General features: G+C 42.8%; 6 protein-coding genes across 7 annotated transcripts; 1 reads left to right on the forward strand and 5 right to left on the reverse strand.

Annotated features, from left to right (window-relative positions):
• Positions 1-6,224: 6,224 nt before the first annotated feature.
• Positions 6,225-12,019, reverse strand: CFAP161 (cilia and flagella associated protein 161). The gene is made up of 7 exons (XM_056500150.1): positions 11,909-12,019; positions 11,696-11,785; positions 11,274-11,527; positions 10,554-10,638; positions 9,546-9,704; positions 8,817-8,890; positions 6,225-7,896 (listed from the first exon to the last, which is right to left on the reverse strand). Exons 1-7 carry the CDS (start codon positions 11,969-11,971, stop codon positions 7,719-7,721), a joined length of 903 nt encoding a protein of 300 aa, XP_056356125.1. The 5' UTR covers positions 11,972-12,019; the 3' UTR covers positions 6,225-7,718.
• A 57,066-nt stretch (positions 12,020-69,085) lies between these two features.
• Positions 69,086-72,034, reverse strand: TLNRD1 (talin rod domain containing 1). The gene has a single exon (XM_056499976.1). The coding sequence runs from the start codon at positions 70,921-70,923 to the stop codon at positions 69,856-69,858; it is 1,068 nt and encodes a 355-aa protein (XP_056355951.1). The 5' UTR covers positions 70,924-72,034; the 3' UTR covers positions 69,086-69,855.
• Positions 72,035-80,225: 8,191 nt separating this feature from the next.
• On the forward strand, positions 80,226-89,987 carry MESD (mesoderm development LRP chaperone). Its single transcript, XM_056499874.1, has 3 exons — positions 80,226-81,130; positions 85,749-85,981; positions 86,690-89,987. Exons 1-3 carry the CDS (start codon positions 80,966-80,968, stop codon positions 86,952-86,954), a joined length of 663 nt encoding a protein of 220 aa, XP_056355849.1. The 5' UTR covers positions 80,226-80,965; the 3' UTR covers positions 86,955-89,987.
• A 4,151-nt stretch (positions 89,988-94,138) lies between these two features.
• Positions 94,139-193,791, reverse strand: CEMIP (cell migration inducing hyaluronidase 1). 2 transcript variants are annotated; one of them, XM_056499932.1, is made up of 29 exons: positions 193,518-193,791; positions 143,691-143,798; positions 140,709-140,858; positions 139,947-140,085; positions 138,963-139,199; positions 138,416-138,595; positions 134,359-134,429; positions 133,568-133,663; positions 132,822-132,943; positions 130,562-130,703; positions 129,535-129,726; positions 121,679-121,854; positions 120,935-121,144; positions 115,483-115,688; positions 113,565-113,634; positions 112,699-112,827; positions 111,991-112,076; positions 109,187-109,318; positions 107,300-107,335; positions 106,735-106,890; positions 104,487-104,667; positions 103,049-103,264; positions 101,926-102,137; positions 101,325-101,510; positions 100,319-100,523; positions 99,490-99,576; positions 98,990-99,147; positions 98,137-98,237; positions 94,139-97,641 (listed from the first exon to the last, which is right to left on the reverse strand). In XM_056499932.1, exons 2-29 carry the CDS (start codon positions 143,764-143,766, stop codon positions 97,514-97,516), a joined length of 4,080 nt encoding a protein of 1,359 aa, XP_056355907.1. In that variant the 5' UTR covers positions 143,767-143,798; positions 193,518-193,791; the 3' UTR covers positions 94,139-97,513. The 2 variants fall into 2 exon arrangements, with proteins under 2 accessions (XP_056355907.1, XP_056355906.1); XM_056499931.1 differs by having other exon boundaries at positions 140,709-140,861.
• On the reverse strand, positions 180,245-193,981 carry LOC130257497 (basic proline-rich protein-like). Its single transcript, XM_056500052.1, has 9 exons — positions 193,687-193,981; positions 193,518-193,585; positions 192,413-193,392; positions 191,259-191,446; positions 190,771-190,931; positions 183,820-183,905; positions 182,344-182,475; positions 181,608-181,759; positions 180,245-180,379 (listed from the first exon to the last, which is right to left on the reverse strand). The coding sequence occupies exons 1-4, from the start codon at positions 193,979-193,981 to the stop codon at positions 191,434-191,436; spliced, it is 1,356 nt and encodes a 451-aa protein (XP_056356027.1). The 3' UTR covers positions 180,245-180,379; positions 181,608-181,759; positions 182,344-182,475; positions 183,820-183,905; positions 190,771-190,931; positions 191,259-191,433.
• A 9,313-nt stretch (positions 193,982-203,294) lies between these two features.
• ABHD17C (abhydrolase domain containing 17C, depalmitoylase) lies at positions 203,295-231,027 on the reverse strand. The gene is made up of 3 exons (XM_056499807.1): positions 230,005-231,027; positions 207,551-207,730; positions 203,295-204,799 (listed from the first exon to the last, which is right to left on the reverse strand). The coding sequence occupies exons 1-3, from the start codon at positions 230,535-230,537 to the stop codon at positions 204,580-204,582; spliced, it is 933 nt and encodes a 310-aa protein (XP_056355782.1). The 5' UTR covers positions 230,538-231,027; the 3' UTR covers positions 203,295-204,579.
• Positions 231,028-257,659: the final 26,632 nt, after the last annotated feature.

The raw sequence follows: 257,659 nt of genomic DNA on the forward strand, positions 1-257,659 counted from the left end.
TTTAAACAAATTGTAATTTGTTTCTGAAAAACAAATGTGGGGAAAAGACACGAGGTCTAGGGAACTTGTGTCTGGATAAATTGATAACTTAATAAAAATTATTAATTTGATTAATTCAACCTGTGGAATTTGATGCCATTTGAGAACAAGTATATGTAGAAAAATTTTATGGAAAACTTTGGAATGCCAACATACTTAAGAATAATGAAAAAAGTTTCCTTTGTAATATTTCTTTGTTGTTCTCATTAGCACCATATAAACACCCACAATCTGCTTGTGACTACCTTTATGAAATAGCTATGCCCAGTAGGGGTAGTGATGCACAGATATAATAAATGAGGGAAGAGTGGGCACATGATACACGTATGAGGAAGTGCAGAGCAGAACAGCATTACCTGTGTTCAACAGGGAAATGGAAAGAGATTTTTCTTCCTTTGAAACAGTGGATAGAGATACAAAACTCAAGCAGAGGGGATTTTTGGCTTGGCTGATCTCTGTTTTTTACTTCTGCCTTGATCACTGAGTTCCAGTGTTGCCATAAAAACAAAAGACAAAGTTAACTACTACTCCCTACCTGAGCTACAGCAATTTACAATCTATGTAAGAAATTAGCCCAGCCCCCACATTTGTAATTATGATCTATTAGACATTCTACTTCACAGCAGGAATAAACATGAGTTTGTAATGCCATGCAGCTGTGGGTGGCTGTCTCGTCCCCTGATGCTTGTCTAGGTGATTACCACAGCTGACAACTTTCTTCAAGGGCTTCTCAGGCCAGAGCTAACTGCACTAAGACTCTGAGATTTGCAGTTTCATACTCAGCCCTTCCCTTTTTTATCCTGATTGGCTTCACCTTCCAAGGCAACAAAGTGGGAGGCATTCTTTAGTTGCCTTTCAAGCCACCCATTCTGTCCAAGAGCTTGAATGCTGATGGTTTCAACTACGTCTGCTTGGGACTCCTGAAATGCATTCAACTAATACCACAGCAGTCTGCTTAAATTATTAATGTAAGTTAGTTTGATTCAAGAACTAAAAATGTTTTATTCGTCATCAATATTTCTTACAATATGGTGACTTCTGGCAGAATTCCCAATTTGATCCAAGGCTGGTGTTTCAATAAGAAAGTCTTAAAAGTAAATTTCAACTGCTATTTTGACATCAAATTCACAAAATACATTAAAATAAATTGGGAGCTTATAACAGAAATTATGCCAACAAGGTTAAAAGTTATTTTTGTTGTAATTGTGAATTATTGACCACAAAATTATCTAGGTCCTCTGTTCAATATGCTCTGGAGAGAATTATCACCCTGGCTGGCTTGGGATGAGCTAAGAGCAGAGGTCAATATGCTGGGCCATCTTTAGGCAAATTTTTAGTTTCTCTGCAAGACTATGAGAAGAATCCAAGGTCAGCTGGATTTGAGGACCCGTGCAGAAAGCAGAAAGGGGAATGAAGACAGCTAAGAAAAAAGGGTGCATGGTGAAGCAGTAAGTACAGCTAGAGTGTTGTTCTGGATCACCATGTGGTGCCATGGAAGCATTCTTAATCAGGCCTGAATATGTCCCTGACCACTACAGATTATGAAAGAAATAATTACTTCAGGTAGTTTCAAAAGAAACCAGTTCATTCTTTTACATGAGGAAAGACTGTTCTCCTGCCTATGCTGCACTGGATGTGATTTCCATGTTAGCATAAAAGTTCCCAGAGTGTGTATGTGTATATAGCAGCATTTCATTTATATTTCTCTATATGTGTTTATTTTCATGGCACAGTTACATTCACTGGTTATTTTTCAGACTATAATACATCTTGGGTGTTCTGGCTGAACTGATGCTGCCAAAATTGTCAGCAAAAAGACAGGAAAAGCTGATTAACCTTAAACTTTCCCTCAAACAACTGCTCAGTTGTTTCTTCAGGGTATGGAAGAGGCAGAAAGTCCAAGCAAGAGGAGCAGTAGAAAACCAGGGAGGAAGAATAGAAATTTCTGTCTGACATGGATTTCACATACCTCTGTGTTTGATCTTTTACAGACCCTAAAGCAGTTATCCACAATTATTAGCATTTTAGGTGTTATGAGAGGTTTGAATATAAAGGAAAGGTAGTTCAAACTTCAGTTCAGTCCTCCACTTACTCACTAGTTTCTTGCTTTCATTTTACTTAGGAATTTAATATCTTTATAAATTGTGCCAGTAATGTTTTCAGGAACACCTAAACACAATTTTTGAAAATTATCTTCTTAGACTAAGATCTCCAAAGGTATGTACAACATAATTCCTGACAATTTTAATGTGAACAAACTGAAGAAAAAGCTCTTCAGTTTCTCAGGACTGGTGTCTCTTTTGCAAATGGGATTTGTGCTAAGAGTTGGTTAGGTATTTTTAACTAGTATGCCATATAATTAAAAAACTAAATATATGCATAAGAATAAATACTACCATGGATAACTCTTATTCAATTCTGTGGGTTTGTCAGACCCACAGGGATAGCACTGTGGTTTGTGGGACCTTCTCCTAGCAACTCCAACTATCAGAGTTACTTGGGCAGCTGAATCTTCATACCCCACACTAAGAGTTTGCTACTTGGCAAACTCTTGGCTACTTGGCACTGCTTCATGTGCAGATTTCATATGTCCATATCTCTGGTTATTTGCACCAGGTTTACTTCAGTTTCTTGTCATCTTACAAACACTTTTAATAACAGCATTTTGCTATTACTGAGCTTCTCTGCTGTAGTTCTTCGTATTTGGAAAAAAAAGATAAAGATTAAGATATGGTCACTGCCCCAAGGCTATTATTAAAACAAGACCAGCATTATAGAAACATATTCTAGCTGGCCTCTAACTGGATGGTCTGTTTAGTTTTGTTTTGACATATTGTATGAAGCAGCATTTAACAGATGTTGGGAAATTAGCTCTCTGAGCTTCTCATATAAACTTAGAGCAGAGATTCATGTGTATGAATTAATTTCATCACTGAATGTGGATATTGATGTTATCAGGAATTTTTAAATGTTTGTGCCTATTCTGCTGTGCTTTGAGTCCTCCTTGCCAGAAAATATAGAAACTTGTCAAGAGAAAGTGCCTCAGTTGTAGCAACACTTTCTAGCACCATACTGACGATTTTGTTCTGTTGAGTGAAAGATGTGACCTTGTATACAAGCCCCTCAGTGGAAAAAAAAAGGGAAGAAAAGTGTCAGTTGTTTCATTATATACCCTCTACACACAGTTTTGACCAAAAAAATCCCCAAAAACCCCAAAATGGAGAGGTCTCCCAGTGTCTTTATGCCAAGTTGCCCCTCTTATTGTCAGTAATGTTAATTTATCATATAAATCCTGTAGCTGATATCCTTATGGCTGCTCATACCCCTGCTGAAACAGCACACACCCAGCAGGATGGCAGACTTTCCCACTCCTCCTCTTTGTCAGGAGAGTTGGGTGTTGAGGACTAGATTTCCTTTCACAGCTTTCAGGGCTAAGTCAAACCAGCATGAAGGGGGAGCTGCCAAAGCAAGGCTTGCCCCTCTGTGCTGTGTACGAGCAAGGAAAGGGGCAGGTCAGGCCGAGAATGGATACAAGACCTGGGACAAAGCCTAAAACAGAACAGAATTAGAAGGGAAGTGTAGCTGACAAACTGACACAGAGATTTCCTAATTTCCACCTGTATTTAATGTATTTTGCATATCACATCTGTATTTTTTTAAATTAATGTTTCTTTTGTGGCCTCCTTAGTTTAATTTACACACATTCAAGTCTTAAGTGCTTCTAAAACAACAGCTATGGTTTTAAAAGATCATTTCACACCCACCCCACTCAAATTACAACAGACATGCAATATTAATTTAGGGTGAGTGGGCACAGATGTTATCAAAATCACCCTCTTACCTGCCAACTCCACTAAATTTTCCAGTGCTTGGATATTTTCTTCCACTGATGTGTGGAATTTTATTGTAATGTTCTCTGTGCCTTTTTTTCCCCCTCAGATGTTTTATTCAGTTACTAAACCTGCATATGGCTTCCTCCTCTATCAGCTGTCTGAGCTAAAACAATACTTCATGACAATCACTGAACAGAAAAGCAGCTCTGAAGATGCTGATGTGATTAGGTGTGAGGCCAAGAACTTGTGCTGAGTGCTAGAAGAGCACTTTATAACCACAGTAAATCAGTTTGGGCTAGACAACATGGCAGAGGAGAAGTGATGTGATGTGAAATATGAGTTGGGGAAGAATGTGAAAGAGAGGGAAGTGAAAAGGCATATTTAAACCAGACTTTCATATTTTAGTGTCCAGTCAGCTTTTCTTTGCTGACTCTGAATTCTCTTCCTTACTTCAATATCATGCTGCTAACACACAACTGCACAGCAAAACGTGCAGCTATGAGCACTCTCTGTGCCTCAGGCCTGTGAAAAGCCATTTTAACACACCACTAAATTTGGATTAATGCACCCTGTCCCTCAGCAAGAACTAATAGCTCAGGATCAGCTTCATTCTAACAGCTTATGAGCTGTCTGGAATGGAGGCAAAGTGAGTTTTATCTTCCCACAATGTACTTTGTGGAGCTATCTATATTGGGTTGAATTTGGAAGAAGCATTGAAAGCTTTTTTAATACATGACTGTGCCATACACCAATGAAAAGCAAAGTGCATTGCAAAGGAGGGAAGCATCACTGCCTGTATTTCATGATACACAGTATTAGGACAAGAAAAAACAACACAATGGTCAGGTCTGGGGTGTGATTCAGGTCTCCATTGCCTTTTCTACCAGAAATATTGTGACTAACTGGCAATAGCAGGATTGTTCATATTCTCCACTAATATAATCCCATAATTCTTTATATTAAATCCCATGTTTATCAACAAATGGATAAATTACAAACCATACAGTGCACTCTACCAGTCTGATTTTTTCCTAGTTTAATACCTACAGAATCAAAGCAGAATTATATCAATCTGTTGTGAAAATGGGCATAATTTTAATTTCTGTAGATTGGCAAAAGCAATAACAGTACCCCTATAAAAATATGCATTACTTGTCACACATCAAGTTTCATATCTTTACGTAGAAAGTGAAAGAAAAATCTCCTAATTTCCTGTAATTATGCTTTGGTTGCAAATTACTTAATGTTCTAATTAATATAAAGAAGTTTATTGTATGCAATACACAATGTCCTGCGTTGCTCTGTCTACCTGTGTGCTTAACTTTATTTTCCAAAAACGTGATATAACATTAATGGCATATCCTAGCAAGTCTGTTTTACCTTGGTTTCCTTCTGTAGCATTGTATCAGGGACTCATTTGGATTTAAACATCTCAGACAGCAGGAATTGTGCTGTTTAGAAACACGTGCTTCCATCGTGTGGACAATGTTAAGAAGTGCAAAAAAAAACAGTTTTTCAAAAAAATTGGGAAGCAGTTCAAGTATCTGTATTTGTTGTCATGAATTAGATGAATTATAAATATGTATGATACTACATGATATAAGAGCTAAGCATAAATCTGTGGGTCTAACATTGCTAATGGAATCAGGAATATTGATTCAATCCTGTTTATTTTCAGCTCAAGAAATCCTTTCCAATGAGCACAAAGTGATCAAAACACACAAGTCTCTAAGCTACTTTTAATTAGCACCCAATTCCAACATCACCTGCTTTTGTACTCATTTCTGTATCTATTTATCACTTTCTTTTTCCTCTAAGTCTTTGCAAAACTTGTTTTTGTACAGCATGCACCACTCAAACACACACAAACACTCCTACCCCAAACATCAGCCAGCCCAGGCACCCTGCCCACACAGTCCTCATTCCTGCATGAGTTCACACAAAGCTTTGTTTCAGAAATGGTTTTAGTTTAAGGCCTCTTCTTGTTTCCTACATTTGATCCAGAGTTAAGAGACTCAGAGTCAAAATAGCTGCATCTAATACCAGTAAAAGTTCACAATGGCCAAGTTAGAAACACTGCAGTACATTCTTGGAGTTTAAGTCTTACTAAACTTTAATATCTACAAAATTTTATCTATTTAATATCTACAAAATATAAGCAGATTTATGTCAATCCATTGTGAAAATGTGCAAATTTTAACCTCTGAATGTTGGACTATTAACAGACACTCTAGAAAAGCATCACACATTATGTTAATTATCCTTACATAAAGGAAATTAAAGGAAAAAAAAGTGAAAGAAGAAGTTCCTAAAGATAATTTCCTCTATAAGAGCCCTTCTATAATAGGACTGTGAAGGTTTGCACACAAGAAGTGTGATTCTAAAGCTGTCCCCTGCAGTACAGTCCCTCAAAGCAAACCTGTATGTCACGGCATCATGATCTGCCTGCTGCTCTGAGATCCTGTGTATCAAATACCAGTTAGCTGATGCTGCAGTCTGCTGGCTTAATTTACATTGAATAAAGGTAAAACTTTGTAAGCCTTGACTGTGGGCTTCAAACAGATCATTTAGGGATAGATATGTTTGGACCAATCCCTTCCTTTGTCAAAGTTTAGTGGGTTTGGTTTTGAAAACAGGAAGTTTTTATTAACCTTTATAATCACTGAAGATCTTTGGAATCTTTTATGAATGGAGATTGGTGTAGTATTTTATTGGGGTAGTCTTTGTGCAGAAAGAGAACTCTTGTGGTACAGTAAGAGACAAGATAAATACATATTTAACTAAATGAATAGAATGGAAGGCAGTACAGTAGAAGATTCTCTGTGATGCTTTTTCAGCTTCTATATAAAGACAGGTAAATCTATACAGTAATGACATCTGTTTTACAAGTCTTTGCATTTTATACTTGGTTGTTTGTTTTTTTTAAGGAAATGTGAGTTTCAGCTGAAATTTCTACCTTCAAAAGCTTTTTTTTTTTTTTTTTTTTTGTGGCTACTCTGCTGTCTAATTAGGTAGGAACAATCTTTTTCTTACTGGATAAACTTACAGCAAACTTGTTTTCTGCTTTGGCATTTACTTCCATGAAACTTGTGGGTGCCCAATTTTCTTTGACAATTTTACCTTACTCTCAAACTTGTTAGAAATTACTATGGATTGTAAAATGCTGTGAGTGAGAGGTAAATGGAACATGGTGATGCATGGAAAAGGCTGTTGTAAGTCTCTAGTCTATATCACTGTGCTCAACTTCCTGATTACTTGATATTAAAGTGTTTAGAAAACATGGAAAAATATAAAAACTCAATTTATATCCATGAATTAGAAGACAGTATCAAAAAATCTCACTTGTGATTTAATAATTGGCAACGTTGTGCTAGATGGAGGGTGGATCTTTCAGATGAACTTTAAATGTCAAAACATCTCATGATAACTTTGCATGTGTTTGGTTTTCAGTGGTTTGGAAACTGTCCACTCACCCTTTTAAAAATTGTGACACTGGTTTGGCTTTTTTGGAAGAATTAGTTTAAATATACTCCAAGAGCCAGTAATTTAATAAAAATGTATTTGGTTACCTGGGTTCTGACAACTCTTGTCATCAGTGAAGGTGAAAATGGGAAAAGGAGCCTTTCCTGATTTACAATTTTTGATGTGTTGCTTATCAGATTTTAAGAGTTTTTGCCCATTATAACCTTGATGAGTCAGTGAGATTATGCAATAGTACTAATGGCAGACTTTCATTTCCATTTTTAAAAAAAACCTAAAACTAAAATCTAAATAGAAAGAAACAAGAATCAGAGTCTCATCAGCCTCTCCTGGCTGCAGTCTTGGACTTTTGTATTCTCTGTCTTTTCATGAATCCAATTCCTTCTTATACCCTTCTGGGAAAGCTTTGGGTCTGTCAAGCATTGTACCATCTTCAGGACCAGGATTTGCTGTAATTATCTCCCAGTGATTCTTATCTTCTTCAACTTTGTGGGAGTCCAGATAATTGTGACAAATGACTTCAAATTCTCTTCCAAAATAAGACCTGCAAAGTCAAAAGAGATGGGATAGGCAGGGAGAATTAAGATATAGACAAATTCAGCAAATCTTCATTACTTGCAAATTGTTCGAGATTTTCTCATTTTTCTCTTGGTTTACTCAGAAATATCACCATACACTTTCAAATACTAGACCCTTAAAAGACCCATTTTGTTTCCAATGAATAATTTAGGAATTTGAAATCCAAAATAAATGCCATTTTTCCAGCCTCAGAGCTAAAAGGAGCCCCAGCAGAACAAGGCCCTGATACACCAACACAACTTGTAAAAGCTGGTTAGGCCCTCATCCCCACTTCTTTCTGACTGAGGAGGATCCTGGCTACTTAATTCTTCTTCAGCTTTCAGACCTTTCATCTTCAAAAACTTTACACAAATCCTCAGTCAGGTCTTGCTAAGAAGTTAAAGGGAAACATTGGAATACTTAGCAAGGCCTAATCAATATTAATTTAATGTATGTGTATTAACTGAACTGAGGGATTAACTTCAATTTGCTGAGACATTGATTCAGATGGAAATAAGCACATAGAGTTTAATGCAGTGTGGTTTTATTTAGATCCTCCTTTGTTCCTTACACTTCTTAGCATATAGTTTTTTTTCCTTCAAAAGTAACCCAAACAACTGACATTGCTCAAGGTATTCAAAGGGAGAACTACCAAGAAACTAGAGAAAACTAAAAGCATGATATGACAATGAAAAATGAAAAAAAATCCAAACAACTAAGACTGATCCAACTGTCTGCAGCAAAACAGCAGCACGTGTTACAGCCAAGAAGTAAAATAAGAGAAAGGAGAATGGCATTCAGCATTATTTTCCATTTCCTCAGTGCATTCCTAAAGCACCTCTCTCAGTAATTCTTGATTTGGCACATCACTGTGCACACCCCTGCCAGCTGTTAAATTGTTCTCACCACACACAGAAGGTCCTTGGAACAGCCAAGTTGCGATTGGTGTAGCAATGAGTGATAATAATTTTAGTGTCTGCCTGGAAAAAAAAGAACAAGAGAAGACACTTAACATTTTTAAACCAATACTGTGGAAAAAAACTGTCTTTAAAAATTAGTTAATTGTGACTGTGTTTATTAGTGAGCTTATTCATGTAAATGAGTCTTAGTTCAAGGCTGTAAAGGAACAGTTGTATTTGTGATACTGTTGTAGCACTGCAGGAAGCCAAGCAGTTATCTGGTACAGGAAAATACTGTATTTACAAAAGGTTGAAAACACTGGGAAAATCATCCACTTATTCAGATGCCTTGAGAATTTTATTAGACATTTAATGTACAGGACCTCTTATTTATCACATCTCCATTTACTGGAATATTGGAAATGGAATTTACTGTCAAACAGCCTGAAAAACAGGTAAGTAATGCATCCTCACAACATGATGATGTCAACCTTTGAAAATTTCTGATGAGAAAAACTGAACAAGTCATCTTCAAATGAACAGAAGAAACATATATTTGTATAACAGATTCCCTAATTAAAGAGATTGTTCCTTCCCTCTGCCCCATCCTAAAAGTAGAGGTCAGAACTGGCATAAGGGAAATATGTGAATAAAATCGACATAACATTTTTTTTCTCAGTGCTCCACCTGTTTCAATTAAATTTTCATAACATGTCCTACAGTTTTAATTTCTTACAGGAACTGGAAATCCTTCGTGCTCAAGTCGCAGTTGTGGATCCAAGGACTTAGCTTGCCAGACAGCCAAATAGGAAATCTCAGCTGTCAAATATACCTTCTGAAGGCGAGATTTTTTAGCAAAATTTTTAAATGTTTTGTGGTCACTTGCCAGATAAAACTGTAAATAAAAATATATATTAAGGTTAGTATCAATGTAAAAGAAACAAGATATGTAATTTTAAAACATATTTTTGAACAAAAAAATTTTTCTCTTGGATCCTGACTGAAAAAAGTTCCCAGCTAAAACTATGCAGGCAAAACCCATAGGATATAGTCTGTACTGTTGATAAACTCATTAAGTAGTTCTTCTATATGCAGATTAGTGAATACTAATTTAAAATTGAATTTACATTCCAAATATTTTTATCTTACCAAAATGACTGTTGAGAAGGAAAACTTTTTTTTAAGTTGTGGTGATTTATTTTGAGTGCATACCTACGTGTAATGCCTTATTTAATTTCCAGAGGGAAGGAATGTTACCATTTAATAGAAATCTCCTTCCTCAGAATGATAAAATAGTGCATGACTTTATATTCCTACTATGGATTATCTTCATAAGCAAGGAAGTCTTCTCATTTTGTAGTTTCACTGAGTATTCTGAGTTGGAAGGGATCCATAAGGATCATCAAGTCCAACTCTTAAGTTCAAAGTGAAAAAGCCCTAAAAAACCTTGAAGAATTCTTTCATGATTCACAATCTAACTGTGATTTCTTTTTCTTTCCTTTTTAGATTCCCTTTATTCATTCTGGCTCACAGCCCCTTTGGCCTGCACACCTGACCTCAGGCAAGTAGCATAAACTTTCTAATTAGATATTATTTATCTTGATCTATGCATGATTCTGAGCCTGTTCTGTAAAACTAAGATGTTGCACCAGTGTACAGCTTTTATATATCTATTCTTAGAGAGGGATTGAAGGCACATTATCAGTATATACTACCACTGCCATTTGCAACTTTATTGCCTTACCAGCTTCTCAGAAACCCCTCCTTTTGTCCCAAGAAGAAAGTTTTGCCCATATCGAAGTGGTTCGCCCACTGCACTTCCATCAGCACTGTTCAAATTGTAAAAGGGAAAAAAGGTACATTCAAATCATCAGTTTTGCTATTGTTTAGGGGGTTTTGTCTGCTTTGGTCTACAGTTAGATGTTGCTTTATGACAACAACATTTGTATTGTTTACCTTTTAAAATAGGTAAAATATCTTAACCTAAGGCAGAGCCTTTGACTATTGAGCAGGAACCTGTTCTTCTGTTTCTTCTCCAACAAAGTGCAGCAATTAAATATATGTTTGAGAGGCAGAATATGCTGGGCTTTTAGAACAGAACCATGTCCATGGAAAGCAAAAGCAATGACACATATTTCTGCTTGCAGGAGAGTGAATATTAATACTAGTGGTATTTGGACATGTTTGGTCTGCAACTGGAATAAAAATAGCTGCAGAATTTACCAAATAATATAGTCAACTTGATTGTGTCTTCACACTTAGGCTGATCTAGAGGTCCTTGGAATTAATCAGAGTAATATGCAGCATGGAATCAAGCTTAATGCGTGACTCAAGACTGTTCCTTCAATAAATTAAATTTACAAATATTCCATTGTGTATTAGCAAACTTCATTGCATTTTTCTCAAAACAAGATACCTAAAGCTAAAATAATAATTGAAAACAACTCAGAATAAAGTAGCTGACCTTACAATACAGAAAGCATTTCGACCTATGGGGTCCACTCTCTTGACTGCACTAAGTCCACGTGAGATCTGCAGGGGTTCATCCGAGTACAGGGAAACTTCTTCCATGTCAACAGCCAGAGTCACATCTCCACATATTTCGGGGTCCCTCTCCTCCGAGGTCCCTTCCAAATCCGGGGATTTGTTGTCTGGGTTCTTAAGCAACACGGTGTCTCCAAAGTGAACAAATCCATCAGAAGATACTGACAGCTCTACCTAAATTAGAATTTACATCGTATTTTACAGAATTATCTGAACCTAACATTAGAGGTAGTTTAGGATATAAATTCCCTATCATTCTTAGTGCATGCAGAATAACAGTAAGAGTTATGTCACTCTGGGGAGGGTCATGGGGAGGTGGACACAACCCTCTCTTAAAATTACCCTCTTGAAAATATTCTCTTGAAGTCTGGCTAATCTCTGTACTAAAAGTTGTCCTTGCTCTTTCTTACGGATGAAATCCCTCAGGAGATCCTGTTGGCAAAGGAGAGAGGAGCAGACATGTTATCCAGCACGCACAATCTCTTGTCTGAAGTGGATTTAGAGAGGCGGGGGCAGCCGGAGCGGGGGAGGCGGCGATGCCCGGGATGGCGGTACCTGATGCGCGTACTCGTCCTCCAGCCAGTTCCCGATGCGGACCCCGAGGCGGTAGGAGGCCATGGCCGGGCCGGATCGCGTCCCGCGTCGCCATAGCGACCGCGCCTCGCCGCGATTGGCCAGCCCGGGGAGGGGAGAGCCGCGATTGGCCAGCCCGGGGAGGGGAGAGCCGCGATTGGCCAGCCCGGGGAGGGGAGAGCCGCGATTGGCCAGCCCGGGGAGGGGAGAGCCGCGATTGGCCAGCCCGGGGAGGGGAGAGCCGCGATTAGCCAGCCCGGGGAGGGGAGAGCCGCGATTGGCCAGCCCGGGGAGGGGAGAGCCGCGATTGGCCAGCCTGGAGAGGGTGGGGCTGCGATTGACCAGTCAGGGGAGGGCAGGGTCGCGATTGGCCAGACCGGGAAGGGCGGGTCTGGGGGAGGGGCCTGAGCGGCGCTGAGGGCGGAGCGGGGCGGTGAAGTCGTGGGGAGCCTGAGGAGGGGAAGCGCCGTTCATATCACCCTGTTCCACTGTAAATCCAGCACTGCCAGGTTCACGCTAAGCCGTGTCCCCAGGTCCACACATCTGTTTATTACCTCCGGAGGTGGTGGCTCCACCATTGCCCTTGTTCCAGTGCTTGACGATCCTTTCGGTGGATCAGTTTCCAGTCTGAGCTTCACCAGAGCAGCCTGAGGCTGTTCGCTCTTGTTCTGACACTTAACATTTCAGTCTCTTCTCCCGAGCTGTTAGAACCTCCTCGGGCACTTTTACACTCCATATTAGACAAAGAAGCTCATCTGTTTAACACAAGAAATGAGTTCACTCCATTATCACTGCGCAATCGGTGAATACTGTCAATCACAGAATAGTTTGGGTTGAAAGGGACCCTTTATCCCACCTCGTTTCAGCCCTCCCCTGCCGGGACAGGGACACCTTCCCCAGACCGGGCTGCTCCGAGCCCCATCCGACCTGCCCTGAGCATTTCTGGGGATGGGGCAGCCACAGCCTCTCTGGGCAACCTGTGCCGGTGTTTTACCGCCCTCTCTCTGAAAAACTTCATGTTTATTGTGACTGAATGCATCAGGTGAATGCTTTGATTGTAAATGTTTTGTTTTGTTACTATCTTGGTTTGAAATCTACATGGCAAGTTGAGCTATGTGACTATGCCATGTGGTTATTTTACAGATAGGCTAAGGCACTGATCTTCAGAGATGGTGTAAATCCTTGCACGACACATTTAATCCCTTTAACACTGTCATGGTTTTCTTGCAAGCTTGCTATTGTAAGGTTTCAATGCTGGACAACTTAAAAATACTAAAAGAAAATGGTTTTTTGCTTTGCAGCTGGACTACATGTTATCATCAGGCAGTTTTGACAGTAATTCACGTGAAACTTGACTCTTTTCTGGTTGTTTTTTAGCCCGAAAGTTATTACTCAAAGGTTATTTAGCGCATCCCGAACCTTTTAAAGACCAAATACTATCCATTTTTGTTCAAATAGCACCGCTTAGTGTTCAGTTGTGGTAAGTGACACTATCCTACACCTAGCTCTGTTGTCAGCAATGCTGAAATTGTAATTAAAATAAGGAAGAAACTTTCTCCATCTTAGCCGAGTGTCAAAAGCCAAACAGCTTTTTCTTGTTTCAGAATTAAGCCACTTAAGTCAATATTCAGTAATAAATCATTGCAATAAAATTATCTATTATACTTATTCATGTCATTAGGAGCAGGTGCACTGTCTTGATGTAGCATGTAGCTAATATACAGAATTTACATTAAGCTTCCATAGTTTTTTAACTTTAAGCACTGTCTGTACTTAGTTACTTAGACATTCTGATGCAGAGAGAAGTATTTGTACTAGAATGTAACTGTGTACAGAAATATCTCCAAGTATCTTTTAGCAGGATTATGCTGTGAGTATCCTTGTTACCTGGAAGGATTTAATTTCTGATTACATAGTATTGCCTGGAAACAAACAAAAAGAGTTCCCTATAAAGATGTTTGAAAATTGAAAGTCTTCCCTTCAGGCCTGTTCAACTCAGCTCAGTTTCCTTTTGTGCAGATAAAATCTGTGTTTACTCCTAGCATTTGTTTGCTTTATTAAATGGTGTGAAGAAAAGCTGTTCTTGTGAAAGAACTAATCTATGTTTTGTGTGTCAAGTTATGCCAGAATACAAATTGACCAGAATTAAAGATCTATGTGATTTGCTGAAAGCAATAGCATTTCCCTTTTTTTTTTTAAAGTTATTGTTAAATAAAATTATAGCCTGCTATTTCCAGAGACTTTTCTCCTATTGTCTGGAGTTACAGATCTTTTACCCTTTTTGTTTTGTTTTTTTTTTTTTAATGAAAGATAATTAGGTGGTTGAGAAGACCTCAAATAGCACATAAATCCATTAGTTCACATAAAAGGCTGGTTAGACTTTTAATTGCCTTAAGCTTGTCAGAAATGTGTGAGATAGAACATGTTTTAAATACTTTAAATTATAAATGCATTGGTATATGCCAGTAGTACAAATTATTGTGTGTGGTCCAATCTGGTTAAAAGGACAAGGTCTGAATGGGTGTGAACATATATTAAGTTCATGAAAGATGAATGTGATCTTGTTTAGAGAAAGTGGCAGAGAAAAAAATACTAAACATTAAGTAATCAAGTCACACACATGTTGGATGAGAATGTTTTTAATACCTGCCTTTTCTGCCTTGGCAGTGTGTCTAGGGTTTTTTCTGTGTTTTCTTTTTCCTTTTCAAAATTGTAAGTATGCCAAATTTGATTAACAATACAGACTAAATAATACTGCACAGGAGCAAAACATTCTCTGGGACTATCTGTCTCCCTTCATGTAATTATTTTACACTAGCATTGTTCTGACACATGCTATTAATCAGTTTTCTTTGCTGTTATTAGGTTTCTGGCTATTAAAGTGATTAATCTACTTGTTAATAATATAACTACAGTTTCTTATTCTAACCTGTGCCCCAAACACTCCTCTGCACACAGAACAGAAGGAATGAAGTGGTTCATGTGATATGATTTATGTTGTTTTGTCACTTGTGGGGATGCCTCCCATTTTGGTGAGAATTCAGTGTGGAGTTTTCCTGTAATGCTTTTTTCTGGCAAGCAGTGAACCTGTTCATGGTACATTATTTTCTGAAATGTAGCAATCCATTAAAAAGACCTTTCAGTTTACGTTTTACAAGAAAGAGGAGCAGGATTCTTGTATGCCATATTGGCACTGAGTTTGATACTGATACAGGTACATGAGTGGAAATTTGTCCTATACGGGATCTGGTTAAAGACATCCAAAATGGATATTATTGTTCATTTGGTGTTTTATAACCAAAAGATTCTGCTGGAGAAGGAGAAAAGGGGAAGGGAATAATTTTAAATGTGTCTAAGGCAACCAAATACTTGCCAGTTAGTTTGGATTGAGTTACCCACATCTCCATGGTGTTATCTACAGATTTCTAATTTAGATTTGTACAGAGTATTCTCTTTGGTGAAATTGTATAATGAGTATTTTTTCTTCAAATTGAGCTGTTCCATCATGACTGACTGTGCCAGCTATTTGAAGATTTTCTCCTCTGCCTGGCTGAATTTCGTTCAGCAGATGGACTTGAGAAACCACTAGAGTTCTGTATCTCTTAGAAAAATATTGTCATCCCAGAAACAGTAATTTATGAAAAAATATAGAATTTTTAAAGTATGTCTCCAAGAAATAACACTGTATTTTTCAGAGATCTGTATTAATTCTGAATAAGCCAAAATACTTTCATCAGCAATAAATAGTTTAGTGTGAGCAGAAACACCATTAACAAAGCTCGATTGCTTCTTACATTTATCTCTCCACAGGACTGTGCATTATGTATGTCTACCCTTAGGCAATTTTAAAATGCTTATTTTCAAAGCTGTGGAGTATTTCTCCAAGGTGTCTGACCAAAACAATGAGACTGGCCATGACATTGGCTAAGAAAAAGTCTTAGCTCACTTCTTTTAAGAACTGCTTTCCAGGGACCTGCTTGAGGAGACTTGTGATGTTCCAAGGTATGGAGTGCATTGCATGTGCTGAACGGCAGAGTTCTGTCATCAGCCACGGGCACTGACACAAAATCACTGTGCCTGAGGCGTGGTCCTGTTTGTAATGGGTGGAAATCAGGTCACTGTCTCTCGTGGTTACTGATCTGTTTACTTTAGTTTCCATGAATACTCATGCTTGAGATTTTGAAATTTGCTTTTTGTTAGCAATTTTTGTATGTAAAAAGGAATAGCATGATTGTTGTAGAGAAAAAAAATTATCCCTAAGCTCCATGACTTAAGCTGACTTTTACTGTCTGAGTTGTTCAGGCATAAAGTCCTGCCAATGTGAACATACTGCTCCTGAAACTGGAAGGCAGCATTTCTGCATGGCCTCTTGTGACCCAGATCATTCTGTTTGTTCCCACTTTAGGGCTATCTATAGATAGTGCTCAGGGTTGTCTTTGCTTCCCTTTTTAGCCTTGCCTGCAGTATGATTCCTCTCCTTTATTGTGAATTGCCCATTGGATCAATCATTGCCCTGTGATGTCACTTTCCTCCTTTGGGATTTTACTTCCCTGTGAGGATAGTGTTAAGATAGAAACCAGTCTGTTCCCTTCATTTTCCATGGTGCAGATATATGCTCCAGTCTTGAAGCCAAGTAATGATGTACACAAATAACACTGGAAATATGGGTCAGTCTGTCTTCAAACCTTTCCTAAATTTGCTAGAAACTGTATCCCACTGGCCCCCATTAGAAACTTATTTGTGGTAGTTAAGATTTAGAGATAAGGAAATCATGGAGATCAGAATACTTTGGTTCACATGAATCTGTGTTACATAAAATGAACCATCTAGAAACAGGAACAGAAACTGATTTATGTATTTATACCACAAAACATGAATCAGTTAAATATTTCTGGCAGAGGAAAAAGGAACGTGATGAGAATCTTTTGTCCTAAGGGGGAAAGAACTAGTGTATTGTAATTGTTTTTAACATTTTCTGCCACCATTCTGCTATTTATGGGTTTGAATTGGCTGACCCTACTCTGGCAGTGTATTTATGTCAAACATCACGGCCTACAGAAAATATTTTATATGTCTGAAGACCCTGGCAACTGTTCTAATTTGAGGCTCAGAACAGTTTGGCATTTCTATGTCACAATGAGTTTGTAAAATAGCAGTTTAGCTGGTGGCTTTTCTTTGAGCTGTGGGAGAGCAATGGTGTTGCATGTCACACTGAGAATACAACAAATGGACAGAGCACAAATAATGTAAAAAATAAGAAAATTGCTAAAATAGTCATTGCTGTGTAAAACATACAAAGTGTATTTGCTAGTCCAAACTGAAAAGCTAGATCATTCATTCCATGAACACCTGTTCTTCAGAGAAATAACTTTCTTGCTGAAATAACTTAAGTGTTGGAAAGAGTCCTCCTGTATGTACTTTTCAGTGGACTGGAATTATACAGAATAAGCCATTTTTAATCTGAGTTTTAACTGAAGCCTCCTAAAAAAAAGCAGGTAAAATGGATTAGTGTAAAAGCAAGGGCTGAGCTCCTTACAAAGGAGGCAGAGTATCTGGTCTGTCTGCAGGAACAGTATTTTTGTGCTGCTCCCCTGGGGTGTCTAGGATTACACAGAGCACTGGAGGTCTGTGATCCCCTCTTAGTCAGGGGAGCTCCTGGAAGCAGCTCAGAATTGCACTGGCATCTCATAGCTGTGGGGAACTCTTGGTTAAAGTTCAGAATAAAATGTGTTTAAAATATGTTATTTATGTTCTTTGAGAAAATCAAAGAACAGCTTTCCCTTCTCCCCGCTTCTGGCAGCAGAAAGTAATTTCAATAATATATCAGAATTAATTATGAAGATCACCAGAATATAAGCATTGCCATTATTTAAAGTTTTGAGAATCCATCTTGGAGGGAGGAAGCAGATACACAAGAGAATGCATGGAGTCACCATAATCCATACGATTTGTTCTTACTCCCTAAAAAAATTTTGTTTCATCTTGATAGGAGTTACTGAGGAGCAAGGAATATCAAATAAATGTCAAGTTTATTTAGCTTTTTAACTCAGGCTTTCACATGGAAAGAGAAACCCAAAATATATTTGAGCAATCTTAAGCAGTACTAGCTGTGGCGAACAAGAAATGAAAGAAAAAATTAGTGATATAAAAACTATTGGGTTATATTCAAAAAGAGAAAAGCTGATAGATTTTCTTCTTGTTGCAGTTTCCACTGATGTAAGTGGACTGATATTTGCATAAGATGATTATCAAAGAGGAAATGCATTTGCATTTATATCTCCATTTTATGTAGTCTTCTGGCATCAAAAACTGTGCTCTCTTAAAAAATTAATGTGGTGATAGAGTTCTCTGTAGAGAACAATCACTAAATCCACAAAGAACTTTTTAATTTCTGTTGATCCTGGCAGCAGTCTTTGGCAAAACTTAAAGCAGCAATGGTGTCTTGCAGAAGACTTGCTTGATTTCCCATGATGTAACAGGGTATGTAAATGATTCAGTAGAGTCAGCTTTGAGATAAAAAAATTATGAATGGAGATAGTCGTGCAGGGATGCAAGTTCCAAGGTTTAAGAGTACAAATGTGCAATTAATGTGACAATACAGGCTTTTATGTCAAAATATTAGTGAAGTTGCAAAATAAGAAACATCAGGAAACTGGTTACATTAGCAAAGAAATTTCGTGTGGAATTTCAGGGCACTTGCATATCATATGACTTAGGAAAACAGAGAATAAACTCAGAAAGGAGAGAGGTGAATTAACCGTGGGAGACCAGCTAGATCTGAGCTGTAAGGAGAGAGAAAAGTTTGCCTCTTAGTGGCTGGCTGGAGGAATAGGTGGCATTCTCCTGATTCTTTCCAGTTTAGAGCACAAAGAAAGAATCAAAGCTGACCATTGGGTTCCAGTTGATAAGGAATGCAGTAGTGACATCATGGCAGAGAAGGAGTCATAAAATCAGAATATCCTCAGTTGGAAGGGTTCCATGAGGATCATTGAGTCCCAACACCTGGCCCTGCACAGGACTACTCCAAAATCACATTATGTGCCCAAGGCTGTTGTCCAAGTGCTTCTTGAGCTCTGTCAGGCTTGGTGCTGTGACCACTTCCCTGGGCAGGCTGTTCTCTGGTGGGCTGCCCGACCACCTTTTCCCTTAAATTCAACCTGAGCTTCCCCTGATCAGCCTCATGCTGTTCCCTCAGCTCCTGTCACTGTCACCAGAGAGAACAGAACAGTGCCTGCCCCTCCTCTGCCCCTTGTGAGGAAGCTGCAGACAGCTGAATTCTAAAGGAAGCTTTACAATGATTTTTTTTTTTTCCTCTTCCTTCTCTCTTATCCTTCATGGTCCTGCACCTCTCAAACTCTGTTTACTTTTGCTACCTCTCAAGTTTTCTTCATTCATTTTGGGGTTTCTTTTCCCAGTTTTCTAGTTCACAGAATCTATCAGGGCTGCTTGGTCCTTTGGGAATTCATAGGCACTTCAGATGAGACTCAGCTGTTACAGGTATTTTTGCTGACATGAATTCCTGTAGGTACATTCTGAGTATCATAGATATTATGTGTTATTTTATCCATTATTTTTTGTAACCACCTTTTTCTTCTCTTATGCTTGTCTGTTAAATCCTGAGTAAAATGTACACCACATTATAATTGAAGGGCAGCACCTTGATCTGTTCTGAAAGTTATACTGAAAATCCTATGGATTCTTACATATTTTTTTATAACTGTATCTTATTTGAGTGTGCTTTTATAACAGTATTTCTGCAGCAAACATCTTCTATTGGTTGCATCTTCCATATTTATGAAAGAGTCTAAAAGCAACAATGATTTGTGGAAATTAGATGTGGCCTTTCCCACGTTGCAGGTACATGTCATGGTTGTGTGAAGTTTGTCTAGTTTTATTCAGAACAAGATTATGTGCTTTCCTACTTTCAGTAAAAGTCTTTCTATTATACAGTCTGCATTGACTTATAATAATGATTTTTAAATCTGTTTTTCTTCCTCAGAAATGTTTGTGAAGTCTTGCCAAGGGATTAAAAAAAAAAAAAAGAGAAAGCAAAAAAATTGAATAAACATGTATCTGAAGGAACAAATGGTTGCAACTGAGAATGGCTGATTCTTTTCTCTGTCTATTCCTAGGAAATGCCAACTCAAGTCCTGCAAAAAGAATTGTTAGAAATAGCCCTGGCTATTGCAAACTCACAGCCTAAGCTGATCAAAGCAATGAGCTTCAGTCTGTAAAATCGTGAGGGATGATTCTGTTCCCTACAGCAGGAAAATATGCTGGAAGCCTGGCAATATCTGGTGCTTCTTAATTTTTATTGTATGGCATCTTTTGTGCTGTTATGAATCTGCATGATTCTAGTTAAATTTGGAAAGCTGGAGGACAGCTTTGCTGCTTTAATAACTTCTGCTACTCCTGTAAGAGGTTTATATTTGCCTGCCAATTTAGCATGCTTAATTTGCTACTAAGGTTCACTGTTCTCATTGTTTCACATATCCTGGGATGAACTCATTTAATTTATTCCTTTGTTAGCCTGTGTCCAGCTGGTGAACTGCTAATCCTAGCAAAGGTTATCAAATGTAACAAAAAATGAACTAGATTTTTTTTCAGGAAGTACTAAAGGAGATAGTTGACGATGATATCCTTCTCCCTGTAATGGCAGATAAATGCAACAATAATCTGCTTAAAGTGCATAGCTGTGTTTATTTCAAAGAACTGAAATTAAAAAATATTCATCCTTATCATTATTTCTATAGTCCAGAATGCATCTCTACCACACTCCAGTGAGTATTCTGCTATCTTTCATCCCAGAGAGATGGGACACCTGTCCTATGAGGAAAGGCTGAGAGAACTGGGAGTGTTCAGCCTGGAAAAGACAAGCCTTTCAGGGTCCCTTTCCAAGCCAAACCACTCTGTGATTCTGTGATTTTGATGTTTTCAAACTGAGGTTGGGCAGCATAGAGGACCAATTCTGGATTGTCATCTTTACATTATAATGTTAACTCTTAGAGCTGTAAAAACTTCCAGCTCATGCTTCAGAGTTTCTCACATCTTAGACAAAACCAGAGTGATGAGTACACTGGATAGCACATGGCATCCCTGGAAGACATTTGAAAAGGTTCACTTTACTGATTTTTGTTGGCAATTATTACAATATTTGTTGAGGCAGGCCAGTAAAATTTTTATATTTTTTGCCAGGTATAACTTAACTTCTGTGTTACCATTTCTTGACACTAGGATTATTTGTAGGCTTGGAAAGAGAATTAACTTCTGAGAAAAAAGATTTTAAGGATGGTTTTCTTCAAGTAGAATTCATAATCAGAGAATGATTTAAGACAGGCATTTCAGTGCAGTATGGATAGGTGATATCCAGAGCTGTCCAGATATTTTCTGTTAAACTAGAGTAAGATTGCTTATATGCTTATGACTGGTCATTAGTGCAAAAAGGAAAAAAGGCAATTCAAAGCACTGGAATTAAAAACATCCTTATGGTAGTTTTTGTTGTCCAGACTCTTATCTGTAGTGCTTTCATGCTTGTCTCTAGAAGCAGCTTGTTGGTAGCAGATGGAATCTTTTGGTGGCCTTTGCAGCAGCAAGTTATTCTCTTGTATTTCTGTGTTGTCCTAATCTTCAGGCTTTGCCACAGTAGTATCCTGAATAATGAATTTGTATATTTTTTGTTAAAAAGTACTGAAGTGCAGTTTTTACCTCAACTGTCTGGGCAGCACAAGGATCCAGAGTCAGAGCAGGCACTGGAGGTGATGTTGTGTAGACATGAAGGGTAAAGACAGGAAGTTTGGAGGGAGAAGTTGAAACCTGCAAATGAGATTCAAGGAGGGAATGAAAGATGATGAGTGTCAGGCAAAGCAAATGATAATTCCAGCAACCTTGTGGATACAATGGAGAACAAGACTGGAACTTCAGGAAGGAAGAGGAGGCAGTGAGACAGAATGATTTTTCTCGATGTTCTCAAGAGCAAATAATGCCTTGGTGCTTTTTTTGTTTTTAGCAGTAGGTATTCCAAAGTACTCTGACCCTTGGAAATTGATTTGTTATGCTTATTACACTGATTATTTCTAGAAATTTGCTGAAGGTAGGAATAGGAAAATGTTTTTCAGTGGCAGTGAGTCCTGCAAATAAGTGTTATGACACCACAATGTAATTAATGCCAAATGTGTTATAATGCCTTAGTCTGAAAGGAATTTAGGATGGATGCCCATTTTCTTAGTGAATAAAATACCATTTCACCCAATTAGAATTATTTTTTTACTGAGCACTAAACATCTCTCTTCAATATTACTGCCAGTCTGTACCAGTGACTGATCCTTTGGCTGATATAAAACTGTGCATGTAGGAGACATTTAATCTGGGGGCAGGACTAAATCTAGTCCAAAGAGAAGCCCTAGAAAAGTACATTGTGTAAGTATAAAGGCCTGAGAATAAATTGTTTTGATGTACTGATACATTTCTATTATGCCCAAATTACTAATGCAGATCTAACATACACTGACAAACTGACAATTATTCAAATCTATTTTTATCTTTTATTCTGAGAATTACTCCAAACCTCTGCTTTAGTATTTTCTAGTAGAAAAGAAGTAGCCACTTTTGTTTTTGCAAACTGGCTTTATCCTTTAGCAGAAAGTCTCCACTAGAAAGATTTCTGAATCCTCACCCAACCATAGATTCAGGGAAGGCCACACCAAACCAGCTATAAAATCCTGAACTGAACTGTTTTGTAACCTTACAGCTGGAAAGATTTACACTGCAAAGACACAATGGAACTGTGTCATCCTTGAGATTCCCATACACATCACTCATTCCCCTACTCATCATTTTCCCTCACATTTTACGCTGTAAAGGTGATTCATTTACACAGACAGAACAAATACTAGGCAGAAATCAATGTCTGCACAGAAGCTATTTTTAATGCTTTTTAGAACAGCACACACTTTTTCCTGAAATGTGTTCAAAGATCATCATTCATATGACAGAATTGTGTGTTTGCTCATGTAATTTCTGTTGGATGTTTTGGATTGTGGAGAAAACAGGAGCTGCTTGAGAGCAAAGAATTGCTGAAATGATAAACATGCTACCATTGGAACACTTGAAAATGCCCATAAAAACTGACACATCAGTAGTGGATTAACATTCATAACTCTGGTATACAACAGGAAGCAGGGCTTAAATCTGGGGAAAACAATAGGCAGTAAGAGCCTTTGTATCTGGGAAGGATTTCCTTGCTTTATACTTGCTTGTAAACATGGCATGAATTCTGCTGAAACATGTGGGGCAGTTTTAGTGATTTACATGTCTGAGAACTTTCCCTGATGACAAAAATAGCAGGGATTTTATTTATAAAACTTAAATAAAATGCTACCTAATCAGATTGCTGGGGGCACAGAAGCTTCTATTTGTACCCAGTGCATTCAGAGCTGTTAAATTGTAATATTCCCAACCAGATGTGTAACAATGCTTCTTGTTTTCAAAGCCAGATGAATCCTACAGAGATGCTACACCAAGAGGTTTTATTCTCTCTTACTTCTAATTAAAATAATGATTATTTTAAACCTTATTTCCAAATTTTCTGGGTTTGTAATCTGTCAGATAATAAAACCAGTGTCCTGAGCAAAGTTCTCATTGTTAAATCTTAATTATCTGGTTTTCTGTTTGCCATATTTGTAAAAAGAAAATTGACTGGATGTCTTAAGTTTTTCAGAATTGATGCTTTGTTACCCAATTAATGTTTTGTGGCACAAGAACTTCTAGCCTTTTAAACCTGCTTTGTGCTTCTAAATTAGTATCAAAAAAAGTGATTTACTTATTAATGATTGAAGACATTTAATAATGCAGGATTTCTATGAATTTTTCTAGTTTGGATTCTAGCAAGATTTTACATAATATGAAGAAATAATGCTTCGCAAGAAGTGCTTGAAGTGCATTAATAATCTGAATTTCAAGGTCAGTGGTACTTTTTGTGCCAAGATGGCTGTTGTTGCTTGGCTCTGAGGTCTCTGCAGGCCAGAAAGTGGCATAACAAGACAAAAAGCTAGGAAACAAAAATATTCCTTAATGACATACACATGGTGACTGAAGACATGGTTCTACTGGGAAATTAATCAATTTCTTTAGTCCTCTCATAATTAGGTTTACAGCCTTTAGGGAAGAGCTATGGTTAGGAAGATAGAGAGCAAAGGTTTCAGGGTGAGGTGGGGGAATCCAGCCTTGAAACTCTTTCCAAAATATGGATAAATTAAAATAGTCATTAATATGTGAACTGAATTAATATCTAGATCTAAATGCCAACTGGGCCTTTCCCTGCAGCCTAAATACTCGTTTTACTTTATTTTTTTCTGGAAATAAGACCTGAAGGCTGTGGAGGCATCTTCTAGACAGACATTTTCATGCCACTCTTTCCTAGGGAGTGCTAGTTTGCCTAACAGAACCCTAAAGGTCCAAAAAAAGTCTGCTTCCATGTTATGCTTTCACATGGGAGCTCAGAAAGCTCAGGAAAAAAATCACACCAAATGCCAAATTTATACACCTAAAGTTGGATATAAAATGATGAGAGAAGTAGTGAATCTTTTACACAGATTCCTCTTCACACAGACCAGTTTGAATGGATTTGTGCAGGCCAAAGAAAGACTGATTAGCTCAGGATGCAGCACAGAGCAGCAGTGATTTGCCTTGTTCCAGCAGCCCAGGGTCAGCAGCCTTGCAAGCTTGCCAGACAGTATTTTCTTTTCCCAAATTAGAAGTTGTGTGTGCCAATAGTCGGTTTCCTGGTTAATTCTGAACTGTAAATTGAGGGAGAGCCAGGTGCCCTGGCCTCATCCAGAGTCAGGATAGAGTCAGTGAGTCCAGAGGATCTCACTGCTGTGAAATTCAGCAGGAGCTGTGAGCCCCTGGTTGCCATCCAAGGGGTGTTTTGGCCAGTCGTGGGTGACAGTACACTAAGGGGCAACTCCTCTATTGCAGCATCCTGGCAGAAGAAGAAAGTTATGATTTTCAAGAATCTAGCAGATTTAAATAAAATGGAAAAACAAACCATCACTATGGGGATGTGCAATATCAAGACAGCAAAACATATGCCATATTTAAAAGTATCTTCTTTGAGACCTTATTTCAATTATGAAAAAAGCAGCAAATTGATTCTGATACTCTCCTACCATTGGATTGAAACATCAGTAAAGTTTCTTTTTCAGTTCTTGATAACTTTTCAGTGCTCATGTGGCAGATGTTCCTCAGCCCAATTCTTGTCAAACACTTGTGGTTTAGTGTGTGCATAAAATGATGGCTGACAGCACTGGGGGTATGGAGTGAGTGCTCCATGTTGCACTGGTGCAGGCTGCTGCTAATATTAGAACAGAATGAAAGCTCACTTCCTGCAGGCATCAGCAAGCTTTATTTGCAAATTTTTTTTCAGTTGCATCAGACATGTGGAATAAATTATCATAAACTGCTTGTGATTAAATGTAAAGTACCAAGAGGATTTGCAATAGTTAATCCCTTTATTTCTGAAGTCTGTGAAGAGCAAATTCAGCTGAAGACTGATACATAACTGGTTTTCATTAAACTAATGCTCTTATATTATAGTATTGTTTGGTTTAATTATGGAACATAATTTTGAAATTATAAGCTTTAGAAATAAGGCAGTCAGCAATGTGTACTAGTCTATAACTGATGTTATTCTGCACGAACCACAAGTTTATACTTTGATACTTCTAAAGTGACATTAGAGGAATTAAAAATTGCTCCAACATTTTGTAATAAACTAGATCTTACTTTGTACCAATATATTACATGGCTATGGCCAAAAGCAGATTTCCCCCTAAATTCTGCTGAAAGATAATCCTCTATTTCCATATATTTTAATTTCAACAAAGTTTTGGGGAGCAGTTTTGCTTTCCATTTAACTAAAATAGATGATATTCTGACACTGAAAGGATTTACCACAGCAAATGTGAGTCCATGTTAGAAAAACAAAACAAAACATCTCAGACAGTTAAATCAAATGTTGCTAGCATGCGAAAGGAATTAACCTCTGGTCTGGGAAAGTGTGAATAAAAAAGGATAAAAAAGTGAGCAGAGAATAGTAAATGTACTTGGTTTCTCATTCAGTTCCTTCTCTCTTCCTCCTTTTTTTCCCTTTATATATCTACCCAAGGAGCAATCCCCACTGATGTTTGTGATGTAAATGCAGCCGTGTCTGGAGCTTTGGACAAGAGATGCTGTGAAGAAGTTCTTCTCCTTCAGTGGCAGAACAGGCAGCTCTGGATTGCTGGTGAGTTCTCTGGGTCCAGACAGCAGCACATCCTTCAAAGCCCCTGCAAAGACACTGGGTTAAGTGGATTATCTGCGTGGTTCTGGGTGTTGAGGTAAACCTCTAAGCCTGTGGTTTCAGGAGGCAAGGTGAGCTGATCTAGTAGTTTACCACTGCTGAAAGGATAATCTTGTTCCTTTGCTCCTAGTTAACACACTCAGCACTTTCTGTGTATTATCTGACCCTTGAGAGAGTCCACTTTAACCTGTTCACCCTGCAGGAAAGGGGCAGGATTTTTTTTTTTTTTTTTTTTTTTTTTTTTTTTTTTGTTAATTTTGTTAATAATCTGAATGGATTCATGAAAATAGGTGATTAGTGCCATGGTTTGGGCAAGTAGCTAGGATGGGACCAGGAATGGCATAAAAGAGAATGGAAACAGAATCGTACCCTTTTTTGGTTGTTTTTTTCAGATTCCTGTGAAACTGCACCATGAGATACAGCCTTAATTTCTCTGAGATGGTAATTAGAAGCATTTATTCAGGTAACTGGAAAATACTTCATTGTTAAAGGTAAAGCAATAGGTAGTGGAAGATCATGGAGAGATGTGTTGGTATGTGGGCTTCTTGTTTGCCCTATATATAGCAAACATTCTTTTTAAATACATGCTGAGTTAATTAGGCAAGGTCTTTTCAACTAAATGGCATTTTTGTGTGTTATGTGATTCCTTTGAAACACTGACTTCTCCACTGAAGGATCAGAAGACTGGAGTAGAAAAAGAGCAGGCTGTGTGCACACATCCTTCTTGACAAGGGAAACCAAAGGCATCTCTGGATTAGGGTCTGATTGGTCTGATTTCCTTGTGCATGTCTTCTCTTCCCATCTGGAAATTTGTTTGTTGGAGGAATTCAAGCTGTTTCTACGTTTGCCCAGGATTTATGGATGTTCAGTAGCTTGTGCAGTTTGGAGAGTCCAGATATGTTCATGTTACATTTTCAGAACAGACACAGAGTGCATTTGCAGTAAGTCAGATTTTTTTTGGGCAGTAACATAGAAGCCTCCTGTGGAGCTAAGATGAGTAGTCTTGATAATTCCAACATGAGCTAGAAGCACTGAAGTATTTTATAATAAGCATATAGTTTTCACTGTCCATGAAATCTTTTAAAGTGTGGCAGCCAAACCATGCCATAGGGAATTGTGGGACTGCAACATGCAGGAATAGAAAAGAATAGAAACAAAAGTGTAATATCAGTATGTGCAGTGACCATGCCAAAACACAAAACATGCCACCTTTTGTAAATAGAACTTTCCAAGGCTTTGCTGAAAGCTGTGAACATCAAGTCAGAGAATGCAACTTTTCCTGGAGGGTAGGAGATTTTTTTCTACAGTTTTTTCCGAATTGGATGTCCTCTCTGTTCAGCAGATGCACTGCATTCTCAAGCACTGACATGCAGTTCAGTGAGTTTAAACCCTGGGGAGCAATATTGCTTAAAGTTTTGGCTGCAAGGTTTCTGTTCCAAGGCACTTCAAATATCCTTCCCCCCAGGACCCACCCTGAATTACTGTTGGAGGTGGTACACAATCAGTAGCAGTCTCCTTCAGTCAGATGGGTGTGCTAATAAGCTAAAGACAACAGGCAAAGGAAATACTATTCAGAGGTCTTGAGGTCCCAAGAGCTATGACTCAGATTTGGGACAGGGTGCGAGGAATTGCTTTATTTGGTATCTGTTGCCTTCTGCAGCGCCGTGTCATTGTTAAAAGTGAAAGACTCATGCACCCAACTCTTTCCTCCTTGTTTATAAGGGTGAGGTATGTGGATCATACTCCTGTTAAACAAACAGAAGCATACAATGTTTTCCATGTTCTAGATATAACTTGGTGAGGCTGAGGAATCCAGAGCTAAGGCTGCTGTTGCAGACATAATTAATTACGTGTAATGCAGCTCTGCAGCTCCATGTGGGCCATCCAGTGCCCAGTTCCATGTAACAGGCTCAGGATACTTGTTCAAGTGTGTCTGATTTAGCATGCAACCGTGTAAATACCTCACAGCATCTGAAAAATTTCTAAGAATGTAGTGTTTACAAGATAAGAAAGTACAAGTGGGTGCAGTAACTACAGCTGTAGCTGCAATTACCAGTGTAATGTGGCATGAGAGGAATAATCATAGTAAATGATAATTATAATCCTCTGACCTGGCACTGATTTACAGAAGTGTTGTGGCTATAGTTGCTGAATGCTTGGCAGAGAATTCTGAGCATTCTAAAACCATCCATTCAATCACATACCACATGCTTTAAGTTTTAGGTTATTTAAAAATCTTCTTTATTTGATTCAGCCTTGGATTAATTTTACAATGAAGGAGATGAGCTCATTAACAAAAAACTGATGTTTTTATATGCTGTGGTTTTGCAGCTAGTGGCTGTTATTTGAGGCAAATCACTTATATGAATGCACTAATATCCACCATTGAGCTTGTAACCCACAGCAAGTTTTAGTACTAAATAAATTTTAGCTTTCCTCTGACTGCAGTCAGGACTTAGGTTTGCTCATGTCAGCAACCACATGTGTTGCTGGTAATTGTGAGGAGTTACTGAACAATTTCAAGGCAGGGACAGCACATTCAGTTTCTTATACTGCTCTCATGCCCTAATGACCAAAATGGAATACTGGGAATGCTGCTTTTAGACCAAGTCTGACAGCAAGGATTAACTGGGACAAGCACTGATTTGAACTTAACCATGAATGTTTCTGAAATATACAAGTAGGAAAAGGCAAATGTTGAATATGAGGGGACATCCTGGTCCTTTTATGTGAGCTCACTATTTAGTAGGGAGAGGGAGAAGCTACTTTTACATTTTATGAATGCCTAAGGATCTGAGCATGCTCTGTCAAGCAGGATACAGAGCAGACTGCAGCTCTGTTCTGTGTCTGTTAAGGAAATGAGCCCCACCTCTGCTAAAATGGGCAAAACATCCTTGGTAAACAGAGCACTGGGCAGAGCTTACACAATTAGCAATTACTCCGTGAAACCCAGGCTGGCCACTGCCCAACTTCAACTGAACTTTTATCCTCCTACAACATTTTGTTTAGAAGCTATTTTTAAACAATAATACTCTCTAGCAACACTCATCCTAGAGGACATCAACTGCTCTGACTGTCATCTCAAGTCCTGCTTAAATTGGGAACAGCAGATGCTATCTCTAACAGAAACGATGAAATGTCGGTGACCAGTACTTCATGTCTTATACATCTTCATTAATGAAAAGGGAACAAATTACTTCCACAATGCTGTATTGTTACACTCAGTCCTGCACAAAGGCTTCTTCAGAGTCATCGTGACAGCATGTTCTTCATGACAGAAAGGGAATATGTTGGAAAGCTGTCAGTCAGGGAACCGGCTGAAGCCCTGAAATCATCTCGGTTTGGATTCAAACTGTGTGCCAGAGACAGAGTATTTTGCTGATTCCAGTTTATGCAAGCAAGATTATGCCTTAGCTTCCTTTCAACAATCAATCTCATTTTGTAATTTGACAAAAATTTTGAATCTTTAGTCCTCTGCTACTTCGAATAATGCCTTAGAGCACCTCCTGGAAAGTGTTGGCAAAATAATCGCTGCTCTGCGACAATTTTTGAGTTCAAAAGATAAGTACTTGCTCAGAATGACTTGAAACAGTATTAACCACTGGTGTTTTCCCAAATCAAGTATCCCCTTTCCTTTCCTACCAGCATATTCAGGTCTCCACAGCTTCTCAGCACTAATAACTGGCTAGTTACACTCTAAGCATAGTTATATTGCAGCCATTGGTCTCTTTTTGAAAACAGAATTGAAATGCGAAGAGGAAGTGATGTAGAGAAAACTGGAGGACAGAATTTACTTTTGTTTCATAATCCAATTACTTTGGATACACTGAATCAATGGGGCTATTCCAGCTCTGAGAATAAGGCCTGCTCATGTGACTACGTGCTTGGAATCCCAAACTCTGCCAATTCATGCTGGCATAACTAAAGAGATTCCTGCCTCCAGCTCTCTGCCTGTTCTCCTAGATGCTGTCAGGCCAGTGGGAGGGGTGGAAGCTGGGCAGTGTTCCTGTCCTGAGACACCCAGTCTGGGGCAGCAGAACAAGCAGCCATAAAGTTCAGTTTTTACTGTCCTTTGAGCAGCAGTTGCTGAAGGCTCCAGTTCACAGTCCTTAAAGGATTTTTACCAGCTAAAGGAAAGGTCACTATCCTGCTAGCACTCATAACTCCAGCAAAAATTATAATCAGAGGCTCCAAACATTACAGGGGGTTAAATCCTGTTCTTCAGAGCTGTCACCAGTATGGATCTGTCAAAATCACTGCTTGCATCTAAGGTCAGTGAAGTCAAGTAGCCAATGTGTATTTATATGCATGTACACACGTGCTTTTAAATACACTTCTGCCTGTTAACTACGATCTCCTGGTGAGCATTTGATTCCTCTATGGTTCTGAAATGGAGCTGGTTTTGTCAGCAGTTTGTCAAATCATATACTGTGAGTTTTTCCCACCAAGAGGAGTAGTAGCAGAGCAGCACTGTGGGAAAAGTGATTTATTGCACACATGTTATAAGGGAAGCTGCTCCGAAGAATATTTATATATATATATGATTTAAATGAGATCATCTGGGGATTTTTCTCAAGAAAAGAATAAGAAAAATTTAAATGGGTGCAGCTCTGTGTTGGTGTAAGCATGATATTTTTGTGGGAATGTATGAAAAAATCTTAAAACTCTTGCTCTGATTTTGAAAAATAATGTAAGAGTTATTTTGGGTGTATAGTGTCCAAATTCCTACCCTTTGGGTGTAAAGCAGGCAAATGTCTGGATTTTCAGAATGAAAAATGATGCCAGTAGATAAATGTTTGGAATTATTTTGACTGCAGCCAGCAAATATATCTCATCACTATGGTTGCAAAAACAAAACACCCACCAAAGAATTGTATCCGATACAGGGAAAATAATTAAGGGAAATGGAACAATTTGCAGCTTGTATTAAATTCTTTGCATTCCCTCACACAAATCAGTAGTTGGAGGGGTGAACTGTGACCTCAGTGTGAATATTCTGTTTGTGTTCTTGCCATTCTGACAGTAGCATATAGGGCAAACACTACTTAAAAATAGAAAGGAACTTGAGATGTATCCTCCTACTCTGAACCATTTTCCAGCTCACATTTTTGAAATCAATGTGAATTCAAAAGTATAGTTTTGCTTTTGAGCCCAAATTGAAAATAATGCTGTTTACCTTGGTCTGAATGTAAAGACAACAGAACTTCCCAGAAGCACCTTACAATTAGGAATTTGGCCAGCTCAAGTTCAGTGGGATCAATCCACAGTTAAGCAAGCAATGCAGTTCTGTACCACTAACAAAAATAATTTCCTATAAATATATTAATATGTTTTAAAACCCAAGCATTTTAATTTTTAAAGAATGCCAACAATAAACATGAATTGGAATTGGAATGACTGATGCAGTGTTGTGCAGCTGCTAAACCATCAGCATTCAGAACCAGCCTGAACATGGTATTTATGCTGTGTTTTTATGAGCAGGGTTGCTTGGAAGTAGCCATGAAGCATTGTCTCTTCCAGGACCTAAGGTGACACTTCTTAGTAGGGCATTCTTGGAGAGAGGAGGAGGCACTGCAGCTAGCCCAGAATAAGGTACCAGTTTTCATCAATCCAAGCTCTAAGACATAGATGATACCCCTTCCCCTAACAAACAGCCAAACAAATAGACCCAGCAGAAAACCCATCCTGGGGGTTAGAACCTTAGTCCCACAATGTCCTATCTGTAGTTTTCTGCTAAGAATGAGCTTGGACAATCACTGCTCGCTTTGCTGTGACTGATTCCATCAAGACAAGTTATGCTTGCAGTTCTAATGATTAGGGTTTGGGTTAGCCTTAGGATTAGTGTTAGGGTCCAAAGAGTCAAATGTCCTACAGGTCCAGGAACACTGGGAAAGGCATGCTGAGTTGATCCCAGCAAGGCATCAACATTGCTGCTCCTACATCTTTCTAATCTGAACCAGCCATGGCATTTGGTGTGAGTTTGGGGTTGGGCTAAGTTTAGGGTGAGGGTTAGACTTTAGCTTAGGGCTCAGAAAATCAAACATCCTACAGGTCCAGGAACACTGAGGCTGGAAAAGGCATGCCAAAATGATTCTAGCAGGGTCCCAACATTGCTGCTCCTACATCTCTCTGATCAGGACCACCCATGGTCTTGGGTTAGGGTTAGGGTATTGTTTACAGTAGTGTTTGTGGTAGTGGTCAGGTTAATTGTAGGAGTAGTGTTTAGCCTAGTGTTTAGGGGTCTGGCTAGGGCAGTGGTTAGAGTAGTGTTTGTGGCAGTGGTTAGGGCCAGAGGTGTGTGTTAGGTTTAGTTTTAGGGATGAGAGAGTCAAAGACCCTACAGCTCCAGGAACACTGGGGCTGGTAGAGGCATGCCATGGTGATCCTTTTTCTTCCTCTTTCTCTGGAAAGATATTATTTCTCCTAATATTTCTGAAAGACGATGCACATCCACAGGACATGCATCCCATTCTCTGCTAAGCAGATGCAATGATGAAATAATACTAGAAAACTTCAAAACACTGCATAAATTCTTCCTTCAAAAAAATATGAATGTTCCTTTGCTATACCCCATCTTTTTTTTTTTTTGAGAAAGTGAATCAGCAAAGCTTACAGACATGTGAATCCCTACCAGTAAAATAGTTAACCCTAGTAAATTCCTCCTAATATGCTTATTATTTCAGACTATCCCATACAAAGGGAAACACTACCTCACAGATAGCATAAACAGAGCTTACACTGAAATCAAAGGATATCTGCATACTTACAAAGGTACTGTAGAGTTATGTAATATCATGATTCACTTCCAAAATCTTGTTGACATCATCTTATTTAAAAGTAAACTTCCATTTTTAAATTTTATCCCACAAACCTTACAGCAAGCAATTCTAAGCTAGGAAAGGAGGGAGGATGTTCTATCTTACCTCTCCTTATGTATTTTGCACTGTAAAATATACTGGAATTAAGAATTTCCAATTAGTTTATGTTATTTGCCTATACATTTTAGAAAAGTAACTCATCAATCCATTCACCTCCCCCCGTCCCTGGACAGCAGTAGGGTGACATCATATAAAGGGAATGAGCACAGTGCTGAAAGTGTCCTGCTGGTTTGTATTAACCTCCCTGATCAGGCACATCCTGTGTAGCACCAGCTCAGCCTTACCAGTTTTAAAATAGACAGATAGTCTGTGTGAACCAAGAGTGAACCAAGAGTTCACTGGATAGGGAAGCTTCCCTGCACCCAGCAAATACAGAGCAAAGCTGTGAATGCTCAGTCATTCCTCTTCAGACACAGTACACTTTCTGTACAAATTTAACACGTCCTCCTCCTTCAAAATTCTAACATGGGAATGAGCAGGGTGATGGAGAAAAGAGGTTAAAATTATTATAAGTAGTCTTTCTAAGTGGCACCCTTCATCCTGTCAGATGTCTAAATGCTTCCTGAAACAGATGGAGCAACTAACCTGGAAATTAAGAAGAAAGTGGATCAGTAGGCAGGGAAGGGAAAAATATATCCTGTTGTTTAGAGCAATGGGGGACTGTGTTCAGGCCTGATAGCAGAGAGTGCTCACAAAGTTTGGTTTTGTGGGATTTTGATGAGGGTTTTCTGCTGCTCCTGTTACACATGTAAACAGCAAACCCACCTATATCTTATTAATAGTGATGAAAACTTCATTCTGTGAGGATGGATTTGAAAACCTCTGTGCTGAGAAGGGAGGGTGGGGTGGCATTTCTTCCCTCACACTCAGACTCTGATACTGTTAATAACAGCTGTGTATGTACCGGTGAAGCTGCCAAAGATTAAATGAAGATTAAATGAAAGGCAACTTAAATATTTTTTTCTTCCTGAGTCCAACACCTATACAATCCCATTTATTTATTCATCTGTGTCTGTGTGTGAAATATGTATATGCTCCATAGCAGCTAACTTATTTTTAAATGCTGGACACTGCCAAAAGGAATTTCTATTTTCCCTTATAGAATCCCTTCTTGAATCCTTTGATAAATTAACTGTGTGAAAACATAATCTTCTCCTTAATTTATAACTCTTTTGTCAAAAGCTTGAGTACTCAGTGATTATGTGTATATGAGTGATGAAGGCAAAAGCAATTTAATAGTAACTCATTTAGTGTGTGTGTTACTTATATCTCTACAGTAATCAACTGAAATGGAGGTGATGTTCAGCTACTGGTGATAATAAAAATAGCTGTATCACTGTAGTTAATCAATGGATGCTTTGAAAATTAAGGTCCTAAGGAAGAGTAGAGAAAAGGAAGGCAAACACCAAAAAACCTTGTGTTTGAACTGGGTATTTGCTGAAAGATCTCAGCCCACTGGTAGGAGGCATATTGAGCAGGTGGGCTGGCAGAGATGTACAGACACCTGGTTTTGGCTGGCATGCAGGTGTTAACTTGGCTGCCTGCAGGTTAGCTACGAGATGCCAGATATTTTGAGGGGATCACCTTGTTTAAGAGGAAGTGTCTCTTGTCCATTCCCATAGTGAGTTCAGTGAACAAAGCTGTGTGGCTGTTTTCTCTTCCTCTCTGCTCACCTATTTGACACAGTCCAAAAACCCCATTCACCTTCTGTTGGATTTAAATGGGGGAGAAAACAGTCTTTGCAGGTGGGGTACGGTGGGTTTGCCTTTTCTTTTATTGGAAACAAAAGATGTAACAAAACTAGATGTTGCTGTGATGTTTAGTATTGAAACTAGTGTTAATGTTATGTCTTTCTTCAGAGAGTTCTTTTTGGTTTGATTTTGATAGACTAACAAACATTAGCTGAGTTCTGTGTGCTCTTATTTGAAATAATGTTTTTCAGTAGTTCCCAGATGAGCTAGTACTTGACTGTAAGCATTTGGGATTCGTTGCTGTGAAAGTTTTGGGGTCAATCCAAAAGTTAAACTGCAGAAATAGCTGTATAACATCAGCAAAGGCAGTTTGCTCCTTTCCAAGTTGTAGTAAGCCATAAAGTAACTGCAATGCACTGGTAACAGATGTCAACTGAGAATCTTCATGAATGGTGTCAGATGCACATGATTAATATGCTGTCTGCTAGAACAGAGTGTCAAATACAAACTGGTATAAGTAGGTTAAATAAGGGCCAGCAAACCAGAGGCTCAGAAGAATCAGAGGGTAGCTGTAATTGGGAAAGCAAATTGTAAAATGATTGGCACATTCTTTTCATAGCTGGCATCACAGATTCACCCCAGTGAAGTTCCTCAGAAGACCAGCATACTGGAAAATGTACAGTTCTGGGAGAAGGTAAGGAGAACCAGCTTCTCACCACAGTCCAGAACCCCAGAGAAGTTTGCAAAAGTCAATCACAGTTGGAGCTGGTACTCCCAGCCTGAGGTAACCCATGAAATTTTGCTCCTGAACCATCTTTTTGCTCAGTTTTTAATCAGTTTTTGCCTCTTAATCAGTTTTAGCAGCCATGCCAGAGAACAAGCTGACAGTCAATCAGCTTAACTTAAAAGAGAGGGTGCAAGCTTTGCTGTCCTCAGTCCTGTGAGGCTGTTCTGGAAGAGCAGATGTCTGCTTCAGCCCTCTTCCCTGGGGTACTGCAGCTCCCTGTAGATTGTAACTGATGGCTGAGCAGCACAACTTCCATGTCTGATTGTGTCATTACTGGTGTTTTACTGTAGTGACTGGTTTATTATGCAAGTCTGTGGTTGCACTGTAATCAAAAATCCATATGGCTTGGGGAATACAGGATAGGATAACAATCATTAGTGTAAGGCCAGCTTGAACCCTTAGGTGTTGAGTTGTCACCAAAAATATTTGGTTTCCCTTTAATACACTACACAGCAAATTGCCTTTTCATTCTAAGGGAAAAACTGATATTGAATTAGAAGACATTGCTCTGTGTGAAACAAACTCAGAATACTTAAAAGAGGGGAACATAAGGGCAGTCATATAGAATGTGATATATGAAACAAGAGCCAAGTTAAAAAATGATTAGCTGTTTGCCAGCCAAAGAAAACAAGACTGTGAGACCTAACCTGCCTACTCCTCTCTTGAGACTCATATACCAGCTCATGGGAGCTCTGCAGTGGAAATGTACATTTAATTCTGATTTGTTTTACTTGGCAATTGTATTCCTTCAACCATACTGATTTCAGCATTCAATATTTTAATGATGCATCTCAATAAAAAATACCTAATATCTTAATCAATCAGTCCTAAAAAATAATACAAATATCACTTCCATTTAATGACACATGACATTATTCCCAATGATTGATTCAGAAGAGTGACCAGAGCTGCACATAGTACTATAGGATATAGGTAAGTAATGTGTTTACATAGTGGCAAAAAGATATTTCTTGATTTGTTCTCTATTCATTCCTGATTATTCTTTCTTAGGCTTTTCTGTGTGAATTTATTCTCAGAGGTGTTGAGTTATTTGGAAAGAAAAAGTTAAGAAAACTGGTCAGTATTTTGGGTCTACTTTAAAAACCTTTGAGCACAGTAAGACTTAGTTACACTTACTATCCATGTATTCTTTGGAAACCACACAGATTTCATTTTGGACTATATAATTTGGAAAGGTGGGTCCAGTTTTCAGACACACATCTCCCATTCAATTCATATGTATTTCCAAGGACTGTGCATTGATACATAAAAAAGTTTTAACAAGATGCTCATCACTTTCAACTGAATGGGTTTCTTCCTTAAAGAAATGCCTTATACATTGTAAACCTCTAGCTTAAAATAGAAATGTAATGTAGACTGTTGATTTTATCCTTGGAAAGTCTGTGTACCTAATATTGTCTTACATGTGGCTTAAGAAGTTCTTTTAGCTCCTTCATGTAATGGGGGAAAAATGCATTTTTTTCTTTTTGCATGTTCATTACATTACATTACATTACATTACATTATATTACACAGGATGTTTTAGGAATAGAAAAATTATGTACTTATGTAATCAGTTCTATAGGTTTTCTTCCATAATTGGTTTGCTGTTACATGGTTTCACTTGGTGAAGTCATGTCTGCTACCATTTTCTATATCTTTTTATGATCTTTTTTCTTGTCCCTGCTTCTCTCAAACCTATTTTTATCATGTTGTTTGCTTAAATTAGATTGTCTTCACTGCTTTCATATCTTCAGAGCATAAACAATCAAACTAGATTTACCTAGTTAGTGTATTTAAAAGTAGTAATTTAGACAACAAGTAATTTACAAAATTTCACCAGCAAATCACAGATTTAATGAGTCCTTGAACAATCCTTAGCACAAAAATTTCGGACTGGTGTGAGGTATGTTTATATAAAGCTGTGACTATATATTTTGATAGATTTTTGCCTAGCTCTTTAAAAGTCTGGCCTCTGGTGTATGAAGTTTGTGATTTTTTCAGTTGTGAGAACAGGAAAAAATAGTTTGGTATTTACCTTGCTCCTTCAAATGCCAAACATCTCAAACTGAAATATTTTCTGTATTGTAGTGACTCATTCAGTCAGAGAAACTTAATGCATTTTACTCACTTGAATATTATCACAATCATAATACTTTTGTGAACTAGTTAAGTGTTATTAACCCCATTTTATAGCTGAAAAACACAGAGATAAGAGAGATGAGAAACGATACTTTCAAAAATGATCTCCAAAAACCATAAGTGTGAAAATTCAGGAGCCTCTTTTGAATGCAGATATCAGTCATTTTGCCAGTGTGTCAGAAGAAATTTAGCAATTTTGGCAATCTATCTTGTGATTCTTACTTTTTAATTTTATTTGCACCTTCACCGTATTATTTCAAAATGAAAACAAATGTGTACTTTATTCATCAGCCATCAGATCTACTAAGAATAAATAATACAATACTGACTTCATCGTGCTGGTGAGTGCTGTGCTTCAGCCATTTATTTAGTAGTGATGTTATTTATAGAAAGCTCCTTCATGTGATGGTGTTGCCAGTAACACAGATGTCCCTTGAATGCACTCTATTTTAAACAGAGGTGAAAGGCTAAGGAAAATATAAAAGAACCCACCTTTAATATTTCAATTTAACAATAACAAGCAGGGTGTGGCCACCCTGAAACTGCAGCTTGTCGAATGCTTGGGAGAAGGGAAGGGTGGGAAAGCTCTCTGCTTACCAGTTCCACAGTCTGGTTAGTAAAAACACATCTGACACCAGTGATTGTGGCCTGAGAGATACAGTGAGAATGGGTGGTGCTTTCAGTAATTGCTGTGAATAAACAGACTTTCTAGTATGTGGAACATAGCCATGGAATAAGCAGTTTTATGAGTGTTAATGCACTTATATTTTAGAAGCTGTGAATGAAAAGAATTCTTGGCTGTTAAAAAAATATATATTTCTTTAAAATACTGGTTTTGCCCCCAGGGATACTGTGAGACTCTGCACACATAGAGCTTATCCAGAAAGTTTCTTCTTCATGCTCCATTTGCTGTCCTTAAGCTGGACACTGATATTTTCAGTGTTCAAAATGAGACTTACTGGTTGCAAGTTACAGAAAATGCTGTGGCTCCTATTTGACAATGGTTTAATAGTAAATTAAATTCACAGGAACATGGGAAGGTCAAAGACAGAAAAAATTGCACATTTTACACATGGATAATCCTCCCTGGAATAACTTGGACTTCTTATTCATTTGGTTTTAGGGTGTCCTTTTGTGTGTGTGGTGTTGTTGTCTGAGGGGAGTGTTGGGGTTTTTGTTGTGTATTTGTGGTTTGGTTTTGGGTTTTTTTAAATTAGAGAGTAACAATCTGAACTTCCTGTGAACTGAAAATTTAAGGCTTAAATAATATGTATTTACCTGGAATCAGCTTAGGAGAAGCTAAGCTAGCTTCATCCTAGCCCTGGAGAAAAAAAAATCACATATATTTCCAGCAAGAATAGACTTCCAGTAACCCAAAGTCACCCAGAACTTGCTCTCCAACATATGAGGTCACCTGGAACAAGCACTTGATTTTTTTAATTCTCATTTTATTGGGATTTATTCATTTACTTCTGATTCAAGAGGAGTTAGAAACAAAGAAAAAACATGAGTGCTGTGTAGAATCACAGCTAATGTGTTCTGCTATTCCAGAAGACTCTACCAAATAACTTCCACTCTGTTTTATCTAACTGTGAAGGAATTCTATTCTGAGAAAAGGGAGTATTTTTCAGAGTGTGTAGCATGGTTGAGTGTCTGCCATAAAATAGACTGTTCATTCCTCCAAAAATGCTACAAGCAGGTTGTAGTGAGTCTAGTATCTAGACAGATTTTGTCTGGGCTCATTCAACACATGGAAAAAATATTTCATCTCATTTCTTCCCAAACTGACACCACAAAGCCATTTCATTTATTTTTCCTGACATGTTGTGTTGTTCAGTTCTGGATGTAGTCTCCCCTGACTTTGGAACAAGCTGGTAGGACTGAGCAAAACTCTTTCCTTTTCCCAGTTAGAAGGAAAAATGAGATCATAAAAGTAAAAGTTAACTACAGAGTAATGATTGGGCTCCTTGCACAGAAATGTCAAGCACACCTGAAGGAAATGACTCTGGTAAGACTTGCTAGCCACAAGCAAGCTATACAGCTATTTTTGTTGCTTTCTATACCTTAAGGCCTTCCACAATAAATCCTCACCTAGTGAGAATCTAGTGGGCTGTCAACTTGAACAAATTATAATGCTGCTGATGGCACAAAATTACTGTACCTTCCCGTCTGAGTCATCTTCTAATCAAAGCAGGAAAAGATCAAACCCCTTCCAGAGATAAGCAGCACTAAAAATCATGCAGGGAAACTAAATATTACAGCTTTTTACTCCTGCAGCTTCCAGTGGGGTGGAGGTGGGTGAGGAAGGAAGATCTGCAGCCAGATCAGAGAAGGCTGTAGTGTTTCTGGAATGAATGGGAAGTGCAGGGGTGTAAAACTTATCTGTTGTCTTACACAGGAGTCAGGCTTGACTTGAACAAGGGAGATCTCTTTCAGAGTCCACTATTGGTCTGTGAAGGCAAAAGCAGAACAAGGTGCATTACAAAGATGTTCAAAAGGTGCAAAAAGCTTGCCTTACCACTATTCTTTCATTTCTGTAACTCTCTTCAATCTCATACCCATGTTAGCAGCTAGGAAGAAAGAAAAATCTATTTTTACACTGATCCAGTTTGCTTAATACGTTGCTCAAATTGCTGCATAAGCAACACCTGAGAAAAGGAATAGGGACATACCTGAAAAAAAAGGAAATCAGTGATGGAAAAATTCAGGAAATGTAATGATGTCAGAGGATCCTGATAAAATGAGAGCAGAAAATCTGCAAGCAGAAGCAAGTCCATCATAAATGTGGGACCACCAGAACTTCCCCCCTCCAACAGAGCCCACTTTTGAAGGAGTTAGCAAATAATTTATTGTAGGACTATAGCTTTTATTCTTGTAAAGGACTACTGCAAAGGGATCACAGTTTTCCCGAATTTATAGCTGACAAATCAAAGGTCTTTTCATATAAATCTTATCAGAACTGGGACTGCTGCTTGCTCACAGAAGCTCAGATGAGTGGCAGGGAATTATTGGTCTTCTCTCATGTCTTTTATCATTTTTTTTTGTGAACCAAAATGTCTGCAGATGCTTCAATATCTAGGTCTCAAAAATAATTTCTGCAAAAAAAAAAAATGCCAGTAAAATGTGACCACTTAAACAGTCCTAGAAAATGCAAAGGGCAGAAGAGATGGGTGATCCCTCCTAACTGAAATCCTAATTATCATTAATCAACCATGAGTTAACTGTGAGTCACAGCACATCAGGGGTGCAACCATGCGCCCCAGCCCCAGGAGATCTGAGCTTGTTTCCTGCTTTATGGCAGATCTCAGTCTCTGAAGCTGGACAAGTAATTTGATCACTGTTGGCCATCTCCAGCAGGGGTGATCAGCTCCAACATTTTGCCTCTGTTGGCTCTGTAGACTAAGGGCTCCCAAAATGTGGCAGTCTGTCACTACAGTGCCTAAGCTCTGTACAGCCTGATTAGACATGGGGCCCCTTGCACAGTCATCTGGCAAACACCATAACACAGTTCATAAATAATAATGTTTTACAATAGCCCTTTTCTTCAGTTCCCAAGGAGAAGACATAACACATTGTGTTGAAGGAACAACTCTCATCTGGTAATTTTAAAAATGTTCTGAGCTCTCTGGTCACCCGAGAAGTCAGATGAAGTTGAAAAATCCCTTTCAACAACTTGGTGTGATTTTAACCTGTCTTCAAACTGAGCTTGGAAATTCTTCCTTTGAAGAGAGTTCCTTTGAACAACTAAGGTAAGAAATTAATTTCTCAAAATGTTCATGGTCTTTCAGGGGTCCTGGTTTTGTTCTAATATTTATCAATGCTTTTGGCTTGCCAGAGCCTTTCTGGTTTGAATTCATAATTTAAGAGGGGAGGACAAAGTCAGCTATTGCATGTACCTTTAATGCAAGGTGAGTTATTGTATGTGCACTGCAAAATGACTGTCTGAACTGTCCAGGCACAGAGAGCTGTTTCTTTCAAATACTTATGGTATGACTGAACACATGCTCAAAGTAAGATCTTTGTTTAGTAAATATTGAATATTCCCTAGTCCTTTATATCCCGCCATCATTTCCTTTGTACAGCTTGCAGCTGTACAAAAGTAATTGGCTAGGCAGAGTTCAGAAGTGTGTTTGACTATGTAACAGATATTTTTGATATTTTTTCCTCTCAACAAAATTCTTTGAGTTCTGTATCAAAACTGTATCCTGCATCCAAACTAGCCTACACCAACATCTTCTGTGTATAAGTCAGGAGATCTATTTGTTATCCATTTAGTGAGTGTAAATATACTGTAATGCACATATAAATCTGTGAGTATAAATATAAACATATATACATAAATACATATTAAAAATAGGGAACTTGGCTGCCATGTAGTCAGTTTGTGGTTTTGGAAAACCACAGGCTTTAGGGTGGAGATAGCCATTGTATTGCATTAGCTATTTTCTCATAGTTAAGAAGCAGCAGCTCAGAACAGTTTGGTCCAGACAGTAAAACACCCAACAGGAAAGCAGTTCCTCCATGTGAACCCATGTGTTTCACCAGGCCTCTGAAAAGATGTGGGTGGAAGGGGATGTTGGCTAATTCATAGGTGGTCACAGGTTCCTGTGAGTTGGGCAGGAGTGGGAAGAGGGAAATTGTGTAGTGGTGAAGCCTTGTGAGAAGGAACATGGAGTGAGCTGTGTGAGGAGGGCAAGGAGGACTGCTCACCCTTGGTCTTCACGGGACTTGCCCCATGGTAATGCCTCTGTGTGTGTTGGGTTTAGAACAAACACAATATTACAGGGTGGTTTTGTCAGTTTTGAGTTGTGGGCAGAGCACACAGGTTTTGGATTGGAATCTTATTTTCTGCCCAATTAATATTGAAATAGGTTCGTTTTCTTGTGATTTTTTTCCCTGTTGTGTTTTCCCTCCCTGCATGTTTCCATTCTCTGAGCTGAATGTGTCAGTGACTAACACTGACAGAGTTAATTAATTGAATAGTAAACATCTGTGTTAGAGCTGCTGCCTCTCAATTCTCAGTCTCTTTTTAAGTTGTGCCAGAGGCTGTGTAGAGCTAGACAGAAGAGGAGTTTGGATGTTGTTAGCAACTCTAAGTTAGGAAATGTATTGAAGGTATAAGCACCACTCAAGTATGCTGCTGAACAACACTTAAAAGGCAGCATGATTCAGCTCAGTGGCCTACAGGTGGAAGGCAAACCATTATTTTCACTTTCTCAGCCTCGTAGAATTCATATGGGCTTCAACATCAGGACATGAAATCTGCAAATTCTGAAAATATTTCAACTCATTACTTCCTGAGAATTGTTCTATAAATGATACCAGAAAAGTCACATAAAAAATAAGTAATAAAAGAAATTCCCAAATAAACTGACCAACAACTTAGATGAGGTGGAATTCATGCTCAGTTCCCTGGAAAGGCTCCCAGCCTATTCACAGCAATCTTGAACGGGTAGTGTTCAGCAGGCAGCATCCTGTTTTCCATTCTTACCACCTCCAATTGTTGTGATTCATCCAGAGATGGTTTTTTCCAGTGTTAAGATAATGGAACAGCAAAATCTTCCATGGAAATGAAAGTCAGAGTCTCTGACTGAAATTGAAATTATTCTTTTGACAGAGTAGCAAAAGAAAGATGATAAGTAACATTATCACACCAAGGGAAGCAATACATTTGTGGTGTCAAGGGTATCAAACCAATGATTAGCACATTTGGTTTCAAATTAACCTCATTATAAATTGTTGCTATGAAATCTCTTTTGAAAAATTACTTCAAAACTGAACCTTACTCCAGACAAATGGCTGGAATTTGACCTCTTTGTAATAGCTTTATTTTTTTCCCCTGGTACTTTAATTCATTATGATGTCACCAATAAATACAATAATCTGCCTTCTGCCAAAATGCTTCCCAAAATATTATCTGTCTTCCAAGGGGAGTGAAGAGAGGAGTTTTGTTTGGGTTTTTTTAAGTGAATTTAAAAATGAAATAAATATAGAGCATGTATTTTATGATTCAACAGTCTGAGACCATGTTAAGAATTAAGAATTGTTTTATTGGTGTTTCAGTGCCAATTCATTTACATTACTAATTATGTTACAGAACTAACACTACTTCAGGAAGGCTCAGACCCTGGATCACAGCCCACAGCTCCACAGTCCTGTCTCCTCATGGGAATTTTAACCCAGTATTCCCCCAGGTGCTACAATTGGGTCAGCAGCTCTCCTGGGAGCTGGGGCAGACATGGGGCTCTGTGGAGTGCACAGCTTCAGCAGTGCTCACAGACACCATCCAGGGTACAGGAAGGGAATCTCTACCTCTTTTTTTCAGGCAGAATAGAGAGTAGGAGCAGGTCTCTATAATGGCTTTTCTGCTGCACAGTTCCCCAAGGCTATTGCTCAGCTGGAAGCAAGGGTGGGTGAGTCAGCAGTCTGTCTGTGTCCTTAAGGTGTCCTTATCCTGTGCACAATTTAGGCAATCAAACTGTTAGATTTTTCATTCAGATCCATGATATGTGGTGGTGAACATACTGCAATGCTATTTCCAGAATAAAAACTTGTCAGTGTAGCAAGAAAGGTGGCTCTAGCATCCCAGATTTTGAGAAGTAATTTTTTCTTTCTTTTCTTAAGACTCTGGATTAAGCTCTTTCAGTGTTATCTGGCTCTCTCACCTGTTCCAGCTGCACTAGCAGGGCTGTATTTAGTTTGCAAGGTTCAAGGTTACCTTGAGATTGGACTCAGACCATGGTCAAGAAATGTAAACATGTGAAAGGTATGTGAACACATTTGGGAAATGCCATATGGTATTCTTCCTCCTCCCCATCCTTGCTAGTGAAAGCCTGTTGACATTTTTGCATTGAATTCTCTAGGAAAGAACAGATAAACACCAAGATGAAACTGCAGCATAGCCAGGCTTAAGATCAGATGAGACTTTATCCCTCCTCTGAAAACTTTAATCAGGCCAAGCTTACATGGGACTGGTGTTTGTTGACATTGTTTCTGCCTATGCTTTGTGAATCATGGAAAGAAACGTATCCCAATGCTGTCAGAGATGCATCCAGGCTGCTGTAACCTGTTTAGAATGGCTCTTGGGGTATGTCTGCACTGCACAGTAGAGATACCTGTTTTGGCTACGAGCAAGTTTCCTCCAGAGCCTGAACCAGCACTGCTGTGCCAGTGGGGCTTTGCATAAGGCAAATTGTCCTGTGCTGCTCCCTCTGTGTGGCCACACTCTGGGCTGTACAGTCCTGCTGCAGGAGAACACAGGTAACTCTCAAACAGTTCTGCCTTGTGGGGCACAAAGCTCTGCTGGCTTCATACATGCCTAGGACTTCTAATTTCAAACTTTTTAGTCTCTGTAAATGCTTCAGCTTATTTTCGCCTTTCATTTTGACAAACTCACAAACTCACATCCTTCCCATCAGAGAAATCAGCCCTCACTGTCGCTAGCAGTTCTGAATTATGGTCATAAAATGGGAAGAGTTGGGGATCTCCTAATATCTTTGTTTCCAATGAAAAAGACTGCCATCCAACAGTCAGGAATGATGCAATGCTCCTGGTTTTGCTCTAGAGATCCTATTCTGATGATCAAAAAGCCCAGCATCGTGCAGAATTGCCCTGGAAGCCCCACTGCTTACTGGGAATGGCTGCTCTCAGTCCTTTTCTCCCCAGCTCTCCTGCTAGTCCAGAACCTTCCCTTTTCCACCTCACTGATTTCCAGACAGCATCTGCTGCCCACCAAAAGTGTGTTGTATGGGCTCTGAAGAGAGGGCAAGAGATACATGTTCTAAATCTAATAGAAGTGCATAATCCACAGGGCTATTGCTTTGTACATCTCCAGGGAATTCAGAGCTGTGTTGCAGTGCCCAGTTTCCATAGCTGATTGGCCAATTTAAGGGACTCAGTTCCACAACTAATTCCCCTGTGCAGTGTGTGACTGGCTGGATGGTACCCCACATATCAATTTTACTTTGAAGAACTGAGCACTCATCTGCAAATTCTGAAAGTTTAAATTTAGTTTGCTATTATTTGGTTTCTCTTGTTTGAAAATCTGCCTGGTAAAAACATTGTGCTTGCTTTTATCTCCTTTGCTGCTTCCACAGCTGCCTCCAGCCCATTTGAGCTGTAGCTCTTGCCACCCTGGTTCATGTGAGTAAGTCACAGAGGTAACCTAGAATCACCTAAATCAAGGCTGAAATTTCTAGTTGTAGCCACATTTTCTGAGGTAAAGCTCATCTATTTCTTTTCCTTCATTCTTACCCTTGCTTCTTTTTTCACACTTTCAGGCTTTATGAAAGCTGGTTTCAGTGTTGATGTAAAACTTTAACAGTTGGCATTTGGTCTCACTCCCACTCAACATTTCTTTATTTCTTTAGCTGTGATCCTACAACTGTGTGTGGGCTTGTGTTAGAAACCAGATCACTGAAATGGTACAACATTCATCGAGGCAGGGAGGGCAGAAGGGAAGGAAGGAGGGAGGGAGGAAGAACAAGCTGGTTAAATTGACTTCAGCAAGGTCTCTTAGAGGATGCACCTTCCTTCTCTCTCTGCATGGCTTTCTCTCCCTCCTTCTCTATCTTTTCCCACCTGAGCAGACCCACCTGCCACTTGTAGATCACATTTCTTGCAATCAGCTCCTCACACTCTCTTTACAGAAGTTAACAAGATTAACATAATTTTAACTAAGTTTTCTGTCTTTGTCTTGTGCACCTTTTCACCAATACAGAGAAAAGTGTACACATACTACTGGGCATGAAGCACACAAAAAACAAGCAGCACATCAGGTTAAACCAACTGCAGTTCTGTATTGTAAGGAGGATGTGTTAATGGGGCTTTTCAGGCAAGTCTGTTCCCTCTGAGTGCTCATGGGGGATGCTGGGTGGTATAATGATAGAATTTTCACATGACCAGAATTTCATTACATCATTTGTTAGCATATGGAATGCCACAGGGAGTTCTACTTTATTTAACATAGTAACAATGAACAGCTGGCTGCATTACAGTCCTCTGTGTCAGAGAGCACACAGTCAAAATATATTAGTCTAGTTTAAAACATTCAAATTATTTTTTGTAGGCTGGCCAGTATGCCCCATGAGTGATCAAAAACAAGGAAAAGACAACTCAATAGTGGAAATAAAATGTCAAACATAATGAGAGCCTGAGCTCCAAACAGAAGAAATGTTGCCATGAAAGGTGTTAGAGGGATTTAACCTATTTAAGGGACATGGATTTTAAAGGTATCTAGTTTCCAGGACTTCTCTGGTGTCTACCAGGACTTTTAAGCCAAGAGTTATATATGATACAATGTTGATATCACTATTCTGATAAAATTATGATTTTACTTGCCTGAAAAATCCAGTGTTAAAAATGTCAGCTAATAGCTCCTTTTGTAGGTCTGTGAGTTTAGCAGGGACATTTGATCATTCCCAGCTACTGGCATAGCCTTGTCTGCAGCACCTCTGTTCCCTTCCCCTCCAGCCATGTCAGACAGCATCACTGCAGCTGCAGTGATGGCACTAGACAGCTCTGACAATTTGGATATGTATTCCATAGAGAATTCTAGAACCTTAGCACTGGGTGATGTGTCCCAAAAGCTGGCATGTGCAGTTGCAGCCCATGTAATGGTTAACAGACTGTGAACTGCTTCTTTCTCTGTGCAGCCTTAATTAAGTTTCCTAGTTTTTCCCAGTCTCAGCTCACCAACTAGAGAATTAGGATTAAGCATAATTTTCTCATGTGTTTTGATGGATGGACAGAGCTCTGTGATCTATTCCATAGCAAAACAGAAATACTCTGCACAAAATCCCATTCATGTAGCACTTTTGGGGAAGTTTACTTGAGTACATACAGTATTATACAAGTTAATAATAGGAAGAAAGATGTCACTTCTTGACAGTTTGTGGTATTACCCACAGACCTTTTCAGAGCACTTTGCAAATGTAGTTTTACAAGCTGAAAAGGACACTGTGTTCCCATAGTTGTTATAAAAGATCTTTTCGTAGTGTTAAAACGTGGGATTGACAGGAAGCTTTCTCTCATTATTGGCCTGATTTTTTGTGTTGTTTTCAGTATGCATGGTTATACCTTGGCATTTGTATTTTTCTAATAGCCAACAGAATAACCCTGCCATTAGAAAACCAAGCTTTTCTTGCCATTAGGCACAGTTAGACACATTCAGCATGTCCAGTTGTAGAGGAGCTGGTGTCTTTGGGCATTGGTGTTTGCATGGCTTTTCCCCCAGCTCACCTGCTATTCTGCTTTGGAGGCAGATGGCCAGGACAAAGAAAGGGTTTCCAGGTTTGGCCTTACAAACTGCCGAATGAACAACCACCTGAGGTTTTAGTACACAATTAAATGTAACTTAGTCATACTTAAATGGCCAGATGAAAGGGGATTCAAAATTGGGAAGGGAAAGAAAGAAGAGCAAAATGTAGCAATAGTCTTGAAGTATCACCTTCAAAGAAGGTTTTCAACAAGATGTCCATGTTTAAAGTTTAACAATTGGATGAAGGACTGAATTATATATTACAGATTATTTTTTACTTGAGAAACACTTTTCTGATCTGTCGAAGATATTGAGAAGGAAATGCTTTCCTCAGCCCCAAAGTGAAATGAAACAAAATTCATCTTTATAGTTCCTCTGAAACAGAGATTGACACTCACATCTTACAGTCACTGATGGGGAAAGTGAGGACTGAAGGTGGTCAGAGTGGGTGAAATCTGCTCCTGGGTCCATAACTGACAAGTGCACTTTTGGAAATGGACTGGAAAACACAAAATGCAAAGGTTCTGCCAGTCTGCAGCAAGAAAATTATGTTCCTGCCTTTCAAGCAAGAGATGCAGAAACACAAAGCTGCTGTTCTTAAACACAGCTCCTTGTGCAGAGGTGTTAAATCAGTTTATTTACCTAAGACAAACATGACTAGAATGAGGAGGAAGGTGCCTGCCTCCTGCAGCATCCCAGCTGAGCAGACAGGCAGCAGGACATGCAGGCAGTGCTGGTGAAGGGAGGGATGAAAACAGTAACTGGACTCAGCTCAGTCTTTTGATGGAAATAAGTGAATTAGAATAAGAGATGTAGCATTTCATGTTGACTTGAACATTTCAAATTACAGAGAGGACACAAATGTAATAAAAATTTTATTGTCTTCAGAATAATGGGGAGATTTATTATGGTTTTTGTGTGACAGAAAATGCTGTAATTAAGACTGCACTATAAAAACAAGTGTGGCAAGAGCTATTTTTAAGGTTCTCAAACTCTTTGACAAATTCTCCTTTTAAGCTTTCTTGCTTCCCCCAACAGTGGAACAAAAAATCATATGATGTAAAGAAATCATAATTTCAAGCCCTTATAAAGCTTGTTTTTAAAAAAAAGTAGAAAATAAAATAAAATATATATTCTGATTCCAGTTTGCATAATTTAACAAAAATAAGTTTAGAAGCATCACAATAGTGCTCAATGGGGAAAAGTAGCTCCCATAGCATTTTCTATGCCTACATTTTCAGATAAAGAACACTTTGTTACAGTCATTGCCTAAAATTATGCATCCTAAATATTTCAGCACTGAAGAGCAAACATGTATTGCTTGATATTCCTTTTTTTGCAATTGAGCATTGCCCTTATAATAAGGCTTTGAGGTACTGTATTACTTTAAAAAGTCAGTCACTCTTCACTATTTAGTCAATGCCTGTTTTGCTATATTGGGACAAAACTAAGCAGTACTTAATTGATGATGCAGTTTATTTATCTGCAGTATTTTTGTAAATGCTGTGCCACAATGGACACTTCAGCCTGGAACATTCTGCTGCTGAGCTGATCCCAGGTGGGCTCTCCTACCTACTGGGAGGACACTCAGCAGTTAGAATTGTAGTGCCACATAGCCTGCAAGTAAAACATTTTATAAACCAGACTGTATTTAGCCTCTGTGTTTTCATTATAGCTATTTTCCAGACCCCAAAAGCTGAGTTTATTTTTTGAAAGAGACTCCACAAGTATAAACTAGAGCTTAACTTTTTGTTATTTGTAAATGTTACATGTTTTATTCCTGAAGAGCTGTATCAAAACTCTACACAGGACATTGAGTTCAGTGCTGCTAAGGGAAAATGATCCATCCTCCCTATGCAGAAAGCCTTATGTCACGAGGGGATGGAAACAAAGAGCTCTGAGGGACTGGGATAGGCAAACTTCCCTCCATTCACAGGAAATGGGTGAAGCCTTGCTTGAAATTATTATTCAGACATTTTGTGCTGTGAAGGAAATGTCTCCTGATAGCACAAGCTATTGGTTTCCTGTTGTGAACTAACAGTTTTGGCATAACCAAGAATGGACAGGAAGGGCAAATGATTGGGGGTCATTGGAGGAACTTATTTTAATGAAAAGACCAGACCAAGTAAGTGGGAAGAAATATGGCCTCAAAAAAACCCTAAATTAAAATGGGGGTGGGGGAACAGGGAAGAAAAGGGCTCAGATGCTGATTGCTACAGTGGAAATAAATCTTTGTGGGAATAAATAATAACAAAAAAAATGTCTCCCATGAAATGTTCACAGGGTAGGCAGGGGGAACACTGTTGTTGGGCAGGAAGTATCACAGGAGGAGAAAGCCCTTTGTGTCCTACCTAATCAAGAGCCTGATTCAACAAATAGATATCCGGCTTCCACACTGAGGAAAGCAATTTTTGGAAGTTTTCACAGATGCTGAATTGTTTGGGTCTTTTTTTTACAACTAGAACCTTTTAACAGAGGCACTTTCCAGTGTTCTTTTTCAAGCAGGGTGTATAAATAGCAGTGCCAGCAGGTCCCTGCACTGCTGGAGCACTGGGCCAGCTGAGTGTGACACGGTCCTTCCCAGCCTGCTGAGAGAGCAGAGAGGGGGATGAGGCTTCCCTTGTCCCTCCTGAGGTCTTTGGGGATCTGTGCCACCTCCACAGGGTTGCTGATGCCCAGCCAGGAGTGGCTGTTGTCTGTCACTCTGGCTCTTCTCTGGAGGGCAGAACTGCTTACAGCTCCAGAGCCTTCCTCCTGGAGGATGGCAGGGCATGGCAGGGAGCCCTCACTGAGCTCTGCCCTGTCCCTCACAGGGTTTCACTGTCAGCACCAGAAAGTAAATCTAAAAACCTCTCCAGAGTCACAGGCTTCGTTTTAAAATGGCAGCCTAAGTTTCACTTCTATCATTCAAAGTACCTAAAGACTATTTCTATGAATCAATGACATCTGCTTGGACTTTTGTGTTATGTGCTTTTGGAGCAAGCATCTTCATCCTTGCAGGTTATTTTGATTGTATGGAAATTCAGTTTGTAGAAAATGGCTGCCTGGTTCAGAAAAAAACATGAAAATAGTCACTTTATTTTTGCAGATTCTTCAAAGGCTGCCTCTAAAGAGTCTTTTATGATGCCAAACTGAAAAGAGTTTGTAAAAACGCGTCTGAATTTGTTTTTGGATTTAATTTAAATAGAAATTTTAAACTCATATACAACATTTCTGCTTTCTACTCTTAGAAAAATACAAACTTCAGTCACATTGGAATCATGGTTTTTTTTTAACATCTCCTTTTAAATATTTTTGTTTCCATTTAGGACTGCCAGCATTACCATGGAAACCCCCAAAAATAAAGACTTTCCCAGCCTTGTGAGAGTACACCTGCAAGAGCAAGAACTGCCTATCAGAAGTGACTTCTTCATTCTGGGTGTCACCTAAGGACATTTTGTGTGGTCAGTATGACTTTTTCCCTCAAAATATATTGAAATTATATTCTTAACTTTGATACAATTTGGTATCTTGCCATGGACCAGTAACAACCAGTCTGTTGCTATCCAGTAGTGCTCTCTTTAATATACTATCTCAGTTTCAAGAGGAAAACCAGCTCTTGACAAACTGTAGAGTTGAGTTTGGAAGCCCTGAAATACCAAGATGACATAAGCACTCATCTCAGTGAGACAAACACGTACAATGAAGATCTAATAAGCTGTTTTAATATAAATCATTTCACTGGCTTCAGAAGGACTTGGATCAGAGTTACAGAGGGAATTGCAAGAATTCATCTGCTGTTTCCTAGTGGAGAGGTGGAGCATATTTACTAGTGAGCAGTTGGCTACTATCAAAGTGGATCTGTTCAAACTTTTCAACACTGCTAATTTTATATATATTTTTTGTTACAAAATTAAACGGTTTGATGTGAATTTTTACAATTGCAATTAGCTCTGTGCAGTTTTCAAATTAACAACCAAAAATTTTTAGTTAATTGCAATGGCTTAGCATGTATTTTTTTTCCAAGTAGAAGGCAGCTATGGTGGTAGGGCTGAATTCAGATAATATTTCAAGACAATGTTCTTGTAATAATAAGCCCTCAAACCAACAAGATATTTCCATTCTTTTGGTGCCTACTCTCTTCTCTTAACTAGATGAATTTTATATTCTGCTTGCCAAATAGTTAAAATTTTCAGCATATGGAGGCTTTTGATTTGTGTATCTCTCTGCAGTGTAGTGGCAATTTGACAAGTCTGCATCTGTAATGAGCACCACTGGGAAAATAGAGATTTGTTTGTTTGTTTTACTGTATTAAGAACATTCCAAAACCAATGAAAAACTGACCTCTAAATGATGCTAGAAATACACCTTTGCGTTATTACCAATAGCATATGAAAATCACCTACATATTTTTTGCTGTTGTTTAAGCATACTGGAAAACCTGATTTAAATGCACTCAGGTGTCACAAAGATTTGCTTTTCACTGCTGTTTTAATGAGCAAAGTCCTTGGCAGAACTGTTTTTCAGCACAGACAAACCTCAGAAATGCTATCTGTAACATCTCCATGGAATGTCTAATACCAAATGATCCTGTTCAAATCAATAGACACCTTGGGAAATTAGATTCCACGTGAAGAGGAGCATCAGCCTCAGCTCCCTGGGAGTATTGAAGTACTAAAGGAAAGAACAAATTCAGTCCTCAAACCAAATGTTTGCAGTACAGAGCTGAGTCTAAAAAGGGAGGGATTCATTCAAGCAGAACATTTGGCTGTACATGACAAATTAGTGTCATGACTATTGATTGCACGGTCTCCAACTATACTCTCATAAGAATATTATATTTTTGCAGGACTGGAGCTTCCTGTAGTACAAATGAAAAATTTTTCCAAAGAAGTCTGGTGTTTGTAAGAAGAAATCTTTCCAAAGGTACACAGGTACTATCAACAAGATACAAGAGTACTGAAGTAATTTTTGCTGAATTTACCAGCTTTAGGTACTGTACTATGAATTTTCTGGATGTTTGCAGTCAATAAGGTATCTGTGTCACAAGAGAAATGTTTCCCCAACAAAAGCTGATTCAAATGTTATACATTCCCACTGCTTCAATTTTTTGCCTTAGGCTAAGTAGATGATTATTTAGTGTTGCTACAAGCTGTCATATTACTTCTGCTGCTCACCAAAGAGGTGGTTGTGTTTCAGCATTAGGCAGGGAGTGTTCCTGTGTGTGCATTTGAGCCCAAAAGGAACATTTCAAAAGGTTGTTGCCTTCGTTCATTGAAACCCTCTAAGGTTGATTGTTGTTGCAGATGGCAGCAGAAGTTGAATTTCCCTGTGAAGGTGGGTAGGAGTGCCAATCAGATGAAACCAGGAAAAGGTTGTAAGTGTTTTAAATTCTTCTGTGGCAAAAAGTGTGGAAACTGCAGATAGGTTAGAGAATGATTGGTTACCATGCAGGGTTAATTTTTCAGGAATGAAGTGGAGAAATTATAATGACATTAATTGTAGTGGAATTTGTAAAATGGCATAGAATTGAGGTCAGTCATTGTAAAATTATTCCTCTTCCTTTGGCTGGATGCTCTGCACAAGCTGCTATTCCCCCTCCTACAGTGTTAAAATCACTTCTTTTCATTTGTGCATGCTTTCTGGAACTGATGAGATTAAAACAGCATAATACCACTTCAACTCAATAGGGAATGATTGCAGTTGAAAAGCATTTATTTATTTGATGTGAATCACTCTGTAGCACATTTCAGTTCCATACTTGAGAGGAGGGGTTTTGTCTTTTAAATATTTACTTAAATAGGAGAAAAGAGAAGATGTCCCTGTCCCTGGCACCTTTACTTTGCTAATGCAGGTGACACACACCTCACTTCACAGTGCTGATGTATTGCAAGGGGACAGCTAGGATAGTTTCAGTTATTCTAGTGTTCACTGTTACCGCACCAAGTCTTTGCAGTTGTGTATGCTGGTCAGTGTAAAAAAGAAATCATAATTTAATATAAGTATCATAGAAAGGGTTACAAACAAAAAAAACCAAAAAGACGGTTTTGTTGTAATCCACTGGCTGTTGGCTCCACATTGCTAGGAGTTTTTAAAATGAGCTAGACATTAAATAGCCACAGTTTTGTCTAAAAATAAAGTAGATGCTTTATGGGGAAAATTTTGTCCTAATTAAGAGGACAGATGAATTGTGGGGAGAATGACTTAATATTATGGTAATCATAATATTTGACTTTTAATTGTATTTAAAAACACTGCCCTTTTAATGACAGCTTGCTTACACTAATTCATAGCTTTGCTTTTTTTTTTTTTTTTTCCCAATTTAGTAAACAGTTCAGATCAGATCCTTTTATTCCAATTTACATACATGCTAATCATTCCAGGATGGAACTAACAATTGTATTCTAGCAAGAACAGAAGAGAGTTTGTAGAAAAAGAACATAAACAAAAAAATCTTTTTTTAGGCCAATTAATATAATTGGAAAAGGCAGGTTTTTGGGCTCAAAGTCCTTTCTCTGGGTCTGAAAAGGAGTGGCAGAATCTAAGACAGTGATGAGATTAGGCCAAATTCCTCTTAGTTTAATCTAATTATGTTAGTTAGGACACTAGAGAGATAAGGGTAGTTAGCATGCACAGAGCAAAGCTCCTCCATGTTACAGCAATCATGCTGTGCTGGGAAAAGTTGTGTTGCAAGGAGAGCTGCACAAGCCTGTACCTCAGTCTCCAGGGACCTCCTGGTGTCCCTGGCGTGCACACTGGCAGCACACACAGTACTCAGGCCCATGGAATACAGGGTCTGCAGGGGCTCTGGACCAGCCAGGTTAACACCACAATGCCACCTTTACAGAGCTCCCCTGGACCTGTGGCTTCCTCAGCCACTGTCTGACTGCTGAGGAGCCTGAGTCCTGCTCAGACTGAGAGCAGCTCGGTGCCTGGGACCTTGGGAGCCCCTCTGGAGTGCCCCATGAGCTGGTGTGGACAAGATTCCAACCAGGCAAATGGATGGATTACCAATATTTCTTGGATTCCTTGGCCATCTGGATGTACTGCTACCACCCAGGCTCATTTTTCAGCTTGATGAATGTAATGATTTTGGCAATGGTTGTGGCTGCTCTCGATCATTCTTTCAACAATTTCCATTACCCTAGCCAGTTATTTTCAGGGTCTTGGCCTTTTCCTTCAGAGCTATGTGTTTCTATGTTTCAAGATCTCTGAATAGAACTTGTACAAGTATATTCCTTTATATCTACTCCTCATCTTGGAGCAGTTTACATACAGCAAATGCCTGTTGAATGGGCTTGTGACAAAGTGACCCAGGCAATGCTGTTCTAAATGACCTTTCCCCAGACACTGAGTAAAAAGGAGACAAGCATCAGCTCTCCATTTTGCTGGACAGGGCACACACACTAAGCTTACAGTCAGGTGGAAAGTAATGTGGATTTCATAATGGTGTCAGTAGCAGACCCCAGCTGTTCCCTCTGGGGAACATAGTCCCACATAGGGACTTCCCAGACAGGGCTGGTTTCAGCTCCATTTTACTCTACACTTTTGTCTATCTGCAGTTTTTTCAGTTTTTTTCAGCCCCAACAGGCATCTTCTTGTGTATTTGAAGCTGAAAGAAAGTCAGCAAACAAAAACTGAGTCTACACAGGCACCCAGAAACAAAGCTGTCATTATAGGATATGCAACTGCTTTTTCTGAAGTGTTGCTAAGTCTTGTTCTTTTAGATCCCTACACACTGTCCAGTTCACATCTCAGATCACTGGGAGAAAAGAAAGTTCCCAAATGTGCTTGATATAGTAAAGAAGTCCCAGAAGGAAAAACCTAAACAAACACTATTCCCCTCACTGAGCACACCCCATCCTCCCCCAGCCTAGGCAGCCACTGACACTCTTATCACTTTCTGCCAGCAACTCTGGCAGTTCTGTTCTTCACAAGGAGGGCATACACTGCTTGTGCAGTTTTTTGTTACCCCTGTGCATTGTATGCCTCAGTTACTGAGCCAGCTGCTCTGCTGATTCTTAGAAGGGCTTTCACAGAATGGAATTCTGTACAAAAATGCTGCTGCCCTGAGACTAGGTGGTGACTAGTGGTGACTGGTCATTAGGTCACCCCTGCTGGCTTGTGGTGACTGGCGCCATTCGTTACAGAAGGGGCCAAACAGCAGACAGACGTTTTGGCAGAATGGCTTCTGAGTGACAACCTTCCTAGGATCAATCTTTACCAGTGAATGTACATATCACAGTAAAGTAGACCAGGCATCTCTAATTACCACTGCTTAGTCACTAAAGTAGGGCTGGCTAGTCTTAGCCTCTTGACAGAAGAAGTTATAATAAAAACCAAAACCTGCACTTGGTGAAATTTATAATTACCACCTGAAATAAAGACATTTCAGATGCCATTTCCTTGAATATATGGTTAATAGTTTAAAATCTTAGAAAGCATGTGCCAGCTCCTCCCCATCATACAGCTGCACCACCAACTCCACAGTCTTTGGATTCAGTTCAAATCTTTTTTCAGTATGACAAGAACTTTTGCCAACACTGTAGTTAAGCAACAAGAATGATTCCAGTAATAAGACAGACAAACAAAAATACCTTGGCAAGCAGGTAAAGATCTAAAGCCTTGGGAAAGGCAGGTTAAGTTTTCAGCACAAATAGAACCATAGCAAATTAAGCAGGTTTGTTTAAATTGTACCTGAGATGGCCACTCCTAGGAACAGGTCTTGAGCCATAACCTCTCCTTTCCGGAGGCCCTTGCACACAACCTGAATCCAGACTGTCTAAAAGTGCCTTGTTCTCACTTCAGGCCACATCAGCCCTTATCAAAAAGGCCATGGAACATCTTGTCTGGCTGGACTCAAACTTATGGTCTTGTCACAAGGACAGATGGGATGTGGGGAGGTGACAGGGACAGGTAATGCTCAGGGCTTGACACCACTGCAGGATAAGGGTCAAAGGCTGGGAGTAAACTTTAGTTTTTCTCCAAGTGTACTGATTAATTCAGCAGTCCCAAATGTGATCCTGGGAACTGATCAGGAGTTTAATTCAAAGCAGTAAATTTGTTCTTTAGGCTGTGCTCAATTCACGGAGCTTCTTTATCCACTGGATCAAGGAAAGCCCCAAAAATTACACATTAGGTATGCACAATTTCATAGCAAATGCAAATACACATTTTAAATGTCATATGAATGCAGTGGATTGTATTCACAGCATGCTGGTGGCCTACTTAAATACTAGCATTTTCTTCTCTTCAATGCATGTGTAATTTATAATAGCCAGCTAACATCAGGAAGCTCTTCATGCTCCAAGGCTGAAATACTCATATATTATACCTGTATACTGTGCTACCCCCTAGGACTAATAGTAAAACAAAATAGGGAAATTCACTCCCTAGAGAGAAGACTCCTCTAGGCTTTAAGGACACATAACTTCCAATTAAAGTTTTACAGAAGAGCTGATATGTGCAGTGTGACTAAAGCTCGAGACTACCCCAATGCATGTCTGTCTGATGAGATGCCTATGGCAATGCTGTTGCATTACAAACTTGTACCAGTAAATCCACCTCTGAATGCAGTTCATCTCTCTTGGGAATGAAGTTCATCTTTCACAATACAACATGGTCTTCTAAACAGAAGGAGAAAGAAAAAAAACAGTTATCATTCTTGTGCCAGGCAGAGTTCAATTTGAAAGAAACCGGATGAAATGTGTATCATTCATCTAAGGAACAAATCCACCCTACAGATTTGTCTGAGAGACAAGTGAATGTGATCCAAAAAAGCTATCCATTTCAGAATGGGAGGCTTGAATTCAGTCCAACCAGAAAATGCAGACTGAGTAACATCCATTTATTCAGAGTAGTAATGGTTTCTTCTAAGAGCACATTGCCTTGATCATTGTGTTAAACACAGTATATACAACCAACAAAAACTCCCATCTTTGCAAATGCAGGCTATCTGCCAGTTCCACAAAGGGATTTTTTTTTTTTAATAGCTACTGCATAAGAGCTGTTGCCTGCAGAGCAGGTTTTGTGTGCTCAGCCTAGTGCAATCATCAGGTCTGAGTGCACAGTAAATGGAATTCACAAGCCTTTCCAAGCCACCTCCTGTGTAAAGCCCTGAACAGACAGTCCCAGAAGTGAAGTAAGGAACCACTTCCCTCTCCGCCCCTTTGGGCAGCTCACATAAATGCTTTTAGCAATACCTAAAACAAGAAAAACACCTACAGCCCCTTCAGTGGGACTGGCGGAAACAGAACGGAAATGAGAAACTGATTAAGGGGAGAGCCAGCTTCACATGCAAAGAAACTTCCAATTTTCGTTCCTAACCACTTTTTAAAAAGTGCTTGTTTCGCTAGTATTCCCTTTGAAAAAAAATAAAAATCTTGGCCCGTGAACTCTCAGTGCCTACACAGATGAAAGCTGAGAGAGGCCTTAAATGACTTCAGCAGGAAACTACTGGGAAGGGGAGGGGTCTGTTTTCTGACAGTCCCATTACACATTTCTAGGAAAAAGCTTTTCAAGTTCTGTGGACAAAAACGAAACAGAATTACAGCACTGCCTCTCTTTTGGAGACAATCAAAACAACACTTTTCCTGCTCCCATGCTGGAGTGCTGCAAAGTAATTCCCTTCTTTTTATATCTCTCCTTCTCTCTTTCTCAGGATCTTGGGGACAGGAATAGCACTTCAGATTGAAGAAATTGTTAGAATCAATGCATTCTAATCTGTTCAAATAGGACCCACGTTTGTTTCAGGTAAACTTGAGGAATACTTTGTTCTGCAGTTGCATTCATAAATCCTTCTGCCATTTCCCAAACTCTCACAAACTGTTTAGTGAGCTCAGGAGTTTTCTGTTTAGTAGTGATGACAAAGCACTCAACTACTGCAAAACCACAGCAGGGAAGCTGAGCAATAACAGACGTCAGGCAACATCACCCCCGATCACTGGGGTGGAAGGTCATCCTCAAACAGTATTTCCATTTTTCCCCTTGTGGTAAATTGCTATGGGAAAAATCCTCCTTTTATAGACTAATAGTTAAAATAGTTAAAAATTAGAAAGTCACCACCACTTACACAAAGCTGGAATTCCTGGCCGTGTTGGGAATTTTAACTGATGTCTCCACCCAAGTAGTGTGTGGAACCAATGTAATGGCTAACACAATTCAGAGCTTAAAATGGAGTGATGTTGCAGCTCCAGCTGTTTTTATAACAGTACAAGAGATCTTTGGAAGCATTAGAGAAGAAATAGAAACAGGGGTGAATTATGTCTTCTAGCCTGATGTTGTGCACTAAGGAATATGTGAGTGACAGTGTAAAATGCAAGAAAAAAGTAAAGCATCACTGGACAGTATTCCATAGTGCCATGGCCAGGACCAAGACAGCCACAAATAGTGATGACTGTTGGGACATATCTCATGGGAAACAGGTGCATTGTTTTTTATCTGTGCTCCTAGAAAAGGCACAGTCCTCAAAGGTGAAGATACATGACAGCCTGGGATAGACAATACAGCTTTTGTTCTGATGAAGAAGAAAGGTTCACTGTGAGCAGACTTGGCCCAACTGCCCTTAACAGTTTCTGAGACTCAATGTGCTCTACAAATCCCCCAGTTATCAGCAAGCTACAGCTCCCTATTTATCAGCTCATCCAAGCTAACTCTGCAAGGGCTTTTTTATTCCCTGAGAACTGAGATGTACTGTTTGACCAAACAAGTTTACACCTTCTTTCCCAGCTGGAACATGCAGAGACCCAAAATCACTGGCAGGGCACAACGATGACAAGCATTTACCTTATTACCAAATATATTTCCACATAGGTCCCTGCTTATAAGCAGAAGTTCTCAACTAGCTGCTAGTTCTGATGCAGATTTTCAGCAATTTAATAATTACTTAGTATTTAATGAGTATTTAGTAGTAATTTAGTAGATCTGCTGTATATCTGGAGATGGTAGAAATAAAGAATTTATCCAGTGAAGAGAATCATGGTATAAACTCTATGCCCACTGAAAACAGAAGCTTATTTGCTGCCAACATCAATGCTTCATATTTGCACAGAGTACCATGCTGTGTATTTAAAAATAATTAAATAAATAGATAAGCAATGGAACTATTTGACAAAAACTAAAGAGGGATGAGACACTTAATAAAACACTTCTAGGGCTTTCATCTCAAAAAACTAATTTAAAAGGTTGCTTATAAATAATAAAAAATTCTGTGTTTCTTTGAAAAGTCAAAATACCCAAACCTCAGGTAATGCAGTTCTTCACTAACATTACAACAACCTCTCTCAGAACATGTTAAACCTGTACATCCCAGTTTCATATCTGCAGGTAAGACTCACTCTGCAAATTAGACCTAACTAGGAACATTTTACAGAGCACATTCTAAAGGGCTATAATTACCCCTCCCTACCCCCCTCCCCAAAAAAATGGCCTGAGAATTCTGTCCTTTCTGGAGTGGTAAAATTAAACAGTTTAAAAATAATATGCTTCAGGCTCACAGGAGTCCTCAAATACTATTACAAATACAGCAGCACTTAAAATTCCTAAATTGAAATTATCATCAATCTGACTTAAATTCCTTAAATTTTAGAATTAATAGTCCTGAGGTAGAGGGGCTAGTTTAGAGTTATTGAAAGAGAAGTGTCCATCTTACAGCATTCTCCTACGGCTGTACTGTGAACATTCTTTATGCTCTATTCTCTTGACAAGAGTGATTTTCCTTGGACATCAGTGATTCCTGGAAACTCCAGATCACTTCAGTAAAATGCAGTCTCACAAGGAAGAACCTGCAATATCTCAGAGATCATAGTCTGAAAAAGGATCTAAACCCAGTGAGCAACTGCATTTTCCATAAGTGAAACCCATCCATCTTCTACAATCATCTCATGGAGAGGAGATGCCCACACTCAGTAAACAACTGGAACAGCAACCCAGGTAAAACTGTGGCTAAGGCAGTACCTTTGGGAAAAGCTTTTAAAAAGTACTTTGACTCTTTTTTAATAATGTTTCTATCAGATAGATTTACTAGATTTTAGAAGCCTGTTTTATTCAAGCTTCTTTCTGATCACCACTGATCATACATTTCCAAAAGTGTATTTATCATCCAGGGAAAGTCTTCTACAGACCACGATTATTTTCAAAAGAAAAGGGGAAAATACGGCAAAGGCTTCAAAAATGTGAGTGAATTATTTCATTCACAAGTGCAGCATGTGTTCTCTCTTCTGTAATGACACAGTACAGAAAACAAGAGGTAATTAATGTAATTCCTTTGCCAAATGAGTGGGATCTTATAAAGAATTGGCACATAATTCTGATTTGAGCTTTCTTGTTTTAAACAAAACCAAACCTAATACAGAACAGTACACGGTCCTTCACCATATTTATCTTTTTCCCCCAATACAAGTGCCTGCAAAGTGCTGGGCCTGTAATCAAAGGACATTCAGTGTCCAAACCAGCACTATTGATGCAGCCAGACATTTCTGTGTACTACAGTACAGTCAGGAAAGTGAACCAAAGAAGAACATTTGGTCTTTTGTTGTCTTACATACCAAGACAGAAGAGCATGGCTCTTCCTCTGTTCTATCCAATGAACAGATGTGAGTTTAATCACACACAAAAGAAAATGCTCACAAGTTTCAGACTGACTTAGATATTTAGAAGTAAAATTATTTTCTCAAAGGAAGTAATTTTCATCTAATTATCTTGAAACTGTCCATAAAAGGCAGATAGGTAAGGAATTGGATAAATACTCCAAATAGGGTTTCCTTTGGAGTTATTTTCTTCAGCTGGAAAGAAACCTAAGGTAATTTTCATCAACAAAAAACTCATGGCAAGATAAGAAAAGAAGCCTCAGGGTCCATTATAGGAAAGTTATAGGAGATTCTTTAATAAATAAATATAACAGAGCAATGTAAATTTAGATGCCTCCTCTGTCTTGCTGAATTCAAAGCTGCAGATCAACTCAACTCACAAGGTTAGCAAACAGCAGAGTTAGGAAAATAAAAGCAGAAAATGCCATACAAAAGCCCAAAAGGACACTTTAAGGGCTATAACTTTAAGCTGGCCACTAACCTACTATTCAGCTCCCCTGCCTCCCCCCCAACTCAAATCACCTCATAAATACCAGATTTTCCTTCCATCTGAGGAGCATTCCAACTCTGACAAACTCTGTGAAATGCAGATCCAGGGAACATCTGGGGCAACTCTTCAAGACACATTTTGAGAGGATATCCATGGATGGAGGTGGATGGAATTTGCATGCAGAGAGAACAGGTATGTTTCTAATGCCATCTGGCCCTTGGTTAGCAGGGTCTGTCCTGGCCTTCACAGGGATAATGTGCACAGAGTACAAAGGGATCTCTTTTCCACATCTGGGTGTTGCACCAGGAGCAGAGGGTGCAGGGACAGAGATGAAATCTGTGATTCTGATGTGAAAGTAAGATGCACAATGCTGGCATCTGGCAGCCATAAAAGACACATGAGATAGAGCTGGGTCCCTGGTCTGTGGCCAGCCAGGGCACCTGCAGGGATAACAAGAGCTTGTAACCCCTGCAGAGGGGTCAGGATGGCAGCAACACAATTATGGCCCATGCTGGTACTTCAACTGCAAATTCCCTGGATTCCTAGAGCTTCTGCAAGAGCCTACCCAACATCCCAGATTAATTTTAAAACCACAGGCATTCAAAGTTCATCACAAATGACCAGGCCCACAAAACATCCAGACATACACTTCCCACTGAAAAATCAGTGGGAGATAAGCCCCTAAATACTCCTATAGTTCTGACCAAATATTTTCTACCTTTCCCCCTTAAGAACTCCAAGTTGTGCCATCCCTTTGAGGATGCTCATAGCTTTTTCAGTCCTATATTTCACTGTAATTTCTTGAGAGTATCACAGCCTGCAGTGCCCAGCTAGCAGCATCTATCTGGAGTTTCAGAGATAGTGCTGGTGTCTCTGGAGCATGTAGTGTTCACTTCAACAGCTGCTCTTCAGCCCACTCACGTTACCAGCTCCATTTACAGGCTGTTGGACAAACTCCTCCAATGCCAGGCACAAGACAGGATTACAGATCTGAATGAATCCATGTCTAAACTCAGAATTAAGGAAATTTCATGCAGGCAGTTTCACTTACAGACTTCCTTGCAATGCCTAGGACCTATTTGGGTTTGTACAAAGTGAGTTTTTAATTATGAGCAGAGAAACAATAGCTCACTTCAGCATGAAAAAGAATACACCCACTATTCTTCCATGCTCTGTAATTTAAAAATAGGTCAGCTCATTAGCTTTAAAACTTTCAAAAACACTAAAACTGAAATACAGGGCTCAATTTATTTTTGTTTTTTAAGCCAGACTCAGAGATTGAAGAGTTTTAGACCAATGACTACTTTAAGATGATGAAAGAGGATAAAGTTTTTGAACTATGAATCTAATATAGCCAGAACAGATTGATTTCATAGTAAATTTTTAAACAGAAAGTAAATTTTTAAACATTGACTAAATTTAAAGCATTTAAATAAGACCAGAGCACTAACTGCATGCCAGTTCAGAAGTGCTGCAGGGCCTATAATTTGTCACTCTGCACATAGAGATCGAGATGACTTTTCTCACTTTTTTCCATGGTGTGCATGTCCAGAATGCAAACAGGGAGCAAAGTGCACCTGAACAGCCAATTGAGACACTTCCTATATGTAATGTGAACCAGACACAATCAATACATACTGCAAAAAATTGACTAGGAAAGGGCAGTTTCTTACTCTGTACTTAAAAACATAACCCTGAGAGCCAGAATTGCTCTCTTGACATTTTGTAAGTTGACAACAACAGAATTATGATTAGAGGGACATTGACTCCCAATGCTTCCCAAGTACCTTCTGCATGACCTGGGGGAACACCTGGTGTGCATTCAGTATGAAACAAGTTCATCAGTGCCAGTGCCCAACAGGCTTCAGGGCTGTGTTCTCTATCCCCAGACTAAAGTGCAGGTTCCTGCTGCCCAAACAACACTGGAGAAAAACTGCTGGTTTGGTAAGCAAGTCAAACCAAAACTCAACTACTCTTAGCCATCCCATACTACCAGTAACTTCACCTGAAAATAATTTGATTTTAAAATTGAATTTAAACAAGTTGTTGGTAATCACTTTTCAAGTATTTATTTTATTGAGGGAGGGAGGAGAGGAAAATCAAGCTATTTAGCTTTCCAAGTATTTAACATAAAACCCAGAAGAGCTCCATCTGGCAACCAGCAGGATTTCTAAATAATCTAAATAGTATCTACATAAGAACCAGGCTGTCTATGGAGTGAGACAACTTCAATTTTTACAGCCACAAGAAGTCTTTATTAACATAAAAGGAAATTATAAAGAATTACGATAGAACAGGAACAAGAGCCTGGCAAGCTGACAAAAGACCCCAGGAACCTCTGCAATAATCTTGAAATGCTGCTTTTGACTTGTTGGAATACAGCATCATACTCTGCGTGGTTTAAAAAAAAAACAAAATAAAAAACGCTCTTAGGTTCAAAGGACTCCAGTACAATAAAACCAGCTCTAGGAAAATATTCAGATTAATGAAAATCAATATGTAATTCCTTACTTTGCCACACAAAAAACAACCCTTAACATTTGAACATAGTTTGGAAAACATTAGTATTTAATTAAAGTAATGGACAAGGCTCTTCATGTTTATAGATGTCTGTCTTCATTAAGAAGATGGTTCTGAGTACTGCTGCTAATTATGTACATTAAATATACTTTTGAACTAGTTTTACATATAAAAAATATGATAATTCTAATTCCCAAGTAAGTAAACACCTCAGCGTATACAGTATTTAATTTTCTGAGTTATTCACATGAAGGATCTGGCCCTGCACTTCATACCTAGCCCATCTACTTTTTGGATCATTTGTGAGTGATCCAAACCTGCTGGTGGTTTGGTGTCATATGGGAAATATTTAACTGGTCCTCAATGCCCCTGTCAAGTTGCCATTGGGATTTTCTGTCAGTTTCTTGGCAAAAAATCAAAGAGTGAAACAGTGGGCCCAAAAAAACATGTTATGGTGATTCTGTGAGGATAGGGCAGCCTTGAAGCTCTGTGTTTTCCGCTATCCCTGGGCTACAGGAAGAGAATTTCTATCTTTATCATTGCCCATCTGGCACCTTTCACAGGCAGCAAGAACAAAGAAGTAAAATGTACTGGCCCCTACCATCTGCTTCTGCTTGTGAAGTCTGCAAAGAGCCCGACAGGGAAGAAAGCAAAGAAAGATAAAACTCAACCCCTCCATTTCCCACCAAACTGTTCTGGCAGGTACACGTTGTGCCTGTACTTCTTACATATCTCAGGGCCACCCTGGAGACCTCTGGTTCCCTCCAGCACCACAGCTGCTGCACACAGAGCATCCCAAACCCTCCCACCCCACGTCCTCTCAGAGCCCTCTGAGGGCCCCAAAACGCTGTGCTGCCTCAGATTTGCTGCACTGGAGCAGCCACTGTTTTATCTAGAACTGGAAAATTCCTGTGGGTTTAATAAGAGGTATTACCCTACAGATTTTCTCTGGTCCCACCTCCTTTCCCATCAGCCATCCCCTGTTACTGCAAGGCTGCCTACACCATGTGTTGGCTGAACCCCTTCTGTCTCTGACAGAAGTTTGGCCAAAAAGAGCAGATTTTCTGCTACTTTGATCATTTCCTGTGGTAAAAAGTGAAGGGAATTATCTGACCCAGGGTCTTTTTTTTTCTTTCTTTCTTAGTTTTGAAAAATAACATGGCTTTACATTTGCAAGTTCCCTTAAATAGTGTACTTGCTTTCCAATAGCATTTTGCTGTTGGTTTACTGGTTGCCTTACAGAACTTTTTTTTTAGAATCAGAAAACACATTGCTCTGATCTCAAACTTGAACTCAACTGCTGTATTACATCAATAATGACCTTCCCTATGCTGAAGCAGCAACCACAAGATAGTATCAAATTTATAGACAATACAGAGGTGGCAGCTTCTTCCCTGTTAAAAAATTATTACATTTAAAAAACAAGCTTACTTCTCTTGTGGTGGGGACAGCGGGTTTTTTGGCTACAAATGTGCATTGCATAATGTCTTTAGAAATAAGTTAACCATTTTATTAAATGCACTGTTACAGTAGTCTGTGACATATGTGATATAAGCACCCTAAAACTTTTTTCCCCCCTCAAGACTCCACATCAGAAAACATCTCATGCTTGTGTAGGTCCATGTTGAAGAACTCACAGCACCTGCTGACTTAAATGGTGTGGAAGCATTTGGGAACAGGGGTCTAGGTACAGTGCCAAGTGGTAATCACTGACTCCCATGGGCCCTCAAGTGCACCCTGCAAACTCATCCATTTTGCATTTTTTCCTGGCCCAAAGAGTACAAAGTAAACAAACAACATTAATCTTCCTACTGAACTAATGTCTTGTATCAGAATTAGTATTCTATAGGAACAAATTCCAAATAAATTATCAAAATATACATTAAGTCAATAAATGTAGCGCTACAGCATTTAAAATAGATACATATATTCACACTTAGTAGTGGGACTCCCCTTTTTTCAGCTCAGAAAAATGCCACACTGTGTAAGTTGTGCTTGTTGGCATCAAAACTTTTCCTTTCAACTTTGCTGTGCTAATTACATGAGTAGATACACAGTTGAGCTGAGGCCAGGGTGCAGTGTGTGCCTCCCTTTGTGTGAGTTGTACTCTCAAAAGAAATGATTGAACATTTTGAACTGTTAAAATTACTATTATTTTAAAATGTTACAGGAAGCTACTTTGGTGAATTTACTGTTTGTAAATTTTTGTATTTTTTTTTTTAACCAGCCTTCTAAAAAGTCATGGCCCTGGCTACATTTACTTATAAAACTGAATCCTTCTAGAACTCACACAGCTCAAAAGCTGAGGGAGACCTAGGGCTGTCTGGTTTCTTTCAGCATTAAAGAAAGATACATACTTATTTATATATGCATGCATGTACCTCACTTAAAAACATAATAAGAAAGGGGATGAGGAATCTATGGTAACCTTGTTAAAACAAAAATTGCACTAAACCACTTCAAACAAGATCTTAGCACAACAAAAATCAGCATTATCATCATTAATAATACAGTGCCTTTCATATGCAGAGGTAATAAGCAGGCTGTTCTGTGATCCATATAACCTCAATAATGTATAAATGAATCAAAAAGGATCTAATTAGTTCGGCAGCACCAAGAACTATTAAGTAGAAACATCAAAAGAATTCTCTGGTTTGCATGGAAGGAGGAGGCCTCACCAACGTGGGTCACAGACAAGACCTGGAGCTAAAGGATGCTCCCTGTAGCTGTGCCCTGGGCTCCCCAGCAGCATCCCTGCAGTCGCACACGGAGGCTGGAGGCCGCCCCAGCAGGACCCGTGCAGAGGAAGGGTGGAGCGGGTTCCTCACCTCCTGCTGCAGCACAGATAGCACATCCTGCACGCCCGCCTGCCCCTGCTCCTCCTTCCCGCAGGAAAGGGAGCAGCGCTGCCTGGGGAGCGCCTCCGCTCCCACGGAGACACCGGCAGGGAGATGCAAAGGGCAGCTGGGCAGGTGCTGCCACCAGCACAGAGCCACTGCACGCCCTGCAATGGCCTTGGCCTCCCGCGGGTCCCTCCTGCCAGCCCCATGGGAAAAGGCTCCTGTGCACACGGGAGCACCTGTGGAGGCATCTCAGCCAAAGGTAGAACACTCAGTGCTTATATTTATTTATTACAAAACAGTGAGAGGACTTCTATATTTCACCACATAGCTGTGGGCACCCGTGCCTCTGCAGCACACACTGCATGGTGAGAACATCACACCCCACAGGAGTATAGCCTGGGCTGATTATGGCAAAGAAAAGTCTTCATACAATTCTCTAAAGTCAGAAAAGTTCCATTTAAATATAAACAAAACCTAAGACAAATGTCCACTGTACTTAAGGAATTATTTTTCTCTAACCCTGAATATACAGATATTGCTTTTATCTCCTCCAACAGATATATCTGTCCACTACCCAGTTAATGTCTCCCTCCACTTAAGTAAAAGCATCATATGCAAGAGAAATAATAATGCTATAAAACAAAGACCTTTCACTACTACAAGACCATTCCATACCCAAAGGTTTCCTTCTTCAAAGGAATAAATAGTATTTGTTAAGGTTTAAGCCACAGTACCAAAATTTTAAGGTGCTTCCTCCAATAGCTTTAAACATGGTTTGATCTGCAGACCTACTAAAAAACCCCACAATTATGCAATGGAACAGAGAAACAAAACCTTTCCAAAAAACTTTGCTCTTCTATTTATCTTCTCTTTAATACAGAGAAGACAACAGATCTCACAGGGCCACAAAGACCAGGCTGACAACATTCATCATTGCAACTCTGGGAACTACTGCAGTATGCACTAAGCTCCACTCACACCTCCCAAGGAATTCAACTGGAGGTCAGCTGCACCTCCAAAGTTAGCCATGGTCTCCTGTAATCTACAACATCAAACTCAAACTGCTTTGACAGATATCTCTACTGAGGAGCTCCAACACAAACCTCTGAGGAATTAAAGCACCTACTCCAACAAACCTTCACAATCCCAAGAAAACGTATGGCACATGCCAGGCTAACCAGGGAGTTAAGTTTTTCAATAAATAATACTGAAACTCAAAGGTTTAACACACAGATGGCCCCCAACACCTGCAAGAATGAAAATACAAAACCTTCTCAAAAGGTTACACTGAATGCTGATAAAGACAAACAAAGCCAGGCTGTGCCCTGCTGCAGCAACCACCAGCGCTCTGCAGAGCGGTCCCAATGCCAAGCAATGCCAGGGCACAGCAATCCCAGTGTGTGCAGCACTGCCCAGCTGTCCACAGATACAACTGGAACAGCTCTGTCAGAGCCTCCTGAGGAGGAGGGGTAGTACTGGGAGAGGGACAGCATTTATGAAAATAAAAGAACTGAATTGAAGCCTGTATGCTGCTGTCTAGAACTTACAGTTACGTTTGTACCACCCATTCCCTGGGGGAAATGACATACAATACAAACAGGCCTAGTTGTTCAATTATTCAAGTATTAAGAGATTCACAGAAAGGCATCTGAGAAACATAACATTTTAATAGATGAAATAAATACTCCAGTACATGCAAGATAAAAACTGACATTGGAAAAAAATTAAAAATCACTTTTGTTATAGTGTAATTTTGTTTGTTTGTTTAAACACTCACAGTAGCTTTTCCCCCAGTTTGGAAATCAACACATGGAAAACATAATCACAACCTCCAGTCCTTCCACTCCTACACACCAAATGCACTTCTAACCTAACACTTGATGCAAAATAAAAAAAAGTCATACAAAACAAAAACAAACAAAATAGTAGCTACATCCATCATCTATGTGTTGTTGGGTTTTTTCATTTTTTTAAATGAGTAAGAACTGAGGTAACCTTTTTCCTGCACAACCGAACAGCAAAATTTAGAAGGGAAATTTCGGAAGACAAGACAAGACAAACTTTAGAAACCGCACCCAGCGCGATTAAAGCTCTTTTTTTTCTCCTTTTTCTAAGATACCCCCACCTCCCCAGATATAAAAAAACTTTGAAACAGTTTTACCACTTGTGTGAAGACCTTGTTGAATAAAGGAAAATTTATCTGCAGATGCTTGCTTAACTTTAAAGTAAAATAACAAGAAGCCAAAACTGGCTACCTTTATTATACATATAGTTTGAATATGTTCTGCTTCTTCACCACGTGAAATCAAAGGATTGGGCTCATCCAAGCAAATTCTTTGGTATACAAAAAAGGGGTGAGGAGGTGGGATATTATTTTCCTTTAGCAATGACTGGGATCTAAAGAGAAGATGTGGGGGTTAATTCACAGAATTGGAGTTCACTGGCGGTAAAGTCCTGGGTGAAGATCTTTCTCTTAGTGCCTGAGATAGCAGGTTGCAACCATCCGAGACGGCGCAAGCCGAGTTCCTCAACCTTTCCCTGTAATCGCTCATTTTGGTGCTACTTTCGGGGTGTTGGGCTATATCCCTGAGGCATTGGGTCAGGAGCACACAAGCAGATACCACACTCATGGCTCCTCCTAGGATGGCAGTTTGCACAGCTTTGCCCTCTGGATTAATGGTGGCAGCTTTACCCAAAAACTGGGGCTCAGTGGCAAAGCCCACCAGAGCATAGACAGACTGCACCAAAGGTCCACTGAACAAGACGCACCGGTTCCTGGTCAGCTCGCTGGGTGAGGTCTTCACCTCCTTGACACAGGCCAAGAGGGCAGAGGCGCTGGTGCTCATACACTTGACACTGAGTTTGAACTGCTCCTTAGCAAATTTATCCTTGGATTTCTCACTGGCCAGCACGCAGGCGTCTGTCAGGAATTTCAAGTTCTTGGACATGTTCTGAGAAACCTCCAGCAGGAGCTGAGGGCTCATATCTGCCAAAGGGGTGGTCTTCAAGACCCCGCAGCCGTGCTCCACCTCATGCCTACATCGGGTCACCTTGTAGCGATCCACCAAGCCAGGCATGGCAGGCTGGGCCCCCGGAGTCTCCACTGCAGCCAGGTAGGCAGCGTGGGCAGAGCACTCGGTCAGGGACACCACCAGCTCCCCCATCTCCATCAGGCTTTCTCCCACCTCCCCGAAGCGTCCCATGTTGAGCTGGCTCTGGACGTCATGGGTCAAGATGGAGAGTCCTTTGGTCCTGGCAATGATCGTGTCCCTGCACTTCTCGAAGGACTCACCGAAGACAGACAGACTCTCGGTGTTCACCGGCCTGGTCTCGCTCGACAGCAAAAGCAGATCGGCCACCAGTTGCATCTTGATCTTGCAGTGGTCGCAGATAGAGATGAGCTTCTTCCTCTGCAGGGAGCTGCTGCTGGGGATGCCGCCGCCGGAGACCTCGCTGCTGGACTTGCCGGAGCCACCGCTAGCCATAGCGCCGGGGGGGCACTCGCATGCCGCTCGCTACCCCGCTGCCGCCGCCTCCGCCGCCGCCCGAGCAGTCCCGACTGAGCCCGGCAGGATCGCTCTGCCTTTTCCGCAACATCATTCCATTAATCGCCGGGAGGCAAGAAAAGGCTCTGGGCGCCGGGGCTGCCGCCGCTGCGGGAGCGAGCTCGGCCGGGGCGCCCGCCCCGCTCCGGCGCCAGCCTCCGCTCCTACGGCGCTCCCGCGGCGGGGCGGCGCTCGCCGGGCGCCCCCGGGCCCCGGTCTGGCATCCTTTAGCTAAAAATACGTAATCTTTTTTTTTTCCCTTTCCTTTTCGCACGCTGGCTCTCCTTCCTTCCACGGCCTCGTCCGGCTCTCCCCGGCTGCGGGATCCTGCGCGAAGTTCCCTTTACCAGCCGCAATACCTCAGGGACGCGCCGACGCCGCGCCGAGTTGGGGCAGGGGCGCAGCCCTTCAAGTTGCTACCGCGCCCCCGGCGCCTCCGGTCGGGGAGCGCCCGGCGGGCGCAGCTCGCAGGGGCCGGAGGGGCGGCGGCTGCGCACCATGTGCCGCCCCCGGCGCCCGCCGCGGCCCCGGCTCGCAGGAAGCGCCGCGGAGGGTGTGGCCCGCCCGCCCCGCACGGCCCCGCCGCGCACCCGCGGGGAGCCGGCCCGGGAGGGGACCGGGGCACGGCGGGGAGCCGGGACGCGGGGGAGCGCGGGGGGAAGGGAAAAAAAATAAAAAAACGAAGAAAGAGAGGAGGGGGAGGAAAAAAAAAAAAAAAGCTCCACCGGATCCGGGTGCTGGGGCGGGCGGGCGGATCCGTTCCCCTTCCTTTGCCGCTGCCTCACTCCTTCCTGCCGCGATCATTCACGCGGGCGCTGCGCGCTCGCTCCCCGCCGCCGCGGTCCATGCCCTGCGCCCCGGGCCCTCCTCGCTGCCGCCGCCGCGCCAACTTAGGCTCTTCCCGCAAACAAGGGTGGTGGCCGCGGGCTGCAGCCGCGGATGCTGCGACCCGCCCGGCCTTGCGCTCCTCCTGCCATCTTCCCTGGCTGAGCCGCCAACTCCCAGGGAAAAAAAAAAAAAAATTAAAAAAATAAAAAGAGAAAAAAAAAAAGAGGGGAGGAAATCTTCGTTTAAATTCCCTTTCTCAGGCTTTCAGACAAACTACTGGGAAGCGGCGGCAGCGACGGCGCTGCCAGCCAGACGCTGCACGGCTCCGGGGGAGCTCCCCCGCCCCGCTGCCTTTGCTGTAACCTCACTTGAGCCTATCGAAATCTTTTGTGCGGTGTCACCGCCCTTCGTTTAAATCCTGCCCTCCCCCCGCCGCCGCTCCGCGCCCGCCGCCGCTCGCTCCTCCCAGGCGGAGGGGGCAGCACAGCCGGCACCGCCCGCCGCCGCTGCCCCGTGCGGGCTCCGCGCTGAGCGACGGCGAGAGGCGGCCGGGGAGCGGCCGGAGAGCGAGGAGCCGGCCCGGCCGGGGCTCAGCCGGGGCCCGGCCGGGGCTCAGCCGGGGCTCAGCCGGCCCGCTGCCGCTCCCCGCCCGGCCCCGGCACGGGCAGCCCGCCAGGTGAGTGCGGGTTCCGCTCGGAGCCCCGGCCCGTGTCGGGCTGTCGGGTCCGGCGGCAGAAGCCGCCCGAGGCAGAGCCGGGAGCGGGCTGGGCGCGGGCCGGGCGATTGCTGCGGCTCGCACACCAGCGGTGCTCTCAGCACTGGCCTGGACACAGGTTTAAACCAGCCAAGGCGAATTGGGTCTGATGCTCTCCCGTTTCCGTCGCTGTTTTTGAACACTGGTTACTGTTTATTAGACTTTAGCAGGGAAAATGTAAACTTACTGACGCTGCTGTGTAATGAAAGCTCTGCGAAGGCTTTCCTTGTTCTGTTTCCATTCTGCAGCACACCGAGAACTTTTTCAGACGGTTCTGTCAGAAGCAAGTAAACCTGAGGCACGCGTCAGATTCTGTCCTGTTGCACAGTATCTACATCAATATAATTCTGATTAATCAAAGCTCATGTTGAAACCACATCTTATATTTGTTACATATTTTGCTGTAGCTTAAGCTGCAGTGAAATAATATTATTTTGCTCCTTTCAATCAGAATTCTCTTTTTGAGTCAGCCGGCTAATTCTAGGCATTTACAATGCATTTAACAGGTTACAGAACTCCAGAAGTACATTTGTCCCAATTCACAGTTAACATCCTGCTACATTGCTACTATGCAGCCGTATAAGTGACCTTGAAATAAATGGACATTGAACCAGATTCCTCACTTGCAGTTGCATCCAATGATGCCCTGGCACAAATAGAGCCCACCTAATGGATTCTGTACATTTAAAGAGCTTCAGACCAGTTTATTTGCACATTAGCTAGAAGAACCTTTGGTCTTGTAGAGCAGGATGAACACAGATGTGAAAGTGGGGGTTAACAGGGGGGCAGGGGAAGCCCTTGCCATAAAGCCAGGCTTGAGAAAAGGGGTAGATACTGATCAGTGGGTGTGTCAAAAATAGGGCAGTTCTCCACCCATCCCTCCTCACAAAAACAGCGTGAGGGAAATTCTGTTTACTTGAGTCAGATCATTGCAGTTTCAGAGGTCATGATTTGGGCCTAAACAATTTTGGCTTACAGCCAGCAAATTATTTTCAAAAGTGAAAAAAGGAATGATTTCAGAGTACTCTGAAAAATAAAAATCAATGGGCAGAATAAACCAGCTGAACTGTATTTCAAAGTATTTCCAGATATGTCCTTAAATGAGGTAAGATAGTATGCAGCATAAGGAATGTCTCTCATAAATATTAACCTAGTTTATCTTTAATGAGGATTGACTACATTTAATTAGGGTTTGAAAGATTTCATTTTAGAAGACGTAGGTCTCTTCCCTGGCTAGAGGAGGTGTTACATGACCTAATAATCTTTTCCATTTTTAGATGCTGCTGCCTGCCATGATGTTCTGTGTGATTTGTGCCACTCCCCAAGGACAAAGCAGACAGAGAGATCTTTGGTTTGGACAAGTCCAGCAGTGCTTCCTCCACCAGTCTCCCTCCACAGAAACCCAACTGTGGCAGCTCCTACAAGATGACAGGGCCACCAAAGCTCTTAGTAACTGCTACAATATAAAGCAAATATTTTTCTATCTCTTCTAACCCATCCACAAGACTGATCTAGTCCTTATGTACTTTGGTATTAGCAAGGGGGAGATCTGGTGATTTTTGTCCTGTAGTAGGTGTTGCATGTGGGCAGTGTCCAAGGAAGTCTTGCCAAATGCCATTCTCCTCCCATAGCAGCCCTGGGTGTTTAGCTTTTCTGCATATTAAATGTTTGGGGAAGTGTGACTTGGCTTTTGCTTTTTGAAAAAATAATGTAGAAAATGCCACTTTCATTAGTAATTTTTACCATGGAAGTGGCATTTCCTGGAGCAGCTCCCCATTAGATCTGTCCTACAGACTGCAGGGTTGCTGCCAGGCACCCCTGGCCTGGCTGGGTTCCCTCTTTCATGAACATACAGCCTCATTCTTAAAGGCAGCCTTGGAGATGGATTCTCTTTAAAGAGCTTTTAAGTGCCAGGACATGTGATTGAGGAGGAAACTTGTATCCAGTGATGTTTGGGGTGGGTATTTCCTTCCTAAGTCTTCTGCACATCTCTTTCAAGGAGAATGTGTTCATACCCATTTACTTGATGGCTGCTGAGTGCAAAGGTGATCCACAGGACTTGGGCAGCTCACTGAGTTGGTGTAGAAACTTGGAAGATGTGAAAATCAGGTGGCCATGCTTGGCTTTAAAAAGATTTCACTGACAGACTCTGAATGAATTAACTCTCTGGGGTTCAAACCAGCAGGCATTGTCAGATACAAGGGATTAAAAGGCTTTTTAATGTGGCTTAGTAGTGTACAGAAGATTGGCTTACTTGTATGAGCTCTTCTTTTGTCACATTGATCTTTATTTTGCATTGTGCTTAGTACAACAGAAACTGGAGGCTGAAGTCTTCTTTCCTGAATCATCTGACAGGACTTGGCCCTTTTATTGCTTAGTAAAATATTTTTTGTGAAGGAGGAATTGATTTTTGCCAGTGTAGCCACTGTTGAGTAATAGCTGAAGAATACCAAGTTGTAATAATTTCATGAGCACTGTATGTGGCCAGGTCAGTGAGAGGAAGTTACTATGTGTGGGTTGTACTTCTTTATATTACTTTCCTGTATAGATGTATTGATCCAACCTAATAGGGAGCTAGCTGATGAAGGAATAAAAGGCAATTCAGTGGTTCCCCTGTGTCAGCTGTATGTGACTAAACCTGTGAGGTGGTAATTATGGGAATGATAGCTCCAGTTCTGAGGGATGCAGCTGGTTGTCAGGCTGTAAACTAAAAATCATAGGAGGATAAAGTTGGCAGGGACTGATGGAGGAAAGACTTTGCAGAAGAGGGTGGATGAAGATGGGCCTTCCTCTCTGCACCAGTGTAAGTCACAAGGAAGGAAAGTTGACCAGCTTATTGTTCTTAAGATCTATTTTGTTTTAAATGTTTTGGTGCTGAGTAAGTGTTTTGTGGTCAGTACTTCCAGCCATTACTTCATGGGAGACTGAAACTGTGAGGTCAGGGTCTGCAGAGGTAGCCATGGCTGATGCACTGGGGATGCAACCTGAGAACTGGTCTGCTTGTATCTGGAGAAACAGTTAACCAGCACTTGAGACAGCAAAGTGCAAATGCAGTCACTAGTTCTGCTTCTTTTTTTGTCTATAAATAATATGTTTTAGAATAGTGGGTGGGTTTTCACATGCAGGTTTAATTAACCTTGGTACTCTGATGCGGTGGTTTGTGTTTGTTCTTTGATTATTATGGTGTAGGCAAAAACACATTATCAAAGGTAAGAACAAATTTATTACATAGACACCATTAATGTAAATATCCCAGTAGTGGGATGCTGGTCAGTGCCTGTTTCTCAGCTGAAAGGTAATCCAGCAAAAGAGGTTTTTCTTTTGTTGTCCTTTTATTCACCATTTATTGCACTGTTTTCACCACTTGCTGTATATAATCAATTGGTTGTCCCCTGCTGTTACCATGGATATTCAGTACATCGACATGGAAAAGAGACACATTTTTATGAGAAGGAAAAAAAAAATGCAGCTACAAAGCTCCTCTTGCACTGAATGACAGCTGTGCCATATTTTATGTGAATACAACCAGTAATGGCTTTTTGCTTCTTGTTCTTGCTGCACCTACACATAGACATCCCTCCTGCACCCTGTGTGCCATGAGGCTGGTGCCCAGGAGCTGCAGCTCCTGGTGTCCATTCTCCCTCCCTGCAGCAGGTGAGAAGGGCCAGAGGAAGGTTTGTGCCCTTGAAACTCAGGAGCACTTCATGGAAGAATGGCACATGCTGTTGGTTAGAGTGGTCCAGCATAAACAGGAATCCAAGACCCTCCCTTAGGCTCTTATGTCTGAGTTTTTTTGAGATCAAAGGAGAACATGGTATTTTGAACAAAATGTGCAAGGGCCCACCCTTCCTGCATTGCACTTCTGGTGGTATGTTCTGTCCTGCAGCTGTAATGCTCTACAGAAGGGTCTGGGTTTTTCCCCTCCCTGCCCTCCTTTAGTATGTATCATGAGAGAAATTGAATAGATGTTTTCACAGGAGTCTCTGATCCTACACTGCTCTCATTGTGCCTCTGTGTTCTGTGAGCAGAGCTACTGCATTAACAATTTAAGCCTGGCACCTCTAATTCATCTGAAGTTCATGTAATGTATTACTTACATTAGATCTAGGTGCCAAAACTGACCTGTAAACCTAAAATGAAATTGGGACTACAACATTAATTTCATTTAGATTGTGAAAATTAGACTATAAATGGAATTCCTGTGGGAACTGTGTAAATCTTCTTTGACATTGATGTAATGTAATTCTTTTCTTAATAGGGTAACTTTAAATTGTGTAACCAGTACATAGTTTAAACCAGCACAGATTTGCAGCACATTTTGCAGTAAGATGAGTACTAAGAGGAACATTTTGTGGTGTTTCTGAATTTAAGGATCACACTGTATAGCTTTAAAGCAGTTGACTAGACCATCAAGCATCACACCCCTTCCCCAGCCCTGAGCAGAGAGGTGATGACACAAAGCTGTGATGTCATTTGTCAAACATCTCCATCCCATCAATAAATACTAATTTATAAAATGCACATGCACAGGATAGCACAAATTCAGGGTAAAGATATATTTTATGTTCAAAACTCGAGTCAGAATTTGAATTTCAAGGTTAGTACCTGAATCAGAATTTCATGTCTGAATCACAATAGTTAATCCCTAATCTGGGAAAATTTTTAATAAAGACTTAGTTTTTCAAATTGGATCCAGGAATTCAAGATCTGACTAGCTCTGGAACAAAAATCTGTTTTCTCTTAATAGATGGCAAGTAAGTGTGCTTGTCTGATGCATGAAATTAAATTGAGGACTGAAATTATTCTGAATATTCAAATGTTCATGCTCTAGATGACAGCATATTCTGCTTGCTTTGCTGCTCTTTGTCTTAGGCATGGTTTTGTTTTTTTTTAAAGATAACATGTTCAGGTCTGATTCTTCAAGTTTAATTCTGCCTGTGAGTTAATTCAGAGGGCTGGATTAACACATTCACTGTCTGTGCATGAGAGCTCAGGCATTAGATTCTCTCTGCAGGGGAACATTTAAGGTACTTGAGATAATTTGGCCTACAAAAACAATAATTTTGAATGTTTTACTGCAAATAACTCACAATATCCTGACATTCTGTAAAATGTATGATAGTGCTTTTAAAAAGACTATGCTGGATGTTGGGACATCTCAAAACCTGCCTGAAGTTTTCTGGGTCTCTTACTCAGCAAGTCTTCTGTATTGTTTAAAATAATATTGTCCTGGTCCTGCTCTAAGCCAGTAGGTGCAAAAGCCTGTTAGATTGTGTAAGAGTCAGATCTTAATCATTTTTGATATCCAGAATTACCACTACAAGGCTGCCTTGCACAACACTTAATTCATCTGGGCCTCTATTAAACATGCTTTTGTGTCAGTAGAGTTCTTGAAATGAGTTGAATCTCCCAGACACAGCAGGTGCTGATGGCAGGCAGCCCTTGCATGTGCATTCTCCCTTCTGCATGCTTAGGGCTGATCTTCTGTCCTAATTATCTGTATGTCCTTCCAAGAAGGCATGCACTGCCTTTTCCTTGATGAAGGCAAGTTCTTTGTTCTTTCTCAGGTTTCATTCTGAGGAATGTCAAAGAACAAGCTTTAAGATTCTACCATGCTGTATTTGCAAAGTAAAGTAAAATGTGACAAATAGGAATCCACTTTAAAACAGAAAATTGCATATAAAACTCTACCACCAGCAAAGACTTGAGAGAGCTTTTGGCAGTTAAAAATTTACATTCTTCTCCCAACTCCTAAGAAAGAATGGTATGGAAAATACGTTTTGCACAAATATAGTTCCAAAAATGGGAAAAAAACCCCAGAATCTCAAACTTCATTGACAGAAATTTAGAACATCCTGAATTCTCTCATATTACAGCTTGACCCAGCCCTGCTCAATAATGAAAACAGTTTACAAGGGAAGGTAGATTTGCCTTTCTGATAAGGTAAAACTTTATAATTAAGGGTACTACTAATAAAGCTTGAGTGTTGCAGAAGCAGAAGTGACAGTCATGGCTTGAGACCTTCCCTGGCATGACTAGATGGGACTTTCAGCTACAAGGTAAAGCATTTACCACCTTACTCTTGCAATCTACAGTGAAAGTAGCCATGTATCATCCAATACATTCTGTATTGCAATCCTGATAATATTGGCTGCTAGGACTATAAAAACTGTTAAGAAATGTGAACACACTTAAGCTATAAAAATCATGTTGGCATGATTCAATAGACGCTCTGATCATTACACAATGTGCTTCAACAAAAAGAAAATGCAATTTAATTTGCTCCTGTCTGTGGTGTGTGCTGCACTGTGTTTGTTTCTTGCTTGGGAAAGAGGAACAGTAGAGAACAGGGCTGAACAGGTGTTTGTCCTGCAGCTGACCCCACAAGCAGCAGACTTGAACCAGACACAGAATTTTGCCTGAACAGAGGTAGTTGCAAAGTCAGAGCCAAGCATGCAAATTACCTCCTTTTCAAATGAAAGCTTTTATTGGCACAACAAGGAAATGTATAGCACAGACCTGGGTATACTGAACAACTTGTTCACCTACCAGAGGGAATCTTTTGAGATCTACATCTGAACGTAGTATCAGACATTAAAGTACACACTAGTTTGGTTTGTCCTAACAAGAAAAAAACAGAATTGAAGAAATATTTCCTAGTAGAAATTCAGTGGAAATATTTTATGCTGCAAATCCAGCATTCCAATATAGAATCTTTTTTTTTTTTTTCCAGTGAATGTATGCACGATCCAGTAATAAGAAAAGTTAGCAGAAACCTATTTTAGTAAAACCTCATTAATCACGGCAATCTGATATAGTATACCTGACATTCATTATATTTAATGAGAAATCACAAGGAAATGTGCTCATTAGTGGCTCTGGTATTGGACAGCTCTGTGAGAGGTACTTGTCTAAACCCTGTTCCAGTTATGTACATTTAACAAGCTCCACGAATAGCTCTGGGCTGCTTCCTGTTCCTCAGTTTATAACTGAAATGTTATAAAACCATGGAGGCTGCAGCCCAGGCTGGTATATAGGGGTGCTGAAATCTATGATTACAGGATTCTGTGATACGGTAACAGAATGGGGATTGAAGAGTTCTCTCAGCAGAATTAGTTCTCTGCTCTGAACCTGGTCTGCCCTCAATGCTGGGATGGAAAAGCAGCCTGTTCACTAATCAGCCTGGCTGTAATTAACATCTACCACTAGTAGTAACAGTGATGCTTCCTTGCATTCCCGAGTTTTAACTTCCTGGAATCCAAGGTGAAAGGGAGAAGAGAAGATTGTGCTATTTGTAATTAAAAAATGCTACCATGAGGAAAAAAATGAAGACTGGAGTGAAGTAAGATTATGCAGACATCCATGCATATAATTTGGATTAGATAATGGAAAAACAGCCTGTATAATGAAAAAACCGTTTTTGTTTTTTTTTTTTAATTATTAATTGTGGTGGTCAGAGGTTCTGGAGTTATATTTTAGTAACAAACAGCATTAATTTTAATACTTTTAGAAGCCTAATACTGCTGAGAGTAGTCCACATCAGAAGACCCATGCAACGAGCCCAGTTCCCATCACACAAATCAGCAAACCCGGGATACCTTTCATCCTCTTTTTACAAAAAAGCAACAAGAAGCACCCCCATAGTTTAGATCCCAGGCGCTGGGCGCATCATTTATTTACTCGTTTTACCCTCCCTGCCCGGGCCCGGCAGGGCTGCACCGGGGGCTGGAGCGGAGCTTCGTGCGGGGACAGCGGCACCGGGGAGGCGGCGGAGGAGCGGGCGGTGCCCGGCGGTGTCCGGCTGTGTCCGGCGGTGTCCTGCAGTCCCGCAGTGTCCCGCCAGTGTCCGGCACCCCGGGCCGCGCCCAGCCCGGCCCCATCCGCCCGTCCAGCTCCGCCTCCAGCCCGATCCACCCCGTGTCCGTCCAGCTCCACCCGATCCATCCCTCTGTCCGTCCAGCTCATCCTCCCTGCCCGATCCATCCCTCTGTCCATCCAGCTCCTCCTCCGGCCCGATCCCCCCGTGCCCATCCAGCTCCTCCTCCGGCCCGATCCCCCCCGTGCCCGTCCAGCTCCTCCTCCGGCCCGATCCCCCCCGTGCCCGTCCAGCTCCTCCTCCGGCCCGACCCATCCTCAGGCCCGTCCAGCTCCTCCTCCGGCCCGATCCCCCCGTGCCCGTCCAGCTCCTCCTCCGGCCCGACCCATCCTCAGGCCCGTCCAGCTCCTCCTCCGGCCCGATCCATCCCCGTGCCCGTCCAGCTCCTCCTCCGGCCCGATCCCCCCGTGCCCGTCCAGCTCCTCCTCCGGCCCGATCCATCCCTCTGTCCATCCAGCTCCTCCTCCGGCCCGCTCGCTCCCCGCCCATGAGGCGCCGGGCCGCCTCCCCCAGAGCGGCAGAAGATGGCGGCGGCCGCGGGCTGGGCGCTGCTGGCCCTGGCGCTGTGTGTGAGCGCGGCGGCCGCGACCGGCGGCTCCGAGGGGAAGCGGCGGGAGGGGCCGCCCAAGAAGAAGGACATTCGGGACTACAACGACGCGGACATGGCCCGGCTGCTGGAGCAGTGGGAGGTGCGGGAGGCGCCGGGGTCCGCCCGCAGCACGCGGAGGGGGCGGCGGGGCCGGGCCGGGGCAGCTCCGCGGGGCAGCGGCCGCTGCGCCGGGGGATCCCCGGGCCGGAGGCGGCCCCGAGCCCGGTGCCGTGTTCCTTTTCCGGGGCTCTGGGTCCGTGTGGGGGGGTTTCGGAGCCGGGGCGAGCGGCCCGCAGCCCGCCCTGCCCCGCCGGCCCGGTCCCGCCTTCCCAGAGCCCCAGCCCCAGGTGCGCGGTGCCTGCCAGCAGCCTCGTCTGCTGAAAAGTCTGGCTTTTTCAGATTATTGAGCCATACTCATTGTGTGACCGAGGGGTGGATACCAGGAGGAATATTCATTTCACGTTTACAGGGTAGATACGTCGTTGTTGTGGTTTGGTGTTTCTTTCCTATCTTTCCTCATAGTAACAGCTTCTAATTCCAGCTCTGTCTCGTCGCCTTCATCCTTATCAGCCCGCTGCCTTAACTTTCCATCACTCTCTTCTCCACGTGCTTGTCTTGCCACTGTCAGGTTCTTTTCACTGTGTTACGGTCCGTCATCTTCTGATAAATACCAGAGCACTCCTCACTGTCATTTATTCTTTCCGTGAGGTTTTTCCCTGGAATAGTTTGCAAAAAACCCTGAAGGAGATAATAGAGAGAAGACTTCTGTTTTGTGTAACACCAGTTGCAGCTGTAAGTTAAGGTGGAGAAGTGTGTTTTATATGTGAATTACAGATGAAGTAACAGTAAGTATGGATGTCTGCCTTGGTCCTGGTTGGCAGGTTATGGACTTGTTCATCCCATAGATTACTGCATATATCCCTTTAGGAAGGAAGGTTCTTAGAAAATTTAGGTAAAATTTTAAATAAAATTAGTAAAAGGCTCAAAGTTCACTTTTCTGTTAGTGGTATCAGCTAAGGACCCAGCAGGTCCAGCTGCTAAAAACTCAAGGCTTAGTATTGCCCAGCTTGAACCGAATTTGGCCCTGTAGGAAAAAGTTTGAAAGGTGAACATGTCTTCTAAATGAGCTGGCTGAAAGGGAGGCTCAAGTTAATTCTGTTGTGACTCTTGACTGTATATTCTGCTCCAGCCATAGTGGGTGGGTCACAAGGTTGTTGAGGGTTTTTCCTTTTCAGCTGGGGCAGGTCACGGTGTGCTGCACAAATGCAGATGTGGCAGAGCAGCTGGGGAGTCACTGCTGGGCTGGGGGTGCCCCTGAGGAGAGGCAGAGCAGAGCAGGGACTGAGGCAGGGCTCAACAATTGGGGGCTGTTTGGTCTCCTGGGATGGTCAGCTGCAGGCATTTTGCCTGGTGGGAGTCAGGACACAGAGAGCATGAAAGGCTTAGGGGGTGGCTGGAGGAGAGGAAGGGACATGAGTGCCCTTGTTGGAGTGGGATGAGAAACAAAGAGGCCACTGTGAGTTCGGGAAAGAGCAGGAACTACGCTTGGGAATGAGGGGCACAGCGCATAGATCTGTGCAGAATCAAATGTCATTACTTTCAACTGAATGAAATTACTCCAGATATTTTTTATTTCTGGCAATTAGTCTGAAACCACTGAAGGATGGTGGTTATGACATGCTGGGGTTTGGCCACAAGCCTGAGCCTGTGGCTCCAGCAGCTTTCCCAGCAGGAGCAGCCACCTCTGTGCAGATCTTGTGCTGCCCCTTGCACTGTGTGCATGACTGCCTGGTGATCCTGGAGAGTGATCTGCTGGAAACAAGGACAGGCAGCAGGGCAAAGAGGCAGAGCTGCTTCAGCAGCTCAGTTGCACAACTAGAGCTTGAGGAAGCCACTGAGGGTGGTTTTCCTGATGAAAAGGGACTCTGCTGAAGCCTGGAGTCCTGGGGAGCTGGACACAGAACTTGAGAATCTTAGTTACTGATATGTGCTTTAAATAGTTCATTACTGTTCCAAGCTCAGGGTTTCTCAGGCTTGACTCTGATCATTGAATAGGCAAAGCAGTTAAGTGGCATATGTTACTAATATTTTTAAAAATCAAAGTGCAGGGCATTTATGAGAAATTCTGAGACTGGGAGCTGAGGGGAGGACCAAGTGAAGGAATATGCAGTTTTTCCTGTGTCTGTGTAATGCCCTCCCTCTGGAACCTCATGTTAATGTGAGTCTGTGTCCTGGGGTGAATTGTATCCCCCATTCCTCTGTTTAGGCCAGAAATAAGCTTTGCACCTCTAGAACTAGATCTGGGAGTGAAGGAGGAGAAGGAGAAGCAGTGGAATGTCTGTTTTCAAAACACAGAGATAAGAGCTTCAGCTTTCCTGCTCCCAGACTGTGTTTGCAGCACGGACAGAGCAGCAGAGAGCTCTCCTTTGCTTTTTAGTTAGTTTTTAGCTAGGGCAGAGTTTTGCTGAGGCAGAGAAGTTCCCCAGACTGTGGCTTTTCTTTTTCTTGGAACTGAAAACCCAGAACACACCTGGAGCTCACACCTGTGGCCCACCAGGGCTGGGATGTGGCATTTTCCAGCAGGAGGGATTGATGGAGACTGAGCAGGCTGAACTACAGCCCACAACAAGGACTCTGAATTTGCTATCTCTTCAGAACAGCAAGAGGTTTTATTGTTTAATGCTGTTCATTTTTTATGTTTGTGAATACTTTGCCTGTTAAATAAACAGGTTTTTTTCCCATTTTTCTCTAAAGAAATGTTTTCCCAAACCATGTTGGGGAGAGGCCACTTGAATCTGCTTTCTAAAAGGACCCATTTGGAAGTTTCCTCCCAAATTTGCCCTAAACCAGGACAGTCTGCTAGACTTTTCAAAGCAAAAGTTTACACTTTTCCTTCCCCTTTTTACCTTTTAGGTGGCTTTAAGCACAGCTGCATGACATTTTGTACAGAAAATAAGAAAATAAATGCCATCTAGGGGAGCTTTTGGCATCTTCTGATAATACTCCCATTCAAACCCTAAGAATACAATTTCAGGAGCATTTAGTTGAACAGTTGAGGAAAAAAACAGGTAATGCATGTTAGTGGCTCATGTTGTCATTATATCCAAAATCAGTTTCTGTATTTCATACAGAGTATTTGGGAATGTTTCTTTCTGCCTTTTTCTTTCAAAACTATCAAATAAACTGGCTTTGCTCTAGTCAAATCAGACTTAAGCTGCAATTTGCTTTTAATTGTGGAGAATGTTTTTCAGTCAATCACACGAGATTTTGTATTTTCACTGTACTTTAGCAATTTGACCATTCTTCAGCTTCCTGTGAGTGACATTCCCACTTAGTGACAGCAGGGTTTTTCCATGGGCTGTCCTTGCCTCCCAGTGCACTCATTTCAGAAATTTTAAGGCATGTGAACTACTGGAAAGTGTGTTTCAGACTTGCAAAATTGAAACAAAAACATAATTAGTAAGGAAAAAAATGATAAAATCTAAGGCTCCTACAGCTTCTGTTCTGTAGTCCCTAAATTTTAAACTCTTCTCAGAAAGACAAGAAGCTGCAGAAATGAGCTGGGGAAAGAACATGGGTCACTTGTATGAAACCATAGCCTTTGAGGAGTGTGGGATGCTCCGTGGGTGTGTAGGAGAATCTGTTGGGTTTGTTTATAAGCATGTGCAGAGATGTGAGGGTGGTGCATTCTGAGATCTGGAAATCAAGCTCACTTTGAGGCCTCTGAAGGAGAATGTCCTTATCTGCTGCCACAGTTCATGTTCCCAATGGAGTGATGCATTTTGAAGTAATGACAACACCTAAAATATCTGCCTTAATTCCTGCTCATTTTGTGGTGGTTGGGTAGGTGCCAGTATAAGACTTCTGGTTGGTTTGTTTTTTTTTTTTTTTTTTTTTTACTTTTTAATTCTATGCTACAAACACTGTTACAGAAATCAGGTTCTGGTTTAATGTAAGTTGTCATCATGTTCAGCTCACAGTTGTGAGCTATTTAAGAGGGGCAGCAGTCTGATTGTACCTTTCCAAATATTTAAATGTCTGTCAGCCTTAGCAGAGGCATCAAGAGGTTAATTTTTTTTCTTTTTTTGTGAGAGTGATTTACTCTGGGTGATTATGTTGTCAGGCTGTGCATCTGTGCGTTAGAAAAGTCATGAAACCTTTAATCAAAGTCTTTCCATGGCATAAACACACAGAAAGTCTGAAGACTTGTGGGTTTAAAGACACAAATTCTTAAATTTAATTCTCAAGCAATCACATGATTCCCAGAAGTGAGTTTTGACCTCTGAAAGCAATATCAGATGAATGTTTTTTCATATATGTTTGTATGAGGCTTTTTATTGCAACTTTCCCATTTCATCTTGCATGCATAATAAATATTTGTGAAACTGTGATGAAAAAAGAAACTATTTTATGAGTCTTGTAGGTGGAATTGAATTAGCCTTAAGGCTGAAGTATTTCTCAGTATGTGATGAAATGAGATTCCACCTGTCAGTATGAGAATGTGCATCATTTTCAGGGGAGGGTTATAAATGGAAAGGGTGCTCTTGGTGAAGTATCTTGAAACAACAGTCACTATTTGATTTCACAATCTCCGTCATTCAGCTAAAAATATTTTGTCAAAGCACAATTATCCTCTGAAATTAGCAAAAAAAAAAATAAATCCAGAATATATTTGTGGAACAGTTGAGTTTAAAGCTTCTTTGTCATTTTCAAAACAGAAAGATGATGACATTGAAGAGGGAGATCTCCCTGAGCACAAGAGGCCTCCAGCACCAATAGATTTCTCAAAAATAGATCCAGGCAAGCCTGAAAGCATCCTGAAGCTGACAAAGAAGGGGAAGACTTTGATGATGTTTGTCACAGTGTCAGGAAATCCCACAGAAAAGGAGACAGAAGAAATCACCAGCTTGTGGCAGGGCAGCCTCTTCAACGCAAACTACGACGTGCAAAGGTGAGCTGTTATACACAGGGATAAAGTTCTTGCCTTTGCAGAACCCTCTCTTTCTTCCTGAAAACCTTTTTAACTGTTCATCCTTTGCTGTTCTCCACCTCCATCATCCATTCCTATTTCTCTGTTTCTTTGTCAGTTGTGGCAAATCTTGTGGTGTGCTGCAGAAACCTCTTCAATGCTTATGCACTGTGTGTGTGTGTATAGCCCAGATTATTTTTATCTCACTATGGTTGAGCTATTTATCAGTTCTAGCTGCAGTAGTTTGCCTCTATGTGCTTGATGGAAAGTATCACACTCTGAAGACTTGTCACCACAAAAGGCTTTTTGTTCCCTTGCTAAAAAATGGGACTCTCTTTCAGAGAGAGCACCATTTTGAAACAGAAGAATGTTGTGCTCTTGTTTGGAGGCTGAGAAGAGTTGCACTAAGTGTATAAAGCAAATTTAACGCTCATTAGTGGATTTTATATTTTTAAATTGGTTCTAAATTTGTTTTCTTATTCTTACTTTTTTGATTACTTACTGATACACTTCATACACTTTATTTTTAAACGTTGTGGAAGCTTGTTCTCCTGTCCCCATCCCCAGGCAACGACTAGACCAGCTTCTTGCTCTTAGGCATGTTCCTCAGTCATGGAGGCTCTCTGAGCAAATGCTGAATTGTTTGAAAAGCAGAGAGTTAACTGAAAAAAATATGGATGTTTCCTCTAGGTTTATTGTTGGCTCCAATCGGGCCATCTTCATGCTGCGGGATGGTGGCTATGCCTGGGAGATCAAAGACTTCCTGGTAAATCAGGAAAGGTGTGCAGATGTTACCCTGGAAGGTCAGGTTTATCCTGGCAAAGGAGGAGATGGAAATGAGAAAGTGAAAAACAAAACAAAACCTGAAAAAGCAAAGAAGAAAAAAGACACAGAGAAGAAATCTAACGGTGTCAAAGAGGACAACCGAGCAACCAACCAGAGAGAGGAGCTATGACAGCCACGGTACCAGACTGAGTCCTGCTCTGCTGCTCCCTGGAGGGAATCTGCTGAGGAGTCCTGGGTTTTGGGGAGGAAGGAAGCAGAGACTACTGAAGCTTAAATTTATGTTGAAATCACCAGTTTACTCATTGCTATTGGCCATTTGTTTAGTTACAGGAAAGGTAACGCTTCATGTCAGCAATTGACTGCTTTGGTTTGTAATTTTTTTATGCTTTTGTTGTTGTTTAAAACTAGCATTCAAATCTGTGTGTCTAACATCACAAATTTAATTTAAGTGGAAAAGAAGAATTATGGTTTCAGAATACACTGATGTTCATCTGTAGTAGCTGTGTCCATCTTGGGTGTGCATATCATGGATTCCCAGCTGCTGTCAGAGAGCCAGGTGCAGTGTGAAAAGATTCTCTTGAAAGATGGTTTGATGGACACAGTTGGCACACAAAACTGCCCAAAGTTGCAAAGAGTAGTGGCCAAAGATGCCTGAAATTACGGGATTTAGGACATGTTTGGTTAGACTGCCTGTTTCTTTAAAATTTTCTCAACCCATTTTGTCCCAGGAAATCTGTGGGTAGGAAGTCTGCTCATGCACTCCAGATCTGTTCAGGAGGGACACTGTGTGCCCTTCAGAAGGGAATGGAACTGCAGCACCTGCACAGGAAGTGTCAGGGTGAAAGGTGGAGATGAATCCAGAGCATTCAGGTTGCTCCTGCTGCTGAAGGACTGTGCCTGTGGAAGCAGCTGTTGTGTGTTCAAGAAAAAGCTTTAACTCTGAAATTAATTTGGTTTACTGATTTAATGGTTTGTTTAAATATTTGAAAAAGCACTAGTTACAGCACAGAGTTAAACTTGGAGTTAGACTTGTCACTTACTGATGCTGATCTGGTCAGATTTTGGTGGGGTTTTTTTCTTGGTACAGATTCCTGACTGATGTGGTTGATTGTAAATGACCATTTGATTTGAGTACTATGAAGCTGGACATATGGGAGCCAATACTTTGTATAATTGGGGAGGTTTTGTTATTATTCAGATTGTTTTCAAATGCTTTGCTTAGAATTGTTTCCCTTCTGCCTTACTACCAGTTAGGGACTAAAGGCACCAAGTAGTGTGGTCCACATCATTTTGCAGAGGATGAGCACAGGATCAACTGTGTTCATTCAATCCTGGGATGGTGTTACTTTTTCTTTAAGGTGCTAAAATCCAAGTCTTTTGGATAAAAGGTCCTAATTGAACCATAATGGTTGATCTTGTGGAATACTTCAGTATCAAAAGTACAAAACTGTGACTGAGTCCTTGTCCTAAAATAAAATATGTCACTAAACTTACTGTTTTGAAGAGTAGTAAAACCTTTTAAATAGATCTGCATTTGGTTATGTATTCAAGAGGCAGACTAACTCGTCTTTGGTTTCTGTATGTAAGGACTACATGATGTTGATGAAGGTTCCAGTTGATTAATTTCATTTAATTTTAATTATATTTGTATAAATTTAGATTAAAGAAACCTTTGCAGCTACACTTCATTAAACAGGCCTGTACCTGTTTGAGTGAAAAATTAAAATTTGTTTCAGGATTAACTATTACCTTTTATATTCTCCTACTAATGCAGATGTGCAGCAGAGTTGAGAAGAGTCTCAGTAGATATTTGGATGGTTGAGATGTGCAGTCCAATTCTTGTGCATAACTAATTTATCATTTGGTCACATATTCTGGGTTAGCACCACCCTTTGTAAACAATATTGCTTCTCATCTCAAGGGAAGAACAGGCCACATGAAACTATAAAAATTAAATATAAATGAGTTTTTTCAAAGTTATGGTATAGAGGTGATAATTCAGATTTTGATAAGAAAGACATAGAAGGCAGTTTTGTATTCCTCTTAATGTTATTTCCTTTTTGATCAGATTGGGTTTGAGACTGTTGGATAAACAATTGCTACACTATAGCTATGGCCCAGATTTTGAGTATATTTACTTCAGTGTCATAAATCTACTTTTGCAGTAGATTGGGTCTTTCCCCTTTGAAATTAAAAGGAGCTTTGTTGAAACTGAACCAGCCAATTGATCTTCTTTTTTTGGTTGGCTGGTTGGTTGGTTCTGAGTCAGTTGCCCGTGCCAAATGCAGGTATCACTTGTTCCACATAGCTTAATTAAATTTCAAAGTGTTTGGGGTTTTTTTTGGTTTGTTTAATTTTTTGGGTTTTTTTTTTTTTTTTTTAAGATTTTTAATCTGTGTGATAAGTTGGCAGTTACTTTTTGATATAAAACACAAAATGCTGTCTTCACAAAATAAGTTTCTTCTAATCTTCCATGTTTCTTTTCCCTTTTCCATGCTTTACACTAAACAAATACTGAAATATACCAGTAAGTGTAACATGGCAGTCTGGCAGGATCTGCTTTACCTCAGCCAGTCTTTCTCTGCTATCATAGTTCATTAATCAAGAATAACTTGAATTGCCTTTTAAAGCTGGTAAGGTCTTTGAGACAGTTGCACTTGTCCTGGCACAGTGTTACATAACCAAATGTTTGGTGATGATTTAAGAATCCCAAACCCTATTGATATATATATATATCAAATATTCTCTAAAAGTTACATAAGACCAGGAATGTTCTATGAGTACCTCAAAGGATGAAGTCTCCCTTGGAGGCTTATCAGGCTTTCAATAACAGATTTTTTGGTTCCACATACAGGACATTCAGATACCTCCTTTAAAACTAATTTCAACCAGTAGGGTGGTAATTAAAGCTCTTACTGTTTCCTTTTTTTTTTTTTTTTTTTTCAATTTTATGCAGAGGTACATGGAAAATCATCTGTTTTCATGACAATGAAACATCTGCTGCCTTCCTCCTCCTAGCATAGCGGTTTCTCTGTTCTAGTGCTATAACTAACTTTTCTGAGCTACTGTTAAATTTTTAACCCAGCTGTCCTACTCAGAAAAAAAGAGTTTGTCAGTGATGCTACACAGGATGTGGTTGCACTTCATGAAAAATTTCCAATGGACAATCAACTTTTTATGTAATAAAATACTGGAAAAAATATTCTGGATTTTGTTGATTTGGGGTTTTCCCTTAAACTGTTCTGACACAAACTACAACAGGATTTCTGCTCTTAACTTAGAGTGGTCTAAGCATTTCTCAGGTCAGCCTTGACTTCCAAGAAAATCTGCTTTTCTATCACTGTTCCTGAACTCTTTCAATTTTGTCCCAAAAAGGAAATCATAAATTAAAACACCATTTTGTAAAGATGCAGAACAACCTACTTTTATCTGATATTTGGCCACTCTTCTCGACGGGTTTCTGGTAAGGCTTACAAAGTATTTCCATTCTTTTATCTCATTTCTTTTTTTAATCAGGGAGTAACACTGCCTTTTCCAGGGTTTTTAAAATTGCATAGGATATTCATAGAAATTCAAAGAACCTGTGCTTGAATAGAGGAGATGTCTGTTTTTAAAATGCCTAATTCATTGGTACTGTCATGTTTTTCTTTATTAAGACTGCCATCCTACTAGAATGCATTGATACCCTGCAATTTGATAATTACTCTGGATAAAATGAACTATTTTTGAATATCACTTTTTTTTTTATCTTTTGTACTGTGCCCTTTCAACAGGACAAACCCACTGAATTCAGGTAGTACCAAATTGCCAGGAAGGAAAAGAAGGAGGAAAATCACTGGGATTTTTGGGTGATGGTATTTTTTCTCCTGCAGTAAGTAGTCAGGTGGTGGAGGGGTTGGACACCTGGCTCTGGAGCAGGAGAGCTCTGTGCAGAGCAGTTTTTGATTAGCATTTAAAAAGCTCTGTAGCACACAACAATCAGGCATTGCACAGTGCCAGGCTTTGGGACAGATGGGAAATGCTTTGTTCCTTTCCTGAGTGATGCTGCTTAACAGACCAGTGTTGATACTGGCTGGGTTATCAGTGCCATTATATCCACCCACTGTTTCTGTGCTAGGAAAACCAGATCTATTAACCAGATCATTTAACTTAACAGTAATAATGGTAATCATTATTTTTAAATAATTTCATGTGTGTTTATTATTATTGTTAATATTATTATTACATAGACATTGATATTTTGGGAGGGGAAAATAGGACATTTAAAGGAGCTTCAGCCTCTTCCCCATCTTATGGGCAAAGGCTACAACTTTTCAGAAGCAGAACCTTTTTCCTTTCTTACTCCAGAATTGTGTCTCTGTTGCAGAGGGACAGAAGACACCTTTGTTTTTTACAGAAGAGCAACTGGAATGCTCTAATTCATCGAGTTTATTCCCTTAGATAATTTATTGATACCTCCAAAAACCCATGGGGCCATCTTTACTGCCTGTAACATCTGCTGCTTTTAAATTAGCAGTTGTGTCTGAGCAGAGGCTGGACTTCTGTGTTGGCACCCTGCCCACTACTTCTGTGGGAAACACTGACCAGAGCACTGAGCACTCATTAAATCATTAATATTTAAATCAGCTCGGCTGCCTTAATTGGTGGCAGGTTACATGTCACCAGGGCTCTGTGTGCATTGGAACAGCAAAGCCCTGGAATTTGCTTGCAAGGTGCAAGGTTTGAACAGCACCATGAAGTGACCTGGATCTTACTGTAACTTTATATAAAGTTTTCTCTGTAGGAAGGAAGACTGAATTATACAGAAATAATTGTAGTGCAGGGGTGTATTGAAAACAAGATTATTATGAACACTTGCTGAGTCAATACAAAAATAAGCAAAAAGGTTTAACAGGTGTATTTATGTGGCCATGCTATTATTTTGAGATTAGGTGTATTTATGTGACCAATTGCTATTATTTTGAGATTCATGCCTGCAGACCATCTTGTATATTTGGGATTTTTCTAACTTGTCCTTCCTGCAACTCGATTTCATTCAGCTTCTTTTTGCAAAACAGTTTGAAATGGGTCAGTTTTCATCCCCCCATCTAAAATGATATTTCAGCTGTGTCCACAATAGTGCATATTTGAAATAACATAAGACTTTTATATGAGTATTTTAATATTCATCCCACCAGTTGTATCCACAGCCATTCCCTGTGCCTTGCCAACCCTTGATAGTCAGCTGCTGTCTTTCAGGTGCTGTACAGCATGTTAATCACTGTGTGGACTTCAGATAATTGCACTTATAATAGGATGGAGTTGCCAGGAGCTTAATGGAAGCACAGACATGCAAATGCTTTGGCATTTAAGACAGCAGTTGGGCACAAGATCTTGAAATAACAACTGCCTTGCCTTTAATGTGGGTAGCAGGTAGTTTGTTGTGAACTAATGAGCTGTGTAACATAATGAGGGCAAGACCACTTTCCTTTTTATCAGCACTCCTCTCAGCCTCTGTTCCCACATAGCATCACCATTTTAGCCATGGTGCTCAGCTCTCAGATAACCCAGCTAAGGCCTGAAGTGTATTTCAGCCACGTTGCTATTTCTGGCAGTAGTGATAAACCTGGACAGCCTCACTTTCTGGGATGAGAAAATCGAGTTTAGATTTGTAATCAGAGCAGACTGTGTTCAAGAGATGTAGCTGTAGCACTTGAATGCTGGAGTAGTCTACAGGAAAGCAGAAATAAATGAGCTGCATTCACTTCCTTAGGTGTTACTATCAACTGACAGGGCCTTTGCTTTCAGGTGAGGTATCTGTGCTTTAAGAGACATTATCTTGTACTACTCACCCTGCACTAACACAGTAGGAGAGGAGATGGGGTTATGGTGGGGTTGTGATAATTTCATTGTCATCTCACACCCTCAGGCAAAGGAAAAGACTTGTTTGTAGGGGGCTCCCTGTCGAATCCTGTCACTGTTCGCTTACCACACCCCTTGCCACGTCCTGATAGTGCTGAGACACTCCAGCTGAGCCGTACACTCTAAATTCCAGATAGATCCGTCTGCAGAGTGCTGCAGCTCTCCCTGGTGCTCTGGTCTTGAGGCTGTGCAGCGAGTGACCACTCACATCGCCCTTCCAGGCTGGAAAGCCGGGACACCACAGCAGAGGGGATGGACTGGTGCTCTGAGGGTCCGCAAGGGCTGCAGAAAACGGGTTGTGTTTAATTTGGGGACGCGGACAAGCGGAGTTTGCTGCGCTCGGTGCCCGGGAGAGGCTCGCGGGAATGTCCCGGGAGCGGCCACCAGAGGGCGCGCGGGGACAGGGAACGGCCGGGACAGCTAAAAATGAATAGAAATGAAATAGGAATAGAAATAGAAATAGAAATAGAAATAGAAATAGAAATAGAAATAGAAATAGAAATAGAAATAGAAATAGAAATAGAAATAGAAATAGAAATAGAAATAGAAATAGGAATAGGAATAGAAATAGAAATAGAAATAGAAATAGAAAATAGAATAGAGAATAGAGAATAGAATATGGAATGGAATATGGAATGGAATAAAACAGAATTTTAGAATGGAATATAGAACAGAATATGGAATGGAGTGGAATGGAATAGAATAGAATAGAATAGAATAGAATAGAATAGAATAGAATAGAATAGAATAGAATAGAATAGAATAGAATAGAATAGAATAGAATAGAATAGAATATCAGGCATATAAAATAAATTCTATTATAATGTGGCATTTCTGGACATGTTTCAGCAATGGACTTTGGAATGCTTGGTTATGACTGTTGGACTCAATGACCTTAGAGGTCTTTCCCATGGTAAATTATTCTGTTCTCCACTAGTCTATAATACTCTTTTAATAATTTGTATTATCTTCATAATATATAATCTAAACATTAAAATAAGTTTTATATTTTATTTATCATATTAAATTATGTTTTTTTTTGCTTTTCAATCTGAGGTAAGAGATCGACTCAGCCATCACTAGTCCCAAATACAGATGCACACACACAGAGAGCAGCAATGGCACAGCAGTGATGTCTGCCTGTGTGCTGGCAGGAGTTGAGGTGGGGGGAACCCTCTTCACATCTTCATTTGAGTCCCTTGTGTGCATTTCCAGTTTCCTGGGCTGTCACCCAAGAGTGTCCCACCTGCCCCAAATACAGGCTTTTCCCATGGCTGTAATATCCCCTTCCCATTCCCATCCCCTTCCCGTTCCCCTCTCTCAGCTCCTGCAGCTGTGACCAGGCAGTGAAAGGTGCTGTGGTCTGTGTGGACTGGCCAAAAACTGCAGACAAGGGGCTGCTTGGCCCCTTGGGTCTTGTCTTTTGAAATAAGTAGGGAGACAAAAATAAAATAAGAAATTTGCACTGAATATTTATTTTGATAAACATTGTGTACTCCAAACAACTACGTGTTATTTCAGTTGTAAGCCACAATCTTTTGGAAACAACGTCCCAAGAGCTCTTGTCATCATAAACCAGACAGTCAATGCACCACCACGGTCTGTGGACATAGAGAGCTTTCAAGTGCAAAGCAGATTATCAGAGAAGACACATTGCCAACCTCCTTAACAAACTGGACAATGCTCAACTGCAGTAAAAATGCTTCATATGTCTGCAATTTAGTTGTCTTAGTGCCATTGTAATAAATTAATAGAAAATATATATTTTTTTTTTTTCATTGGAAAGTCTATAAGAAAATGTACAAACATCTAACTCCGAAAAAGGACCAGCTGTTTCGGCAACAGGTAAAACAAGCAACTGAACAGAGGAATAAAACCCAAACACCCGAACAAACAGAGAGACAAACAAACAAAATGCAATCAAAACAACCTCACTCCACCAATGGCAACTGTGTAGGCAAACATGGAAACATCTGCAGAAATGAAACCTTGCAGAGAGGGTCACTGCAGCTCTGCAGGGCTGTGGGGTGGGCAGGGGGTGAGCAGTTCACTGCTCAGAGGGTGCACTGCAGCTTCTGCAGCAGCCAGACACTGAACTGGAATCATTTGGCACCAAGCTCTTGCTGACTGGCCACGGCACCAGCTCCATTCTGTCTCCAGAGGACTCAGGGATGGCTCCAGGCCCTGCAGGTCAGCAGGAGCCCTGGGCATTTCCCTGTCCCTGCACACTCTGCTCTCCCTGGGCAGCCTGCAGTGATTCCCTGCACAGCACAGACCCTCCCCAGCTCCCAAACAGCCCCATGTGACAAACCCACACCACAGGACAAGCTGCTCAAGTCTTCTCTCTTAATAAGGTGAGCTCTTTTAGAAAAGGAAAAGGTTTTTCCTGGAGCCAAGTCTGGTATTATCACCCTGAGAATTCCCCAAACAGTAAAATCAGAAGCTACACTTCAGCACAGAGGCAGCATGCTCCTAGAAGCTGAACAAGGCATGTGGGATGCTCCTGGGTGTTTGCACACTTAGAGGGAGCAGGAGAGGGGAATGGCTGTGGCCAGAGGAGCACTGCAGTGGGCAACCCAGCACTGGGGCTTGTACAAAGCCAATTCCCACACCCCAAGCCTGGCTTTCCTGCCCACCATCTGCTAAGTGCTCATGAAGGAAATGCTCCTGCTTTGTCCAGCTCCTGGGAGCAGTGTGTTCCACCAACCCTGCTGCAATGGCATCAACAGCACTGGCTCAGGAAAAGGCTCAGACAGCCCAAACTGACAGACCCAAGGGAATTCCTGCTAGCCCCTTCCCTTGACTTCATGGATCTGGCACTCTTCTGGCCATCACAGGACATCAGATAAACCTTTTGGATGATCATGGTTGAAACACCAGTGAGACTGACTCTCCCACGGAATAATTTCCCAAACTATCATAATTTTGGGGAATAAACAACCCACCTTATTTCCCTTTCACAAATGTTGCCCATTCACTCTGTAAATGGCTCAAATGCCCAAGGATCATCCACTACCAGACTCCTGTTGGGAAGCTGGGAGGGAACGCTTGACTCTTCTTCTTTTTTCTTTTTTTTTTTTTTTTTAATTTTAAATACAATACACACATTCAGTGAATTCAAAATGATTTTGTAGTAAGTCTGAAAAGAACATTTCCAGTTTCAAAACCCAGGAGAGGCTTGAGGGGAATGTAACCTACAGTACTATGTAATTTTGTTCACGCTTGCTTTGACATTCAGAGCAACTGATTTAAACCAGCATCTGCCCAGCCCTTGGAATGACACACAAAATCTTTGCTTTTTAGTCTAACTTCAAGGTAGCATTTTTGATACTGTGCTGGGGAAAAGAACAACTTAATTACATAAACAAAGTAGCCATCAGCAACTGGAATAATTTATGTGGCAGTGGGGACAGGCAGAGATAAAGTGGGGAAACAAACCCAAGTCTTACTGGCAAGATTGACATTCTTTAAAAATCTTGTCATGGTGTCTTTCACACTTCCCCCCTGCCCTTAGATTTCTTAGAACAGCCACAGCCTCCAGAAACGCCTTTGTGGTATTTCTGGGCAACTGACAGAATTATCACTGAACACTAGAAATGCTTTCAGTGTTTTACAAGATTATGTTTAATTTCCCAGCTTCAAGAGACTGTAAAGTCCTGATTCACTCTGATCTGCCTTCAGTGCCCAGCTACTGGTTTAAATAGGGAAAGGAGGTACAAGACATCCAACTAGTGCATTGGGCTTCCCACTTTAGCTCTTCAGCCACCTGGAAAGACCTCATCCAGGTCTCATGTAACTCCTACAGGAGGACCAAGACATAATATCTGAAGCCTGAGGACAAGATCAGAAAGCAGTACAGCAAAGCAGTCTGATCCTGTTCCCTCTGATATCCTGGGAAGGGCAAGGGCAGCTGACTCTATTTGATGTTGAATAAGATAAGTCCCAGTGTTCCTGGTCAAAAATTGGAAGTCTTGAATTGGGATGGCTTTAACCATAAACTGATCCTGAATGTTCTTATACAGAGGGAAGGGCTGAATGGGAAAGGCTGAGAAAATTCATGTGCTAATTGACATTGCTCTCCTTCTAGCCTGCAGCTGCTTGTTGATGGAAAATTTCCTATTTGCACAACCTCCTTGATCCATAGGAAAAACACAGTTTTCTGAGGAAGCAGAAATAGGTGGTTCCATCAGTCTCTGCTGCATGTTTTGTCCACTCCTTCTGTCATTTCTTCCCCAACTATGTGCCATGGGCTGCATGTACAACACACACCCCAAAGAGCTTGATCAAACCCCACAGAAGCTTTAGGAGAAGTGCTTACTGTCCCAGCATCCAGGAAATCACTCAGATCCACTCTTTCTACCCCAGATTGCCAAGCAGTCTTTGAGCTGGCAACCACGTCTGCGTGAGCAGCTAGTCACACCACGGAAAAGAAAAAGTCTTCAGACAACTTAGAGGCTGGTAGAACAACAATCCTTGATGGTCTTCAGAGCAAGAGCTTCAGCCCCAGAACCCTTCAAGAGGCAGCCCTGCCATCAGTGCGTGGCAGGAGCTGACCAGGCAGCCCGGGAGGAGCAGCCCAGCCCTGGTGGGTCCGGCCAGGCGGGGCTGCCGGCTCAGAGCGCCCACCGGCCACAGGGCACGGAGGGAAGAGCCCTCCTGGCACAGGGGCACTCCAGCTACTTACAGTGAGGTTTCTTTGTGACAACAACAACACGATGCTGCAGCGGCGGCGCAGGCGGCCAGCAGTCCGTCCGTCCGTCCGTCCGTCCGTCCGTCCGTCCGTCCCGCGGGGCAGCGCTGGCGGCCAGCAGGCACAGCAGGGTGTCCTCACAGCTTCATCTTCCTCACCACAGGAATGGGCAGCGCTTGGTAGATTTTGGCCGAGTCCTGGCTGGTGACCAGCCGCACCCAGGCGGGGCGGAAGCCGCCCCTGAAGCCCACGAAAGCCACTTTGTCTGCAAAGCAGAGCGGAGGGTTGGAGTGCCAGGACCCACCCGTGAAACACACACACACAGGTGGAATCCTGCCAAAAGCTGATTGGGGCACATGGAGCTGGACTCTGATGCCCTGAAATCAATATTTTCTGTGCTACCAAGTCAGAATGAGAAAACCAGCTACAAACAAGTTCACACAAGTAAAAAAAATCCTGTTTGGGGCATTTAGTGGGTGAAAAGGCTCAATATTTCTATTATTAAAATTATTAAAATTAATCTGGAAAATCAACCCACTGAATTGTTTATTTCTAAGAAAACCTTTCTATTTACAGTTTTAAACTGAGCATGTTACCCAAAGCTGCAGTGGATACAACCTTTCTGAATAAATAAATTACTGGTTCCAAGATGTTGGAGCACATGCTGATAGAAGCATGAAAGGCAAAATTTAGAAGCAGAAATAAGGTCCCTTTACTGGAATAATGGGAGGTTAGAAAGGAGTTTTTAAAAACTGGTTACCTTTTAACCTAAAACCCTCTCCTGCTCCAAGTTTCTCCAGTACTTTAGTCCATGGTCCTCTTGAAATTAATCTTCCTTTAGATGTCACCAGCACGATGGAGCTGAAGGAAACAGAGATGTGTAAATGGATGAAGAGCCAGAACACATTCCTTGCTTGTTTGCCCTGAGCAACAAAGCACTCATATTTGTATTAAATGTTACACATCAGATTTCAAATCCAAACAGATTCAATAAAAATTAAATATATTCACTTCCCACGAGCTCTCCACAAGCTAATGTGGGAACAACCCCTTTGGTTAATGGGTTTCTGATGTGGTTCCAATTCTCCCTCCAGCAGAAGAAGCCATTGTCCTCCAAGATGCAGGAACATCTTTTGGCTCATTACCACCTATTTCCAAAATTCTGCATTCCTGGCTGCCCAAACTTAAAATACAAAATAATCCAGCCTTTAGGTCTGGGCAGGGGAACATGCAAAGGGAAATGTATTTTATTAGTGGAATTATCTGCAATTTGAGAAAACATACATGCAGTAAAAAAATGCAAGCTGTACACATCTGTACAGATCAGTGCTCTGTGAATTTAAGTCTGCAGTTTGTCTATAACCCACAACATAAATGTAGCTCTGCAGTTTGTTAATCACATACTGCCCTACAAATTATCTGGGGCTCAATCAGTCCCTGAATCAGAATGTGCATCCTGGTGCTGCCTGCATGTCCTGCACACATTTGGGTTCCTTTGGAGCCCAGATACAAAAATACATTGGGTGCTGCTGGGTGATAAAATCCAAGGAAAAGATGAGTGTTATGCAGCATTCCTGTAATTGCACCTTAGTAAGGACAGATTATTTACTCACTGATCTTTGATGTTGTTGACATAATTCTCTATCTGTGCTGGGATTCCTTGCAGAATGGAGTTTTTGAATGTTACTCGATCAACAACTTTTCCATGGTGTCCGTCAATCACAACCAGCTGGATACCCTCTTCAGTCAGGAAAAACCTGACACCCTCCACCTGGGCAGGGGGAAAAATATTCTTGATCTCTCACAATAACACAATTGCAAACAACCCCCTGTAAGGAACACTGACAGTCTTGGGTCACAGGACTGCTGTTCTCTTCAAAGGGCAGAATTCCAGGTCTCTGGGGTCCTGGTTTCCTGCACAGTAGAAGATACAGCCTCTTTTTTATCTTTTTGTTTTTTGTTTTTTGTTTTTTTTTTTTTTTTTTCCAAAATACAAAGCAGGAATGACCCAAATTCAACTCTGCATGGTAACTTTGTAAGCATGTTTTGCATGAAGATAAAGCAAATGCTATAGAATTGCACCCCATTAAGTTTGTTGAGAGGATTTGCCCACCTCAATGTATGCAAAGTCATCCCTCAGGTGGAAGTACTGCTTCTTGTAAGTTTCTATTTTCACTTCAATTAGGTGGTCCTTGGTCTTCTGTTTGCAAAATGAAATAAACAGGTTTTCTAGTGAGAATGTCCATTACCTGGATGCTGCATTTTCAATGAAAACATTTCAAACCTTGAAATTCAATCAACAAGGAAGCTACATAATAAGCACTGACTTGCCAAATTAAATTGCTAATGGAACTGGGCACAATGGGAACCTCTCTGCTCATCCTGTCACCAGGTAAATTGTTTCACTGAATGGCAGAGTGATTCCTACTTTACAGAACTGACACACAGTTCTCCCAGGCTTTGCTGTGTATCCCTGTTTCAAGGGTGATGACTGAAAAACCCAAATAACAGATAAATACCCCACTTCCTCCCCCAGAACAAGATTGGGCATGAGAGATTGTTTTATGCATTACATAAATGAGAATAATTCATCTCCACCATTCAGCCCCCTGTCTGTCCCTGCTGTTCTTACAACCTGGAGGAGCTGGAGGCTCCAAAATCACATTAACTGGACCAACCTGTCTCCCAGCTCATCAGTTTTCACCCTGTGCTTTCAAGAACAGCATGTCACACCAGAGTCCCAAAATACCGAGTACACAGCTTGCAATGGCTCTCTGCACATTGCAAGAATCTGTTTCACATGATTTCACCTGCTGAACTATCTCAGAAAATCAGGCACAGCTTCTACTGACCCTGGCACAAAGTTTTTCTGTGTCTGTGGGTGCAGTATGTGCCAGATTTACATGAGCAATGATTCTGTGATGAGAAATCAGCTGCTTTACCAGTTGTGCACTGGAGAGCTTCTTTGGCATTGGCACTTCCACTATTGGTGTCTCAATGTACTTGGGATAAGCTGTGGCTTCGCAGTCACTGACACCAGCTGTCTTTGGGATCACAGCCTTGATTCTTATTCGTTCACAGCCCTTTACAGAGCAGAAAGCAAATTTCTCCTTCTCATTTTGAGCTTTGAGTTTCAGGAAGAGCAGCCTGCAGGCAGGAGAAAAAAAAAAATCAAACAGCATCCTTCAAACTTTTTGTGCAAAAACATCCTGAGTTTTGGTGGACTCCTATGCTCTGCAATAATTTTCATTTCAGCCCTTGCTGCCATGTTTTATAGTGCCCAACATCCCACATGGAAATAAAAGGGAACACTCATCTCAGAAATGGTTTAGGGAGCTCATAAAAAGTAAAACAGAGAAATCAGATAACACCTGAACACCTTCTGAGCTCTATTCTCTAGTGATACATATATGTAGAAATACATGCTTTGTATTTTAGGTCCTTCCTTCCTTCCTTCCTTCCTTCCTTCCTTCCTTCCTTCCTTCCTTCCTTCCTTCCTTCCTTCCTTCCTTCCTTCCTTCCTTCCTTCCTTCCTTCCTTCCTTCCTTCCTTCCTTCCTTCCCATTATTTTTATCCTTTAAAATAAAAGGTTTACACTTAGTTCCTGTGCATCCCTGTCATGGTGTTTAAAAACAGCTGTTCAAAATAATAAGGGCTGTGCATGTCTTCAGTTAAGTTTCATGGTCTGCTCTTTGCTTTTGTCTTTTTTTTTTTTTTTTTTTTTTTTTTTTTCTAATTTGTATTCACTTGGAAAAGCATTTCCCGGAGTAACTGGCAGTGCTACAGAGGCTGTGCAGGCAGGCCTGGGGGTCCCAGGTGAATTAAACACTGGTCACATTCCCAGAAAACCTTCCTGGTTTTGTTGTGACCCCTGCTAGTGGCATTAGCCCAACTGCTCACAATGCCAGCAGCATTCCCAAAGCAATTCCCAATTCCCTGCCATCTTACCCAGTGTCCTCATCCCAGTAGTAGTAGCCTTTGCTAGGATATCTGTGCTCCAGTTTCTCCATCTGGGAGGTTCTGTAGAAGGTCCCAGTTTTGTATGTTTTCTTCAAGAGACGGTTGTGGATGTCTGAGAGAATGGAAAACGTTGTCCCTTTAGGATAGCAAAACCCTACTTGGATCCAGTCATTTCTAAAAATAGCAAAGACACACATTGCAACAAGTTATATCAGAACTATTATTTTCCTCAGCATGCTAGAAGCCAAACTAAATAATTTACAATAAGTTTTTTCCTGTCCAGTTAAAATTTTCATGGTTTAGAAGGAATAAATGCAACATAAATTAGACTTAACAGCCATGGGTGAGTTAAGCAATGTAGGGCAGATCTGCTCCTGACTTCTACACCTGTGACTTCCATGCACCAGGAATGAATTAGCTCTTCCAAAAATGGACTGTGTTATCTTACAGGGCTTCCTGGGGGAGGAAACAGGAACCTGGGATGGCTGATGAAAAGATGGTGAGCTCAATGGACTGGGGTGATGACCTCAGCCAGCGAGAATGTGCAGCTACACGATTGTCCTGGAATGCTGGGATGCAGTTCACTCACTTGTTGAAGTTGATGAGCCATATGGCCAGCTCTTCAGGGGCTGTCCTGTCCCAGTGGATGGTGTAGCCTTTCCTCAGAGTTATAACTGGCTGATACTGCTGGTAATGAGTGCTTTTGCTCAAAGCCCCTTCCAAGTAGAGTGGGTGGTTGTGGTAGTCGTTTTTTATTATTTTCATTTTCAGGTTGGCTGGCTTGTAGGCTTGGATGTATATCTAGATGGAAAAAAAAATTTAAAAAAAATCACCAAGGGTTTAATGAACTACAGTGAAAGGTTCAGATACTCAATAGATGTGAACTAGTGCAAGTGCTGGGCAGGGACCTGTGGGCTGTGCATTTATGTTCAATTCCTTAGGCTTTCATTTCAACAAAGCAAACTGTTTCCAGGGGGAAGAAAAAAATAAAAAAGACTAATTTCCTCATCCACTGGGTTTAAGTGCATGTGCCAGGAGCTGCAGCAGGGCTGAGATATTCCACAGCATCCTGCAACCCTCAGCAGCAGGACAGTATCTACCTCAGACATCTGCCTTGTGCTGAACAAGGATCCTTCTGTCTGGATTTCAGAAGCCTGAAACCCAGCTCAGTGGTTAGAAATTGGCTGCATGGCACTACACACAAAAACCCCCAACCTGCAACACCCAAGACAAAACCAGGCTCTCTCAGCAGAGGAAAGTGAGGACTCTGATGGCAGCAGCACTCAGGGCTCCTGTGGTGGGAAGAGTGGTTTGGTGGTCACACACAGAATGAAAGACCATAAAAGCTGAAGTCTAATTTCAACTCATCAGCACATTTCCCATAACACTGTGGGCAACACTTCCTTCCATAAATCAGGGAAAAAATGACTAGCTGACAGCCCATGGATTTATGAATATTAATCTGTGAATGCCCATGGAGCTCTCAGGAGGCTTCAGGCAGAGGTTGCTGGAGCTGTCAGCAGCCAAAGTTTCAGAAAACGCACCCCAGTATTCCCAGTATTTCTCATGTTCAAAGCCACCTGTGCAGACATGCTGATAAATAAACACTGAGCACTCTGAAGAAAGTCCATTGCTACAGGTCAAGCTTTAAAGTGCCAGGAAATTTAGAATAAAGCCCCGTGGCAATGATCCTGCAGGGCAAGCAGCCTCACCTGAGCAAAGTGCCCGCTGCAGATGGAGCCTCTCCAGTCGGGCACGTCGATGCAGTCGGGGTGTTTGATGAGCCAGTTATCCTCCTTGATCAGGTATGAGCCTGGATATTCTGACACAGAACCATCCACATCATGAAAAACTGATGTTTTGTCACCATCCATATCCAGATCATTGAACCACGGGCCGGGCTCTCCAAAGAAGACTCTTGAAGTAATCTAAACAAAATAGTGGAAGAAATTTACATCTCCAGAAAGGAATTCATCACTTGGAGTACAAGAAAAGGATGCCCTTGGTCACCACAGTGGCTCAAATTACCCATTTTCTGACTTAAAAGGTGTGTTTGACTTGTCAGGCAGAGCAGACACACATTTCCCTGCTGACCATGGGGGAAAGGCTAAAAAAACCACAATTTCAGCCTCACCAGTGGGAAGGTTTGTTTTAAAATTGTGGAGGAAGGTTCAGGAGACAGGGTGATTTCATGAGAGCCACTTTGCTCATTGTTTGCTAACACAGTTTCAAAGTTCCAAGCCACATGAAGTCATACCAATGTGGGAAAGAGTCAGCCCTGGGAAATGGCTGCTCAGGCAACTTCTGACTGATATTTTTATCCAGCATAAATAAATGCCATGTCATCAGCCTGCCTTGTGCAATGTGAGAGTGACCAACCAACACTTTTAGGGGAATTTTGCCTTTCCCATCATATTTGGCACTGGTCAGCACTTTTCTTGATCTGTGAGCAAGCTTGCTAATTTTTTGAAAATTAGGCAGTACAAATCATTTCAGCCCAACCACTTTATTTATTTGTTTGCTTGTAATGTTTGGCAGCTGGCTTTAACAGCTACTAAAGGTGAACCTCAGTGAAACAGTTAGCATGTATTTGTGCAGGCAAATACAAAAATACCTCAAAAGAACAGGCCCAGCACCCAGAGGTTCATACTGTAATTCAAAATTTGGCAAACTCCTTTTGGCTGGACTCTGCTCTCATTTATGTCTGCAGAACTGGAGTCTGGAATTACCCTGGTGTGCAGGGCTGCAGAATTATCCTGCATCAGCTCAGTTTCACTGGCTGTTCCCCAAAATCAGTATTTTCTACTTCTAGGTCAGTCAGGCCTTTCAGAACAGACTTCCTTCTGTTGCTTTAATATTATACCTCTGTTGAAAATAAAGGGGGGCTGATTCTTCATTTTCTGAGTCGTACAGAAACGTAAATTATTTTCACTACAACACTGCCATTTTTATTTTTTTTTATTTTAACTGATGCCTTCACCTGTTTGGCTGCAAACCTGACAGAGTTTCCTCATCATTGCACCCATCACGTTTCCTCTTTCTATTTTTGCTGTCAGACTCCTGGCAAAGACAATCAGCAAGATCTCCCATTTTCTGCCTTTTGCCCGTTTGCCAGGCACCCAGGAGGGCTGTCTGGGCAGGGGGACTCACGGGGACATCCTGGAAGTGGATGCTGGTGACGTTGTTGTTGGGGCAGCTCTGCCAGGCGTTGTTGAGGCGGAAGGCGAGCGCGCTCGTGTGCCGCCCGTCCAGCGCCGCGAACTTGCGGAACGTGCAGTTCTGCACGTTGATGGGCCCGTCGTAGAACTGGATCCCCCGGATGGGAAAATCCCTGCAACACACCCAGAGCAGACACAGAGACTTGGTCATGGCAGTCAGCACGGGGAGATGTGTTCTAGGCACGCACAGCCCCACCGCGCTGGTTTGGCCCATAGCGTGACTCCCAAGCTCCTGCTTTGGAAGAGAAGGGTGTTGGAACAGATGAAACAGAGGAATTTTGCAAATATGAATGTCAGATTCTGGGAATATAGAAACCATGAAAATGGAAATGAAAGCCACTTTTGAGATGCCAAGCCTTAGTTACTAAATTACCATGAAACAATACAATGGCCCCTGAAGGTAACCCACTCTTAATTAAACAATGCCCTCGGCCAGAGAGCAGCTCCAAAGGTCACAAAAAGACTTGCCAGGGTCCAAAGATTAGATCTTAGAGTTTAAAATGTAACACATTATGCTAATATAAGGATTCCTATAGGCTGCACATAAATGCTATAGAATTTGTATTTTGTATTAGATTGGTTAGTGGAAATTAGAATATTCATCATTGTGTTGTAAACAGGAAATCGGTCTCTTTACTCTCTTACTCCTCTTCCTCTCTTCTCCTTACTCTCTTTCTTTACCCTCTCTCTTGCTCTTCTTCTTGCTCTCTTCTCCCTCTTCTCTCTCTCTCTCTCCCTCCCCCTTTTATCCCTTTTGTCCTGCTCTGGGGCTGTGCCAGGCAGCCCCTAGCAGGCTCTTTTATAATAAACTGCAACGGTAACATTTAGCTTTAACAGAGTTTGAGTTTTGTCCCCTACAGTCTACCCCATATAAAGACACCTGAAGACTCCCACAAAGGGATTTCCCTTCTCTCCAGCTCCGTAGAGTTCTCTTATCCCTGCAAGCTCAGCTCAAGTTCTCTCGTGTTGAACAGATCATCTTTATTTAGTCTGTACTTCTCCAGGGAAGGAAGTTACAGCAATGCCAAAGGACTGACCTAAAGATGAATAAATTCGTGCTTGCCATCAGAAATGAGTTCTGCAGCACTGAAACCTGAAACTCAGCAGAGCTGTGCAGACTCCTTGGGCTGAGTAATGGCAGGGCTAAAAGAAGTCCCACCACATATTTCCAAGGGGTTTGGAGAGAAGCATCGCAAATCAACTGCAATAAAAAAGATGTTTTTGGAAACAAGGGAAGATCCTACAATCTAAGGCTAAGAAGAGTTGAAGGGGCAGGTTAATTAATCTTTATCAGCCTTTTCTGATATCATCTGCAAGGTAAAGAAGACACCATTTTCACACCAGTTAAATGAATAATATGCTCAAGGTCTTTAAGAGGCCAAGATAAGACATTTCAAATTTCACTTATGATACATAAATTTGATCGCTTCCTTGTATGATCCCTTAGAGAATTCCTGCCTGCAGTGCATTTTTTCTGAGTTTCTGCACACAACATCCAAGATGAGATATGTCCACTATATATGTGTGCAAAGGATATTAGGAGAGTCATAGAAGAATGGGTTTTCATTATTGGTATAGTTTATATTAAGCCTCCAGCATCACTGCTGACAGCAAAATTGAGGCCTGCAATGAGGCAGAAAAGCATCAGCTGAGCTGTTTGCTCACTGTGAGGCTAGCCAGGATAACTATGTTTTTAGGAAGCAAAAGCATTGCACTTGCAAAGCAATCAGTAGGACTAAGGTCTAGGAAGAGGCCACACAAGAAGTTCACTGGCCATTTCAAAGCTGCTGAACAAAGGCACCAAAAGTCCTTTGCAGAGCACCAGTAACAGCAGCACTGAGCACACCCATGGCCACAGGCAAGCCTGGGAAGGGATGCTCTGGGCCTTCCTGGCAGCTGGTGGAGCTCAGCTCACTGCTGATCACACCTACAGAGGTGCCCTGCTAGCACTGAGTGCTCTTGCTGTCCTCTCAAATCCCCCTGCAAAGGGGAGGGGGAAGGAAAGAGGAGTTTGATCAGTCTTGGCAGCCTGCAAGATGTACCTGCCAGCAGCAGCTGCACAGTGAGGACTCTGGGACTGGGAGACATGAAATGAAATCCTTGCTGTGCAATGGTAATTAAACAGAGCAGTGCTGAGGAAACCAGCCTGGGCTGGAGCTGTGAGTGCAGAGCTCACTTACGGGCCGATGGGCAGCGTCCTGCCCCTGTGGTCCAGACCCCCAGGGCCCCAGATCTCATTGTCCATCGTCTCCGTGCCCAGGTTCCCACTCTCGCCAACAAACAGGCTGTTCTTGATCTCCTGCTTGGAGCCATCATCGTGAGGGAAGGTCCCACCACTGCAACAAAGGGCTGGAGGTGAAAAGGTGCTCACACCCAGCCCCAGCACCGTGCCCAGGCTGTGCCACACAGCCTTTAAAACACATCTGTACCACACATCTGTACCACACAGCCTTTAAAACACAGCTGTACCACACAGCCTGTACCACACAGCCTGTACCACACACCTGTACCACACATCTGTACCACACATCTGTACCACACAGCCTTTAAAACACATCTGTACCACACATCTGTACCACACAGCCTTTAAAACACACCTGTACCACACAGCCTGTACCACACACCTGTACCACACATCTGTACCACACAGCCTTTAAAACACAGCTGTACCACACACCTGTACCACACATCTGTACCCCACAGCCTTTAAAACACATCTGTACCACACATCTGTACCACACTCACCTGGCCAGGGTCAGTCCAATGCCATTGTCAGCAAACCTGCCAAGAGAAGGGAGATGCTTCAGAAGAGATCTGGGATGCTTTGGTTTGTCATGTCAAACTCTAACAAGCAAACTAGTGGAGGAGAGCAGGGATTAATTACTGCCCAGTGCTCAAGGGGAGCAGGGTTTTCCCAGACTTTTTCCCTGTCCAGTTTTAGAAGATCTCTTTTGGCACATCTTGCAGAATATGCAGGTCCTGTGAAGCAGCAGACACACACCTGATTGCTCCAGCTGGGGTTAAGATGGTGATTACTAGCCATTGTTTACTTGCTTGATAAAGCTTTATCCCTTTGTCTAATGATCATGATTTCTCATGTAGATAAAAATCATGCTCATCTCTCACTCCAACCAGCTTTTATTATTTAATGGTGCTTTCCCTTACATACTTCCCTGTCTTCATGTTCTACAAACTGCTTCCATAAAAGAGCTTTGCAAGGGGATAAAAAAAGAGCAGCTTGGCTTCTCTTTCCTCAACAGGAATACAGAGATCAGAACTTACTTATTAAAAGTGAAAACAAAAATTAGAATATCTTTCTATTCTGTTGAAATTTCAAGGTAAGATAAATCACAGATGTTGGTCCTTGACTCCTGCTTAGAGAAATGCTACAATGAATTGATTGTTTGAGTCAGTCTTGATGGTGTCTTCACACACATCACTTCCCACGTCTGTCACTGGTTTGGGAGCAGATCCCCTCATGTGCTGCTGTCTGTAGGTGGCAGCCCTTCCCTCCCTATCCCCTCCTTGCTTCCCTGCAGGCCACATTAACGCTGGCTCTGCTAATGGGATACATAAGTCTTTCTGCAGCAATAGAAATGGAAATGGCTATAAAGACAATTACAGCTTGATGGCTGCTTCCTCCAGTTCACACACACACAGAGATTTGCTGCTGGAAACTCATAAAGCACTTGGTGTTTGAGCACCCTCCACACTGCCTCTGCTCCATCAGCAGTGAAATTGTACCAGTGACCTGAGTGGGATCTGTGAGGAAACACGTGCTGGCAGTGGAGAGGGTGGATTCTCGTGGGTCATTAGAAACACAAACTCTATTGCTGTATATGACATTTCTGAGTTCTGCTACAGCCCCATTCTCAGCAGGTCACTCTTGGCAGCTTTTCCCATGGGTGCTTTGAGAGGTTTGGGTCACTGGAAGGTAAGGCAGCTCTGGCTGGGAATTGGACACCAGATATCAGCGTGGCAGCCATTCCCACCAGGGTTATCACAACATGCTCGGAAAGGAGCTTTTTCCTTTTTCTCCTCTTCGCTAGGATTGCTATCAGGAGCCTGGCTCAGAAACAGAAACTGCAGCAGATCATCTGTTTTCAAGTGCAAAACAAATATCTGCTCTGGCCAGCACAGGAAATGGACTTCAAAGAGCACAACACGCACTTGCCCAGACTCTCTCCCTTGCTGCTGTGATGCATAGTTTTATGTCTGCTTCATCACTACCTGCTTATTCAGCACTACACTGAACCACATAAAACTGATCAGGCTGAGCCAGGAAAGGTGGTGCATTCCACTGTTTTTCCACATCGTTCTTCATGTAAAAAAAAAAATTAAAAAAAAAAGGTTTTATTTTTAGTTATTTGCATCTGCATGTCTCTGTGTGTATTGTGTGACCATTTATGAATGCTGGTCAGCATCACACAGAGAAACAACCTGAGGGATCTCCAGCTCAGACAAAGCAGGTTTTGTTTGTGTAAAATAATGCCTGTGGTGGCTTAACATTTCATCTGCATTTCCACCTTGGCCACAGAAAAGGTGCAAAGCGATATAAATAGTCTGAACCACAGCTATGCTGGCCATAAACACCAGGCTGAACTCTGAGAGTTGAAATAAGGCAAAACCCACTGGCAGTTGTCCAGCCACACGTCTCCACCCCGCAGCCAGGCCCCGTGGTCCTGGTTCTTGTAGGCAATGAAGCGCTCGATTATCGCAGGTTCCCTGGGCTTCAGAGGATCAGCATCCTTGTGGGGGCTGTACCTGCAGCAGGGAGAGGACAGGCTGGTGAGGGAAGCTGCCTTGCTAAGCATGGCCCTGCTGAACATCTGGCTCGTGGTAACTCAGGAGCAGCTCAGGGAGCAGAGTCCCTCCACGTAGCGTGCCTGCCCCAGCTGTGACAGCCAGACCCAGCTGCCAAGGCAAGGAAGGTCCAGGCACACAGTTGTAAAGACCTGCTCCAAGTTTCCCTTCACCTTTCCGGTATTGTGTTGCTGATATATTGCTGAAAGCATGGAAAGTTTATTATTGCTCCCAAAAGTTCCAGAGATTTTTTTAAATCCCTTACTGCTATCCTTTAGCATGTTTCTGTTATTTAGATAAATATCCTTTTGTTTTCCCTTTTGAGCATTCTTATCTCCTAACTCTGGATATACTGTGGCCATGAGTACCACTGCCAAATTCTTCTTGCTGTGGAAAGGAATTAAAAAATCTTGGAGAGGGGCTCAGAGTATGTCCTTCACTACTCCCACTACACAGGACACACGTACAAGATTTATTAACCCTCAAGTTCTCAGTATGATTAAATATTGGCCTGATTTGGTGAAAAAACAAAGCAGGCAGGAGCAGAAAGTGCAGCAATGTGTGGCCTCAGCTGCCCCCTGACAGCCACTGCCTGGGCCACAGGATCTGAGCGAGGTGATGCTGAGCTTGGCTGTCATTTACCCCATCCCGAGGCACCACGCTCTTTCTGCTGTTGGAGAGCATCCTCCATCACACTACACAGCTTACAAAACCTGACAGAAGAGTATCCAACTCAGTGCCAGCAACGGATGGTCCAGAGATTAAAATTCATTCCTCACCATCGTAGTGAGGCCAAGCTGTCAAATTGCTAACAGATATTCAATAGCACTTTGCTTTGCTTAATAAGCCATCATATCAATCTAAAACTGAGCATCAGGCTGATAGGGTTCCAATAAATGAATATTGCTTTGGCAGCTTCATCACTGTGAATTTACTTTCAGAGACAGATTTAGTATCAGCTCTTGTGAATTCCCCAGGCATTATTAAGTACAGATATTTTGAGAAGGATTCCAATTTCATTCACATCCATGATAACTGGAGGGACACTACAGAGTTCAGAACTTGACTTGGACATTTAATGCTGTAACAGAATGCAGAATAATCTCTCCAACTCTGTCACTGTCCAGCCTAGCTCACAGTTTGCTCCAGCCAGCCCAACTTCAGTCATTTATTCAGTTCAGTCTTGACACACGAAAAGTGGAAAATGGAATAAATAATCTGAGGTGCAGTTTATGCTGGTGGGCAATCCCCAAGCACAACCATGAGTGCATTATGAATAGTTTGGCTTCCAAGGGCCATTGCCTTGTATGGCAAGGGAGAAATTGCCTTTTGTAACCACTAACAGTGCCTGTGGCAGCAGGCAGCTCCCCAGGGCACGTGTTCAGCTGCTTGGAAAAGCAGCATCAGGCTCCCAAAAGCAGGCTGCTCTTAAGTTATTTTTTTCAGCAGCTACTTTTAGATGTGAATTAATCTCTTCAATTAGCTGAGCATTAAAATAATGTAAATAACATTCACTTTTGAACATCTTTCAGCATCAGCTGCCAGCCAGGGCTCTGGGGTGATGTGCACTGATATCTGAGCTCCTGGCTGGGCTCTCCTGGGGAGGAAGATGGATCTCTGTAATGCTTGCCCAGAGCATGACTACAGCAGTCTGGGTAACCCAAACCCCAGAGACAAGAAGGAGATAAAGTTGTCATTCTCCCCTGCTGAGCAGAGGCTTTCAGCACGCTTCTCTTCCTTACATAGTTTCTTCTGTCAAGAAATGCAGTTGTGGGGGAATGTTGGTTAGGGTAGGCAATTGGTCTGTTAGGAAAGAAACTAGGAAATTTGAGAGTGTTTAAGTCCTTTTAAATGTCTGGGGGTTGGCAACTAAGAGCCAGACTCAGCCTCTAATGAGATAGAAGGGTGCAAGTGCAGCCCTTTCATCAGCATCCTCTGGGGCCATCTCTGGGGAAAGAGTGGGTTCTCAGAATCCACCAGACCATAGTAGGTCTGCTGATATGATACAGCCTATAGAGAGGTTTCCATTATTTCTGAATTACTCCATTACACCACAGAGAGGCTGTGCACAGCAGCAGAAATGAAGGATTGCTCTGTGAATTTAACTGTGATTATTACTGCAGTGTCAGATTTGGAACTTGACTGAAATCTGAAATCAAAGCATGATCTCCATGCCATAAGTACTCCCTGATTAAGCAGGTTATAAAAGAATGCAAAAAAATCAATATCATTCCAAAAAAATACTGAAGTTTCTTATTCCTAAGAAACTCTTGCAGCAAGTTCTGCCCAGAGGGACTGTTGACCAGGCAGCAAATTTTCTTCCTTATCTAAAAAATTCAAAAATAAATGTTACACCCTAGACAGATGTAATATCCATGCCAGCTCAGCTCAGAGCTAAAGAATGAGGATGAAACCAGAAGGGCTGGGGATGGTTGCTGAGGGTCCCTTATAAAGGAGAATGGAGAGATGAAATCAGAAATGGCAAGGTGTTTCTAAGTGAAGACCTTTCCTCAAAAAGAGCCACCCCAAAGGCATTGCAATGATTCTTGTGAACTTCCTTGGGGCAATTTCATAGCTTTCAGTCAGTGTTTTAGAGAAGTCTTCTCCAAATCAAACTATGCAAAACACTTTACCTCCCAGAAATCAGTGTCAGGATAGGTCTTTTGTCCTTGGCAGAGGCTGGGGTGGTTTTGACACCATTATCAATGATCATTCCAGCCTAAAGGAAAACAGAAATGCAATTATCACAGTATATTTACAAATTCTACAGCTCTTTCCATGTTCAGACTCCACGTCCAGTTCTAAGCTCAAGTCACCCACATGATGCTGGGAACAACTTCTGTTAATGGCATTTAAAACAGAGGGCTGCCAGGACTATCCAGACTTGCACATACCCCCCAAAATTGCTGCAAATTTCCAGAGCTGCACTTTTCTCATAATTGCATGTATTCCCATACACACAAACCCTCTGCTTCAGTCTGAAGCCTCAGCAGCACACAGCCCCACAGCACAGCACACCCAGGGGTAACAGAGAATGTGATTAGACACGCGGCCGTGTTTATCCCTCGAGAAGCTGTTCAGGTCACTGCCAGCCCTGGCAGGTGAGGAGTGCTCTCAGACAAGCTGGTGCTCCTGGGGCAGAGTTTCAGGGCTCAGGGGCAGGGAGCAGCCTGAGCAGGGCCCATGGGTGCCCAAGAGCCGAGCGCAGCAGGGCCCCAAGCACCGCGAGCTGCAGGGCTGAGTGAGACACAGGCACAGGCGCTGGCAGCTCTCAGGAGGGCAGCTGGAGCCAGGGATGCTGCTGGCTCCAAGGGCAGGGTCCCCACGGCGTGCAGACTCACCCGGTAGTTGGAATGCGCGCGGTTGTTGGAGAATTTCCCCATCGGCATGTGCTCGGAGTAGCCAGGGGAGTACATGCCTGCCGAGGGGCCTGTCGGCACGTGGTGCAGCACAAACCAAAATCCTGTTTCCTGAGAGAGACAAGGCACCTCTGAGGCTTTGCTGGCCCCGGGAGAGCTCAGCAAAGCCACCAGATGTACGCCAGATTTCAGGACAAATCACAGCACTGACCCGCGTAGCGCTCGCAGCAAAGCACATGAACACTGACAGTCACCCTTCTGATCCTCAGCTTAACTTTTGGCATCAGTACTAAAGCATAAGTGAGACTTTCCAAAGGTAAAAATCAAATTTTATTCAGTTGCATAAAAATTTATCAAGGAGTCCCAATATCGGCACTCAAGATTTGGAGGCTTTGGAAAGCCCCCATCTCTCTGTTTTAGGCTTGATTTTCTTGGTTTTATGTCTTCTCAGGACAATAAGGGCTCCTGATGTGACCAGAAATGCCTGTGGAATTAGCATTAGGGCTGACTGAAATTTCAGAGCACCACTACTGTACTGCAATCAACAATATCATTGCCAAAGGCTTCTCTGTGACTCCACAGTCACATTTATTTAATCTATTCAGGCTGCACACTGTGGAATTTTGTTAAATCCAGCTCTAGAAACAGCAAATGACAAGAATTGTGGAGCAAAAGTAAGACCATTATTTTTATTGGTGGCACCAGCCACATTAATGTGCGTCTCAATCAAACAGTTGCCAAATTGTCAGTGTCACAAAAACAGGTTTTATTCCAGTGAGAGCCTCCCTCAGCCCTGCAGGGCTGTCACTGGCCTGAGCTGTTACCAAATAAGAAACTTGTGCACTCACTTCAGATCCAGCAGCTGCACAGTTTATAAGGTTGTTGTGTGGGTTGGCTATCCAGAAGGTGGATACAGCACTGCAGGTCAGGAAAACAAAGAATAACACAAAAATGACACTTTGAGCACAAAACACTCACCCATAAACTCCCCCAGTGCAGGCAGGGCTGATACCTGCCCAGATAAGGGGTCCTGCCCAGGGGCAAGAGGAATGTGTTTTTTCTTTCTCTTCTCATATCTCGTGTCCTCTGTGGTTTGACAGAGAACATGGCCTTATCTTTTAAAACACCATGTATTAAATGAGGAATTTCCACTGCAATTCCAAGCCTGCTATGAAGCTGTCAGGTGTCAATCATGTTTTATGATAAGGTAAATATGTTGTTGTACAAGTCACAGAAAAGAGCTTTGCCCCCACATAAGCCCTTGGGTTCATTAGAGACTTGTTTAATCAAGAACCCAATGAATTGTCTATTAAAGGCTTTCCAAGTGTACCCCCATACCTGCCTTTTCCAAGAGCTGCTGTGATTGATTAACTTTATTTGCTCCCACCCTTCTGCACATTTCTTTTGGGACAAAAGCATTCCATTTGTCTAATGCACATAAAAGACTCTTAATTGAAACATTCCCATCAAGGAAGACAGATCAACCCATCCATCACTGTCCATCCTGTGACATACAGAATTCATTAACCAACAGGCACAGGAAACAGGCTGGCCCCTAAATTTGCTGGGTGAGATTTGCCCTTCTGCAGGATATGAACCTATGGAACCCTTATGTCTATTTTAATTTTCCCATGGGGGACTTCACAGGGTCTTTAGGCCAACTGATTTTGCTGATGCATTTCCGTTTGTCTGACTTTTACCATGAAAACATAGCAAAATTTTTCTATTTTGGCCATGGGATTGGCCTAGAAACAAATAAATTTGGATTATTTATAGACCACCTCCTGCTGCACAGGCAAGGGCAAGGACAGTGTATTTCCACAGAGACCTGTGTTTCATCCTAATCCCATTCTTCAGATTCATGGATTGGGCAGGTTATGGTGTCACTTGGCACAATCCCATTGTTTTAATTCCTAGCAGCAGCTCCCTGCTGCCTCTCCCAAGCTGAGGGAGCCACAGCTGGTGCTCATCCCCTGTCCCTGCACTGGGATTAGTGTTTGTGTACTCATTCCAGACTGGATGAGCCCAGTGCAAAACAAGCTGAGCTGTTTTTCTGATCAGACCTTGAATTCTTTTATGAAGGAATACAGGGAAGATCAAAGTACCATAACACTGTTCCACTGGAAAGTGCTCGTTCATGTAACAGTCTTCAAAATGACACACAAAATACATCCCTACGACTATTAAATGGATTATCAGTGGAAAATGAGCACAATGGCCAACTAATCCTTATTTTAAGAATGGGGACAATATGTGTATTTCATAAACAAACATTGATGTGAAAAAGAGCATTGCATGAATTCCTCTCTCTCCCTTGCCAAACTAAAAAGTTAAAAATACCTTTGCTTGAACAAAACCTCAGTTTGTTCTGAGGACAAAATGGATGACACTGAAATCTTTTCAAAGCCAGCTGCCATTTGAGATGAGCACACGAATGTCAGAGCATGGCCCACTCTGAACTCAGCAACTTTTTGCTGAGCCCTTGGGCTCAAGACTCCACAAGGCATAAGGCAGGGCTGCACACTTTGACAGAAAGATTTACAATGTTTTAGGTGGGAACCATCTCCATGGACTTGATGCAAAAGTTAAAAGTACACCCTGGATCTGTAGGCATCTGAACAGCACAAGGAAGCCGCTCTCCCAAACTTGGGGCAAACAAACAGCCCAGACCCCTACAGATGCCTACATAACCCCTTACACAGGATGCTGTCTGTTCTGGCTAAGTCCTGCAAGGAGAAGGAGGAGGAAAGGAAGGCTGGCACTGACCTGCAGTCCTGCCTGGGCTTGGGGATGTAGCCTGGGTAGGCTCCCTCGGTGATGAGCTTGCACATCCTGCTGTCGCGGTCCGAGGGGAGCAGCGTGCTGGGTTTCACCAGCAGCCCCAGGCAGTGCTCAAACGTGTTCCTCTCCTCTGGTCCATCCTCCGTGAAAAAACAATGGCCCAGAGCGTCATAACCCACCACATCCTTCACCTGTGGGCACAAAACAAAGGTCAGTGCTGAGGTTTTATGCTTCAGCCACTGCACAGTTAGAACAAACATTAGTGGGATGGCACATAGGAGCCTCAGCACCCTTTTAAACTCAGGATCTATAACCAAAACCAAAAGGAAAATCCCTCTCTTAAGCCCTTAAGAGCTTATAGTCTAAGCAATAACTCTAACACTTAATTAGAATTTGTCATCACCTAGGAAATGCTCATTCCATTCTTTTGTTTGCCTGTGAAATCAGAGACTGTCTTAGCATGGGGCTGGAAAAAACGCAGGGTGGGGGGTGAGGAGAGGAATTAGACATTCAAATCACATCTGGGCTCATTCATCTTCATGTGGAGTTACATGAGCAGCTACGTAAAATGCAACTCAAAAATGCAGCTGAGATAAAAAAATATTTTTCCAGGCTATCAGAGAGGCAGAAAGTTGTTTTCCAGACAAGCTGGCTTGTTTTAGGTTTGACCTGATCTTTATTTCTAGTTGTTGACAGAAGTCTTGCTTGACCCTGAGACAGATCAGCTGGTGTTAATCAATGCTGTTCTGGTTTTGGTTTGGATGTTGCTAACACTGGGACACCCTTGGTTGGGCAGAACAACACTGCACACACCACTGGAAGGTCTGAGAGCAGGAATGTGAGTTTGAAGCCTAAGGATAGGACAAGAGGGGAAGCAACAGCCCTTGGGCATGCAGCAAGTGTGTCCAGCAAGTCAGTTGTCAGTGACTATATCTGGGATATAGAAAATTAATTTCAGGTCTCCACTGACCAGGGGAAGGTCTGGGCTTTTTCCTTGCTGTTCCCATCAGCCACCACCCATCAATCACCTTGGACTCAGGAAACCTCCCTGGTGAAGGTTAACCTGCCACAAATGTGTTCTTCTAAATGCTTCTGATGGAACAGTAATTGTCAGGGGACAAAGGGCAGTATTAACCTGGATAGAAAACCTGTTCATCATGGTGTCAGAGAGACCAAGGGCTTGGGCATTCAAGTGCTTGAACTGCTTTTGTAAACAGGCTTGAGACTTCTCTGCCACCTTCATGCCTCATTCCTGGGGCAAGGAGCACCAATTTCAAATAAAATCCCAGGATTGGTGTTGAAATGATTACAAATATGTTTTCACATGAGAACAAACACTTTGCTTGCCAAATTCATTACTGGCTTACAACCACACAGACTTCTATTATGTAGCATCCATGCTCCAGTGTAAATACTCAAATCTCTAAGCACAAGTCATCACAGTAAATTAAGCACTGCTAAAATGACCTGCAAAATGGTACAGTCCATAAAGTTACCTCACTGAAATTCACTGCTAACTTCCCTGGTCCAAAAAAAAAAGATAGATTTTGCAAGGTTTAGCCTTCTTTAGTTAAGTGTAAAGCATATGCACTAAACTGTACACCCTGGAAGAATGAACTATCCCAGCCTTGTTATGATAAAAGTTTACAGCACAGAAGATTTCAGGAGAGTGAGCAACATTCAGAAGGTTTCCAACATGTAGAGGAAATCTTTTAACCACAGAGATGTCAGAATTTCACAGAAACTGCCACTGAATCCTATTAGCTTTCCCTCACAGGACAGTAATACCAAAAAGACACATAAGCAATGGTGTTGGGACATTTAGATGATGGAAGCAGATTCCCTAGGGAAATGTTTGCCACTTCAGCCATTTATCTTTCCAACCAGCACAACCTTGCACCAGGTCAGGGACATGGAAACCTGCAGTGCCAGACTCAGCTGGGGCAAAGCAGGGGAGTGCTATCCCAGGGGATCCCAGCTCCAGAACAGGGAGAGAACAGGAGCAGGGCCAGAGAGGGCTGTGCACTGGCAGAGAGGCTCAGAGCCACCAGCTTCTGTTCTCCTAACTCATCCCTGAGAGCCCACAGGACTACAGGGAGTTATCAGCCAGGGATCTGGTCCCTCAGGCATTTGTCACCTTCTCTTTGGTTAATTTTTTCCCCATAAGCCATCTCTCACCTCTAACTTGTCTCCTGTGCCTGTTTTCATGCACAAACCCACTACTGAAATGCTTGGATAGCAAACAAGATGCTTGTTCCAAAATCACTTTTCTAATGTATTTTGTTTTTTTCTTTGATTAAAACCTTGCTAATAGTCCATAATCTTACATTAACCATGAGTAATTTTGAGCCAGACAATTCCCTTCCTGGCAAAACAATTGCTGTGAAGTATAGCTGGATTAGTAAAGCAGATACCACTGGAGCTGTTAGATAGCACAACCTCTTATTCCATTAAATGCAGGTCTCCCTTGCACTATTTACTGACTCCCATTTAATTTTCTTCCCCAGTGGCTGCTTCTATTTTAGCTTGCCCACTGGGATCTAGTGGAGAGAGTGGGAATAAGAGCAAAGTTTCACCCCTGGGATTGCAGTGCTAGGTTTTTTGGCCAATATATTGCATAAAACATTGGGTAACTATTGCATTTTAAAACAATAATTATGGTGAGAAACTGATTTCTACAGATTCGTTTCCAGAATGATTCTCTGTGCCTCTCAGCTAATTTGAATTTACAGACAAGTGTGGAATAACCCATCAATGAGGTGAGCTAACCTTGAGACAGCCACTTCTATCAGACTGTGCAGACCCACAGAGAAATACCTGTCATCAGAAATGACTGGATACTCTTTTCTCCTAGACTTTTCAGTATCTGTGAGTATCTCTGAAGTGACATGAGAAAAGTGACAGCAAAGCAAGCAGGAGAACCTGTATGGAAATTACCTTCCTGCTTTAATTACAGCAAACTGATGCCACTCTCCCATTTATTAAAACATTTGCACAGGTACTGTACAACACTCATGCAAGAAGCACCTCTGAAATCAACAGCTTAATGTTAAAGACATCATTAAGTGCTGTGCTATGCTGAGGTCTAATAGTCCAGCTAGAATTTTTATGGCTATTTCCAAAGTGTGGTTTGTGCACATCATTAAGGCAAAATTTCCCTCAGCAAAGTACACTTTGGATCTACCTGATCTCAGAGGGAATGAATGTTACCTGGGGAAAGACAGAGCTCATCCCTGTTTGCATGGAAGGTGTTCTTGCATGTAGAAACAGGTGGTGCTGCCCAAGTGAAAAGATAATAGGCAACAGGGAAATGTATATAATAACTGCTGCAGTTATCATCAGAGACCCATGTGGGTGTCTTTGAATATATCTGGGGGAGAAGGAAGAGGAAAGGAAGGAAATTAGAGTCAGAAAGCAGATGAGGAGATTGTGGTGGGATCACCTGAAGAATCAGGGCATGGAGCTGCTGACTGCAGATGAGTATCAGAGCCATGAAACAACACCTAAGTGATGCAACTATTGGAGCACATTTTCTGTGATGCAACTGAACAAACTTGATCAGATTGCTTTAGATCACCAGGGCTTTCTTTTCAGCCATCAGCAATAATTATGAGTTTAAAAAACACAAAGAAAACTAACAGGGAGAGCTTCATATTCACACATTTTGATAAACTAAAATCAAGAGGGATTATATTGACTAACTAATGCCCTAAATTATAAGATTTCTCTTGGGTGCCTTGTCACAAAGGCAAATTTTGATCATTTAGGGAATTGTGGTTGTTCAATAACAGCAATAGAATCAAGTTGCTTTCATCAGCTACATCAGCCTGTCTGAATTTCACTTTGCCATCTTGGCTGGAAAAGCTTGAGATTCCTACACCACAGATCCCCCACGGCACAGTGGCTGCCCAGAGAAAGCACAAGAGACAAAACTATTTCCAAATTCTCTGCATGAGCCCATCCATCTGACTGATAAGAAAAATGCCAGGCTCTGGGTATTTGGTTTGGCAACCAGGAATGAAGATCTCCCATTGGATCCAGAAGCAGCTGCAGCTCGTCAGCAGCTGTGCAGCCAGAGGATGTGCTTGTGGTGCCACTGGTGGCAGTGTGACACAGTGTCACAAATGAGACCTGCAATGCTGCCACTCTGCTCATTAATTGTCTACTAAGCCCCTCTCCTGGCAGCTTCAGATTGGGCAAATGCCATATGACCCTGAATGACTTATATAATTTATGCAGTAAAATCTCTCTTTAATTCAGAAGCCATGTTCATTTGGTAGGTTTTCAAGATCATGCTGTAAACTTAGAAGGACAGAGGTCAAACCCAAACCCTCAGATTCATAAGTAGCAGATAAAAGCTGCTCTGCTTCTGGAACTGCAATTAAGTGCCCTTTGTTCAACTTCTACACATTTTAATTATGCCTGGGACTCTCCCTTCCAATGCTGGCACTTCTAGAGGTATGAACTCCTAATGCACAGTGACCATTCCAGGTTACAACTGCCAATGATATGTTTCCACTTAAAATTCTGTTATATATAGCAGCAGGGCTCTTAACAGTACAAATTCTCCCCTTGAGGGCTCAGATGCAATTTTTCCTTTTGGAATACGTTGCCATGTCACTGAATGGGTGAGAGTCCTTTGTCTAGAGAAATCCTGCACCTTCAAGATTTCCTTCTTGAAGATCACCCACTCTCCCTGGACTCTTCTGCCCTTCAGGACCTGCTTCTCAAGGGATTCTGTCAGCCAGGCTCCCAAACTCTTCCCCCTGGAAATCTAAGGCAGCTGTTCTGCTGACCCACCTCCTTACTTTTCCAAGAATAGAAAACTGCTATAATTTTGTGATCACCATGTCCAAGACAGCCTCTAACCATCACATCACCCACTATGCTTCTCTGTTCACAAACAGGTCCAGCATCCTTACCCCAAAAACAAAGGTACCCCTAGATCTGGGGAGAATCTGAACATGTTCTTGACATCTCTGGTGTGCTGTAACTTGTCTGGTAACCATCAGTCATCCTAGAGATTTATCCTAAAGGATTTCTTGTTGTGGAGTGCAACTCTAGCAAATCACAGCTCTGTGGGTGCTTAATGCTATGGCTGGCATTGCAAACCCAAACCTTTATTACAGGAAAGATGAGGCACATCTTAAAGCTTCTGATTATCCTCTTTAAATAGCAAACTCTGTGTCTACAGAAAGATCCAACCACTCATTAGAGGTGGGCTGGTCTGCAGCACCCAGACAAATGCTCTGACCACCCTGAGCCACTCACAGCCCCCAGTGCCACACTGGCACGTTGTGTACTCCTTGTGTATCCAGGGTGGGAAGAGTCAGGCATTGGCTTTAACAACAAAACACAGAATTCTGCAATAATTAAGCTATGAGGAAGTGTTTTTGCTGCTGTCTATCTCTCTAAGGCAGACACTGGGACTCCTTACCAGTAAACCATTGGATCCATGGACTGTGACACAGCGGGAGAAGGTGTTGTGGATGGAGGTTTCCTTCACATACGTGGGAGGGTTGTAGCCTCCTTTCTCATCCACGTCTCCAGCCATATGGAAGTGAATTGGGTAATGCCCCATTGTCTGCTGGCCCATGTGTTTCAGCTCTAGACCTTCAATGTGGGTAGCCTTAAAACCAAGACCAATCTGGAGAACAAGAGAACAGCAGTCAAGAAACACAGGAGTCTGTTGAGGGCAAGGAGAGGGAACACAGGCCTAGGAAGGGTTGCACTGAATCTGCTGGAAAGATTTACTGTGTGGAGGGGAGTGTGTGGCTGGAGAGAGGGGCTGCTCTTCGATTTCCCCCTGCTGCCATAGACACGTTTAACCTAACTGCAGAAGGAAAGCAATTTATATTTATCATTTTCCACGAGTTTCAGCCAGCTGGGTTCAAATTGAACTTCCTGGGCTAAGCACCACCAAAATCTAGGGAAAGTTGGGATTAGGATGTGGAGACTATCTCAAGTGTGTTGATCACCAGCCTCACTGGCTGAGCAGTGCCTGCAGGAGCAGGACATGCACCTCAAAGCCAAAGCACAGGCAGCAGCCAGAGGGTGGATCTGCTGGGCTGTGGGCAGAGGTTGCTTGCTCAATGAGGAATTTTCCCATCTGCATCTTGCCTTCCTTGGTGTGTGCAGGTGTGTCCAGAAGGAGGAAAGGACAGCAAAGGGCTCAGCCTACCTTGATGTGGCCGCCGAAGGTGTCGAAGGGGAAGAAGGAGCAGAGCTGGCTGCTGTACTCGTAGCAGCGCGGCTCCATCTCGCCCGCCACCGCCACGTTGCGGCTCAGCAGCCCCACCTCTGCCCGCATGTCCACGCCGTCCACCTCCTCCCCCACGTGCAGGAACCTGGCTTTCCCTAAAGGAACACAGCAGTCTCAGCAGCACTGCCAATGCTGCTGCTTCCTTGGGCTTGCTGTGCTGTGCTGATGAAAGGAGCGACCGAGTCAGCACAAACTGTTGGCCGACACCTCAAAGGAGGGAAGGCTGGAGCACAGGTGACACCCAAGGTCTTGGTGGGATATTTGCAATGGAGGAAGTGGGATTTTTGGTCTCAGGTTGCTTCATTTAGCCAGGGAGTTAAACCAACAGCCTATTAGGCAAAACACATTTCCTACCTTGAAAAGGAACTGTGTTCTTTGGATTACAACCGGCTGTGAATGAACATCCAATGCAAAAAGCCCTGGTGAAGCAGCTAGTGAAAAGTGCAATTCACCAGGGTTAGCCCAGCATTTCCCTTAGTAAGACATGGGGAGCTGCTCAGACCCCACAGCACATCAGTCAGATCCTGCTAACACCATGGCTGTTGATGCAAACAAGAAGCAGAGTGGGCAGAAAGTCTCATAGAAATTGTGGCTTGGGACAATCACAGCCCCTCACCAAGTTTGTGGGTTGTAAAACCTCCAAGGCCCTGTCCTCCCAAACCTCTCCATTTTAGATCTACTCTCACATCTCCAGCTTGCTCCCAAGGCTTCCTCCTGCCCTGGTGTAGTTGGAGTCAATGGGATCTTCCATCTACCCCATGCCACACCTCTCTTTGCCAAGCCAAGTTGCTCATAACATCTTCCACACACAGCCCCCTCCATGGAGGGGTTAAAAGCACAGAAAACTTTCCCTGGCCAGACTAGAAAGGGGAGAAGTCCAGGCAGTGGGGATGTCTAGAAAGCAAAGCATCTCTTTGTTGTAATTTCATTCAAACATATTCCTATTACCTCCTTCCTTCCGCAGGTTTTTGCAGAGAAAAGTCCATTGGGAAAAGGTTCACCTTACTGACTCCATTCTGCATTATTCCAGTAAAAATAAGTAATAAACTCTTTAAGTAAACACTGAACTTTAAGGAATGCTACACTTGCATGTATTTAATTTCCATGGAATCGTTCAAATCCTTAATTAGAAACAAATGGCAAGCCTGAAGCCTGGCTATTGCTGCAAAGCACTTTATGCTTAAGCAGAAGTGCCAAGTCAAGGGGAGGATTTTGAACACTGAAACAATATTATTTTTAACCAAAACATGATGCTTTGAGTGTATAAAGAAGATAAGCAAACACCATTCACTCCCTCTTCTCCTGGAGCAGGAAGCAGTGGGGTTTGATGGCAATACTGGGATTTGGGAAGGGCGAGTGCTCTGCCCTGCCCTGAGCCTGCTGCGCTGTGGGACGGGGTCACACCACAACATGTGCCTTCTGCCTTGGCACCTCTGCCTTCCAAATCATCTGATCTTGTGAAAATCACTCTGGTAACTAGAGGAGTGGTGGTGGCCAAAGAGCTGCATGCTCATCTCAGAAATGCAGGGCTGCAAGGGACCCTGGATTTGCACCTCACCCACTTTTTCAGTTATCACCCTAGAAAGTCCTGAGCTTACCCATGCCCATGCTGTGCCCTGCAGCCAGGGAGCCTCATCAGGTGTGTGGCCAAAACCAGACTCAACCCATCCAGAAAACAGCAGCTTTGCTTCCTTTACTCATTCACATGAACAAAGCCACTGCAGTGAGCACCCTCCACATGAGGATACCCCGTGCTGGAGCCCCGAGTGAATCTCTAAAGGAGCACAGTTTCTCCTCATGGAGAGTGTTTTAAGCTGTTATTTTTTAGTTTTCCCCAGAGCTGACCTCTCCTTGATTTACTGAAATGCAGGAAGAATTTTAGATAATCATAAGAACATACTATTTGAAGCCACATTTCCAGGATTTGTGGCAGTGAAATTAGATAGGCAGTTTTGTTATTCCTGTGCTGAGCTCTAGAATAATAAATGTCATGCTTGCATGTATTTAATTTAATTTAACACCAGTCCAGACATGCAAAGCAGGGTAAGCACTGACAGGAATGTTAAATACGGACTAACCAGTTTCTAAATATAACTTCTTGGGTGCATGTTTTTCACTCTGTGCTTTTGCTGATTTGACATGTTTGGAGATAAAAGGAGAGACGGAAAGCAATCCCCTTCTAAAGTAAAAGCGGATTTTGAATAACAGCTCCTTTAATAGAGTCTTGAAAAACAAACCACTTCTCAAGGCTGACAGAAATTCAAGCTCCCAGCAGCAACAGGGCTGAAGGAAGATTGTGGGATTGTCTGTCTTGTGGGAGCCCTGGCATGGGCTGTGTGCTGTAAATGACTGCTGGGAGCCAGCACTCAACACTGGGCTCTTCCCATGGGACAGGAGCACAGTGAGGGGCACTCACAGTGGCACTGCCAGGGAGCTGCCTGGGGCATCCTTGGTGCTGGGAGGGATAAAACCCACAGGAGAGTCTGCCCTGTGGTGGGTTCAGGGAGCTCACACGGGGCTGGCAGGTCTCACTCTGCAGAGCCACAAGTCTGCTCACAGCTGGCACAGGGAGCCTTGCCAGTGACATCTGAGACCCAGGGCACTGACCACGGGCAAGCCCCAGCCAGGGGCTGCAAATGGGCACTGCAGTGATGCTGAAAAGGCAGCCCTGTGTTTGACAGTGGGAGGAATGTGTTGCTGCTTCAGCATCAAAGGCAGTGCTGTGATTTCCCAACCACTAACAAGCCCTGAGGTCACTGATTCACCTCCTCCTGGGCTGGGGTTTGCTGCATCTCTCCTGGATAGAGACTGCCCTGCCAGGCTTGTGCCATGCTGTAATCTAAACCAAGCACAGCCTTGCAAGGACACAGATCACATCTCCCCACAACAGACCCGTGTGATGGACTAAAAACCTCCCTGGCTTTGCTGCTGCTGTGTCACTGCAGTGCCTCCAGTCAGCACAATGTCAATTCACAGGGGAAACTTCCTCAGTGTGTGGGCTTGTCTGGTGGAAGTCTTGATTCAGCAAAATGTGAGCACCTTTCCATGCTTATTACTCAAGACAGTGACTACTGAAGCCAGTTGTTGATAAGGACAAGGTAATTATTAAAAGGAAATATACATTAAAATAAATATAGATGATCCACTCATCAAGGGCATGCATATGTCAACAAAGCAATTCAAAGCAGAGTTTCTCCAAATGGTACAAAGGAAAACCTGCCACATGTGAATCCAGCCATAAAACCTGGGCCTTATCAGACCTGGGAAGGGTGGGATTTTCAAACTATTTCAGCTGCTGCAAATGTGGAAGAGTGCTCAGATCTCTCAGAAAACCCTCCCAGGTACACTCATGCATTCCTAAATCCCTTGTCTCTAAAAGGCCCAAGCTGCTAAATCTCCCTTTGAGAAGTGAAACCAGCACTTGAAGGTCTGGATTTGGTGAAGATAAAGTAAAGCTGAGATTCTCCTGGAGATTTTCTCTAAAGAGTCTTTTATTTTCTCTAAAGAGTCTTTTATTCTCCTTTGGGATAAGACCCAGTGTCTCATGGTCTTTTGATGTTTTCTAATCAAGTTTTTAAGGGAAATGCTAAACACAATTTATCATGTTGTTCAACCCAACCAGTGACAGTGAATCCTTCATGGCATCTTTAAAGTCAGTCCAACTCATTGCAGATGCCAGCCCAGATCTGACAGATTTATCATTTTTGCCAAGCACTTGTCATCCATGGTAGTAATGCCCCCGTTGCTTATATTTAATAACAAACAAATGTTCATGCTGGCATCTTTCAAATTCTCATTATTCTGAATTATCTTCATGGGGTTTGCTGTTGCATCCCTAAGGCACAGCATGGTTTGGGTGAGCTGGCTCCTTGAGTCCCACAGTACAGTCTGATGTCCTAATCAACAAATATTCCTCCAATCCATCACTTTCACATAGAAAATGAAGTTTTCAGCAAACAGAGATACAGCAATCAGGCACAAACATTACCCTTATGAACTTCTGTGTAAACCTGAATGAAATTCTGTCAGCTCAGCTCCCAGGCAATGCCCAAAGGTAGCAGGAGCTCTGAAAGGCTGTTAGAAAGGACCATTTCACAAAATTTCCTGCCCTGCCCTCAAGCACCAGGGCTGTCTTAAAAAAAGAGCTTTTGGCAAGTTCCAGCCAAAATGATGCCAACTTCTTAACAGAACATCCTAAATCTCCAAAAATATCTGAATTTTGAAGTGGAGTTAATTCTCCCATCCTTACAGCACCAGAAGAATGCTGACACAGGCTGTGAATTTGTGAGACAACTTTGTATTTATACTTTTAATTCAAAGTTCTCTGCATGAACAAGATCATAGTAAACTCCTTATCTCTCTAATATTTGCAACCCAATAAGCAGGATTTAAGAGATGTGTGCTTGAATTCATAGATTCACCAGCATGTGGGATAATTGGAGCAATTATGCCAGGCACGAATCGTTTTTTCATCCTTTATCAAGAGCATATAGGAGCACAAAAGAGCATTTCATCATTTCTGTTCCATGGTGAAACTTATCAGCATTAGTAGAAACTTCATACAGAGCAACCAAGATGAAGATAAGACTTGTTTCCCAGGGAAACTAGACAAAATACTTGATCTTTTCTACTATCCAGTTCTATCATAACAACACAACCCTTCCTTCCTTCCTCCCTCCCTCCTCCCTCCCTTTGCCCTGCACTGTTGTCCCTCCCCAAAACTTGTGAAGCTGGAAGATCAAACAGTTTTAATCTGTTCCCACAGTGAAAATAATCTAGGCACAAAAAAAGACAAGCAAAAAAAAAAAAAAAAAAGTTAAACAAAGAAAGCAAGTGGAGGAAAAAGTTCCATTTAAGTGAGTGACCAATTACAGGGAGCAGGACCTGCAGATCTGGGTCCCCATGCAAACCACACTTACCCATGGGAGCCACAGATTTTACATCAGAGCCAGCAAAAGAGTGCAAAAGATCAGAGCCTGTGTGCCCTCCCTCACTTTCAACACTGAGATTTGCAGATGTCCATAGTTAAATTACTAAATCCTCCTAGAACCTCATGGCAATTGAGTATTAACTCCCTTAAGTTCTTTTGAAAAGCTCCAATCAATCCATTTCTAGCCAGTAAAGAAAGTATGAGTTTCAGCAGGAAGTATCAAATTTAAATAGGACATGAGCTAACTAATGAGTTTGACTTATTTGGCACAATATGCTAAACCATGTCTATTAAAATACTATTAAACTATGAGAGCATAAATTATATTAAATCTTGGTATGCCAAGTGGCTGCCACACCATACTGGCTGTCCACAAAGCAGAGGTTTTCTTCCTTTTTTATAACAGAGACTCTTAAGTAGCTCAGATCTGACATTTAGGTTTCATTTTAAAAATAAATAGAAAGGAAAAAAAAAAAGATTAAAAGAGAAATAAATCATCATGGCTAGGAATGGTTTTATCATTTGTCTTTCAAAGAGTAAACTTTTGGAGTTCTCAGCTGCTAGACTAAACCTCTTAGGAAAATTAAGCCTTTTCACTTATTACAAATGACATCCCTCTGGGATCCTGTGTATAAATATATATGTGGAAGGCTTTTCTCAGAAGGAGCAAAGCAATCTTGCCCACCTCCATAGCAAAGGGCAGGCAGACATTTATGATGAATGTTCTTCTCCACCCAATTACAACCTGGCCCAAGCACACAGGGCCAGGGCTGCTCACCTGTGCTGAGACCAGGGGCCACTAATGATCCTTATTTTGGAATTACCTCCATGGCACAGGGCAGCTCAGGGACCTCCTGGCTCCCACAGACAGGGGACACCTCAGCCTTGCCAGGTTTCATTTCATCTGCACTGAACCTAGATTCAGGCAGATTACTTTGTTTTCTAGTGTGAATGTGTTTTTGTTACAAGAAAGTTGGAAGTGATTTTTATAACTGGACTAGATTTTGCCTTGATTTATATAATCAGTGAAATCCCATTGACGTCAATAGAGTTGCCTGGATATAAGAAAGGAGAGACTTTGGCCCTGGTGTTCATGTCATTTGTGGTAATAAAAGGAATGTCCTAAATCTCCTAAAGAGCAATTGGAGACCAAGAGCACAATTGCTTTAACAAGTGTTTCCACTGCTTCTTTACTTGAAATTCACATTAATTTTTTGTTGTTTTTAACCCATTATTTGTTTCCTTAAACCTAGCTGTCACTGCTGCAGAAGATGGAAGTTAGTACAGGAATTCCACAGATCCATTAGATTATGGGAAGCCCAAGACTCCTACATCATTTTTATTTTTACTGGCAATCTTCCAGGACCATCTTCATGATGTGACTTGTATCATACCAGCCTGAGTCCAACAGCTCAAAAGTTGCTCAAGAAAAATAATCAGCTTGGAAATGTGTCTTCTTTGAAAGCACTAGACATTTGAAGTCATAAGACTGTGATACATTCAGACTGTGAATAACATTTTTCTTGGCCTAATGCACATCTCCAACAATGAGTGGCCAAAGCTCTGTGGGGAGGCAGCTGCCAAAGGAAGTGTATTGGTACCTTCCAGAAGAAGTTGCATCAGAGATAGTGTGGAAGTGGTTCATTTCAGAGAACTGAGTGAACTCCCTGGTGCATTGGATGTTCCAAATGCCCCCATGATTTCTCAGAAAGGTCTTACTGTAAATACAGACAGGACCTCTGCCTACAGCAACAGCCATGTGCAAGCAAAGATAAAGTCATAGGCATGATTTACCACCAGGCAGATGCTGCCTCTGAAAGGCAGCCTCATCCACTACAGACTTTTACACTGTAAAATAAGGTTTGCTTTTGTAAATTATAGAAGCAAAAAAAATCCTCATCTATTTAGATAAGGGGCAGTTCATGTGCTATTTCCATGCTCTGCTTATCAGTGTGCCAAAACAAGGTTCTGGGAGGGAAAGACAACTTCACAGACTCAAGTGAAGATTAAATCTCCCACTCTGGATTTCAGTTTTGTGCTCGTGCTGGTAATAGTCTGTGTTTCATCATGGTTATGCTTCTTAATTGGATTTGGTGTCCAGAGGCCATTCCACAATCACTGGACTACAAATCTATTAATCAAAAGCAATTTGTTTTGCATTTGAACTGGTCACCTACAAGAGAAAATTGCTGGGGCTCTACAAAGGCTCCCAGTCCTCCTCCTGAGGCTGGTTCTGGCAGCACCCTGCCACTCCATCTCCCCAGTGCAGGGGCTCAGCACCAATCACTGGCCACCAGAAATGTTTGGTAAACACATCACCTCTAAGCAATACTCTCTGGAGACACAGTAAACGGGAAACAGTAGCTTCAGTAGTACAAATAAAAGCATTTCTAAAATGTAAGATTACAGTTCTTGTTAAATAAAACTTAGGAAAGCAGCCAGCTGGAAATTACTTCATAGACTTACAGTCTCTCACAGTCTGCTCCTGCCCTAGCTCACTCTTCACATCAGCTGTGCTCATCTGCTTTCTAGGAAGTGGTATTTCAAATGCAGGTATTGAAAATCTCAAATACATAACTTGTTCCTCTATCTGTTCCTCTTAAGTAAATTCACCCACTCAATAGAGTTCTTGGGGACTAAAATGGAGCCAGCTATGGAAAGAGAAGGCAGAAAGGAATCAAAATCCATTTAGATGGTTTTCAAGCATGAAAGTTAGGTATCCCAAAAGCATCTAACAACCAGCCATCAAGACTTCAGCATTTTCCAATTCATCTTGGAGTCACCTCAGTGCAAACGACAGGATTTGTGAACAGCAACCCCAGAGTGATAAGAGGAAGCATCTCACCTGCTACCTTGACCTGGGTGGGCCTGCAGGTTCTGCAGGGCAGCACCTGGAACTCCTCTGCCTGGTACATGGAGTAGTCAGTGCTTGCCACCACCAGCCTGTCCCCAGGCTCCCAGGAGCTCACATCATCCGCCAGGTTCAGGATCGTGCTGTTCACGTTGGTGTCAACAGTTACCGTGAGCTTTGGCTTCACTGAAAACCCAACGTGCAAGGGTGGAGAATTCAGTCAGTCTTACCAGAAAAAAACTTGCTCCATCTTTTTTTTCATCTCCCCACCCCCCTCCTTGGAGTGCCACCAAAAACTATGGTTTTCTCATATTAAAAAGAAAAAAAAAAAGTTAACTCCTCCAAACATGTTTTTAACTGGCTTTGGCTTGGCAAGCAAGAAAACAGGAAAGCATTTTTCTTTAGTTGCAGGCAGGTGGATTTTCCACTAACCCCAGGATAAATTTAAATGTAGCTCTTAGTGGCTCATTCTCACCACACCCACTTAGCAGCAGCTCTTGTGGGCGCTGGGTGCTGCTGTTTACAGCAGCCAAGTGGTCTTTAACCAAATGATGGTTTTTTCCAGCAAAACAACAGCCTGCCACCTTTCTTTTCCTGCCAGCACCAAAAATCCTAATGGCCTGTCTTATGACCAGGTTAGGGACAGCAGTGTTGGAATGATGAACTGCAAAAATGAAGTTTAGGTTTCAAACCCTGTTGTCTTCACACGTTCTGATTGACTACTCCTACGTCATCCTGAAATGTTTTTGCAAAAGACAAGGAATTTACAGGAAAGAACTTGCCGAATATTTCCCACAGCCTTGCTGGGTATTTGAAAAACCACCCTGCTGCTTCTGTTAGTGCTCAGGAATTTTTCCTGAGATAAATCTTCAGCCATTCTATCTGACTTTGTGTCCACAGCCCAGCCAAATCTTTAGCTTGGAAAAATCACAGAAGTTGTTCTGGCACCACGAAGGAGCCAGTCATGGGTGGACAGGATTTCTGTTGTTCTCTGTTTGGCTGTCAGTGATGGGGCACATACCAGATTTGCCACACAGGAACCTCACTCTGTAGTTGTGGCAGCCCTCTCCTGTCTGGTGCTTGCCGTGGCACAGGAATTGGTAATCGTGGCCGCCCTTGTAGAAAACCTCGGTGGTTAGATCTGCTCCATCGAGTGTCACTGCCTGGAACAAGGATGGAAATACAGCTCAGGTGCTGCTGTGAGGTGAGGGCATTTCACCAAAACATCTGAGCCATCAGAAGAGGCCTTGGTTTGTTTTGGTGATGGCACAGCCACTGCCTGACAAACCCCTGTGACTGCTCTGCAGCCACTGCCTGGGTGCCCGCCTTCCTCCCTGTCTGTGCTGAGACCACAGGCTGCTTTGGGAGGAGTTTGTGGGCTTCACAAACAGTTGCCTTGGTGCCCTGGATTTGTCTCCTGCCATTGGTTTGAGGGCAGATGGAAACATTGCACAGGGATGCTTGCACCCAGATGAACTCTTGGTTTCAAGCCTCTGCACTCTGCTCATTCCATTGCTTGTGGCCAAGCTCTGTCTGAACCTTGCAGAAAAAGGGGTAGGGGTTTTATTTCTCCATTGCATGGATCAGTCTGTCAAAAAAAACCAAAAAAACCTGAGGGTGCTGCAATGCTGCTGCCTGTTCCAAAAGAAACAAGGAGAAGTGGCCTTTTCTCACAGGCAAGTACCAGCCTGCAGAGCTGCCTTGAGAAAAAAGGCTGTATCATGCCAAGAAGCAGTGAGATATGTAACCTGGTGCTCCTGCTGGGGCAACGTCTCAGGGTCATGTCAAATTTCACATTCTGTCTCTAGAGCTTGTGTTTCTCTTGACCCTTTCACAAAAATGTGGTGCATTGCATCGAGGAATCCAAATACCACCTGCATTTTGGCAAGGCACCAGCAGGAAAGGCATCTTTCAATGGAGGGTCTGATCCTGATTCTCACTCATGCAGGCTTTCCTTATTAATGCATCCACCCTGCTGCTGTGTGTGGGATTAGCACTGTCAGCTGGAGGAATGTGCCTCTGGCTGGGCTGTGCTGCTGTTATTATCATCATATCTGCAATTTTCTCCCATGTTCCAGAGCTGGGGCAGGCCAGCTGCTATAAATCAGCTTCATAAAAGCAATGAGCAGCACCAGATTACACTACCTGAGGATTTGCCCTAAGATCTGCAGGATAAACTGAAAAATTTCTCATTTGTAATATACATGGGGAAAAAAAAAAAGTAAGTTATTTCACAGAAGAGGAAAAGAAAAGGTTTGTTTCTAGAGCAGAAAAATATCTTTTTTCTTTCTGTTTCATCACACATTTTAGAAAGGGATGTATCATAAAAAACATCTGACCCCTGTTTTGAACTAAGTTGTCACTTCTAATACACGTATAAGGAAGCAGAAATGAATGTGGTTTGGTAAGACCTGGCAGAAAATTATAGGGCAGTTTTTTCCTTTCTGTTCAAGTGAGATTTTTTAATAACATCTAGCCCTGGAAATTTTCACTCATGGAGTCAGCATTCCCATTTACTTCAATAGCCACATTCTTGTGAATAAGAACAGCCCCACTGGCTCAGCCTCACACAGATGTGAAGGATTTTACTGTCTTTTCCTAGGCAATGCTTCTGCTATAGTATTTTCAGCAGGTAGACATAAAAAGTATATGGTGAACATATAAAAAAATAGCCTCATCTCTTGCTGGTTTTTTCTGTCCTTAAAGAGTTTTTTTGCAGTGTCAAGAAAGGCATCTGGGTGCTCCTCAGCATGCTGGCCTGGTGATATAATTATAATGCTTAGCTCCAAACAGAATTTAAATTTCTTTCCACAGAGGTAAAACAATTGATTCCAAGAAATGGCTGAAAGCTCACCAATGTTTTTGACAACCTGCTACAGCTGGTAGTTGCACTATTTTGTTACATTTTGTGATTAATTTTTTAGGTAGGGTCCATTCCAGGACCATTAAAACCTTTGAAGTTTTCATGTGCTTGCTCCTTTTAATTTTCCAGCAGGGAACCACATATTTCACGATAGCATCTGTGCTGTCCATGACCCCATCTGTACACCTTTTCATGCCAGGAGCCAGAATTTACTGAAAAGAGCTCAGTTCTATCACATTTGTCTCAGAACAATACAAGACTGTACACAGGATCTTGCTGGTTATGTTGTAGAGTGGTTAAATAATTGGTGTGTTTTATTTAGAAACAAACATTACTGAAAAGCACAATTATTTGGGGGTTCAGTGTCAGTCCAAAGAAGACTTACCCCCCCTCTAAACTGAGTGGTAAGCCTGCCTACCTGGATGTCAATGGGCTGCCTGCAGATTTTGTCAGGATGAGCAGCTTTGAAGTCAGACAGCTTCTCCATGTCCTTGGATCTCGCTTTGTCAGGCTTCTCAAACCACTCTGTCCATTCTACATCTGGAGACAAGTGCAAACAAGTGTAGTCATTTGAAAGTCAAGCTTAATGAATGCAGCAAAAATGCATGAAGCATAATCTGATCTCAGGTATCATTCACAAGTTTCCTCACTGATGATCTGATTCGTGCCTCTTCCTGCCAGTCTGTCAGGATGATGCTTTTAATGATGCTGTGAAGTGCAACCAGCCAAGGGAGAGCAGAGTTATTAACAGCTTCATAACTGGCCTGTGCACTGTAAGCATTATTAATAGATACAGGTTTTGGATCTGTGTCCACCTTAGCTGCCTTCTGATCTTCAGATCAAGTTGCACCAGCTTCTGTGTGTTGTCTGAAACATGGACAGGATGACTGTGCAGTGAAAAGAAGAGGTTGTGTGTGATCCCTGAGCCCACAGGAGATGGAATTTCATACCCAGTGCAGAAAAGGAGAAAGGATCTCAGTTATTCAGAGGGTCCTAGAGTCAACTGGGGGAAGAATCTGTGAGCTCATTAATTGGGTTAATAATGACATAAATAGCAGCTAGCAAGTCCACTCTTCCCAAATGGAAAAGGATTGCAGGAAAAAGGATGATTCACCCTATTTGTCACTGTCTGCCACTGAGTGAAGTAGATCCCAGAGCCCTTACCTTGAACCCACTCGCTCGTTGAAGAGACGTTAAAATGTTCTCCATTCTCAGCTTTGAATAGTTTGAATACTTTGGCCACAGCTGACCCTTTGTGACCTGTTTAAAAACCAAAACATTGGTAAAAGTATTGAAATCAATTGGTGAAATCATTGAATGCAATTGATAAGAGTAAGAACTGAAAATGTAATTGTCTCTGTGCATATTTGCATTTTTTGACTGCATTATTTAAAATTAGCCTTGCAACAACTTCCAGAAAAATTTACTAATCTTGCAATGAGGCTTCAGATACTTTTGTAACTGCATGGATAACGAGGAAGAAAAATCTTCTAAAATCAAGAGAGGATAAAGTCCACAATTAATGAGAAGACAGAGACTCTACTGTGTTCAGCTTGCAAGAAAATGGTTTCACAGGAGGATTTGAGGATGCTAATTCAGGAGACACTGATTAAATTTTCAGCTGATGTGAACTGGATCTGTTCCACAGATTTGTGTCTTAAGAGAGGCAATGTCTGAGCTCAGGGAAGTTACAGATTTACACTGGTGCAGGATCTCACCTTTTATCTAAAGGTTTGGATAACCTAAGCTGTCCCTCACTCAGCTGCTTCAGATGCATTAGTGGGAAGAAGCAATATATAAAGAGAGCATTCAATTAAATATGTCAAACCATCAATTCCTCATAGCTTCAATGTAATGCAGTGGGAAGTAAAAACACTATTGACCAAATTAATCTCAGCTATAACTCCAGTAACTTTCAGAGAACACATCAAGACAGCATTTTGTGCATTAAATACCTTGATATTCAATGTGGTCTTCAACAGAAGAGGAGGGATTTCCTTTAATGGTAATAAAACTCCATGGGTGCCTGGAAAATGAAAATGAGAAATGATCAAGTTATGTCAAGTATGAGATGCATATTTCTTATAGCCCAATGTTCTTAAATTTCTCAGAGGCACCACATTCGAAACAGTAAGATTAGTGTCATAGGCAGCATAATTAAAATTATCTTAACACTCTATATTTCTTCAGTAAATATATCAGAAGAGAAGAAAATTTGAAGACAAATATCCACTTACAACATGCCTTTAACAAGTGTGTTTGTTTATTAAATGAATGTTTAAAGAAACTTGTGTATGACAGACCCAAAAGACACTGGCACCTCCTTGGGGAGCCTTCAAATAAATCTTGTGTGTATATTTATACACTGAATAATATGAAAAGAAACCACTTCTGCTTAAATAAATTTAGCTCATGCTGAAACCTTGTGTGTGATAATTGTCTTTGGAGTGACCCATGAGAATTTGTAATAGACAAACTGGCTGGCAAAGGACAATTAAAAATGCTCAGACAGTCTCTGCATATCTAGTTTCCTTCTTTGAACACTGAACAAGGATAAAGGTTTATGGCTCTGAATTGTCTATTCAAATCTGATCCCATGTCAGAATTCAGTTCATTACCATCTGATGGGCATTGATCAAGTAGGCTCAGTGGCTTTCAGCCACCCTGGAGTGCCCACCTGGATGAGAAATGGAGATAGGAGCTAAAGTGCCTCCCAACCTTGAGGGTGAACCCAATTAGTAGGGGTCAGGGAGGATTTTTATCTTTAAAGAGAAGTAGTTCAGGCTTTTAATGACTAAGGGAATAAAAAATATACTTTTAGGGTGGTAGGGAGACTGTCCTGATTTTAGCAAGAGCTCCCATGGATTAGGTCATGTCTCTATAGTTGTAAATATCTGCTCATTTCAATTGCATCAGGAGTCCTGCAGGTCACCTTACATTGGTTCAAACAAAGTTCCAAACCACTCTGGTTTGGAGCTCCAGAATAAAACACACACAGACATTGGCAGAGGGCCACTAAAGCACACCCAAACCAGAGCTGGGCTTTGCTGGGCTTTGCTGCTCTGGGGCAGCAGGGCAGGCTCAGGTGAGCCCTGGCTGTGCCATGGCCCCAGGGGGGGGGACACTGTCCCAGCAGCGTGTCCCCAGCCCCAGCCCTGGCCAGGCTCAGTGCAAGCTGCCAGCACTGCTGCCTGGGGAGCCTGCCAGCCAGCCAGATGCTCCTGCTGGAAAATCTGCCTGCGTGCCAATTGCCAAAGGCACTGACAGGCTGTGATCTCCATCCAGGGAGAGAAGGGGGATGGGAGCAGGAAGGACACTTTATCACTCAGCAATCAACTTTTTTTTTTACTTTTTTTTTTTTAAATATTATTATTATTATTATTATTATTATTATTATTATTATTATTATTATTATTATTATTATTATTATTATTTTGGCAAAACAAATTCGAAACAAATGACAAAAAATTACCATGCCTCAAAAATAATCTTGAAAATAATTTAAAGAATAAGGAACTATTCACTTCTGCAACTCAAGGCCTGGCCCCGTTTCATGTGTTAAAATACTTGTTTCTCCCAGTTATTTTACCACTAAAAATAGTTTTAAAGTCGTTCAACCCTGACACATAAGGACACATGCAATGTGTTTGGGCTGTATGAAATGAAGAGACCAGGGAGTCCAGAGCCAAACAGGAGATATTTGTGTGGAATTCCAAAGTGTCATCAAGTGCAGAAAGGCTTTCTCTTCATTTATTAGTAAAAGGGGGAAAAAATGGCTCACACTGAAAGACTAAATACTTTTCAGAAAGAAAACAATAGGAGAGGAATGCAAGATTTTCTTTTCATTCCTGATGTTCTGAACTCAGCAAATAGGCAATTCAAAGAGATTCCAGGAGCACAGAAAATTTCTGAATAAATCAGCATTGTGCATCAGCTCTGCTGCAGCAAGGGGGAGTAGCACAACTTTACAATCTGGTTTAATTTGGAGCAACTGGAGATGGACAGGAATTTACCCATTAACCCCAGCCAGAAACCAGCACAATCTATGACTGCATAGCCTGACTCAAGTGGCACCTCACAAAATTCCAAGAAGAAATTTCCTAAGCCTGGGGTTTACACTCTCATTCTCTCAGGGATGCCCGTGGCCAGCCCCAGCCATCATCAGCTGAGCAGGTTTGACAGCCAGGATTCAGCAGGACCAGCCAGCAAACCCCAGTGCTGGGCAGTGAGTGGTGACAGGAGTGTTAGAAAGGAAAACCCATCTGCTCTCCTCAGCCAGAGCCTGCCTTGGCCACGGAGGGTAAAATGTGTACCTGTGTGTGTGATTTTCTCATTCCAAACATTTTTTTTCCTAAGACACTTAAAAAAATTTTCAAAAAGCACCTGTCAAGTGCATACATCCTTATTCTAGTTATAGATGTGTCTGAAACATAAAGCACTGTGTCTAAATCTTGTTGCACTGAAGTGGAAGTTCAATTTGCTTTAGAGGAAAAGCTTGGATACACCTGAAGCTGCCTGTGTTGCACTGTGCCATCAAATTGCCTTTCTAAGTCTGGCCCCAGCTGCCATCCAGACAGTGTGGCTTTTGAGAATTGATGAACTCAAACTCTGAGAACACTCCTAAAAACATGTTCTTTTCAATAATGCACCAGATATTTTTCCACACACCAGAATGCTGGTGGAAGACAGTGTTGACCAATTACTACTTCATTATTTATCCACCTGTCTCTATAATTCATGGAATGCAATTTTGTGGTATTTCAGATAACAACATGGCAAGGATTAGCCTCTTGACTGCAAACAATAGCAACACTGAAAGCCACACTTCCATGGATGAATTTCTGTGGTTTTTAATTTGTAAACATTGATGGCAAAATGATGAGAAGCTTGCATTAGAACACCACAGCAGCATAAAAAAATCAAGTGCATTTTACTTTTATAAGCATATGCAAAAACGATCAATTCCTTCCTGTAGCACAGTCGGGGGAAAAAATGCATAATGTTCAAAAGTCATGTTCTGTTTCCCTAATTCCAGCATTTGGAAAAAAAAAAAGAAAAAAAAAAAACAGCAGGCTGCTGGGCTCTAATATGGGGTCTAGATTTGAGAGCAAGAATTGCACTGAAGGAGATAACCTGGTTTTGGAGACCATTTCTGCCCTCCTTGTTGATTCTTTGAAATGTGTTGTCTGGTGCCCAGGAGCCCCTGTAACATGTGACACAACCTCTTCATCAACCACCCCAGATCTTGCTCCATCTGTGTGTGCCCAGCTGACAGATGTCTCTTTCCACAAACTGCTGTATTGTAGCACTTCTCCCTACAAGGCAGATTCTGTGTGTGTGTGTGTGTGTGTGTGTGTTCTGCAGACACCCTCTTAGTGCCTCATAAAAAAAAGCCTACATAAATTCAGATAAACACAAAAAATATAATGGCTACAGTTGGGTAAATAGCAAGTATTCTCAACAGTGTGTGTGCCAACACAGACACTGTTTTGGCCACAGAAATATTTACAGTCCACACCATAAATCTGTGTTTGCTAAATTTCTGTGCTGCACAAGTCCCCAGACCTGTACTGGACAAGCTGAGCAATGTGCTGTGAGTGTGTATGTGTGTGTGTAGCCAGGGCTGCACAGCAATTATTGTACCCTCCTTAACTCTCAGCCCATCTAATCCTCTGTGTATGTATAAATATGCTTCTTCAATCTTTGGGGGATGGCTTGAAAATAAGTTGGAATAAGCAACCTGTGGGAACAATATCTTGGAAAACCAAATTTTTAATGTGACTCATATGCTATTCCTCAATCTGCTAATAAAAATACCCAATATAGACTCTGAGTGCATCTGAAACTACCTAATTAACTGCTAAAACTCTACATTGAGAGGCTTCCCTCTTTTTTAAATTTTTTTTTCCCATGTGAAAGAACTTTGTGACTTTGAAAGAGTGGAACTATTTGGACATCTCAGGAACATAATAAAGCCTCTGTGCTGGGAGAACTGGCAGGGCTGGTACATACCTAAACCCAAGGTGGAGGAAATGCTTGCTGCCCAGCTTGGTCATTGCTTTCCTGGCCAAGTCATCCAAGTTTCTGGATCCTTCATCATTCACTGCGACCGACAGGATCATGCCATTTGCAACTTTACCCAAATACTGAGCCAGGCGGACACTTTCCTCTTTTGCTCTGTAGGTATCAAACCTGAAATGATAAAAAACACCCATAAACATTTACTGCAGTGATCACCTCATCCTCAAGCAAGTACTATAAAGAAAGTGCTCTTTGGTATTGCTCACTGTAATGTTACCCTGCTGCAAAAGCACTTGTCTAGCAGGGGGTGTTAGGGGGTTCTGTTAAGCCAAATTGATTAAACTCAATTTAACAAATGCGAGGTACAGCACTGCTCAGTCTGTGGTTTTGGAGATTGCTGGTCTGGCAGAAATTGTACAGATGTTCAATAACACCCATTTGAGCAGGATGCTGAAATGTGTGTGTGTTTGAGCTTGCTGAGCTGCTGCCCCAGCCTGTTCCAAAGACCCTCCCAGCCAGGCAGCAGCAGGTCACTCACCGGTCCGAGTGCACAACTGCCCCCGTCCTTGGGTCAATGACGTGGACAATGACACCCCGGTGGCCCCAGCTCCTCTCAAAGTAATAGCCACCTTCTTCCATGCCACCAGGATGAAGAGTCTTGTTTAGGAAAGTCCAGGACAGCTTTTTCTTTCCATGGATCTCCAGAGTGCCACCTTTGCTGACTCCAATGTACTTCTGCCCAAAGTAGGGGTTTGGCTGGCTGCCGTCATCCGCTCTGGAGCAGGGAGGAAAGGGAGCAGCTTTGGGTTTGTGTCTGAGTCAAGGAACCTCTCTCCTTGTGCTCCTGTGACCCAGGGTGAGAAGACTCATGATTTCAGCTACTCCAAGAATCAAGAGCTGCCCACGTTTTACAGAAAATAAATTATTTTAAAAATGGTAGCAGCTACCAAAGACCAAAAGCAATCTGGAACACAGCTTATACATGTTATATTCATTATATCCAGGCCAGAGGAGGCCTGGAGCCCAGACTGAATGCCACATCTGTGTTTTTGAATTCTGGAGGCAGGCAAGACCCTAACCAGGAGCTAAGAGGTCCAGTGGTTGTTAAATATGAATTCACCATCCTTGAAATTTTGAGAGATCCTGTACCAATCTGCAAGACATAAATGTGTTATCCTTCAGCTCACAAGTCCCATAGAGAAAGAAATGATGATTAGAGAGGAGAACTTTCAGACAAAAATAGCTCCTCAGGTTTTAAGCCTATCCTGGAAAATCAGTTTGAGTTTGGGAAGGTGCATGCTGATTTCTCTGGCATGCCCAAAAACCCCAGTGTTCATATCCCAGAAGAAGAGAAAAAAACCCAAACCTGCACCAATTTTTGTGGGCCACTTAAATTATTTAAAAAGTTACTGAACTTTCCACAGAGCACAGAGAACATACAATTTTAAAGAACATTTTCATTCCCTGATCTGGAAGAGAGGTGCCAGCAGGTTCTAAGGAGTTTTTTATCATGCATACATACCGCCCATATAAGATGATAACCACATTGCCTTGGTAAGGGCACAGCTCACTGCCAATGTGCAACTCTCCATCATTTTCAATCAGTATGTGTCTTGTACGCAGGATGATGGGCTGCACATCATCTTTGATGACCAGTTTCCCTAGGTGGAGAAGGTTATGACATTTGCTTTATCACACAGCAGCTCATGTGAGGTTGTGGTGTCATTGTGCTAAACCCAATGCTGGGCTGTCATCTCAGCCTTTCAAAAATTCTGCTCATGCACCCCAAAAGAGCTCTCGATATAAATCATGAAAACATTGGGTTTTTCTCAGTTCAGTTCTTGAAGAGTGCAATTAAGATTTACGTGGAAGAGGACCCATTCCAAACTGAGACAGAAATTTAGAGTTCAGATGAATAAAAGCTATTCATGCCAGCAACACTCTGGCTCTGTCCTTGGGCACAAAGAGGGACATAAACATTGCCATGTCCTGAGGCCCTGATAACACAGCTACATGCTATCAGTGGTTTGCTAAAAAAATGTTTTTGAAGCAAATCACAGAAGTAGAACTGATCATTACACAGAGCTACTTGTGTAAATTCTCCAGACAGGACAGAAAACAGGCTGGGTACAATGGCTGAAGAATCTCAGCTCCTCAGCTGCCCCCCAGCCTTGTACTGAGTAAAGCTGTGTTTGCTCAGTAGCCACTCACTTCTCAGCAAGAAACTCTCCCAGCATGATTTAAAGAGCAGACAGCACCCAGCCTTGCCAGCAGCACGTTTTACCTCCATCAGTGATGTGGATAGAGTGGACAGTGGCAGAAGAAGAGAGGAGCAGCTTCCTGCCACTGCGGATCTCAACGCGGTTTTCCTCGTCCTGGCCTGGGTTCCAGATTTCTAACTCAGGATCTCTGTCAGGACATGTGACAGCAGCTGCTGCTGGGCAAGGATGGAGAGGGAGGACAATCAGGGTTTGTTTGGTGTGAGACAGAAAGCTCTGCACCTGGGCATCTCCACAGTATCACCCAGCATCTCGCCCTTGGCTGCCTCCCTGCTCAGCACAGCAGGGCATGTGTGGGTCACCACCAAAAGAAAACAAACAGCTTCAGCTGGATGGCTTTCTGTTTTCTGGAAGAATGGAAAAACCCACTGCAAAGGAGCCTCGCAGAGGATGCAATTTCTAGAAAACTACTGAACAGGGACTTTAACTGAGCCCTTCCTGCAGTGACATTTAGCTCTGTTCATGCCACCTAGACACAAAGCCCAGGGAAGGTATTGATAAAAGGATAACACAACTATGCCTTTTAAAATGCCCCAAATTACCTGTTTTGTTTAATATAAAGATGTTGAAATATGTTTGCATTATATATTTTCACTGGAGATAGAAAGAAAAAGAGATCAAACTAACATAGAAACACCCAGTGATTGCCAGTATATCCAGTGACAGAGAGCAACAGCTCTGAGCTTTTCCAGGCAGAAGCAATAAGGATTCATTCACTTTGGGATCACCCATCTCCAGTCTCTACACACAAATCTGATGAGGGGCTGCCATGACGTGTTAGTCTGAACAGCTCTCATGCCACATCCAAGAGTCTCATGTTGCAGCTATTTATTTAAGATAAAATATTTCCCTGATACAACCTCAGCTGATATGTGAGCCTCATGTCTCACTCTAATCAACTAAACTGTGAGTGAGTCTCACGTGTGATGCATATTTTCTGAGGGTAGAACCCTTTCTAATCCTAGGAAGCTGAGGTCAGTGGAAGTTTGAACAATGAGCCCTTTGCCTTCAGAAAGGGCTGGGAGTTCTCACCAGCTTTGCAATTTTTATCCCTTAAAATAAAAACACCATGGAGAAAAGTACAGGAGCAACAAATCAATGATGATGAGCATGGAAAAACACCTTGACCTCAGCAGGATTATGTCTCTGGAGCTTGGTACAGTAGAGTTGGGTGGGTTTTGCCCCACAGATACTGATGCCTCCAGGTAATGGAAAACACAATGATGTGAATCCAAGCAAGGAAACATTTCCTGGTACTGGTGCAGTCCATGGGCAGTTGTTCTGTGCTGCCACTGTGGAACTTGAAGGACATCTGTAATTCCACTACAACAGGAACAAAACCTGTCCATCTGCATTCAGTTTCCCCTCACATTCCTCCACCAGCTTCATATCTTAAGAAAACAATAGAATTGGACCAGCCATGGCTTTAAAGTCTCCAGAGCCCCAATAAATACCAATTTTCAAGATGAGCAAAGGGTGTTTCATGTGGGCTGCATAGACCTTGTCTCTCTGCAAACTTTTCTCATATCCATGAAGTAAATCAGAGAGGGCCAATAATCTACCAGGCAGCAAGTCAGATACAGATTAACATCCAGGACCTGATTTTGGTACCACTGTGCCAGCTGGAAGCTGAAATTGTATTAGTAATGTCAGAGGCACTCTCTCTGATTTACAGTAATTGAGAAAAATAAGGAGGTGTTTCTAGGTTCCTACCAGAAGCCACACAGGATTAATAAAAGTTAGAAAAGATAAATATTTCAGACGGGGAATGGGGCTTGCATTCTAAATAGATGTTCAAATATAACTGCAATACACACTGACAACAATATTTATTTTCTTTTTTTAAAGAGGTGTTATTTTCCTGAGAATAAGGACAATAGAAACATTTGCTCATGATGAGAAGTGATGTAAAACCAAAAGAATGAATTCAAATGTAAAGGTATAATTTATCAATTATACCTTAATTAATTGATTTAAATGTAAAGGATAAAAATCTTGTTCATTTTTCCATTTTCTTGAATATGCTACTACACAAGGAGCTTCCTGCAGTCTCAAAAGATTACTTGTGCCCCTAAATTCATTATTTTGAGACAGAGGGGCTCACAGGGAAGCCTAAGGGGAAATCAAGAGGAATTTAGGCTGTTGTTTGGGATGAAAAGCATCAAAAGCCAACAAACCAGAAGCAGAGGGCCCAAATTCCCATTGTCATTAACCAATTTGTACCAGGAGCTTTGCACACCACCAGCATCTGCTGTGCCAATGACACCATCAGGCTGAGCATCTTCTGCCAGCTGGTCCAGTTACCTTGACAGCTTGGTTATTACTTTCATTGTCATCTTTTAAATGAAAGTGCAAATTCTGCCCAGCACAAGGAATTGACTGAATGTTTGCTTCTTGACCAAAAGGGCCTGAGCATGACAATGAGAGGTTGCTTCATGCAGCTGCAGTGTTTGGGGCAAGACATATGGGCTCTTTGTTTCAAACAAATACAAACCTCCAGATTAGCTGTGTAAGGAATATGTAAATCAAGCTCCCCTTTCCCCCTTCCCTGAACTGCTTAGTAAAAGAACTGCTTGGAAGAGACAAAACCCAAGGGACAGGGATGTCCCAGGCCAGAGCTTTTTGCTCTCCACATCTGGGCTTGAGGAATGCAGGAAAGTGCTCTCCTCCACCTCCCTCAGCCACAGCTATTAGGACCTGAGGTTTCTTTTGCTATTTCTTTGTGGCAGTTTTGTTGGGTTTGTGTTTGGTTTAAGAATCTGTGGCTGAATCTGAGGGATCACTGAGGGTACTTTCACCTGCTCAGAAATTTCAGTCTTTGCCACTCCAGCTGCCTTTGATTGGGAATATTGGCACACCAGAAAACTGCTTTTCTCCTGAGATTTTTGCTCCGTCCTTGCCTCTTTTTGTACAAAGAGTGAAAAGCTGGTCATATTAAAAATAGCATTACAAACCATACCCTTTTTCCCCATGGCAAGAAAACTTACCTGTGCTTACTGAAGAGACTACAAACAGAAAAAACCCCAAACTTCCAGCCAGATACTTGGAGGTATGTAGAGCCATTCTTCAGGATTTTCAACTCTCTGTATGGATAACTGTGAAAAAAGAATACCAAGAAAATGTCACCTTTTTTTTTTTCCCCAGCTCGTTCACTGCACATAAAAAAAAAACAAAAAAAAGAGGTTAAATCCAGCTTTATGCCAGACCACATCCACTCCTGTTCAGCTCAAGGGCTGAAAACACCTTTGCACTGATTGAGGAGCAGCCTGCACAGAGCAAGGAGCCGTGGGCAGCTCCTCACCCTTTGTTTGGTTTGGGATAAACCCACTCGGGAATCCAAATAGACACTCAGGAAGCAGCCACCAGCTGTAACCAAAAACGCCTGAGGAATGTGGCACAAACACATCCAGTGTCAGGACTCTCCAGGGCTGCAAACTCACATGTGCTAAAAAGTAATGAAACACAACAGAGGAGGCGTTTGCAGAGTGACAGATTTTCACGGAATAACCTTTCCCTGGCACCTCTCTCCCCCCGAAATACCCACACATTTTTAGCAATGGTGTTTTGTGTAACCCCCAGATAAACTGTACTCACACTTCCAACCTGAAGCAGGCAGTTTCTTAGATTTCAGATCTAAGAAAATATTGTCTATTTGGTGTGCCAGCTCAGAATTTTCTTGCAAAGCCAAAAGCTGCTTTTGAAACCAGTCTACCCAATGCTGTTTTTGTTTCTTCCGTAGCCAACCCCCAGCAAAAACAAACAAGCAGTGTCATGAAAGTCAAAGTTAGAATTAATGTGATTCTCTCTGGTCTCCAGTGATTGATTCTGCAGCTCTGCCCCGGGCTCATGACAATTTATTGACGTGTATTCACAGGGAGGCAAGGACACCCACTTCTGTATTCATAAGGCACTGTTTAAAATTCATATGTAGTCCTTGGAGTCTTTAAGTTTTATCATATAAGCCAGTGTCTGGGGAATATCAAAGACATTTATTTGTAGCTGTCATGTCTCATCCCACTGATGAAACAAGATAAATGTATGCATCACACAGTTTAATTCAACACAAAGAAAAAAATAAGCACTGAAAAACAATTCCAAGGTACCCCGATTGTTTAGGGCAAAAACACATGTTATTTTTCATGTCACTTGTTCATATAAGCTCAACAACAACAAAAACACAAGAAAAAGAATGGAAGAAGCCAGGATTTATTCTGGAGCAAATTTTGTGGTCTGTTTGTGAAACACATCTGTACTGCTCGTAAAGGTGGCACAGCTCAAAGCACAATGATAGGTTCAAAACACATGTAATCCAATGATAGCATTAAAAATAGCATTAGGCCCAGATTTTGCAGGAAATATTTTGCCAGAGAAATGTTTGTTTGCCTTGGTATAATGTATTTGATAGCCCTGAGCTCTGGAAACAGCCTAGACTCAGGGCTTGGTAGAGTGTATCAGGTGCTGAAATGCTGTTAGAGAGCAGTGGAGGAGAGGAATGCACTTAGCAACGCTATAACTTGAATGATATACATTATCAGAGAGCAGGGCCGTCACCATGGAATTTGTGCCAGAGCCAGGCTGCACGTGTCTGACATTTTAACAGCATTAACCACCAACATTGGATAAGCCAGAGCTCTTTCAAAGAAATATTATGAGAAGTACACCCCAAGTACAGCAGTCACCATTAAAATGCCAGGATTTATTAGTGATTATTATGCAGCCTGATCTGCAGAGCCAGGCATTAGGCTCTGCTGTAATGATTGAGGAAGAACTAAACAAGAGGTAATACCACAGGATGGTCTTTGCAGATAAACAGCATTTCTCAGGGTGTGGACACAACTGGGTGTTAGTGCTCCATAAAGCCAGATTCCAACCAGTGAGCCTTTGGTCATAAAATACATTCAGATGATAATAAGAGTTCACAGTAATAAAAAGAAGGGACTGGTTTTTGACAGTGGCATGCATTTTCTTTACTATTGCTGTGTAGGTAGCAAAGAAATGTCTTTGTTCTGGCCCATTAGAAGCTCAGAGGAGCATCTCTGATCTGTCCAGCTCATGACCTTACCTCTGACACAAACCTGTAGGAAACTACATCAAGAAATTTCTCAGTCTTTGCTTTCTTTAGAGCCAAGAACTGCACAGTACTTACCACCAGGTTGTGCAAAATGGCTTCTGGTTTTATATCCCCTGTTACTGCTTCCCTGATTGCATCCATCCTCGTCAGCAGAGATCAAAACAAGCAATCAGACACTGGGAAGACATGTCATTTGCAGAGGCATCAGTTGTATGCCAGGGCTCCAGTGTTTTTGCAGTGTCTGATGTGCCACAGTCCAAAGAAAATCCTGCTTATTTTGTGACTGAGGTCGGGTGTTTGACTCGGCTCGCACCGAGCCCGAGTTCATGGCAGAGCTAGTATTAACTGGCACTTGGCTTGGAAAGGCTGGGAGCCAAGAGAGCCAAGAGGATCTGACTCCTCTGATTCAGCTCTGACTAACACCAGGCTGGAAAAATGCTGCTTGGAGGATAATCTCAGGAATTTTCCTTCAAAACTCCCCATTAAGCATCTTTCCCAAATACTGGGCGCAAGCAGCAGCATGTCTGGTTTGATTGTTCAGTACAAGAGGAAGAGATAGTGCCTCTGCTGATGGCTGTGTGGTGCTGGAGCAGGCTCAGCAGCAGCTCTGTCCTGCCAGGCAGCGTTTCCTCACTCAGCTCTGGGATACAGCTCACGCCGCATCCTTGAACGGGCGCCACGTGGCTGACTCCAGCTCTGATGTAACCACCAGTGTCAACAAATCTCCCTGCAGATTCCAGCACAGGGGCCATGCAAGTGGCTGCCTAAGCCTATCATCTCCAGCCTTTCTCAAATCCCATCTGGGACTTCTCTCTTGGGTGAGAAAAGCTTTTATATCTAGCCATTAAAAGCTGCCTGGCAATGGCAAATGGGACTCATATCCTTGGATCTGGCAAGGCAGGCTCTCTGAAATGATTCCCAGCTGCTGAACCTTTCCAAAAAGTGAACAATAGCAGCAGACAATGCTAAAAGTAGATGCAGGAAACCATTAGTCCTCAGCTGGCTGCTCCCACAGGTGTCAGCAGTGATGCTGTACTAGAAAGCACACTACAGAGGAATCCCTATCCACCACCCTTCCCACGGGTTTAATGCTGGAGGCAACATTCTGCAGACAGTTCTGAGAACAGAACAGTGAAGGAATGCTCTGAGGAAGCTGGATGGTCACAGGTCTTGTGGTGGGGTCACACAGACACCCTGAACCTGAAGGGTCAGGGAGGAGGCACCACCTGAACCTGAATGTTTCAGTCATTCAGAAGCACATACCATGACTCACCCCCTTGAGCAACTCTGGGCCAACCACCCAAACCTGGCAACAAAATTTTTAAAAGTTATTCACAATACTGACTGTTTAGAAGTGCTTTTTAAGACTGGTTCTTTGGAGGAAGCACCTTCAGCTTCTGCTGGAGGCAGCTCCTTTCAGTATGTCAAGCAGGGCATAATAGAATCATTCACTAGCCATTAAAAATGAGGCAAGGAAAAAACCCATTAAAAATTAGGCAAGGAAAAAAGCAGCAGCTACCTGATTTCTCCTGAAAAAGATGTCAAACAGGGGCAGCAAACCATGTGGCTTCTGCTGCCCAGTGAAAGAGACCACCAACCTGCATGGGGGCAAAGTGGGGATCCAGCATCATCCCCAGACAACAGGGAAAGCTCACAGGGAAAAGGCACCTTTTAGTCTGATGGGGAGTGAACTCTCAGAAGACACTAAATTTCCCAGGTGCTTGGGATGACCTGTGAGTAAAACCTTTGTTCCCTGCACAGGAGATGCTCTCAGACCCTGCTGGGTCAGTGGGGCACCAGTTGCTGCTGAGGCTGCAGCAGCTTGGCAGAGAGGTTTGAAGCCTTGCTGCATCTTTCCTCATGCATATGCAGGGAGGCCAACATCGATTTGGAAGCTGATCCTGAGAAAGGGAGAAGCTGTTTCATTAACACCTCTGCTCCCTCCTTGCTGACACTGCAGGTCCCCCCGCCCTGCCCATGGAATTTTGCATTTTAGCCCCGGCTGGGAAGATGGATTTGAGGTGCACGTTTGCTTTTCTGACCTGAGAACATGCCAGCCCTTGCTACAGTGACATACAGAGAGGATTTTCACACACCCAGCCACAGGCACAGCTAAAGCCTTCAGAAAATAAACACGAATTTCTGGGGATTGCTAATGGAAATGCTGTTCAGTCCCAGTGCATGGCAGAGCATAGCTGCCTCTGCTCCACATCTTTTTCTTGTGCTTGCCACCCACACATCAGCTGCTCGTTTTTACTAGCAAGAGGAGGAGGATTAAGCTCAGGAACAGACTTTAATTCTCAATGAATCAATACTGGAGTCAAAAGCAACATTCTGACTGTTTTCCCAGTGAACCTTGGTTTCTTATAAATCTATCTAACAACTTTCCCAACAAGAAGCTCACATATTCTGTATAAACATCACTGCAATTTCCTTGGTACCTGATGTCCATAAAAATAGATTCTCAATGAGAAGCAGGAGTTAGAGGAAATTTTTGCAATTAATAAATTAAAGAAAACTAAGGTGTTTGCTAATTTGTTGTAATATTGGCAAACTATTTTGAGACAGATATAAAAGGGGAAAAGTTGGAGGTTTAAAGCTATACTTTTTTCAAGAGTTTACTTTTTTTCTTTTTTTTTTTTTTAACAGAGGCTTACAGACTTTGAAGAGGAAAGGAAGCAATTTTTGGCTCTGTTTAAGCAAAATCATATGCAATTCCCATCACTCCATCCATCCTAGGCTGACTGACTCCCAACCTCACATGCTTTCAAAGTGCCCAGCATTTCACTGAATTAAACCCTCCTCCTCCACACACAGTTTCCAAAGCACCAGAGCAGTGGGAAGCTGAGGCTCAGGGTGCACTGACTCTGCTGTGCCTGCTGCCTGAAGCTCATGCTCCCAGGGGATGCCAGAGCCACTGCAGGGCTGCTCTGGGGATGACCAGAATGGCCACACTCCCTGAACTGAATGCATGGGATGTGCTGGACATACCTGGATTATCTGCAAGTCCACAAGGACATGTGCAGTCCCTGTGGACTCCAGCATGGGGTGGATATCCTCAGGCAATGCCCAGGAGGAGCAGGGCAGCTCCCTCCAAACACAACAGGCACGCAGCACTTACCCCACAGCTTCATGCAGACGGGCTCCTGGTGCATGCCAAGCCAGCAGCAGCCTTTGGAAACATCCCCTGAACGTCCCAGCAGTCCCTGGAGGAACTGTTCTAAGCAGGAACTGCAGTGTCCCTGCTTAGAGGGCTCTTGTCCCTCCCAAGGTAAGGAAAGTGAGTGCTGTGGCTGAAGAGGATCACAGCATCCTGAATCCTCTTCAAACTGCTGCTTTTAACTACCCAAATAACTGCATCAGGATGTAAATATTTTTCTTTTTGCTTTTGTGGTACTTCACTGTTTGCATCTGGCTGGCCACGACTCCACGCCTTCCTCTCCAGGACATTTGCCATTTGCTCTCCTTCTGGGGAGGGAGGAGGAATACAGATTTTTCAGAGGTTTAGGCACATTCCTCTCCTTCCTTCACCAGGCTCTTCCTTTGCCAATTGTTTAGTCTCAGCCTGGGGTTAGAGCTCTGCAAAGTTTTATTGGGATCCAGGGTCTGGACATGTCACAGATTATCAAATAAATCTCCAAGAAGCTAAAAGCTTGCTCTGTAAGTACTTGTTCCAGTGCTGGGCTTATGCTTACAAGCCAAAAACATCTTGCTTTTTTCCCCCTGTGCTGCATCAGAAATCAAAACAAGTAGGTATTAATAAGAGTTCAAAAGGGCTGAAGGGATCTCCCTAGAGGGGCAGTTCCAGCTGCTCAGGCTATGGTACCAGTTCTCATCCCCATGATGTCCTGTGCATCATGATTTATCTTACCTTTACTGGGAAGCATCACTGATTTCTTCACACTTTCTGGCAAGCCAGGACCTCTTCCCTGGCCAAACCCAACTCTCACCTCTCCTGCCTGGGGTGGGGATGGAGCCACAGCCTCCTCTTCTGCCTGTAAACCTTGTGGGTGTGCTCTGACACACATCCAAGGGCCAGGGCAGAACGGGTCTGCTGGAGGCAGGTCCCATCCAAGGCATTCAGTCCCCACACAGAGGCAATGTCAGCTGGCTGGTGTGTGGATGCCAGAGCAACTCACTCACCAGGGAGCAAAAGTCTGGCCAACAAAACACTAACCTTTCCCTGGAGCGATGTTTGGCCATTTCTGAGAATTCCAAAGAAACAACAGGACATCAGGTGCAAAACCTTCACTGACCTGTGTGAACAGCCCGTTATTCAATGACAGGGATGATCTGAAAACACCTGTCCCTTCAGTGTTGCCACCAAGTAGCATCATGTCCAAACCCAAGTGACTCTTTCATCATTTCAGGGTCACTTTGTGCTTAACTGCAGTCACTGAGGTCATCAATTTTTTCTCACTTTGCATATAAATCTCTATTTTTGCCTTTACTTCAAACAGCTGCATCATAAACATAAAGCAAAGAGAATTAGCCACTAATACTGACAATATTTCAGTCCTCAGTGGGAGCTGAAAGTTGATACAAGCATTGCCTGAAAGGAACACAAGACTTTACCCTAAGCAGCACATACTTTATCCTGGGTTTTATTCCTGTCAGTCTTTAATTAAATGTTCACATCAGTTAGACAAACATCATTTGACTAGTCATTAGCTTCAGACAGAAGCACATTTATAATTCCTTGTTGTGCTCTGCTCTCAGTTCAATTAGAAGACACTGTCACAAGATCACTGCACACTGACCAAGCAGATGTTGCTGAGCTCACCTAAGATGCCACAGCAGATGGACACTTCTTTTTAAAAAGCAGACATTAATGGATAAAAGCAGGAATGAAGGGACCTTTGCTTAAGTTCATGTTTCCCTGGAGCTGCTAGATTTCCACACTAAATTTCATTTGCAGTCCCACAGTTACCACAGAGCAGCTCTTGCCTTTAACACTTACCTTCTGATACCAAATCACAGATATGTTGAAACACTTCCCCTGGGGAAGGGCAGCCCACAGACTGCTCCTGTTCTGCTCTGTGAGGCACTGGCTGATAAATAAAGCTCTACCAAGAGGGACAGGTGAGAATATATTTATTGGTTATGAGATATACAAGTGAACAGCATGGTTTGGTACAATCTTGTGGGAGCAGCAGGGTCTGGTGCTGGTGCTGGGCTCTGCCTGGCTGGTGCTCCCCAGCAGTGCTAACCCCAGGGCACCCCAGCCTTTGCAGGCATGAGCTCCAAGCACCTGAGAAAAAGCATATTTTAGCAATTCAACAGTATTATCAGGACAGTGACATTTTTTTCAGCTTCAAGGAAACATAATACTGTAGAGAAGCAGCTTTCTGATAACTAGCATGATTAAAGACTTTAATCCAGGGTGGTTTGGCTTGTCCTTGACAGCCAAGCGTGGCAAAACTCCCTGAAAAACAGACACAAGGAGACAAGTGACCCTCTGGGTGTGGCAGATCACTTACCAGCAGCACAGCTTGGGATCCCTCCACACATCATGGAAATTTCTTAGCCCTTCTTTTACTTACTGAATTAAAATAATAGAATATATAGAAGAGAGAAAGGGGGATGGAAATGGGAATGAGCCTCACTGAAACTGTAAACCTGTTGCATCATGGATCTGCTGTATTTCAACAAGCTAAGCCAGGTACCAGTTAGCAGGAATATTGTTTTACTCTTTTTTTTTTTTATATATAATACTGGTACTTTTTCTTATTTGACTACCTGAAAATGGTTAGACACTTTGAATCCTTCTTTTATTAGTTTACATCTGTTTCATCCTGTTATGCCTTAACTATCCCTCATGTCGACTCTGCTCTGGTCCTCTGCTGTCCCAAAGTACAAAGGCATTATGTATTCTTCCATTTTAATAATAATGTCTTGTGTTTATATTATGCCTTTCATTGCAAAGACTCCCAAGGCTATTTGCAGCTGGCTGGATCCAGACTATTCCTGTAAACACTTTTAATTTAAATAAGGTTTTGCAAAACCAGGAAACAAGACCCTAGATGCTGATCCCGCTGGGGTCAAGAGGATTGGGGTTTTGTTGCATTATCCCTGGCAGAAGCAATGTGTGCTTGGGAGAAATGCTCCAGCCTGCCCTGAGACTCAGCCCCCCCAGCACAGAGCAGTCCTGGAGCTGGGAAGTCAAATAGCCCAAATACCTGAAGCAGCAGGAGGAAGCTCATGGAGCAAACATAATTCCCCGGGCTGGAAATCAGGGCAGGCACACGGGTGAACACCCTTGCCCTCAGGAAAGGGAAAACAGGGGCAGCCTGTGATCAGCCAGCAGCAGCTCAGTCCCACTGCCAGGCAGCAGCATCCCACCAACGTGGCAGGGAGAGGACGAGACCCCAGACAGTCCCCAGGGTGCTGCTGGCCCTGCCTGGCTGCTTTTTGTGTCCTGGAGTCAGGGCAGGAGGCTGAACCGAGCTCCCAGAACAGCCAAGAGGATGGCACAGGTGGCTCAGGGAACAAAGTTTGGCAAAACAAACAAAAAAATATATTTCCTTTTAATCCAAAAATTCCTTTCAAAAGTATTCAGGGCTTTGATGAAAGAATAAAGTTTCAGGACAAAAATAGAAAAGAAAACCTCAAACTTTTCCTTTTCAAAGGATGAAAGAAGAAGCAGCTTCTCAGGAATCAAACATGCACCAAAATGAAATTGCTGCTTCTGCTGGAAAGACTGTGTTGTCCTCCCCTGGAATGGCCATAGCAATGAGCTTTGAGACTTAGGAGCATGCTTTACTTTAAAAATGTCTAAATCCCCTTAATTTCAATCCCATGTAAACTTTCCCAAGTTTAAACCTCCTTTTAAGTGGTCCTAGATTAAACCTGTGCCTCACATGGAATAAAACCAGCCCAGATGACTGTGGAGATGGAGAGGGACACTCAGTGCTGTGCAGTGCTAAGACTCAAACCATCTCCATCCTGGCTCTGATTTTCAGTCAATCTTCAATCTTTCTTTGGTCCTCACAGAGTCCTTTTAGCCCCAGTGAGTTGTACCTGCAGTGAATTGCAGGCACAAGTGGTCACATTTAGCTGAATGCCTCATTGCAGAATCTTAGCAGGAAAACAAGCTGAATGTACATGGATATATGTCACTTCATGCACATCTGATCATGGACACACTCCTGTGCAGAAATGCAGATGTAATCACTCAGGAGTGTTCAAACCCTTGGCCATGAACTGCTCAGAAATGCCTTGGACTGAAAGTCTGTTTTCTGGTTACTTGACCTGCTTCTACCAGCAGCCAAGAATATATCTATCCATCTCTGTTGTTCCATGTTTGTGTGGCAACACATAAAACCACAAGGAATGTGGGACAGACACAAACAGAGATGGTCCAGACCACTGCCAGGACCCACAGAAGGCAGGAGAGCCAGCAGGCAGGCAGGACTAGTCATTGAAAAGTCTGGAAAATCTGGCACACCTGTGATTTTCATCTGTCACAAGAGGCAAAAACAATCAGCAAGAATAAACAGAAATGGACTTGTTTCCAAAATGGAACACTGAATCACTGGCTGCCAGGAAGTGTCTGGACATGGGGATGGGTGCACAGGATTGCAAGTGTCATTGCAAGGACCTTATCTACTCCCTGCTGGAAAATGACTGGCTCATTTAGAAGAAAATGCCAGTTTTCTAGAAAACCTGTTTCTGTCTGCTCTAATCTGTACAGTCCTGGGAGAGAAATGCTGCTCCTCTTATCTGGCTGATGCTTGGGATTTGTACATGTTTAATTTGTGTCAGATTTCTTCAGAGCACAGGTTTGGTTATGAAATTACATCATTTTCCTTTCTTTGTCTATCAGCCACAGGTTGCTACACGAAGTGGAGTCTCAGCAGTTTTCTTACCTCTCTTTTATGGATGTTTGAACATATTCAGTTGTTGCACAGGCAGAATTTTCACTGGTAACTGTGCCAAAGTGCTGCCTACCCATGACTGCTCCTGAGCAGGCATCCAGCACCATGTAGGATATCCCAATGCTGGTGAACAGGAGCACTGTGCCATTTATCTGCAATGAAAAAAGCAGAGGTAGGTTATGTGGACACAGGCTGACTGTGATCCTGCTCCTCCATAAAGGAAAATATCTACATTTTAAAAATACCTATAATTTTAAATGTATCATTGGTACAGATGAAGTGACATCATTGATTGTTGGTCAGTGGAAGGAAGAAGCAAAATCCCTTCTCAAAGGGGTACAAAACCAAGAGCAATGAGGTCATCAGCATCTTCTGTGGATTAGTAAGATACATATAGGAAGCCAAGAGTCCTGAGAGTAAAATGCTTAGCTCAGCCTTAACAGAGTTTCCTTTCATGTGGGGGAAATTACTGTCACTGGGCAAAGCAGATTTGCCCATGGAGCAAGGGAGAGGTGCTGAGACAGCAGACAGGGGAATGGAAATGAAACATGCTTTTTTTTTGTTTGTTTTCCCCAAGAATATAAATATCCAAACCAAACTATTCCTTCTTGGAAGGCCTGTCCCAGTGCCTCCAAGAAGTTGCAGCAGAAGTGGCTCTTGCAATTCTCCTTTCCTTCAGCAAGAACTCCTTCCCCAGGTCACACATCTCAAGATGTGCCATGGTATTTACTTTTAGAAAGCCAAAAGCTCTCTGAGCAGCCTGGCACTGTGTCTCCTCCCCACACCTTGGGAGAGCCCATCCCCAAAACAGAACCTCCACCAAGGAGAGCAGCAGCACAGCAAGGTCAGGCTGTCAGAGCACTCACCCCAGGATACACAAGGCTGCAATGTACACAGTCTTCCAAAGCCTGCAGGCACCAGGAAGTTCACTTCCCATCACTCTGAAACATGTATGTCTCCAGGGAATATAAGGCCAGACTAAATGTGGGAGCCAAGTGTTAAAAAGTGACTTTTGCAAGATGTCAGAGGATGCTGAATGCAATATGGGGTCAAGGGTAAGGGAAACATGAATGTCCAGGGCATGGGTGGGCAAAGGGAAGTGAGAGGGAGCAAACACAGACAAAACCTTTGCCTGTCCTGGCTGTCTCACCATCCTAAGTGTGGGAAGTGTGTGACGGTCTGGATGCAAGCACAGCAGAAGCAGCCCCCCCAGCAAACAGAGCTGCATGTGAGCCCCTGCCCAGGAGCACCACTGCAGCTGTGATGTGTGTCCTGCCCTGTCCTGCCCTGTCCCATCCTGTCCCTGCAGACCAAGCATACAGCCCTGTGGGACCTGGGGCAGGACACACCACAGCCTTTGGGAAAGCTTGGCTCAGAAATCTAAAACATCTCTGGCTTTTGCATTTCATTCAGCAAAACAAGAACAAAGCACGTTGTCCTTCATTTTTCAAATTTTCTGTGCCTTTCAAGATTTAGGGTTTAACCTTTAGGCATTAACCTTTACCATTTGCCTGCTTTTACTGCAGCTAGGACTACATGTGTTGAAATTTAAACTTCTTTAGAAAAGCAGCACTTTGCATTAAAGCCTTAGAAAAGACAAAGAGGCTTTGAGGACACCACACCTGTCCCAGGAGTGCTGCACACACAGGTGTCTGTGCTTCACAGGAGGATGCTGCCTGCACTAACACCTGCTTGCTAATGGCTTTGAATGAATTTTTGACCATGCAGCCAGGAATCTTGGCTGCTCATATTCCTTAAGGATGCTGTACCAGCTTTGCTTGGCATTTGTTAGTGTTAATTATAATTCAGTAGCACACAGGCATGTAAGCCTGGGCAGTGTCCTTGCAGGAATTATTTCTCTCACCCTTCTCTGTCTAGACAGAAGTACAAGGCATGTGCAGGGGCAATCTGACAGTTCCAAACCTCATTAGTAGTGAAATACAGTTATTTCTATCTTTTAGTGCCATGCCAGCAGAGAAAATCAGAAAAACAAACTTGTTTTTCCCCACATCCTTTGTAAACAATGGCTTCTAGCTTGCTTTTTCCTCCCCTTCCTCTACATTACAGCAGTGGTGTTAATTCTTCTGCTGAGGTGATAAAAGACCTTTTTTTCCCCCCTGAGACCTCAAATCCTCATCTGAATAGAATAAGAACTCCCAGTGACTTTAATTGAGTTAATTGTAAGGGAGAACAATGTACTTGCCTCTTCCAAGGGAACTTCCCATTTCCTTCTGCCGAGGCTCAGCAAGATTCTGCAGTAACTTTCCTTGGAGATAAAGTTTCCCCTATTTAACCACTACTTCAAATGCAGTAAAACACAAAATATCTTAATGAATGCAGATGTAAAGTGGTTTTGTATGCATGCCCTGCCAAGAGACTGGATCTGGATCCTTATATCCTTGACTGAGGGTGTGCTGGTGATACCAACCTGCAATTACACCAGAGGCAACCTTAAAAATTGGCTAAGTGGTTGCCATCAGCAAATTGACACTGGGTATCAATGCCAAAAGTAAGAATCCTTCACTCAAATTGTGTACCCGATTCACATTTTAGTGTTCATTATTAGTATTTATAAAAGAGTTGCTGCATTGCAGTTTGAAGGATCCTCTGATAAATGCTCTGGTTTGAAGTAAGTTGAGCATGGATTTCATATATTTTCCTGGCTATAAAAATCAAGTGCAGATCTGTATCAGCCTGAAACAGTTCTGCAGGATTTGGAGTGGGGTGAATTTACAGTAAACCAGGGGAAAAGCTGGCTCTAGATTTTCTATTATTCCTTTTAACCAGAATTACTTCCTGGTTTGGAACACAGCAGCAATGTTGTCCTTTGGAATTTAAAGCTAATCCAAAATAAGCCCTCACAAGAGTCCTTTTGTTCTGGTTTAAAATAAATAAATGGGGGGGAGAGGTGCCATGAATGTGCACCCACATGCTTCTAGCTGAGCTTTACCTTTGAGGCAATATTTGAGGCACAGCACAAAAGGCTGCAGAAAATCAGAGCAAACCCCTTCTCTCTACACAGGTTATGTGATGCTGGGCAGATTCCCATGTGGGAATTCCCTACAGCTCATGGCTGCATGGACACAAGAAGCTGTTTCACCCATCAGATGGGACCTGCAGAGCCTGGCAGTGGGACATGGGGTGCTGGGACATGGGAACAGGGTGCTGGGACATGGAAACAGGGTGTTGGGACAGGGACACAGGGTGCTGGGACATGGACACAGGGTGTTGGGACAGGGACATGGGTGTTGGGACATGGACACAGGGTGTTGGGACAGGGACATGGGTGCTGGAACATGGGAACAGGGTGCTGGGACATGGGAACAGGGTGCTGGGACAGGGACACAGGGTGCTGGGACAGGGACATGGGTGCTGGGACATGGGAACAGGGTGCTGGGACATGGACACAGGGTGCTGGGACAGGGACATGGGTGTTGGGACAGGGACATGGGTGCTGGGCAGCCTCTGGCCTCTCTGGGAAGGGGTTTGGGCCACAGCTCCAGGAACACCCTGATTACAGTCGTGTGTATCATGATTTTAATCCCTTCACAGCCTTGCTGGAGCAGTGACTGTGTTCTCTCCAAACTCCGCAGGCTCACAGGTGAACAAACAGGTACCTACAACTGGCAGCAAGCAGAGGGATCAGGGCCCCTGTGCTTAGAAGATAAACTGGGTGCAGGCTGGAGCTGCACTTGCTAAATTGCACTCACATTTGCCAGCATCACAAAGCAGCTCTAGCAGCTACACATGGCACATCCATTGCCAGCACACCCACTGCACCCTGCCCCAGGGTGGGGACATCCCCCCAGAGAAGGAGCAGCAGCTCTGCTTAGGCTGCTGTGCAGAGGGACCCAGGCTTGCCTGGAGTTACCAGCATCACTTCTTTGCAGAGCTCAGCCCAAAGCATGCACGACAGAAGCTCCAAGGCAGCCAGGTCTTCTGGCCTTTGGAGCTCATTTTTATTTCTAACTGTTCCAAGTGTGTTTTCAATCCTGTCCATTCTGTAATTCAGGCTGAGGATATTATATAAACAGCTCAGTTCAGCTCTGGGATCAAAAAGATACATGAGCTTTACAGGGATTCTTCATTCTATTTCTTTTAAAACTAAATATTTGTTTCTATTTGTCTGGAAGAAAGAATGAGTAAGCTTGGTGCCTTTCCAAGGATCCAGCATGTGGGGTTAAAAAAAGAAGGGGAAACATCCCACTCATTATGAAATAGTCTAAAAAACAACAACAGGAAAAGAAAAAAGCCAATCCCATAACTTCTGGACTCTGAAAGGCTAAAAAAATAACTGCTGAACTAAACAGAGAACCAAAATGCTGATACTGCCAGAATTCAGTCAGGTTAGACCCATCAGTCTGCATGTGCCAGGTCCAGATGGCTGCTGGCAGCTCCTGGCTCTTCCCACAGACCCACACGTGTGACCATTTTTCCTGCTACTTAGTAATAAACAACCTGTTTACAGAATTTGGGCAACCTTTTTTTTTTTTTTTAATTTTTTTTTTTAAAGGAAGATTAATTACCTAATTGGTGTTTCACAATTCCTGTGATGAGTGAGACCTGGCCATCATCAAGGAGCCTGGTTAGCAGGGAAGGCATTCTGGGATTTGATTGCTCATGTGTTATGGTTGAATGAATAAATATATCCCATCTTATTTTCAAATCTGGCATTTGTGGATTGATTCCTGAAGTAGCTGCTTAGTCAGGTGAAGCATCATGAGACCCATGGTTAAACCACAAAACACTTTTTTCCTGCCTAACTATTTTAGCTGACTGAGAAACAGAGTTTCATAATATGTTTTTTTAACCAAAGGTGTCCTCAAGTCTCATAAAGACAGTGCAAGAGTTTCAGAGTCTCCAAAATAAGAGATGTGCTTTGGTGCTCACCTTTTTTCAAAAAATCTGTTTTTTACAATGGGATTGTTTTAGAAATCTCTTTTTGTGGGCATATGAAGAGGTTGAACCTCACAAACTGTCTCAGTGTTGGTCACAAGAGGGGTCTTTCTCATGGCCCTTTAGGGTACAGTGGGTTTAAATAAATATTTACACCCTGCCCACACCTGCAGCAATCTAAGGAGCAGGGGTGCACAAGGAGCCCAGCCCAGCCTGGGAATCTCTGAGCAGCACTGCAAATCTCTGCTCAGGTACAGGTGCACACCTACCCCAGGTACTCCAGCCTGAAACCCATTTTGGCCTGAGATCTCTGAAGAGAGCATGCAAGGTAGACAGACCTGGATTTTGACTATGAGAAAGAGAAAGGAGGTGCTGGGGTAAGAAAAGGGGCTTGCTGCCCACCCAGGGCTCACCCTGGAGCTCTGTGGGAGTGGAAGGGCTGCTCACCCCAGAGGGAATGTGTGCTGGACACTGTGCCCTGTCCCTGTCCCTGCCTGGGATATCTGCCACACCTGGAAAACAGCTTCCCTGAGATTGCAGAGGGCAACACACAGCCCGTCTCAAAAAGGGCAAAGGGAAAAAATGCACTTAAGGGCTTGAGCACAAGAGAGATGGTCTGCAGCCAAGAGTACAGTCTTCAGGGGAAAAACAAAGAAATGTCCTTTGAGGTTCTCTTTCTGCTCTAAAAAAACACAACAAATCCTCAAAGCCAAAGAAAATCAGATTTTTTTGCTTTGTCTGGAAACAACGGCTGCTTATTAGGAAGGTCTGATCCAGGGACCCCGGCTGACCCCCGAGGACTTTGAGTCAGGTGCCAGGATGGCTGGAAACCAGGGATTTTCTCTTCCTTGCCCCACAAGGCTGAGGTACAGCCAGCCACATCCCCATTGTGTCTCCTGAGGCAGCCAGCTCCCTTGGAGCTGCTGCAGCAGAGGGAACCAGCATCCAGCAGACATTTCACCAGGGGCACAGATTCAGGAATTAGAAAGTAATCTCCAACTTGAACCAGAGCCACAGTCTAGAGAGACCTGCTTCCTCCACTTTACAGAGAAGTTTATTATTATGGTTTCCACTAAAATCTCCTTCTCCCTGGCTGTTTCTTCAATGTCAGTTTAGAATAACTAAGGATAAAGTAATCATCTTTTAACTCCTGGCTCCCCAAAATTTGGCATCCACATTTACAAAAGAATTGCCCCTATGTCTTTCCTACATCTATGATTCCCATTGTCACCCTCTTTCAGAGAAAAAAAGACTCCAAAGTAGAAACCTTTGGTACAAGCCTGAGAGCCAAAGCTGCAGATACAGTTCCTATACTGATAGAAAAGATCTCCCACAAAGGACCCCAACACCCATTCCTGTCTGAGAGAGGCACTTGTGCTGTGCAAAGCAGAAATCCACATGAAGTTTACACTTGAAAAGAAAAACTAAACACCAAGATAATTAGCTTTTGGGTTGTTTTTTTCTCCTTCCTCTCCTCTTAAGTGGCTCAGCATGTAACACCAAGATGCCTGAACCATGGTTTGCTTTCCTCATGTCCCCAAAACCTTCCAGGATTTAAATGTGTTCTTTGAACTACCTGCATTCCTGGTAAAAATGAAAAATATAAATTTGGCTTAGAGAAAGAAAGCACCACCTTCATTGTCTGCCTCTCTGCATTCTACAAAGCTCAGGAAGTCAAAATTTTTCCAAAGGATTCCCTGAAGTGACCCACCACCCATTCCTGCCTGTAGAGGATAAATGAGGGGAAACCACTTCATTTTGGTGAAATCAGGGGATCTGCATGCCTGGACCTTTACTTGCTTTACACATGGACAGCAATGAAGGAAATCTATTTCAGACTTTTTCTGGTTTTTTCATTAAAACAAAACAAAGCTATCTACAGGATGGAAGAGGGGACAGGCTGTTCTAAAATAATAAATCAAAGCCACACAAAGACCCATCAGCCTAAGCCAGATACTGCCCTCTAGATTTTAACCAGCTCCAGCTGTGTCCTAACACAGGACAGCTCAAACAAGGATATATATTTTCAGATGATCTGGCCCCTGACTAGAGGAAATGAAAGAAATGCACCAGAGCCATATTCATGGAATATTTTTAGGATGGAGTCCCGAGACATTTGGCTGTTTCATAAGGGTGATTTGCATTGCGTTAGCACATTTCATCCCCTGAAATCACCATCACAAAAAGAGCTTGTCACTCCCCCAGATGCTGGGAAACAGCTCTGGTGCTATACTGCCTGAGGAATGAGAAAGGCATCAGAAGAGGAAACTAGAGGGTGAAAGAGTTAAATAATAAAAAAGAAAAAAACCACAGCTGTGACCATCTTGAGCTGCAGGATCATTTGGGAATAAGAGTGTGACAGTCTAGGGTGCACATGAGCAGGCTGAATGCAGCAATGAAATAAATTACAGGATTGAAAAGATCAAATGAAAAGCACCTACTTTGGAGTTTGTGGAGGAAGAGATGGAAATAAGGACTTTCCCACAACAAAGGGCTTGGGAAGAGTTGTGAGAAGCGAAGGTATTAGAACTTATCCTCTATGTAAATATTGGAAAGGTTAAGGGGTTGTTTTCTGCTTAAATTAGTGGTGTTTAACAGTTTCTTATTTAGTTCTGCAGTTCAGTAAAGCCCCCAGCACAGCTGCCTGTGAGCTGCAGCAAGGAGGAGATGCCAGCAGGGCTGTGGGGTGGCTCCTGTGACTGTGCCCAGCTGGGCAGAGAGGGGTGACATGCTGTGCTCCAGCCATTCCCAAAACTGAGGGAGAGGTGCAGCCTCAGGAAAGAGGCAGTAATCAGGCATGGAGCTCAAAGTAAAGCAGATGTGTGTGTGTGTGTCTTCCTGGCTGGTCCCAAGTGCAGAAGCCTTCCCCTCTTTCAGGGTGGTCAATAAGCTGTGGGTCCTGCTTCTCTGCTTAAATCTCTCAGTTCTGTGTTATTTAGCAGCTGCTACTCTGAGGTGAGTATCTGCAGGCAGAATAAGAAAAGTTTGAGCCAGCCCAAGCATCTTGTAGATGAGCTCTAGTTTTGGCACTCTCAGTGCTGGCACATCAGGAATGCCACAGGTGCCCAGGGGCTTGTGGACAGCACTGGCATGGAATGGCAGCACTGAATTCATGGTAGACCCCAAACTACAAATTCAAAGTAATTTTAGAGCCCTTCCTGAAGGCTGGGGGAGTATACATAGATTTAGATGTTTTTGTGTCTCAAAACCAGCACAAGCAAAGCAGACAAACTTACAACACAAGGGGTAGAAGTCAGACCTGGTAAATAAAATGCCAGTGGAGCAATACACAGGACCACATTTTTGTTTTCTACTTTCGTTCTTAGGAGTTTCTTGCAAGAGATACAAATGAAAATATTTTTAGGTAGAAAGTCTAACTTTCCAGTTTAAATAAAAGTCATACTAATATGTGTAGAAAACCACCTTGAGCTATTTAAGGTATTTGCACCCCAAAACTAAGCAATTGTATTCACAATCTTTTCTAGTGAAAAAGTTAATTTCATTTTATAAATAAGGAACTTTCTTCTTTCTTTTTTTTCATTCACGTTCCTAATCAGGCCAACACTTTTTTATGTTTTTACAAAAAAATTTGGCCTTTGAAGGAGGCAAGCTTAATACACACAAGAAAAAAGTCAGTGTTTAGTGGGTCCTAACTGTCTGAAATATTACTTTGAAAATTTTTGAGGATCTGCTGACACCAGACTCTATAAAACCTGACATTTCTGCCCCTCTGTTACTGTCATTCAACAACCCCCACAGTGCACTTCATGCATTTTTACCACTGTGTTTATCCTGCTTGTTTTCTTTTGGAAATTATTGGATGAAACAAACCCAAGAAGTCTTTGGGTTTTTTTTATCAAGATATTGGCATTTGCAGTTCTGGCTCTTTCAGGTAAAGTAAAAACATCAAAGTGTTAAAAAAAGTGTTCTGTTTTGGCAATGAGCAGGTTTCCTGGGATAAGCAAAAGCATAAAAAGGACAAGGGAAAGGCAAAAGAGCAGGCAAGAGGTTTCCTGTTCTTGAACATGTGGCAGATAGAGATCTGCACGTACACACATCCATACCTCATTTACAACCCTCAGAACACTCCTCCAGCTCACCCTGAACTCTCAGAAGCAAAGGCACTCAGAGAAATGTGATCAAGCAGGCAGAGGAGGGGAGGCTGCTGGGAGAGGTGGGATGGAAAGCGAGTCACGTAACTGGGAGATGAGATGTGGCTGGAACAAACACACAAAAAGTGCATGTCTGGGGCCCTGGCTGCCTGGGAGAGGATGAATAACACTTGTTCAATATGTGAGCAGCACAGTATTGGCTGCATCAGGTGGAGTATGAGTCCTAGGCAAATGGGTATCATCTAGTGCTGGGTTTTCTGGTTATCCTGGATGGCAATCCTGGCTGTATTTTAGTGAAGGGAACCTCTAAGCTGATGAATGTTTTTCTAGAAAACAGCCCTGCCATGTTTATTGACATGGTGTGTCACATAGCTGAGGAACATGGAAGGGCACAGTCCAAATCCTGACCTCACTGATGAAAATCTGGGGTAAACTAACGAGGGAATGCCATAGAGTACAACTGAAAATTACATATTTTTTTCCTTAGGATTGAAAAAACAAGAGAGTTCCATTCAGTGAGTCAGTCTCCCCCAACTGTTATTACTCCTATTTAAAAACAACCCCTCTGACATTTTGGTCAACATCTACGTGAGCTGAACTTTCAAAGGGAGTGAGAGAACTGGGAATTTAAAACTTTCCTCTTCATAGTATGGGAATGAAGCAGAAGTCCCCACATGCTGCTTTGGTAAGTTTGTCTCTTACAGACTGAAATTTAAACTTCAAAGGACCAAAAAAAAAAGCATAGCCCCTATTTAGCCTCCAACCCATCCCAAGAATAAATCACAGGAGGTCAGTGCTTCTTGCTCTCAGTCAGGATACAGCTGGTTTTTCTCTCAAAAAAAATTCTCCCAGCCTCCCAGCACTTGGCTCCTCTGCCACAAAACCTGTTTTCAGGACAGGCCACCTCATCTTCAGTCAGCACCACTGGTGAGGAAGGAGGAATGAGAAATGCTCACAAGTCTCACTGTGCTGAGAAGAGCAGAGGAAAGGCTGCAGAGGATCTGGCCATGCCACTCTCCCAGTTCAAGCTGTTTTCCATGAGCCCCATTTCCCACCAGCTCCCTGCAGCTGTCACTCACTTTTCTTAGATTTTGGCTTTTTTTAAACTTTTCTGCCATCAGCTCAAGCCCAGTAAACACACCCAACCCTCACAATGACAAACATGGATATTGGGTGAACATCCAGCCAGTTTTCTCAGGGCCTTGTTGCTGAGGATAGACTTTTCTGGAGGACTGCAGTTTGCAGGGATTGTAACTAGTCAGGTGTGTGTTTATCTACCTAGAGTCAGGTGTAGTGGGATTCAAATGCTTTTCCTAAATACTGCTATTTAGGAAATACCATTAAAAATTCAAAAGCGTAGGTCATACCTTAATATAAATTACAATTTTTTGTCCACATCTCCTTAGGCAAAAAGAATGCTTTTTGGTTTTGTGAGGCTCAACAAATTACAGGAGGGATCCTGCCCTGAGGTACAGATCTGCTGATCCTCATGAAACCAAGGTCTGACTCAGACAGCATTTGGCTTGCAGACAAATGTGTTCAAGCAAAAATAAAACTTCCTGCTTTTAAACACAGTACATCATTTCATCATCTCTTTTCCCACCCTACATATTTCATGGAGGAATCACATCCCAGTTCACTTCCTACCTTTTTAATGTTTTCCCAAGCTCTCTATCACAGACTATTGTGTATTTTGTATTTTCCTGCTGCTGTGCCTTGGATGCACATCTGGTCAGGAGATGCTCCCTCAAGACCAGGAGAAGGATAAAAGCAGGAAAAGCCCTCAGGTTTCATCTGCCAGGCTGCTAAGTGACAAGCAGCCTGGTTTGCCACAGCCATCTGGGACTGCCTGATGCTCAGATTGCTCTAATTCCTGCTGGAATGTGATCCTCTCAGCCAGGATGTGTCTGCTCAGAGCCACCTTGCTAATCCCAGAGGACAGACCCCAGCAAGGGAGGGAAAACCTCAGGGCTTCAGGATGGCTCAGGCAGTGCCAGCTCTGGCTTCACCCAGCTGCACTAAGTGGTGCAATCTGCAGCCTGGTGTTCTGGCAAGTGTTTTAGCTCCTTTCCAATTATAAAAAACATGTATACAAATCTTGTGGCTTTCATCCATGGGTTGATCTGTGGGTAGTTTAAGGGATTTTAATAGACAGAAGGGAATTCAAACACATCTGCTGACTTCTGTGTTGTGTGGATGATCCCCTCTGAATCACAGATGTTATCAGGAGGGGCAGGCTATGAAACCCAAGTAGCACTTTGTTATTATTGGAAGTGGTGGTGGTGTTCCTTGCATTGCACCCATTTCTAGGGGATGGAGGGGTCAGAACTCATTCATGTACAAGAACAAGAAAGCATTCACAGCCTTAAACTGTGAGCTCCACTTTGAAATACTAATTATGCCTTCCTGAGCATTTATCCATCTGGGAAGCAAGAGGAAAAGCTCATTTGGAACTAATCTGAAAAAGAAACAATTTAGGAAATGTCTCGAAACTGGGCAAGACTGCAACAAGCACATTCTAGCCTCGTCTTGTTATCTTTGTTTTTCTCCAGACCTTATCACCACTAAGGAATTTAATCATAAAATGACAAGTAGCTGAAAGTATGAATCAGACTGGCATTGAATAATAAGCCATAGGAAAAAAATCTACCTACACAACCTTGGCAAATACAAGTATAATGAGTCCCCCAGAGTCTCAGTGCAGACTTGGGCTGTGTAAGTTTCCCTGCACTGGAATCTCCACCTTTGGGTGGTTTGCAGCCTCCTGGAGGCTTTGTGTCACCCAAGGTCAAAAGAGTCCAGATTTTAAAAAAATAATATTTAGACACAAGCTCATTTTGGGCTCTTGAATTTTCAGATAATCAAAATTATTCACTGAAGAACATGACAACAAGCTCCTGCACAGTTTTCAGCCCATGAAACAGAGGTTGAGCAGAGGACCTGTGCCCATCCCTGCACAAACACCACAGCAGGAGAAAGGCTGGACACATGCCTGAGCACTCACATGGCCATCTACCCCTTTGTTTGCTGGTGACAAGAAATTTAGCCCTCCCCTCCCTAATTTTCTTTATAAGACTCTCCTAAGTATCCAACCCCTTCATCAAGGCACCAAAGAATACCAATATGATGAGCCTCACTGTACACCTCCAGGCACATTTCCCTGAATTCTCCCTGTAAAACCAGGGCAGACAGCCCTGACAAGGGAAACCCTTCCCTCTGAGCCTTTGCAGGCCACATATTTCCCTGTTGGGAATACAATATGTATTTCCCTGTTGGGAAATACCAAAGGTATTTCCCTGTTCTCATTAAAAGCAAGGAATGCTTAATCTAACTGCCACTGCTTTCAGGCTGCCTCAGCAACCTGACTTATTACACTACACTTCAGATATGTGCTTTGAGGAGATATAATTCTTATCTTTAGATGTGCTGATAGCAGAAAGAAGCCTGGCTGACTTACTGAAGAGCCCTGTGCCTTTGATAATATTTGCCTTTGCTGCTCCTGTGATTAGAAAATTTGCACAGGCACAAAGCCTGGGTCATTAAACTGAAGGATTAAATTTCTGACTTTGATTACTGTATGAAGTGCCAATCTTTGTACTGTTCTCCAGCAGCCAAAAGAAGGCACTTACAACCAAATAATGTTTTCCATCCTCTTCTCCTGGATTACCAGCCTCTCCATCTTGTAACAAGCCTGATGTTCTCTATGGATCTTTGTGCTTCAGGACAATAATTTTGAGGAAAGCCCTTAACTAAGTCTTACAGATAACTCTCAAACTTTTGTGAAGCAGAAAAAAATACCAACACTGCCCCCCCCAAACAAAAAAATCCCAATTCAACCAACCAAACAAAAGGAAAGGGAAAAATAAAAACAGCTTGGAGAGGGTGAAGGTCTTGGAAACTCTCCAGCAAAGAGACAAAATCCAGGTAGGAGGGATCTGAAGGTACATAAAGGTTTTGCAACACTTTTTCTGCCCTGAAAGAAACCCTCAGCAGATCTGGACTGATTCTGGAGCACACTTCATTTCTAGATATTAAAATTCCAGCCATGCTCTCCTGTTCACTTGCCCAAACACTCAGAGTTACTTGCCCTGCACTACTCCTTTCCAGAGGCATCAGCACCCACCTCCTGCTCATCCTCACAGGGAGCTCCCAGCCATGAGACAGAAAACTGCTGTCTGCAGCTTGATCAGGCATTTCTGCTGAGCCTGCAGTGTTCCCCAGCAGCCTGAAAACACAACCTGTGGGTCTCCACCAGGGCTTTGTGAGAGGCACAGACCCCTGAGAGATGCCAGCCAGTCTGAGCCACGCTGGCAGACTTGGAGCAGCCTCTTTGCAGCACAGGGCAGCATGTGGAGAATCAGGAATTCTGCTTGCTTCAGCCACCTAGCCTGATGGAAGCAGAGAAACTGAAGGATTACTCTAAACTTGGTTTGAAAAAAATGGGAGAAAGGCACAAGTGCTGCAGCAAGACAGAAAGAAAAAGCCCAACATTCAGATAAGATCTGCTGGGTGGCTGTACTGTGGCTGTGTCCTCCTCCACATCCACCCAAGTGGTGCCTCTGAGCTCACTGGACAAGATTCACACTCACAGCACTGCCAATTTCAGCTGAGTCATGTGAATTCATCCCAACAGCTCCTGCCTGCCCCAGGAATCTGGGTGTTCCAGCCCTTAACAGATGTCTGGACTGGCACGAGATCTGCTGGGTCTTCCTGCAGTGCCTCACAGGCAGGGAAAGTGTTAATCATGCAAGTATTCAACATTAACCTATCCAAATCCTGGTACACAGCTCCCTGTCAAATTCTTTATTTCCCCCCTGACCTTCCTTTAGCCAGCCTAGTGCAGATCACTGTGGAAGCTGAGGGCAGCCTGCAAAGCAGCACCCCAGGCACAGCCATCCATCAGCTTACAGTGACAGCACTGAAAACACTTCACCTGCTCACTCAGGTTATTTCTGAAATCATTAACCCTAGAAGATTGCTATTAAAGTTCATCAAACATGATTTCGTTTTCATCTTATGTTTGGCGCAGATATCATACAGTATTTTGAATTTTAAAAGAACAGATAAAACATAAAGCCACTTGAGAGAGGTAAAAGTCTGTTTTTCTATCTCTGATTACTCTAGGCTCCACAGTCTGACATTTCTTTCATTCCAGAAATCATTGGAATACAAGGCCTGTAGAGGTCATATGTGAAATTGCTTAGGCAGGCACTTATTTTCCTTCAAACCCCTAAAATCTCTTTCTTTCCTCAATTCCTTCACCCTTCCATGGGGATCTTATTCCTCCATGTTTTTCCATGCAGCCTGGAGATTTCACTGTTGCATCAGCCCTAAGTCTCACACCAGTGAGCATCCAGCATACTTGAGGTGTAGACAGAGCAGCCACACAATTCACTTCCAATTATTTATTAGCAAGATGCTCTAAATTAAATGAAGTAAAATTGTGGTTTTCCTTTGTTACAGCAGATTTCTTGCTTATGATTCTTCAAAACAGATCCATTGCCAACTGTTTCTGGATCAGAAAACTCTACAAACCTTTGCCCAGTTCAAGTAACTGGTTCCATACAAGACAAAAGGAACCACAACTACATTGTGGTTTTCAACAGTAAAATGTAGTTAAATTGATGCTTGAAAAAGAGCTAAAGTTAAAGCTGAACTTTACCAAGGCTCTGGTGCTGCCTTCAAATTTAAATTCATGCTTGAAGATTGTGGGCCAAAGCTTTGGCAAGTGTGAGCTGGCCAGCAGTGACTTGGCAGATTTAGCTCTGCAATTGCTAGAAGAGAGCTGACCATTTAAGACAGATAATAATTGCAAAACTCAGGTTGTCCATGAGCTACTAGTAGGTTTTCCTCTTCCTTAAAGTGTACAAAGATATATTAATACAGATATATAAAACAGTGATTTAATTCTGGTATTTCCCCTATGACAGGAATGTCCAAACTCATCATGCAGCAACTCAGCCATGGCCCTACATCTTTAAATCAAGATGTCACCCCCTGGAATGGGCAGTAAAAAGAGGAAACACTGCCCTTCTCAGGTGCATTCCCACAGCTTTCATGATGAGATCAAAGGACAAGATCTTTAGATTTTTTTCAGCTCCAAGTTTCAGGACTAAATAGAGCTCAGGCTTTGGCCAAAGCTGTCCTACCCAAACCCACAGCAGGGGCACTGCCAGAGGAGCAGCCACACATGGGTGTGGGGTTGGTGGATGATGTGGAGGGACCTGGGAGCCCTCCAGCTTTGCCAGAAGAACGTGCTGCTTCACACCCCAGTGCCTTTGCCTTCTTTGGTGCCAACTATCTCAAACCTGCTGTGGAAACCTGAGCCTCTGTTGTGTGTAATCAGCTCAGGTTTCACCTGCAAACCTCTGGGTTTTTACCACAGTGTTTTTAACAGTAACTGAGGACTCAGACAAACTGCAGGAGCCAAGTGATGGCCAGGCTTTCTTGTGGTGCTCATCCCTTGCAGCATCTCCTGTGTGCAGCCATGGCATTGCCCACCCCTGCTCAGCTGGCTGGTGCAGGACTCTCCTAACAGTGGAACCAGTGCAAAGCACAAGTAATTTCACTAAAGTAAGAGCACCACTAAAAACCATAAATTAAATCAAGCCAAATGAAGAAGATTGCAGGGGGAAAAGCAGCACCTAAAATGGATATTCCATGTCTTTATACAGTGCTAAGAAAAGATGGGAAATTAATACAGCATAGCCTGCAATCTTGCTGTGCTGAGACCCAACATATTAAAGCTTTAGTTAGAAAGATGCAATAATTCCAGTGCTGTTTGGATTACAGAAGATGCAAAGTTTTGTGCACATTCTGATGTATTTCTGCACTTTACATATATGGGAGATAAATTATGTGTGCAGCAACTAGTACAAATAAATGAACCCGAGCCAGAGCTCTTCTGGAGGGATTTCGGGGACAGCAGGCCAGGACTTACTTGGATCCTATTTCAAAACTTTCTGGAAAGAGAAACCTCTCTGCACATCAAAAAAGCTGGACTAGAGTGCAAGCAGAAGCATCTCTGCATCAGTTAGTGTCAACCTTTAAAACCTTGCTTCCACACTCTTAGAAACTGCTGAGACCTTCAAAAGGTCACTGATGAATATTTTGGGAAAATGATAAAGCTCCAGACCTTTGGAAAACAGAACATTTTCTATCAACACAGGGCAGTACCTGTTGAAGTTGCTGGGGTCCTGGTGACATTTTCAGGTGCTGTGCCATTCCACTGGAGGATGGAATCCTGCTCGAGCATGACGACAGGCTGGCACTGCTGGAGCAGCCACACGGGATGGGGAGGGAGTGCTGCTCTGGCAATGGACAAGGTCAGGCTCTTGGGGCACCAAGCCTGGATACAAAGCTGAGGGCAAAGGAAAATGACAAACATATCCATTAAACCAGCCAGGCACAGCCGGAACATGTGCATTTGATCATCGCTGCCTGTAAATGGTTGTTTGCCAATGAAGAGTTCAGAACATTTGGAAAGTCACTGAAACATTTCCAGTTCAAATAAAAAGGTAAACCAGAAATAGCATCTGCAGCCATCCATGGGGACACCATGAAGTGAGATATGAGATGTACAGTGCCATAAAAATGTTCACTATTCAAAATCTTTTGGGAGACGGGTAATCAAGGAAGCATCACAAAGTAACTCGTTTTTTATGAATTCAAATAGCTGCACTTTAGAAACAGGCTTATTCCATTGAAAATACAGAAAACTGAAGTTATTTCAATGGGCTTTGGACTAGGTCCAGTTATCTAATAGAATCCACATCTTTGCTCTCAAGTAGCAGACTAGGCTGAAATTCTGGGGGCTAAAACTTGATGTCCTGACTATATGACCTTATAGACTAAATACCAAAGTCCAAGGCTTCAGCAAAGCTCTTCTTGCAGGGACCAAGAGATGCCCCTGACCTGTAGCTCAACTCTACAAACTAATTACAAAACCACACTCCAGCTATGTCCTTTTTCTGCCTTTCTATCACTCAAGGAAAGGCAAATTTGTGTGGCAAACATTTATTTTAAGGCTGAAGGCATGATGTTCCCCTGCTTTCCACCATGTGAAATTCCTGTGCAAAAGGAAGATGCACAGCTAGTCATACAAATCTGTCTCTGCATGCAGGGCTGTTTCAGGCAGCTTGTCATGTTCCCTGAAGGGTTTCAGATGCACAAAGGACAGATGAGGACATCTATAATCCTGCTGCCTTCATTCTCCTACAGTGTAGAATAACACTCTTTGCATCAAGAACTTAAAACATCCAACATAAAAATCCGTGGCAGCTCAGAAGTGTCTAAGCTTCTACATGAGCATCCATCCATCAAAATTATTTTTAAACTCAGTTTATGTCTTTGGGGTAGATCTAAATGGAAGTAGTTTCTTATCAGATTTTGATTTCACAAGGGTACAAGTGCAGCCAAGACTATCTGAGACTCCATCTATCAGGATATTTGCCTGCTAATGCAGGGCACTCACATCTCCAGATCTGCTTATCCTCCTCTTGTCTACACAACTAAAAGATCTGCAAAACCAGACTATCTCTCATTGCTGATTTTCAGTCCCATAGAAATACAATAATTTATCTGACAGATCTTTAAACATGTTTCTTACTCAAAGAGGTTACAGCCCTGATCAAGAAATCCAGATCCTATGTGAAGAGGCTGTTTTGTCCATGTGGAACATCACTAAGTCAATAGGAATGAAAAATTAATCCACTTTCTAGAAATAAAATTCCATCTTCCTTAGAACCACCTCCATAATTTTTGGTTACTTCTGTCAAAATCATTTAAAGAAAATGATCACAAAGAGACTTTAAAATAAGTGAAGTGGTGACAGATTAATGTGCTAGGAGAAGAAGAACTGGTTAAAACATTATAAAATATGGCTCTTTTGATTGCTTGGGTGGTTTAATGGACATAGTTGCCATTTTAGCTGCTGGACACGTCCTGCTGAAGAGATATGTCAGATTCCCCCATGCTTACAAGGCAATTTTCCCAAGTAGATTGTGAAACTGAGAAGGTAAGTTCTTTACAATTCAGAGAGATCTGCCATTCAGCTGGAGAATGAGTATGAAGATAAGCAACATGCCAAGTATTGGAACTAACAATCTTGATTTCTGAGAAAAGCTTTTCTTGCTTTCTTGTTTCATTACTCTTGCTTTTGTCCTGTCTTGCTGTCAGCTGTCATGTTGTGGCAAAAAAACCTTAAAAAAATGAAAAGATCAAAACATACCTTCTCCCTTTCTGGTTGACTGACTGTTCAAAAAATCTTAATATCATAGGGAAAAACATTTTCTTGGTGAAATTTCCAAGTGAAGGCTGTAAAATTCTCACAGAAAGAAAAAAAATGTAGCTTTCTTTCTCTAAGACATGCTAGGATGTCACTGGCATCAGGAAAACCACTTTGATTTTTCAACTGGTTTATATCAGAGATGCAAACTGAACCTCTTTATCCAAATACAGACACTATGAACTGAAAAACATCTCTTTTCCTTCTCAGTCTGTGAGGTGCTGATAATCCTCAAGCAGCACAGAAATCCTGGGACTGCTCAGTTTTCCTGTGGCTAGAAAACCACTGCTCACTGCCCCCTGCATCTCTTGCTTGCTTTACACCTAAGAGCATCAGTGCCAAAGCAGCCACAGGGACAGAACCAGCCAAGGATGTGAAACCCAGAGATGAAGGATCAGCACAACTGCAAACATTCCCTGCAAGAACAGAGTTAACAAAAATGGAATCATTTCTATTTCAGACAGAGGTGGTGAAGGAGTGACCAAGTGAACTGGTGTAAAATCAACAGCATTTCCTGGAGTGTTTTAGAATTGCAAGGCATCATTTTTTTAAATTCAAAACTGACACTAATTTGGCTGTGTGGCAGTCTCTTATGACTGTCTAACACCTTTTTAAGCTTATAAAAGAAAACAGCACATACTGCCAAAAACTCTGCTTACTTTAATAAGAATTAATACAAAAAAGAGAAGTTTCACAGCCTCCTCTGATGAGCTGCTGTGAAGTCTGCAGGCAAACAGTAAATGCACAGCTTCACCTGCCCAGTGGGAACCAAGGCACTTGTCTTATAATTTGTATAAAAATCAGAAAATGCTTAGGAATCTCATGTACATTGTGACAAGTACTGCAGGTGTCAAGGAGTCTCCAGTTCCATGCTACTGGAAATCTCACACACCTATATGGAGAGAACTATGAAGCCTCTCCCTACATTTTTCTTTCTTTGTTGACCTTTGCATCAGCTGAAAGTCAGGCTGATGGGACACCAAGGACCTTGGTGCCCTGATGATGAAGTCTGAGGGACTCAGAGACTGCCAGAAGATGTGGTGCTGGCAGATCTGGTGATTTCCCTGTGACTTTCCCTCTGTTTAGTGCTCCCCCTCGAAGCCCTGCTTTATTTACATTACAACATGGGAGTTTCAGCTGTCATTAAAGAGCAAAGGGATTGGTCCTGTTTGGACAACAACAACCCTGCAGACTCCAGAATCAAAAAGGGAGGACTAAAAGACCTGATAGCTCTTGCTTAGTGAATTTCATGTTTTTGAGGTGGTCCCAGGACCATGAGGCATTGTTGGTGCTCCCTGCTGAAGAAAGCCCTTGGACACCACAGGGGAATGAGATTTGATGTTCCTTGGAGGACTGAGGAGGAAGGACCATGAACCAACCACAGAGGGTGGGAATATCAGCCTGAGCTGCCAGATTAAAACATCCCCAGGAAAGCCCATCCCCAGGATTTCTGGATCTAGAAACACTGCCAGAGGAATTGTTTTTCCCCAGGCGTTTCTTTTCTTGGGCAAATTACATCCAGGAGGAGAGGAGCATGAAAGGGGAATGAAAGAAACCAAGCAGAAAGGAATTAACTGTACTCTAGGCACTTAGCTCAGAAAGGATTTGCCTGCAAAGTTAGCTGAAGGACTTGGATCTCAGTGTTCCATGCCAAGTAGCCCATCCCTACACTGACTATCTTGGGCTCCATTCAGCAGTGACATAGGAGTCACTGTTTCCTTCAGCTGAAAGGATATTTTCACCTGCTTGCACTAGGGGAGAATACAAGTTCTTTTCTACCAGAGCTGCATGAAAAGGAGTAGAAAAACAGATTTTGTAATAAAGTTGTTAAGATCAAAGCAAACCATCTTTCTCCATAATCGGATTGACTCTTTCAGGCTTTTGATCTGAAGTATGACACTCAGAATTTAGCAGACAAAGAAGCCATCAGTTAGTCAGGGTGCTGAGAATCAGAGTGAGGCTGAAATATTCTAACACTTACCCTCTTCAAATTAATCAAACCCTGCGGCACGAGACCAATTTCTTCTACCCTGCACATACATTTATTTCCCTCCCAAAACCCATAAAGTGAAGCATTTAATATGACCTTTACTCATCCTGCTGGATGCTTATTAGTTGAAAATGTTGGTAAGTAATGGTTCCCAGAGAAGTAAATGTTTATGCTTGCCTAAACCTAGCCAAGGAAATTTTCTATGGTGGAAAAACTGTCTCACCATGTAGAGTGCCATAACCAGGAGGATATTAATAGAAAGAAAAATATAAATGCCTACTTGTTTGCAACTCTGAATTTAACTGTTAGGTTGCCAGAGCAGGGACAATAATTTCTCTAGAGACACAGAGCCAAACCAAGTGCCAAGGACAAAACCCTATTTCAAGTGGACTGTTTCATAGGAGCCCAATCCTGTTTCTGCCCAGCCAAAACACACCAGGGTTTTTAATTCCAGTGTTTAGATACTTAAATAGCAACTCCTGCTCTCTGCTGTGCAACTAAAGCAAATGCATCCAATTTTTTTAGCTTAAGGAGACATGCATACTCTGTTTGACTGTGATATTCACTGCTGGCAAGTTTGAGGCCACCTCTCAGCCTGTGATTTCTGCATGGGAAATAAGACATAGGTGCAAGTTTGCATCTCAACCACCCATTTCACCATCCTGGACACAAGTAGGATGTACCAGAGAAGTAAATCTTCAAATACTGCAACTTGATTCACCAGAACAATCCACTAGATCCCCATGATAGAGCAGGCAAATGGCTGGAGCAAGAAAACACCAAACTTTCTCCCAACTGGATGTCAGCTTGCAGCAAAATTACACCAAATTTACTGTTCACCCTTTGTGTGGGTAGTGCTGAGCAGCTTCCCTGCCTCCCCCTCACCAGAATATCTGCTGCTGGCTGGGCTGGGTGTTACCTGTGTGAATTTCCAGGACAGATCACCCCATTCCAGCAGGGCACCACGAGGGATGTGGCAGCAGGGAGTTGTCTGCTCTGCCTCTGAAGGTCTGGATACCCTGTCACCAGCCATTCTCATCATGGAAGAGGGACATTTTCATTGTCACTGTTTCCAAACCACAGGCCTGGTCTGCCAAAAAACACTCCCAGTCCAACCTAGAGGAGAAAATAAAGTGAAAATCACTGCTTAGCTAAAGTAAGGACTCAGCTTTGCAGAATTTTGACAGTGATAGAATTGGAGTTAGGAAGCTCTATTGTCTGAGCAGAGTTTTGTTTTGTCTCTTCTATTTAGAAAAAAATGCCAGTCGTGTTGGTTCTCCCTCTCATTTCTTAATCCCAGGAGATATTTTTACAAAAATTAGACTTTTGGTTCTTTGAAGAGCACCCACACCACCATGCTGTTGCTTGAAATCACACAGCAATAAATTGAACGGTGGCAAAAGAAGAGGATGACTGAAAGTGCAGGAAAATACTGGATTATTATGAAATTTAATGAGGAATATCACAGCTGTTAATAAAGAAAATAAAAACAGCCTGGCTATTTGGGGAATTTCCTCATATTTTTTCAATGTCCACTTTAAGTGGTTCTGTCAGTGCCATTTTTTTCTAATTCTTCTTCCTAAACTCCCATAAAACTTATAAAAGTTTTAAATTCTCAGAATAGGCTCTCATGCACATTCTAATATATCCCATGTTTGTTTGGGTTTTTTTAGGAAAGAGAAATAACAGGAAGAAGCATTATCCCCATTTTACATAGCCCTGCTCTCAAGATTTTTCTGTAGCTAAGTAAAAATATCTGTCCCGATATGAAAATTCAGCAAAACAAGGAAACTGCAGATGTTCAGCAAAAAAAAGCATGGAATATTTTAATGTCTGCAGATGAAATTATTACAGGGTGTGAAGATTAAGTTCTGAAGTAATCAAGAAAATAATTACTCGAGGTCAAGCACTCTGAAAGAATCCAGCAGCAACACGTTTAAAAGCAGACAGCATAAATAACAACAGGATTGTGCTGACCCAAAGGACTGTCATTTGTTCCATTTAACCCAACTAATTTTAATTGGACTGTGCACATGAGTAAGAATTAGGGTCAGCAGGATTAGACTGAAAGTTTATTAAAGGCTTTAAAGGCTTTATTTTAATAATAATAAACAGAAGGGCTTAGGAGAATAGGAGGGTTATTGTGACTCTGAGCTGGATGGAAGTCCATCACCTAAAAAAAACCCCAAACCCTACAGCAACAGCTATTTGCAGAATAAAAGTCTTTATTCCTTTAAAATGAAATTAAAGCCTAGAACCATTTTCTGCCACCTTCTTGTCTAAGTATGAATCTTATAAACAAATGCTTGAAGCAATCTCTTTTAAAGGAGGCTCAAACACTTGGAAATTGAAGGTGCATTTGCAAGGTTTTTTAATCTTTTCTTGCCTCACCACAAGAAGTTTTTCACCAAAAGGCTCCTTGGCCTTGGCCTAGGAGGATCCCAAAATTTGGGGTTTTTTTTTCCTCGAGCTTTAATTTATAAAAGATGAGATAATAAAAAATGTAAACACTGCAGCAGCTCAAAACTCCATCACAAATAGTTTGTGATGGCCCTTCTGGAGTTGCATATGAAAACAGGCACTTCACTGAGGAGGAGAACAAAGTCAGCTGCACTTCAAACCAAAGGAAGGCACAGCCAGCACATCTTACATTTGATCAACACTCTCAGTGCTTCCATCCAGCAGACAGTTTTGGTGCTAATTTTATTAACATTCTCCTCTAAAAAGTCTGAAAGTCAGAATTAAAGTGGAAATGTTAATGAGCAGTGTCAGTTTTTGTATAAGCCTCAAGGTTACCTTACTTTGGTAAGCTGTGGGAGTGTAACTGAGTTTGCAGTCACAGCTGGGGCAGTGTGCATTTTTTTCTACACACAGGAACACACAGGAGCAAAGACTCTGCTCCTCAGGTTTGTTCACACAGATCTAGGAATGAGCCAGAAGAAGGTGCAGAGACAGGTCATGTCTGGATGCCACACTACTACTCAGACACCTAATTTTCACTAGGTGTGGACCACCTCTGGGTGATATGGTATAAAGGTTACCTGAGTTACCTGTCTGAAGCCTGACATTCTGTTTGTAATCTCTTAAGAATGTGCTAACTCAACCTGTCCAAAGGCAGCACACCTAACACACCTGCAGGGAGCCCTGACAACTGCACTTTCTGCTTTAAAAAACAATAAGGTGCTGGAAATCATTGCAAGAATTAGTAACTTCTTGTAACATTTCAGTCTTGGCACAAGCTGCCAACAAAACACATCTCACTGTATCACTGTTATTTCAATAAAACCATTTTCATCCAGTGGGAATCTTCCTCTCTTTTACCACCCAAGGTCCCCATGGCTTTTCCTCTTCTGGAGTGATGCAAATCCTCACCCTGCCAAGTTCCCTTTGGTCAGGAGTCTCTTTAGGGTTGGGACTGGTTTCTTCTGCTGTCTGTTTCAGGAAATAACAGGCTTCAACTCACTGTCTTCTTTCTTTTTTCCCATCATGAGCTGTTTGCAAATGTGCCTTGACACAGAAACCCAGCACTAAAACAACACAGGCCAAACACAGCAAAGCCAGCATCAGGAAGAGCCCATCTCTCAGCTGGGCTGGGCTGCAACCCCATGGGAGTTGCTAGTCCATAGCCAGGGGTCAGCTCTGGCCCCTGTGAGCCCTTCTGGGGAGCAGAAACCCACCCAACACAGAGCACTGGGATCCCTTTGGCAGAACAATTCCTGAGATCAGGGAGAGCTGGCACAGGTGGGAGTGGAACAGGATGGAATCCACCCTAAACTCCTGGTGCAGGGACAAAATGACCAGAGGGACTTTTAGCAGTGAATGTGAGCTGGGAAATTTGGGAGTCCTGCACCTGCTGCAGGTGGCATTGCTCCTGCTCCCCACCTCACTCTGTGCTCAGAGGGGTGAGTGGGTGGCAGTTCTGTGACTAAAAAGAGATAATGTCAGGCAGTTTTATGACTAAGAGATAATGTCAGGTCTTCCTGAGAAGTGATGCAGCAGAGTTTGGACATGGCTTGGTTCTGGGCTGGGGCATCTTTGAGCTCTGCAGGTCCTGCTGGCTGACACAGCTAACACAGACACAGGAGACCACAGCCCTCAGCCATCCCCCAGCTGGGTTACAGCCAGCTGCTGCTGCCACTGCTTTGAAATCACTTTCTACAAGCACTCTTCTCAAAACAAACAAACAAACAAGCCCAGCAATAATCTTGCAATGGATAAATGCATAGATAATATGTCAATGGATAGACAGCTAGAATCCTTCGTGTGGAGTGCAATGTTTAGGTCTTCTGTTCTGCTTCCCTGTTATTTTTGTGCTGGAATTAAACAAGACCTGACTGGCTTTATTATTTTGTTGTCTAACCAATCTGCTGATTAGTCTGATTAATTATACAATTATCCTTCAGCATGACTAATAGTTTTGTCATCACTGCACAACTTGCAGTAATGTTTAATTTCTTCTTAAAGAACAACAGTAAAATGATTGTACTTTAGGGAATTAGTAGTTACCCATCCTTTAAAAACTAATAAAATGAAGCCTGGAGATGGAAAATTAATTAAAATGGTTGACAGGCTCTATCTTAACTAGGCAAAGATATATTATCCCATATAGCAATAAGCAACAACAACAACAAAAAAATAAACTGTCTGTGATTCTACAAGCAAAAAATCAGATATAGCACATCTGGGTTCAATCCAGATAAGATAGAATCACAGTGAAAGTTGCTGGGATGCAGGTGCTTACAAACATACATGGTTTTTCAGCTGGCAAAGCACCAGCCTCAGAAGTTGATATTTTCTTGGAAATATACAAATAATAAATAACTATTGAGATCATGTCATTAGGGTTTGTTTGGCTTTGGGGTTGTTTTTTGGGTTTTTTTTTTTTTGTTTGTTTGTTTGTTTTTTTGTTTTTTTTTTTTGTTTTTTTTTTTTGTTTTTTTGTAATAGCCTTCAATGCACTGGTTTAATGTGCTTTGCAGAATTATTTAGGAAACCTTAGCTCCTAAAGGTGTTGCAGTACTGAACTGCCTCTCAAACAGATAATACTGCATATTTAGCAGGCTCATTGGCCTCAAATGTTGTGACTGTACTAAAGAGTTACATTTTCAGCCATTCAAGATATAATCAACCCTTTGCTAAAGTGCATAAATGTCACTTGTCTGAAACCATCCTGGTGGACAGTCCTACAGCCATTACTGGAGAGAATTTTCCACTCTTCCACTCCACTGATCAAACATGTTTTCTCTAAGCTCACCTCCCCAGTTCCATTTTGATTTTTGTGTCAATGTTCCCCAAGACCATCTTATACCCATTTCCCCAAGGGAACACATAAAGAAGGAACAGCAAATTAAAGGTCCATAAAGCATCTGAGGTAACTAAGATCTCCTCACCAAAATGCACAGAGCTGTGTTTTCCTTAGAGGAGCAGTCAAGTGACTGCAATCAACATCATCCTTTATGAATTTATAAATACCTCCTGGCTGTTGGTCTAAAGTGTGCCAGAGAGGGGAGAGATAAAGGCTCTGCTTGCCAGAGGCTGTGATGTTGGTCAGTCTCAGAGCAATGGAAATTTTCCTCAAGATAAAACCAAACCTCAAGCCAAAGTTACTGCAGTTCATGGGCATCCCAACAACTACAGACCTTGTTTGAAAAAGCTGAGGAGAGGTCATAATTCCTGGGAGAGAGCCAGGTGGAACCCATCATTTCCCAAGCCAAGTGTCCAGGGCCATGATCCCTGCAGGAATCCAGGACAAGGACTGGAATTGCTCAGCACTCTACAGCTTCTGCCAAGGCAGAGATCAGAGCCCCATTCTGCTGTCACAACTCAAGGGAAGTCCCTGTTGTGCTCAACAGGAATTTCACAGCTGATCTCAGAAACTGGGTCATGGCTTTGCTTCTCAGAGCATTTGCTATTTCTGTGGAATTGTTTTGCAGTTTACTGGCTCCTGATATCTCCTGTGTGACCCTCTCAACCTCTGGGGCCAGGTCCTTACCAGGTCCTCAGCAGCTGGCAATGCTGCACCACCTAAAAGTTGTGTTGTGGCTGTTCTGGTTACAAGGTGAAACCTTTCTCCAATGCAGATTCCTCTGTGTATGTCTGCCCAGGCATAACATCATCACATTTTACTTGCTTATAAATAACCTTCATCACTAATAAGAAAAGGGTTTCAAAATTAATTGATGGCATACACCAATGTAACACTCTTCTGCTTGGAAATCCTGCTCTAGGATAGATCTCTCACCACTGCTAAAAACTTCAAAACCTTTCACATCCAACAGCAAACATTTCTGCTTCTCTCCTCTGGGGGCTGACCTGCCAGGGGTTTTCATGAAGAACCTGATGGCTCTTGAGTATCTGTCAACACTGGGGGTGAACTTCCTGAAAGTGCATCTTGCCATCCTGACAGACCCATCATAAATCTGGAATCCATGGACAGGGAATGTCCTAGAAGATTTAAATATGAGCACAGTCCTGTGTAAAAAGCTTGGGCAAACTCCATTGACTTGATAGCATAGAAAGATATTAACAAGTAGCCAAACCATCTTTTCTTTCCCAAAACTGGGATCTGAAAACTCATCGTATGTGAATGATGAAATTTGCTGAACATCCTCTGCAGGATGAGGTTCAAAAGCCAAAAAAGTTTACTTATAATCTTGCCTAAAACTTGGGTAAGCTGGGGTAAAGCAGTTCAAAGCCCCTGTCTTCATCCTCCCAGGAAATCATCACCACAGGAAGGACCCACAGGGCTGTGTGGGGCAGCACTGCCACCAGGTCCCTTGGTCAGGGCAGATGGGTTTCTCAGGAAAATCAGCATGACTGAAAAAATGGTAGCATCAGATTTCCTGGAGACAAGTGTCTCCTTGGAAGCAACTACCAAAAGGACAGACATCAGATGCTTTGCCATACTCCTCCCCAAGAGCACATTGCTTAACACTATTAGAGCTTATCTGAACTGCAAAGGAGCTTTTTGCAGCTTCAATTTAAATAACAACACCAATAATAACCGAGGATAGCTCTGATTATTCTTGCTGTCCTGCAGAGATCCCATTCCTGTTGTCACTTGTGGTCAAGTCATGTATAACCAGAGCTATATTACTGCTGCTTATTACTTAATTTTTATACTTCATAGAAGTTTGAATAATTGTTAATCCTCACCAAAAACATATATTAAAGAAGAATTCAGGCTTAGGGCAGCACAATTTACTGTGAGGACGTGGGTAGGCACTGTGGTTGCCAGAGAGCTGTGCTGCTGAAAACAGGAAATAACACATAGTTATCAAAAAAAGAAAAATATGCTATAATGAAAAATGGTTTCTCCTTTTCCAAACTGGCTGTGTTTGCCCAGCTATGCCCAGAGGAGGGAGGGTGTTGTGGTGGGAGCTGCACCCTCACCTGGAGCACCACACAAGAGCCATTTGGCACAAGTCAGATTCTCTAATCCATTCTCCACTGACTAATAAACTAAGGAGAAAACTAAATCAAACACATTCAGTCAAGAATGCTCTCAAGCTGTTGGCCTGAAGAGTAAGTTTATTTGGGTGCATATTATTTCTGGCCTGAACAATAATTTAAGCACCTGGTATAAATTACTCATTGGTAGCTGCATTAATTCCTGGGGCTTTTCTTCTACCTTAAGCTAACACCAAGAAGAAATGGCGGAAGAATAACTCACTTGTTTCTGGGCAGTGTTCTGTGTTCTCCTTTTGCCCCTTTTCCCCAGTAGCTGTTTGGCCTCCCTGGGAGCCAGAGTTGCTGGTTTCTCCACATAAACTGGAGTGTGGAGCCTCCAGGCTGGAGCCATCATCTGTCAGGAAAGTCCCATCACTGCAAGCAAAGAAACCCAGGTAAATATGCAGCACAACACACCAATTAACACTTTTAATTACACCACAGACACAGCAAAACTTGTGTCCTTAATTTGGAAAAAGGTGCATGCACTGCTTTAGAGCCTGCTCTAAAATATGTTTAGAAACTGGCAAGTTAGTGACAGGCAGCTTTGTGCTTGAGCATCAGGACCTCCCTTCAGCAGGAAATATTCTGCAGTTCTGATGTATTCCCCAGGCTTGCTCAGGCAAAGACAATGAAAGGATGAATTGCCCCTTGTATTTATGGGTGCCCAGGGAAGACTTGATGTGGTCTAAAAGGGAAATATGAGCTTTTCTCCTGTCTTACACAAATTAGCAGGGGAGTGTCTCAGTTTCCATTCTTCAGCACGTTACACTGAGGGGGAAAATGGGAAGAAGACCCATTTTAAGAAATTACCTTGCCAGAGTGAGCCCAATTTCATTGTCTGAAATGCCAGGACAGAGGAAATACAATGGTGTAAATGATGAGGAATGTCTGCAGTGAATTTGGCCTACAGACCTATTTATGCTTGTTGGGGGTGGAATGATATAACAGTAACCTACCTTCAGTTGTGGAAAATAATGTCACCACCTCTGGCCCAGGCCCCATGGCCATTATTTTTAAGAGCAATAAGACCATCGATCATGGCAGGAACTCATGGCTTTTCAGGATCAGCATCTTAATGTGGGCAAAACCTGAAGAAAGAATCTTAGTCAATGCAGCACAAAAAACACAGGAATCAACTTCAGACAGAGGCAGTAATGCCCAGCAGATCTTTCTTGTCTTCCAGTTATTGGCATGGTGGATTTAAAGAGGTAATATGCCCTGAATCAGAGTCAGGCTATTAGCCTGATTTCACTTTTGAGCTTTGCTGTGAAGCACAAAACAAGAAACATTCATAAGGACAAAATTCTGGCCCAGGTGAAGTGAGCAGGTGATTTCTCACTAGACACCAATGGGCCCACAGCTACTCCTTAATTTGATTCAGTGTGATTTAGAGGCATAGAAAATATCTTTCCCAAGTCACTCAGATCCTTGTGTAGATGTCCTTACAGGGTCCATTGAGAATCTCTCTGTTGATGCTAGAAAATCAATTAGACACTTTCAAGAATCTCATTCAGCAGGGATAACAGAGTAATTGGAGCTGCTCTCCTTGCATATGCAGACCAAACCCCCATATGCTTCTGTGTCTGCTGAAAGAGAAGCTGCCAAAAGCAAAGAAGATTTTTCCTGGGAATTGGGTGCATCTAAATTGTTCACAGGCTGTTGCTTGCCACAGTGGCTGCTAATGGTAGATCTGTGCTGTGTTTGGAAAAAAATATCACCATTGCTTTCTTTGAGTCTACCCTCACCTCCTGCTTCTTCCAGCTGAGGTACAAAGGCACAAAAGTGTCTCCTTGGTGCCCAAAGGGGTGACCCTGGCAGGGCAGTGTCACAAGGGACACACAATCATCCTTTCCTTTCAGACTTATGGAAGCATCATATCTATAGGGGATGATGGAGGGGGGAAAAAGCCAAGGCTTGACCAGGAGCAGCAGCTGATTTCTCTCAACTTCCTCACACAGACCCACAGTGAGGGAGAAAATGGCCTTAATTTACCTGCTTCCACTCTGTGAAAGGAAGCTCAGACATTTCAAAGCAGCTGACAAAAACCTTTGAGGCTACTTATTTTTCTCATTAATCCCAGACCAGTCTCAGCAGCCTCTTACATCACCTTTCAGATATAAGTTCTTCTAAGCAATTAGTAATAAATGTTACAGTTTACAAACCCACTAATGCACTAATGGGATCTGGATCCCTTTCCACGTGCTTCACTGCTTAGTCCTCACAACCCAAGTGCATGGGTGTCCTTTTTGGCCAGCAATAACACAAACAATCCAGTGCATAGCTATGGAATAGCTGCCTCTCCACATCAGAGAGAGCTGGTGTTTTTTTCATACTCTCCAGCCATAATGAGGCATTAATGATCTGCTAAATGCAATGCAGAAGCCAAGATGCAGTACAGCTATCCAAAACAGAGCCATGCAGCATGTGCTTACCTGGCATTATCAACAGTGAGATGCTCCCTGGGATCCTCAGCATTGGCTCTTGTTCTCTTTACTCCTTTTCCAATAAACAAACCAGCCTGGAAATGCACACGCCTCCAATTAGTTTAACAGATCGCTCAAGAGGGAGCAAAATCCCAGATTTTCTCAATGGATGTGGGCAGGCAGTGCTGCAGGCACAGGAGCAGCAGCAGCCAGGCTCTCTCTCCCTTTTGGTGTCCCTTGGCCCTGCTCAGCACGACATCAGCACAGGATGTGGCTGGATCAGGACACAGCCTGCCCTGCCATATGTTATGCATCAGCATCCTGGGCTCCCTCCTGACCCAAGCAAGGCTCTGAACTCCCACTCTCTCTCCCTCGCAGAAAGCAGTAAGGGACCCTGCCAAGCTCTTGATAACTTTTTGGAAAAAGAGTGTTGTTAAGAATTAAGGCTTTAAATAACGAGTGACGAGTCCCCCGACAGTCGAGAGAGAACACGAGCTGCTGCAGCCAACTCACAGCTTTGGGCTGCAGCAGCTGCCATGGACCAAGATGTAAAATATACAAAGAACAAAACCAGTTTCAATCTAGAATACTGAGAAATAAGTTTAAAATTATTTTTATGTCTTACAGGTTATGTTTTCATGTCAACGATATATTTGGGGGAAAGTGGTTTTGTTGGAACTACCCTTGAATTTTTGGTCTTATTTTCCAGAGGTGATGAGCAGTCATTGGCACAAATAATTTTCCTCATCCCCTTACACCCTGGCATCACTGTGGCCAACAGCAGAGCTGAGGGTCCTGCCTGTCTCTCCTCAAATCTCCCTTTAAAGTAGGTGTACTCATAGCCTGGGCACATTCCCTCTAACACAGCCACCCCACTGAAGCTCCAGGAATGGGACCTCCACTCTCCTCAGCTCCCTCTTTAATATCCAGAACAAACAGAGCCCCCAAAAGTTGATTGTGTCTTGATGCAATGTTAAAAAGACCTTTATCAAAAAGTGAGACACCCACAAGCATCACAGAGCAGCACACACAGCCAATGCCACACTGTAATATTGACAGGAGCATAAAGCCACCCACATGCCTTGGAACTGGTAAAACACTCCCAGGAGGGAATGTTCAGCCTGTCCCTCTGGATATCTTCCCTCAGACTGAGCACTGGGGAGCCAGTGGAGGAGGCACCACATCCCCACATCCTGAAGGACAAAGGGAGGTCTGAGAAATGGGGCTGTGCCACCAGTGGTACAGGTTACCTTGGGAGTCTAGCTTTTCACACTGTGCTGGGCAGATTTCTAACCTGAGCCTGGCCAACATGTGGCCCCTGGGGGACACACACCAGCCCATAATTCCTACACCTCCCAGCTTATCCTTTGGCATGCACAGTACATCCCCAGGGCACACAGAAGGGTTTTAAAAATGCATTTACTGTGGGTGAAATTCAGGTGGTTTATTAGAAAACAGCCACGTCTGTACAGGTATATAAAATACAAACCTGTTTTGGGTAAATATAAGAGATAATAATAAGGAGAGAACATGTATTATTCATATATAAAAATTTAAAATTTTATTGAGCATTTAACTATTAGCTACTATTAAAAAGGAGTCTTTTCTAAGAGATATCACACATCATTTCCAGTATCAATTGTGAGAGAAATCAGTGGAGAAGTGTGGGCAAATAGCTGTTTTTAACTGAGACAAAGGTTGCAGAAATACATATGCAAATTTTATGTATTACTAAAAACTTATTTTCTTGACATCAATAAATAAGTGCAGAATATTTGGGAAGTGGAGGCAAAGCATAGCTCTGCCATTAAATGGTTTTACCTGAGCACCAGCTGCTGCATTCTCTATTAAGTTGTTGTTTGGATTTGCAATCCAGAACGTGCTGACAGCCCCAAAAAATCAAAATCAAAATGATCCTGTGCAGTTACCAAACAGGAAGGGATACATTTTCATAGCACTGCCCTGGACTTGAGCCACAACTCTCCTATTGACTTTAAAACTCCACACAACCTTTTAATGACACTCTTTAAGGAAAATAAACCATCTAATAATGTCAGACATGGTCATTTATGGAGCCACATGCTGAACCTATTGTAAATTATATGTGAACATTAACACAAAATCCATGTTCTGTTCAATGCAGCTGAAGGAAATCCAAGGGTTGAGGGATTTTTTTAAGTTGAGGCTTTGGAAAATATCTGAAAAGAGAAACTTCTGGTCTGTTGTTTGAAACTTTAGGTGCAATGGCAGGAGCTGGGGGTTCTCTATGTATTTATGAAGCTTTTATGTAAAAAAAAAAAACAAAACAATACCCTTGCAAGCTGCAAATGGCCCATTAAGAAGAAGATTAAGGAGATAAAATGTTGATGTTTGTCCCAGTAAGGAGTTTTTCTTCAGGGGGAAGATCACTAGTGGTACACACAGAAGCCAGATATAGCTATAAAAACATTGTCATCTGTTGTCTTACTTCATTGGATACTTACTTTTGTAAGTAATAAAGATCATATATAAAAAAACTGCTGACCTCCTATCACTGTGAGAGGTGCCTCCATCAGTCCTGGAGCTGACTCAAACTACAGGCAGTGTGCACAACCAAAGAAAACTACTCTGAGGAAGATTACATGAATAATTAAGGGGAAATTGCAAAATACTGGATTTGAAAATACCCTCAGCTCTCAGAGAGAATATTTGATTCAGTGTCATAGAGTAAATATCTACATAAAGATGCATAAAGACAAGTGTGTCTCACATGATAAACCAAAAAATCACTATGGTTAATCAAGAAATTTTTATGACTGCGACATTCCCAGAATTAAATAAGATATACTTTAAAATGCGCCATGCAAAGCAATTTATATTAACGAGATTCCTGTTCTTTCTTCTCCATTCTCAGAAGGTGCAGGGCCACTTCCTGTAATGATCATCTTGGGTAGAGATGGTATTTTACTATTTCAGTCTATTTAATATTAACTGACATGCTTGGGGATATGGCATTAAACCCTAATTTGACCAAAAGGACTTAGCACAAGCCTCCTTTGATGTACAGTCTTATGAAGATAAATTCAGAAATCCTTCTTTTAAATGTAAATATTAAATCAGGCTGGTTAAAATACCAGCTATTTGTTCCTAAATCTTACAGAAACCTTAACTTTGTACTCAAATGATCCCTGTCAGCATTTATATTCCCTCTTCAGGCATACAAAATTCCTGTTGATGTCAGTTATGTCTGTGCAAGACTGCAAGATTAACTAATATTAACCTACTTGGTTATTTTTGTATACAGAGGGATACTTGAAATAAATCCATTTTGTGGAATCATATCCTGTAATTTCCCCTTGATGGGCTGAAACTGTACATAACATCTGGACTCACAAACAGTATAGTCCCCATAGGTATATATATAATCTGCTGGATTTCATTGTTTTCCTGGCAGTCACCCCTCAAACTTGTCTTCTGCTGTTCCTGTTTCTGCCTCAATGAGGTGTCCAAAAGAGAGTTAAAAATGAGGCACAGCACAAGCAGGTACCCAGTTCCCCTGAGTGTTGAAAATCCACCTACATATGGGCACAGCACCTTGGAGTGAGCCACAGGAGGGTAACAGAGACCTGACACTGAGCATGTCCCTCCCAGCCAGCTGAGTCTCATAAAAACAAATAGGAAATGGATTTAGGCAAAAATGCAAGTGTCCCTGCCAGCCTGCTAAGATCAGTAAGCCTGGCTGCTTCCACCCTCCCAAATGGTGGCCAGGAGCTGTGCCAGGGGGGCCATGGAAGACTGGGTTTGGACAGAAAACTGCAACAAACTGCTCACTGTTTGAGACAGCATCTCAACTGTAGAGCTTCATTTTTCTGCATTTAGCTGCAGTTTGGCTAATTGTGCTTCAGATGGCTGCATGAAAAGCCAGGCTTGTATCCAAAACCAGATCTTAGCTTCAGTTAACATGACTAGTCCCAGCTTCAGGCTTGCATGGCAGCCCTGAAAAGTTACACACAAAACTGCAGTGATCACTGTCTGACCAGGACTGATGTGATTACAAGATCACCCACATTTGCACTCAGAGATGAGGGTCCATGCCATCAGAACAAAACCCCAGTAAATGATCAATTCCAGTGTATCAGTGACAGGAGACCCAGGCCTGGAAGGGCACCCACCTGCAGCACTGTCAGTGACATTTTACTGTGTGTGTCCCCAACACAAGCTGCAGCCCTGCTGCTGTGGCCAGCACCAGGTGACTAAGATGCCCCTGAACACTGAATTATAAATAGCTCAGCAACACAATATAGGTGCCCTTTATGCAGTGCAACGTTAGACAAGGCAGATGCAGCAGCCTGCACTCGGCTGACATGTGCCCAGCACTGAGCACAGCCCAGCCTGCCCCAGCATCCCCAGGCTGCTGCTGGCTGCAGAGCAGCAGATGGAGAAGGGGACAGACAGCTCTGCATGACCTGCACACAGCACAGCACAAACCACCCTGGCAATGTGCATCTAAAATTACATCCTTCAAAACCTCGGGATGGGAGGGGGGAACCTCCTCTCTATTTTACTCTGGAATTTCAGGATGTGGTGCTGAAGCAGGTATCTGTCTGTGTTATTTAACTGCCTTGCTCTGATATACACATGCTGTTCTCTTGAGCTACAAATTATTTTAAATTCTTTTAAAGCAAGGCTTTTTATTGCATTTTATCTACTCTTCATTTTAGTGACTATAGATCAAAGCCACATGATTCTTTCAAAGAGTCACATATTTAATTTTTTACTGTGAAATCTTCTCACTGATTCAAGTACTCCAAGCCCTCGGGGTCACACAGCCAGGGCTGGATCTCTCTTGGATTCTTGATTGCACCCCACACACCCAGATAAACCCTTGAGTACCTCCCTTCTGATAAAGAGCAAGACCATACACCATTCTTCTAAAGACCATTATTAGCATAAGGCTTTCTTTTTCATCCCAGACACATTACTTCAATTCCAGAGGCGTGATACCCAAGGGGAATAAAGAAAGCTAAACTACATCCTCACATACTGGACAAGCCTCCTGCCAACCTAAGGACTCTGTACACAGAATTAGGCTCTACAGACAGAGAAAATTACAATATAATATAAATCAAATTTAGGATACATGAAGAGTGCTCCTGTGTTGTACAGGTCCTGTATTGCATTTTCATGAATACATTATTTCAGGGAACCCTTTCACACATGGAGCACATCTCTATTTTGTGTCTTACACAGGTTTTTCAGTTCTTACAGGACTAAGAAAAAATTGCCAGGAAAAACACAGGAGGTCAGGGTGTCTGCCTGAGCACACACCCAGTGAATGAGGAAATGCTCACAGACACCAAAATTTTGCTCAGGGTCCTACAGAGCACACTGGACATGTTGGGACTGGAGCAGGAATCTCTCCTTTCCAGCTGGGACACGTATGGCTTTTGTTGTGACCTTTTTTTAAAGTTCCTCTTCACAATGCCCTTGTGGATCTAGGTCAAAGCCAAGTTCCTGAGGGCTTTCCTGGCACTGAAGGGACCATTTGGGTTTGTTCTGCTCATATTTCATTCCCTTTGTCACATAAACATTTTGGGATATATTTCATGTTGTCATGATTTGAACAAGCCCTGTCTTTTTTATCTGATTGCAAATTAAAGGTCCATTGCTTCAGTCAGTTCCATTTATACTTCACTGCTTTAATTTTATATAAAAGTTGCCATTATCACAAACTGTCCAGAATTACCATGGCAAAGATTTTCCTATATCTGATCACACTATATCTGATAATATTAATTAGGCTGTTCTGAAAACCTGACATTTATTTCAAACAGCTGCACTACCAGAGGAACAGCCCTAAAACAAGGGAGAATTGGGAGATTTCTTGGGAAAAAGATGCCTTACTTCAATATTCTGATTTCTCTTTGCATCACAAATGGCTCTCACTATTTAGCCCTGGCAAAGCAAGGAACTGAACTTGTTACTAATAAAATATGTCTCCTACCAGAGTTCCACATATGGCAACACATTCAGAGAAGCAGGTGATGGGGTGCACATATCCTCTCTAATTCACATCCTCAGCCAGGTGAAAATGCACTGGGTAACTGCCCAGGATTTGTTGCCCCATGTATTTTTTTGTTCCACTCCTGACATGTGAACAGAGCTAAAATTCCTTAGGATCTGTTGAGACAAATGCAGATCCAGGTAAGGCATTACAATAGAAAAAGCACAAAAAGAAAAACAGGTTTTTTTTTTTTTTTTTTTCCTGATTCATTAGGCAACACTTTTTCAGAGTTAAACGTGGTCTGGTCCCAGGAGGAAGAGTGATCTCCCTGTTCCCACCCCAGCAGCCGTGTGCCAGAGCTGCACACCTACAGCCAAGGAGCAGCTGCCAGGCAGCATGTGCAGTGTTTAGCAATGGCAGTGACAGACCCTGCTCCTGCCAACTGCAGGAGGGGAGTGTTTGCCAGCAGGCTCTGTTTCCTGGCAGCCTCTACTGTAGAGGGATTTTAGCCCAGACCTGCTCAGCTCCCCAGTTTCCACCACCTGGTACAGGAGCACCCCTGGAACAGCAAGGCTGCACCTCCACCCAGAGCACGTGAGACAGCTGAGAGGTGGCAAAGCACAACAGGGTGAGACCAGCACTTCTCTGGGAGCAGGTCTGCTCTGCAGGAGCTGCAGTTTCATCAGTGACATCTCATGAGCTATCTCTGCACTGCCCTGCTGACAGCAGTGCTGCTAAAGAATCCCCTCAAAGGGTATCCCCTAGAGGGCCATGGTTTTTGCAAACATAGTAAAGAAAATTTGTCGTTGCAAGTCTGGTTTTGCAAGACAGGCTAACAAATTTCCCCCTTTTTCATAGACAAATATACTTTTTTCCCACACACACAATGGTAATTTGATGCTTTATATTGCTTATTTACAAACCAGGAAAGGAACTATCTGAAACACCTACAAGCAAACGTATTAAAAATTACTCACTTGAATGTGCCCTCCAAAATGTATCAAAAGAGAAAAACTGGCATTGATATCATCCATAACAGGAGACTTCCATTTCTCCTTGAATAAGTATATTTCTTCAACCTCAGTTCTCATATCAACACCATCTATGACTTCTCCAGTGTGAAGACAAACTGGGCTGCCTGTGGAAACCAGAAAACTTTTTACTCAGGATGAATTCCACATCTTTATGAATTGTTCAGAACAAGTGCACATCTTTCCTTGAAGCAATCACCAAATCTGGGCACATGCCAGGTGTTAGTATCTGATCCCAGAGGCTGCTACAAAGGACTGCTGCCTCTGGTAAAACTTTCAAGCCCCAAAATAAAATTAGGGCCTTCAGCTCTCATATGTGCCCTTAGGTTTATGGGACAAAAACTACTTAAAAAGACAAGTAAATGTAGAATTTAAAATACAAGACTATGTAAATATTTACCACAAATGAGTACCCTGATAAAAATATTTCATACCATCAGTTTTCACTTGATCATTTTTCCTCAGACAAGGAAGGAGATTAAACTCTTCAGGCTGATGCATAGAATAACCTGTACTGGCAGAAATGATACCAGGTCACCAGGTAACCAACTTGTGACTTCATCCACCAGATGAAAAATTATTCCTTTGGACACTTCCACTTTAAATCCATTATGAGGCACGCCTGAAAAATGAAGCAATCAATTATTTTTACAGCTGCACATGGCAGAATCATACAGTTAGATGAAGAGCATACTGATTTAATTCTGATCTAGATAACCCTGTGCATGATAGAAGTGCTCTAACATGAAATATGTCGGTGCCATCTTTTTGTAGAAAGCTAAAACACTACTTTTAGAGAGCACTTCTGTTAGCTTGGTCAACATCCTCGTGAGCCAAAGACTATGGTGTGATTATCATTGCTCAGATTCACAGCCACACAGGAAAAGCAGAGCAAAGCAACAGAAAACGAGCAGTTCTCAGGGAAGGCTGAACCTTTTGCCCATCCACTGAAGGCAGCTACAGTAAAACAGGTGCTGTTGTATGTGAGGAAATATCTCTAGGCTATGGCTAACCCTATTGTCCCATTCCAGTGATACTTCTGCTTATCTTCTGCTGTGGAAAGCTGATCCCCTCCGAGGACCCCACCAGCGCCCAGGACTGCCTGAAGGAGGCAGGGAAGGAGCAAACAGGTGACACTCCGAGCCCTCCACCCCGCGAAGAACTTGGGCAGGAGGGAGCGCACAGCATGGCACAACTCCCTTCCCTTTGGCACGGGAACACACTGCATCCCCTGGGGTACACACTGCATCCCCCTGAGGTACACACTGCATCCCCTGGGGTACCCACCGCATCCCCTGGGGTACACACTGCATCCCCCGGGTACCCACCGCATCCCCGGGGTACCCACCGCATCCCCCGGGGTACCCACCGCATCCCCCGCATCCCGCCCGGTACCCACCGCATCCCCCGGGGTACCCACCGCATCCCCCGGGGTACTCACCGCATCCCGCCCGGTACCCACCGCATCCCCCAGCCCGCGGCCCCGGCCGGGCCCCGCTCCGCCCCTCGCTCGGGACGAGCCCCCGGCGGCCGGAGCTGTCCATGGTGGCTCCGCTCCTGCCCCGCGCCGCTCCCGCCCCCGCCTCACCTGTAGCGCAGGAGGATGGAGCTGTGCCCCGGCGGTCCCGCAGCAGCAGCCGCGTCTGCGGGGTGAGGCTGCGGGCGGCCGAGTGCCCCAGGCCAGGAAAGCGCTGCGCCGGCCGCAGGTGGGTGTGGAAGCAGCCGCGCCGTGCCGCCGTCCAGGACGCGCAGGTTGAGCCCGGGCTGCCCCAGCGCCTCTCGGAGCAGCCGGGGCCGTGGCGGAGCCGCAGGGATGCAGCGCCTGCCCGGGAGGGTCCAGGAACGGCCGTGCAGCTCCGGGATGCCGCCGTGACCCACGCCCACGAACTTCTGCGCGAAGCCTTCCACAGCAGCTTGCCCGTACAGAGAGGCAGGGGCAGCTCCGAGCCCATGTGCCGCTCCCCGCCGTCGTGGATGAGGATGCGGAGGGCGCGCCGGGTGACGGGCGGCCGGTGGGGCGGTCGGTGAGAACCAGGTGCCGGGAGGTGCCGGCAGCACGGCCGGGACATCCCGCAGCACTCGGGGCTCCGGCGGATGACGAGGGAAGGCGGCGGAGCCCTCGGGGCGCAGGGCCGGCTCACAGCCCAGCCCGGCGGCTCTCGGAGCCGGGTCGCCACGGGGCGAGCTGCGGGCGGCGTCCGGGCAGAGCCCTGCAAGAAAGGAGCGGCGGCAGCGGCGGCGGGGTCTGGGGGCGAGGGGGAGCGGAGGGAGCGGTACCGACCTGGCGCTGCTGCGATCGCTGCTCCGGGACGGGTCCCGCGGCGGCACCGGCACCGTCAGCGGGTCCGGGGAGAGGGCAGGAGGAGCCGCGGCTCCTCGGGCTCCCCGCCCGGTCCGGGGCTGGCCCGCAGCCGCTACCTGCGCCCGGGGCCGCTGCCGCCCGCAACACGTGCGGGACTTTGCACGGAGACGGCAAAAGGCACATTTGCTCTGGATGGTTGGATGGTTTCGCTGGGGCTTTTTGTTTTTTGGTTTTTTTTTTTTTTTTTTTTTCTTTTCCTTTTCTCCCTTCACTTAACGTCGCAGCGGCGCAAGCAGAGCCCCCGTCCCGCTCCGCTCACCCGCCGGCGGCGAGCCCGAGCGGCGGCGCGGAGCGAACCCGGCGCGCCCCAAACTTCGCTGCGCGCACTTACCTGTCCCGACAGCGCCGACCGTGGGCTCTGCCGCAGCCTCTGGAGCTGCCGGCCCGGGCTGCGGGCACCTGGCGGGGCAGGCAGGCAGGGCCAGGCAGGCGCAGGCAGCTCCTGCTCCGCCGCTCCGGCTGCCTCCCCTCCGCCTCCCTTTTTATATCCATCTCCCAACCGCTGGCGGTGCCCGCACTGTTTACAGCGGCGGAGCCGCTGGCTCCTCCCAGCCGGGGACGTTCCCTCCAGCCCGGACCTATATCTGCGAGCGGCGCCCTGATGCCCCGCTGCCCGCACGGAGAGGTTTTCCCGGCTCCGAGCTCCGGGGCAGCGGCTGCTGGCCGGGCTTCTCTCGGGTCTGTGCCCCGCTCAGCAGCGCAGAGGATGCGGCTGGTGCCAGCTGTCTCTCCAAGGGCAGGGAGCTGAGGCACCCCGGCCCCCAGCTCCCCGTGTCCTAAAGCGGGGCTTGGCATCCCCTGGCGCTTCTTGGGAGGCAGCTGGTCCCTCTGGCACCTTCCCGTGCGGGTGTTTCACCCTGTACTGTCCTGGGTTTGGCAGATCTATGGACAGCACTGTAACCCAGCAGCTGCAAAAGTTCCCCTGACAGCGGGTGAGCAGAGAGGTATTTGCCACTTCACCCCCCATCAACCTGTACTCAGAGTCTGCAGTGAGGAAGAGGCTCAGAAACTGCTCTGACAAGGCACAGACACCAAAACTCCATGTGCTGGGGCTGCCTTCCCCGGCTTAGAAGATTCTCAGTGGGCATGGCACTGCCTGTCACACCATCACACCTATCACACCTGGCACAGACCATCAGGATTTAATGGTTTGTTTTCCATGAACCTCAACATCACATCTTTTCATAGACTCTGAAATACAGCACAACTGAGCTTCTGGATGGCACACAAATACAGGTATCTGCTTTACTGCAGCCACAGCCTCTGCCCCCCACCACAGGGTCATAATCTCTGATCTCCACTGCAGAGCCCAGCATCCCAGGGATGGGTGCAGGACAAGCCAGAAGTGGGTAGGCAATGGTTCCAGCACAACTCCTGCCCAGGGCCAAAGCCAAAGAGGTGCAGAGCCACAGGTGCTGTCAGTCTCAGAGACATTTGTGTGCCATCATCTGGTCAAACTGTTCCAATCTGTCACCTCTGAAATTTATTCTGGTGCAGGATTTCTTCTGAAAGAGGGCACAAAGACGCTATAGTCATGTTAATAAGGAGCAAGTGCTGTCAGACAAAATATGGGAACAGACTGGAAGCAGAGGGGGTGGGTGAGGGGCACAGCCATGCCCCTGCTCCAGGCAGCAGCTCTGGTGAGGGAGCAACATTCACTTGTGCTAAACAAAACCCATCCACTCTCCTACACCCGGTCCTGGGACCCAGAGAATTGCTGAATCTGAAGATAAGCATCCAGCCCAGGAAAACAAATCCAGATAACACTCCCTTGTTTCAATGCTCCATAAATACAGGGAAATGCTAGAGCTGCCACCTTTGCTACCAGCTGTTCATCTGTCATTCAGTGCTGGCACTTCTATTCCTGTCTCAAATAGCTTTTGTCATTTTCCTTCCAAAAAAGCAGCATTAGTCAGCGTTGTGCCTCCTCCTTATCTGAGTATGACACATATGAATGCAGGTCATGGGAAAGCAGATCAGTTACCAGAAGTATAGGAGGCTTCACTCAATTTTTTAAGAAAAAACTACTGGTGGAAGTTTCAGGCAAGACAAGGCAAATAAGTGTATTTTGACTTAAAATCACACTCAGTTCTCTGAACTCAATGTTTGTAGAAGTGCAAAATTTGAAGAGGACCTGAGCCTCTTACATAACACTGTTACTTAAAGTATTTACTTCATGCAAAAGATTTCACAAACTTGTAATCTAAATAAAAGGCATCAATAATTAATCTAACATAGCAGGGGTAAATGTAAAGCACTTTGGTTAGTGCTAAGCTTTTTGCAGGCCTTACAGAAAAATCAGCAAAGCCAAAATCTGCTGCTTACCTGGGACTTTTCCTGAAAAAGCAACCAAAATCTTGAAGGTGTGAGTACTGTTTAAATCCATTAAAGGTATTTTCTCTTTCACTGGTCTGAGGAAGAAAATTTCAGGCTAAAAGGGAGTGAACATATCACTGTTTTCTAAAGACTGCTGTCTCTTTTTAAGGTAAACACAGAAGCACCCATTACTATCTGTAGAGTGGTGTTTGGCTGCTGAACTCTTTCCCTTTCACTCTTTAGATTTCATTTTTCCAAGCTGATTTCTGTTTTGCAGCAGCACCAGAATGCAGTTTACAGCACAGCCCTCTGTTACAGGATGCATCCATAGTGTGAGAACACTCCTGAACACCTCACACCTGCAAATAAGAAATCATGACTAATGCTTACTGCCTCCAACACATGCCTGGTGCAGCTCTTCCTCACAAAAATAACCAACCTGAGCCCTCCTCCGAGTGCTATTGTGGGCTATAAACTGCACTTTACCTTTCTAACAAACAAAACCGGGTCATTTTCTTAATGGGCTGCCGGGGACAATACAGAATCTACCGTCCCGTGCCTTGGCACGTTGCAGTGACTGTGATGCTTTGCCTACAAACACAGCTGCAGCGTTCAATACCAAATATCGATGGCTGAGATTTTCACGGCAAGGCAAGGGCAGAGAACCAAGCTAATGTGAGTGAGTGGCCTGCGGGCACTGACTCGCGGGGCACAGACATCCCAGACAGGGACTCGGCTCTTGCACATGAGTGCAGGGAGGCTCCTCTGTAAGTGACTTTTTCCCGGGCACACTCCCTCGCTGGGCGGTTTCCTGTTTCCTTCGGGAAAGGAAGGAGGAACGGAGGCAGCATCCCCTGAGCCCCGTTCCCACGGGGCACTGGGGGCGCTCGGGGTAACTGCGGCCGTGGGGACCCGGGGACGCGCAGGGCTGGCGGCAGCTCAGACCGCAGGGTGAGAGCCCGGAGCCCCCAGGACACGGACACGGTGGGACACGGGGGGACACGGTGGGACACGGGGGGACAAAGGCGGGACACGGTGGGACACGGGAGCGCGACCCGGCCCTGCAGAGCCGCGGGCGGCCGGGAGGCGGCGCCCTTGCACAGCCGCTGCCCCGCGGCCCGGCCGGAGCGACCCGGAGTGATCCTGCACCGATCCCGGGCATCCTGCACTGACCCTGGGCATCCTGCATTGAACCTGCCCATCCTGCACTGATCCCGGGCATCCTGCACCAATCCCGGGCATCCTGCACCGATCCCGGGCATCCTGCACTGACCCTGCCCATCCTGCACCGATCCCGGGCATCCTGCACCGATCCCGGGCATCCTGCACTGACCCTGGGCATCCTGCACCGATCCCGGGCATCCTGCACCGATCCCGAGCATCCTGCACTGACCCTGGGCATCCTGCACCGATCCCGGGCATCCTGCACCGACCCCGAGCATCCTGCACTGACCCTGGGCATCCTGCACTGATCCCGGGCATCCTGCATTGATCCTGCCCATCCTGCACCGATCCTGGGCATCCTGCACCGATCCCGGGCATCCTGCACCGATCCCGGGCATCCTGCACTGACCCTGCCCATCCTGCATTGACCCTGCCCATCCTGCACCGCTCCCGGGCATCCTGCACCGCTCCCGGGCATCCTGCACTGATCCCGAGCATCCTTCACCGATCCCGAGCATCCTGCACTGATCCTGGGCATCCTCCATTGATCCTGCCCGTTCTTCAACAATTTTGCCCATCCTTCACCGATCCTGGGCATCCTGCATCGACCCTGTGCATCCTGCACCGACCCTGGGCATCCTTCACCGAGCCCGGGCATCCTCCATTGATCCTGCCCATCCTTCAACAATTCTGCCCATCCTTCACCGATCCTGGGCATCCTGCACCGATCCCGGGCATCCTGCACCGACCCTGGGCATCCTGCACCGATCCCGGGCATCCTGCACTGACCCTGGGCATCCTGCATTGATCCTGCCCATCCTGCACCGATCCCGGGCATCCTGCACCGATCCCGAACATCCTGCACCGATCCCGGGCATCCTGCACCGATCCCGAGCATCCTGCACCGATCCTGCCAAGTGCTGAGTGCCCCAAGCCCGACTGTCTCTCAGCCCAAGCACTGAGTGTGGTTCCTGGCCCAGTGCAGGACCCACCCATACCAGGCTGCACCCAGCAATGCCCACCCCTCACCTGCCCTGCTGTTCTTGTCAGCCAGCACCAGAAAGATTATGAGATACCAAACCCACACGTCTTCCTTGTGTACCTACCAGTTTGTTCCTCTTTGGGCTATAATGGCATTTTTCTTGGTTTAATCATTTGCTTCTGGAGCAGAGAGAAGGCCTTGGACTGCTGGGCTTGACACAATACTCCCATATTCCCAAGGAGCTGGAGCATCTTATGCAGCAAGAATGGCTTCACCTTGTGCTGGCTCCCCTTGAGGGCACTGATGTGAATTTTGAGCAGGTTGGCATTTTGATCACAGCTACAAAACCAAGAGAGATTCCAGGCCAAGCTAGGTCCAAAAGCACCTATTAAAATATATCTCAAGAACTTAAGGAATACTTCACAGGACCAGTGCTTTTCTTGTGGCTTCTTGCCCAGCTTCTGACTTAGCAAACTTCTCCTGTGATAACTCAGGAGAGCTGCTTCTGACCAGGCTGGAGGGTTTGTAAGAGCCCACAGTCCCAGGAAGGGTTTTCTTACTGCACAAGTCTTTCATAACCCATGTCTCACAGAGACCTTCTGGGATTCAGGCTATGTTCTGAAATAATTATAAATACAGTGAACCTATTAAACATGAACAGCAAAGAATCCCAGAGAGTTAGTTTTTTCAAAATATATGTGTACATAACTATATTTATGGATGTTCTGCAGCCCTGGCTACAGTTCACTGCACCACTTTGACAAACATTGAATGTTTCAACAGGCCAAATCAAGAGATGTATGATAGACAGGTTTTAGGTACTAAAATGTAATAATGGGTATATATAATTTTTCATTTAAAGTACTCTTTAATGCTCAGGAAAACTATCTTCATTATTCACACAAACACTCAAAGACTGCACAGATTTCCCCCTCTCCTCCTCCCCCCACCAAAAAACTCTTACCCAATCACCAAAAGAAAATTTACTATTCCATATTAATTTTCTGCACAACATTTTTAAAAATTGCTAGATTTGCTACACTTGTTATAGACTTTTTTATACTTGATTAAGGAAGGAAACTTTTACACTCCTGCTGAGCCATTTGTACTTTGGGTCCAGCCCCAGGGTCCAGCACAGACTCTATTTTCCCAACAGACATAAGTTGGGTTTAAAGGCTGTTTTGCTCTCTTGCTGCTCTTTGCCTGCTGATTAAAGCCATTAGCCTGGTGCAACCAGGTGAAGCTGTGGCTGCTCAAAGGCCACAGCAACTTCATCCTGTTGATAAAAAGGTGCTGGTAAGGGACAGCAGGGACTCTATGGAGCTTAAGTCTTCTTCTAAAGCAGTGCCCCTATCCAGCTCTCCTTCCTCCAGGCTGAGCCCAAAAGTTCAATTTACACTCTGGGAATGGATCAATAAAGCAATTACATGCAACATAAGTAGGCTGGGACTCCCCCATAAGCAGGGCTGCAAACACAAAAGAAAGCTCTGATAATTAAAAGGGACAAGGAACCCAAAACTCAGCGGCATACTGCCAAGAGTGTTTGAAATGGTGAATGTTGTAATGTAACAGCATACTGATGAAGGCTGGAGGTCATGTCCTGGGAGCCCTGGAATGTGCCTGAAGCCTTCCTTTTCATTTCTAAGCAGAGAACAAAAATTTTTAGACTGTTTTTCTATTTCCTAGAGGGGCATCCCAGATCAGCATGCTTGAGAAGCTTTAGGTTTGTTATTTATTTGACTCAAGATTAAAGTTATCAACTTCAACTATTTGTGACTTAGGGTCCAAGGGATTGTTTTTGTATTTGTAATTGTATTAGGTAAGCATTCTACTAATATGTTGGAATTTCACGTATCAAAATGCCCATTCATGGCTGTAACTCATTCCTGGAATATAACATTCTATTACTCAGCTTAGTCCCAGTAGTTATATTTTACAGATTGTCCATGCAGAAGATGTTAGGCACTGCTACCATCCCACTGCTCCTGGTCTGAGCCCAAGGGAAAGGGGTTTGAGGCAGATCCAAAGCATTCCTAATGGCACTGCTACAGCAGGGTGACTTGAAATGTAAATGATGTTAAATCTTTTCGCAGGTCTGCAAGTTCTAAGAACAAACTGCCATGAAAAACGTTATTTAGGATAAGCAAAACTATGTATTGATGTCTTCTTAGTTTAAAGCAGCTCTTAAACCAATGAGGCCTAGAGACAAAAGGAGAAAATAAACGAAAGACCCATTGCATGCAGCCACCTCCAAAGACACAGCAAACCAGGCACCTATGTCTGCCTGGAAGTCCAAGTGCAATCCAGATGGGTGTGTTCCTTCCGCTGCTTCTCCTGATAAAGCGAGGCTCAGACCCGGCGGCTCCGCTCCTCCTCTCCCGGGACCGCCGGGGCTGCAGAAGCTGAGCCCCTCCGCCTGCCAGGCAGCTCCCTCCGATCCCCCATCACCACCACCATCCTCACCACCATCATCCTCCCCAGCAGAGCGGCAGCAGCAGCAGCAGCAGCAGCAGCTGCAGCTGCGCTCCGCCACCGCCGGGTCCCGGGGCAGCCCCGCCGAGCGCAGCGAGCCCGACCAGCGCTGGGCGCGCAGCCAGGCACCGCGGGCATCCCGCACGGACCAAGGGCGGGGGCAGCGGGGATGCTCCGGCCTCTGGAGCCGCAGCAGGGCGAGCACAGCCCGCAGGGACAGCCTGCACACGGTTTTACTCCATAAAGTGATGATGAGCGATGCGCTCCCAGCCCCGCAGCGCCGGGCCCTGACGAAACCCACAGCAAAGCACCCCTACCCTTAGAGGAACCAGAAGGTAACTTATAACTGACCCACTAATGGGGTAGGGGTCTTCTTGGAGTTTCTATTTTTTAAAGACAGCAGGCATGTTGCCCTTACACTTTCTGCAAAATTAATTTGATTACTGCAGAAATTCATCTGCAAAACCAGACATCGTCAGAGTCAAAGGAGCAGGGCTCTCCTGCTGCAAGGACCAGCTCCTGCTTTTTACTGTTGTACCAAAGTTATGAGACCCAAGTACAACCTCCTGCTTTGAAATTCACACCTATCCGACCTCATTATTACTGCTGGACTTGGAAAGCAACGCAGACCCAGCAGGGAGTTTCTGTGCCTGACCTCATTCCCAACAGTGGAGTGCCCACCATCAAAGAGCCATCCCACCCTTACCCAGTGCTGGACTACAAACGACTGCATTTGAGCTAAATTTCACAGCTAAAATGTTTGGAGAGTTCCACATAGAAGGACATACAGAAATGAGTTAAATGGGCTTAACTGAGATCAGTAGTTTGCTTTCACAAGAATAGACCTGGGGAAGAAAGCACTTTCTGAGTGAGAACAATCAAGTTTTATGGCTGAACAAATAACCAGAGGAAGCAAGTACATTGGGTCTCTACTTCTATGTTTAGCACCATTTAGAAAAAGCAAATGCAATACAGAGTTTAGAGATGTGTACAATGCATAAATACAAGTTTGGGTATTTAGAGTTCCAGGGTCAGCACCCCGAGCAGAGCTGCAAAAGTTACAGCAGTGACATGGAAAATGAGGAACAAAATCACAGCAGAGGCAACACAGGTAACAGGCCTCCATGTGAGCACAAGTTAAATTTTAACAGTTACATAAATTTTAAAAGGATACATATCAGACTCCTTGGAAAATGACACCTTTGAAGCTGTAACAAATATTCTCCTCCGTCTTTTCCAAAGTACAAACACTAGACAACTACTGACAGTAAACAGATGTACCACACCTTACCTTCCTGCAAACGAGCTGTACATCACCTGTGGCTGCACTACATGGACAAAAGTAGTCAGTCACACAGGAAAAATGGACAGAGCATCCCCATCAACAACAAAATGTTAGTGATCACTCACACCTTTGGGAGACCCGTTGCATAATTTATCCAGGCACACAGAGCCATTTTTACAGTGACACCTTGATAGCTCTAAAATATGCAAAACAAGTTCTTGTAAAGGCCCACGTTATACATTTAAATTACAGCATGTTAGCAATTTGATGAAGCAGACTATTTTTTTAAGCCCAAAATTTGTTTTTCATAACCTCACATCCTCCCCTTAATACCCTTAGTTTAAAGATCAAAATATTTTTAAGAAAAAATTAAAATATTTTTTTCTTTAAAATAATGAGGACCTGAAATTCACTGTCATGGATGAAACTGCATCTTTATGACTTGGCCACATTTTTTCAACTAATAGCTCCAAGGTTGACCAGCAGAGTTTTGAAATGCTTGAAACCTTGATACAAGTTTACAATACAAAACAGCTCACTGTTAGCATTTACTCTGTGCAGAGCATACATCAGAAAACTATAAAAAATTCAGAATTCATTTAAGAACTATTGAATGAGAATGGGGCTACGAGGAAAATTATTTAAAGGAAAAAACAGGTAAACAAATTACTGAATTAAAAGAGAGGGAAGAAGATCCATACCAGTGGATCAATAGGTCATTAGTATTTTAATTAAGAGCAAAACATCTGTATTAATTTAATGCAGAAGAACTTCATAAACCAAACCAGACAATGCAAAAGCCGAAGACCCAGGCTCCTCTGAGAATTAGTTAAGCAGGAATTCAGGCAAATAAAAGATAACAGAAGTGGAAATCCATGTTCAGCCATGACATCGAGAACTGTGGCTGCAACTGCAGAGACCATGGGACATAAATCACAATGCTGAATTCATATTCAGGGCTCTCATTAACAGAGGAATACAGGCAAAAAACAAAGCAAATGCAAAAACAAATCACAAAATTACTTCAGGAGTTGGAAAAGTAATAATCAACAAATCAGTTTCTAGGGAAAAGGTTAGAAGTATCAGTTTGTTAAAGGGTAGCTGCAGAGGGTCATGAGGAGAAGAAACGGTGCAGGCTGAGGTTTCAGAGCAACACAAAGTTCAGTGTGGGTACCAAAAAAAGAGCTAATTAAGTAAAAATCCCCCAAGTCACTATATGGACAGGCTGACCCTTTTAACATTACCTTAAATACCTGTACCACACTCAGCAGCTTGGGCCCCACAGGGCTACAGTCCCAGGAAGGAATGGGAAAAAAAACCACTGTGGATGTATGAAGGTACAATAAATATATATAAAATCAGACAAGTATCTGAATATTTATTTAAAATACAGGAGGGAAGTACTGAGCTCAAGGTGGTGATTAGGCAAAACCTGACAATTTTGGCTGGGAGAGTCACCAAGAGAACTGCTGGGGGCCCTGCTGCTCAGGACAGTTAAAAGTCACAACTAGACAACACTGATGCCCAGATCCAGAGTCTAAGGACCCAGGTGATGTGGACCAGGATGCATGTCCTCGTTTTCATTGGAAGTTAAAATACAAGTTTTTCCCCTCTTGTAGTAATAGGACCAAGGCAATAATCAAAGACAATGCACACTTGCAGCACTGAAAATTAACTGCAGGCCTGTTACAGGAATTCATATCAACTATGTTCAGATATTTCTTCCAGGCAATGAATCATGATTTTTCATTACTTAGAACCAGCTGAACACCATTTAAACACAACCTCTTGCACATCTGATTTACATACCCAGCTTACTCTATTAAGTTTTTACACTTTCCTCATGTATGGAAGTTTTGCACCAAATAAGATTCCAAACTTGAGCAAGCTCTAATCCATGCATCCTTTATTCCATTACAATCACTGTGTTGCTTTCTAGCAACAGGACACAAACTGCAATCAATTGCAATCAATTTATACAACAATCTGAGGCTTACAGTACATTTAAGGCCTTTAAATTTGGAAAAATTAGACCTATCCTAGTAGTGTAACAATTTTTAAGTGTTTTGCATTTCTGATGCATAATCTGTGCGATTCCAGTGTCAAAGAATCAAATTACTTCTAAACTAAAAAGATCAGCTCAATGAAAATTTAGTTACATAATTCATCAAAACATAAATGTGTAAATTTTTTTTTGTCCTGGAAACTTTATAAAACTTTAATAGCAAAATAATATAGGGATAAAAACATATTTTAACAAAATGTATTCAATCATATACAAACCAGAATTTTGCAGTTTATTGTAACTAGACTTAAATTAAAACTACCAATTAAGAATCTATGCACAATGTAAATTCAAATATGTACAGTACTTTTAAAAAGTCTACAGGAATGCTTTACAGAAGGAAATGTCTGTTATGGCTATTATTCAGACAATCTGAATATTAAAATGAGTTTTCTAGTAGTAAATTTACACATTTATTTTTAAACAAAAGCAGTTTTGTCCCTAGATCCTTTAAGAATATTCCAGTTATGTTTATACAAGTAATGGAGAGGTCGTTACAGAATTTAGCCCCATATAGTAGTTTGTTTATTTTCAGGTAAAAGTATATTTAAATAATTTACTTGGGAAGATCAGTAAGTTAACAAAAGAACACTAGAAGGGAGGAGGGGGAACTTCATCACAATAACTTTCCAGTTACAATACCACAGCTAGAAACTTCACAGAGAAAGTACTCCCTTAGATTGAACCCATGATTGTTCAGAACAAGCTGTAGCTCATAACAGTTGTGTTCTCCACTCTGAGAACACAGTGGGGAAAAAGTCTTTGTAGGACAGAATTATAAATGATCTGAAGTGAGACAGAGAAAACTGATCTTCAATTAATACAGCACTAGGTAAAAAGTGTCCCCATAAGCAGCTAGGATTCCCACTTCCTTCAGGGCAATGAAGCTAAAAATTGTTGGAATTACAGTAGTTGACCATATTTGTGTGCATTAGTAGAATCATTTCCAGATAGAAAAGACAAATTTCATCAGATGTTTGATTAGAACACCCTCAAGACAGGGTATTTCTTCATAGTATAAAGCTATTACAGCTATCCAGTTAAAGCATGTGCAAAACCAGGTAATTTCTTCCGTTCACAGTAACTGAGGTAAAATCAGGTAGGCTTCTTCAGGAGTTGGGAAGTTCATGAGATATGAACTGTTTTAGTCTCTCTAAGTACTGTGCATAAAGCTCTATGTCATTATGCCCAGCCCCTTCCACCCAGAGGGGCTCCACTGCTCGTGGACATCGCTCGTACATGGCCAGGCCATGGGAGAAATCGATCACCTCATCTTCCGTACCGTGGATGACCAGCACAGGAGAGGTCACTTTGGAGATCTTGTCAATGCTGGGGGAAGGAAAAGAAAGACACAGATCAGTTTGGGGCTTTCAGTTTCACATGATTGGAGAAAGCAAGCTTAACTGTTGACACACAACCCAGTTACCACTGCATGTTTTCAAAGGGCTGCAGACCACTGGAACTGTGCACAAGTGATATGGGACAAGGCTCATTCCTGAAACACACGTGCAAAAAAGGAGCCTGCACTGCCATCAGCACCATCCCACCAGTGCTAACAACAACAAGTTTGAGTGGGCAGCATGCAAATAAAGTTTGGCACCCAAAAAACCCCCACCAAAACAGTGACTGCATCTATCACACAAAGCACCGTGAGGCAAATAAGATTCCACGGGACATTCTGCAGCATGGACTCTTCTCACATGACACATTATCACCTTCCAATTTAACAGCTTAGGGACTAATTAACTAAATTCCAGTCATAAGATTTCATTAACCAAAAAAAAAAAAAAAAAAAAAAAAAAAAAAAAAAAAAAAAGGCCTTGGCTTACAGAGCTTGAACCTGTCTTTGTATCCCCAAATTATGCAGATTCAACTAAAGGAAAACAATCTGTTCTGTACTGATCGTTTAAGTTCAAACAATGAACTAGAAAACTGTGGGAGAAGAGCATTACACAGGGATATTTAACTGCAAACCACAGAAATCACAGGATTTTACTTTATGTAACCAGTCTCTTTGCCAGCTGTGACTGCAAAGTGGCCTTACAGTAACATTTTTCCTTTTGTCTAGCTACCTTTAGCAGACCAATATAGCCTGAGACTACCTGCCACAGGAAAATGGGTTCTGAGGGAAGGGAAGACTGACAAAGGCACCTTCCCATCTAAGAGGTCAGAAAACCCCAATTATGAAGCATCCTGGTAGCACATGAACTTGCAAGCAGCGAACAGCAGCTTTTTCTGACTCTCCTCACAAAGGTCCCAGGTTTTATTTCCAGACAGCCATTTCATGCTGGTAGTTACCAATGATCCCAAAGCTGTGCAGAGACACCACGTGCTAATGAAGTCTCAGCTTCCTACCAGCTCCATTTCCATCAACAAATGGAGGAATGTGGAAAAATGAGTGCTGATACAACTCAATTTCATGGGAGGACAAATCTATTTCTTTATGGTAGCTAATAAAAGGTGTTTGGATTTTCCTGCTCCTGAAGAACAAGAAGGCGTGCAATTTTGGCATGACCACTGATTTCAAAAAAAGATCAAGACTGCTTAAAATGATTTCAGAAATACAGATGCCAGCATACCCTGACTTAAAACAGGTTCAAAAAAGTTTTATGAAAACAAAGTTAACTAAAAAGATGCAAACTGAAGCACTAAGCCTCACACTTATAAACCTCAGCATTTAGTATTCTAGAAAACTGTCATTGGTATTCCAGTGAACAGCTGGGTGTAAACCCTTTTCTTTCTCTGCATCTATATCTCTCAAAAAAACCCTCATGCTTCATGCCATTTAAGATACTATGTAAAGTTCAAATGCAGTCTTTTTTCACTTTTCCTGTGTGGAACTTGAGCTGTGTGCAACTACGCTGAATAAAAAAAAAATCCCAACATAAAAGAGGCATAAGAATAATGCAGATTTTGTTTTTCCCCGTAATTTTCACCCCAAAATTAGTATCATAGCCAAATGCAAATACTTTATAATCAATAAGCTGTATAAGTTTTAAGCCCATGAAAGGTCTGGTGTAACAGACCTATCAGCTGCATACAGTTACAGAGATGTTTATACATAATTTTTGTGGCTAGACACTAAAAGTTCTCATTTATTGTAGGAAATCCCTTTCACTTCAGTATTCATATAATGAAACTTTTTTTTTCACATATATTCACAGACCATTAAGCCAGATAATATTTATATTTTGCAGAAAATTGGAAGGTGTCCCATTGCCAACTCAGCGACTCATAAAGCAGTGTTTAAACTGCACATTAGCCTTGCTTAGTATTCTCAGCCACACAGCTCTGCAGCTAGAAAAATCTACTGAGACCAAATTCTCATGGAGTCCCAACATAAAATGCACATAATAGCAACTCACTGTAGGTGCACACAGAACTATTTTGTTCCCCACTGTGAAGACAGACAGTTGAGCTGCACACATTCATAAAGTGCACTGCTGTTTATTTTCACTGCTCCCAGGACCAGGGAAGTCAGACTGACAGCAATGAACAGCTCAGCAGGGCAAGAACAAAATACTCAAATGCTATAGTACATCTGCTGTCACTGTTCCCATTCCCATTTTTCTTTTTAAAACTGCTATTTGATTTGGCTGGTAACAGCTAATCACTGTTACTTCTGTAATCAGAGCTATCTTTAAGGCTTTAAGGAACACCATGCTTTTTACCTGTGCTTCCCCCTGCCCTGCTATAGAAAGACTGGCTTCCCCTCTCATACTCTTCCACAACTTTAGATCAGATGAGAAGTTCTAAAAGATTCCTAGAATATCTGCTGTTCCTGTGACCTCTACCATTCCCAAATATTTGGGTACTCCAGATCTGTTGCAAAACTAGACTATGCAAATGTTTTACCTTCAAACCTGTTGTATATAGTTTTCTAGAGCTTCTTAAAACAAGCTTAATATCTTCTAAAAGATGGGACAGGGACTTTGCTTAGGTCACAAAATCAGGATCCTACCAGATCCCACCAGGGAGGAACAAATACAAGTCTGGTATCCACTTACACCACCAGCCCCTTTTAAACACCTACAGAGCATGGTGAGTATAGAAAGACCCCCTTGCAGCAGTGACACATACCTTGGGAAAGCATCAAAGCAATAGGTTTTCCTGGTGTCAGGAAAAGCTACCCGTAATCCAGACATCAGGGGAGAATGGAGGATCACAGCTGCACACTCGTACCGAGATGCCAGGTCTACTGTAGGGACAGTACCAATGCTCTGACCATACAGGATAATGTTCTCAGGGCTCACACCATACCTGCAGGAAAAAGAAAGATCCCTTTAAAACAAAAAAGCCAAAACACAACACATTTCACATCAATTGCACATCACAGATGCAGACATCAAACCAAACCAACAAAGGCAGAGGGGGATAAGACCCAAAACATCCCTTCTTATCCTTTGTGGGACTTTAAAATCTGTTCCTAGGAGACATAAACTTTAAATTTTAAAACAGTTCAGCAAACCCAAATATTACACAGGTTGAAGAGAGCTATCCTCAAAGAAGGAATGGCAGTTTGATCATTAATCTTCATCTTTTTCAGGAACAGCTCTTGTCTTTCACTCCACAGCACAGCAAACTATAAATCAGACTTCCCCCCTATCCAGAGTCACTCTCAGGAATTCCAGCTGGATGTCCTAGAGGCCAACAGCCCTTCCACCATTTAACATGGCAGTTACTCCTCTGTCCACCTTCAATTCCATGCAGCTGGGATAAGAAGACAAAACTGCCTTGTTTGTGACAACAAAGACAAGTCTGCTCATTTTTCCAGTTACTGATCAGTATAAAATATTCCTCATTTTTCTTTGCAGTTTAAAACAGGTCAAGTTTATTTTGTAACTATAAAAATAGATAATTCCATAAAATGTAGGGTTCATAGCAGATCCTGGATGGTTCCCCAATATTCCCATCCACTCTATGAAACTGTCCCAGCCTGTGTGCTGCTTCATACTGCAAAAAGAGCTGAGAATGAGACTAATTCAGTTTTCATTTAATGTATGCAATACAGAAAGAAATTTGGAAGGGGCACAGGAGGAGGTGACAGTGGATAGGAAGAAGTGAAGAGTATTTGGACACCAGAACTGTTAGGAAAGCTGCAAATCAAAGCTGTTACTCAGCTATAAAGTATTTACCCAGAAGATTTCTCTCTGTTAACTCTACCTCCCATTGCAAGCTGTATAATTGAATACAGAAGAAAACACATTTCTAGCAGAAAATAATTTGTGTAAAGCATGTCTTTTTGATAGTCTAAACCATCTACAGTCCTGTGGTCACTGTTGTGACATTGAAAAGCAAACACTGCAGTTAAGGCTATACCCCATGTACACCTGGAAGATTTCAATTTCCTTGTAAAGCTGCTTGCAAGGTATGTAGCCGGCCTGGAGAGTACTTGACTTTCAAGCAGCTAAATGATTTGGTATGTGCAAAAAGAAAAAATTTCAACAGAAGAATGATCAATTAATAATTAAAATTAAGAATAATCCAGTACTAATCGTCCAATTACAGGCTGTCAAGACTGTCTTGTTTCATGATGAAGTATAACTGGATTGCAGCCTCTGTGAAACTGAAATTTTCTTAATATTTTTATACTGCTGAGCATAAGGGTGCTTTTGGCATCTACAGTTATATGAATAAGCAACTGTATAAAAATATCTCTCCGGAGTAAAATTTTATCCTCTTGGTATCCAAGCAGCAGCTGATGCTGGCAGTCTGTCACCACAGCCACAGCCTGATGTTTTTAAAGAGATGTTGTGCAGCTCTTTCAGCAGATTTTTTTTCTCCCTTAGTGTTAGACATGGTCCAGCACACAGCAGGGCCTGTTTGACTCGGTTAACAGGACCTTGGAACAAAGTCTTATCATCACAGACTTCATTCCAGCTGCTGGGTGGGAAGGGCTGGAGGCATGTACCCCAAAGGCACCACATGTATCCAGCCTATCTGCCAGCTGTTGCATCATATTAGACAGGCAGAAATGCATCAGCATTAGGGATATACAAGAAAAAAGGACTGGAACATGATCACCTACATGGCATTTCAGTGGGGATGGAATGATATTAATGCTGGTAGGTTTTGCAACTCCATCCTGAACTTCAGTATCATGTTAAATGTGAAGTTTCCTTTCTAAAAGGTTTACAATATAAGCAGAATATGGAAACAGATGTTTGAATGAGAATCACAGGATAAGAGGACAGCATAGGGTGCTGCTTAACTGATCTGCTTTAGACTCACTCCTTTTGATGCCATTTTGTTTTTGAAAGCATCTCATATTATTTGTGGCAATAGGTACTCTAAAGAAAAATCTGTTTCATAGTATACCAGGTCAAGCCAGATACAGTCCATAGCATCATTTAAAAAGCCCAGAGATATGTCTAAACCTATAATAGTCCTTCATCACTATAACTATTCAGTATCCAACTCCACAGAAAGGAAACATGACTATCTGGATAAAATGAATAATTGTAAAAGGGTATTAGGGCACTGAGTTAATGCACTCTTAGCCTATCATTACAGCAAATGTCTTTTCTGCTTTACATTCCTACTGACTTACAATAAAAGAATCTCCAGGGCAGCTTTACTTAGGGACAGTTCCCCTTTTCAAGACAGATGAGTTACTGTAACTGATTTATCTTTTTAAGCCCTTTACCATTAGGTCATCACTCAGCAAGTGAGACATCGAGCTTACCGCAAACATCAGCACAAACAGCTAAACATAAATGTAATATTTATTTAGTGAGGCCAAAGGACACAGGACAAGCCATGAGCAAAGGCCATGAATAATTGAGCTGTGCAAGGTCCTCAGAGCTGAGGGTCAGGGCTTGGCCTTGTGATCCTCTGTCCTCACAAACACTGCCCAGTGGTGATTCAGCAAGCACAGCTCAGCCCAGGTACAAACCCCCCTGGGGGCTTTGTCTTTAAAACACAACACTCTGAAAGCAGAAGATGGGTTCCTCCTCAGTGTCTGTGAACTTCCTTGTACTTAGATCCTTGCACACAACCAGAGCAGTGATACAGAAAGTGAAAGAGGGGAAGAGCAGACATGGGTAAGAAGGTGGCAATGAAAGGGAAACTAGGTGACACAGAAAAAGGGAAAGAATACGGTAAAAAAAAGTAAGACACTCTAGAAAAAGAGGAATCCTGTTACAGTCTGCTCTCCTATTAAGGAAAAAAGTCTTTCCACCAGTTAAACAGCAGCTCCTAAAAATAACTTCCTTGAAAGACACAAGCTTTGGTCTCTGTGGAAACAGAGCTCCATCCGAAGGAGCAAGAGAGCCAAGTAAAATTTCTGGATATGCTTGGGCACTTCTCCTGTGGAGCCCATCAGAGAGTTCTAAACAAGCAGGGCAACACAGCAATGTGGAAACCAGCCTTCAGCAAAGCCAAAGCAGGAAACGACTCAGTTACCATGGGCATATGCAAAACCCTGCTTTGACAAATGGGGAAAAAGAGAAGAAAAAAGGGCAGGAGTGCTTTTTTCCCCAAAGGGAACTCCATTACTGCAGCTACTGCCGTACAAGTGGTGCAAGCATTTCTGCTCCCCCTTACCCAGAAACACAGGTGGCAAAGCTCAAAGCTCTCCAGCCTACTGCAGTCTCAATAAGCCACAAGTACACGGTGTGGCTTACAGGTTGTATTTGTGTGCAGAAAACCCCCCAGCAACCTTCACAAGCAGTACAGCTCTGTACCTAGAGCTTCAGGCCAGGTCTAGCTAAGCCCCCAAAACACCCCACAGTAGTTTGTTGGGGTTTTTTTGTTGTATTACTGCCTCAGGAAATCCAAATGAGATTTACCAGCAGTTCTGGTCTCCCCATGCTAGCATGAACTATGTGCACAGAAGCTGGTTATTAAAAATGCACATTCCAGACTCTTCTACTTATTCCTTCACAGGATAATGAGAGACCTCAGTCATGCCAGCACATCAGTGGGATACAGGAGACTGGGAATACTGCTGACAGGGAGCACAGCAGAGGAGGATGAGACACTGCTTCTATTTCCCCTGCTTGGCTGTATGGCTGTGGCTTGGGCCATGTCCCTCCTCAGCTTCCTCATACATCACTGATGATGGCATCAGTGCCATGCAAAGTACCTCAGACTTTCTGGATGACAGCACAAACTATGTATTACCTCAAAGCATCTTTAATTATGAGTCTGAGATACTGAATCCCTCCTCCCTGCAGGGCTCCAGCTTTGAGCCATAGAGCTGCAAAGTTTACCCTTGCTATTTTTACTCTCTCCTTGCTCGGTGGAGAGTGCCAGTGGAATGCTGCTACAGGGACTCCAGACATGTCACAGCTGAAGCCCTGCAATGCTCATGGCCAAAGCTGCCAGTCCTCAAAAGTGTCAAATATATATTCATGAAGAAGGCCAGTCCCTTCTTGTTGAATCCATAAAGTTAACCTCACCTTGAATTTTTATGATATTGCTGTCCCATTATTCCTTACCTGAAAAGGAAAGCACAGAGAGCAGCCTGCATACAGCAACAGCAATAAATCAGTTTTCAGAAACTGTCTATGCAGAGTACTTTGGTGGCACAAATCCCACTCCATAATGCTGTTGAGCAGTTTAACTGCTACTAAACTAAAGGCAGGGACTGATGGGCGAGTTCTTCCTTACAACACATAAGTACATAAATTTACAAGGCCAGGAAAATGAGGTAAGCAGCTCCTGCATTCTCATGGGGGGACTGAGTCTGAAACTGGGCACTCCCCTCTCCAGCAAACACCAATTAAATAAATCACTTTCAAGACACAAAGAAAATCTAGCATACATTAGGAATAACACAAATCATGCCTCAGTTTGGAGGAAATAGTGACTTCTGGAGTACCTTTACTAGAACATACACGTGCTCAGCTCTTCATATCCTATTCAAGTCTGCTTCTTTCCATTTACACAAACCTATTTGTCACAAAATACTCTTTATCACCTTTTCAAAATGTATTATCTCTAAGTTTAATAATCCAGAGAAATTTAGATCACTTGTGAAGAACCATAGATAGGTATTCTCTAGCATCATTATACACTTCCATAAGATATCCATGTACATTTTCAGAAATAACTAGCTCTTTAATCCTGTATGAATCTAAAAATGTAATTTTGGGGGTAGAAAGAAAAACAAAAATCCTCAATTAAGTCACACATTCAGATTGCATACATTATGATTTTATGTTGCATGACTTTTACATTAAAATAAATCAACATTTTCACTCTAAATGCCAACATTAAATTGAGAGGAAGGTATTAGATTAAAGGATTTTTGTGAGTTAACCGTAACAATTGTCAAATGAGAAAAAACAGATTTCGAGATTCACGGAAAACCCTGGCACACAAAAAGTGTCCCTGTACCAGTTTCTCCAATTTCCTTGAATTCACACACATAGGTCTAAAACTCTTCACTGTTTTACTGGCACTGACTCTTTCAATCATGAGATTTCCTCCTTCTCTACCTTCTTCCTCTCCAAGCCTACGAGTACTATGCAATTCAAGTTCAGGTACACCACACTCCATTTCACTTCACATTTTCTTGGAGCTAAGAGCCAAAACTGGTTTATGAAGCTGCAAAAGAGAGAGACCAATTTTTCTGGCATATGTCCCAGCACCCTGTCACAGGAGCAGACAAGTAATTCCACAAATGTGTTCACTCTCAAAATAATTTAAATGGCTGACAGAGAAATTTAATCAAGGACTCCACCACAGTTTCATATCACTATTACTTTTACTACCACACCAGAGTCATTTGATTATGTCATGGAGAAACCTCAGTGCTAACCAATATAAGCTGATAGTGGAATTACAGAATGAACTTACGACTCTTGAAAATGCCCTCTTACAGGAAATTTTGGAAGTTATTAGCAAATATCACACTCCTGCAGGCTTGCTGGACTCTGTGACTACAGCACTAATCCAGTGATGTACCAGCTCTTCTTTTCATATCAATAAAGTTTATCAAGTGGAAGCAACTTCTAGGCACTTCTGAAAATGATCATTTGCCCTGCAGTACATGAAATTATATTTCAATTATACCAAAGCATGAAATCACTGCAACTGGTCCTTGATTACTGTCCTGGATAATCAGCAATCTGTTATCAAACACTGAGAACTGTGCTCACAGTTCAGCCAAGTCCTGACAAGGATATTGAGTATCACTGGAGAGCTCAAGCATCCATGACAAAAGCAGGGATCTACAGGCTGCTGAGTAGTGAAGCCACTGCAAGTTTGCCCTGAACAACCAGGGTAGATAAAGGTAAATGGCATTTCATGGCATTCTCTAGTACAAATTGTAATGAGATTACATTTAAAATAAATTGAATTATGCTAATCTGCTCTGAGTGGCTTTGGGGTGACAGCTGGATGACTTTTTTTTTTTTAATCCAAATAATACTAGTTTGTCTAAAAACTGCTCCTTTTTGAAATACAACCTTAAGCCACCTTTTGTTCCTCCACCTCAAACATAGCTGCTGAAGTTATCATATTTCAAAGTGGGAAACACCTTCTCTGACTAAAGTAAAACTGCTCAGGACTCGGAGCAAGCCAAGTGCTCTGAAACAGTAAATCCACTCCCCACCTTTTCTTCTCCCCAGTTTCACCATTACCAAGAAGTTCCTTCCCCCCAGGCAAAAAAAAAAGGCAATCAGTGTTTGCAGATCTATTTATGTCTTTAAGGAACTAAAAAGTAAAACCTCCTTTGTTTTACTGAAGGCTCAACTGTATTTATAACATAACTTTTCACCACAATAACCCAGGATAGAGATTTTGGTGTTTGGTTTATGATAGATTGCTCATTTGTCCACCACAAGAACTAGCAGTTTTATGTATAAACAACAAACAGATTTGGAACAGTTGCTTCTGCCTGACTGAGGGTTTGTTGTTTTTTCTTTTTTGGTTGGTTGTTTGGTTTTTTATTTTCCTATATAGCAGGGAAGCAGGAAATAGAGTTTTCATTAAATGTGCACTGAAATTTAAGCAGGAACTTGTGCCATAGGCATGCTGATGTAATAGAATAACTTAGCCCCTACAAGCATTAATTCTTTCATACTGAGTGAAAGCAAGAAGGCCACTGACAAGCAAAGAGGAGTCCTGTAAAACATTAAAAAAAAAAAACAACAAAACTGAGTAATGATGTTTGTCAGTCATCTGTTGAACTCCTACCTTCACCATTCCACTGCTCTATGACAAAAGAATAACACTTCAAATTCAGTGCACACTCATGCAATGAGGAGTGAGCACCTTCCTTAATTAATTCCTAAATAACCACCTTTAAATATTGGGGGCTGTTTAATTTCTCTAATCACAGGGGCAAATATAAACCAAACCCACTGTAAGTTTAAATACAAGAAGTTAATGAAATATGACTTAAACACACAGATATATTCAAACATAATTCCCACTGCTCCCAACTTTCTTTGCTTTAGCACCCTTAAAAATCAGTTCTGCAGACAACACTGGCACAAAACTACAGTTTTGAATTTGAACAAGCACGGGAGCTCTCTACTCATCATAGTTTCCTGCTTCTTCCAAAGTGCTTTCTTAGACCAATCTTGATTCACACCTTTAAGTCCCATGACACAACAGGTAAATGGCATATAAAATGAATTTTTTACTCCAGTTATTTTAAAAATAGAGCATTGGAATTAACTTTAATGAAGTATTTTGCATTTAATTAAGATGCTCTGTAGCAAATAAACCAGGAATACAGAAGACTGGAAACTTTTGCTGGCCACTGAGCACTCTTTATGACCATAGCATCAATAATTCACAAATATTCAGCCAGCTACTTCTAGTATATACTTTACTGCAAGCAGTGTACCAAATCTATACAGTCATTCTCTGAGGTACACTTAAATAAATTGAGACAGCAGAAAAAATTCAGCTACTTTCACAGAGCAGCTCTGTCTACAGTATCTTCTGAAGGAATCCATTATATCACCTCTCTCCTGCTGGGGTTTTTTTACTTCAACTGCACACATACCCTATGCTCTAATACAGCAGAGCTAAGATAGATGATTACTACTCACAACACTTGATGTGACATTAAAACTTCATCCATCTTTTTACTGTTGCAAAAACGCTTCACTTTTGGGTATCCTACACTCAAAATCTGAAAATAAGGTAAACCACTCCCTAAAATTGTGCACCTAATAAGAGTTGTTATGAAAAACAAGAAATATTTTATTATATCCACATGCATTAAGACATCATCTTTTAATGCAAAGACTTCAGTTAAAACAAGTATGTGTCAGCTAACACAGAAGTTGATTCCCTAGGAGACATTAAGCAAACCTGAGTGCAAATACTAATGCCAGTTCTGCATTCCCAAAAGTTTTGTGCTTTCATAGCTGTTTCTTCGATTTCAGCTATGTCCAAGCTGGAGAGCCTTGCCTTATTCCTGAGGCTGAAATTTCACAGTGAGCCAATGCATTTTGGCTCACCTCCCAAGCCCATCACATAACCCTCCTCACCAGCCTTGGCTCAGCACTGGGAAACTGAGGGTTTACAAGGCTGGAGGAAACAATCCTGCATCTACTCCACAGTACTTAAAGCATTTTTGTTCAGGAGCACTGTCTTAATCTTCTAGTATTTCCATCTGTTCATGAAAGCCTCTCTGACACCTGTCTTGAGCACTGCTCTTGCCAGGACTCTTCACATCAAACATCAACTTCTTGATGTATTTCCCTTACCCTACACACCCAAAGCACCAGGCTGAGGTGAGGCCACCCTGCTGTGGCACTAATTACCATGAGCTGCACCTTGCAAGGCTTCAGCCTCTGACTCATGATCTGGAATTATTCACGGGAGGAGCACAGTGGCTTTTGACCAGAGCTGCTGCCTGCTCCACCCAGCTCCAACATTTCCCCCATTCCACCAGCTACAGCCCAGCTGCCCACAAAGCAGGGAATAACTGCTCCAGTGCACAAACCAGGACAGTCAAGACTAAAATAATCAGCTCCAGTTGAGTTTTCTTTGTATGTATCAGACTGTAATATCTGAAAACAGCTATCACTGTATAAGCATTGAACAGAACAAGACTAACTTAAGACTGTAATGGATCAAACTGCAAAGCTCACCAAAAACGTCTCACCAGAAGGTTTGCACAGCTGTCAGTCACACACACTGTTAACTTCATAAAAAATATATTCTTGACCTAAGGATCTTAAACTAGAAGTATATCTGTAAATTTGGCTGAAGGCAGTTAGTGGCCTGGATGCTATAGCAGCATTAAATGATTTGCTCACACTGGAATTAATACTTTGGTGACTAATATTTTGAAGATTAGGTGAAAAAAATTCAAAGCAGAGCACTCTGATATCTAAAGATCTTGGCCCTTGAACTGCTCAGGTAATGACCCCACCACTCTGAATTCAAGATATTTTTCTTTTGTGTGTTGTTCTTCTGTTTTGTGGTTTGTTTGTTGTTTGTGCTTTTTTCCGTTCTTTCCTTCCTTTTGCATGTTCTTTTAGATGTTCATTGTAATTTTGTTTGTGTTTCAGTCTCTAAGTAAAAGCTATTTCATCTACAGGTTTTACTAAGAACTTCACATTCTCAAATATTAGCAGCATTAAATGACTTGGTCTTGCCATGATTATTTGATAGAGCTGACAAGTCATTAAATGTGACATATGTGGCACTGATACAGCATTTTCCTTACATCACTTACAGACAACCTATAGCTATATCTAAATGAGAAGCTAGTAAAAAAAAAAAAAAAAAAAAAAAAAAGATCCAAGTGTTACCTCCCTAACACTAACAGAGGAGAACAAAGAAAAAACTGAACTACACAAACAGCAGGTGCTGGTATCCAAAATCCTATTACAGCCGACATTTTCATTCTGTTCTTCAAAGACCTCTGCCAATCTGAATGCTGTCTCTCCCACAGAGCAACAGAGCTGGAGTCCAAGAGGATTACATGGGAGCTGGAATGGATAAGGCCTTGCAGGAATGCAAGCAGACAAACTGGATGCAGCATTTCCTCCATGCAGAAGAATTAGTGCAGCTCAGGCAAGTGATTTGAGTCTCTAATAGAAAACAGATGAGAGAGCAGAAACACAGGATGGAGAACAAGGATGGCAGAGAGGTCCTGAAGCAAAAGTGATCCATGACAGCAAACTGGTCCAGTGTTCCTAAAAAGAATCAACAGCAGATGAAGGCATCTGTCCTCAGAACATGTGTCTTTCAGCAGCCAGCACTGTATGAAGATGACTCAGCTGGCAGTAAGATTTCTGTCTCCTTTATAAACTTTCATTAACATGCACAAGCACTGTAGAAGAACCAAGTTGCTAGGTAAGAATGAGCTCCTCTCAAAGAAATGCAGTATCTCAAACACTGAAGGGCTCTATAGAGAAGCTCAGTGCAGAAGTGTCATGGTCTGTGTTATGCAGGTACACATCCTGCTTGGACAGTCCTCCTTCAATTCCCTGGAAACATTTCTGGTTTCTCTGAGCTACTCTAACCATTTCCATAGACTTGAAGAAAGACAGTATTTTCTTTTGATTTAAGAATCAAAACAATAGGCACTTCCTCTGCAATGACATGTCTCATGAATCATAAATAGGAAAAAATCCTACTTGGATAAATGACACTGTAACCTCTATTTTTCCCCACCTCATGGTAAGTGGAGAAAACACATATCAATTTTTTATTTGCTCAAAACACTGAGCTTTGTCACAGTGTGAATCTGCATATATTTAAACATCTGCTTTCAAAAAGTGCCAAATTCACAGCCTCACAGAAACAACTCTCCTGATGAATCTCTCCTGTCTCTCTCAATTATCCATTTTCAAGTGGATTCGTTGAATATTCCAGCAAATACCCAGAATGGTAAGTGGCAAATGGAAGATGACAGTCATTTCATGAAAGCAATTTATTACCTGAAAAGATTCATCAAGTGTCTTTTCAGAGAAAAGAAAACCTCAGTGTTGTGTTTTTTTCTTTGCCATTTTAATATTGGCAGTCGTGACTTTTAAATCAGACTCATCTATTCCTTTCTTCCCAAGCATCCTCATCTTGCACATGTTCCTTTAATGAACTTTTAGCACAATCAATGTTCAACCCTCAGTAACAGTCAATATAAACCTAAGATGATTAAAAAATATATAGCAATCACCAGGATTAACAGTACCATATGCTTTAGAACAGCAGACCACAGATAACTAGTTCAGAGCTTAAAAATCAAATTTCCTAACCACAGCCTTTATCACCACAAACCCAGGGGCTAAATCCCTCTTCACTTCTCCCAGTAAATACTACTTAGAATTCTGTACAATAAAATTTAGCACAAAATTTCTTCTGTGTACTTCTGTTTGGTTAAAGTGCTTATAAAACCTGCCTTGTGCTCACTAAGAAACTGAAAAGATAGTACAAAAAAGTAATTTATTACAGAAACATTTATCTGCATTTAAGGATATATGTAAACACTGAGCATCAGTAAACTTAACCTGTCTTAAAGCAACAAATGTTATTCTAAAAAATGAGAAGAGTACATTGAAACTCAGATGAGAAATTTCAGTCCTGAAACCAGGTCATATATACTCATTCAGTTTATCCAGCTGTCCTATCTGGGATCATCAGAGTCTATGGAGTAAAAGACATTTTGCTCAGATTGTGTAAATAAAATGATCAAACAGTACACTTGAAGACTTCATTTTCTGCCAACACACCTAGTTAACAGGGCCAATTGCTTTTGTATTTTTTTAGTGAAAGATTTCTTTCTAGTCAACTTTTTCCTCTCAAAAAAGGATGCTTACTGAGCAATTACCAGCAATGCCACAAGAAGCAGAAGTACCTTAAAGTGGATCAAGGACAACTGTTAATGCAATCACTTAAGGTCATTATTTCAGCTGATGCTAAAGGTAGAAACTGATCTGCAGCTGCATGTTAGAATTTAAAAAAATAAAAATGAGAAGAAAAGCAGCTTCTGGATGTTACTCAGGCCCCTATTTGCCTCTGTCACTGATCCAGTCCTTGTAAAACATGTAGGCTCCCTACTTGAGTGCATGGAGTATCACCACAGAACAACTGGTTATGTAGGAAAAAATGTCAGCAATTCCAGTCAATGCCACACCGGCACTTAACTGCCTCCCAATAAACCAGCACAGCACAAAGAAGTCTTGTACTGCTGGGGTTTCTATTTTTGAAATAACAGATAACAGCACAGTGCTTGGAAAAGAAGTGTATTAATGTCTATGTTACTACCCAGGCTGGCATTTGGCCATGGAGGTTTTCTGCAGTTCACAATTTCACAACATGGACACTTTCAGCCACAAGCTACTACTCTTTACTCCCCCAACACACATTTTTCCTATTTATCTCTGCACAGTTCCATTTTACAGTTCCAATGGATACAGTATTTCCCTTTCTCCTAATACCATAAAGCTTCCAAGAGAGAGGCAAAAGAGAAATATGAAATTTCAAACTAACAAACACATTAATGTACTAAAAAAAAGAAAAATAGAAAATTGTTGTGAAAGTCAACCAAAAAGAATAGTAATCTTTAGTGCAATTTCTCCTGCTGCTGAAATGCAACAAATTTAGAACTATATCCAAGTAAGAAATATCCACTTAGGTTTTATGTTCTTTATTATGAATATTAAAGTATATTTTTGGATGGAAAGAGTAATTTCCTGAAATAGTTAGAAAGTGCCAATCCTATTTGTGTCAATAGTGTCTGTTCAATGCTCTACGCAAAACTATCTACAGATCTTAGATGAGCTTTGACAGAAGGACATCCAGTTTGGAAGGGTGGAATACTTGGCAACAGATTCCTTCACCTCAGGACAGAAAAGAACTCATAAATCAAGGAGACTTTATAACCTACTCGCTCTCTACAAAACTCTATTAACATTTGAGATTTATGACAATATTATCTTTCAAGATCTATCAAAAATTCAGATCCAAATTATCTTCAAGTACGTTCCATTACCTTCATTTTTTATTAATGCAAATACAAATCAGAACAATTTCTTGCTCTAAAAGCCAACTTTGTGCCTATATTCCTTTACAGATAGTCATTTCTGCATTACAAGATTGATTTTTAGTACACATTTCAAAGAGAGGATAAAGAACTGATTGTACTGGGCCTATGCACAGCAGTCTTTAGAAGTGAACATCACATTACATGAATAATTAGCAAGAGTTCAGGACAGAGGGTTTTGCTATCAGAGAAACAGAAGGTTGGAAGCTGGCAGCGACAGAGCAAGTCAAAACCTTTTAGGCACACTGGGCAGGCTTAAGGTTGAAACCTCAGTTAACATCTTAACCTGCTGCACTGACTCCTGAAAGGGAGCTGCTTCTTTCATCAGAAAGTGCTGCCTGCAACACATGGTTAACTCCCAGTGTATTTATTAACCAGTGTGAGCAAAGGTTACACGTTCATAAACCCCTATGCATAAAAATAGCAAAACTGTGGCTGAAACATGACCCCGCCTCTTCCCACAACTCCGGTATTTTTACAGTTTGTTAAAACTCCACGAGATGCTCATAGCCAGGCTGAAACAGTAACTTTTTATGTAACATTAAACACCCATTTTTTTATTTCACCAGAAAAAGAAACAAGCTTTTTGCAGTAGGGAGCAACAACAAAATATACTACAAACAAAATGTGTAATACAACTTAAATGTGCAAGTTGGGATACATTTCAGTCTTAGAGGAAGGAGGAAACTGACTGGCTCTTGAGTAGCTGCCTCCAGGTAAGAATTGTCCAGGGAACACCTCCAAAGTAAATATTATATAAAATTAGCTACTTCTTTCAAAAATAATCCAAAACAACACTTAAACATACAAATACCTTTGCAAGAAATGAAATTCTAAACAATAAACAGCATGTTGGAAAAGACTTTTGTAAATTTGCCCTGGAGAACATGCCCCAAAACCAAGAGCATTTTCTTGGAAGATGCCACTTTCCCCAGGCTCTCCTATAGCCAAAATCCTACTTAAACTCATCAGATGTTGAGGAAGACTATACAGAGTTGGGACAATCATTAAGTTCTGCCCTAACTGGTCCAATGCTTAAGGCAGCAAGTCAACTTCTCAAACTTTTCTTTAAAGTAGAAATGGTTCTATACACAATTTTGGTTACAAAGTGCTCAACAGAAGTTCACTTTGTATCATTTTTGGCTTTTATATTTTGCATATTATTAAGGCTCACAATATACTGTTTAGTGCAATAGTTAACACAAAATGTCTTGCTTAATTTGTTATAAAGAGCTATTAAGATTCATGGAATAATGCTAAAATAATCTGAACCTAATCTCAGTTTATCTGCACACTGGAAAAAAAAACAGCTGGTTTTGCTTCTTTACTGATGTTGAACACCATTTTTCCAGCTCTGTAAGGACATTCATAACAAAAGTTAGGAGGAACGTTTAGAAAAAATCTCTAATCTTAGCAAAACCCATAATAAGCAACCTTATTAAAGGAGAAACATTTCAAGTCATACTACTAAAGGGTGCTTCCCTGAGAAATGTGTTGGAAGTTGGCCTCAGACCTTCCAGATTTGTTGGCTCCCATTAACTATTACTCCACAGTTGTTCTGCTGCATAAAGAAAGAAATGGCCATGCCACAGCACAAAGTTAAAATTAACTGGTCTAACATACTGGGATCTTAAGAAATGTGCAAGTATACTGTAAAAACAAACAAACAAAAAACAATCTTAGAGCTTCTAGCTGGTACTGCATGCCTTGAGAAGGGTCACTTGCCAGACACTGAGCTATGCAGCTCATTTAGCAGCATGCCTTGGCTGATAAATAAGGCTCCCATGAGTCAAAGTTCTTGAAGTAGCATTTATACATGTAAGCAGGCTTTTTTTAATAAGGTACAGTAACACTAATCTTCCTAAAAAAATAGCCCAAACTGTCTAAAGCAACAAACAATTCCTAATCAACAGCTGAAAACAGAATTTTCATCTTGAAGGTACACCTAGAAAGAACTTCAAGAGACTGTACCAATAAATAACATTACTGCCAGAAGAGCATACGTGAAGTTCTTCTAACAAATCTGCAATACAAAATAAAAACCAGAGGCAATACTGTGAGATTACCTCTCATTTAAACTTTTCCATCTAGACTTTGAGGCAAGTATACTAACTTAAAACCTCATCTTCCACATTCGTTAACCCACATGGAATTCCCCTTCTTGAAAGTTGAGAGGTTACAGATTTATTTCGTGGTTATAGGGATTTTCCCAAAGACGTGTGTGCTTATCAGGAAACATGACACCAAGGGTGGGAAGGTGGGTGGGCATTGAGCCAGATCCTGCTGTTTAGCTCAGTTTTGTGCCTTTGTCTTACTTGGTCTCACAGTCAGCAAATCCAACCACAATGTTTAATTCTAACAGGAGAACCTTTGTTATGTAAAGCTAACAAAGTGGTTAAAAATATAAAGATATGGATACAGATAATGCCAGTATATCTCTGTCATTATAAACTGACCCATGCCTGCACCTTTCTATGATTGTTTGTGGGCAGCAGAGCTTAATGTGCAAATAACAGTAACCCATTTTTCTCAAATTAGCCCTTGGAATAAAGAATGCCAGGATGTTCCTCTGTCCTTAAGCTGACACTGTGCACTATTCATCCATCCCATTCTACATTCTTAGCCTTCTGCTAAAAGCATCCTTATCCCTCTGTGTTCATACAGTATTTCCTGGGTTTACAATCCCACATTTCCTATTGCTCCCAAAACCTGACACACTGAAAAAAAAAACACTGCCAAGGAAATACTCAGTTTTAGTCAGGAATAAAATTGAGCTTCATCATCAGATGTCAGGCTGAGCATGCAAGACCAGTGTAAGTCATTCATCTAAAAACTGGAAAGCAGGGCAGCCAAGATGAAGCAGCAGCAAATGGGTCACTGCAACTGCTTATTCAATTCACCAGTGCTCCTCTGCAGCAATCTCAATTATCCACCACCAACTGACACAGGAGATACAGGAGATACTGTCTATCAGTTGGTTTGGTTTTGTATTTTAGGCCATACAAACCCAAGCTTTAATCACTTCTATTCTTAATCACTTCATTTCAGACACCTAAGAGCCACCAGCATTCAAAAATTGTAAAAAGATTTTTTCCTAGATTCAGGAAAACACAAGGAACTCCTCATCTTGTACACAGGTGGCTTTAATTCCTCTAAAGTTCAGTGGCACCTGAAGCCATCTAATCCATGGGAAAAGATTTCTGATCTTCTTAGGGGCTACGTGGCAAAAGCAAGCTGTATGTACAAAGCATGTTATGTACAACACATACCTTGCTTTATGACTCCTTTCAACTGCTTCCAATGCAGCCTAGTAATTGATTTACATTTGTGAAGGAGGGCAGAAAGGATTCTTAGTTATTCATTAAATTTATTATCAGCTTTGGGAAAAAAACCAAACTCCTATGTTATTTGTTCATTTTCTTTACTAGTGCTGCATAATCTTCAGACTGCTGGCCTTAAAACCAACAGAGAATACAACTGTGGAACTTAAAAGTGGGTTTGGGGCAGGGATGAAAGGTTGGTATCATAACATTGGCACATCATGTTGAAAGGAAATAGGAAATTCAGACCTTAGTCCCAGGAGTCAGGCTCCAAACAGCCAATACTTGGCATTGCCCTTGTACTAGTCTATCTCCACAAGAGGAAACATCACAGGACTGAAAAACCCACAGAAAACTGAAATTCAGCATGGAAACAGAAATATCCATTTGCTGACTGTCTGTTTTTCCCACAAAGCCAGATGCTGGCAGATAACCACTTGCACACCCTGAAATGGTTTCCACCTATCCATTCCCACAGCTATCTACAAGTCCTGGACAGCACTGCTACGTTTTTTGTTGTTGCTGTTGCTATTTTTACTTATGTTCACAAGTAATGAACCAGTGTAAACGTAGCCCAGCACTTTGGAATGTTTCTAAGTAGCAGAGTAACAGAGTAAAGGGTGAATTTTGGAGGGGTTTTCTGGTTTTGAGGTTGTGATGGACTAGAGACTGACCCTGGCTTCAGAGCAAAGCCATTGAGGTTCATACAGTCCAGCTCAAACTCCCCTGTCAAGAACAAACTGAACAAATCTAAGAGCTACCAGCAACATGCACAGGTCAAACAGCCATGGCAGAGCAACCACCAGCTCAGCCTCAAAAGGTGACACTTCTCTGTCTAGAGAGAGAGAAAAAGCTGCCTTTCCTGTGCACTTCATGTCATTTAGTGCTAAAAAGCAGACAGTTACTTCAGCATGGAGAGTTTAGCAATATGCTCCTCTAGGAATCTTTTATGTTCAATGCTCTGATCATGTTAAGAACCAGGTCTTACAACCTTTGTACATCAGGGTAAACCAATATCTCCAGTTCAGGCAGTTGAATTTCAGGACTATCCACACTCAGGAGAGCATGTACTGTTAGCCAAAGGCTCTTTGGCAGCTTATTTTTCTTTCCAAATAACACCAGTTGCAAAATATTCTCGACAGTGAAGTTTCCTCTTATTTTTTCTTTTTAAACAAGCTTTGATCTTGTAGTCCTGACAGAAACAAGGAAATATTTAACAAAACTACTTTTACTTCAGTGACTAAAAGACGTAATACAACACCAAAGCTCAGTAAACATTTTGAATAACTTTGAACATCAGAGCATCTGTTGAGAGCAGTTGCTGGTATTTGTCCTAGGGACGCTCATCATCTGAATTAATCTCTGCTCATTGCATAGACAACAGCAGAGGATTGTGTATGCATCTGTTTTTGCTCACAGTTATATGCAGCCTTTCTTGAAGTGTTGGCCTTGGCAGGGAGAGTAAGGTCAGTTTTAGAGGATAGTAGCTTTAAAAAAATCCTTTGGAGACATTGTAACACCATTCTCAAAAAGCTGGTATGACTGAACAATCTACCAGGTGATGCTCCATGAAGAAAGGAAACCCTATTACTCCAGGATTATTAACTGTGGCTCTGCCAAGCACTGCCTTTCCTCATGTCAGGATTTAGTTGGTAACTTCTGATAAAAACCTTTAAGCATCCAATCTAAAGAACACGGCTTGGATCACACACAAAATATAGTGCTGGTGAAAGAAAATTCTGTGGCAAAGAAAATTGAAGTAGAAATTGACTATTTTGATTAGAAAAGGTAAAAAAACCCTGAAGCTGTTATTCACTTGGAAAGCTGTAAGCACTTCATCACATCAGAACGGAGACAAACTAAACTGACACAACCTCAGGAGATTAGTTATCACTCTGGCCTAATCCAATTAGGTGTGTTTCCTGATTTTACTCAATGTAAGGCTTCTCCACCAGCTCCTACACAGGAAACAGCAATCCTGATAATCTCATAAAAATCTCCTGATAATCAGCACCACAAATAATAAAATTTCTGCATAATGAAAGGTTTGGTCTGCATTTTTTTAACATTAAATTTGGCAAAATAGTTAAGACAACTATCTAAATATTTTATCTACTACCCAGTGATCAAAAGCCCATGGATTTTACTACACCATTACACAATTCAATTCCTTCCATCATACTGTATTGATCAAGAAGTAGAAAAACTGAAAGTGAACCAATGCTCTGCTATGGATTGAAAGACAAATTCAAATGCAACTTTTTTTGAGAATTAAGGATTTAAGCATTGCAATAGCATCTATAATTTATTTAAAGCTTAAAAAAATAGTTTATATTGTGCACCATGAAAAACAAATTCAGCTGTATCTTGTTAAATCCAACAAGAACAGCTCTTCTAAGCTATTAATTACATTTGCTTCACTTCCTTTCAGGATCCAAAAGATGGACTAACAGGTTCTGCTCTTCGATACTTTACTACAGAAGCAGAGGGAGTGGGGCAGCAGTGCCTTCTTACTTTTGACCAGGATTTTAAAATGCTTTACCAACCTTCTCCAAATTTTTAGGGAACATACAAATTGATTTTAATATAAATAGCATATGATCGACAAAGCAGCCATGGTTTTGTGCTTGAGCATTGAACCCAAGCCCTACATGTGCATCCTGTTTTTAAGTACTGTACATTGTCTTAATGTAAAAGTGTTAGAAAGTTCAACCTTTCCATGTGGGATTCAGGAAAGGGGGGGAAGAGAAGGACAATCAAGTCATCTTGCACAGATGTTGCATTAAGACAATCAGATATTAGGATAAGAGACACATCCGAACAAAAAGCAACTTAAAACCACATGGACAATGAGAGAAGACAGTCTGCTACACATTTTCTTCAATTTGGTTCTGATTTTGAAACAAACAGGACAAAATCAGCCCAACCTGCCTAAAATAAAACACTTACAAAAATACGATCTGTAGCAGTAAGACAGAAAATTCTTTTTGAGAAACATTGAGATACCAGATGGAAATCTGTTAATCAAATGGGGAAAAAAAAAAACATATAAAAGACCAAATTAATCACCAAGCAATACTTGATACCAGAATGAAACAACCAATGCTACAATTACAGCCTCTGTAGAAAAATCTGTAAAAATTCATTTTAAGGGAACAAAATTGTATGTCAACATCTTTACTGGGCTAAAAGACAGAATTTAAAATCAAGAATTAGTAGAATTACCCTTTAAGATACAGTATATTCATGAGAAGAAATACTAAATTCCTTTAAATTAATGAAAATAAGCTTCCTTTACAAAGGCTAAAAGAATGGAGAACAGTTGAGAGTGATTTTGCAAAGACAGGCTGATAAGTGAAACTGAACAAAAGAATTTTATGATTTAATTTTTTCATCCACTGCTTTCAGATAGTTTTATAATCGTTTGTTATATAAGGTTTGATTTCTAAACATATATGTGATAGCAAGAGCCTTGTTTCAGGGCCTTGAAAAAAATACAGTCAGAATCTGCAGTGATGATGGCAACCCCTGCCAGCTCACCATCATTTCTAAAATTTGACAGCTTCCTCCAAGCACAGGGTTAATTCCCACCTTCCTCAAGGCACCTTTCAAAACACACCAATAAATTAATGATTGCTAAGTATCCGTGGCAGTTCAGAGGCACAATTTAAAAGAAAAGAGTCTCAGACTTGCAACATTTTAATTCCTTTCTGCTGCCAGGTGGAAAGTCTGGTGGATTCAGAAGAGCAACAGCTTCCCACGGAACCTAGCACAGATGACTAAATGCTTTTGATGGCACAGTGAACCTCTATTTTAAGACCTCACTTTTAACTCTGCATTACAGTTCACTACCATATGACTGGAGGCCAAACGCCAGGAATTTGCATTAAGAATGAAAGCATACACAATCTCCTGGAGCTACCGAGGAACTGCTGCAGCAGGAATGCTCAAACATGACATTTTACCTCAAGAGGCATACTTGTATTTCTGCTGCAGAATATTTCACTTAATTGTGAGCCACTTGGACTGAGGACTGGCAAATGATCAGTCTTGTAAAGTTCACACTGTTACTTGGAGAATTCATCAGCAGAAAGACTAAGGTTTCAGCTCATACCTGTTAAAGTCAACTGTTAATAGAACTGATTGACTTTCTATTGAAGTTTACACTTTACAGTGGCCAACTTCTTTACTTGCACCTAAAATATTGTAAACATAAAATCACAAAATTATTAACATTGGAAAAGACTTCGAAGAACATCGAGTCCAACCATTAACCCAGCACCACCATGTTCATCACCAAACTACACCCCAAGTGCCACATTCACATGTCCAGTGAACTATTCCAAGGGTGGTGATGTCACCACTTCCCTGGGCACCCAATTCCAATGGCTTTTGAAATGGAATTTTAGGTTAGAAACCTAACCAATGCTAACTACTCTAACCCTACCCTCAAGGTACACTAAAATGTGGGATTAACCAACATGGCAAAGTAAGAGCCGGGAAATTTCTACTCTTCAATTTAAGGTGGAAAGCAGAGCCTAGATCTTGTATAAACCACTGAAGGGACAGTGATGGAAAACCACAAACCTGCCCAGTTACACATTTATTGAAGAAGCCAAATCCTCTCACAGCAAGTTGGGCATATGATGGCATCACCTACTGGGTCAGGCTTCTCAAAAGTGAAAAAGTGAAGGAACCCCTTGTTTCTGGGCCTATATGGAACTGAAATATACACTAAATGCTTTGAAGAAGAAGCACTTCCAGGCAGATGTGAAAGCACTTTTTCAGAGCTTGAGAAAGTTTAAATAAAACGATATCATCAACTAAATATCAAATGAAGGAGAGAAAAGACAGCAACTGAAGGACAAACATTGACTTGGTTGAGATGTAGCACTTTTCCTCCCTTGAATCTTATTTACATCACCCATGTGTGTTGTAGTGGCACTTAATAATTTATTATGCAAACAGCACATCAAAATCACTTCTTTACATAAGACCATATTATTTTATATTCAAGGAAACAAATCTTTTTTTAAGCTCCTGGAAAATAAGCCCCAAATCTGGTTTGCTCCCCAAGCAGACAGAACACATGCTATGGAAGGGAAACTTCCCCCTACACCTTTCTCCCCCCGCCCTTCGCTTGACTCAGGCAGAGCAATGTCAAGAGGCATTTGGACTCCACAACTAACCAATCCCTGGATTCTTGCAAAGCCAATTATCTAAATTAGTAACAACTCCTGTCACTATTTCTGAAGCTGGCATGTATCCCCAAGATAGACATTAAATACGCATTTCACGCAAGCCAAGTTTGTCTATGCAAGGCCAGAGCCAAGAACTGAAAACGTTCATCGCTCTATTCTCTTGGCCTACTACAATTTAAGCTTTTTAAAGCTTTTTCTTTCAGTACATGTTGTGTGAGGTCATACTTTAAGAACCACTTATGCAACAGCAAAAGGAGCTCATGGTTTCTGTGGACAGAAGTGAGAGGCCCAGGGACGGCCATCAGTTGTAGCAAGGAGTCAGAGCCACAGCTCTGCTCAGGGTTTTCCAGAAGCCAAGGGCTCACTGTTTCCACTCACCATGCTGCCTCTTGCCAGAGCCTTCTCACTGTTGCTCCATCCCTTTGGATGCCACATACTTTGGCATCTCCTGGCAGAAACCCCAGCTCTACTTCCAGATGTCAACACTTTTTCCTTCCAGCCCACCACCACCATATGCATTGGATAACAGCGGTTTGGAGGCCAAAAGAAAAAGATATCTGCGTTGCAGGAGCTTGCACGAAGCCCCAAACATGTCAGGCAACACCAGCAGTTTCCTGGTAAGCCCTGGCCAAGGCCACTGCCAAATTCAGTCAGAGCTCTGGCTCACCTGGGTTGCCTCTAAGTGTAGACAGTGGCAGGCAAGTCTCAAACAACAGGTTTAATTGCAGCCTGCAAGCTCAAACTGCAACCAGTGCAATATGTCCTCATCAAGATGGGTATTTTCAATGGTGAAGCAATGGCTAACACAAATTACATCTGAATAATCCTCTAAATCTCGAAAAAGCCAAAGGATGAAGGTCTGCCCATCATTTTAGCAAATGAAGCCATCCAGTAAATCACACTGTAGCTGTTCATGGAACATCTGGTGAGGCCACCTAAGCAACTGAAACCATTTACAAACCCTTCCCTTCCACTCAGCAAGGTTAACCGTGCAGACTTACTAGGATTAAAGGGAGATACAGAAATACCTTGTCCCCAATATCCATTTACCTTGTCCTGAGGGCCTGCCAGGCTGCATCAATGTCTGCATACAGGTTTTTCTCAGAGGGCTTGCCGGTGCTCACCCCGTAGCCGGAGTAGTCATAGGAGAAGACATTGCAGTTGATGCGGGAGCCAAGGCCAATGTAGAAGCTGCACATCTGGCCCAGGTCCACAGCATTACCGTGCGAGAAGAGCAGCGTGTACCGGCCAGTGGGGGCACAGCGGACGAACATGCAGCCCAGCCTGTTATCTCGGGCCGTGCGGGAGAAGAACACTTCCACGGCATCCAGTTCCCGCTGGGAATACTGCCAGTCGGCCCGCTCGCTGAGGTGCAGGCTGCAGGTGGCGGATCCCGTGGGGGTGCCCGCCGCGGCCGCCGCCCCGGGCTCCTGCTGCTGCTCGGGCTGCAGCACGGTGTACGTGGGCTCCGGGGGCAGGAAGGCCAGCTTGGCGGCGATGCGGCTGGGGCAGGGCGGGCAGCAGAACAGCCAGCACAGCTCGCCCAGAGAGAAACCGTTCATTCTGGGGCCTTGTTCTGGCATCAGAGACGCCGGAGAAAAGCTAAACCTCTCCTGGAAAGAAGTCGCACGGAACCGACCCAGAGCCCTCCTCCGGCGCGACCTGCCGCCTTCCTGCGAGGCCACCGGCTGCCCTCCCAGAACGCAAACAATGGCAACCTTGGCAGAACTACAGTTCGGCAACAGCAATGCAGCTCTTCAAAGCCTGCAGACTGCTTGCACAAACCAAAAACACAACCCCACGAAATACAGATGGGCTACAACCAGCCCTCAACCCCCCCCCCCCACGACCAACGCTACAGCAAATGCAACTCCCTAAAACACGACCCTAGACCCCCTCACGGCACATGAGCCACACGTACACATTTACAAATAGAATTCCGCGATGCCGCGGCTCGGTGCGGCGGCCCAGCCCCGGAGCCGGCCCCCCGCAAGGAACATGCAGGATCCCGGGAAGCGCCTTCCCGCACACAGCGCCCCACGCGCGGCTCCGCCCCGGCCCCGGGACGCCCGCACGGCAGCGAGGGGCCCCCGCAGCGCCACCGCCCCCGGCCCGGCCCCGGCAGCAGGAAGAGGAGAAGAAGAGGAGCGCGAGGAGCAGGATGAGGAGGGTCCGAGGGGAAGGGGAAGGCAAGGTCGAGGCTCAGCCGCGCGCGGCCGCGGGCAGGGCCATGCCGGCTGCGGCGCGCAGGCAGGAGCGGGCAGCGGCCATGTCCCGGCTCCCCCTCCGCGCCGCCGCAGCGCTTCCGGGTTACGGGCGCGGAGCGGCGCCGCCGCAGGTGCCGGGGCGGGTGAGGGGCTGCGCCGGGCCGCGCCCGCAGCGCCGCCGCCTGGGCGGGGCGCCGGGAGGTGCGGGAGGTGCGGAAGGTGCGGGAGCGGGTCCCGCAGCGCCGGCCGGGACGCGGGAGCCGCCGCCGGGCCCTTTAAGGGACCCCCCCAAACCCTCCGCCGGGCGCCCACCCTCGCGCGTGCGCGGCGGGGCCGGGGGCGAGGGGCGGCGCGCGCGGGGGCCATTTCGCGCCTTGGGCGGCCGCGAGGGGAGCGGCCCGTGAGGGGAACCGTCCGTGAGGGGAGCGGCCCGCGAGGGGAGCCCGGCTCGGGCCACCCTGAGCGGCCGCACCTGGGGCTCCTCATGGCCCCGAGCATCGCTCCTCGAATCGCACAAGCTGTGCAGCACTGCCAGTGGAGCTGCTCCTCCGCTGTGCCCAGAGCCCCGCTCGCTCCCGGCTGCCGAGCGAGCTGCGCGTCCCAGGCTCAAAAGCTCTAGGGGATCTCTGGGTTTGCCGGCAGTTTCAAGAGATACCAAGGAAAACATAAAATGGTGCAATTGCAGAAGCCGCATTTCGTTAGAAAATCAGGATAATGGTCCGAATCCCCAAATAAATCATTTAATAAGTTGGCAAATTGTATATGGCAGACCCCATGGATAAGCGGTACTGCATCTCTAACAAATGCTTTGACCCTGAGAGCAGAGCGCAAAGATTGTGGGCAAATGATGCTTGTGTGTAACCTTCTGTTGGTAACACAGGTTATAACTACACCCTTAATAAACCAGCATTGCATGCTTACTGAAAAAAAGTCACATAGCCCAAGTGAAAATAGAAGGAAAATCACACCTGTGCAATTGCACTTATCCTGCAGTTCTTCCACTTCCAACCAGTGTTCTGACTTGAGACATGGTGAGCACGTTCACCCCTTTATGTTGCTCTACTGTTTGGCCATTACCCTAGGTGCTACCTATGAGGAATAAAGTTTCAAAAACTCAGGAACTGGGGTAATTTCATACTTTACAAACCTGAGATTCCCTTCCCTTACATGTTCGTGGGTAACACTTGCCAGTTCTAAGAAAACTCAGTTCAAAACGGGTGTACAAAAAGTTGGTCATGTGTGATACTCCTTTGTCTTCGGAACTGGAACGTCAAAAATGAGCTCAGCCCCCATCCACAGCAGTCTTTAGTTTTGCTAACAATGGGGATTTTAGAAATGCTAAAATCAGCCAGCAATAATTGTGTCTATGCTGACTGTTAAGGGAGAAAATGAAAGGGAGAAATGTGTTATCTCCATCCAGCTTGAACTTGTGGCCTCTGGCATGGACAGACTGTTCCTATAGAGGACAGAGGATACCCAGTTAATTACACGTGTCCCAGGCATGTCCCACTGGGAGGGTGACGGGCTCCAGAAACCAGGCAGGGTAATAAAGTGTGTCCAACCTACTTGATTCTTCGTTCCCTTGGGTAGCAGAGACAGCCAAGGCACCCATGCATGGGTCAGGAGATGAAAGGGACTCCTACTCCACAGACTGTGATAGGAAAACACTGAATAGATAAATGAGGGACCCTGTGAAATTCCTTGAGGTTGACAAACGCCCTCGAGCTCCACCTCAGCTGTTATGAGAGACACTATTGATAATCTGTGGGAAGACTGATAGAACTCTGAGAAAACCTTGAATATACCCTGAGAAGTGATTTGGCTGAGGAGAGCTGTGAAGAGCCTGTCAAGTACTGCCGATGTGTCCCTCTCCCTGCACACACACTGAAAGTGAGGTAAGAGCTGGAATCCGGGCATCAGCACCAGCTGAAACTAACGTTTCTCAGAACCCTTTCAAAGGCTGTATGACTCGCCCAGAGCCAGGCAGCAGTTGTTATACTTACTGTAAGTAGATTGCTACTCCAAAGAATAGGCAATTAAAAGGACAATATTTCCTATGCGCCACCCTGGCCCTTCCTTAGGTCATGTTTGCAGTAGTGAAATTAGAGAATTAAAGTGTCCTCTTTGAATCAAAGGGGAAGGGTTATGAATTTGCTCCTTGAGCTAATAGTGCTGTGCAAACCACATTTACTATCAGTCTTTAAGTAATTCTTGATGGACCTAGAAAAGACGCCTCAAGTGAGCAGGGAGGATCTTCAATTAGCTACCAAAAGGACAAATACAATAAACAGAACACACTGTATTTGGTTATGTCTTGATTATTTCCATGTCCTGTAGCCTCACCATGCCTGTTGCAAGGGTAGAGCACTTTGCACCACACTTCCTTTTCCTGAACACTGGATAGACAAAAGAATAGGCCAGAAGACAGGGAGACTGAAGCCAAGGAAGACACCTGGCAGCAGCTCTGTGAATATTATGTATCCTAAACATTACCCATGCCTGACTTCCTGCCGCCGCTGGCCGACTGTGTGGCTGTTACAGCTGGATAAACACTCCACATCTCATACCTGCACACCTGCAACTATCCTCTGCTCCAGGACTGCTTACAAACACCCGACTCAGACTAGGAAGTTCCTCAAAGCATTATTTCCTGGACAAATAGTGCATGAAGAGTGCAAGTATTATTTCTTTCTGCTCACGGAGTTTAGTAACTGTGTATTCCAGGCCTGTTCTAGGATATGTTAAAGCAGTAGCAGCACCGAGGGCTCTGTCAGCTGAGACACACTGGAATCTGCCAAACTCGTGTGCAGGGCAAATAATGAAGCACTGTTAATGAGCATACGTGGCTGTGTTCTCATCAGCCATGTCACTGTCCAGTTCTTTGCAGTTTCTGGACAAAGGTGTGCTTGAAGGAAGTATTTAAAATAGAAAAATTAATTTTCTTTGGGAATGGAAGAAGACCCTCCCAAACACAAGAGAACCAAATGCAGTGGGAGGTGGTGTGTCTGGAAAAGGAAGCATGGGCCATAGAGGGTGGCATCAAGAACTTACTGGAGACATACCACTCTGGTGCTAGTGAGAAGATCATAGAATCAGTCATTTAGGCTGGAAAAGACCTTTAAGATCAGAGTCAAACCATTAACCCTGGACTGCCAAATCCTTCCCTAAAACATGTCCCTTAATGCCACGTCTGCACATCTTCTAAATGCCTGCAAGGATGGTGACTGGACTTCCCTTGGCAGTCTGTCCCAGTACTTGTCAACCCAGTCCCAGCAAAGAAATTTTTCTAATATCCAATCTCTCCTGGCACAACTTGAGGCTATTTCCTCTTGTCCTATCACTTGTTAGTTGGAAGGAGAGGCCAACTCCCACCTGGCTACAACCTCATCAGATAGCTGTAGAGAACAATAAGGTCTCTTCTGAACCTCATTTTCTCCAGGCTCTGGTCTCTGTATAGTCAAAACTGGAAGATATAACACCTAAATTAATCACCCAGGGTAAGCAAGCTAAATACAGCCTTCGGTAGATGGCCCATACTTATGTTTTTTCTGTTGGGTGTATCCTTCCCTACATTGTGCCAGTGAAAAGAACTGGGATTACTTATTTCTCTTTCTGCAGCTGAGCAAGACTGTAGCAATTTTCTGCTACATAAACCCATGTAGCATTAAACTTACAGGTCTATATGGACAAAAATGTTTAAATTACTTTACCACAATGAATGAAAAAAGGAAAAAATAGGAAAATTCATGGAGCTTGGATGATCAATTTCTTCAGAAATATGAGTCTAAGATAAATGACACTCTTCAGGGTTTAAAACATCTTTCTTCTAGGTCTGCAGGGTTTTAGTCAAGACTCAGCTATCCTCTTTTGCTGTGAATACAGTATGAGAAAAATGTGGAAGGGAAAACAAAGATGTACAAGCATCAAAACTTATGGGAGGGATGGGGGGGAGGGTGAAGTGGCAGCTATGTGATAATATACAATGGGGGTTTAGAGTCTTGAATTGCAGTGACTGCACTTTATGCCTGTCACTGGCAAATTGACATTTTAAAGATATGTTCTTGACTGCTTTTTCATGTCAGTATCTTTGTTCAGGCTATATCTCGGCTGATGAAAGGAATTTCAATTAAGGATGAAATCCTTTCCATACTGTATTGAAATGCACAGGGTGGGAGCAGAGGAAGAATGGAGCAATGAAAGCCCTATAGAGAGTTCTTTAAGGCATCTTGCTGACACAGGACAAGATAGTTTAGGAATGCCTGGGGCAGCGCACTCTGTAGTGGTTTACTGTGCCTTTACAGAGAAAGAGTGTGCATTCACCTTAGTGCCTACTGCCTGAGGCCATATATCATTCAAACAGGCAGCTAAGGGTTTAATAAATCCCAATCTACTTTAGTCCTCAAGGGAATAGTAGTCTGGAGTCATTCAGGAGTGGCAGGGAGGGTGGCCACACAACCTGGCAGGAAAAGGCTGATTTTCACCCTCTGTATGTAAGCAGTATCCTGGGAAAGGAAAGGGGTTATAAATCTGCATAGTGAAAGCCTTAGGGAAAAGAAGTGTGCAAAACAGTAAGACATGGATGTGAAAACAGTTCATGAGAGAGAGAGAAAAAAAAAAAAGAGAAAGACAATAGAAAACTGAGAGCAAGGAGGGGGGGAAAAGGAATACTAATTGTAGGAAACCACATCAAACCCACTTTATCCACTTACCTTGCAATCATCTAATATTTGGGGTGAAAGACAATTAGCTCCCACTGAGCACTTTCACAGAGATGTTTTTCTCTTTGCGTGCTTGTCCTTGTCCACCATTTTTCCAGCCTATGTCATGGTGAGAATTTCTAGTTTGCTGATATATCCAGAATGCTCACCCAACCCTTCCAGCTGGGCTCCAGCTGTTGTGGTGACCGTCAGAGAGCAGCTGATCCACACTCCACTCCCACCCATGCACTCAGAGTGGGTGTAGCAAGTGCAGTCCAAAGGCTCCTCAGGACCTCTACATGTACCTGTCAGCAGTGCCTTCATTCAGGTCTGAAGCTGGCATTGAGGTGTTACTGCTCAACAAAATCTGGACAGAAGCAGAGCTCTGTGTCACTGTGGCCAGACCCACAGCACTACAGAGTCATTAATATCACTGAGGCGTAGACATACATTTCATTCTCTTCAATAATTCATCTATTAAGATGATCTGATTTATCAGCAAGAGCCAGAATGACTGTTCACATGGTTTACCTGTGTCCAGTTATTCAGGGCTGAGGCTGTCATATATGAAATCCTGATCTGAGCATTACCATACAACTGCCAAATCCCATGTATGTTACAGGAACTGCAGTGGAAAGCTGCCAAATTCTCCTGCAATAATGTGGGAGCTCTGATGGTGTATAACACTGTTCCCTGGAAAAAATTAAAACTAGACTGACTGGTTTTTGTGTTTTCCCACTTTCCTGAAATCATCAGAAAACATATGCTTCATTTCATCATAAACCTCCAAGGCATTTTCAAGGTCAGTTGAGATGGAGTTCAGGCTCCCATTCATGAGTATTGGCCATGTAATTAAAACAAAAAAACGTATTTTGGCTTCTGCATGCTCCTGCGTGTCAGAAATCCGCAGTGCTTTCTTGAAGCATGTGGACTCTTCCAACTGTGTGTCAATCTTCACATCCAAAGTCTGAACCACATCCTTCAGCTGGAATAAACCTATGATAATCAGCTCAAATTTAATTTGTTAAAAATATAAGCAGAGAAGGGCCAATGGTGATTACTTAAAATCTGTGGAGATCATCGATTTTTTTTCTTTTCAACATCACTTTATCTTGGTTTTCTGACATCATACAAACCAAAACCATTACTCTGAGACTATGCTGTGACTCCCTGAAAGATTTGAAAAGCAGGTCACATGTTTCCACCTGAAACATGCATTTGAAAACCAGACAGCCCACCTCTCAAGCATTACCTACTCCTCCCTTCTTTCTCTTTAAGCTCTTATCTCCCCTATTCTCCCTAGAAATCTCCAATAAAGCCTGTTCTGATAACATGCTTTTATCAGTGCATGAGGAAGCAGAAAGCTGAACTGTGGAATATACTCCCTCTTTGGTGGTGGTGCTGCTGGGGGTTGCTTTACCAATCACTAGATGCTGGTGGCACTTTTTGCGTCCTATGGCAACAAGAGAACAGCATCATGAACTGCGTGATCTTCAATTTTGTGGCAATCATCTGGAATTCTCCACCATGATGTTCTGAAAGTAAATAGGGAAAACTTTGAAGAGATACCCTGTCAGAATGATCTGGAGGGAAGAGGTGAAGTTACCAAAACTGCTGCAGTAAACCAGTGTATACACCACATGCAGCACTGGCTGAGTGGATTTGGCATGTGGGGCCTGTGGAAGAAGCAGGGTTAGAATGGATGAGCAGAGATGATCCTCTCTGTGAAAAGAGTGGTAGGAGGCAGCAGAAATTACACATTCTGGCTTCAGTCCTCACCAACTGCCTACAACTATTCCCATTACTTAAAACTAAATATTTTTCCTTTTAGTTCAAGGACAAATTCTGAGAACAGAAGAAGAGGAGACAGTGAGCTGAGAGTCCTCTGTGCTGTCTCAGAGTCATTTTGCAGGCAAACTCAATTCCTCCACATTGCCTTTTAGTCACTGTGGTTTCCAAAAGGTCAGACCCTGATGTTCATAGTCTTGGGAAATTTCCTAGAGAAGTCTTCTGTGTTTGGTCCCTAGTGTCTAAAAAAGCAGTACAATTACATCCTAGCACAGAAGCACACCACTACTTTTCCTACAATTAGCTTTAAGAGTTTCTTTTCCTTTCTACTGCAGTTATTTACATATTTGTCATTGCCTCTATTCTGTAATTTCCTCAGATAATTTCAGTTCCTTCTACTTTATCCTTCTTCAGTTTCTGAGTCATTCTTATTCTTCATCTCTCTCAAGCTGACCCACAACTATTCTCAAATGCTGCAGGCTGGATATGGTACCCAACTGTGGCCTTACTCATGGTGAGTAGAATAGTAGGATGAGGTCACAGCTTGTAGACTGCACTTTCACTGATCTATCCCAGTATGATGTTTGCCTTTTTTTTCCTTTGTTTTTTCTTTTTAAAGTAAGAGCTGCATGATACTGCTCATTCCCATTGAGCCTGCAGTTCTCTCTCTCTCGTACCTTTTCAGCTAACTCCTTCTTGCGCTCTTGGCACTTTACTCCATTTCTTTGCAATTGATTATTCCTACCAACACACAGGCCATGGCAATTGTCCTTATCAGGTTGCAGTTACCCATTTCTAACACAATCAACACACTCGGCACCTGCAGAGCTGCAAACAAACAGTGCTGAGCACAGAGCCTTGGTCAGGTCAGCCCAGCGTTTTTAGGAAGCACTTAACAATCTTATTTTCAGACCCCTTCTTGTCTACAGAGGACAAATGTTGCCATGGCTGTTGGCCAGCCAGGGTGACTGAGAAGGTTTCCCTGGGAGCCTCTTACGCTGCCATGGGTGGGCAACTGGGGCGAAGTGCCAGCCTTAGCCCAACCCACATCCCATGAGCCAGCCCATAGGAGCCAGCCCTCTGCTCCTGAACTTTGTAACGTGACAGGCAGGAGCAAATCTCACATTTCTCCAAAGAAAACAAATATTTATTTTCCTTTTGACTCACAGTACCTGAAAATAAAAAACAAACCATAAAAGCTATTTACCATCTGATGAAAAAATAACTGTTTTCCCTTTTTTTTGCTGAACCTGTGATGCAACATCTGCTGATATATATGAGGTACTTCAGGGCATACGTGCTTACTTGTGCTTAGATAGTTTTTCCTGACATATATAAAGCTTTCCACAGATTTTCCCCCCCATCTTCCAAAATCTCACACTGTTTTTATATGTGATTATTAGACTGTACATGTGAGCGCTGGCAATACAGAACAAGCCTCATTGTTCTTCATACCTTTGTCTGACAGGGGTGTTTAAAGAGATGTGCTGCTAATCACTTTGACTGCAGGAGTCTGGATATGTAAGTACAAAGAGACTCATTACTTACTGGTGAAGCAGCTGTAATGAAATCCAGTGACAGTGACGTGGAGACTAGACCCAAAAAGAGAATAATCCAAGCTACTGTGATAGCAGATTGATGTTAAGTATGTAATTAGAGAAGGAAAAATGAATGAAAAAAGAAACAGATGTAAACCAGCTTAATAGTTATTTTGTATGTTCTTGCCAAATATATCTTATTACTGTTCTTTTACTGCTGCTTTTAAATCTCTGCTAAATAAAATACATCAGATATGGAGAGCTATGACATTTTCCTTCAGGGTTACAACCCTGGTGGTTCTGCCAAGCTCAGCTCATTGCAAGAACCTGCCAGGATGCTAAATAGTTAATGAGATAACAACAACTACATTCATAAGAAAGAAAAAATGGTAGATGGTCAGCTCCTTTTGGTTTTAAAAATTAACACCACAGTTCTGATAAAATACGTGGTAATTTCCTGAGGAAAGATTAGAGGCTTGTGCTCAAGATAAAACCCCCAAAGCATATGTTTCCCTGCCTGGGCTTTCATGTATTAATCCTATATGGATTGATGGTGTAATTAGAACAATTCTGTGAGAGTCACAATTTGATGAGCACCATCCTAATAGGTAAGCACACATTCCTTATTCTCCACAGGAGTCCGAATCTCTCACTGCTTTCACTTTGTCCAGTATTAAAAGGGAGTTTGGTGCTGCTCATGTCTGTCAGCAGGTAATAAAGACTGGATCCACAAATGCCATAAGAGATGATGCCTCACAACCCTCCAGAGCTGTGAGCAGGCTGACAGATCTTTGTGCACTGGTTATCAAGAGATGACCCTTCCTTCCCACAGCCTGATTCGCATCAGCAAGGTTTTCAGTGGCTGCACTAATGACAGAGCTGCATCCTAGACCAGCCTCGTGCTGGCTCTGAAGTGATTTCTGCAGTGAAGGCACTGTCAGGAGGTGGTCCAAGGCTGGCTCACTGCCCTGTGTATCTCTCGGTCCAACTGCACCATCTCTTTTCAAGGCCATTCTTGGCTGGCAGGACAAGTTTTACAGAGCTGGAAAGCAGAGGAGGAAGGTCTGACAAGTTCAGTCAGATACAGGAAAACTTCCCTTGTGAAATGCAGCATTTTCCTCTTCCTGCACATTGGTCACTCAGGGAGAACAGAGGAAAAAACCCTTTTGCCTGAGTCATTCACACTATACTAAGAAAAGCACTTGGAACGGTACTCCAGGGAGTGGCATTACACCAGCATAATGGAGTACTTGGGTGAAGTCAGGTTCCTTCATTTTACAGCAAATATCACTACCTGAATGCTGTTGTTCATTTCCAGGCATTTTGGTGATTCAGCCAGGGACGTGTCTGTGTGCACAGATTGCAATAACTGTCTGTATTGCAGAAGGGAAACGGATACAATGCAGCGCTTTAGTTGCGCTGAAATGGGATTGGTTTTTTTCTTACAGAAATTGGATGAATTTTAGCTCTGATTAAGTACTTAATCTGGTGCTTAACTTGAAACAGTTCAGTACTTCCATTGACATGAGTAAAATTATCCACATCCAGTTAAGTAACTTTCCTGTTTTCCTGTGCTGTGATCTTTTATAACTGAACAGTTAGCTTAGTAAATACTAGTCTAAGCATAACTGTAGTCTGATCTAAAAAGAAAGGGTGTTTAAAGGGTAGATCCTCTGGCTTCTGTAAGTTTTGGTTTTTTTAAGAGAAAGCTTTCTGCCTCCCACTTTGGGCCAAAATGCAATTTTTTGAGGTATGGAATTCCACTCTCATGGTACAAATTTCAACAGCGATGGCAACATTTGCAATTGTTTGCAGTAGTTTCTAACAGAAGGATTACTTCTCCCTCTTGGATACATTTGTTTCTTGTAACGCTTGATGCAGTGCATCCATTTGGCAATAAACCCCTCATTAGGGAATTACAATCTGTTGGGTTTTTTTCTGTCTGAAGTTTCTCAAACAGAGTTAAGTCCCAAGTTAAATTTATCTGAACCGATATAAGCATGATTCACACAGATGTTAAGTCACCAGACCCTCCTTTTTCTCACAGCACCTCCCAGGTGTTCCTCTTACAGAAACCAACCATAAGTCTGGTGAAATTGGGGTGAAAATGCAGCATCACATGTCAGCAAAAAGGCTCCTCTGTTAGGAGAGAGTTGAGGTAACCTCTCGCTGAAGCCTCAGTGTACATGATAGACGGTGACCCACTTCTCCAGCTTGGGAGGCTTGGCCAGTCTTCACAGAAATCAGTGAAACCAGGTCAATTAACTGCAGTGAAAGAACTGGCCAAAGGAACAAACAGGATGGAAAAGGGATAAAGTGATAAAGGAGCTAAACACAGCTTGAGCTGAAGTGTTCAGGGACCACAATTCACGTGGCCAGAGGATAAAGGTGAAGTTCAATGACAAGGTTCCCCGGATTCTCTTTTTTCCCCATCTGTGCACTCTTTAGTGTGACCCAGTTTCCCCTTGGCTGTTGGCACTGGGGAGAGCGTGGTCCATTCTGATCAGGATTTTATTTCTAACCCCACTGCACTGAAAGGAGGATCCCGATTTACACTGACAAGGTAAAGGCCCTTGGGGTTAGATGGGGGCTCAACACCCCCTTCCTCTCCCCAGCAGCAGATAGCTCAGCAGGAAAATGGTAAAACAATTGGCTGGGCTGACAGATGTTCAGTCTGACTTCAGATGATGTAGGAAAGCCTGGATCTGCAGATGTTGATAGTTTTGTGATTGAAAATCCTCCACTGACATACAGATAGATTAAAAAAATAATTCTTTAAAAGCACAGCAAAACCTTGATTTATGTATGTACACAGAAAAGTTGTCACCAGCTGTGATATACATTTCCCTCCCCAGAATCCCACCGACTGTGCAGGGTAGAGACCCAGCCTGTCCTCCACTGTCAGGGAAATACTGAGATCTCATTACAGCTTCTCAGGTCAGGGCACAGGGACTGCTGTCAGTCCCTGCTTCAGCACCCTGACAGGAACTGCACTGATGAAACCCAAAGATGATTGAAATGTTAATTGCTTCCAGGACAGTGTCAGCAGCCTTGCCTGGCTGAAAGAAAAGCCCCAGGACATTTACCTGAAGGCAGATGAGGATCCTCCTTATCCCAGGTCAAAGCAGACCAACTCCATTAATTTCAGCCGTTTGTGCTTTTTCCCCTGGAAGAGAGAGAGCTCTGAATCTATTCTCAGTTCATTAGTACAGCCCAACATGGAGAAACCAACTCTGCAAGATGGGAAGTTAGCCATGAAATACACTGTTAATATAAGTAAGGGAGCAATGACAGACATCAGAATTACTCTGCTATGATTATATTCTGGGAGATGCAGAATCCCAGCAGATCATTAGCAGGGGGCAATGAAGAAGTCCTTGGGCAAAATTTTGCCATTGCTCCCAGTAATTGCCTTTAAACAACTGGGAGTTTTTAGGTGAAAGGTCTTGTACAAACCAGAATGAGCAGTTCATGACTAAATTTTTCTGACTGTAATCAGAAGCATTAAGACCCCAAATACTCATGGTTTTGCTAATGCTAACAGAGCAACACAGTCCTTCAGAGGCTACTTACCTTCATTTTGTTTTATGTTTATGTGCAGCCAATAGACAGATCATACCAGTTTATTGCAAAGATATATTTTCTTACACGCAGATGGTATTAGAAAACAACTCTGTATATAAATTCCACAAATACACAATGAATAAGTGATCTGATGCACAATAAATTAGTTTTCTGTGCAACCCTCCCAACAGGAAGCGACGCATGTCCAGTGACTAAAACCAATATTATTACTTGCTTAAATAGAGCAATGCATCCTGTTGTTGTGGAGGATAAGCTTTGATTGAAATGGGCTGTTTTGGCAGCTTCAAATAATTCAAAACACTTAAAAAAAAAAAAAAAAAAAGTTTTATTCACTTTTAAGCAGCAACTCCTGGCACATTTCCTTACAGAAGACACTGTTGTGTCCGGCTATTACTCAACCACTAACATTAGAGACATTAAAGCTGCAGGAAACAGAGTTCATCTTTTGCGTCGTTAGAAAGGAGTTGGCTTCCCAGTTATCCTGGAAACTGGACTTGCTGCTGGGCAGAAAACCACAATTCACAGGGGAAAATAATAGTTGATATATGAATATCTACCTAAAGGCTACTCAGCAAAATAAACAACACACGAGAAAGATGACCCACATGACGTTGTTTGGAGGAAATTAGTAATCAGTATTCTCTAGCTTCCTTTTGTTTTAAATCATTAAATCACTGCTCCTCATCAGTTTAGATAAGAATGGGTTAATACAATCTGTTGAGGATAACAAATCAAGCTGTTTTCAAGGGCCAGGCTGTATTTTACAATCGCCTGCTGTTGACCATGTGCCTGTTGACTTCCAAGGGTCAGTGCTCCAGGCTAGTCTGTAATTCCAGATGTTACAGCACATCATGTGGTGCTAAGGGTCCTATCAAGCATCGCCATCATGAAAGAAAGACATGAGAAACTGAGGGTAGAATTGGATCAAGTTGGTGCATGGTCCCAACATCTCTTCTGTAGTTTCCTGCTGTATTCAAAGAGCACACCTTTAAAAGTTTTCCTCCCAGTTCCAGCTACATTGCTCACTATTTAGGGAGGATAACCAGCACAGTGCAGTGAGATAAACCTCTCTGGATCTGAGGTAACTGCAGTGACTCTTTGATTTCCAGCTTGATTACACCAATGCTCAACCAGGAGCAGCGGTCCCTCTGCAGCCAGCTGTGTGATGTACAGGCAGTAACTCTGAAAGGGTCTGTTTGCTTCCTTCTCCATCGAGAGACTACACATACAGCATTCCAGAAACTGTGTACTACAGGACATGCTCACCAAACAAAAAAAAAAAAGGCCAGGAGTCCAGGACCCACTGATGTCAATGGAAGTTTTTGCTGTTCATTTCACCTTGGCCACTGTTTTCCCTGTCCCCAGTCTACAGGCAAGACAGGACAGAGTGAAGCTGGTGCTTGGAGCTTCCTGGATAGTGTGACTTCTCCTTCAACTTGGTTAACTCCTGTTTATTTTCAAAAGCCAGGGCATCCCTTAGTCATCATTGCTTAGGCTGCTCTGAGGCTGGTAGCCCCTTTGCCTCTTACATTTTAATTAGGTTCTAAACTCTATCAAATAAGCTTGATTGCAGATGTCCATTTAAGATTTAACTAACACATTGTATTTACAGCTTTCTGGCCAAAAAAAAGATCCAGATTCACCACTGTTCCACACTAGGCTTCCCTAGGTCAGCACACAAGCTCTGGCGGCTTTAGGCAGCTTTGCTCTATGTCCACTATAGTTCAAAGGCATGTGGCTCACACTGAACTGGAAATTGCTGCCAAAACAGTCCATTTTGATGTGTAAACCAGAAGAAAGGTCACTGTGCTGAGGAGCAGACAGGCACCAATACCAGTGACGTGCAGGAGCTGGAAAAAGCATCAACCTCTGCGGGTGAACACGACAAGACAGTCTGGAGTGGGCTGCTTTGGCCAGTCTCACCCTGTACACTGCTTTGGGCTACCTGTATGGACAATCTCAGCAAAGAGCAACTCTGGCACAGGTTTAGGGTTGTCAACAACTGGCTTTTGTTTTCATGTTTTTTAAATGTAACTGTTTCAGTGAGAGAAAGAGAGTAACCAAACAAAGAAAGAATCCTCAATCTGAATGCTAAAACTCTGTTTTAAAACTTTGAGAAAAACGCTTTCTTCCCACCCCCCCCCACCCCAGGAAATGACTCAGTTCTAGAGAAGCATCCAAAAAAATCAGCTTGTCTGTTAGTGTAAAAACCAATTAAGAAACCCCAAAACACAATATGAGCAGCTGGCTTGGCTGAACATGTCTCCTAGCAGTGGTCTTCCCTTGTCCTGCCTGTTTCTCCTTTGGCCTTCTACCCCTCAGCTGTATCTGCTCTGCTCCCTCTCCTTCCAATTGCTACTTTTTAGAACAAATCAGTGCTACTGAGTCATGAAAAGGCCAGGCTCCTACTCTTTCACCTTATCTCCTGGTGTCAGAAGCTCCTGTGGAGCTGCCTCTCCGAGCTCGCCTCCTCCTTCCTCAGCCACAGCATTGGAACCACAGTCATCTCCGTCCTGCAGGAGCTCAGGACAGTCAGGGCTGCTGCCAGCAGATCTACTGGGAACAGGATCTTCCTCCCAGTTTGTCCTGAGGCCATGATTTGCCTGTCCTAGCAGCAGGCTGTCTTAAGCAACTACTTGCTGGTTGTACTCCACGGATACATCCTTTAAACCCCATGATTTTCATGGACTGATAAACAATGCAAATATTTTCTGTGATCACTACCCACCCAACATTTTCAGCCTTGGCCATCCATCAGCCCCACACAAGGCTGGGCAGGATCACACAGTCCCTATGGATCACCATGCTCCTGCACAGTGCTGTGGCTGGCTGTGTGTAACAGTTGTGTGTAACCCACGCAGCCAGCACTGCCACGGGGCCCTGGGGAAGGGAAAGGGGCTGCCCTGCCCAGAAGAGACCTCTGGGAACAGGCCAGGTCTGTGCCAAGTTTGGCAGCTTCCCCAGCAGCTGTAGCTGCAGAGCAGAGCAATGGTCAGGGGTAATGAGCTTGTAGTGGTGTGAGTGTGCATCTGGTGTGGATCACAGGCTGACTTCATTTCCTTCCTCCTGGCTCCCTTGTCGTGCTCTGCCCGGCCATTTGGCCCAACCTGGCTGTTATCCAGCCGGTACCTAGTTTCATCAGGGCAGAGCCACAGATAGCACTGGCTTCCCAAGGTGTGGGACAGCTAGTAATCACTCCAGTGAGCCTTTGTGAGCATATTTTCTTTCTGAGGAGCCACCAGGTCTCCCCAGTGGCATCTGGAGAACATCCAGAGCTGACAAAGCAGTGAACAGGCGCTTCCCTGTTATACCTGCCTGAACTGGAGACTGCAGCCAGGAACACAGAGAGAAAGATTTCCAGTCCCTTGGCCCATGAGGCTCTCTTAAAAGCTGGAGACAGGAAACATTATCTATTAGGGACTGATCAGTATTTGTACTGCAGTGACTCTGGAGGCTCCCACTGACATCCTGCTCCTGTTATTCTGGGCACAACCACCAGATTGAAAACAGTCCTGGCTGCAAAGCCTTTGCAGTTGGACTCACCTATGTGAATAAATCAGACCTGCCCCACCAACAGACCTGCAGCCAAGGGCTTGGCTCTACCTTTATAGCCAGGACCACCAGGGATCTGTGGAACCTGCCCAGCCTATTCTAAGCCCAATGTACCCCTCTCCAGCCTGGAGGATGCTACTGAGAACCTGGAAGGACAGCAGCAAAGCTGAAGGAAATGCAGCCACCTTCAGACCTCCTTTTCCTCCCCAATAGCTCCTCATTTGATGGATGGCTTTACTCTTAACCCCACCACCTTTAGTAATTCCCACAGGTAACAAAGTGAGACTCTATCAGGGCTGGGAGAGAGACAAGGACCTTAACTCAGGGTCACAGTATGCAGGTCCACAGCACAGCCAAAGGCTGTACCCAGGTCATCTCAAACTTAACCCTGTGCCCAGTCAGCTGAGCAACTCCACCTTTCATGCTTTTTCTTCTTGTGTTTAAATGACAGGAAAATTGTTTCATCAAAGTAATTTTCTGGGGTTTTCAACTTGGAATAAGAAGCTTCCAAACTGTGCAGACCTGCCTCTCTGGAACAGAGTGCTTCTTGTTCTTGAATGGTAAAGATGAAGTTAATTGCCAGGAAGTGGAAACTGTGCTATAATATCTTGGCAAAATCATATTTGATGAAGAGCTGTTTGCTCTGCTGGACTTGCAGTGTTAATAACACACATGTGTCTGCTGGACTCTGTGCCATCAGGAGTCAGCAGGAACTGGATGACCTGCGTGGTGTTGGATCAATCATTAATCAAAACCTGGCAGCTGAGCCCAGGATGGTGCAGTGAGGAGTTGGCTGGGACAGGCAGAGGGATGTGCAGAGGGACGTGCAGAGGGATGTATAGTGGGATGTGAGGAGGGATATACAGAGGGATGTGCAGAGGCTTTCCCCAAAACAAACCTGCCTGTGCTGATCCATCCCTGCAGGCAGTGTCAGTGTGAGTCAGATCCTGCACACACACAGACCTGGGACTGCCTGGATCTGGCATCCTTCTCTGGACTGAACGAGGACACCAGGGAAGAAATACCTAACCTTGGGATCAGTCAAGTATATGCATCTTAATTAATAAACTGTAACAAAGTGCTTATCAGTCCCTCATTAGTAAAGATTATTCTCCAATGTCTGCACCACTTGCAAAGCCTGGAACTGGCTGGGTTTGTTCCTCCCTTATTCTTCCCAGGAGGTATACGTGCAGTCAGCACTATTTAACCATTCCCAGGAAGAGATGAGCTTTCCTGAAAGGAAATCAGTGTTTCATCTCCACCCAGAAAAATCAGCAGGACTAGATAAAATCCACAGTGCTGTAAGTAAGCTCAGGGGCACAGCTAGTGAGCAAGGCTTGAACAAGCACTTTTGGCCCAGATGAAAGGTTCCTGGAAAAAGACTTTAGCCTCTGAGTTTCCGTACTTCCAGTGTGAAGCAGAGGACACCGAGCCTGGTTCTGCTCCCCCTGATCTCTTTCTTTCCCCTTGGCTTCCTGCCATTGTCTTTGGCAGAGCTAGGATGGCTGTGGGAGCCCAGGGAAAAGGGGCTTTTTTTTTTTTCTCTTGCCCATTAGAGCAATTATTTGTAGCCCTTTTAGGTATTTTCCAGCTAGAGTGGAGCTCAAGTGTCCATATATACACAGACATGTGTATACACATTTATACATGCACACACACCTATGAGATATATATTCCTGTATGTGCACACATTTTTATGGTGATCTTGGCCCATCAGAAAGTGTGCTAGACTCATTTCTGCCATGCTCATGTACTTCCATCAGCAAGCCTTCAACTCCCAACATTTTTCCTGCAAAATGATGATGCAGAAGGACAGGATGAACACACCACGGGAGTGCAGCCAGCCCAGTGCTGCCTTACACACTGACACCACAACATGAAACTGGGAGCAATGGGTGGCCAAACTGGTTTGATGGTTGTGTAACACAGCCCAGCTCCTAATTGCTGTGCTGTCCCCATACAGGAAGGACTCAGAACACCTACTTTTGCAACAGCTGGCCTTTAGGCCAGGCTCTGGGCTCACTGGGGCTTTGCTTAGTGCACCTGAGTGCCCTGAAGCAGCCTTCAGCACCCTCCCTCCCTTCTGGCAAATCCTGGAAGCAGTTCAGCCCCTGGCAGCTGTTTTATTTTGTGGCAGCAGCTCCAGTCCCCTCCACTGCCTGTACACACCGTGTTTTGGTGCCACAAACACAATGTCCTTCCTGGGCTTTCCTACTGCTTGGGAGATGCTGGATGCTGGAGCAGGTTCTTTTAACTGTAGATTTTCAGGCTGCTGAGATTGATTTTTCCTCCCTTTCCCATTCCTGGGACAGGCCAAGGCACCTGGCTTTCATTAGTTTTGGTGCTCTGCTCTAGGAAGCAAATTCTAGTTTGAGAAGGACTTTTTGCTTTGAAGAAACTACTGTTTAAAGAAAACTGTTTTCTCATGCAATGTCATCAGTGGTAATGCTGAAAGGCTGCTTTCAGCCTGCAGGAAACTGGCCTCAGGGAGACCTCAACACCTGCTAAAATCCTGCCCTGAGCTGAGGCCTCCACAAGCCTCCCCCACCACAGTCCTCGTCAGCAGAATTCAGAGCCAGTCCATCACCTCGGACAGCTTACAAGGCATCTCCTCCTCCAGCCTCAGCATCAGGGAGAGTGGAGGAGCCCTGTGTGAGGAAGTCTGGTCTGGGGGATCCACCTGCAGCTCACTCAGCTGCCAACAGCTGCCTGCTCAGGACAGGGCTGGTGAAACATCTCCTTGTGAGCCCGCAGGACTCCCCAGCTCCATGCAGGGCTCTGCTCCCTGCACAGCTCATCCTCACTCCTGAGTGTGGAAGACACCCAGAGCTGCCCACTCAGGGACAGAACACCTCTGCTGGTGCACTGAGGCCAGCTAAGAGTTCATCCACCTCCCTGCTATCTGTGGTGCTAACAGCAGGCTTGTAAGAAGCCTCACAGACTGAATTCTGACTTAATCCAACACAGCCATAAGAAAGCTACCAGCCTATTAGAACAGAACCCTGCAATGTGAAAACCAGCTTGTTTCCCTGAGAAAGAATTCTACAGATCAAGGCTGTTTTCTGCACCTGTATCAACTACTGCCAATCATCAAATAGAAGAATAAAAACAGTATCTCAAAACAAACTCTTCCCCGCACAGGTCAATCATTACAAGGTAACAGCTTATTACTGACCAACTGGGAATAGACACAAGATGTTTGTAAAACTCTATATAAAGACGTGTGAAATAAACCTGTAGCTTCTTTTGCTCCATGAAAAGTCTAAAATGAGGCCAACAGCAACAGTATGTGGGGCAGGTACCACACTCAAAACATCCACAGATGCATTTTCTCACCCACTGGGTGGGGTCACCCCCTGGAGAGAAATCCAGCCCAGAGAGGGCTGGGGATGGGAAAGGGAAGGGCAAGGAAGAAGGGGGAAATCGTGGAAGCAATGGGCCCGGCAGGAAACCCAGATAAGAAATAAGTCATGAGAACTCCCTACCCATGATTTGCTCTGTGAGAAATATCTGCTCTCAGCATTGCCAACCTGGGCGTTTTCTTTAACATCCAACACTCCAACTTTCTTCCTGCCTGTACCAGGCATTCCTGCTTCATTAGAACACCTGGGATTTCTGAATCATCTGTGATTTCTTTCACTGTGACAGAGTGCCTTTTGATTTCTATTATCCACTGCCCAACATGATAGCATGAGTGGGGATCACAGGCTCCAACACGAACCCCTCAAACAAAGAATAAAATAATTCCTCATTGATGCTCAGAGCTAAGCTGAGCTGTGCTTTTTGCAGTGCTTGGCTCATTACTTACTGCTCGTGCTCAGACTCCAGCCCCAGAAAACCTCTGTGGACCTTGAAGAGTGTCAGACAAGTTTGCTGCAGGTGACACAGCAGGGGAATGTTTCTCTTTCCTGTTGTCACCACGCAGTCAGCAGCAGAGGAACAGTGCTGGATCTCCAGCCCTGCATGGGTCCACCTCTCTGGGGAACCTGGCTCTGCATGTAACCGCTGGAGAGGAACAGAGAAAGTACTACTGATACACACTGCAGAAACAACGTGATACATGTTAAGAGCAAAGCTGAGAGCCAGAGTCAGCTCCTGTGGTGAGAGCATTCTGGTGCTGTAGACAGGAGTGTGGGGCGGTGGGATCAGGGAAATGCTGTCACTTAGCAACTGCATTAACACAAGAACCAGAACCAAACTGTCTGAAGTGAGAAATGTCACTATTTCTTGGTGCAGCTGTGCCCACATGCTGGAGCAAAGGGAAGTGATTTGAGCCCTGGGATGCTGGTGCCACCTACATAGCCAAGAGAAGGGCCCTTAACAGTGAACAAGGGAGTGATACAGCAGAGGTTTTCCTTTTAAAACTAACTACAAAACAGAAACATTTTGTCAGAGAAATCAGCTCACTCAAGTTCTGAGGCACTTTACTTACCCCAACCCACTGCTTTTTATCCTCAGACTGGTAGTAAATGGCAACCAATCCTCTTTTTTTTTATAACAAAACCCAGCAAAAATTCATTGTATTAGATGCTGCTACAACTGCATTTGGGAGGATGGGTCACATTAGTGCTAAATACATCCCTTGTTCTTCTGCACCCTGCAATGCACAGACAGAAAAGAGGCATTTTAATAAAAGAATAAAGACCGCTTGTTGGGTGGCTGGCTGTGTCCTACACCAGGCAAAGTTTTATCTTGTCATAATACAGAATGAAAAAACACAACACTGAGAATTGAGGATGCTCAGACTCATGAACTGATAGCTTTGATTCTCAGAGCAATATATTTCTAAGCAGAGGTGGGTGGTCACCAGCTGAGGAAATCTCCTAAAGTGAGAAGAGGTGCTTTTCCTACCTGCCATATGGGCACCTGTCCCCAAAACCAGCTCTCAAATCAGGAACCAGGCTGGAAAGCAGAGTCTGGTAGAGAGGAAGAGGCTCACTGTTCCAGCTGAAAAGAACTGGTCATGTCACCCATAGCCCCAAACTTCAACATTTTCTCTAAAGCTTTTGTTTTTCATTTCCTTACTTTCTGTTTGTGAAAATATCATCCTAGAGGAGAGATATAGGATTTGTGCTTACAAACAAAATAGACTATAACTTGCCTAATGGGAGCAGTTCAGTTTTACATGGTTGTCTCTTGACATGTTTACACAGCTGGCCAGATACCATTAAAACATATTTTCTCAGGAGGCAGTGTGGTCTTGTGGAATGAGCACGGGCCTAGCAGTCAGGAACTCCCACGTTGTCATTTTGGGTCACAAGTGGTTTGGTTTGGTGTACAGAGTCATTTAACCTCCTCATCACAGAGTGCTGCTGAAGATCCACGTGTTAGTCCTGAGGTAGGAGAGGACCAGAGCCCTGATGTGGCACCCAGGGTGAGAAACACCCAAATAAAGACTCTGGAGGGATGGACTGGAGATGCTTCTCCATCCTCACCTCTGGTGGGTTTGGCTTAGGCAGCCCCTGGATCAGAAATGATACATCTGACATGATCCTGTGCAGGTTGTCCTGATCCAAACTGAGATCATCCACGTGCACTCTGCAACAGCTTGTCCCTCTTCCCAGCAATGAGCACAGCCCCAGCAATGAGACACAGACCCCCAGAACTTTGCAGATCCTTAGTGAAGTGAAAAAACCAACAAGCAGCAGTGCTTAGTTCAGGAATATAAATGGCTAAAACCCATCAATTTCCAAAAAGCTGATGAGCCTATCAAACACTACACCTGAACAGGAGTTTGCACAACAATAGGATTTAAGTACCATGGAATGACTGGCTCTAGTTCTAGCTCAGGTGGTTAAAAATCAAGTAAAACCTAAATTGATATAATTGACAGTTCAATGATATTGAACTAGGGCCTACACTGTGACACCACTGAACTTGCAGCCCTCCTACTTCCATTCCTTCAATCCAGAGTCCTTTTGCCACAGCATCAAGTTACAGAGTAGCCTTCACATTCATCCTACAAACTGCATGGACACCAATCCATAGTCCTGGGGGATGATAATGGAAAACATTTTAGCTGGTAGCTAAATTGTGATCTTACCCATTAAAGATCCACCTTGTTTACTTCTCCCACTGGTCACTTCTGGTAACTGCCGTGTTTGTGTTTGACTGCTGTTAAAAAAGGATTTTATCTGGTGGGACATTGGAGATTCTCCAGCAAAACAGTGTTCCAAATCAGGCAACAGCTATTGTGCTGCATCAAGATGGTCTCTCCTTTCTTGGTGTCTCAGGGCCTGTAATAAAAAGTTCCTTGCAGAATTCAGGGACTGGCTATGCTGATAGACTCTGGGCTTTTATCAGCAACCTCAGGGGACTTTTGTCAACAACTTGAGTCACTTTAGAAGAGAACTGGTCTGCTCTTTAGAGAAGGATGGGTGTGAGAACAGCTCAGCAGCAGAACATGGAGAGGTGGTGTGGTCCAGAGCACTTTCTCAGGACATGGGGAAAGGATGAGTCAGTGGGGGAGGAGGTGGTCACAGCCCCGGTCTTGTGGCCATGGGTGTTCAGTCCTGGGGCAGCTCTGCCTGGCTGAGGAGGCCACATGGACCTTTCAACTGGCTCAGGGTCAGTGACCACGTCAGGGACTTGGTGCTTCTCTGACACTGTGGCTGTGCTGAGGGCTGGAGCTGACCCCACTGGATCCCAGGAACATTGGAGGGACAGCTCTCCCCAGCTCCAGAGCTGCTCAGCCAAGGCTCTATCCAGAGACAGATCTCTGGCAGCCTTTTCCCACAGCTGATAGAAGATGTCCAACCTGCACCTCCTGCTCATCACAGCTGTGCCTGCAAAGCCCTGCAGTGACCTGGGGCTCAGCAATCAGACCTTCCCCTCCTGCACTGCCCAGCTCCCAGGCTGGTGAGGAAACAGAGGAAGCTGCAAACCATTTCAGTGGCATTTCTGGGCACAGCTGAGAAAAGTACCATTTTAACATCAATTTCATAGGTGACAGGGAATCAGCAAATCTGACAAACAGCATTTGGTTTCGCAGAGAAACAACTGAATTAACTAGAAGCTTTTTTTTGCTTTTCTTTTTTTGAGAGAAACATTTTATCTTCTGGATGGCAGACTTAAACAGCAAAGAAATTTGTGCCTTCAGGGTATTTTTAACCCAATTTTAGAACATCCTGGAAGTCAGAGCTATTAATGGACTTGTTGCTGGAAGCTCAGCTCCAGTGTTTTAAATGGCTGTTAAACATTCTCCTTATGGGAGAACAAGCACAAAACCAAGAGGAAAATGGGAATCTGTTACCTGACATTCCCACCCCTGCTAATGAAGTTCTCTTTTTCAATGCTGGAGTCTTGGCTGGTGTTGAGAAGAGCCTTGTAAAATTGCCCTGACACCTTATCAACACTAGTACAAAAATCCACCCACCCTTCACCAACATGGTGGTGCAAGGGACAAAATGGGGATTTTACAAACCTGTCAAAGGAAATCTGTTGCCTGAGCTCAACAGTTCTGCAATGAAGTGTTGTGTATCTATAGTTATCTATAAATATCAAATGTTACCTTTCACTAAATTAAGATTTTTGCCTTTTAGTAGCCTTATTTATATAATTGACACTTGCTTCAGTTGGTTTGCTCCAGTATTTCATTACCAGCTGATATATCCAGGTCAGCCTTGGCAGGTTAGTGCAGAACCCCACTCCCTCAGCAGGATCTGAAAATTTAGGTCAATTCGCATAACTTTGATGAACCTTTAGAACTAAAATGATTAAAGTGACAACTTCCATTGACTCCCTGCTGAGGTCTCCAACCTTAAGTTACAGAGGTCACAAAAAATATGTGAAGAATCTAAATACACTCCAATTCATGACTCCATTATATTAAGCATCTCTGTGCAGTGGAGGTATCAATACAGCTTAAAGGAAGTGCACAATGCTTTATAGTTTCTCAATAATTAAAACTTTTCATAGGAATTTCACAAATTTCAATAAATACTTTTTTTCCTCAACCCCACCAATTGCAGTTTTTAAACAGACAAATGCAAAGATAAGCATTTTAAGTTACCAAAGTATTGATTCTGCAGATTTGTCACAAAATTGCAATCATCTACTTTCAGGGTTTCATAGATGAAAATCCAAACACTGTTCAGCCAGAGGGCTTGGTAGTTTTCCATGCCATATCAGAATGGATTCAGTGTTTGAGCTTCGTGGGTGCAATGACCAAGACTCCTTCCTACGTCACCAAATAAATCATTGGGCAGGAACTTTTCCTGACTGCACAAGACAACCACAATGACACACAGGCCTGGTATTGAAGAGGCCATGACTCCTTGACACTGCACAAAATCACTGCCCAAACCCAGACTTTCTTTCACTATAGTGTAATTTTTTCCATTTTGGAGCAGGAGCCGTGCAGGAGCTCTGCTGGGCTGAGCAGTCACATCCTGGAGAGCACTGGGGGGAGTTCCAGGAGTGCAATCCCACCTCTGCAAGCTGTGCCAAGGGGACATGTGGGGAGTCACCAGCTGGTGTTCCCAGGTACCTCTTACACAGGTGAGCTCCATGTCACTCCCACTTCCCAGAGCAGAGCAGGCTGGAGCAAGCTGACTCGTGCTGACCCTCACATCCAGGGACCAGCCTGAATTACCTCAACCTGCTCTTTTTCAGAGTCCTCTGCACTCTCTTGGTGGCTGGAGCAGGCAGCAGCAGGTAACAGAAGAAGGATGGGATACATCCATTAACAGTCTCATTCTGAAATGAAGTTTTAAAATTCCAGCACTGTATAGTGTTGCCTCCTGATGACTTTTGCTCCGAATTATGTGAACCAGAAAGAATGCAACATTTGTTTGAGTGTGATTTACATGAAGAAAGGAATCTCATAGCATTTACAATCTCTCTGTGAGTCAGGTTTTGGTATCCCTGGTCCATCACATCCAGGAGGTGTTGAAATGACATGCAGGGAGAGAAGGGCTGCTTCCAAGACAATTCCACTGGACAAACTCCTCCACTGAGTGGGAAGTATTATTATCCAGCCTTTGCCCCCTGCTACATGCACTGCAGTGAAGGCAGTGGGTTGTGTTTACAAGTGCCAGGGCAGTGTCTTCTCTTGTGTGCTCATTTTACAAATTAGAGACCTCAGAAAACAAAGCAAACAGCAACTCAGATCTTCAGAATCCTTGGTCCTCAGTGGCAATGGGTCTATCAGACCAGTAACTACAGTGCTAAATGGAAAATAACTGTCCTGTGATTTTGTTTTGTAGACTGAAGCCTCTTCCCATCAGGGCCACACACAGAACTGCACTGAGCTCCAAGGGAAGGGTCATTAGCCACAGCACAGCCAGGGATGGGCAGAGACTGGAGGGAGGCTCTGAGGGCCACCCAAAACATGTTTGGCATGACAGAGTGCACCAAAGTAGTTCAACCTTGCACTGCTTCTTGTTTTTAAAAACACTCCAAGTATTTAAAACCTCACCTTCCTAACTGAAAAGAGGTACTTGCTATTTTTAATAGGCAGCAGGACACCAAAGTGTTGGGTGATCTCTACCAAGGGGTGTGTGCACTGGGGAAAGCTCCAAAGCTGCACCTGGGGCTGTCTTCTGTCCCCAGGCTCTGTCTGCACAGTTGTCACTGCAGAGGTGTGTGTACAGCCCTCACACTTTTTTTTGCATGTCTGCAAAAGCCATGGCAATGCATGTCTGCACTGCTGCATTGTCCAGGGTGAGCCTAGCAGTGACATTTTTATCAACTGGGTCCCAAATGGCACATTTTGTATATTAGTATTTTAGTGCCAGTCTATAATTAGAAGATAATTTTTTCCAGAGCTAATGAAAAGATGCCCTAGCAACCCCTGGATATGATCCCAAGTCCATTAATACAGCTCAAGTGATTCCATTTCATTTTATGTGGGACAGACCACAAAGTTTGAAGAAAGATGCTGCCAAGTATTTTCAACCAGGAATATGCTGAAACTTAGTAAAAAAGAATGGAAGAATTCATCCTGTACCTGTCCCTGTTATATACAACTTGGAGAGAAACTGGGAAAATTAAATGAGCAATACTTCCTGAACCATGATGGTATTTTGATAGAAATATAGCTAAGAAATAGCTCCCATGGAAAAATAAAGAAATATGTATTTCTATCATCATAATGAAGACTTGACCTGTTGTTATGACTCATTAGTGCCAGTTGATAGAGGCAAAGATGGTGAGTATAGTGACACAGTGAGCCTTAGCTGCATTTTCTCCGTGTGCCAGCCTGGATGGATTTCTACCACAGTGTCCTGCTGAGACCATCAATGACCAAACACGTGGCTCCATTCCACATCCAGCGTCTCCAAACCCAGATTCCACACCACAGGCAGTATCTCCCAGCAGTCCCACACCCAGCTGTCAGCACGGTGCCCAAAAGTTCACTTGATTTAGCATGTGAAAGCACAGCTAATGATGACCCACATGAAAGGAATGCTAGGAGGGATCTTAGAACAGCCCAACCACACTGTACCCTGCTTGGCATGGCTGCAACACCCATTCTGTGTGTGTCTTTCTGCTGGGATAATGTTCTTCAAAAGCAACTCCAAGCCTATTAAAATGCACCGGAAAAGCAGCAAAGAGCTGCCAGGATGAAAGTGGCTGCACTTCCAAAAGGAGCTCGAGGTCTGGCACATGCCTGTTCATCAGAGATGCTCACCAGCACCTGAGCAAATGCCAGAAGAACAGCACTTCACTGAAACCCCGATTTTCACAGCAAAGCAGCAGGAATGGCCCATTTTCCCTGCCCAAGCTGTGTGTCTGTGATCAGCACACAGAGAGCAGAGCCCAGCAGAGCAGGGGGCTGGTGGCTGCATCTGATTAATCCCATCCCAGTGCCCCAGTTCCTGGCCAGGTCCCAGCAGAGCCCACGCCTGCTCTCCACAGGCAGAGCCCTAAAAATGGAGTATGAGCTGTGGAAACACCACCTACCCCGTGCCAAGAATGCAGACCTTGAGTACCATGTCCTCAGCTCCTGCCATGGCACAGTCACCAGCTTTTTGGATTTATGAGCAAGGTAAATCCTGCTCACAAAGTATCAAGTCGACAAAGAAATAACAATATAAATGCAATGAAGACCCACGCTGAAAGGCAAATGTGCCTTACATAGGCAATCTGAAAAGGTCACCAGAATGTTTGTGACAAGGATACAAGTATTTTTAACTTTGAACAATGAGACCAAAAGGTAGACAAGGAAACCACTGTGGTACCACCCCAGGGAGTGAATAAATACTGCCCAGACCATGAATTAGCTCTAAACCAATTTTGTTCTAATAAACCCTCTACAATGCAGAAACCAATTCACACACCTCAGCATCATCAGTAGATGTTAATTAATGTTTTTCTGGAACACTTCTAAAAGTTG

Source organism: Oenanthe melanoleuca, chromosome 10, assembly GCF_029582105.1.
Source record: "Oenanthe melanoleuca isolate GR-GAL-2019-014 chromosome 10, OMel1.0, whole genome shotgun sequence".
Taxonomy (NCBI): Eukaryota; Metazoa; Chordata; class Aves; order Passeriformes; family Muscicapidae; genus Oenanthe; species Oenanthe melanoleuca.

Excerpts from the sequence above, each read along its gene's own strand:
- CFAP161 (XM_056500150.1), bottom strand. The coding sequence starts at position 11,971 with ATGGCCTCCTACCGCCTCGGGGTCCGCATCGGGAACTGGCTGGAGGAC. Across the intron at positions 9,705-10,553 it reads GAGGGGTTTCTGAGAAGCTG|TTTTATCTGGCAAGTGACCA; the intron begins GTAAGGCAATAA and ends TTTTATTTACAG. Across the intron at positions 8,891-9,545 it reads ACGAAGGATTTCCAGTTCCT|GCAGACACTAAAATTATTAT; the intron begins GTAAGAAATTAA and ends TTTTTTTTCCAG.
- TLNRD1 (XM_056499976.1), bottom strand. The coding sequence starts at position 70,923 with ATGGCTAGCGGTGGCTCCGGCAAGTCCAGCAGCGAGGTCTCCGGCGGC.
- MESD (XM_056499874.1), top strand. The coding sequence starts at position 80,966 with ATGGCGGCGGCCGCGGGCTGGGCGCTGCTGGCCCTGGCGCTGTGTGTG. Across the intron at positions 81,131-85,748 it reads GGCTGCTGGAGCAGTGGGAG|AAAGATGATGACATTGAAGA; the intron begins GTGCGGGAGGCG and ends TTTTCAAAACAG. Across the intron at positions 85,982-86,689 it reads GCAAACTACGACGTGCAAAG|GTTTATTGTTGGCTCCAATC; the intron begins GTGAGCTGTTAT and ends TGTTTCCTCTAG.
- CEMIP (XM_056499931.1), bottom strand. The coding sequence starts at position 143,766 with ATGGCTCTACATACCTCCAAGTATCTGGCTGGAAGTTTGGGGTTTTTT. Across the intron at positions 133,664-134,358 it reads AGACCACATTGAATATCAAG|GTCACAAAGGGTCAGCTGTG; the intron begins GTATTTAATGCA and ends GTTTTTAAACAG. Across the intron at positions 112,828-113,564 it reads GTGCAGCTGCTGGATCTGAA|GAAACAGGATTTTGGTTTGT; the intron begins GTGAGTGCACAA and ends TGTCTCTCTCAG.
- LOC130257497 (XM_056500052.1), bottom strand. The coding sequence starts at position 193,981 with ATGCCAAGCCCCGCTTTAGGACACGGGGAGCTGGGGGCCGGGGTGCCT. Across the intron at positions 193,586-193,686 it reads CAGTGCGGGCACCGCCAGCG|GTGCCCGCAGCCCGGGCCGG; the intron begins GTTGGGAGATGG and ends CTGCCCCGCCAG. Across the intron at positions 193,393-193,517 it reads GGTCGGCGCTGTCGGGACAG|GGAGAAAAGGAAAAGAAAAA; the intron begins GTAAGTGCGCGC and ends CGTTAAGTGAAG.
- ABHD17C (XM_056499807.1), bottom strand. The coding sequence starts at position 230,537 with ATGCCAGAACAAGGCCCCAGAATGAACGGTTTCTCTCTGGGCGAGCTG. Across the intron at positions 207,731-230,004 it reads TGGCAGGCCCTCAGGACAAG|GTATGGTGTGAGCCCTGAGA; the intron begins GTAAATGGATAT and ends TTTTTCCTGCAG. Across the intron at positions 204,800-207,550 it reads TGCTTTGATGCTTTCCCAAG|CATTGACAAGATCTCCAAAG; the intron begins GTATGTGTCACT and ends TCCTTCCCCCAG.